This window comes from Dromaius novaehollandiae, chromosome 22 (genome assembly GCF_036370855.1).
Source record: "Dromaius novaehollandiae isolate bDroNov1 chromosome 22, bDroNov1.hap1, whole genome shotgun sequence".
Taxonomy (NCBI): domain Eukaryota; kingdom Metazoa; phylum Chordata; class Aves; order Casuariiformes; family Dromaiidae; genus Dromaius; species Dromaius novaehollandiae.
In genome coordinates this window covers 5,555,348-5,759,653 of record NC_088119.1, presented here as the reverse complement: position 1 = coordinate 5,759,653, position 204,306 = coordinate 5,555,348, and the positions used below count along the sequence as shown (strand labels likewise).

The window sequence follows — 204,306 nt, the reverse complement described above, 5'->3', positions numbered from 1 at the left end:
GCTGCCGGGCGGTGCGGCCCGGCCCCGGCCGCGGTCCCGGCCGGTGTCTCCTGGCCGGGTGCTGACCGGAGCGAGACGGCAGCAGGCCCAGCCCTGCAGGTCTGTGCAGCCCGTGAGGCGCTGCCTCCCCTCGGGCCCAGGCAGCGAGCCCACACTCAGCTGCTGTTGCCCCCGCAACCAGCCTCTCCACCCCCAGAGGAGTCCTGCCAAGGGCCAGACTGCCCCCTTGACTCCACCATGTTGCTAATGGAAGGAAGAAGGCGGCTCCATTATCTGCCCCCGACAACAGCAGCCCCAGTGCTGCTTCATGGCTGGCTGCCTGCGATGGGCCTCACTGGGCTGAGCCCCTCACTAGGGAGTCGGTGGCCAAAGACATCCTGGAGCTGGGTGTTGCAGGATTAAAAAAGAGCTGGGGTTAAAAAAGAGCTAGAGTTGAAAAAGAGGTCATAGGAAAACCCATGGAAGAGAGACAAAGGAGCACAGGTCCAACAGCAGGGTCACAATGTTGCCAGCTTTTGTTTCATTATAAGTCTCATCAGTTTTGCTGTTCTACATAATGTGCTGAGCTGTATACTGGAGGGATTATATGAGCACCTTCGCTTTCATTAGAAAAACCTGAAAGCCAGAAACCAAACAATACTGACTTGATTTTTACTTTTCAAGCTATTTTTATGAAATCTAAGGATGTCTTTTTGCTTCAATCTCTATTTGGGCATATAAACTTGGTACACAGATAACTTCATGATGAGAATCCTTTAGATAGAAGCAGAAATTTTTGATGAATTGTGAATTTTTGTGTTTTGATACATCTCTCTGCTTTCCTGATGCTAGCTATCCTCCAGTTTTCTTACTCCCTCTAGCAGGTTCACACTGAGGTTAGTGGGATGAGCCTGTCACCTGCCAGAGGCAGCTGCAAAGCACTGTGCTGTGGGCCTGACCTTCCCAATGCCTTCCTGAGCCCATCCAGGGATTGGGGCCATCCTGCCTGTCCTGAGATTCAGGATACACAAGTTGTGTCTGCCGGAAGTGAGAGGTTTCACTTGGCAGGGAGATCCCAAGCTCACACAGGGGACTGGAAGAGCAGTGAAGATCCCAGCTCCACAGCATTCACTGTCCCTGAGCTTCAGCCCTTGCTCCCTGCCCCAGGGAAGGGCTGGCTGTGAGGCAGAGCAGTCATAGGTTTGCGATGTGCCCTGGTGAAGGCTCTGACCTGCTTCCTCTCTACCCTGTCCAAAGCTCCTTGAGCTGTAATCCTACTAACCTGGGAGACAGATTGGGGCTGGAGTCCAGGACCAGCTAGGGGATGGGCTGGAGTCCTGGTTGGTCCTGAATCTGAAGAGGAACTGATGGGGTGTTAGTGTTTGGGAAGTTTTGCTTTTGCTCTTCAAAAAGGTTGGGAGGCAGAGAGAAGCTCAGGCCCTGAGGAGGGATTTGCTCTTCTCTGTTCGCACCTGCATGGCCACCTCACCTTGCTGTCCCCTCACTTGGCTCCTTGCTCCCAAGATCCTACCTCGAAGCTCAGGCAGCCATCCTCCCTCCAGCTCTAGCCTTTCTCCCTGCAACCCAGGCCCTTGGCAGGACCTAGGCCTCTCACCTGCTTGCCACAGGACTACAGAGGCAAGGGCCCTGCCAGAGCTCCGAGGAGCTGGAAGCCCTGCTGGAGGGCAGCCAGGCTGGGACTGAACTCAGAAGGGCTCCCAGCACTGTCCTCAACCTGCTGGCAAACACATCAACAAGAATGGCACTAATAATTCCTGCCTCCCGGTCAGGTGTAATCCCTACCACTCTGTCCATCCATCTCCTGTCTCTCTCTCCCTCTCTCCTTCCCTTCTCACTTCAACCCTTCCATCTACTTCTTCTACTGCCCTCCCTCACACTGTCCTTCCTTCTACTCTTCCCTCCACTCCTTTGCTTAACCCCTCTCCATCTTCCATTCATCCATTCCTCTATCCCTTCTTTCATCCATCAGACTCTTCTTCCATCCCATCCTCTCTCCACCCATTTATCATCTACTCTTTTCTCCATTCTTCCCTCCCTTGCTGTACTATTCCCTCCATGTATCCATCCATACCCGCCTCCATCCATCCCTTCCTCCACCCCTCTATCCCTCTATCTCTCTGTCTAGCCCCATACACTTATTTCACTGGTCCTATGTGCGGATCCAGCTGTCCATGAATTTACCCATTGCACTTAGTCCCATCTCCCGTTGCATGTAGAGGAGCAGCCCCTGCTTGGAGCAACCAACACTTCCAAGGCAGCTGAATCTATGCAATACATTTTGCTGTCAGCCTTTGCATTTGCGTATCGCAGAGCACATGGGTGAGAGGCTCCATGAGCCGTGGGGCCAGTACCAGTAGAGCCCTTGTTTTAAGGACCCGGGGACAACGTGTTACTGGGGCGATGTGCTATCTAGTTACCAGGTAGCTTGAGATATCAGGAGGTAACTGAGGTCTGGCTTGTTTACAGCCATTTTTTGCCTCTACCCAAGGGGAAGGTGAAATTTGTGCGATTTGGCCTTTGTTTGAAACACTAGATGTACTGCTGTCTCTCCAGGGACATTAGAGGGGACCCAGGGTCTAGCTTAGATTCTTAACAAAAGGCAAAGGATCCCGGGCTACTCTCTCTATTGAGCTTTTATTACTGAAAGGCCTTTTAACAAAATAAGTGCTCGACCCCAAACAAAGAAATCCTTGGGCAATTATACCCTCACAATCTATTCAGACCGCCCTAAGTGTGATGATTCAGTCCAACCATCTCTAGTGGGTCTGGGGTCTTCTATCTCTTGATTGGTTCCCATCAACCATCTCAGCAGATCTTTTGTGTTGCCAAGGGGAAACTTCAAGTCTCTTCTTGCCTCAGTCACATGCTATGCTCATGTCTGTTTTTCTGCAGTCATGTGCCTACTCACCCAAACATCTCTCAACTTGTTTTGCACAGTCTGAGCTCATGATCCGTGTTCTATGCTCCTTCCAGAAGGTCACATAGGCAACATTTTGTTACATGATGTTGGTCCCCTACATTACACGCACATCTGCACTTTACCTATCCCTACACACTCTTACGTAAGATTCTACCCCTTAAGTAACTATTCTTCTACAAGATGTAGTTCAGAAGTTGGAGGGCTAACCCCCACCTGGCACTCTACAGGTATATACTGGTATATACTGGGTATCATGCTCTCATGGCATTCCTCTGGTTGGATTAAGTCCATGCAGCTCAGGTGGGTCTGCTGTGCCATTGCTCTCTGAAATCCCACAGAACATCCAGAGTAAATGAACCAGGCTTGAAGTGGAATTCCCAGCCTCAATCCACAGGCCCCGGTGAGCACTGCTCTCCCATTTGCAGGAGCTGAGGGGCACCTCAGGAACACCAGACCTGATACCAAAAGAGCTGGACCCCAAAGGCTGCCCTGGCGGATTCCTCATTGGCTGCATATGGGCTGAACAGGGATTCAACAGGTCTCTCTACCAGCAGCCAGATTTCACAGGATTTAGTTGGTATTTTGTGTCTTTGAGACTTCAAATTCCCTATCAAGTTGGTGCAATAGCTTTAATATATGAACTGTACACATTAGAGAAGAATCATTTATCAGGAACTATAAAAATGTTCGGTTTAGGTAAGAAGAGCTGCTGCAAGCTGAAATCTGGCCAAGAGCCTGGACTTTACTCAGAGTCCTAAGCATTGTAAGATTTCATTACAGGTGGGATATGAGGTATTGAATAGTCCATAGTAGGACTATTTCCCCAAAGATTCAGAGGTTGTATTTGCTGTGTTTACTTCCCATGGGAGACTCTTTAAAGAAATGCCACATTAGCTCAAGGCCAACTGGTAGAGAGATTTGGGAAGCTCAAAGTGGTGTGAAAATGTCCCCTGGTAATACTATTTAGCAAGAGTTCACTGGAGGTGCAGCAGCATGGTACCACATCCCTTCAGAGAGGGCCCTCCAGGCCAGGCAGCCTATTGCCAACTGCAGAGGAACATGCTGTTTCAGCCAAATCTGGTATTTACATTTCAGTGTCACAACCTGCTTCACGCCTAAGAGAGGCCAGAAAGCAAAACCCCACCAGCAAGAACTGCCCAGCAGCAAGCTGATGGGTTACTTGCAATGTTTAACCACTTCTCCAAGATACTCCTTGTTGCTGTGATTTCTGTTAAGGAAGAGATACAGATTGAGAATCTCTGCCCTGCTATTGCACGAGAAATAAGAACACTTCTTTCAACTGGGGGGTTTCAAGTTCTTACGTTGGTTAGAGCTGCCCAGAACAGATTTAGGTATTGCTCTGATTTCTTTACCCACCAAGCACTATATTCATTGCCACTTTGCACTGGGGTACATATATGTACTAACCCCTTGCAGCCACCTTGGACCACTGTGTTAAAGGGTGAGCAACTGCAAAAATGTTTTTAGTCGCTGCTTGCATTAATCCCATAGTCCTGATGCTCCTTGTAAGGCAACTAACTTGTCAGAGCTCATTTCCACTGACGATGCACAGCAAGTTACAGCCACGCTCACCCACACCCATCAGAGATTCCTAGCTTCAATCGACCCAGTATACTGCTCGCCCTTTACCCTGAAGGGACCCTGGTTTTCCATGAACTTTGCATTTCCTGCTACATTACAACTAACAGTACTACCTATTCAAGGCAGCTAACTGGCTGTTTAAATCATTATTAATATTTTATTATGCTGTCAACACCCAGCACAGGAAGCTGAAGTAACAGGCTGCTAATGCACTAAAGCTTGCTCGCAGAACTGATTTCCAGCCCGTTGAGGTCAGCTTTGGAGACAGTATTGAATCCTGGAGTCCAACAATTTGCCATCTTCCTCCTTCAAAGCAAAGTCAAGACAGAAGACCATAATTGTAATTTCATTCTCCTGCAGAACATTGCACAGGGGGATGCAGCTCTGTAAACAAGCTATTTTCATCTCTCAGGATGAGACAGTTTATCCACTATGAGCTGTTGTTAGACAGAAACACTATTTCAGCCAAATCCCAGCAGGCTCCACATACAGATCCATGGGGATCTAGAAGTCTGGCTACAAAGATTCAGTGCTCAAATGGGACCAAACTGTGCCAGCTCCCCGTAAAAGAACTGCGCGGGTAGACAGCCACATCACGAGCTAAGGTCTAACAACTGGAAGCTGCAAGCCCTACCAAAGAATGAGGTTAATGCCAGGCTTTCACATGTGTTGAGAGACCTCAAAGAGTGAGTAGCAACTCTAAGGTCCCATTATCTGGCTTTCAGATTTGCACAAAGTTGTAATTTGTAGCACAAACCAAAGCATGACAAGAAGATGCTGTTAGTGTAAGTCAGATGCTATAGGAACGGAAAGCTAGCTCAGAAAAAAGGCAAGCCATTGGATGTGCTACTGCAGGATGCCACAGCACCCCATGAAAGAAGCCTACAGTTTCCATATGCTGCACTATTAGGAGCAGCCTGACAGACCTGAAGTCCCTCCTATTCCACAAAGACCTGTAAAACTGCTGGCTGAAAGCTGTTTCAGACTCCTTGCCCAGGAGGCCAGAGCGGAGGGGTCTCCAATGCCGGTGGCTCTCGAGACGTGGCCACCATAGCCCTGCCTGGCCTGTCCCAGCGCTGGTGCCAGCCCCAACCAGTGTGTCACCTCACGGGGATGCTGGACCTCCGGCCGCCCCTTCTCGCGGAGGCCAAAGCTTGGCCCCAGCGGTCCCCAGGCAACACCAGCCACTGCAGAGCCCTGTCTGCAGCACCTGACCCGACCACCCGGGCAGGGCAGGGCAGGGCAGGGCCCTGCTCACACACGCTGCCGCTCTGCTGAGGCCATTTTATGGCCTCCCGCCTGCCCGGGGCCGCCCCGACCCCCAGCGCTGCCACCCCGCTCCCCTCGGCCGCCCGCCCCGGGCTCCGCTCCTCCCAGCCTCCCGCCCCGCCGCGAGCCCCCCAGCCAATCCCGGCGGCGCTCCCAGCCGCGTGTCCGTGACGTAAAAAGCAGAGCCCCTCCCCCGGCGCTGCCAGCATGGCCCAGCAGCAGAGCGCCCCGCCCCTCGGCCAATGGGCGGGCGGTGCCTGGAGGTGTCCGCCAATGGCTGCGCGTTCCGGACGCACCGGCCAATCCCGCCGGTGCTGCAGGGCGGGGCCGAGGCAGGCGAGAGGGGGAGGTGGGGCCGCGCACCGCCCCGGGAGGGTTGTGGCTGCGCTGAGGCAGCGGCTGGGGGCTGGGAGGGGGCTGTTGCGGGGCTCCCTGCTGCGAGCCCCCAGCCCTGGGCTGTCTCTGGGCTGTTCCCGTCTTGGCCCTAGAACTGTGCCGAGGTGCTCGGGGGGGGCCCTGTCTGGCTTCTCCACAGCTCTGGCGGGAGCTCAGTGTGTGTCTGGATGCTCAAGTTCGTTATACTGTAAAGCTCCCCCTAAATTTCTCTCCCTGAGGGAAATTGGACTCCTCAAATGTAATTTTGGTATTACTCTACCTGTCCAGTCAGTAAAATACTCCTCAGATTGAGATGCTTAAATGGTAATAAATTAGGAGAGCTGGAGAAGAAGATCTTGAAAACCTTTCACCCCTTCCTCGTTTACATTCATTTTGAGTCTAAACTGGCTCGTTTCTCTTCCACAGTTCGGGGCCGTGCAAAAAGGGCACAAGGCAGTGCTGGAGGCTGCGTGTGATGTTCGGGGGAGCGTTCAAGATCTCTTGGACCAAATGGGGCTGATGTGAGGCAAGAAGTGGGGAAAATTGTTTCTGGAGGACTACTTAGACAGTGTTTTTTCCAAGGAAGGCTGTCCAAATAGCACTCCGAGAATGGGACTTGCATTTTTTCAAAGTACTCCCTGAAAGCAAGCAATGTGTCATCAATAAATCACTTCTTCAGGCTTAACCAGCACTGCGCTTTGTGCTCAGCTTACCTTTCCTATCAGGAAAAGCTCTTTGAATGGATTAAACATATTTACTGGCAGACGGAGCTAGTAATGCACACCAGTTTCCTGGTATCTGAGCAGAGAACAGAGCCAGGCAGATGCAACTGGAAATCTTCTCAGTAGGTGATCCTGGCCCTCTTCACGCAAAGGTGAAATGGGCTGATTTTTTCAAAGACTGTTACCTGGGACTGAGCCCACCATTACTGACTGGCCATCTGCAAGGATTGAGTTTGTTACATTTGTTGGGTTTTGCCCAATTCCTATGGGATAAATGTTGAAATTTTTTTAGGAAACAAGGATGTAAATGGAGGCAGCACACACTTTGGTAGCAGATGCTGGGTGGCACGTTCCCCTCACGTTGGCGGCCGACGTCTCCCACACCAGAGGCTAAAGCCTGGCCTCCTGGCAAGAACAGTTGCTCTATATTTATCCCCACCTCCCGCCACTCTTCAGACCTTTCCTTTCCCCTTTCTCCGGTTTCACGACTCTCTGTGCCCTCCCGGGTGCTTACTATAAATGACCCTTTGCTTTGAGTTTCTTTAGCAGTGTCGTACTTAGGCTTCCGTCTCGCAGTCATTACGCACGGTGCTTTTGCAACCGATGTTTTCGAATTTGGAGAAATCGTGCTAAAGCGAGCTGAGAGTTTGGGCCATGAGGGAAGAGGCCTTTATGCGAGCTCCCCGCCCGCGTTACTGCCTCAAGGCGATGAAGTGGAAACGGCCCCAGGCCGCCCTCGAAGCCGCTCCCGGCAGACCCCAGCGGGCTCCTGCTCGGCGGGGGCACCGGCTTCCCGGCCCGCCGGGCTGACGCGGCGCCTGCGCTGCGCCGCCCCCTGGCGGTCGCGGGGCGGGGCCGGCTCTGCGGCGGAGAGGCGGCGCTGCGGGCTGGGCGCAGCAGCAAGATGGCGGGGCGGGTAAGTGGCGGGGAGCCGGGGGAGGGGGGGAAGGGGGTCCTTTACCCGCCGCTTCTTCCCTCCCGCCGCTTCTTCCCTCCCGCTCTCCCTCCGCCCTCCCTCCGCCGCCTCGCTTCGTGGCGGCTCGGTGCTGTCGGCTCCGCTTTGCCCTCACGCTCTGTGCGCTGGGCGCCAGCGTTACCGGCTCTGCCCCGCGCTTCAGTGGCTCCTCGTGCCGGCAGCCCCGGCGCTGTGGGGCAGGGTTGTGGGGTGCCTTGGGGGTGCCGCGGTGCCGGGTTGTGGGGTGCCCTGAGGAGCACCACAAGGCCCTGGTGCCCTCTCTTCCTGTGAGGTGTGGGGCACGGCTTTAGGGTGCTCTGGGGTGCCGTGTGGCCGAGGTGACCCCTCGGCGGTGTGGGGCAGGATTTTGGGGTCTCCTAGGGGTGCTGTGCGGCTGGGGTGACCCCTTGGTGGTGTGGGGCAGGATTTTAGGGTCTCCTAGGGGTATTGTGTGGCCAGGGTGACCCCTCGGTGGTGTGGGGCAGGGTTTTGGGGTCTCCTAGGGGTGCTGTGCAGCTGGGGTGACCCCTTGGTGGTGTGGGGCAGGATTTTGGGGTCTCCTAGGGGTGTTGTGCGGCCAGGGTGACCCCCTCGGCGGTGTGGGACAGGGTTTTGGGGTCTCCTAGGGGTGCTGTGCGGCTGGGGTGACCCCCTCGGCGGTGTGGGACAGGGTTTTGGGGTCTCCTAGGGGTGCTGTGCGGCTGGGGTGACCCCTTGGTGGTGTGGGGCAGGATTTTGGGGTCTCCTGGGGTGCTGTTCAGCTGGGGTGACCCCTTGGTGGTGTGAGGCAGGGTTTTAGGGTCTCCTAGGGGTGTTGTGTGGCTAGGGTGACCCCTCGGTGGCGTGGGGCAGGATTTTAGGATCTCCTAGGGGTGTTGTGCAGCCAGGCCGACCCCTTGGCGGTGTGGGGCAGGTGTGCAGAGGCTGGGAAGCACCACAAGCCCCTGGTGACCCTCTGCCCTGTGGGCACCAGCTAAGCGACATCCTTTTAAAGGCTAGCACAAGACAGAAGATAGCAGTTTATAACCCTGCTGCGGTGCTGGTCCAAACGGTGTTGTATTAAAACACACCTTAAGGACTATGCAGTTATTTTATCCTGTACATATATATATATATAAATGAAATCCCCTATTGCTGACTGCTTAGATAAAATCAGTAAATGGCATAAAAGACTTGAAAATTGTAAAGGAAAAATCTCATCTGTCAAATCACTTTTTCTGGCATCTTATACACCCTCTTTTTCAAGTCTAATCTTAAAGTGCTGCAACTTGCAGCTAAGACTGCTGCTCTCTTTGCTATGAGCTCGGTCCTGCTTTGCCAGCCATCGGCTTGTGAAAGTCAAATTGTTCGTTGCTCTCTGCTTCAGGCTGAAATCTTCTGCCTTGGCCAAAGCAATGCAGTGGTCAAGGTCTTGGAGAATGGGTTTTGTCATGGTGTGTCACGTTCTGTTGCGTGTCTGGTGGATACAGTGGTGGATGGTGCAATGGGGTGTTGTCAGAGAGAGCGTGGAGGTCAGAGCAGTGGCGAGAAATTTGGCCCAGTGATAGCTCTGCGTCACGGGTGAGCAGCACTACTGGAGTGCCACCCCTCAGATGCTGTTGATTAATTGGGCAAAAGAGTTGCATGTCATGCTGCCTGGCTCTTTTAGGAGCTTTTCTTCTGTCCCTGCTCCCAGATAGGTGGTCTCGCTTCCTCTCTTGCACCTTTATTCTTCATCTCACCCTTTGCTGAGCTGGTTCAGCCAGCTAAGCCAGGAGAATCTCCTTGCTTTGTTTGACTAGATTTTTTTTTTCAGCTTTCTGTAATTGAAAGGTCTCAGTGCCTTGATCAGTGGTAAGATCGTCTTGACTGTAATGAACAACATCATCCTGAGACTGTGGCTCCCTTTGACCTAAGCTGATCTGGCTGCTAAGGTCGGGCCCCTGTTGCCCTGCTCACCTGAACCTGCACTAAGCGCTTTCAGCATGTTAAGTTGACAGAAAGCTACCTAGGGAGTTTGAGAGTGAGTTTTCAGTTGCCCCGGTGTGCTGAAAAGGCCTAGTGAATGGTCTGAGAAGCTGGAGGGTGGTGGCTGAGGATGTGGGGAGGCAGGAGAAAAATCTGTCTCAACTTTTTCCCGCTGCTGCGAGCTGCTTCTGGACTTTTCAGTTTCAGAGGATGACTGGTGCTTAATTGTCACGTAATCTGGCAAGTGAAGTGCGTGATGCTTCCCTTGGGGTTATGAGGAAGCCTCTTACTATTCAGTGTTTTCATGAATTATCTATAAATATATAATTATTGCTTAAGTTGCAGAATTGTCAGATTATTTAATGCTGAGAAGAGAGTTCCTAAGCAGAGCGTTTTATGTCACTTTGTGAGCTTGGTCCAATCATGCGCTGTGCCAAATGCTGTTAATGTAAATTAATAAACAAGCTGTCTGCTACCTCCAGCTTGCATGTGGGATAGCACTGACTCCGAAAAGGATGTGGAGGTCGTTGCGAACAAGCAACAGCATACGTTTCTGTTGTGACGCTGTGATCCTTGTCTGTACTGTGATCTTTGTCTGTATAAATAAGGAATAGCGGGTAGGCGGACGGAGGTATGTGATATCTCCAGATACAACAGGTGAGTCGGATACGGGAACACTGATGCTGTTCTCTTTTCAGCATTTTAAGAGGGCTTAAACCTAGAGAGTGTGTAGAGTAAGCTTCAGTGACTACTTGTGGCCTGAAAAAATGTCCTACAATAAACTTTACAGCTCAGTCTCTTTTATTAGACCCGTGTGATTTGATTTGTGTGTGTATACTTTTACAGAGATAAATTAATGGCTTTCCTGAAGTAGAAGAGAGACATAATCCTTTAACTTCTAGTAATATTTTAAAATAATGTAGAGAAATGCTAGGTCAAATATTATTAATTGTCCAGTGCTGTTCCAGCTATGTTACTCTGCTCCCTTAATTGCGCTGACTTTCCTCAGTCACAAGGGAGAGACTGTGATTAACAGCAATTGAAGTTTACAGGAAAAACAGCTCATGACTATTAGAAATAATGGCTGTTTCTGATACAATTTGTTCTGTATCTCCCTCTGTGTGCGTGGTAAATGGTAGGTACGCTGAACAGAGCGTCAAGGCTTGCCAAGACATCTATCGCTTTGCTGCAGAAGAAGGAATGGTGTAAGCCTGTCTAGCTGCATCTGCAGTTGGGTTGCAGTTTCCTTGTACTGTCTGGACTTCTGGAAGTCCAGACTGGGGGCTTTACTGGAGGCTGTCTGTAGCTAGCTAATTATTATTTGAACCCCATTAGGAATTAGTTCTCAAAGGGATGTAGAAAGGCCAGATGAGGTCTGTGCCTCTGTGGCACATTTAGAGACATCCCTGCCTTTGTTCCAGCTAGTATCAAGCTGTTGATCCAGAAGGAGCTGCGTTTCTGCTTGTATCTGCACCAGGGTGAAGAGCTACGTAGCTGAATGGTGTAGGAAATGAAACAGGGCTTTATGGTTGCAGTTTTACTCTCGCAAGTTGGCAGGAGGTCTTCAAAGGGGAAATCATGCGTGCTGAGTGTTGATTTGGTAGAGTGGAAGCTGGTGGGGATCCCCTATCCGAGACTCGTGCTTTTTTTTAAGGAATTTTAAAATTATACAATAGCTGTAACTTGTATAACTCAATTTTCTCTCTTTCTCTCTTTTTTTTTTTTTAATTTGCTAATTGAGACTCATTAAAGTCAAGCATTAGCAGGTAAGAGAAAAGGGGAATTCCACAGCACAGTGGCAGGAGGCATTAACCTTTTCCCTTCGCAAAAGGGATTCATGTCTGTATTATTAGAAATGATTTTGGCTTCACTTGGTTTCTGGTAGATGTTGCTTTACCTTGCAGAACTGTGCCGTAACTCCTTTAGGAGAGCCTGTGGCTTGAACAGAAGATGCATTACAGACATCTGTTGAAATGAAGTGTCAAATGGAGAGACTGTAACAGTTGCGGAAATTGGTGCGAGAGGCAGATTGTCTCCCTCTGTGCTATGTGATGCTGAAGACATTGCTGGGCTAGTGCGTGCTCTCTTCCTTGCACTCCTTGCAGTCAATCACAGGACAATTTTAAGTTGGGAATTTTGGTAGAAGCTTTGAAATAATTAGGGTGGCTTTTATGTTCATTTGTAAAGCCTGATTTCTCCCCCTTTCTGGCCTCATAAGGAGTCAGTCTTCATAGATGCAGGTGTCATCAGGCAACTAACAAAACATTTGTGAACCAGCTTACTCCTAACATGGTACTGATCCTTCTGTCATCACTTATTTTTTTCAGTGCTTTCTAACGTGTAATATACAGAAATAGTTTTTTGGCAATGCTTTCAGGGAATGGGAGAGAACTCTGAATCTGAATCTGAGATCGCTTCTGCAGCTATGCACCTGTCTTGTGAAATCACCCCCAGTGCACTTGTGTACTTCTTACAGGACTTCTGCGTTGCAAAAAAACGTGAGATTATTTAGGGTACAATTTTGACATCCATGTGACTATTTAAATTTTGCCTTTCTCTTAGGTGTGGGATATCTGACTGTCATCTTTGATTAATTTGTTGTTGCAGGTGCCACGGTAGAAATAATTCAATTTAAAGCCAATTAATTTTAATAAATTTTAATTGAATTAGAGTTTATTGCCTACTGTCAACAGAACTGTCCCACTTTAAGAAAACTTGATGTTGAGAGTGAAGTAGATGATCCCTTTTCAAACAAGATCTCTAAAAGCATAAATGTCCTGTGATCCCCAGTTGAATTCGGTTCTTGGTGAATCTCCGTGCAAGCAAGGTGTTGCTGGAGCGGACGTGTCCTGGAAATCTTTGCCGGTTAATGTCTTCTGTGCCTGCAGAAAAGGTTTACTGGAGTGTTTTACTTACTAGAGTAACCTAAGGTTCCTTTTTTTTATGTTTAAATGCTTAGTGTAGTGAATTCTGAGTGTGGTTGGGATCCGTAGCCTCTGAAACTTTACCATCAAGTGTCAGGAATGCCTCTGCTGGCGCTGGAATAAAGAGCCGCAGCACTTCCCGAGCAGACTGTTCTCCTTCAGTCACAGGGATAGGGAAGCCTGGCAGAATAAGGTGCAAAAATGCTTATTCTCATGAGGCCTGTTTATCCCATCAGTTGGCCAGGTTTATTGCTCTTCCTTTTCCTTCAAAACTAGCTGTGGAAGAGCAAGAGGGAGAGCGGTGAGCGAGAGGCTTTAAGAGACCCCCTTAGCTGTTCTGGGTCTTTTCTCAAAGTGTAGGTCTGCTGTGTGTAACCGAGGTGTAGGTCATGATTCACGTCTTAATTGTCATTGTCTTAAAAATGGACGTGTGCTTGACATAGTGTTGCAGAAACAGTGTGTTTCCAAACCTTATACCTGGAAGGACAACGCAAGAGGGAGATGGCAGCACTGCCTCTCCTGTCTCCAGTTTTGGGGGTGCTGATACGTCACACCTCTTTTCTTCTCGTGGGCAGGACAGAATGACTTCTCTGTGTTCAAGATTTGCCTTCTCTGGCCAGGGAGCAGGAGACACCTGTAAAATTCAAAGAATCCTTAGGAGGCTTGTTTAAAGTGTGAATTTCTATAGCACAGCAATATAATCTCCATTCCTGTCCTCTACGTTCTGTACCCTAGAGCACAGAGGTTGTGCAGAAGTAAAAGATCCTATTGATTAGAAGATGAACTAATTGGAAATTTGGAGCAAGTTTGTGTTGTAATAACACCAGCTCTGCTTGAGTCCACAGAAAACCATCCCATAGAAAACAGAGGTATTCTTTTTTTGCTATATTGCCCATCAGGCAGGACACGGTTTTCCCTGGCCGTAAAGTTAGCTTTGATTCCTTCCTTCACCTGAAATCACACAAAAGTCCTGAGAACTCAAAAATAGAGGTCCTATGGCAGGTCTTGATCCTTTTCTGATCCGTATGGGAGCAGGTAGATACTGACCAAATACACATAATAGCGTGAGAGAGGAGACAAACTTTAGGAAGCCCTAGTGCACTGACTGGCAGCCGACCCCTGAAGAATGTGACAAATGGTAATGGTCTTAATAACCAAAATATTTTTTGAGGGAGAAGGTTCGGAGTGTAGTCTCTACACGATGCAGTCATTTGCTAGGCATATCTGTCAGGACATTGCCTCAAAGCAGGAATTTCCCTGGCAGAGACCTGATTTTTGTGCATAGGTTTCCACGTTGGCTGTCTTAGGAAGTCTCCTAACTTTTAGGAGTTGGAGAAGGTCTGTGAACAGAAAAAAATAAAGCAAGGAATCCTGCCACTAAGATCAATGGAAAAGCACAGTATCCTATTACTATCAGTTTGGGCCAATGGATATCATTGCTTGTTCTATCAAGGCTGAATATTTAGTTCTTCAGATGCTATCTTGCCCTGTCCCAGCACTGGTGTATTTTCTGCTGTGTATGAATGTCAGATGCTCAGTTCAGAAAGGTCAAATATTTGAGGCATAAAAAGGTGTAACACTTTTCTCTAGTCCCCTGGGATGCAAATAAAGCAGTGACCCTCTGTTAAAAATTCTTGAATAAGTTATGCCATAAAGTTGTAGCAAGTTATATGCTTTTTCTACGAAACCAGCAAAGTATTAGATCTTAAATACAAGCTGCTTTTAGCTGGGTAGCATTTAGTACAATAGTCAGTGCCCTGGCGAAGGGTACTGCTAGATATGGCCCATCGCTGATGTGGGATAGCAGCATCTCAGGCTTTGACAAGGCATATTCCGAGTTTAAGGCAGTATTTTAGATCTTGTCCTATTGCTACTGGGTGACTTTTCTAAATAAGTGGGAAGAAATTTGTATCCAGTAGCTGTCCTCACAGCTAGTGTGTCAAAACCCTATGACTCGCATCCTAGGCTGAAATCTCCGATATGGTTATGCAGTGTTTCTCTCCGTTCAGGCTTTTCAAAAGAGGCTGAGATGAAACGTGACAAATCACAGTTCCTTGTAATTAAACTGTAGGTTGTCTTGGCTTGCAGAAGAAATCAGAGGTAACATCAACTCCAAAAATAGATGTGTTAATTACACATGCATGTATTCTGGGCTGTTATTGCTTAACTGGAATGTGGGGTTGATGTTTACATTAAACTGCCAGGAAACAACTTTCTGATTATATGGCACAGCAGTACAGGTACAGATATACTTGCTGACATCGCTTTGCTGCCAGTATTATAAAGAAGTATGGAGAAGGGCATCTTTGCTGGACAGAACAAGCTATTTAATTAGATTATAGATGCTATATTAGTGGCTCGTAGAATTTCCCCTTTAACACACTTGATTCTCCTGGTCTTTTGTATCAGATGAACCTTTTAGTCAGTGAAACTACCTTGGTTTTTTGAAGAGACCTTGCTTGCACTTATACTAAGTTCTGGCTATTTCAAAGTGGCTGTGGTCTTGCTATTTCAGTATTTACTTGGGGATGTGCTTGTGTTTTTATTTTACTCATTGTAATTGTTAACAAGAAATCTAGCAATGACTAGGTGGTAAATTGAACCAGCTGTTCATTAGCTCAGGAAGAAACCTGATTACATTTGCGCCAGAAGTGCTTGAGTTAAGTCTTGGAACTGTAAATTGTGTTTCTGATAATGTTGCAAAATAATGGAAATAGTACAGGCAAATCCCTGAACCTACATACTCCTCCTGAACTGCTCAGGGTAAAATAGCATTGAAGTTGCAAAACTCCCATTGTAGAACTGAATTCATTGGACTGTGAACTTTGCAAACAAAGGGTAAGCAGCAGCCACCACCCTAAAAAACACATATTCTCTGATAGCTAACTAAGATAGGCACTTCCATCCTAATGGCTTTCACTTGCTAAAGTGGAAGTAATGTCTAGCTCACTGCCCAGGCCCGTGAGGGGAGAGCACTTCTGCTATTAGATAGAGATAACGGAAAATGTGTTAAACTTCGGCATATATCATGTATAATGAATTGCCATTGAAAGCTAATTGGCATCTATGTTGCTAATTTGCTGTATGTTGACTGCTGTATTTTTTATCAGATGAGAAAGCGAAAGTTACTGTTGTGCTGCTGGTATGAATCAATGAGAGGAAAGATGTTCTGCAGTCCGTTTCCGGCTTGGGATGCTTCAGAAAGTGGAGATGTGACCTCTTCCCTCTCCTGTGCTGTAAGCTGCTTCAGCCTCTGCGTCTGCCGATAGCTGGCATATATACGGAGTAGCCGTGTTCACTTTGGTGCCTCCTTGGTCGCTTTAGAAAGCACAAGGAGCTGATTCATACCAGTAGAAGCTTTGCGCTTGCGGGGAGTGGGAAGGATCTCATCTCATCCACCGTTCTCGTCTGGACTCTGTATTGAGGCTGTCTCGGTGTTGGCTTGCTCAAAGTGCCTTGGCTTAGCAGGAATTTTGAATGTTAATGCTGAGATTTTTAACTTTCCTAATGCAAGCATTCCCCTTGTAATAGGAGAAGAAAACTGATGTTTATGATCTTGTTATGTATAGAGTGTGCAACTACTTCCAAATCAGAATAAAATCTTCTAGCAAATTAATCCAGAAGGTCAAATGGAGCAGATGGAAAGGGTGGTCCTGAGCAGGCACTCAGGGTTGCTTGTCCTGGGGGACTGTGCTTAACCTGCTGGGCCCAGCAAGGCTCTGAATGATTGTGGATTTGAAGCAGAAACTTGTTTTGCCAAGCCTGTTGTTTCTAAAAAGTTATTTGTAGGTGCTTGGTGTCTTCTCGTGCAAGCAGCACTGCAGAACTCTTCAAGTTTTATTAGAATTTTTTTCACATGTCCAGAAAAACCTTCTTCAAACTAGTAACTTCTTTAGGGCTTTTCTTTTTTTTTAATTTTAGAAACACAGAATTTAGGACATCTGCTGTTGCTGAGTCAAGTCCCTGTTGTAGGCACCGCGTACCATCTCTTTCATAATCTTACTGAACACCATCTTTAAAGGAATTTTGGTTTTGTCTGTATTGTTTCCCACTAAAGAGGCCATCACAGTGCTGGCTTCCCCTATTGCTTAGGAACCCTTTCTTAACTGCTAGTCAAAACTTAGCTGCGATAGTGTTGTTACTATTTTATACCTGTCCTTTATATTCTCTTAGCATTGTTTTTCCTTTCTGCTATTTAGCTTCATGGTATGTGTGAGTAGTTAAAGAAAAAGTAGTCATAATCCTCTTTGGGCTTTTCTGTGCCGTTTTATCTCCTCCCAGGCTATTGCTGACCCAGCTCTGCTTCAACTCGTCTTTCTGGGTGCTGATGTTTCTAGGTCTGCGTGCAGCAGGCTGTGGATGTCTGCAGTTTTAATGTTCATCTCTTCCCTGTTCTTTTTGCAGAATCTTTGTGCTTGACCCATTGGTCTTTTAGTACAAGCTGTATCGGGCAAAGCTTCAGGCATGTCTGTTTTCCGTCAGGACCATATTGGATAATGTTGTAGGGTCTGCATAGCATCGTCTCAGTTCTCTGGTATTCTTCAGGTCTCCTCTAGTGGCATAATTCTTCCTTTTAAAATTCGACAAACTGCTTTTATTTGCAGACTTCTGGTGATGAATGAGTGTCTGACTTAAAACACCTTTGCCTGAGTCAGCCATGCCACCAAAGGAAGCACAAGGCAGGTAGACATCAGCTGAATCTCTACTAAATAAAGACCAACTTTTCTTCCCTATAACAACTCCTCCACAGAGTCTTTGTTGCCCTTTTCTCTGGACTAGAGACTCAAAGGTATTTTGGTGCCTAACAGCTGTTGTAGTAGAGCTCAGGTGCCTTTTGGGATGGTGATCTCCACTCCCGTACAGGTGACAGTGGGGCTTACAGAGGAAACTTCAATTTCGAACATCTGGAGTTGTGTATCATGTTTCTGAGCAGTTGTTTGCCAACAGCTGCATAAGAGAACTTATATATGCATATACATACCTGCATATATCTACAAGAACATATATTCATGTCTGTGTGACAAGAACATATGTTCATGTATGTGTGTATGTATATTACATAAGAGGAAAATTTTAACTATATAATGCCTTAACAGTACTTGTCTTATACAAGAAACAGTGCTGAGAACAAAACCTGCCTCTGCTTTAAAGGCTGTTTCATAATCTCTTGGGTAGGATTAGGAAATTAAATGAGTTAAGCTTTCCTGTGTCAAATGAAGAGCATCTTTGCCTAAGCATTTAATGTTTTAGCTCTTTTATTCGGTAACAACTGACAGGTAGTAGTGCACTTCTATTATGTACCACCAACGTATCTCCTGAGGAGCCTGAGTAATGGGAAACATGTTTTCCTTTAGCTTCTTCTATCATCAGTCTTAACAATTCCCAAATATTAACCATATTTTTTGTATGATATGCTCACACATACTTCTATTGTATGGAATATTCCAGAGATTTTTATTGTTCGTTTTCTCCTCAGTCATGTTTTTAAAGCAGCAGTGCTTTACTGATGTTTAGGATGCTTGTTTCGAAATTCAGAAAGAGAAAAGATGTTTTTTATATATGTATGAAAATACCTGAATAACTTCACGTGGTCTTCTGCCTCAAAGCAGCTGAGGTCTTCCAAAATGCAAGGACAGCTCAGTTTCATTTTTCAGGAGAGGAAAACTGGAGTCTATGCAACTCTGAACATTTCTGAAAGATTGGACATCATGATATTATTTCCATGATGAAGCTATTTGGGGTAACTGAAAGATGCTTTGTAAAAGTAGAATATAACAGCACGATTGAGCCTCCTGGCATTGAGTTTTCATATTTAGCATCAACTCAGTAGCAGAGGGGTGTTACTGCTTTGTCATAAATCCGAAGGCGAAGTCCTTCATTTGTCTCACAGCATGAGGTCTCTCAGTGCGTCATGTGCTCTCATTTTTCTCTTGGTGAACAGAAGGAATATTGGAGTAGACTTCTGTGTAGGCAAGAATTTAATAACAGGTGCTGCATGACAGTAGATGGATGATGGATGCCTTTAGCTGAGGATACTTTAGAAACGCGGTGCTATCTTAGATGTGGGGTCACCTCCTTTCGGGTTTGCTGTCCCTGACATCCCCTCCTCGCACAATACCGGTACAACAGCTGGAGGCAGTGAAGACTTCTTTGCTCTCCTCAGCCTGATAGGTCTACGTTGTGGGCATAGGGGTAACTGCAACCTTTGAAGATGTACGTGGGTCACCTTTAAACTAGTGCTGACAGCAGTGTGACTGAAGCAGATGGCATTTACTGTCAGCTGCAAGATCTGCTCTGGTGGCTTGATAGAGCTGAGCTTTGAGCTGTCTTGACTAGTCGCTAGCAGTAACCTACTAGCTAGCTCAAAATTAGCTTGTGTGCACATACCTGAAGCTTTCTTAGAAATACTCTTAAGGTTTGTGCTTCCTCTCTTCCCTGACATTTGGTGTGCAAGAGTAGGAAGTGGGAGTGTTGGATGGCAGAGAGGAAAGAGGTTGCAGGCTTCAGAGTCCTTGTGCTGGTGTCCTGGGGAGCTGGAACCCAAAGCGCGAGAGCTGATGGAGATGCGTGTATCCCGTGAACAGCGGCGCTGGGGATATGAGCGTTGGAGAGGGGAGGTGAGAGGAAACGTTCCCCTCTGCTGCAGGTTGTCTCCAGTTCACTAGAGCAGTGTACTCCTCCTTCCTCTCAGTGCTTTCTACCTTAAGTATCATCTTTTACATGATCATGTTTGACCAAATTCTCCCTGTACGCTCACAAAAACCTTCTTGCCACTGAATGACATCTTTTCTTTGCGCGAGCTGTATTCTTTTAAAAACACTTCTGTAGCATGATAACGTATTGAGGCTTTAAAAACGGCCTTGAAGCTTGAGGTAGGCATATCTTTGAGAGCTGGGAGCATAGCGTAGGTTAGATACGATCTGAAACGTTGGGTATCACTAAGAGAAAAATGGGCTTCTGCCAAAGGCCCCAGAAGGAGAATGCGCTGTAGGGGCTATGGGGTGGCTAGCACAGTCAGTACTGATACTGCTGCAGAAACAGCTACATTTATTTCACGTGTCAAATAACCAAGGACATTTCCCCACGCAGTTATCACGCCGAAGAGCTCGCAGAAGGAACACTTTGTGCTGGATTTGAAGAGCATTCCTTTATATTTATACATTTCCTTAAAGCAAAGCTCATGCGTTCCTGAATGCCGACAGCAGTAACGTAGAACGGTAACTTTGCCAGGTGCTCGCTGTTACGTGTAGAAAGCGGTTTGTCAGGATTAAAAATGCATTTGAGGACTGGTGCTGTAAAAACCTTTAATCCATGGGTCCTGTGTACAGAATTTTCTCCAGAAATATCCTATCTAATGCGTTTAGCAGGATGTGCTCTTCTAGAAAATAGTCCCATCATGAATGAAGGGAGAAATGCTAATGTGGTAAATGCCTTTTTTTAGTATTAAGTGCCAAAAGACAGGAAGCCTGAAAAGGCAGGTTGTATTTTTTAGAAGCCTGGTGAAGTCCCTGATTTTTTACAATGAAAATACTTAATTGAGTCTCTTTTTACACTTCAGATTCAGGTAGATAAAACTGTTTCAAGGCTGCAAAACAGCATCTTTTTCTGTTGTCAGACTTGTGAAGGGCAACTAACTCATTCAATAAAATTATGTATTAGTCTTTTTCTAAATAGCAAGTATTTTAGGAAAAATTACATTAATGCATAAAAGGTTGTAGAGTACACTTGCTTAAATCTATGTAGAGATGAATTTTTTTCTGATTCTTTTCTCAAATGGCCCGATGGAGTAGGGGAAAAAAGATTGAACAGGATGGTAATCATGGGAAATTATCTATACGTGTGTGTCAGAATCAGTGCTTTTCCTCCTCTTGTTGCTGGGATTTAGGAGTGTCTTGATAAAATACATTTTGAATTGATTTTAGAAACTATCTGTCAGTGTCAACCTATTGCTGTTACCCTGGCTGCAAATTTGTGTCTGCCAGATAAAATAGTTGTGCTTTGACTCTGAAAACAGCATCCCCAGGGTTCATGTTTAGTTTTTCTCTGAATTAAATTTGTTCAGTCTACAGCTAGTGGTAGAAATATCTTGCCTTTTCCATTCTTTTCTCCCCTTCTGGAGGCATTTTGCACCCAGTTTTCATCTTTTACCACCATTTTCTGGAATATAGGAATGTAGGAGAAGGTTGAGGTTGTTTTCTTCCGCAACCCTCCTCTGTGCTCCTCCGGCTTTCGCTGCTTTATGCTGGGTGCTCCCTTGTAACAGGGAGAGGGGCAGCCTAGGCTGAGTGTTCGTGTTTAGTTATTTTAGCTGCTGACAGCAGAGGAAAAAATCTGAATGGATATTCTTGAAATAGGACTGCTCCTCTGACTCCAAAGCTGCTTTTCTGTCAAATCTGAAATACCGCAATGAAACAGACATTGATTTTTTTTTTCTTTTTAAAGAATACTTTGTTGCAGTAATTTTTTTGAGAATGATAGGCTGGAATTGACTGTTTAACTTAATTTTCTTGTCTGTTTGCTGATCCGTAATGATCTAGTTTCCTATAGCATGGGAAAGATTATATGCCTCTTGATATTTCTTTGGATAAGGTTATGGGGAGATTCTATTGAGTTGAATAGCAGTTGGCTGAGAATTATACCTTGCTAGAGCCTTTTGGTGATGCCCTGTACTGCATTCTCCTAAGTATGTATGTCCAGAGCGAATATGCTCAAATTTCAGTTTTCTGAGTAACAACTTCAGACTGGCACAGAAATATTCTGTTGAGGTCTATTATTAACATTATCGTTTGGGGGAAGCGAGGGAAGAAGGAAGAAAGGTAACACCTTTATTCAACCTGCTTTTCCCCATGTGGTCTCTCTCTAACTCAGCACAGCAATGTGAGACAGAGTTACCCAAGGCTGTAGTGCGATGGGTCTGTCACTAGGCCGCTTGCTTTAAGAGCTTTCAAAAAGTCCCAGCTGTTGTTGGCAAGAAATGCCTTCCTGTGAATGACTTGTGTTGGCATCCTGGCAGTTGCATGATGCAGGGAACATCAGGGTCCATCAGCGAGCTAAAACTTGCCTTGCAGTTTTTTTCCCCAGGTAATTTTTAGGTATTTTCCCCAATTTAGACTTATAAAATGCAGAGATTTTGGATACAAATGTCTATGGCAAGTAAAAGCCTGGGGAGAAACTGTGAAGGGAGATTGTCAGTGGTGGTAAACTATGCTCTGAGGGTATATCATTACTGATGAGACCTATTTGTGTTTTGTGGAGCTAAAGAAATTCGGAGACTTGGAGACTAAAGGAAAAATTGAGTTTTATTCGATAAGTTTTCCCCTTTCTCTCGTTCTCTCCTAGCCTATGCAAGCAGCAAGGTGTCCCACAGATGAACTATCATTAACCAACTGTGCTGTGGTGAATGAGAAGGACTTCCAATCTGGGCAGTAAGTATATGCTGTTGCTCTTTCAGCTTTTAACCAAAAAAGAATTGTTTTCAAAATTTGGGTGGAAATGAGATGGAATTTCTGATTTGGGAGCCCTTGAGGAACCTTGCTGATTTGGGAAGGTGAATAGAGTAGGTTAATTAACAAAATTCTTGTAGCTCTGTGTCTTTAGAGACAAAAACTTTGCGTGTGCCTCTTTCTCAGAACTGGATATACTCTAAAATGATAGATTTTCTTTTCTTTTTTTCTCTGAAGCATTTCTAGCCTGGGAACTGGAGCTGCTTACTAATTATAATAACTATTTTAATGAAGGGCATCAGACCCTTTTTCTTTTTTTGTTTCTGTTACCTAGTTAGAATATTTGAGCTAATGGGTTGTTTTCAAACAGATTTTCCTGATTTAACTGTGTTACTAGGACCATCTTCTCACTTCCCCATCATAGTGGAGTACTTTCTAGAGTCAGCGAAAACTCTCTCCTGTTGTTTTCCAGCATAAGACCAGCAGGGGAAGACAACCAGAAAGTGGGCGCAACAATTTGGATACTTTAATTATGGTTCTGTGTGACTAACAGAAGCTGATTCTGGGTTTTATTTTTGTTAGAAAGGTAGAGAACACATTAATTTTTCAGCCCAGCCTACACAGAAGAACATTTTATTTTAAAACAGACAAAAAAACAGATAGTTCCCTTGCTTTGCTGCAGTAGTAATGTGAGTCTTTAAAACACTGCAGTATGTAGATTGCAGAGAGAAATAATTGGTTTCAACTGAGTGTATCACGTGCAACAGAAGGCCGAAAATGGGAAACAGTATTTAACAAAAGGTTTTGAATGATAAGCATAGGGCCTTGGGTCACCTAAGCAGAAGACACTTGGCCCAGATGAATTTTGCTAAGGATGGAAAACAGAATGTCTCCGAATGGTGGGGAAGAAGGGAGCGGAGGCCTTTGGAGACTTGCCTCGCTTTGTGCTGTCGGCCTGCTGTGCTGCTACCCAGGAGAGCTCCTGCGCTGCGGGGAGCCGTCCCGTCCGCTTGCTGTGGTTGAATTCTGATTTCACAACCCCACCTTTGGTGTAAAAAAAAAAACACCAGCAAAACTTTTACAGCCAGAAGTAGGCAAAGTATCTGCTTGGACAGGGTAAGTGTTCTGGTCTCTTTGAATCATTTCCCCCACCTCCCCAGTGGATTTTTATCAAAGTAATTGGCTGATAAAAAGGATCCAAACTGAGCGTTTTACCTAAAAACCATTAGCTCATGCCTTCTACAAATGCTAATTTCCTGAAATATGAATGTCCTGATGGGACCCAGCTTGTAGACCTGCAGCAGCCAACTGCTTTCCTTTCACTCTGTAAATGAGAACCCTCTTTCACTGCATTTAGGGAAGTGTGCAGGAAGCAATATCCTCAGACTTGCTTGTTAAACAGGCTGGCCATGATTCTGGCTGTACTGATTCTCCCTGAGAGCCCTGCCTATTTCTAGAAATTGGGGCTTACAAAGAAAGCAGCATATGTTTGGTTGTGAACAGATGCTATAAATTGCTTTGCAAATTATAAGACTAGAGTACAGAGAAACATCTCGATATTCAGCTGCTCCTGAAAGATGTAGTCATTCTGCTGCATTGCAGATATACTGAGCAAGACCATCCTTATGATCTGCTGCAGTAAGTTGCACGCAGTCAGCTGTTCTGGTTTGTGCTACTTTAACCATGACTGGCTGCACAGAAGATTTTTGGTAGCAGCTACACAAAGGACTTTGCTTTAATGCTTCCATTTGGTGCTTGCTGGCTTAGAGCTGGGAGTTTGACCTTGAATCAGTGAAGTGGCTTATCCCCAAGATGCCACTGTAGATCTTTTCATGCTTCATTTTTCTGCATCTTGTAAGTTGGACAAGTATGAGTCATAATTTTGTGATGCATGAGTTCATGGTATGCAGTGACAGTGTTGGTTTAGTAAGTGTTAAGGTCTTAGGTTCCTGTGCATATTTCCGCCCTGAGGACTCCCAAAATGTTTTGGAAGGAGAAACATGCTGAAAGCAAACAGACAGACTGAAGGAGACAACAGTCTGTGAGGAAACCATGGTAGGGTATCTGAGCAACAGTCTTTTTCTGCTGGGAACTGATCAGTAATTCCTGTCTTTTACATGGGAGGACCATCCATCTTATCTCATGGCAGTTTAGTTTTCTGAAGAGCCCTTGAGGAACCTTGCTGAATCATCTACATGGGTTTCTAAAAGGTGCACCAAAGGAATAGCTGCCTGTATTGTTCAAATGCTTATTGGGACCTTTACACAAATGCGTAAGGCATCCTCTCCCTTACAAAAGCAATGCTCTCTCTTCACTAATGTAAAAATTATAACAGGTCAGTGTTACCTATTATAGCTTCTGTTGGTTTGCTCAACCTGGTCAGCAGAGTTAACCAGCTGTCAGTGTCCTGGGCCTGGCCTGGAGCTCTTTTTAAAAATCGGCATCACGCTACATTTTGATGTTGATCGTTTTAGGTGAGGCTTTACACATGAATTAGTAAATCAGCAGTTTCATCCTTTAGGGTTCTTGGGATATATCTGGCCCTGGTGACTCATTGCTCCTTTTATTAATTTATAAGCAGAAGCTAGTGTTAATGAGGTTGAGACTTCCCCATGTGTCTCCAGGAACTCTTCAAGCTCCTTCCTGGTGAACATCAATGCAGTTTTAATTTTTCCTGCTCTTGCCTTCATTTTGAACATTTTTCTTAATACCGTGGTTGCAGCCTGTGGGAGGCTGCCTGCTCCTGCCGTCTTTGAGAGAGATGTGCTGCTTTTTTTTCTTTTTTTTTTTAATGCCTTTTGCAGATTTTTCTCAAAGAACCTGTCAGGATTTGACCTTTTCTATTCTTCTTGTTTGGCTATAGATTTCTTTCAGAAAGCTGAACTTTTTTTCCCTTCTCCTGGCATCCCTTGGCCTACTGTTGGGCTGTTCTTAGCTTTCTGAACTTCTGGAAATATTTTTGATGAATGGTACACTGCAATATAATACTGTTAATTTCTGTGCCAAATCTTTGTGGATACCATTGTTTCTTTTATAATATTTTTTTACCAGCTACTGTCTTTTTCCTGCATTTAGCTTCTTTGGAATGAAATCCAGCAGTAGCGGAGGAGTTCTCTTCCTGCAGAGATGTTGAATTATGTAAGCTACAGTCACTATTGTGTTTTGAGCCGAATTCAGTGCACTCTTCAGGACCCATCCCAGTCTTAAGAAGTTTTAATGTTGCATCTTTTGCTGTCTTACGAGCAGCTTTTAGTAGGGTATTATTTGTCACTGAGTGTATTTATTGGTGAGGTATTTCTGTAGCACAGCCAGAACTTGTATAGTGCTTACAGGCCTGTTTGTCTAACGCTCTGCAACATAATACCTTGTTTACCAGTTGGCTGTGTATTAATATGAACTTAAACTATTCAAGCTGATACTTTCTATGCTGTAAACCTACTGCTCCTTGGACAGCTTCTGTGTTTCAGCTAGTAATAAGTTTAAAATGAAACAGTCCCTAGAGCAACATTCAATCTTGGGTGGGCCCAATCCTCTGCCTCCCTGAAGAGGTTAGTTACATTTTAGGCTGCTTCTGTGGTCACCAAACCCTAACCCTCAAAAGGATGGAATTTCAGGTATGCCTCTGTGTCTGGCATTTCCTACTGGTTAGAGGCAGATGTTATATGCTAAACATGCAGGTTGTTTTGGGTGGCATTCTTACTGAATCCCAGAATAGCTGAGCTTGGAAGGGACCTCTAGAGATTGTCTACTCCAGCCCCTGCTCAAGGTATTGTCAGGTAGAGCAGGTTGCCCAGGACTGTGTCCAGTCAGGTTTTGAATATCTTCAAGGGCAGAAACTCCACGTCCTCTCTGGGCAGCCCGTTCAAGTGTTCAACCACTCTCACAAGAAAAAACAGTTCTTATGTTCAAGTGGAATTTCCTGTGTCTCAATTTGTGCCTCTTGTCCTCTTACTGGATATCACTCAGAAGAGTGGCCCTGTCTTCTTTATTCCCCTTCATCAGGTATTTATACACACTGAAACGATCCCTCCACACCCTTTCTGCTCCATGCTAAACAGTCTCAGCTCCCTCAGACTCTCCCCGTATAAGAGATGCTCCAGTCCCTTCATCATCTTTGTGGCCCTTCGCTGGAGTCGCTCCAGGATGTCTATGTTTTCTTGTAGTGGGGAGCCCAGGATGGGACACAGTACTCCAGATGTGATCTCACCAGTGCTGAGTAGAGGGGAAGCATCACCTCCCTCGAGCTGCTGGCAGTGTTCTTCCTAATGCTACCCTGGATACTGTTGGCTGTCTTTGCCTCAAGGGCATGTTGCTGGCTCGTGTTCAACTTGGACTCCAGGTCTTTCTGTGCAAGGCTGCTTTTAAGCCTTTCCAGCTGGTTGGCCCCCAGGCTGTAATGGTGTGTGGGGTTATTCTTCCCCAGGTGCAGGACTTGGCATTTCCCTTTGTTGGACTTCACGAGGTTCCTGTCTGCTCATTTCTGTTGAGGTCCTTCTGAAAGGCAGTGCAATCATCAGGTGCATCAGCTCCTCCGAATTTTGTGTTGTCTGCAGGCTTGCTGAGGGTACATTTAGTCCCATCATCCAGGTCCTTAATGAAGAGGCTAAACAGTATTGGCCCTAGTATGGACACCTGGGGTACACCATTAGTGTCTGGCCTGCAGCTGGACTTTGTGCAGTTCAGCTAGTTTTCAGTTCACTTCACTGTATATTTATCTAGTCTTTATTTTGTTGGTTTGTGTGTAAGGATGCTGTGGGAGGCGGTGTTGAAAGCCTCACTCAAGCTGAGATGAACAACATCCACTGTCCTCCCCTCATCCGTTTAGCTACGTGTTTCACCGTAGAAGGCTATCAGATTGGGCAGACGTGATTTCCCCTATGTAAATCCATGCTGACTGCTCCTGATCACCTTCTTGTCCCAAATATGTTTGGAAATCGCTTCCAGGATTATTTGCTCCATCACCTTCCTGGGGATGGCAGTGAGGCTGACCAGCTTGTAGTTCTCTGGATACTCCTTCTTGCCCTTCTTGAAGATTGGAAGAAAGCAAATGTCAGTCCTGTCCTCAGGAACCTTCTCTGATTGCCATGAAATTTCCATTAAATGCTTTGCTTTCCCCACATGACATGTATAGGGAGCCAAACCACCTAGGATAGGTTTCTGGATTTACCCCTGGGGGAGATGGAAGAGGAGGCGTGAACATCCCTACAGTTGGGGCTTTAAGCAGCTAATGGATGATTTAAGGCCAGAATAAGTAAATAATCAAATCACTTATCCACCTGCCAAAGAAGGTATATACCTCTGTGTGATATGTTGAAAATGTTTTCTTACCTGCTGTACCATCCAGCGCTAACAGTTGCTGGAAAAGTTTTGCAGGCTTTCCTGTATGTTTGGGCTAAAGCTAGTGATGTCTAGTCTTTCTGGTTATGCCAGCCACACATTTCCTCTAGTCTCAAAGGGCCATATGTTCTTTCCGACCATGTTGCTGAAACTATTACACGTACACAGTGTAGTCAATGTATATGTATGCAACAGATTGACTTTTGGATGGTGCTGGATTTACAGTTCATATGCAAATGAAAATATACTGAGCATATGTGCATCCTTCACTCCAAGGGAGGGAGCATGGCCAGGAGTGTGGGCTTTGACTGTTAGAGTAATTCATCTAGCCCTCGGTTTCTAACTGTGGAAAAGAGAGTTGGGAACCACAGGTCACATGAATTGGTGGCCACATATATCATACGAGCAGTTAAACTATAGCCAGGTGCAAAGAACAAGGTGATGTCAAACATGATTCTTCCATCACCACCGTCACTGGTGCACACAAATCCCATCTTACTTTTGTTTTGTTTTCTTAAGCCAACAAAAAGTCTGCCTGTCACATGATGAGGACTATCATGCATAAATTTAAGCAGCTTTTGAGTCTCTTTTTTTCCTTACAGCATAGTTTTTGAGAGTGACAGGCAGGCACACGCAGTTGCTACTGTTGTGTCTGCTTCTGACTGTTGGCATTGTTGTGTTTTGGTTGTAGTGTTCCCCATCTTTGGGTCCTGTGCGAGCTCAACAGATTCTGTTCATCACAAGCAAAGAGGACAGTTGGCCTCAGCACCTTATGTGATCTTGCTTCTTGTACAGGAGTTCTTTCTCTCTCTCTCTTTTTTTTTTTTCCTCTATGATCAAATTTCTAAACAGCATACTATGATCCTTTTATAGGCTTTGCATCTCTTTCATAGTAAAATCTTAAGTGGGTTACTTGGATTTTGGTAAAACATTTTTGCCTTGGCGTTAGAAGCTTGAGCTGTGAAACTGGTGTTGGTTTAAGATATGGCAACCTTGATCTGTGTGGTTATAGTTTGGTTCTGCAAGTTTTTATAATTCAATTCCTGAAATAAAGGTGGTGGTTTTAAATAACAAATATTAGTACAGTGTCTTGTGGCTGAGCTTTGAGATCATGGTACATCACTGAAGATGGGGGACTCCTGTGGAAGACTGCTGTCCACTTGCATCATGGTGTAGATCTAAAGCCTTTGTTTTTTCTGTTACAGGGCCAGAATGTAAACTAGCTTGTTTCTCTTGAATTCTCACAGCACTGCAAGCAGTTTGAAATCCTTCTAGGTGTATATTGAAGTAAAATACTGTTCTCTCTTCTAGACATGTCGTTGTGAAGACTTCCCCCAACCACAAATATATTTTCACGCTGAGAACCCATTCCTCTGTTGTTCCTGGCAGCATCGCATTCAGCTTACCCCAGGTACGATGTGGTTTGACTTACCATTTTGCTGTGGAATAACCAAAATCCCTTTTGAGATCAGGATTGACCATAACTGTCCTCACTGGGGGGAGGTGCCTGTGTAAAGTATGTACTATAGCTGAAGCAAACTTTCTTTTATTCCTTTGATCTTTTTGAGCTTATATATACTATAAAAGGTTTAATTTGGCCTTTTTAAAAAACACAAGCAACAAACTATTTTTAAAAGAAAAGCTTGAGTAATATCTGTTATGCTGTGAATTGTTATTGTCCTCTGTTTTCCCTTGGCTTTAAAGGCTTTTCTTTCCTGTGCTGCTCTTTCAAAGACCTACAGGAAATGTTATTGATTGTATTCAGTCATTGCTTGTATTTCCAGACAAAAAGTGCAGTGAAATGCATAAAATAGGTTTAACTTGTCTCCTCTTTCTTAATTTATTAAGTCAAGTTATTTCCTTTCAAATGATGGTTGGAATAAATAATTGATGCAATTCTAGAAAAATGAATCTGGTAACATGTAGCCTTTAATTGACATATACAGTGAGTTGCATAATGTAAAACAGCAGCAATCATGGTAACTGATTTAATGCTTTCATATTTTCCTGCTAATAACCGGTCTAGAAGTGGAGTCTCCATGCTGCAAGCGCAAGACTTTTTTTCCACAACAGATGACTTGGCCTGGTTCCAAAAACTACCTTTTGCTTTTTGACATGTTGTTCAAATTCAGATTTGTCCAGATGAGTGGGTGAATAGAATGGTGCCATATGCCCAGTTATGATTTACGATGCCAAAAGTGAAAACCAGTTATCAGTACAAAATATTTGTATTACAGGGTTAATGTAGGTGAGCTCATGATCTAGGACTGATTTTTTTTTTTGTAGATTCCAGTAGTTATTGTAGCCTTGGGAAAGACTTTGCTAAGGAGTGAAGTAGTTTGCTTACCTTTAAAATGTGACTGTGGTGGTAAGTGTTATGCCTGCTGGTGGATGAATGTTTTATTTGAGTATTCCTGGTGCTGGGATTTAGGTTTCCAGTATTTCCTGAAGTCTTTGATAACCACAACCGGCATTACACAAAATACGTATTTACATCAAGTCCCATCTCATGTAATCATGGACGGTCCTGTAGTGGATGTTTTAGTTTGCAAGAACTTCTGCTCTACGTTGCTTATGTGCATTAAGTTTTTTACTACCATCATTCAATAATAATCTTAACTCTTAGCCTTAAAGACCAAAAGCTATTTATATACTGCAGAGAACAAAAGACCAAGGGTAGTGCAGTGATGGCAAACTTCTTAGGAGAAAGTGCCCAAATATACCTAGAAAATGAGCTGTATCTCTTGACCCAGAGAAAATCCTAAGGAATTTTTCTAGCTGAACTTGGGCAGATTTCCTCCTTGTCCTGAAATTTGGTGATAGCTTTAAACTGGTGGGTTTGAGCAAAGCCCAACACTTCCCAGTATTTAGCGGAGTGCCAGTGTGCCTGCTCACCGTTCTTGCACTGGCGGTCACTGGTGTCTGGTACTTCAGATGAAGGTGAGTTTGCCCTATGTTTTGCTGAAGAGTTACAGTGTCAGGAGGAGAGAGGAAATTCTTTGTGGCCTTGCAGGTAAGCGATGGAAGCTGTGAAGCATGAGATTAAATATGGAAACATCTGTTTTCACCTTTTTGGGAATACCAGCAAGTCAAACACTTAAGACTTCCTATTCTGGGCACTGATTTCTAAGAGGTTGTTCCCTGTTGCAGCGAAGGAGTTCTTTCCTTAAGCTTAAGTTCTGTTTTGAACCACAAACATATTGAAGGGGGAGTATAGGAGGAAATTTTCATTTTTAAGAAAGGTCACTGTATTGTTTCTCCCAAACCTGTTCCTTTTAGCATAAAAACCCAGACATAAATGGCCATAAAGTACGATATTTCAAATGGAGTCTTACCAGAGCCTCGTGTAATGATACTAATAATTTCTTGTGATTCACGCCTCTCGTTCATGACTCTCATTCTTACAAGCTTCATTTTATCTTACTAAATGCTGTTTCTTGTTCCTGTGAATGCTACATGCTTTTGCCATTACTGACGCCTAGTTTTGAAATAAGAATGAGAGAAGGAGATGTAATCTAGTAAATGAAACACAGAATGAAGCTGTCAAGCAAATAACACTACCAATGTCAGCCTGAAGGGCCATTTCTGTGTATTTCAATTATTTGGGGGGAGAGGACTTAGCTATTAAACTTAGTTTATAATGACTAACAAGCCATTTCAAAATAAGAGTTCTTGTTTTTTGGTACACAGTGGGGAAGAGATCATGAATGTTGACTAGCCTGAAATGTGGACTGTAAATAATCAGTAGCCAACCTGTAGCACAAGAACCATCAGAAGATGACCATTTGTGCAATAATCAAGCCAGAATTTTTGGCATAGTAAAAGCTATAGATTTCCATGTCATATAATTATTGAATCATTTCTAATTTTTTCTCCTGCAGTTTTGTGCTATGCAAGTGTTTTTTAAAGGGAAATTGAAGGGAGGCAATAGATTTGAAGAGTTCCTGCTAGTCCTCTGGAAAACTTTTAATTGTTTTAAGTTATATTACTTCACATTGTAACAAATTCCTGCAGCTGATGTTTACATGTAAGCTTTTAAAATGATCATGGAGTGCAGGGCAGCCTTTCCTCCCTGTTGCACCACATCTTATGTGATCAGCCCCTCAGCTTGATTAGAAGATGAGTAGAACGGCCAAAAAACATCCAGTATGGCAACGTCTGTCGCAGAGATGGTGGGGTGATCAATGATACGAAGGTCGTCTTGCCAGGCATTAATGAACGTAAACCCCGTCTTTGGAGTTAGACGTGGCCTGTCATTCCAACGCTGATTACTGAATTATCAGATGTTGAACATGAAATATCATGACAATACTTTGAGCAACTGATACAAAATTGATGTTAGCCCTGCTGAGTGGGGGAGGGTTGAACGGGGTGACCTCCTGAGGTCAGAGAATGGAATTATTAATAGAAATGATTCTTTGATTTTGACTTGTTTCCTGTCAATTTGGGGATTTTTGTAAGGTCTTATTCTGCCATTTTTGCCATTTAAGCTTTTGATGGAGGGGCTCGTTTTTCTAAATGAGGCTGTTGACTCCTGAGTAGACACTGCCGCTACTGAAAAACAGGCTTTCTGAAGCTTTTGTCTTGTTTTTACAGCGAAAATGGGCTGGACTTTCCATTGGACAAGAGATAGATGGTAAGTCAGACAGCAGCGTGATCATGACATACGTTTGTAAAAGCTGATTTCCATGTTTCCAGACTGAAGTGAAATTGAAATGGAAAATCCAAGATCTTTGGCCCTTCCTCAGGTACTGTAGGGCTCTCATTAGTGAAAGACAGTTGCTCTCGTGTCTGAATACTTCCTGTTTCTTAGCATTGACAAGAGGTATTTTGACTTTTGGCGGAGGTATTTTGACTGTTACCTTCAGACATCTATCGATATAGCGGCTCTGCATTGAACAGCAGTGTTCACACGTGGATGTGAACCCTTAATGTGTATCCTGAATGGTCTGTCCTTGTGGTTTTGGGGAACACCCATCAGCTGAAGGAGAACAACTGTTGTAGTTGAGGATTTTATTATTGGCATCTAAACTTTGATTATTGAGAATGGGATGCTTTTAATGATAAAGGATGTTAAAAGCCAGCATATCTGCTCTGGATTGCTGGAGTGATGAGCTTTGTGAATAGCACTGATGTTTTCACTGAGTTGCATTTAAGAAAATGCCTCCAGATGGTCACCATGTGAATATAATCTCAGAAGATGCTGGGGAATGTCTTAACATTAGTGCTAAGCATGTTGCATTATAGGAAGGTGTCACCGTCTGTGGGAAAGCACTTCTGCTTGCCTGTTATGCCACTCGCTGGAGTGCTTTATTTCTTATGTGAAAAGCCATCTTGATGTTGTTGTTTGCACGTGTTCATTTATTATCTCTCTTGCCTTCCTCTTTTTTAACCTGTGCTCTTGCAGGAACATGGGAGGCATGAGTATTTGCTGCCAGTTGGAACTGAGGTTGGCATTTACACTGTGCTCAGTGTTTCCTGAGCAGGAGGCTGCAGAATTGAAACCTCTGCACGTAGTTCTTGTATGTTCAGGCACTTCACTAATCGAATGCCCTTCCAGTCGAAGGGTCAGAGGTACTTCACAACACTTCACAACATAAGAAACGTGAATTTTAAAATAGTCTCATAGACTAATTTAGCTGCCAAATGTAGTTGGGCTTCTTAAAACGTGGGGGAAATCTCCTTGTGCAGGTTACACTTACACATGCTATGCACAGACCAGTGCTCTTGAGGGCCTTCAGTCCCTTCTTCATCCTCTGATTTTGAATCTGTTTGGTGCATGATTGATATTGTCTTGATATCTCATTGTGTCAGATGCTCATCTCCCGGACAGACCATCCATAGGAAAGCTGAAGTCTATAGCTTTTTGCTCTCACTTCCCTCCCTGCTTTTAAACAAGATCTTGCCCCATTAAGGGGCAAATGGTCTTCTGATTGGGGACACTGTAAGAGTGGTATTCACCGGAGATGAAGGGTTCTGCAGTGTGCTGGAGCAGAAGGGGTGCCATCTACAGTTTGTACAAGTTGAAGATTTGTATTCCAAAGTTTAGGTTTTAATGGGACTTTTGCCAGTGTTCAAAGAGGAGACTAACTGGCATCTCTCAACCTGCATGCTGTATCGTTCATTTACTCAGGCTCTCTGTTGTATTTATGTGGTTATGTGTGGTTTATGGAAAGACTAGGATCACTGTCAGCTTCAGGTGCTGCTCTTTGGTCTGTCTGCAACATCTGAAGTATTGACAAACTCCTGACAGCAGCTGCTGTTGTAGGAAGGTCTTCAGTTTTTTTATAACAACTGATCAAGGTAAGGGATGGTCTTTAGTCAGGAATTACCTGCATGTTAATGGGGGCAGCCATCTCCTCCTTGACGAGGTTATTGTGATGAGGCCTGCTCAAGTGGTTGTCTGGCTCAGGGTCATTAATGTGCAGCAGCTGTTTTTTAGAGCACTGTTGTGGCATTTGAGGTGTTTATGATCCTTCAAGAGAATTCTTGTTTCATTTGAGGTTGTGGGCAGAGCTGATGACTGTATGCTGCATCAAAAAATGAAGAGAACATAGACTGAGAAATGATAAAGCTGTGAATGTGAGGTGTAGTTAGGGAGGCGCTCTCCTTGGCTTTTCATTTTTCCAGCTTCTTTGAAATCAGCAAGTCAATGGGCCTGGGTCATTGGTTGAATGTAAAGTCTGATGTCTTTGTGGATCTCTTTCTGTACTGGATTCTCATGCAGTTTTTGGTATTTGTTTGGATTTGTTTGCTTCTAGACACTCATACTCTTACTTGGAAGCTTATTCTCTTTGCTAGTTGAATTTATGTGGTGGGTTGTGGTGGTTGGTTTTTTTACTGTAGAACCACCTATAATTTTTTGCAGGTGTGGGGAAGGAGCGATGGATTTACTTCTCATCCTTGCTTGATTGCTGGTCGGTAGCATGTGCCAGCTGGTTTACAGATATGTTTTTTGTAATACTACAATTATTTTGGAAATAAAGCACTAATATTCAGCATAGTCAGTTGTTGGAGCAGATTTCTGATTGTAGTTGTACTACACCCTGCTGCAAACTTACCAAGTGTGTGGGAATGTATATTAAAAAAGAAATTGCAGCAATTTCATGCAGAGTGACTAAATGTCGTATGATTCCCTTGTGAGTATAAAGAATTAGTAAAGCTATGCTACAAGTAAAGAGAAATATTCATAAAACTAGTGACTTACCAGGACTCTTTTTTTGTCTTGTTCCTCTAATAACGTGAAAACTATGTTTTAAATGTCAGCTTAAAGTGCAGTTCTTTTCTTAATGGTACAGCGAAGCTGAGTTCTGTCAAGCCCCTAATGCTATGGTTAAGGCTTTGCAGGTGAGTAAAACTCGTAACTTTGCTTTTGTGGAAAGGAAACTTGGGACTAAGTCCTTCCAGTGGATATTGTCATCTTGCTTTTAGTATGGTTTGGCTTCAGTTTTATCAGCTCCTGTGGTTCAGTTGGAGATGTGCACCTAGAGCCGGGTGCTGGCTGTGCCAGCTCCACTCTCAGCGCCAGGAGATCACTGCTGCCTTCTCACCCTGCCTCTCAGTTTTTAGGACTTTATGGACTTTTGAAGCTGATGCAGTGTGTTGCTTCCTGGGGCACATCCTGACTGGTGCATTAATATCCTCCTCTGTACCAGACATCTCCAACGCTTGCTCCTGGACTTAAAGAGCACTTATTGACACCTAAGTTCTGTGAGATGGCCATGTATAGGGACTAATGCTCTTTCCAGACTCTTTTGTTTGACAAAGCCCTGAGATTAGAGAAGCAAAATGAAACAACTGCCCTGAAGTGACCTATAAGGTAAGGAGGAGTCCTGTTATGTCCTTGCAGGGCCAGTGTCCCTCCCTCATCAGCTATGACTAATATGATACCCCTGGGGCCACGTCCCATTCCAAAAGAAGTAGTAGATATGCCTCAGTTCAGGAACTGATATACTGTTTCTTCTTTATCCCTATTTCCCTGAAGATCTTTCTATAACAGCTCATTTCTCGGTGTCCTGTTCTTATACAAGGAAGGACATTAAATCTATATACTGTAATCACCTACGTGTCTTGTAGTATCATCTTAAGCAAGTGGCAGGCTCTTTTCATTCCCTTCATCGGAGTGAATCTGTTCTCCTGGCTGATGCTCCTCATAGATGGATGCTTGTGTCAACTTAGCGTCTTCCCAGGAGTTTGCAGGTTTACTCTGGAGCCGTTTTCCTGCCAAGAGGGTTGATAGTAAATAGCAGGCTACGGGGGAAGTGTATTTCCCTTATTTACCTCCTACTGCCTTATCCTCAGCTGTGACTTCTGTACCAGACAAGACTTTTTTCTCTGGATTCAAGGCAAACCTGGAAGATATCTCCGTGTTCTGGAGAAACGTCTGCTTCTATCCTTTGCCGCAGTCTGGAGTTGCTGATTATTAAGACTTTCTGCTTTGTGTAATCCTGTCCTTCTAATCAGCTGTGTGTTGAGGCAGTAGCCCCGAAGGGGTGAAGCATGCTCTCCTTTCCTTTGTACCCTCTTTTCTCCAGCTACAACAGCCCTGAGTGTCCGCCTGGTTTTGATGTGATGTAACCTGAGCCCTGTAGGGATTGGATGCAATTGGCAATGCCTATGAAGTACCTTCGATGCCACATTGCTTTCTGCCCCTTTTTTGATTCTGCGTCACTTGAAGTGTGCTAAGGCATGCTAAGATGGGCCTCAGTGCACCTCTGGGGTGGGGGCTGTTCCCTGGTGTCAAAGAAGGGTAGTTGATGCCTTATTCTGGGTTGTGGAAGCCTGGTAGATTATCTGCAGGTTTAAGGGCAGGGATAGCAATGTAACCTAACTTTCTGCCACCTGGTCTGGAGGAGACCCAGTTCAACCTATTGCTGCGTAAGAACAGTTATGACTTCTTGTCATTGCTTTACCAGCAGGACTGCTTTTAGTGCTTGCTTTGGGGCTTTCTGAAGATGTCTCCTTCAAATCCTGGCTTGGACATTGATGTAGATATTGTGGTAGTATAGTGTGGGTGAATTAACTTTCATTGTCCTTATCCCCAAACTCCTGTGGTGTGTGAACTCTTTTGAGGGCATTAATAGAGGTTTTAAAGAGATGCAGGTGTTTTCAGTAGAAATACATTTGCTGTATTTTTTTTATATTGCAGTAGAAGATGGATATAAGAGAAATGAGGGTCTCTATCAGAAATAATAGACAATTTTATTAGATCTATTTAATTCATATAACCACGTTATTTCAGGTAGTAGATGTTCCTATTTATCAGAAGGATTTTTTTAAAGTGTTGGATGGGACAAATATTCTAAAAATATTAACATCTGACAAGTGAGTAATCCCATGTAACTGGAAGAACATGTATTGACAAACTTGTAGCATGTTTTAAACGTTGTGTGGAGATCTTGCTGTGCTGAAATGTGCTTTTTTTCTTTAACAGTTTCTTTATACACTTTTGACAAAGCTAAGCAGTGTATCGGCACGATGACGATCGAGATAGATTTTCTGCAGAAGAAGAACATTGACTCAAACCCCTACGACACAGACAAAATGGCTGCTGAATTCATCCAACAGTTCAACAGCCAAGCCTTCTCAGTAGGACAGCAGGTGGGAATTTTTTTTAGCCTAAAATGGTCTTGAAGAAAGATGTGTGTGCTGGTATATGTAATGATATGAAATACTGAAGAATGCCTAATACTTAGCCTGTACTGCAGAGGACAGCTTATAGACAGAAATTATTTATTGTGTGAACAGTTTCTTTATGAATAGTTGAACTACCGTGACTTTCACTGAGAGCATGAACAGAGTGGTTTAAAACCTACCTTTTCCTTAGCTGAAGAAATATATCTTTGTGAGGAAAATCCTTAGGCTTAAGAAACCTGGGTTCTTTCTCCATCTTGGCCTGGCTGGATATAAGTGGAGCAGCTCCTGGAATCTTTTGATGAGTAACTTTGTCTTCCTTCTGTATGGAATGAATATAAACACTGTTTTAATTAACTTTCAGTAGCACCTTTGATGTGCAGTGTGTACTGCTGCAAACACTTATTACTGCTCTACAGGCTCCAGTTGTAAATTAGGTATAACACATTTGACTTAGGAATTTCTGAAAGCTGGTGTCCCTGTAACTGAGCCTTTTCAGCTCTGTAACAGGTGGGTTTTTGTCCCTAAGAACTATTGTGATAGTGTCTAGTGTGCCACATTCTCAGACTGTGGTCTGTCTCTCAGGGTAGTTTACAACATGCAGGGCCTGCATCTTAAATCAGTTGCAAATGTAATCTTGGAGGAAAAGAATTGCAAAGGCAGACTGCTGTCTTCTATAAGATGGGACCTACTTCTGTTGATATTCGCTCTGTCTCTCTGCTTACTATTCCAGAACAATTTTTGAGATATTCTTGTCAAACCAAAATGCAGAAGATTGAAAAGATTTGAGCTAAGTTGCTTTCCTGGCCTAGCACCAATATTTAAAGTATCAAGAGATGATACAGAACATATAGCCAGGGGATAAAGGAGAGGGAGAGGGAGCGGGGAGAACAACTTTTCTTGGAAGGAAGCAGCTCTTTGAATTTTCCCTCTTGACGTTAGGTTGGGCTACTTTCGCTCTATTGCACTCAAGTATGAGACATGGAAAGGATGTGTTCAGTACACCAGGCCTTCACAGGGAAGAGCTATATGGGATTTATTAGGTGGTAGACAAAAGAGTCCTTGGGCTTCTTTCTCTTCAAATGTGATTAGTCTTGTCAAAATCCTTTTTAGCTTTTTAATGAGTTAAAATCGCCTTCTGCTGCTTCTTTTCACAGCTTGTCTTCAGTTTTAATGACAAACTTTTTGGCCTGCTGGTAAAGGACATGGAAGCTATGGATCCCAGCATCCTCAAAGGAGAGCCCGGAGCTAGCAAAAAGCAGAAGGTAGGGCCACAGGAATTCGTGTTCATTCCAGAGGGACTGCAGAGACTCAAGAACTGATCAAATGTTGTTACAAGGAGGCATTTAGGTTACTTGCATTTTCAGAAGCTATGTATTTGTTTCATCTGGCTGCTGCTTTTGCCTTGGAAAAGATAAAGAGCAGTATTTTCAGTTAAATACAGTCTCCTATGCTTATGTATCTGGGAGCTTAGAGTTACACCCACTGAAGGGCAGAGCCGGGACTAGATACAAGGAATATTATTTGGTCTTTATGCTCTTGTTCCTGGAAACTGTCTCTTTTGACGCTTTCTGTCCTCCAGATATGTCCAGTTGTGATTTTTCCTCCTATAGAAAGCATTTTCTCATCTCCATTTACTAGATCTCGCTGAAATAAAATACTTGGTTTTGAACTAAACAAATAGCTTTAAAAAGCCAGCTTATTATAACAGGAGTTCCTTAGATATAATAAAGTGCATTCAGTGTCATATGATTGTTACTAAAATTAATGTTAGAGGAAATGTTGTTATTTCACATTCTTACCAATGAGTTCTGTAGTGGAGCTTTTGCCACTGTTTCTTGCTTTCGAAGATGTGCTTGGAAATATCCAAAGAAGAATCTGAAGTTGGACTTAACTATTTCGTTTCCTCCCTTTTGCAGATTGAGGTTGGTTTGGTTCTTGGGAACAGTCAAGTTGCCTTTGAAAAAGCTGAGAACTCTTCTCTCAATCTGATTGGTAAGTACGTCTGTATCCAAAGAGGGGATAAATAAATAGAGCCTGAAGTGTGCTACTTTTGCAGGCCTTAAGGACATGCCTGCTTCAAAGTTTGTTTTTCCAGTTATATCATTTGACCAAGTTGACTGAAAACCGCATCCCCAAATTTTTCCCAGGTATCTGTTTAAACTAGCAGATGACTGGACTTGCTCTCTTAAGAACCTTTCACAGACCCTGTAGAAAGCAGGTTGTGGAGGTTCAGGAGTCTTGAAAACTGCTGCCCTAAGAAGATACCACATCTCCTGCAAATATTGCTTCTTCTAACCACGGCCTCTGTAAAAGTCACTGTATCATCCAAGTAAGCTTCACAACTGACTGACATACTAGAGCTATTTTGTAGGCCTTCGTAACCATGCTTATTACCATGGTCTATCTAAAATGTAAAGGGAGAAGATAAGGAGGAAAAAATGTCAGTCCCTCAAAGGCACTCACCATAAGAAACTGAGTTACGTGAGTAGAGAAGGTAGCCTAACCACTCTGCTCTCCTACACCTAGATTAGAGAGGCACCGTTGGCCAGTAGCTCCAGCCAAAGACAACAGCTGTTTGAAATGTTTTAACTCTGTACATCAAAGAATGACATTTTCAGGGACACTAACAAGCCGATACCTCTTTAATTCAAACAGCAGAGAAATGAGAATGTGAGAAGAACTTTTCTGAATGTGTAAGTCAAAGTTGCAAAACAAGCGCAAAACTTGTGAGAATCCCATCTCTAATATCTCTTCTCTAGGGAGAGCTTAAAAAGCTGGTAGATTAGAGAATAGCTTGTGAAAAACACTTCAGTTTTCTTGTCTTGTGAAAGTGTTACCCATCAGAAACTGATGCTAGTTGCAAAATACACCACGGTGCGTTTTTGTGTGTGTTTGCATTAACCTGTTCACATAGTAAGGTTATTAACAAAAGTACAATCCCCTTTTTAACAAGCACTTTCTAAATCCTCAACAAAATCTTCATGTACAGATTTAACCAGCGAACAAATCGGGGAATAATTGGTGCTTCCTCCATACATTCATTTAGGTAGAAAACTGGTGTACAGGTAGAAAGGGATCTCTGATATGTTCCTGCGGGTCCCTCACCTTGAATGGTAAGGGACCTGGACAGCAAAGTGGGCAGTGAGGGCACTGTCCCTGCAGTTGGCTTTACATGAGCCCTGGGACCACTGCAGCTGTCCTGCAGAGCAGGTACGTTCGCTGTTAGTCTGGCTGTTCCTTTCCTTGTCTGTGTCAGGAAGTGGACAACACCTCCCTTGTTGGTAATATGGGTCTAGGCTTTCCTTGCTGTGTGCGATTAATGTCCTGCACTGAACAGACGTTCCTATATTCCTTTTGCTTTTCTAGAGTCCCTGAACTAAGAAACCTCTCCTTTTTGCTGCTGCTCTTCCACAGATGAGAAGTGGCAGAGCCTTTGCAGCAGGTGAAGGCTGCTGTGGCTGAGGGTTCAGTGAACCTGGCCGCCTCAGTTGAGTGACTGTTTTAATAGTATTTTTGCAGTGGGCTTGCGTTCAAAACTCAACTCTTCTTGATTGCGAATGCTCAGTACTTTGAGTATCTGGTACAGATTTGGTACAGAAATAAAGCATGTGAGATTAGTAGCCTCTTAGGAAAATACAATTTCACATAATTCAGCGTTGTAGGAGCTCCTGGCAGGGACTGAGTTTTGATGCTGCCCAAAAGTGCCATCTTTTCCTCAAGAACTTAATGTTCTGTACTTGTATGCGATGCATGCTACAGTCATTGCAAAAATGGGGAGATGTGAAGCTGTTCTGTAACTACATACCTTGCATATTACATAGACATCTTCATGTGAAAGCACATTCTGTACTAAAAAAGAAACGAAAAAAAAAGAAGAGTTCTGTGGAAAGGGATTGTAGAGGACACTGTAATTAAGCATATTAATTAGGATATAGTTTTTTAAGAGCACCGAATGAAGTTTGCATGAACGTAATTATAGCCCATTTAATTTTTACTGTTTCAGTGGGACAGCTTGAGGTGGATATTAACACAATCCAATTTACTGCATCATAGCAAGCAGTGATATTTTACTTGATTGGTGTTCAAAGCCATATAATGACCTGTGATCTTTCTCCTAGCATGGATAGGTATGAAGAATGGTCCTCTGGGAGAGGTAATTGAGAATAGGAATTCTTCACTGCAGTTCTACTTCATTGCCTGCAGACAAGACAAGAGAGTTGCTTATACTTCAATTTATTTCTGTTAGATTGGTACTTTATTTAATCTCCTTATAGATCTGAGGCAGAACTGCTTAATGTGCTTTGTTAGTCTCCGGAGAATTGCAAAGTTGTGAGTAATTAAATTCTGAGAGGGAAGATAAAAGTAAAGCAAGTGTCACTGAGCAGTACCTTCTATAAAGGGCCTTTATTTTCCTCAGTAGAAAAGAATTGTGATCATTAAAAAATAATGCCAATTCTATTTCTTCCATTTAGCATAAAATGGTGTGTTAAAACCTGCGAATGAGGTTTTAGATCAGTTTGAGAGAATTTTATTGTGATCAGGTTCATCCAGAAGGGGGGGATATAGGCTAAGTTCTGGAGGGAAAATAACATGTCTGGGTGAGTGTTCTGATCTGAAAATTGCAGTGGAGCGCTGAGATAATAAATATACAGTAATTAGTGAATGAGATGTTCACCGCTGCCCTATTTGGTACTGTGTGTTAGTGATGCATGTTGTACATAGTACCATGTTGTCATTAATGTGATAGAGATGTGTTCTTGTTTATTTTGTCACATGAGGAATTAAAGTATTGATTCTAGGTGTGTTTAGGCCAAGATTAATAGCAATCTAATGCAGCGTACACAAAACTTTTATTTAGCGTAGTTACTGGACTCTGGATGCCTGAAGTTAGGGGTGGTTGTAGTTCTCAGGCCCAAACCTGTAAAGCACTGGCTGAGTCTAGGAAAGTATAAGACACCCAATTTCAGCGAGAACCAGGGAATAGCTTGAGCATCTTTGCTTCCTCTCTGGATTTTTATTTTACTTTTGTTTTTTCTAGTAGCCAAGCAAAGTGGCTTTAGTGTTAATCCGACCAACGTGAGTATCAGTGCTTGTTTGTAAATTCCCTCAAATGAACTTAAGGGGAGACTACATGGCTTTGTCGACATTGCAACTGTATTGTTCTTATTGTAGCACTTTTGCTTACTGTCTGCCTCCTAAATGCATTGATTGCTTTTAAGCTCCTATGAAAAGGGTGTATGGAGCTCTCTGAGACTAAAACTTTGTCAGCAAAAGAGAAAGGGGGACTGTTGCACTATGGCCTAGAGAATACAAAACCTGCGTGTAGGGGATCTGGCTTAACTTGAAATATCTGTAGAAGAGGTTATGGAATAAATAGCAGAAAGAGCAGCGGTAGTTTGGCAGGGCTGGCTTTTATTCACCTGAGTCTTAAAGGAACTGAAGGATGAAACAGCTGACCTCGTAATGCTCGTTTATAACCTTGCTTAAAATTGCTCTGCTCTCTGAGGACTGGAGGATGGCAAATGTGCTGTCAATGTTTAAAAAGATGCCAGAGAAGCTCTGGGGAGCTACAGGTCTGTAAACCTGCAATCTGTACAAAACGAATTGGCAGAAACTGTAGGAAGGAATCGAATTAGTGGATATTTGTATAAAGATGATACATTGGGAAGGGTCAGTGTGTCGTCTGTAAGGGAAGTCCTAGATCCTACTGGAGGTTCATTACAGGAATCAAAAACCATGGGCATGGTGGCTGACCTAGTCTGCCTATTTTTCAAAGCTCTTCCAGCAAAGCTCCTTATCAGAGTTTCTTTAAAAAGAAACTTAGCAGAAATGTGTAAGAGAGAAGGTCAGTGGATGAATGATGAAAGGGTAGAAGTAAATGGCAGTTCCAGTGGAGTTCAGCATGAGTCTCTGCTGGGGCCTTTACTTTTCATTATAATTATTGAATAAGCTGTGGAAAAAAAAGGCTGAGTAATGAGGTAACAAAACTTGCTCTTATGGGGCTGAGTGACTAGGAAATAAAATGGCAGAGGAAATTCAGCATAGATAAACATAGAGATGTGTGGAAGGAAAACACTCCTAACTTCAGTCAAAAATGATTGCTGTTTAGAGCCAAGATCCTGGTTATAATAATTCCAAAGAAACGTCAGCCCCACGCTCAGCTGTCTGAGCCCTCTCGTTAAGAATTATGAAACACAGTTGTTAAGATTATTACGCATTATTAAAAAAAAGTTTGGAACAAAGCAGGGCATAATGTTGCATCTGTATTCAATGTGCAGGCAAACCGCAGTGTGTGTTCTGGTCTGCCTGTCTCCAAAAGGATATAGGAGAAATAGAGAAGACTGGGAAGAGAACAACAGAGATGCTCAAATGTGGAACAGCAGCTGTGTAAGGAATTAGTAACAGGTTAGGACTCTTCTATCTGGAAAAGCCACAACAGAGGTGGATACAAGACAAGTCTAATAAAATCCTAAGTGGCCTGGAAAGGATGGAGAAGAGCTGATACTCTTCACTGTTTCTTCAGGTGTAAGAACTGGGGGGGCATGAAATGAAGCTGGTAGGAGCTGGCTCCAAAGATACAAAAGGAGCTGATTTGTGGAGCTAGATGCTGTAGGGTGTTTTAGGTTCTAAATTTACACAGGTTCAAGAGGCTTAGACAAATTTGTGGAATAGAAATCTACTGAGGGTTATTAAATACGTGAGAGTAACATCTGGCTTAGGAAGTCACTGAACAGAAGCGGTTGAAGGCTGGGAGAATAGTAGGGGGAAATGTCCAGCACACCGACCTTGCGCTCATACCATAGTGCATCCTCCTGACTAATATTTCAAACTGAACATTGAATTACATGGACGTGGGACTGACCTGGTAGAACTGTCCTTGTATTGGTACTTCTGTGAGCTGTAATTTGGCTGTACCTAATGTTTGAAATGATTTTTTTTTTTCTCCCCCCCCCAGGTAAATCAAAGACCAAGGAGAACCGCCAGTCAATCATCAACCCAGACTGGAATTTTGAGAAAATGGGCATTGGAGGCCTCGACAAAGAATTCTCAGACATTTTCCGACGAGCCTTTGCTTCTCGAGTTTTTCCACCTGAAATCGTGGAGCAAATGGGTGAGTATGATACAGGGCAGTATAGCTGGAGTACAGGATGCAGGCCTTTTTGGTTCAGAAGGATTAATATCATCTAACGACCTCGTGATGCCGTGACACTGCAGTTGCTTAGGGATCCAGTAGACTAACAAAACCTTTTCTTTTCCCGTTGCTCCTAAATGTCTTTCATACTCTCGTCACTTGGCTAGAGAAGGGGGACAAAGAAACAACTCGAATACTCAGCACCGTAGACAGAATATCTGAGCAGATGAGATATATGTTTTAACTGAATACTCTTCTGTTGGAACTCAAACACTTCCTATTCTCTTGAATACTTTGTTTATTCATAGCAATGAGATTGAATGTTCCCGTTCCTGACTTCTCTGCAGTGGGCTGCCTGCACAAATCAAAGGAAATTCTGGGTTTAATGATCTTGCCTTGCATATAATATCTACTGTCCTGGCAATTGCACTGTAAACCTAGGTCCTTTGCACAGTGTTAGCCCAATAAATAGAGTATCTTGTGTGATCTGTGTTTAGTCAGATTTGAAATGCTGGAGGGGATGCACAGGCAGTGCCTGTCTTGAAGTTTGTGAAACAAAGCACAGGTGCTAAATACATCTTTTCATAGTTGGAAGAAAGAAGGGCAGTCCCAGTACTTTGTATGCACATGCTGGCAGACAGATAAATGGTGCTGGTTTTAAAAGTACCTCTCAGCAAGCAATATGCAGCTGCAGGAATCTTATTTTGTAACACAAAATGGCTGGGGATGTCCTAACTAGTCTTGTTTCTTTAAATACAATCTCTGTGGATTTGTATTTAAGCTCTGGATCTGGAGCTATGTATTCTTTTATTTATGTTTGTATTTCTTGACCTACCTCCCCTCACCCCAGAAATAAAGCAATCAAGATTTTGATTGCAAAACAGATTTCCATCAAATGATATGTCCTGTTTGTGTGTGGCTGTGTACAGTGTGTCTGTTCCCAGTGCTTGTGGAATTGATGTCAAAGTAAACTTTCCTGGGAGGTGCATTAGGTCTTTTCTTACAGTGATTTAAACACTTAAGGAAAAACATTGAAGAAACCCTATAGGCTGAATCCATTTAGTGCCTGACTCTCTCTCCTGCCTTTTTATTTCATATCGATCTAGTAGCCAAAGCCTTCTGGGGGCTGATCTTGGTTCTCTTGAATTTTGTGTCTCTGAACAAGTCATAACTTCTCTGTCTCAGTCTGAGAATGTAAAGTGCTTAATTTTGCTAATATTTAGCCACTCTGCAGAGAGAAGTGAGAAAAATGGTGTTAGTTATGGAAAGAAAAGCTCTTGTCTCACCAATGTGTTGTATGTTGTGCCCAGTTCAGAAATGTTCCTTCAAGCAGGCCTTCGGACTTTGGCATTTCAAAGCAACCATCCTATATCTTCATAGCACAAGTGCAGAGTCCTTAGCCCTGACCATGCATGAAGGTAAAAGATGCAGGTGTTGGGAGTTCTCATCAGTGTCACTTGAGCATAATGAGAAATATGCTAGTAGACTAGAGAGAATTATAGCTTGTTTTCCATTTGCTGTAGCTTCACCTATTCAACTCTTGCGTGCTGCCTGGTAGCATGCTAACCAGTGATGTGTCAAGGTAGGATTATACTAACTAACCTGAAAGCTGGGCGCTGTTTGGTAATAGTGTGCAGCAGCTAACTTTGTAGGTGGAGGTCTTTCATGGCAACAGGTACCTCTTGAGAAGGTCAGAAAACCCTGCTGGCTGCAGTGCCAGGTCGTGGAGCTGCTTTTCAGGGTGTGCTGCTCAGATGGTTCCTCTTGTTAATCGGGGTTGCTTAATACAGGAAGAAAAAAATTCTCTGAAGGACCACTAGTATTTTGATTACCCTGGGCAACGAATTAAAGGTGTGCCCTATTATTTGTATAAATACATATACCCTTACTTGTGCATGTTTACACACATACTACACAAAGAAACATTTTTCTGGTAAGGAGTTAGACTCCAAACAGATTTCTCTAGCTCTCTGATTAACCCTAGGGCTAAAAAGCTTATCTGAAATTTGAAAAAACAAAACTTTCTGACATTCATTTTCTTTGCCTTCGTTATAACTTGCTCTTAACTATATTTCAGATCTGAAATGTCAGTGTGACAGCTGTTCACCTTTGTGTATGATTTATTGGGAAAGGAAAAGAAAGAATGTGCTTGCTATCTGGTGCTCTAGTGCTCACCCACTTCTGGTTTTTGCCCAGCGCTCAGAGACTGCAACTTCCATGCCAAATGCAATAAATTTTTCTGTCCTGTAACTATATAGAGGCTGTAGAGACCCTTCAGAAATTGCATGCAATTTGTGTGTGGTTTATCTAACTTCCAAGGAATGTTCTGGGTTTGGAGCATACAAATTAACTTTAGTTAACCGTATCATCCAAGGGTGTAAATACTACTTGGATGCTACAATCTCTGGTTTATCCAAGAGAAGAAATCTTAAATCGGCTTCAGTTAGTCATTAAACCTCACCGTAGCTGCCTACTGCCCCTGAAAGGGGCAATTTCCCCTTCCTTACCCACGCCTTTCCCTTGTGCATATACACTGCTTCCGTTGTGGTTGATTTGGGCTTGTATGGTTCTGTAGAGAGCTAATACACCAATTTAAGGTGATTGCTTTTAAGGCTGTACTTTCACAAGTGTTTAATGGGGATCCTTTAACATTATGAACATCAGAGACACATTAGCTGAGAGATAATTGCATCACTGAAGTTAATAAGCTTGTGACTGCTGAGGTGGAAATAAATCTTTATCTGGTTGAGAGTCGAGGAGGCATCCTGAGACAAAAGGGGGACTCCTTTTTAGTGGCATCCATGAGGCCTCACTGTGGTAGGAATGGTACTTTTAAGGCAAGATCTTTATATTTGCAGGGCAGCTGATGGAGGTAAGATAGCAGTCCAGTTACTTTAAAAAAGGAAACTTTTAATGTATATTAAGTATTACATGTTAACTTCACTCATCTTGAAAAGCTTTCTGTTGTCCTTATTCGTGACTGAACAAAAGACACTTAAGTTATTCTAGTTAAGTTACTCTATTAAGTTATTCTAGTTATTAAGCTATTCTAGTCAAAACAGCATCCTCTAGTAGGAGAGGGGGAAAAAAGGATCTCTTTCTAACGGGCAGCTCTACACAAGCAGTATTTCTAGGCAATCCTCCTCTTTTTCAACCCCTTTCCGATTCTCTGTGACACTTAGCTCAAAGCAAAGCTGTGCAAGTTAGTGGTGAACTGCAGCTTTTCTGCTGCTTCATCCCCACTAAGTTGCTTAAGACTAGTTTTGGTCACTCTTTGTAGCTCGTGGGCATCTTCTTTTTCAGACTGTAGTTCCTCTTTTTTATTTGATAAATATTATACTTTGTTCCTACAGACAAGCCTTTTCCTCACGTCTGTGTTAAATGCTAGTTCTTTCTGTTGACACTTTAAATTCAGCTCATTCAGTTGCTTCTGACACTGTCTAACGTTAGGATTGCTGAATACTTATTATAACACTGTTCTTTCTCTGACTTCAACAAGTGTTTAACCATTTGGACTGGAAGTTTTGGTATTCAGTATCAGAGACTGTAAATTTCAACCAAACAAGAAACCTTTTCTAAGTCATCAGAAGAAAATGCTAGTGTTCAACTCTCTTGTTTTCCCTTTTTAAAGAGCACTAGGGTCTCCATGCATTCGAAACATGATCTTTACTTTTGTGAGGGAAGTGATTTTTATCACTTACATTGCACAATGGTCACTTTAGAGACCTTCAAAAAAGCATATTTCATATGTATGTGTGCCTGTTTAATAACAGGTAGAAAAATGTTTGGCATTACAGATAACACTTCTCTTGAGAGATTGAAATGGAAGGCATGTTCCTTGTCCTCTCCTGTTACCATCAATAAGTGGGTTAAATCAGACGTTTTGAAGGTGATTTCCTGTTCTTGGGAACCATCTCAACCTGTGCTCTGACCTCTTGGGATCAATTAGTCTCGGTACCCTATATATTTGAAGTACAGCTCGCTATCTAAAAGTGAAATATTAACAAACACAGAATGAAAGTTCAAGTTAGCAGATACTCAGATCTTTTTCTTTCTTGTCTTCACAGGTGGAATCCAGTACTCACTTGTTTTCAAAGTTATGTTAATACGTTAATGTTCTTGAAGTACTCAGATGCTATGAGAGAAAAGTAGGATTGGAGAGGATCTCACCCAGTCCATTCCTAAAACAGGATAATTTCTATGAGAAATCAGTGTTGGTCATATTGTCTAACCTGTATACTGAAGTGACAGAAATGCCAGAAGTTCCCAGGACAGCTTATTCCACTGCTTAGAGTATCTTTACTGTCAAAATATTCCAAATGTTTATCCTCAGTCTTGCAGCAGTTTGTACTATAGATAAATGAAATGTTTCTTTGTTTTTTTGGCTTTTACATGCCTGTTCATATTTCTGTTCAGCCTTCTCAAGACTGGATCCCAGTTTCTTACCTTCTCTCACAACTTATGATCTCTAGACCACTGATCATTGTTATTTCTCTTCCTTGGGTCATTCTTAAAATGCCCTTGAAACAGCACAGTAACCACCTGAGCCACCAGCCAATTCCAAGTAGATTAGCAGGGTTTGTTTGTACCTTGATGGCATGTTCCTGTTTTTAATCAATATAATGATGTTTTTGTTTTGCAACATGCGGTTAATTATTCCTACCCAAGTGTAGAAACCTGTGCATTGAAAATTACATTGTTTTCAAATGAATTTAATTCTGCCCTTCAGTGTACTAGTAGCTGTTGTAGTTTTGTGATGTGCAGATTTACTAGGTGTGTTCTGTTCCACCTTCCAGGCTGTTAGTAAAAGCATTGCATAGCTGTGGATCCAGGGTGGATCTTTTCTATCCTTTCTTGACAATGAGCTGTTGAGAATTGTTTCAAAGTTTTTTTTGTTTGTTTTTTGTTTTTTTAATTTTGTTTTGTGTCTCCCCCCCCAACCACTTTTCATTTACCTTAACTTCATTTAAGCTGTATTCCTATGAGGGTGTGTAAGACCTGTTATAGCTTTATGAAGGTCTGAATCCCCCCCTACTGATTTTTTTTTTTTTTTTCTCAACCCCTTCATGACCTGCTATCCTCTCCTAGAGGGAAGTTGTGTCAAACCAATCTAATAAATTCCTATTGGCAATTACTCATATCCTTGTTTTCTTTTACCTCGTTAAAAATACTTTGTGCCAGACTTCTTCCAGGAATTAGGTTAGTGACAGGTCTGTATTTTCCTGGCTCCTCCTGTTTTCCCTTCATGAAGTCATGGATGACATTCACCTTCTTCCCCCCACCAGTATCTTGCCCATCCACTACAAGGTCTCAGTGGCTCTGAGACTGTTTCACCCACTGTGAGTGCTCTTAGGTGAAGTTCAAGTCCAGGTAATCTGCAAGTATCTAATACTCTTTTGGGTGGTAACTTGCTCTTATGCTATTCTGTGCTCAGTTCTTGCCTGTTTGTTACAGGCATTAATATTGGCTGGTACTCAGCATGCGGAGTTTTCACTCAAGTGAAAATTATTTAGCAGTTTGAACTTAGCATTGTTGATGGCTTTCTTCTTCACTGAGAAGGGAACCAATGCTTTCCTGTGTCTTTTCTTCCTAACATGCTTATAAAATGAGCCTCTTCTCACTCTGAAGCATGTGGCTCCCTGTGGCCAGTGTGGCTGAATCTGGTCACTTAGCTCTTCCTCAGCCCATCTGAAGACTTCTGTGTGTGCTTTCTTTGGGAAGGACAGCTAAGAATCTCTGACATCTGTCTTTTCCCTCACCTTCTTCAAATCATAGAGATTGACCTCAGACCACCCAAGCTCCCCCCATACTACAGAGACTTGAAGGAAGTTAAGAAGCCAGTAACATGAGGGAAGGTCCTGTGTGGATAGATGAATGGTTGAGGGAACAGAGTAGGAATAGCTGGTCAGCACTCTTTGATGGAGGAAGGTCACAGTCGAGTTCTGCAGGATTCAGTGCTGTTCAACAGTGGGAAATACGAAATCCTGCACATAGGGAGGAATAACCCCATGCACTAGTACGTGCTGGGGGCTGACCGGCTGGAAAACAGCTTTGCAGACAAGGACCTGGGGGTCCTAGTGGTCACCAAACTGAACATGGGCCAGCAGTGTGCCTTTGGGGCCGAGAAGCCAACAGCATCCTGGGCTGTTCTAGGAAGAGTGTTGCCAGCAGCTCGAGGGAGGTGATCCTTTTCCTCTACTCAGTGCTGGCGAGACACACATCTGGAGTATTGTGTCCAGTTCTCCGCTCTTCAGTACGAGAAAGGTATGGACTTACTAGAGCAAGTCCAGTGAAAGGCCATGAAGGCAATTAAGGAGTTGGAGCATCTGTCATCAAGGAGAGTCTGAGAGAGCTGGGATTATTAATCCAGGAGAAGGGAAGGCTCTAGGGAGATCTTATCAGTGTGTATAAATATCTGAGGGAGAGTGCCAGATTCTTCTCAGTGATGCCTAGTGACACGCAGTGACAGGACAAGAGGCGGTGGGCATGAATTGAAACACAGATAACACTTCTTTACTGTGAGGGTGGTTAAACACTGGTGGGCATTGCCCAGGGAGGTTTTGGAGTCTCCATCCTTGGAGATATTCAGAATTCAATTGGACACGGTCCTGGCCACCTGCTCTAGCTGACCCTGCTTGAGGCAGGAGGTTTGGACTAGATGATCTCCAGATATCCCTTCCAACCTCAACTATCCTGTGATTCTACAGAACGATCTTCCAAGGCTGAGCCACTGAGTGATAAAAGACCTGGTGAAACTCCATGTTGATCAGTGAAAATTGGTGCGCATGAAGTAAAAAAATCCTTGTAAACTTCTAAAAGCTGGGTTCTGAGATGACTTTCCACTTAAGAGCAAAGTTTTCGGGCTGTAATAGATGTACAAAAACACCTGCTCGAAGCTAAATTGGAGTCATTCAATTCCTACTTGAACTTTATGGATTCTTAAGAAAAAATAAATCAAAAACCAATGTAGGACTTAATTATGCCACTGTATAAATCTGTATTTTGTTCATATTTGGAATGCCGGATGCAATTCTGGTCTTCACTCTCAAAAAGGATGTAGTAAAACTGGAGAAGGTTTGGAGGAGGCTGTCAGGATGATTAGAATGGAAAACCTTCTCTGCAAGGACCGAATCAGCTTGAAGATCTTCAGCCTTGGAAAGAGACAAGTGGGAAGAATGTGAGAGAGATCTACAAAATTCTGCATGGCCAGGAAAGAAGAATATTTGCTCTTTCAATACAGGAATATGAACATGAGGCAAAGTTTGCAAGCGGGCAGGCTCAGAACAAAGGGAGGGGACTCTTCATGAAATGTGCTGCAAGGAATTTCCCTATTATCTAGCAGATGCTGTAAGCGAGGGAGTTTTGCAGGTTCAAAGGGAAACTAGAAATGGACATGGGAGAGAAATCCCTCGGCAGTTACTTAATACATAGGCACTGTTTTTCAAGAGATGCCTAAGCTGTGTGTGGTAGGAGGTGCGAGAGAGGTATCTTTCTAGCAGGTGCTTGTCCTGCTTTTATACACTTCTGTGTTGATGGCCAGTCATCGTCATCAGATCCTGGGCTATAAGGACTTTTGCTCTAACTTCATGTGGCTATAGTTATGTTCTTTAATTAGCAGGCATCACCATTCCTTGGCAACCACAATTTTGCTCTAGTTGGAAAACCAGGCCTCGGGGCATCTGGTGACCCTGTTATGCTGATACTTGTTTACTCTGTCATGCTTTGCGAGTAATATTCCATAAAACATTTACGAATTACATCATGTTGACTTTATAAGTAGATAGAAATGATCCAGCTTTACTTCAAAAAGTAGAGAATGCTGAGGAGATTTATGGCTATTAACACCCAGGTTGGATATGACTATAAACATCAGCTGCTGTATTCTGCAGTCCATCCAACGATTCTGCATAATCTTCATCTTAAATTAGCTACATTTTTGTAACTCATCTATTAAGAGGCAAAGGCATTTGCTCTTTTTTGCTGCAGTGATGACTTCTTTTAGAGATTAGTTTGTTTTGTATATATTCTTATCGCAATCCCTTTTTCTGAGAGTCATGATTTTGTTTGCGTAGCCAAAGGCATTGTGTTGGAAGCTCCCTTAAAGCTGATTTATTTTCATTTTTTATCGCTTTCCATCAGAAATTGATAAATGTCCTGCTGTTGCTGTAAATCTAATTATTGCTTCCTTATGCACACATGCATTAAAAAACTTCTCACATCTATGTAAGACATGACGAGAAAGCTGGGAGATGGTTTTCAGAGGTCTAGAAAGAAGTTACCGAGTTGGTTGTCCTCTCTTTAGAGTAGCAAATGATTTGTTACATCAAACAACTGGCTGTTGAAGGTCCACTTAAGGTAAAAACTTTTGTTTAAAGTGAAGCCCTTTGCTGGTCCCAGCTTTGAATTAAAAGCAGAAGCAAGTTGCTTCAGTCTTGCTCCTTGTCAGTAGGACGTAAATCCTACATGAAGATTAACTGGAGGCAGCGATCTAGGCTGGAGTAGTGGTGGGTTTATGGGACGAGAGGAAGGGGAAATTCCACCCAACTATGTTCATGGAAAATCTTGTCTCTGTGGCAGGTGAAGTCCAGGAACCCTGATCTTATTCTAACCTGCTTGAAGATTAATGTGAAAAGATAAACATTTCTCCTTGACGTATTCAGGATCGGTACTTTACTACAGATGTGGATTCCCGATAGGTGTATCTGACTGATACAATCACACCCGAATGCTTTGATTTTAATGAAAAGGGGAATTCTACTCCCAAGTAGAAAATCTGTATTATATGAAAACATTTCTTCTGATCTTTCAAAGAAGTGAGTAGTGAGAAAGGAACAAATAAACTTCATTTTGTCTTTGGGGAAATGATATTCTGGTTCAAAAGTGTTCGACTTCTTTTGGTGGCTTTAGTAATTATCCCATTCTTACCAGTTTTTATGATTTTCCCCTAATGTTTTGTGTAGAATGCTTTCCATACAGGTATTGCAGTTCCTGTTGACGTACCCGTTCAGCCTCTAACCGTATGTCATTAAATTGTATAATTAAGTATCCCATTACAGCAATGACCTTTGATTTGGAGTCCTAATGGTGAGCTTAACGAGTTAGAGATGTCTGCACTGCTAATAATTTACGTTTATAATATTCTCATGATAGTACTGACATTTGGCTGCGTTGGTGAAATCAGCAAAGTGGAGATAAACTTAATCAAAATTCCTGTGTGGTGCATAGGATCCCACTGTGATTGGAGACATAACATTTGTAGTTTGTCATCACCTGTCTATTTTAATAAAGTCCTGCTTATGTTTAATTTTAGCCAGGTGAGTGTAGTTATACAAGGAAATCTCTACTGGAGTAGCTTGTGGCAATTTTATTTTGAGGAACTAACCGCTTTGTTTTCAAGAATGTTTTTTCCACCTGAGCAGGAGTCAGCTCCCACTTAATGCTTTCCCTGTTAAGTGTATATTCAGTGTGAACCAAGTCTTACGGCGGATGGTTTGTAATGTCCTTGATGTTCACATGTGGGGGAACACGTGTGCTTGTTCTTACTTGCTGAAGAGCAAGCACGGCCTGTCCCATGGTGGTCTGAACTTGTCTGTGAGGTTTGTAGTTAGATGTCAAGTTGTTTCTGGGATCTGGAACCTGCTGTGTCCTACAGTTGATCTTTTTGCTCTAGTGGGATGAGTAGCTAATGGCCTAGTAAAGCGTGAGGACTTTGGCAGGTAGGGAGCTGAAGCAGCGGGCTAGCTTTGTCCAGCCTGCTTTTCTTCTATATTCTTCTTGCAACAGCCTCTGTCCTTTCAGCAGCTCATCTTTTTTTCTTTTTGCTTATCATGATGAGACATGACACTTTCTCATGGTAAGTTTGAGTACAAAGAGGGGAAAATCCTGTGAGGCTTTTTAAACAAATCTGTCCAAAGGCTGAGATGAGACTTCAGGTGCAGTGTGCTAGCGCTTTGTTAGGACTGCGTTTATTCACACAGGCGAGGGGAATATTTGGGCTTTTCAAGAAGTTCACTTTGCTTTGGGCTGTAGAAGAGAAACTTCTAGCAGGTATAAGTAGGTTATAACTCCTAGGAGAGAGCCTTTTAATTTCAGGAAAACCAGAAAAAAATTAGGATTAGGCCATTCCCTGTAGTTTTATCTTTTTTTTCTTTCAGAAAGAGTATTAGAGGAAAATGAAATTGTGCAGTACAGTTTCCCTGCCTGTTTCAGGATGCTCCCAGGCCTGTTTGTGTGCATGTGCCCTGACATGCTGGTAGCCTTTTGATAGCCTCTCTTGCTGGAGCACAGAGGAGCTGTCGGAGCATCAGCAAATTTGTGTGCTTGGGGTTTCCCTTCAAAGTATCACTCATCATCCAAATCTCCCTTTGTGCTGTTTGGTTACATAGGTGATCATGTTCCTCCACAAAACACATTAACAATAACTTGCGTGACATTGATTTGACAGGAATAGCTTTTAATTTATCTATGCCTCATTTGTTCATGTGTGAAATTAGTCTTTACTGACAGTATATTTTGTTCATGTTTTTGACTCCCGGATGCCTGAAAGCTGACTAATGAATTCTTCTAAACTACCTCTCTTGGTTTTTTTTATAGTAAGACTTTTCACTGCAGAGGAACCCAGAAAAAGCTTTGAGCTTTATTGCTGTGCTTACCCAATGCAGTATGTTGCTTTCTGAAGTTTTGGTAGGGATCAAAAGCTCCTCGTAGTGTTGTTCTCTTGAAACTTCATTTCAATGTGTCATGAATAACCTGAAAAAGAGAGAGCAGTGCGTGCAGATCATAGAAAACATTTTGTACTGAGCAGTTATTCAGATTGAAATCTATATTGAGATTGAAATCTGTATTTTCTGGGAATAAAAGAAATGAAATCACGGCTGAGTGTTGCTAAGTGAATACAAGAGAAATGTACTTGTTCCTTAAATGCAGAATACGAGAGAAATGTACTTGTTCCTTAAATGAAGATCTTTGCCTTGAGGTCTCTGCAACAGTGAGGACTCTGTGCTAGTGAGGCATGTTATATGGGAAGAACTTATAGTGTAATTAAGACAAGCTGGAAACCAGGAGGGAAGGGCTTGTTAAATAATTTTTCCAAGTGACTGACGGGTAACTTGATGTGCCCAAGTTCATTAAGCTTTTGATGATGCTAGGAAGTGAGCTCAGGTCCTCCAAGTCTGAGCTCAGTGCCATCACAGATTGCTTCATTTCTCTGCTGTTAATGTATCTCCTGAGCACTGCAGGACTCCTGTTGCATGGTTTACATGCTTAAAAAAGTCAATCAGCAGGAATGTAATCTCCTAAAATAAACACATTATGCATGTTGTCTACTGCATGGAACTGTTTCCATTAATACGTTGGGTTTTTTCCTTCAGTTAACACCTGAAGGTTTTTAAGGTTTTAGATGGATCCAATTCTTCTTGAGACAAAACATAATTTTCCATCTTCCAATTTAGTCATATCTTGTGTTCCTCGCTTGTTCTCCACTGCACGTGTGTGAGGATTTTGTGCAGCAACAGGAAGGAGAAAAAGGAAAAGAGAGAGTGCTACTGAATTCCCTACCCCTGTAATTAAACACTTGTGTTCAAAGCGGAGATCCTTGCTAACGAAAGCTGCTCAGTGCAGATTCTAAGTGTGCTGTTGCCCTGTAGGGTCGGTGGATAGAGCTACCTCAAGGTCTCTTTCCGTGGGAAGTCCTGTAGGTTTGGTAGGTGAGGATGACAGTGACGTGACTTACTACTACAGAGAAAAAGCAATAAGTGCAGAGCTCTGTCAACTTGCTGTTGGTGCTGTGCGTGGCTAAGACACTCTAAAACATGAGAGGGAGGTCTTGTGCCTTTTTCAGGCTGTGTAGTTGGCTGTCTGCACATCTTGCTTTCCCGTGGGCAAGGTGAAGGAATACAGCGAGGAACTAATACTTCTTACTGTGCTTGAAATTGAGTAGGAAGAAATAAATTACTAAAGTATCTGCTGTGTCCTGAATGTGGAAGATAAGTGTGTTTACCCATAATTTTGTGTTTATTCTTTGGTCTCCAAAACCAACCGGAAAATAGAAAAAGGAGGTCTGCTGGAAATGCAAGGAGTTAGACAAAATAAGTTACATATTTCTTTTTTTTTTTAGTTCCTCACCACTCTGCGACCAGACAATATCTAACCTTGCTCTCCTACTGAATCTGTCTTCTACACGTCTCTGTCTTATAAATTGGGCAGTATATTGCTCGTATCTCTTTTCTTCTGCAGCTTGCTTCTATTTTCCTTGGCTGTTTTTCTAGTTAGATGCCTCTGCTATAAAATCTGCCTTTCTTTCCACTCTTTGGGCTTCCGCTTCAATGAGCCTTTCCCTGAGTCTGGTGTTCAACGTTTAAAACTTGGTGCGGATACATAATCTTTGCTCTCCTATTTCAGGATTTTCCAACACCAGCCCCTTTGGATTGCTCCCACGAAAAAGGTTTTGTCTTGATGCAGTTACTTTTCCTGTTTGGCTAAATGCTGATAGTCTCTTTAAATAACTAAAATCAACTTCATCGTATGTACGTATGTGTACCACCACCTCCCCTGGTGCAGTATAAGGCCGAGCATAATATATTCAGGCACAAGGATTTTCAGACAGTTGATAAAATACATCTGGGGCTCACAAGCTGTATATCTGAATTTTTGTTAAAGGCCTGTGAAGGGGTGGTTTATCTAAAGCTACACTGGGAGTTCACATTCAGCTGAGTAACTCTGAGGATCTGATGCTTTTTTCCTTATACACTTGAAAATTAAACTCAGCTGAAACTCTTAAAAAGGAAGACTGCTTTTTTATGTGCTGCATGTACCTCTAGGAGAAGAGAAGAATGAACCAGAGTTAGCACATGCTTGTCCTAAATTGCTAGCGTGTCTTTGCTTGGCATTCAGGGTGTATGATATTTAAAAAAACATCTACAATCCCTTGCTGTCTGGAGATGATCAGCATCCTAGGATGTACCTCTTATGTTTTGTTGGACTGGAATGTATCTTATTCACCTGTTTGCCTGATCCTTGTTTACCAAGTGGTCTCTGTTGCTTTGTACTACTGACTTGAAGCTGTTCTTCAGGCTTTCAGTCCTCATTAATTTAGTCCTATTAACTTAGCATGCCTAACGTATATGGAAGAATAGTCATGCTATTCTATGAGTTATTTTTGCTGGCTGCTGCGTTCACTGGAATGATGTTGATGCAGTCTGGCAATTCTGCGTTTATATTTCACTCATGAAGGCATTGAGCAGAGTTAAGGCTAATGCACATCTCTGCAAGTTGTCTGTAAAAGCACCCGTATTTTAAATAGCAATTGCCTCTTCACTCTGTTGCTCTTTCCTGTGTTAACCTGCTTTCTAAACTTGTTCTCTCTTGTTCTAGGCTGCAAGCATGTAAAAGGTATTCTCTTATATGGACCTCCAGGCTGTGGTAAAACACTCATGGCTAGACAGATTGGCAAGATGCTGAATGCCAGAGAGCCAAAGGTGGTCAATGGTCCAGAAATCCTCAATAAATATGTGGGCGAGTCTGAGGCCAACATCCGCAAGCTGTTTGCTGATGCAGAAGAAGAGCAAAGAAGGGTAATGCAAACATAAACAAATAGCGTGGTCAGTATGAATGTGCGTAAAGAATGACCAGAAAGGAAGTTTATAATCAGAAAATTGCTGCTTGCATTAAAAGACTGAGTCACTGCTTAGCTTGTGATTGTAGTTACTCACTGCAAGTCACTGAATATTAGTGTTCTACAGATTCACACAATGCTAGTTAAGAAAAAAAGCAATCCTAGAACCTGAAAAGGTAGCCTGTATCCTAGCTAGCCATATTTGAGCCCAGGGTGAGAAGAAACACTCTGTGCTGAAGATGGACAGTTTGTTTAGCTTTCATTCAGAGTTATTTTACAGTAGTGTGGTAGGACCTTTCCTAAACAGGTAATGAAACTTTTTTTTTTGATTTCTCAATTTCTCACCTTGAGTTGCTATTGTATATGATGGCTCTGCATCATGGTTTCTGTGGCTATATTATATTATACAGTGCATCAACTGCTCAGAAAGTGGTTAAAAGTAGGATGCTAAATGTTTTGCTCCTTTTTTTTAAATTTGGAGCCAGTGAATCTATTTGGATTTTTGCTACTGAATTCAGGTGGTAAATAACACAGCATGAGTGAAAGCATAAGCTTTCCTGGCTTCAAGTTTTTGGGTTACAGGATTATAGTGTAAATATAGTATAATCGAGTGCTTATAAAGCATTGTAAGCACTACATCACTAATTTTTCTCAGCAGAAAACTAATGAATAAGAACGTTGTCTTGAAACTAGAGAATGTGGATCTTCAGAAATGGAAATGGAGACATAGACTCTGTTTTTACCAAATTTGTTTTTTACGCAATATTGAAGATTGGGCTTTTGATAGCCAGTGATAGTTTGAAGATGTAAATACTTTTTTCATGTGTGCTATGGTAAATTTTCCCTGCTGTGGATCCCTTAATTTTGATACAATTTTCTGGTAAAGAAAAGACAATTTCAGGTAAGTCACAGTTAAATATAGTGAGATCTTTTCAGAAGACGGTAGCAAAGCACATTGTGTCCCTTAATTTTAGTTAGGCCTAACAACATTGCACGTTTTGATAGTGGCTTGATATTACTTGATTTTCTTCTGCAAAAGTCTTGTTAATAAGTAAGTCAGCTTTGCATGGGAACCCATAGAGATGTAAACAATCTCCTTCTCTCTGCTTGTTGCAATATAACTGAAATCTGTGAGCTCCTTTTCCTTTGCAATAACACACCTGTTAAAATAGACTTTATATTGGCTGGAGGGGATGGTCCTGATGACAAGTTGAGAGATTAGAAAGGTCTCGAAAAGGTTGGTATTGTAATGACTTGTGTCTGGGGCAGATTGCCAGTGACAGCACATTCAGCCAGTATTAACATGGCCTCCACTGTCCACAGAAGACATTTCAGAAGTAAAATTTGAAGGGGAAAAGCTTCATAATGCATAGATGTGGTCACAAAAAGTATCCTGTTCTCTTACCACCTGCAAGTGCTGCTTCACCTTTGAGTGAACCTGGAAATAAGCAGTTCTGTTCCTGATTGGCACAGAACGAATGGACTCCTCAAAAATATTAAGACCAAAGTTACTCTGACATTAAGGTATATCTCACATTGGGTACATCGCTCCACGGATGTGGTTTGCTTTGTCTCCCTTTCAGAGGGCTTTTCCAGATACCAAGTAGTGTGACCCTCTGTCTGGGCTTTGTGCTCCAGCTTTGGGACTGTGCTTCTGTTGTTCAGGGTAGTCCTCTCCCTTGAGCCTCTGCTTCTCCTATCATTGCCAACTATAAAGCCCTATATTTGGACAAAGCCTACCAACAACCCCATTTTGCAGAGTGATATCCCGTGATTCTGGAAAGGGGTCTGATACAGAGCATGTGATATTATATTGAGATACCATTGTTTTGTATCTCCCTGGCTGGTCTTGTTGAGAAGTTTTGTTTGGATTGCTTTCAGTGATGACTTGTGGCATTCCTGACATGTTTTTTTCTCTAATAGCTCGGAGCAAACAGTGGTGTTCATATCATCATTTTTGATGAGATTGATGCGATCTGCAAGCAGAGAGGGAGCATGGCGGGTAGCACTGGAGTCCACGATACCGTCGTAAACCAGTTGCTGTCTAAAATCGATGGAGTGGAACAGCTCAATAACATCCTAGTCATTGGTATGGTGGTCCTGTTTGTCTTGTAATGGGGTCTGGTGGAAAACTGTTGCTATTTTGCTCACTGCAGGTCAGCAAGCTGGTCATTAGTGGTACTGGATGTGTTTAGACACATCCAAATGACTGCTATTTTACAAGCATCGGTCAGAGTTTTAAAGCAGAATGGCAGTGTAATAGGCTGATGTTGCTGCTTTTATTTGAAAGGGAAGGAGGAAATTGTTAACCCGTGTTTAATAGTTTAAGAAAGAAGCAGGAAATAATATGTACTGATGTATCAGCATATGAAGATCTGGGGTTCTCTAGCTGTGCTGTCCAGTCGTCCTGGTGCCATGAGCCCTGCACATAGTCTCTCACTCTGCTCAAATCTGGCATGTGTCAGACCCAGCTTGTTCACTGGGCTCAGTGCTGCAGTGTGTGCGTGTACTGTATATCTCACTGCTAGTATAAGTTGCTGTAATACCTGTCATTTCATGAATTCCCTCTGATGATAGTACCTGTACAATTAAATTCTCAAAGGTATGGCTATCCACTGCTACCTTATTCTGGATGGCCTGAGACTTGCTTTCTCTGTCCTGTGGAGCATGTGACCCTTTGCACCACTCTTGCCATCACCATTAGTAATAGGTAGGACTTGGAGCTGGGGAGAATCTGCTGTGATCTCTGCCATAGTCAAGGCTCTTAAAGCCATAGAAGTCTCTGTGTTTGATCCCTATTGCTGTGACTCTGCTTTAGTGAATGACATTCCCAATATTTCTGGAGATGGGTATCTTTTGTCTGTTTTCTACTGAGACTCTCCAAGTCTCTTCTTAACTCTATGGGTTGTATTCAGGAGCTGAAGACCTAGTTGGTAAGCTTAGCAAATGCTTATTTTGGTTTCAACTTCACATTTAGGAATGACCAACAGACCTGACCTGATTGATGAGGCTCTGCTGAGACCGGGGAGACTGGAGGTGAAAATGGAGATTGGTAAGAAGGCTAGTGTATCTCCAAACATAAACTCACAGGTAGTTAAAGCAGTAAAGCAGACATCTATCCTGTGTGAACAGTTGACCAGAACAGCATAGCTGCTAAACTTTATGCAGCTCCCCTTATAATGTTTTATGGAAAACGCAGATCATTTTATTTGCATAAGGTGATAATGGTGACTTTCACTTCAGTAACTGCAAATGCTAAATAGCATCGGCTAAATATTCTAGACCTTCTGAAATCAGCAGGTCTGGGTTACGTGCATCAGTGGTTCAAAAAGCAGGCCAAAGAACTCTTAGCCAGTTATTCTGGTGAGCTGGAAAAGACCAATGTTTTTCAGTAGCATTTGAAAAGGATTTTTGTAATTGCACATATCTGTGTGGCACCATTCCCAGATCTAATAATAGAATATCTGATAATATAGGATTTAGTAAGAAATTAGGCCCAGATCAAATTAGATTCATGCCTGCAGGTGCTGATGTTTAGTTTAAAAGAGCCTATAAAGCATTTTCCTCTAACCCTGCATGCACGTGCACACACACACACACACACACACGTGCGCGCACACCCCGTCCCCCCCCCAAAATATTTCCTATGCTCTGAGCTAGGCACTGAGTATTGCAAAAATAAAAAATCTCAAACTGTAATAAGCTCTATGAAAAGAGTAGGCAAGGCCAAGAGCATCACTAACATCCTTGTCCTGTCAGTTGCAGAGAATTAGATGAAAATGCCCAGATAACCCTAAAAAATCATATGGTACTGTACTGCAGAGGAAGGCAAAAGAGATTAGAATTGTCTGTGCTGGTCTGAACTGCTGGGAAATTCTTGAAATCTGATCTCTCAGTTTAATCTTGGGAGATCACTTGGGGACTTTTTTCCTATCTTTAAAGGGTAACTTTACTCTTTCAAAGAGCCAGAAAGAGGAGAGTTTTTGTGACAGCTGAAAAGGGAAGATTTTGGGCAAAACAACGAATGAGGAAGTGAGGTTGATGGCTCCTGAGGCAGCCACAGAGATAGGCAAGGCAGTGAGAGCTGATGGTGTTAAGGCTGTCCTAGATAGGAAGCTGTTTATATCAGGCCATACTATACATGTAGCTCATGGAGGATGGGAGGGCAAGAGATGCAACTGAAGCACTAGCTGTTACTTAAAAACATGTAGAGCACCGACAACATGGATAGTTTCAAATATGCAGGAGATTATGAGACTAAGACATTCATTTAGATGAAGGAAGAATATTGGAAGAGACACTTGTGCCTCTTCCTGGCGTAATACAAAAAAAAAAAAAAAGAAAATTGGGTAAACAAGTGTATAGGTGTGTGTAGAGAATTAATAGAGGTCAGGCAGATAGATGGTAATGAGAAAGAATTAGCATTAACAAAAATTAGCCAGACACAGTGTTTCCAAACTAACACAGCTTCAAGGAGTTGAAGTGTGTTTTAGGGATCAAGAAGTGTAGTCATGATGACAGTTGTCCTCTCTGAACAATCTTATGCTTGAAAACAAATGCCTGGTAGCAAGCATTATTGCTAAACCCAGGTGAGTGTTATACTATTGCACGCATAGTACCTGCATCTTTAGTTGAAAAAATTAATTAAAAACATTACAGGCAAGGCAAGTCTTTTTTTAGAACAAATTCAACAGATCCTTGTAATACAGGATGTGAATGTAGGTTGGAAGGTGAGATAAAGTACAGCATGGGTTTACCAAAAGCGTGTTGTGCCACACGGACTTGTTATCCATTCTTTATATGGAAGGATTTTCTTTGTCTTCCATTACATGCATTTCAGAAGGGACTTGATAAGGTACAAGCTGGGAAATTACCATCTAAACCTCAGAAAATGAAGATTGTACAAGAATTGTGAGATGGGAAGAAGCTGGATTGGGTAACTGGGTTTAGGGATGCCAAGGGACTGACTTGCCAGAATGCCCTTGTGTAAGGTGGATTCCTGGTCTGGAAGTCTGAGAGCAAGCAACCGGGATTGGGAACATCACGCAGGAACCAAGTTATGGCAACCAGTACCTTGATTTGTGAACCCTGAGGAAGTTAAACCTTACACTATTTCTTTCTCTAGTCTGAGGGTGATGCTAATTAGTTTACAAAGGTAATTGGCGTAATTTGAAGTTCTCAGACAAAAAGCCTTGTCAAATATTTTACTTAAAAGAATGAGTTACTCACAGTGAGAAACAGCCTTTGGAAGTGAGGAGAGGAAAAGGCTGTGCTGCAGTTGCGGTGCTGAGGCACTGGTTGACATGCATTCTGTTTAAAATCAGGTTTGCCAGACGAGAAGGGCCGATTTCAGATTCTTCATATCCACACGGTACGGATGCGAGAACATCAGCTGCTAGCTGAAGATGTGGACATTGCAGAACTGGCAGTTGAGACTAAAAACTTCAGTGGTGCTGAATTAGAAGGTTTAGTTCGGGCTGCACAGTCTACTGCTATGAACAGGCACATCAAGGTCAGTCCTACTGCATCTCACTGGGGCAAAGAAGAGAAAATAGCTGTTTGTGGAGTCTTTTCTTATATGTTTACATCTCAGCATGTCTTAGGAGATGGTTTTCATGTGGACACCATGTTGTGACTGTGCTTTCACATGGTTGTGACTTACCTCTTTCATCTCCTGAACTCCAAGTGGTTGTTAGTGCCTCAGTGGGAATGGAAGATAATTGTCTATCAGTGTATTTTACAAAAACTGAAAAGAAACCCAGGAAACAAGAGCAGGAAGTGTGAATAGCCATTGATATTGGAAGGATTTCTGCTGGAGCCTGCGCAGCTCAATATATTCATAAATGATCTGGAAAGAGTGGAGGAATAGCGAGGTTACAAGCTTGCAGCTATTTGTGGTCATAAAGATGAAGGCCCCCTGTGGAAAACTGCAGAAGGAATATGAAATACTGAGTGAGTGGACAAGATGTAATCAGTGTATTTAAGTGTACAGGGAGAAAGAATATTTTAAAATATATAGGCAGTGATAGGGACTGAACTGATCATTGCTTGGGAGCAAGTTCTTCAAATTATAATCATCTTGAAATATCAGCTCAGTCCTCATCAGTCAGAAAAAGCAAATGCAACATTAGAAATTACTAGCAGAGATGCAGAGAGCAAAAATGAAGGCTTGGTTATATCATGGATAAATCCCTGGTGTGTTTGCATCTTTGTTACTTTATGCAGTCCTGGGACAGCCATCTCAGAAAGCATATACGAAAGGATTTGGTAGAACTAGGATATGAAAAGAATTAGGATGCGCAAAGGCAAAAGAGAAGGTCAAAGGCGTAGGAGGGTTTTTGTAGGAGAAAGGGTTAGGCTAGAATTTTTCATCCTGAAAAAATATGAAAAGTCTGTAACATCACGAGGGGACTGAAGTTGGTGAATAGGAAGTGAGTATTTACTGTCTTCTAATACAAGAGCTTGGAGGACAGCAAATGATACCAGGTGGGCCGGGTTCAAAGCAAAGAAGAAAGGAAAAAAAAAACCCGACACATTGCGTGAAGAAGTGTTTAAGCTGTGGAACTCATTGCTTCAAGATGTCATTGATGCAAAAAGTCTGTCTGAGTTCATAAAGTGCTTGTACAATGTCTTCAATGCATTTCAAATTAAGAACTCACTTGATGACAGTCTTAGTGTTCAGAGAGATCTGTAATGTTCTCAGTTTCCTCCATTCTAGGAGATTGCCCTGGTTTCCTAATGTTTGCTGATTACTGGGATCAGTGTATCTTTAACTGGGGAGAAGTTATAAGGGCCATGAAATGTCAGGTTATATTAATCCAAATGCAAAACATGGTATTTGACAGTGTTGAAATATGAGATAATTAGCTCATAAAGACAGAGGCTGAAAGATACAGCCATTTCACTCGAGTGGCCAAGATTTGGTGTGAATTACTGCAGAGAAAAGCTTTCAACATCATACCAACAGCACTCACGTGTTTTTAAGTAAAAAGGCTATTCAGCCCCAGATATGAAGAAAGGAAACCACGCTTTCGTTTACGTTTGGCTGCTTAAACACTTCTATCTAGGAGCACTCTACTTAAAGGAAGAATGGCTCCTGCTGCTGCTCCTTGCAAACATAATGGTTGAAAAGCTATTAACTGGTTTTCATAACAACAACACGGAAGCGTCAACAGCTTCTCTAACTTCTTGTGTTCTGACTCACAAACCCCCCCCCCCACCACCCTTCCAGCACCTCCAGGTGTATTTTCATCACTTCACAAACAAAGCATTTTTCTTAAATAATTTATTTTCCTTATAGCTGATGCTTTTTCATTGCTTGAATTTTGGGTGAGGCTGAGAGCCATTAGTGTTTTGATAAGTTCCCCATTGTGCCAAACTGTCGCAGGGGGAGAAGAGAAAATGGCAATGCATAAATACAAAAAGGCGGTCCCCTCCTTTAAGTGTGTGACTGACAATGTAGTAATATATGCATGTGTATTCCAAATGTCAAACGGGCACACTTCATTTTTCTTTCCAAAGACTTTGACATAGTATTTTTGGGTATTTTTGTCATTCATTGTGAAGTTGTTTTCAGCCAAACGATGTACTAAGATATTTCATTCTCTCCTATAAGTATTGCAGAACTTAAAATATACATCATAAGCCTGACCTAGTTTTCAGAAGCACCTACGTGAAGCAAGAGCACAAACTGTATTTGAAAATCAAGTGGAATTATTCTTTTGAATCATTTAAGCTTTGCTGATAATCTCTCAAAGTGTGTGTTAAAAAATGAAATATGTAACTTATTAAAGGTTAGGACAGAAAGAAAGACTCATGCTTTTAAGTATAAACACCTTTAGGAATACATTGACTGTGTGTTTCATGTGCCTTCGCTTCCCTCTGCACAGTAGCAAAGTGATCAACCTGTCCTAAAGATCCACTAGTTTGATATATTTGGCATCTTGTATTTCTGCTTGGTGGGTGCTTTTGTGAGAAGGGACGCTGTCATTTCAGCCATCCTCTGGTTATAATAATTTGTTTGGCACAGTATTATTGGCCGACCTTTAATTAAAATGATCGCTGGGTTGCATAGCTTGCTGTTTAGAGCCTGTTTCTGCCACTCTACGAGATAGGCACAATGTGAATTTTCTTCCGATGCCAAAGTGATGTCCTTGTTCTTGTGGATCATCCTGGTCAAAAGAGGATGTCTTTGAGACATGCCTTTGAGAGCGATTGTTATTTGACTTGTCCATCCCCTCAGTCTGAGGCCAAGGTTATAGAGATCAAGCAGAACTATCTCTGTGGTCTAACATCGGGAGCCACTTTCCTTCACTTGATCTTTTACGGCAATTCCTTATCACAGGTCATGGCTCCAATATTCCCTGGTTGGGATTTCTTCCAAGAAATGCCATGAAATGCCAAGGTTTTGTCTCTTGAGATCATGCAGGGCCACTGAATGCTCATGTAGAAGCATATGGTGTTGTTAGACTCAGGTAAATTTCAAAGAAAATTATACTTGTTTTGGAAACTAGAGAAATTTCTTGTGGAATAACAGGGAAATAGAGAAATTAATAAAAGCCTTTCAAGGCTGCACTGTGACAGGTAGAAAAACAGATCTCTTGCCTCATCTCCATGTTGCTTTAAAAAATAGGCTTCTGCCTCACCACTTTACAGAGAGATTATTTGCTTTCCACAGATCAACTTCTGCCCCCTTTTGTGACTAATCCTTTTTCTGGTATCTATAACTCCACCCAGGATCCTCAGTATATTGCAGCCGTAGGATTAGTGTGTAATAGCCAGTGTGCGTATGCCATTGAGTGGAAAAGTTGTTTCAAATCCATTTAATTCCTGATTGCTGCCCTGGGCAGTCGAGATACTTGCACATCTACAAATAATCCTACTAAATGGAGCTGTTCCATATTGCAGGGCTGCAGCCATACTCAGTAAGACATCTGAATAAAAGTCTACAGCTGTAAAGGCTACTTGCTTTCAAGCTGTTTTCAAGAATTTAAAATCTCTTTTGGCTGCAGTGTGAGCAATTTTCTGCCATCTCCCAGCAGGACCTATAGTTTTGATGGAGGAACAATGTCACATGAAGATTGCTGTAGTGCTGTGTCAGCTGTATGTTTGCTCCCAGTCGTTAGCTTTTAAATGTTGCTGGGCAGTTTGGGCATGGCAGGAGGGGAAAAAGGTGACATCTCTCATTCAGAAAGGAGAGCAATCTGAGCTGAGCTAACTGCTGCTTATTTATTCTAAGTAATACTGGTAGTGCCACTTTGGGAAGAGTCATGAATGTGGTTGATCTGAAGCAAATAAAGGCCAAGCAGAAAGAAATCTAATATTTACCAATCCCCTGAAAGACTGTTCTTGGAGGAAGAAGTGGTGCATGGTTTGAATAGCAATCTAAGATCTCCTGAGATAGGGCTATGTGAATAATTCTTATTTTTGGCTCACTTGCCAAAAGTGGAGCAGGGAAATATCAAGTTGTGCTAAACCAAACTTTAATTATTTTCCTGTGAAAAGTCACAAATCCCCTTCCCATCCAGCAGCCTGTCGTTCTCTGTTGACTCTAATGGAAACCTACGTAACTCCAATAAATTTTAGAAACCTAAATTTAGGTGAGTGAGATCAATCCTACACTGGGCTCCAGTCTCTGCCTCACTGATACTTGGTTTATTTAGGCAAGGTAGAGCAGCATCATAGGGATGGTGCAGAGCCTCCATCCTGCTCGTAGCTGGAGTGGCTGCTTTGAAGAGTAGGGTCACGGCCATACTCTTTAACTCAACTTTTTGAGTTCCACAGTTGATACTTACTGACTTTGTGGGGGCCAGTACATGGCAGTGGCTCTGCGAAGACGATGTTGCTGCAGTGGTACCCAAGCGTATGTCTTAACAAATGTTTTGTTAAGAACCGTTTTTTGTATTGATGTAGACCCTTTTTTTTTTCTTATTGACCCAGACCAACTACAGAGCTGGATCCTTGGGTGGAAGCTGGTAAGGGGTCGTGTGCTGCGGTGCTGTACTTCACTGTGTTTTATTGCCTTTGTTAGGCCAGCAACAAAGTGGAAGTGGATATGGAGAAGGCAGAAAGCTTGCGTGTCACAAGAGGAGACTTCTTTGCGTCTTTGGAGAACGATATCAAACCAGTGAGTAGGATCTGTATAACTCCTATAATAGAGTCGGGCCACCCGATACAGTCAATGACACAAGCTTGCACCTTCGCTCTGTGATCAGATGTGCAGTGGTGCACTGTGGCTTGGGGCACTGTGTTCTGTGTAATGGGAATGAAAGTGGGGAGCCTCTTTCTGCGTGCAGTGGTAAGGCTCCCTTTTGTATCTTTTGTTGGGCTCAAGAATCATGAAGAGGAGTAGGACAAGTAAAGAGAGCAACTCAGAGTTCCTCCTCTTTGCTGTATATACACTCTCCCCTTTGGGTTATTGCAGTTAACCAAGGACCTTAATAGGAGGCTTAAGCCTCTAATTTTTGAGAACTGTCTTTAAATGATGTGGACTCAGAACTCATTGGTAACTTGTGCTGCTTAGAATTTGTGCTGATACTATATGAGGAGACATTACTAAATATAAATAGTCCTTAGCAGCATTCAGTCCTTTGAACTCAAATGTTCGGTGTCACAGTGGGTGTTCATTACTGAGAGCCTCATTTAGCTTAAGCATCTTCCAGAGTCTTGGTCCTGGTCACTTCGATGACGTTTATTTTGTGTTTTTTTGATGTGATGCAAAGTTCCTGAGTGAAATGAATGTTTCCTCTCTTAAAATACAGGCATTTGGAACCAACCAGGAAGACTATGCAAGTTATATCATGAATGGTATTATTAAGTGGGGTGATCCTGTAACAAGGGTATTGGATGATGGGGAGCTGCTTGTTCAACAAACTAAGAACAGTGACCGTACTCCACTGGTTAGCGTTCTTCTAGAAGGTAAATTTAGGAAAACTATGTATTTTAAAGAACATCATCAGGGTCATTCACTGAGTCTGGACAACAATTTATCTGGCCACGTGCTGGTGTCCACTGTTAGACAGAGGCGGATTGGCCTCTAGACTGTTTTTGACTATAAGGAGTCTAGGAAACTATTTCAAATTTCTATACTATAGATAGTGGGGTAGGATTTGTTGTTTACTGATCCCTTCTTTCTTTCTTTCTTTTTCCTGAATTCCCTAAATGCAGATTGCTACCACTGCTTAGGAGTCTGTTGCTTTGAAATTAAACCCTGAATAGCTCCCCTGAATAATTCTGTGTGTTTGTGGTCAATATATTGCTAGCATTCAATAGCCTATTGCACTCAGAGTTCCTTTGCATTAGGCGTATAGATTAAGATGCATCTTTGGTTTCTGTTTGAATTATTGTGGTATGATTTTAAGCAATTTATAAATTCTGTGTTTGTTAATGTTTACTTGGCACTCATGCAGTTGGCTTGTTTACCACAGTACTTCTAGAAATCATATGCAGAAGAGGCATAAGCCTGTTTTAAAAAGATTCTCCAAAATACCAAGAGATTAGTAATTTCTCAGCAGTGGCCAAGTCTGCAAAATGTGTTAACATTATATTTCTTATCGATTTCTTGGCAAATTAGCCTGCACACACTCAGATAAGTCACATTAATTTTCTTCATCTGGAGGGCTGCACTGAACTATGGGTTAGTTTGTGCCTTCTGCAAGTAGAAGAAAAAGTCATTTCAAAATGCAGATCCCTGTGAATGGGATTATAAACATGTTTAAAGTATCTTCTATGCTGAGCCTTACCAGACCTATTTTCTCATTTGTTTATTGATTGTGTTTGTCCTTTGTTCCAGGTCCCCCCCACAGTGGGAAGACTGCCTTAGCAGCAAAGATAGCAGAAGAATCCAACTTTCCTTTTATCAAAATCTGCTCTCCTGATAAAATGATTGGATTTTCTGAAACAGCCAAGTGCCAAGCTATGAAGAAGGTACTTAAGCGTCCTACTATTTTGTTTGATTACAGTCCAATTCCGTGTTCTCTGATGGACTGAGAAGGGAATTTTCTTTGTGGTTGTGCTTTCTGCTGCTGTAGCAGACAGCTACAGGTCCTCAGTTCCTAGTAGGTCCTAAATTCCTGTACATACATTTGTTTATAAAGTTGAATGAATGTTGTCATAGCACTGATACTGTGCATGACTCTTGTCCCATGATGCTTAGTTTCTTTAGGAATCCTTTTGGGAAACCCAGTATACACTGATCAGTGAACGTTAAATAAAACAGCTGTTCACTGGGAACCACCTCTGTGTGTATCACTGCATGGATCTTGTAGAAAAATGTGAATTGATATACCGCTCTGTGTGAAACAGTGTCATATTAAAGCTGTGTCCCTAACTTCTGAGTGCTTTCTGTAATAATGCACTAGTCCACCCAAACCCTCAGCGAGTGTGCTGCATAATTCTGGAAGAGTGAAGTCAATTGAATGTGATGTCAAAACATATTAGATTCTGTACCAAGCATCTATTTATGTTTAATCCAGTAAAAATCCTTTTAGATGGAGCTTTGTGGCAGAATTGCTAATATCACAGATTCTTCTAGGTGCCCTGCCCAGTTGGGTCTGATGTATAATCAGTACTGATAGTGGAACAGCTGATCTGCAGTTGGCAAGTCTGGAGCTCTGTCTCCAAAGATGAAGGCAGAAAGGACTTAGGTTTGCACTTGGCAAGAACAGATCTTGGCTGACTTAAGCTAGAATCAGTTTTGAGGTGGTAATGGTTAGTTAGACAGAAGTTATAAGAAAAAAAAATTAAGACATTTACAAATAAGTTGAACTTCTTAAATCATTTCAAGTAGTCAGCTGGCAGGAGATCTTAAGGAATGTCATTTACAGAAGCAAGCTAACACTTACATTCTTTTTGTAGCTGAGTTTTAATGAATTAGGCATGTAAACAAAATATGTTACCCTAAGAACAAAGGGGTAATTCATTGCAAGACTGCATAGTTTCCAAGAGAAGCAATGTGCTCATAGCAGGAAGCCCAATTTGTCACTTAGATTCATAAAGGAGCCTTTTGGACTTTGCTTGAATTCAGGGTACGCTGGAGGTGGGCCTGCAATGCCACTGACGTCCTTAGTGCTGCTCACTGTCCAAACTCAAAGGTTTGCAGGGCACTGCTTTGCTGCTCTATAAAGGGTGATGTGGAGGCTTAATCGTACCTGAGTAGGTCTGTTTTCCCTCTGGTCCACTGTTATGAAGAATAAACAACTTGGATATAAATCTTCATAGCTGCATTGCATTGGTGGGATTGTTGTGTGTGTGTGTGTGTTACAGTATTGCTCCAGAAAACAGAGGAATGTTGCTCTGTTTTGTCCATTGCTTGGAATTAAACACAGAGGCAGCTGGCTTTTTTGCAGTGTGTCTAGGGTAAATGAACAAAACTGGGCTCTGAATTTGTTGAGAAGTCTTATTAAATGTAGGTAAAGTCTAGTGGCTTGGTACTGATTTTTTCATTCCCTGCTCATTCTTCTGAGTACTGCTGAGTTTAGTTAAAAATGAGTCAACAAATCCTTATCATGACTATTGTAGTTTTACTTCTGAGATTTAACAATGAGTCATTTTGTTGTTTTCTAGATCTTTGATGATGCATACAAATCCCAGCTCAGCTGTGTTGTAGTGGATGACATTGAGAGACTTCTAGGTGAGTTAGTGTAATGGGAGCTATGTTGGCCATGCAGTAGCATTGCAAACCAGAAGCGATCTGGAAGCATTTATCACAGGAGCCTTGAACTGTTTTTTGACACAGTTATGTAGCTTAAAGGTGTATCATTTTAATGGGCATTCAAGCACATTTTTCATTTCAGATTATGTCCCAATTGGACCACGGTTCTCTAATCTGGTGTTGCAAGCCCTGCTTGTACTTCTAAAGAAGGCCCCCCCTCAGGTAAGAAGGTAATTGAGGAGTAAGATGCTGTATTCCTATAATAATTTTGATATTGGAGGACTTTGTGTCTTGATGATAGCTGCTGTGCTGCCAGTAGTGTTAGAGTTATTGTCTCTGATTCAGCCAAGATAATTCTAGGCTGCTGCTGAAGTTTGCACTGAATGAGACAAACAGGGAGGGACTCTCTTGCAATTCTTCCTGTTGTTCGTTGGAATTCACTTGTGTCTTTGAAAGTGAAAACATATCAACAGGAAAACCTTGAAGGCTGGTGTCAGGAAAAAGCAGAGAAACACAGCCTGGATGAACTCAGTTCTTTGTAACTTACTATCTTGAAAATGGAGTAGCATATGCGTGAGAATTGTTTGCATTAGAGAGTTTGGTGAAAAGACCTTTCAAATCTAGAACTTTGAACTGAATTGTAATGTCACGGGCCCTGAAGTTCCCCACGTGACTGTCAACCTAAGAGAACAAAGACTTTTCCCGGTGAACTGTCTCTGCTGTGTGAAGGCTCTAGTATAAAACTTGGATTCTGCTATCACATAAGAACAGAGAGATTGGCAGTATGCAACAGTGCAGCCATTTTTGATAGTCGTGATCTCATGTAATCATTGATTTATTGCTGGATATTTCCACAATATCAGCAAATGATTGTTCCCATAAATCAGGAGGGGAAAATGATGATTTGCTTCAATAGTCCAAGGAACTTAATGTCATAAGTTGTTCATTTTTTCACTGCACCCTCCAAGATTATGTTGCACTTTTGTTGGCACCTGAGTCTCCATGAAAACAGGATACTGGACTAGAAGCTCTCAGATATTTGCCAAGTTTATGCATGTTTCTAGAGATTCATACTTTGCAATGTTTGAAATGCCCTTGAGGCTGGAAGACTTTGGGTTGACAGCCAATATTATGGTGACTTAAGCTATAAATTGTTGGAGGGTAGAGAGAGAGCGAGCAAGAGAGACAGAGCTTTCTTAGGAAATGTCACTGTTTGATTGATGTTAAATTTTTTTGCTAGGTGTCCACTATCAGCTACTGTAGAAATTAGGACACTGGGTTAGGTGGACCCTTTGGTCTGACCTGGCTGGGAAATTCTGATGATGGGGTTCTTAAGACACAGACTAGCATATTTATTGCTTATCAGCTCCCTGTGACAATTATTACGTGGGGATTTTTTCATTAAAAAAAAAAAAAAGAGGAAAAACTGTGTAAAAGCAGAAGATTCGTGAAGAAAAAGGCCAAGGCTTTGCTGCTGTGAACCTTTATCCTGAAAGAGATCGAATCTGAGCATGAAGACTCTTAGAGTTTAAACTTAAAGTGAGAAATCCATGAGGAAGATAAGATAGCTGGTTAATCGTTGCCCTTCCAAGTTCCCTGTGAGATCGCTAGTTCCCTTGGGGAGCAATTTTGCTTTCAGTTTTGGTTGTAAGTTGAGATGCAAATACATGCTTTAAATGTACATGAGTAGCATCAGTACTACTTACCTGCTGCATGAGGTCAAAGTGACACGAAATCTCCCTCAGACCAAGGTCACGGTTCAGGTTCATTCCTTGTAAAACTGGAGAGTCCTGGCTCGTACCAGACATGTCCCAGTGCTGAGAAAATTTGTCGTCAAGTTGCTGAGGAGACAATATCCATTTTCCATTGCTGTTAGTAGGCCCTTGTTAGTCTGAATGGCCCCAAGTGTGAACTACGCAGTTAATTTGAAAGGTTTAGAAACAGGAATTAGAAAGCAGTTGAAACTGCAAGCAAGGAATGAGTGGGAAGCGGAGCGTGCATCTCGACGGTACAGCTACGCTGCTCCCATCTCAGTGGCCTGGATTACGTATTCACACAGTGTTGTCACGGCACTTGCAGTGAGTATACTTAATGTGCAAACAGCTTCCTACGATTACTGTGGGGTAGGTATATAAGAGGAGCGTTTGCGGGATGATATATCACTAATTATGCATTGAGCTATTGAGTCTCCATTAAATTGGCTCATGAAAACTGCCACCCAGACTCCCCCTCTTCCTATTGCAGCTATATTACTTTAATTTGGTGTGGGAAGTGCAAATACTCCAAGCTCCTGGTTTTCCGGGCTTTCTGCCTTGTTTGTACATTTGCAGAAGTTTGGGGAATAAACACATAAGACTTTAAAGAAACTAGACACATCTCTGAATATGCTTTAAATTCCCAGTCACAGCTCATGATTCCTAGTTCCTCTGAGCAATGCTTGAATAGTGGTATCTATTACTAGTTCAAGAAGACTGAAAAACATTGCATTTTGTTTAGCATCTTTTTTAAACCAATTAAAAAGCTTTTCTAAAATGGATTGAAGAGAAGAAAATAAACCATGTTCTCTTGGGTCTTTATTTCAATCAAGTTTCCCTGTGTTGTGCAGGAGAAGAGACTGGGGGGGGAATAGAAAGACTGAAAAGGGCTGTCGCAGCAGGGAGCCAAGCGGGAGAAAAGGACTTCTCTGAGAACTAAGCAGCAGCAGCTCCGAAAGCCGAAGCTGCTTCATCTACATGCAGAGTCACACAAGGCATGGAGACGCTCACCAGCCCCACAGAGGTTTCACATGTGCTTCCCTGCTGGTTCCTGTGAAAAGCTAACAATTGGCTCAAAGGGTGAAAGACCATTGCAGCATCCCCGCGCTAAGCTGGACGTACAATTTGTGCAGTGTTATGAAATGTCTGGCTTAGCGAGATGCTCTCGAACGCTCTTGTGGATGCCCTTCCAATGCTCCCAGAGGCCCCCAGCCCCTTTCCTCCCTGGGACACTGGAGGCATTTGCAGATTTATGAAAGTTGACGGGGGGAAAGGGGGGAATAATCTCCTTGTTTCATATAATCCCACATGCATTCCTGATTCCACTTCAATTGGTGTGAAATGGGAGCAACTCCACTCAACAGTGACCTCAGGTTTACACCTGTAAAGCTGGAGAACTGCATTTTCTCCCATTACACGCAAAGAATTGTTGTTACTCCCAAAACATCTGCTTAAAAATTTATAAGGGACCAGCGTTGAGTGAACAGCCATTGGGTAGCCAGCAGAGGCACTTCCATCATACTTGGCTATAGCATCCTTTGAGTTCCCCTCTGCTTCCCTTGCCTGGGGTGGTTAGTTTTTCTGACCCGTTTGCATGTTGAGAGTCCATTTGTGTGTGGCAGAGCCTATTTAATTCTTACATGATACAGTTTGCCTGGGGTAGTCAATGCAATAATATGGTGCCCATTAGGAGGTGAATATTGTGTTAGGATCACTCTAGAAATGTTTGCAAATGTAGTAATTTAAAACTACTTCTGCTTTTGATCTTTGAATTCCATAGTTCTTTGCATGTTTATATCCATTATTCAGATAAAATCCATGCAGTAGGCAGAGGGGAAATCTAGGGTTATCCCACCTCTAGAAGGCAATGGAGCAAGTTACCCACCTCTCTACTGGGTACATCTCCCTGTGAGTATAGAGGGAGCTTGGGCTCCTAACTGGGGTGCTTTAATCGCCTCAAAATGGTCAGGATGAATCCAGGCTTAAGTGGCATGCCTGTATCTAGTCCTTGTCGACGGCAGAACCAGCACTAAAACTGCCATGACGAGTCCGAAACCAAATTATCTAAAGTTGTTGAAGTTCCTTATTGCTTGGTTGGTACTCTTTGGTAATGGTGATTTTTGGACGTTCAGCTTGAATCTTGGTCTTCTGTGGGCTGAACACATATGGCACGTTGCCCTTACTGTGGCTGCTGTAGAAATTAAGGGTGAAAAATGTGAAGGTTTCTGAAGATGGGGACACTTTAGCAGTGTATCTTATGGGAAGGGTGAATCCATCTGTGTCTGTGTGTCACTGCAGAGTAGTTGGATGAGGTCAGCCTTTCAGTTTGGCTTGATGGCTTTTCATGCCTTTGTGGTACTGCCTGGGGCAAAACATTTCTGATTCGTAGGTTTTCCTGTTTTTTACTGAGCAAGTTCCCTGAAACTTCTAAAAATACAAGGGGCTCCTGACATGTCTTCATTTTCTTTTAGTAACTGATACAGCAGAGATTATGCTTGTTTTATGGTAACTGATTTTCCAGTGGATGAAGTTTAAAGGTAGCGTGCTGAAGTGCATAGCTTCTTTTGAAGAAAATAGAAATCCATGCATTTTGGGTGCAGCACTTAAAAATCTTAAGCAATGTTTTCCAATGTAACCCTCTGTTCTGATGAGATTTCTTACTTTCAGTCATCAGCTTTTTGGGGATCTTGAGCGTGGATCCAAACAGTCTTACCTAAAAACTACTGATGAATCTGTCCTCTGTTAACTCGTCCTGTTAATTTTGAACCTTGTTAAGCTTTCGTCATTCTTGGAGTTGTGCTGCATGAGTTCAACTTAACTTTGTGTGAAAGCATGCATCCTTTTATTTGGTTTAAACCTGATGCTTGATCATTTCGTGTCGTGCTTTGTAGTTTTTATTCTGAGAAACAGCAGTTTTAACCTGCACCTACTCTACACAATCTATGACTTCATAGACTTCTCCGATACCCCCCTACCAATTTACCAAGAGTCTATTTAGAGAAGTCATTCCATACTTCTGACTGTCCCCGTTGCTCCCCGATTTCACTAGATGAGTCTTGTGTTCGAAATTGTATTTGCAATGACAAAGATTGCACAGTATCTTTAAAGAAGGAGCACCCTGGATTCCTGCAGTAGAATAATAACTTCTGTTTTACTTTTTCCCCATTCTAAAAATTTCTAAATTGTTTGTTTTGCATGATGCTTAGCACTGTGGTTGTATTTTCGGAGGACTTGCCACAATGACTGATTCCGGTGGCTTTCTTAAATGGTAATAACTCATTTTAGAGTCATTTTTGTGTGTGTAGTAATTGTCTGCTGGCCTGATTTACAGCAAGTTTTGGGTTCGTCTGACCAAATGTGGCTGTCAGCAGTTTGGTTGCCTAAAACTAGTTGTTTAGAACATAGTTTGCTGTGTGAGTCTGGAGTGTAGGCAGCTTCTTTGGGAGGAGATAAATACCATCTGGGCTTCATTAGCTGAAAAGGAAATCTAGACAACGAGCTCATATATGGACACCTGAAGCCAGAAGAGGTAAAACTTATCTCACTAATTAAATCTCCATGCTGTTTAATTCCTGGTGACCCTTTTAGTGTCTGATGAAATCACAAACTGGTCTCCATTTTTATCGTAATCAAACGTGTACGGCATCAGCTTAGAAACTGTTCAGGTAGTATCCTGCACAAAGTTGGTCTGCAAGTCGTTTCCCCCCAATTGATGTCGAACCTGCTGTGCTGTGCACTGGGCCGGTGCTGTTAGCTGTATTTTGGGAACACAAACTGCTCTGCTGTGGCCAGCGCAAAAGTGTGGCCGACACTTCTTTATAAAGTGCTCGTAGTTCATGCTGAACTCTTATTGACACCATTCATTACCCAACCTTTTCTGGATTTTGAGAATTCTGTGGGTTTCACATAGTAATAAACATTTTTTTAAAGAAATAAGGCACTGTTGTATCTTGTAAAGCAGATCAGTTTTAGTGGTATAAGTTTACAGAGACTTGTGCTTGCAGGACAGGGATGGGGTGTGATTTGGAGGTCTTGGTTCTGTTTGAGAGTCTCTCTTTGACTTCCTTCAGTCTCCCTATCCGTATAATGAGAAAACTGTTCGAAGGTGCCTAACAGCGTGCGTGTGACTTGTTAAAATTTTTTCAGTAAGCTAGCGTGTTTTCTCTTTACAAGGCTTGTAATTTTGTTACAGGACTTGTAGTTTTTACTGAGTTATTATAGCATGTATTATATCAGATATATCAGTAGTATTGATAAACAAAAACACACCATGTGTTGGGGAAATAAAGAATAACCAGAAAGCAAAGTAAGTCAGGATTAAGATGAAACTGTCTCCATCAAATCTGCTGATGGTCTCCATCTCTGTTTTCCTCTTAAGGAAGACTTCAAACATGCATCAGTTCTGCTATCCTGTGTGCTGCTATCCCAGCTGTATCTTTGCAAGTGGAAGGCACCTTTTAACCCTGTCCTTGGGTGGTAACTTGAGAGCAAATGTCAGCCGCTCTCTGTAGCAGTCGCATCACACTTCTGTGGTCCATGGGCAGCTGAGGCTTTTAGTCTTTGGAGGATTGATTTCATACAGCTTCCCAGCCCGTGTTTAAAGTCTGTTTTACCAACACCAGAGGTGAAGACAACTGAAGTTTTGTCTTTGTGTAGGCAAAAAGCTTATCCATTGCTGAGCATCATTTATTCTTTTCAGTCTGTTGAGTGCTTTAGCTGAAACTGAGCACCTGATGGGACTTTCTCGCACTCTAATTCTTCAACTTGTGCTCCTTATAGGAGTGAGGATCAAATCCCACTTGTTTACTCTCCACTGAGTGCACAAATTTCGTCTTTGCACGCAGGATCTTTTTTAGCTACTCAAATTTGACTCAAACTTGTAAAATAATAAAATATTTTCCTGGACTTGCCATACAATGACTGTAAAAGAAGAAAATAAATGATACGCAACGCCAAAGCAGTGGACATACAGAACATAGCACAAGAAGCAGTTTACGGAATAGTTGTATTTATCATGCTTTATGCAGGTAAACACTCAGACCTTACTCTGCTTGCTGAGTGCCATCAGCAGGTGAGCTTTGTCTAGCTATAAAGCATTTTCCCAGCCCTGCATTTTTAAACCTGGCATTTCTGTTTTCAGCTGTCATCAGTTCACAGGTTGGCTGCTTTTCCCCATTAAATTTCCCAGTATGTTTCTTAGGATGCCCCCTCTAAGAGGTGCCTGAACTCCTGAGTGTGGTGCCTCCTGAGATGTAGACAGTGATTAATACACGAAAGTGTTAGCACAGTGTTTCCCTGACAATGCCTTTGTGTGAAGCTCATGACCTGGGGCATGCTCTGGTTTCAGCTTGCCAGACGCGACTTCCTTGTGCTGTCTTAGGCTGAAAACAAACCTGAAGCAAGCACTTCAGTTAGTTACCATTTCTGGTGCTTTCTCATCGTCCATCATTCAGAGCAGGAATGTAATCTGTTCAAATATAAAGTTAGTGAAACAGAATGGCAGCTGGGGAAAAACAAGTTGTGTGGTTGCGAAGATGCATCATCTTCATAAAGATGTATTACGTTTAAGTAGGTTTTCATTCTTCATTAGAGGAATGCAAAGCATTCATAAAATTAATTCTAGATATCCTGTGGGGAAGGTTTTTGTGTTTTTCAGTGATGAATTGAAGTTTTGTGTTGCAAAGATGAAGTCTAGAACTTTGTTCTTTGTTGCTGAGCATCAGTGAAACCCTTGTACAGCAAATGAGTAGGATACTGGGCCAGCCAGGCCTCTCCTCAACCCGAGGGCTTCTCGTGGTCCAAATTGTAAAAGGGACTGATCACAGCTCATGATCCCACCACATCCTCCCATCGGCCAGCCGTTGTCAGTGTGCGAACACTGAATGGTAAAATTCAAATAGCATTGAAATGGCACGTGCAAGATGAGCTAGCGAAAGTTGATTTTTATTGGCAGTTGATGTTTTCCATTCTTTGCTCCTTAACTCTGTTATTTATAGAATTGATTTGCGCACTGTTGGTTTGAACTCAGAGGCTGCCAGACTTGTTACTAGCCTTTTGGACAACTACACTGATAAGGGGAAATCTTATCAACTTGTAGCCAGTTCTTAAAGCATGAGCTGTAAAACTTTTGGAGCTGTCTGTACAGTGGCAGAGAATGTCGCTATATCCGCAGGATTTCTAAAAAGAGGGCGTTACTCTGAGAAGTCACCTGTAATTCAGTTTTTGGAGTGGGGATTGGTTTGTGCTTTTAAATCTAATGATGTTTCAGCTATTTGTAATGGTGAATTTAGTAGAAAAGGTAAGATAGGAAAGCCGTGAGTACAGGTGAGTCTCTTGTGTACCACAATTTTTGGGCCCTTTGATTCTATTATTCTGACTTCTGCAATCTGGTCCTAGTCTCATATGGTTGATGTTGACTACCTCAAATATTGATGTGTAATCTTATTAATTTTACTTTAAGGGGTATTTTTGAATGGTCATTTTCTCTCTAGTTAGCTGGAGCTTCCCAAGTCTGGTTCCTCTCCTTTTGTTTTTCCTTCCTTGACACTTTTTTTTTGTTGTGTGGACAGGGTCGCAAGCTTCTAATCATTGGAACCACCAGTCGCAAAGATGTACTGCAGGAAATGGAAATGCTGAATGCTTTCAGCACTACTATTCATGTGCCCAATATTGCAACAGGAGAGCAGCTGATGGAGGCGTTGGAGGTGAGAAAAAGTTAATGAATGTCAAAAAGGCTCAAAATTTGCTGAAAAACAAATGATTTTGTAGTAGATCTGCATTTTGGAACACTGTCTCACTTAACTATGACCTAACAGCAATTATGAGGCTTCCCTGAATTACTTTGTTATATGATAAGGAAAAATAAGAGCAATAGATCTAGGGAAAAAGTTCATGGAGCGGATTGAAAAGTTCGGAGGGCATGGAAGTGGGTAAAATTATATAATTGGGGCACTTAAACTGAAATGTGCCTGGAGGGTGCTGAGCTCTCATTAGCTGGAGCAACATCAAATGAAAGTGCTTGGTACTGGAGAGATTATAGGTTCTTTATAAATTGATGCCCCAAACGTCGTCTTATGCTGTGCCATAGTGGAACTTGTAGCACCTATTAAAGGCCTGTTGAACTTTTGTGCAACATTGCAGAGTTGTCACACTGATAAAATCACTAAAGCATGAAAGATTTTGCAACTTTTGCAACAGGTTTGAAAACGTGTTGTAGCATAAGCCACTATGTTCCTTCTAGACTTCAATCTGGAGAAAACCCAGAATGGGTCATAAGACTGAATCAGCAACTAGCTGGTTAGAGATGCTATGAAAAGAAACACTATGCAATAAAAGAGCAAGTGTTTTGCCTTGTCTGGGTATATTGCAACAAATCAGCTGTCTTTCTAAGCTAGAAAATGAACTAGCTTCTCATTCCCTTTGCCCTGGGTTAGGTGGCATTTCTCCTACTGACAGTCTCCTGATTTTTTTTTTTTTTAATATATATTTTTCCCCCCAGCTCCTGGGTAACTTCAAAGACAAGGAACGCAGCACCATTGCACAGAATGTCAAAGGGAAGAAAGTCTGGATTGGTATCAAGAAGCTGCTGATGCTGATAGAAATGTCATTACAAGTAAGAACTTTTCTGGTCCAGGAAGGACCGGGGTAAATAGAAGTCTCAGAGGCTCCCGCTTGTCTGCAGACTCTTAATTTGACTGTGTGCTGGGAGCTTTTGAATCAGTTTAACTGAAAAAAGAAGAAATTCTCTAAATAAAGAAATTGCCAGGTCTTGGTCTGTGGAGCACTCTTTAAAAACCACGGTGCCTATAGGCTGTTTAGAGCTGCACTTCAGAGAAGAGCATCTGGCAACTAGAGGGATTGGATTAATTTACCTTTCATGAAATTTCTGCTCTACACACAGCATGTTAAGATTGCAGATAGTGATCATTTAGGGTGTGTTTTTTGTTTTGGGGTTGTTTTTTTTTTTTGAAGAGAAAGGTGCCTGTGCAGGTGTATGTGCTCTTTCCCTGAAGAAGATAAATCTGTCAGGCTGTTCAGCTGCTCCTCTCTTTATTTTCCACTTTCAGCACTTTAAAGAAAATAATTGCAGAGGGTAGAAATATGTAGCTCTTAACCCTCCCCCGCACCCATCATCTATGCCTGCAAGCCAGCCATCAAGCTTGTGCTCGACAGTATATGCATGCTAAAAATGAGAGGGTGTAGCATGCAGCCCTAATCCTCCACGGCTGACATTTCAGCGCCCTTCTGAGGCCCCCCCCTCCACACACACACTCTCTTTTCACATCAAATGGATTTAGTGCAGCTGAGTGAACTGTCCTTAGATCTTCCTAGGAGAGGCTGAGCATAAGCTAAGAGGCATGTAGTTTAGCAGCATATAAGTCATGTATCCCTCTGTTCACTATTCACAATTCTGTTAAAACTTGCACAGGACTAAGGATATGCTCTGACTGGATGTCACCTCAGGGAATAAAGTCATTTATCTAGATTACTTTTTCCTCTTCTTCCTTCGCTTTTAATTCCATACCTACAGGCAAGTCAGTAAGTCATTGCTCACATGTATTAAATGTATTTAAGGGGTGCAGGCCTTCAGGGACTGCCTGGCTCAGTTGCAGTCCATTTCACTTAACCTTGACAATGGATTCCTTCTTCTGGCATAGGACTTTTTTTTTTTTTTTTTTTTCCTGCTTTGACCCTAAGTATTAAGTATTTGTTCTTTTCAAAACTGAAGATGAAGGCTGTGTAAATTATGTGCAGTTCTGAATTTGGATCATGGGTAGAAATACCCCAGACTTGTTTACAGCATTGTCTCATGGCTACACATCTGTAATGCTGTAGTTAGGGGATCTCCGTGCATAGCAGACAGGTTGCTACCCTGGACTATCTAGACAGGTAAGCTGGTCTTGTGCATTTTTTTTAACCAGGCAACTGTTTTGTAGATAAGTCCATAACTGGTCAAGCTGAGAGAAGACAGGCAATGCTATGACTTAGTTCATGCCATTTTCTACGAATTGGAGAAGCACAAAATGAAGGGTTGTTACTGCTAATAACATAATCACCTGTCTATGCAACTCTATGTGGATGGCTGGTAGCAATGCAACTAATGTTATTACACTGAATTCATGGAATCACATGGAGTTGGAAGGGACCCCTGGAGATCATCTGGTCCAACCCCAGCTACTCAAGCAGCGTCAGCTAGAGCAGGTTGCCCCGCACTGTGTCAGGTCAGGTTTTGAATACCTCCGAGGACGGAGACTCCACAAGCCCTCTGGACAACCTGTTCCAGTATTGAACCACCCTCCCAGTGAAGAAGGATTTTCTAGTGTTCAAGTGGAATTTCCTGTGTTTCAATTTGTGCCCATTGCTTCTTGTCCTGTGACTGGGCACCACTGAGAAGAGCCTGGCTCTGTTTTTTTTATTCTCTCCTATTGGATAATGATACACTTTGATAAGATCTGCCCCCCAGAGCCTTCTCTTCTCCTGGCTAAACAGCCCCAGCTCTCTCCTTGCAGATCACAAGCCTTTCAGCCTAGCAGTTTAGCCAGTTTTCAGTCCATTGCACTGCCCACTTATCTAGCCTGTGCTTCATCAGCTTGCCTGTGAGGTTGTTATGGGAGACAGTGTAAAAAGACTTACTAAAGTCAAGGTATATAACATCCACTGCTCTCCTCTCATCCGCTAATTCAGTCCTCTCATCACAGAAGGCTTATCAGGTGGGTTAAGCACCTTTTCCCCTTGGTAAATCTGTGCCGACTGCTCCCAGTCACCTTCCTCTCCTTCATGTGCCTGGATATATTATCCAGGATTAGTTGCTCTGTCACCTTTCCAGGGACTGAAATGAGGCTGACTGACTATCCAGTTGGACCCAAATCAGGTGAATGGCATATGGAAGCTTAATGTGAAGAAGTTCTGTTGCAAGAGCTCTGAGCTGTTGTGAGAGGTCTGAGTTGTTTACATGTCTCCATCTACTGAGCTGCTGTAAATACAAAAAAGTAGTACAGGCTCTCACTAGCTAGGAGAACACTTCTTGTGTGGCCTTGAAAGACCACAATAATATTTGATTTGGCTTGCTTTTACAAGAAAGTAGAATTTCACCAAATGAGAAAAAGTCCAAGATCCATTCCTTTTTTTGACTGAGCTAGAGCACAGCTTTCAGAATGAAATTTGATCAGAAATCTCAAATCCCTTAAGAATTCTAAGTGATGGACGTTGTTTCTTAAAATGCAGGTAATTAGATCCCATAGTAAGTTAATTCTTTGCAAAAAATGCACACCTAGTTTCTTTCTCTGCAGTCACTGAACCTAGCTGTGTCTGTTTTTTTTTTTTTTTTTTTTTTTTTTTTTAACTAGATTAGTGAAACCTATGTAGGGAAATCTTTTGTATATGTAGAAGTTTTTAAGCTGATCAAATCACTTTCAGTTTGTCTTATTCTAAGTCTTGCTGAACCAACCTCAAAATCAAAATCCTTTCATGGGGTACCCTGAGCCACTGCATTGCTCTCCTGTCTTGGGTTGCTTTGTTACATTGTTTACCAACCTTGTAAACCCATACTTTTTTACAGCTTAATTTCCATTAAACCATGTTTATTGGTATTCCTGGCATTCTTTAATGTTGAACTTCTCACATTTAGTGTCAAGTCCTTTAGTCATCCTGTTTACACTGTGAATTCTGTAATGATGTTATGTTCTTGTTTGAAAGCAGTGTTTGAGGAATGGATACACTCATGATCTGCCAGATGATTCTAGAAAAGTTTAGTTTTGAACTATGCTTGATAGCAGTACATGGACCACCTCACAGTATTATTAGGTGCCATTCAAGCTTCACCCAGGCCTCCACTGCACCCCTAACCTGGGATGCTGCTGTATTTCTGAGCCTTTTTGTTCCATAGCTAGCAGGCTGGTTCCTTCTGCAGTTTCTTACCTGCCTAGCTTGTTGATCTTGGATTTAATTGTCTGCTCTTTCCTTCTTGGAAGCTTAGCCAGACAACTTCCCAGACAGCCCCCTTTTTCATCTCTGATATTTTCTGATCCAATAACTTCTGTTTAGCATAAATAAAGCTGTTAATCTAAGCTACTGTATGTAATGTATTTTAACATACATAGGAACTTATTTTGAAAGATCATCGTATAATATTTATTTTATTATCTTGTACCAAACACTATACCTGTACTTACTAAGAGAGTTAGGATTTAATGACAGGTTTACAGAAGTATGGTACCGCCCAAGGATATGGTCTTGGTGGAAGATCTCCCCTCCTCTGAACTGAAGATTAATGAAGTCCGTCCAGTTTCCTTTTTTCCAAGGATTCCCAGGCAGCTAGGCCCTTCCTGGGGATACTGCATTACCTAGAAAGAAGTAGCCATTTTTTAACCGCCTGCCTGAGCTGTGTCACAGAACCAGTCTCCACTCTGTTCTTTTAGAAAACCTTTCATCCAGCTTGATAGGAGCAACATTTCTTCTGTCACAGGTTATGAGGTCTGTTCAGGAGTTCTGAACCTGCTTCCCCTTTGCACTCTATTGACACTATCTTCTGCTCTGTTCAGAACAGATCGACTTTTTTTTGGATAAGCATTTTGGATAAGCTATTTGATCAAGTATGACTCTTTATTGCCTTTCAGCTTTCTGCTTTAGTTTTTTGCACAAGATCTTTTGTCCGCAGGTAGATGCTATTGCTCCCAAAGAGTCTGTAGAAACCCTCTGAGGACGGGTTATGGACAAACTATTATAATTATGGCTACTTTCATGTGCCCATGTGAAAAGAGGCAAGGAGGCAGTATCTTTGATTTGGAAAATAGAATGCTAGCACTGGCAACTTTGAGTTTCAACTGGTAGCCTTTAGCACACATTTTCTAGCAATGAAAAGAAGAGTTTAGTTTGTATATCTCAGTCTCAGGTCATGTTTTATTCCAGCAGAACTATCTGATCAGTCCTTTGCTGCTATTTCCAGATTATGATGAGTTTTGAGTGTTCATTTCACTTTTCCATGGTTTGCTGAAGTTTTCCTTAGGTCCTGGCAGCTGGACTCTCTTCTTTCCAGGTGGATCATACTCTTGATTCCTGTGCCAGTCGTTGAGATAAGTAATCTCAGAGTGAGCCAGGCCCTCTGACTGTTCTTCATGAAACTCTTTCTACCAGCCTTGGAGTTCTTGGAAATGGCCAGAAGCCATGCCTTGCTTCCTTCTCAGTGTTCAGGGTTCCTTGGGTCAATCTGAGTTGTGAAAGATTCTCTCTTAACTGAGTAAGCTGGCTGTTTTTGTGGCCTCCATAAAAAGAGTCTTGACTCTGCACTCACAGTTTTGTGAATACTCTGCTGGCATTGGATGTCTGGCAGCATGAGCACTTGCTATGCTCGTACAGATTTTGCCTTTGACCTTGAGGCTGTGGTTCTGTACAGAGTGCTGCTACTTACGTAGTGAGTTGCTGTTCCTCCCACCATCAAAGGTTCCTTTCTCTAGGTTGCTTCATTCGCAGAATACTTAGTATCTTAGAATCACACAGTCATTCTGGTTGGAAGGGACCTCAAGAGGTCATGTAGTCCAGCCTCCTGCTCAAAGCAGGGTCAGTGTTGAATTCAGACCATCTTCAGAGATTGTATTTGTAGGTGATAACAGACATCTTCAGCATCCTCTACTGCCTTAACATTTGGGAGGAACCAGCCTTTCCAGCTCTGATAGGAAGGAAGTAAGTTTGGTTGTGGAGTGTTGCCAGCAAGGCACACTTCTTGGCAGTTCATTTGCCCACCTCTTCTAGCTTCCTCACGGATAATCTACCTGTGAGTCTGGATCACAGGTGAGAGGTCAAATCTGAGGACTTGATGGGTTGCCTCTTGAGTTACTGCTCTCAAAAAGTCCTTTCAGAGTGGACTTGTTTGCTGCTGCTATGAAGAAAAATGCTATAGGTCTTATTTCAGAAGGTCAGGGATCCCTTTCAGAGCCACTTCTCTCCTCATGGTCAAAGGTGAGCTGTATTATGTCGTTTTTCTCAAATCCCTTTCTTCTGTGGGCTTTCTTCAATGCGTGGAGAGGTGGAGCACTGGTAATTCTTTTTGTTACTACTTGGCTTTGCAGCTTTGGTTACCAGGCTTGGTTTGGCTGTCTGCATAATCTGATCTTTTGATCACTTCTGAACCTCATGTCCAGGAGTTGCATTGAGAACTTCATCCAGCTCCTGACTCTGTCACACAGTGCAGGTGGTGTCTGGTTCTCTAGAGTAGACTGTGACCTGCTCTTTGGATGAGTCTTGCTGAGAGCAGGTAGGTGCTGAGTACGTATGCTCTGCTAACTGAACATGATTTTCAACATAATGTTCTTTCCATCTTCAGTATCATTTGACCTCATTTCCTCTGTGAGACCTCTTAAAATAGAAAGATGTAAGGCTTTCCCTTAGTTCTGTAGAAATCTATCTGATATGTTATCTTGCATGAGTCAGCCATTTGATCAGATCTGTATGTTCCTACACTGTCCATAGATTTCTGAAATGATTGATATGGACATACTGTCCTGCACATGAGCCAGTTTTTTAGCATGGGACTCAAATTTGGTGTTAAAGTGTTCTTTGGTGGCTCCTGCATTCTGAACCCCTTCTGACATCTATGAAGAGGGCATACTTCATGGTTGTTATGTCATCAGAAGTAAGGGAGATTTGGGCCATTGTGGCCAACCATCTGCATGCCTTCTTACTCAGCAGATAGCCAGACTTCAGACTTTTCCCTAAATGTTTTGGGCAAGGTAGGAGAGGTCTGTCTTTAGATGTTTGAGCAATTCTACTGAAGCTTTATACTTTGAGGGTTGAGTATGATTTTCATATGCTCTACTTTAGGTGAGGTCTTTCCTCTTATCTTTATGGGCCGGGGCTTTTCTGGATGGTAGGTAGATCTTCTGGTGGAAACAAACTGTCTTGCGATTTGTATGAAGCATCTTTCCAAGTGATTTCTGGTGGCGTGCAGGCCTGTTGTGCAACAGGAAAGATAGAACATCTGGTAGTGGCCAAAGTATCATCTGCCATCAACAGCAGCACTGTGCATCCTCGACACAGAAACAAAGATTCGTTGAAGTTGGAAGGGACCTCTGGAGATCACCTAGTCCAACCCCCTTGCTCAAAGCAGATTCAACTAGAGTAGGTTGCTCAGGATCATGGCCAGTTGGGTTTTGAATATCTACAAGGATGGTGACTCCATAACCTCTTTGGGCAGCCCAACCTGTACCAGTGTTCAACCACCCTCACCATAAAGTTTTTTCTTTTGTTGGAATGGAATTTCCTGTATCTCAATTTGTGCCCATTACCTCTTGTCCTTTCACTGTATACCACTGAGAAGAGTCTCTCTCTGCCCTCTTTACTCCCTTCCATCAGGTATCTATACACATTGCTAAGATCCTCCTGGAGTCTTCTCTTCTCCTGGCTTAACAGTCCCAACTCTCTCAGCCTCTCCACTTATGAGAAGTCCTCCAGTACCTTAATCGTCTTTGTGGCCCTTCACTGGACTTGCTCTAGCAGGTGCCTGTCTTTCTTGCACTGGGAATCCCAGTAGTGGGCACAGTGCTCCAGGTGTCTCTCTCACTGGCACCAAGTAGAGGGGAAGGATCATGTCCTTTGACCTGCCGGCAGTGTTTTTCCTAAAGCAACCCTGGATACTGTTGGCCGTCTTTGCTGTGAGGGTGCATTGGTGGCCCTTGTTCAACTTGGTGTCCTCCACAACCCCCAGGTCCTTCTCTGCAAAGCTGTTTTCTAGCTGCTTGGTCCCCAGCAGGTAGTGGTGCTTGGGGTTATTCATCCCTGGGTGCAGGACTTGTCATTTCCCTTTGAGCTTTGTGAATTTGCTGTCTGCTCTTTTCTGCAGCCTGTCAAGGGGCCTCTGAAAAGCAGCCAACCTTCTGGTGCGTCAGCTACTCCTCCCAATTTTGTGTCGTCTGCAGACTTGCTGAGGGTGCATTCAGTCCCATCATCCAGGTCCTTAATGAAGAGAGCAAACAGTATTGTCCCCACGATCAACCCCTGAGGGACCCCACTAGTGACTGGCCTCCAGCTGGACTCACAACCCTTTCAGCCTAGCAGTTTAGCCAGTTTCAATTCACTGCACTGCCCGCTTATCTAGCCTGCACTTCACCACTAAATGACACTTTATGTGGCCACTTGGAGTTGTGTTCACACCTTGACCAAGTGCTAGCTGTTTCCAGCACATCCAGAAAGTCAGATAAGAAGTGGTACAGTTGTCATTTATCGTAGGATAAATGAAGTTGGAAGAGATCTCAGGATGTTGTTAGTCCAGTCTCCTGCTCAAATCAGGGTCAGCCCTGTGGTCAGACGAGAGTCATTCGACAAAGAAGATCTGAGACCCTTTGCCAGGTGAGAGTCATCATCTAACTGCTCAGTCATCTGGTGTTGGCTTGCCCGTGTGGATTCCCCCAAAAAAGGGTTACTTACCAGTAACCAGTGCTCAGGGTGTGAGGCCCATGTGCACATATTAATATCTCAATTGACTTCAGCCTTTCTGATAGAAGTGAGAGTGGTGAAATAGTGACAGATGTGCTCTCCCCTTATAAGCCATGTACTGAACAATAGAGACTCGGGAGAAGAGTTGGACTAGAGGGATACTGCCAACAGGAAACTTCTTGATCTCCTGTGACGTGGTGCAACGATCCCTCTCTTAGTACCTGTGTATTACACATTTCAATCACTGCTTTAGGTGGTAAAGTAGCCTTTCTTTTCTGCTGGGGTCCTGAACATAATGAATATTACTTTACATGTTTAAAAACCCAACTTAGTAGTTCAGTGATCCTTGGTAGGTTCTTTTAAATCATCTTGTTTCAACAGATTATTTTTTCTGAACTGAAAACAGTTCAGTAGTTGGTATTGAGCTGTCAGCCTTGCTGACATATTCACAGTGATAGGAAATTACAATTTTAGGGGCTTTTCTTAGCACGTAGCAGAAATGCTCACTGGCTGTTTCTTCCCTGCTTACATGATTAGTAACACTGCTGTTTTCAGGATTTATTTTCTTCTGTTGTCTGTATCTTACAGTTGGGGGGAAGGCAGGACTGATCTTTAAGAGGGATGTTCCTGGTTGACAGAGCTACAGCAGAAGTTGGTACTGAAGTTCTGGAATCCTTGTACAGTGGTTCAACTCTCCCTAACATGCTCACCCACCATGTACACCTCCTCTCCTCTGGCACTTTGCTGCTGGCATCTAGAGCATGTAAGGGGGAAGGAACAGAGAGGAAAAATGGGAGGATCTTCAGTCCCTTTTGCTCCTGACTATACAATTTAGGCTGTCCCAGCTCTGGAAAGGGGCAGGGAGAAGCAGGCACAGAGTGGGACTAGTTTGTGCAGATCCAGGCTAGAAGGGGCACTGTGGGATGAAGCCAGTGTTAGGTTTGCCATTAAAACAGAAATGGTCGTGTGTATTTCCAAGTCATCTTGTCTTGTGGCTATGTGAACACACTCTTGTTTGTGCTACTAAGCTTTGTGTCTTCGTGCAGTGCTGTGTCTGCACCAGTTAGCTGCATAAGTTCTGGACAAGCAGGTTTGTCTCTGGCCAGGCCAAAGCATGGGCAAAGCAAACGCATGCATTCTTCCAGCTAGTTTTGTGGCTGTGGCTTCGTTTTCCTATTGGGCTATTTGGGAGGTTGCATCACATGTTAATGGAGATCTGTTTTGTCTGGTATGTAGATGGATCCCGAGTATAGAGTGAAAAAATTCCTGGCTCTTCTGAGAGAAGAAGAAACGTAAGTACTTTTATTTTAAAGGGTTGTTCCAAATTTTCTTCTGGACTCAGAAACAAGGCAGCTACCTCCCTTTCAGGCGAAACTGCCCTCATATTTATGAAGAACTGTGTATCAGATCAGTTCTCCTTATAGCTATACCCCAGTTGTTACCAGTGAGGGGTCCTGAAGTCTTTTTGAGAACTGGCATGCCTGAATTCTCTGCTTTCTTCATTTACCTGTGCCTTTTAAAATTTAATTGAGATATTGGACCACAGTTCTACTTTGCTTAACTAAAGTAAATCAGAAGAGGTTCTGCTAGAGTTGAAGTCCAGCTGTTTATCTAAAATCTGGACCTCTGGTTTCTGGTGTTTTTCCTGTCTGAGTAAAGGATGTCCCACTTTTTCCCCTGTAGGTATTACAGGGAATAGTTAGGCCCAGTCTTGACTGTGGTATCTCCTAGAAAATGAGTAATGCATGTAGGGCAGTACCTGTCCTGGGGAAGTTCGCAACACTATCTGTCCTGGCTACATGTAAATACTTGATGCGTTTATACACGTATGTGCTTTCTTGATGGATTTGGCTTCTTTTGCAGGAGTTCCCTAGACTGAAGATGGACCAAACGCAAGATCGACAGCTGGAAAAGTGACCAATCTGGAGAATATACACTGGGATCTTTACTCTTCTGTGTTCAACACACTGGACAAAGTGAAAAGCTTCCCTGTTTCCAAGAACCCAATGTGGAATTTGCATGTTTAGTGCAATACAGTATCTCTATCCTTTGTCTTTAATATACTGATGTCATGTGGAAGTGTCTTCTAGAACACTGTGCTTCTGTCTCTGTGCAGGCAAGGCTATGTTCTCATTTGATTTTAGCATGGGGGAAATGCAAGTTTTGAAGCTAATGCTCACTTGTGTCCAGCATCCAGTTGCTATGATAGGAAAGAAAACCTGACTTCTAATAAAACCTGATAGTCCTTGGTGAAGTCATATTTAAAGTACTGTTCTGATCTGATGAATACCTTCTTGTTCAGTTTTGTTGTCATATGCCTCATTGAACATAATTATTGAGCCAGGCAGATAACCTAACGACAGTGACCACAAAAATCTAGAATTTTCTAGATGCTAATACCCATTTTTTTTTATGCCCAGGTATTTTGTGGCCTGATGGGGGAGAGACTGGCCAATGGCATTAGTGATAGGAAGAAGGCAGAGAAATATGTTGATCAGAGTAGAGGAAACTTTCAAATCTAGTATTTAAGGCTTCAGAACTTCTTAATTCAAAAACAGTTGTGAGAGATGCTGGTTCCAACCTGAAAGCTCTTCACGAGTGCAGTGGAGAGGATAGTTTTAGCATTAGCCAGGCTGATTATATTCCATTTTTCTGCCATGTTACCAAAGGTTAAAATTCCTCCTTTTGAGAGAGAGAGAGGAAGCTAAGCTCTCGGGCATCAATGAGATGTATGTTGCCACGGCTTTGCACTGAAGTAAAGGAATGTATCAAACTTTGCTGCATGGTCCTTGCCCAGTAGTCATCTCACTTCAATGAGATGCTGTTGCTGATGACTGCATGAGAAAACTGCCCTCTGTTTCATTGGCTCCACCTGTTTAATAAGGTTCATAGAACGTACCTCAGTTTGGTGGGGCAAAAAATCAAAGCCATTTATGAGATCATAGTCAGTGTAGCTTCCTAAACTTGACTATACACGCTGTAAGGACTAGCAGCTTCGTACCGAAAGAGATGTTCCCAGGGAAGGAGGGTGCTTTACGTTCTTTAGGCCTGAAGGTGAAGGATCTTTAGTCCTTATTTTGCATACTTACAGCAATCAGAGTATTTTAACCACTCCACCCTCGTTTCTTTTCCTTTGGCAGTGCTGTTGTGTTGTGATAACATTGCGAGTCCCAGTGGTTATTACTCCCTTTCATTTTGTGTATGATCTTGTGACTTTATTTGTTCTCCTCTTTCCTCTGCTAGTCCTAGTGACAACAGCACACGTTAACTTATTTTTCAGAGTAAATGATGTAAACCTTATTGTGTCTTTGTCCAGAGCTATATTGATGAATAAATATCTGGTTTAATTGCACATTAATGGATTCAATAAAAAGCACAACTACTTGTGATGATCTGGGAGACAGCTGTGTCTTTGGGGATAGTTGAGCAGAAGTGTATGTATTGAGTGCTGCTGTGTGGCATGAAGATAGCCAAGTGCTTCCCAGGCTGCTGAAAGCCAAAAGGATGCTAAGCTGTTTGGACCTGAGCATGTATAGCTTGAATACAGATAGATCTAAAGGAGTTGGCTGAGAAGAGCTTTGGTCCACTCCATTCCAGAGTTTCTTGGACCCTGCAATGCTGGGGAAATCCTGAAGACGGGGAGGTGATATATCCTCCTTCAGGAAGGACAAGTTGGAAGACCAGAACAAACTGTGTGTGACATCCCACCCTTTCCACCCTATTCTGTGACTTTCCATCTTTTGGGTTTACTGCAGGTGGGAGATGGCAGAAGAGAATGACCCCTCTCAGCTCCTTTCCATCACATTTCCTCTAAGACACTGTGCCTTGGCAAGAGGGGTTTTACATTGCTTTAAACAATAATGAACAAATTCTTCCTCCCCTTCCTTCCTTTATCCTGTTGCTGCTTTTTTCCTGAACTTTACAGAAATGTAACTGTCTTGCAAATTGAATTGTTGGCCAAAGTCAAGTAAGTTTGAAAGTGTTGGGTTTTGGGGCAGGTGGAGGGGATTGGAGAAGGTGATGGGATGATGGACAGACGTGCAGATAGCTTCCAAAGGAAAATAGGCTCATAAGCTTATGCTAGGCACAAAAAGCCCCACGAGGGCAGGGCTGTCAGTCATCTGTATTGCTAGCCAAACATTATTTGTGTTTGTGTAACTTTGAAGGTGTCACTGCTGCCCTGCAGTAGGAGATGACGCTCTGGCAGAAGTGTGCTGTGTCCAGCATGGTGCAGTGAAACAGAGCTAGGAATTATTAATGCACAAGCAACGTGACGTTTCAAGCAATGCTGTACAAAAAGGCAAATAGAATTGTTCCATGTATAAATTGGGGTACAGGGAATGTAGAATGATTTTTTTACTCTGCGTGTGGCCCCAAATTAGGCCAGTGCTGTGGGAAATTGTGTGTGCCTAAAACCAACATTAATGTATGGGAGAGGCTGCAGAAACACCCACAGAATTATTCATGGACAGGAGAAGATGTCTTTAAGGGAGAAAATTTGGCTCTCAGTCTGTTCAAACAATCAAAAGGTCATTCAATGATAGCATGCAAGTACTTTTTTAGGGGGGGAACTTGTCTGAAGGCTGTTTTAGTCCAGTAGTCTAGCAGTGTGTGTACACTGCGATATTGCACTCTATAAAATCAGTCTTAGCTTTTTGCTGTAAAATCTCATATATTGGCTTTATGTTACCATCATCGTCTTGCATTCACGTGACTGTCTCTGTGCCTAAGTAAGTGGATGAAGCACCACTGCTCCCGTTGATGTCCTTCAGCACTGAACTCAAATGACCTTAAAAGGCAAACCACACAAGCTGGCAAGTGCATTTTTTTTTTTTTTTTACCTTCTCTTTAATGACTTACCACAAAAAAAATGCAAGTTGAAATATATTTTTCTCCAAATATATATATTTATATAATATATAATCTTAGTTAACTCAAGTATATACATTGTATAATAAATAATGCTTATAAAAAGAGAAATTTTCTGAATATAAAATAAAAAAAAATCAACCTCTACAACTTTATACAAAACTTTGGATACAGCAGATTGATGGAAAAAGATCTTCCATTCAGTGCTAGAATACCTGGCTACAGTAAAATAATTACAAGGCAATAAATGTTCTATTTAATATTAAATACCTTTTCTTGATTAAAAAACAAAAAATGAAAGGGATTTTGTTTAAAGTCAGGTACTTGGAGTCTTTCCAGACACAGGATTTAATATATACTTTTAAATAGAATGCATATCAGAAGACAGCTTATTTCTGAGACAGAGTTTTCTTTAGCTCTCCTGTGATCTTTAATTTTAGAAAGCTAATGCTCATGCGGCTGCTCGAATCCGGTAGCTCTTCATCATACTCTGCAGAGGAGGAACTGAGAATTTTGTTCTGATTTTTGCCACTCGCGGGTTTGAGCGACTGGGCAAGGTACTGTGCTCCATGTTGCAGGGGCTTTTACCCATATTATTGCTCTTTGCAGTATAAGGTACAACTGTTTCCCATGGACAAATGAGTGGAGTAGAGGACACAGCTTTCATGTTTTAGACACCTTTCGCAACTCCTACATCAAATCACTGGCACATGAGAAGTGGCATCTGACCCTGCTAATGTCACCTGATTGATCTTGAACCCCATCATCTGTGGAGGAGCCCACCAGGACATAGAGTTTTGGGTTTTTTTAATTTCAAGGGTCAATACATCATGAAAATGTGAGCCCTGCAGGAGTGGGTGGATGTGGCCAAGGAGCACCAGGGAGCAGGAGGAGGGACAAACACTGATTCTTCTGCAGTGAGATGTGTTCTGGGTCATGTGTGGCCACACCTGGGGGCCAAAGCCATGTTGTTGTTACAGAGCTTCTAGGCTTGAGCTGAAGCCCTCATAAATGATTTGCTAATAGCTCAAGAAATAATCCTATGGGAAGGAAAGGGTCTGCCTGGAATTGTGATACTGCTTAACACAGTAAAGTCTGCCCTTCCCATCTGCCCTAGCCTCTCTTGCTGGACAAGGTGGCTTGAATGATTCTGATAGGAGAAATGCTGATGAAAAGGGCTGGACAGAAGTCTCTTTGCCATAGCTTCTGTCTCCTGGCCTGTTATTGATAGTAAAAGCGGGCGTAGCAGCTAACCTGGCATGTGTCCTGTTACCAGAGAGATGCTGTGAGCTCATCTTGTGATGAAAGGTCGTTTTAGGGGATGCTTAGTAAATAGGTGCATCAACAGCGTGGATCTGTCCAGTTTCGATCTTGGACTGCCTGGAAAGATGGCAGCAAAACCTTAAAAATCTCCCTTCAGCAGTTACACAGCAAGAAGCCTGATGGGGTAGTGACACAACTCACATAAGAGATCACAGCCTCACCGTGTCCACTCTGCTCTTAGCTAAGGCTTGTGCCAAATGTCAGAGGATCAGTTCTGGACTCTGGTTTCCTGCCATCCCCCTCAGTGGGATTATAGGGGGTCATCTCAGGGGGTGAGGAGCAGAGATGGCAAAGGGGAGCTGAAAGGAGAGACTGGATGTAGGGCTCCTTCGCAAGCTCACTTAAACATAATTGTTTCTCCAAAATCATCTCCTTGGAGTTGGAAGGAAAAAGCCTGGCTGGTGTGGGGAGCTGGCTCCTTTCCTTCCTTCTCACACTGCATCTGCTGAAACTGGGACAGTCTGTGCAAGCAGGCAGGGGAAGCCCGTATTTGTTCAGCTTTCACTGCGTTAAATTCATTCTCACTTGAAACCCTGTATTAGCGTCTACGTGGGCCAGGCCTCCAGGGGAGGACGGAGCTGGAAGCTCTGGACGTGCCTCGTTAGCGGCACACTGACTGATCGCTGTGGCTGTGCCTCCCTTGGGCCTGTAACGTCCCTCCTCCCTGGGCAGTCCATCATGCCAAACAGCACGAGAAAAGTCAGCGAATAAGTGATCTAACGTGTGTGTGGTGTCAGGCCTAGCCTCAAACCACCTTGCTTGGTCGAGACTTGGTGATGCTGTGAGTCTTCTCTGCAGCGCTGGTGCTGGCTACGTGAGGGTGTTTGCCCTGGCCAAACTGGCCAAGGGCTTTGGGATTTTTTTCTGTCATCCTCTGAAGCGTGAGGCCACCGTGTGGAAGCTGATCACAGGGCCAATGAACCCCTGACCCGGCTCTGGAGCAACCTCCCCTCAGCTGGAGACCTACCTACGGTTACTTGCAGGTGTGGACGTCATAGACACGTGTGCACTCCTGGCAGCTCACGTAGCAGCACCAGTGGAAGATGCAGTGACACTTCTCCTTCCGTTTCTCAGTCCTGGTGTTGTGGCCACGACCGCAGCACAGCAGGTCGCAGCCATCGATCCCGTGGGAGGTGACGTTGCACGTTCTGTCCCTCGTCCCGAAGGAGCCGGTCTCTGGGTTGGGCTCGCAGAAGTTGGGGGAGTTCTCGTAGTAGACCAGATCCCGCTCTGTTGGTGGCTTGAAAAGAGCGTACTTGGCCCTAAGAGTTTCTACCCATCCCCGAGATTCCCGGTGCTTTTCAACAACCATCTCGGAGGCGCTGTCGTATTTATCCTTCAGGTAGTCACCGATTGCCCGGAAGTCTGGCTGGGCCCACCAGCAGGTCTTGACCTCGCAGCTTCCCGAAAGACCGTGACACTTGCACTTGAGGTGCATGTGATCCAGAATGGTCTGTCCGGAGGAGAAAAAGCAGGCAGTCAGCAACAGATTACAACCCCTGTCATTTGCTCGCAAATCCACCCCTTGCCACCTGGATATAGATGTCTGGTCTGAGCCTGGTCTGGAGCGTGTAGGCTAGCTGAAAACTCGCTGGAGCTATGGCATGTGGCAGAAACAACTCTAGCCAGATACGCTGCACTAGAGAGACATCAGGACGTGACTGAGATCCAGGCATGTGCTCTAACCATACTTTTGCAACAGGCTCTCTCTGTGCCCTTTGGCATATCACTTAGGCCAAAATTCTCCTGCCGCTGCCTTCCCTCCCTCCAGAATGCATTGCCTGAAGTGAGACAGCTCTGCGATTGCTTTCCAAACACATCGAGCACTTACAGGTGTCAACTAGAGGGCAGGTGTCCCACAACTCTGGAAGTTAGACCTCAACCCCACCGCTGCCAGTGCAGTAAATAATGTTGAGCACCGTTATTGCAGAGCATGTAAGATGCTTTTCTCAAGACCCTTCTGTTGCAAGTGTCGCGGTCCTTCCTGCCCTGTCGGTGGGAAATCAGAGCCCAGAGTAGTTGAGGGTTAGGTGATTGCTCTGGCCCACCTGGATCCAGGCTGACTCCCCAGGTCACAGCTTTACAAACAACTTTTCATTTTATATCCTGAGTCTGTCAATTTGCACTAGAAAGAAAATGAAATTGTAAATCTGAGGACATTGCATTGTCTTCTGCAGAAATCTCATCCATGTGGAGCAAAATAATCACTGATTACTGTTAAATTATTACCCATATTTTTACAGGAAATCATCAGTCACTGTTAACGCACATTACAGATTCAAGTTTCTGCCCTGCCACTGCTGTCTGTTGTGACTATGGAAAAGTGATACCTACCTGGGTGTTTAGTGTTTGTTTTAAGCACTGTTTGAAAGATCTCACTGTAACATGCTTAAAGTGTTTTTAGCTCGCAAGTGGCCTAGAGCAGGCAGTTGCGTAGTTGCCTGCCTACAGTAAGAATCACTAGCTAGGACAAGATCATAATGTGCAACCAGTGTTCAAGGGCAATAACGCAATGAATAATGCAATGGGTTCGAGTGTGTTGGGTCCTGGACCTGGAGCATGTTCTGGTATTTGGTGTCTTGTGTATGATGCCGACTACTCAGCAGAGCACCTGAGGGCTGCCTGGGCAGAGGGGAGCTGCATGGTCCTGCCCATGCTCCGTCCTATGTCTCTGTGTGATGCCACTTAAACACATAGGGAGAGTTTAGGAAGGAACTGCCTGGGAGGAAAGCCTGGCTCACCATTGACCTGAGGGCTTGAAGTTAGTGTTGGGTTTCTATAAGCTGAGAAAACCTGCGCTGCCTTGAGGGATGTTTGCCCTGGAAGCAAGCTGTGCTTTAGTTGTCCTTCTGCTTGTCTTAACCTGCACCTGTCTTTTTGGAGAGAGATGGAGCAGGAACTTGATGGTGCCCTGGGAAAAATCCCGGAAAGCTCCTGCCTGGGCTTTATCATGGTCCTGTTATATCAGTGTGAGGCTGTTGCTGTAGTAGGAGCCAGACTGGGCCACCCACCCATGTGCAGTGACCAGCGCTGGAGCAGAGGTGTTAGGCTGAGCACTCACCGTCCTGCCGGCCTCGTTGTTGTGCCTGTTCATGGCTGAGCGGGCATCCGGCCGGTTCTCTCGAGCATCCGCGAATTCCCGGGACACCAGCACTCCGAAGTCGGCATCCTCACTGCATCCCCCCCATTTCCAGCCATCTCCTGGAGGCCCTTTGTGGTGGGAATCACAGCCGCAGATCGTGGAGGTGCCCTCGGCGCAGGAGCGGGTTACAGCGAAGGCCACACCTGCTGACGCAATGGCATGGACAAAGGCAGACTCTCGCGTGGCTGGGAATAAAAAGAGTCCAGGGGATTATTTGCTAGGGTAACACTTTTTGTTTTCCTTACCAACCTCCTTCAGTATCATCTAAATTTCATTTTAAAAAAAGTTGTTTGTTCATTTTTCAATTAACATTTTCTGAATCAGATGGTGCTGGCTGGCATCACCCTTCGAAGCATGCAGGCAGGAACAGCGAGTAGGAGAGAAGCATGACTCCAACTCTGCATATTGCAAGCGTAGTATTTGGCCCAAATACAATGGGTACAGTATTTGATCCGGTGCTTGTGCTCATGCTTAAACAAAAAGACAGTGTAAGCTTGAGGGGAGCTTGGAAAAGAGTTACTGGAATAATTCCTGGTCTGGAAACCCAGAGAGGGCAAAGGGACTCAATGTCTGGAATTAGTCCCAGGGGAGATGAAATAACTTCTCTATGTGCTGAAATGGGGAAATGGTTTCAGGTTATACAGAATAGACAATGGCAGAGCAAAGCCTAAGAGCTAGAAATTAAAGTTAAGCATATCTAGACGAGACTACATGTGACTTTACAGCAGTGACTGCTCTTGACCATAAACAATGGTCAAGACAATTGGAGACAATCTGCCCCTATGAAATAATGTTTCAGAGTTAAGCCTTGACTATCTCACCCCAAAAATAGGTTCCTGAAACAGAGTGAGACAGTAGAAGACATCCCTTCTGACCCTTTGGCAGGCAGGGAGAGACTTTCAGAGGTCTCTGCGTTGCTGTGGCAATGACAGCAAAGGCTTATTTCCTTGCTGGTGGAGGGCATACACCCGTGTGCACCGGGATGAGACTGGCTGATAGCTCAGGATGGGATGCTGGCTGAGTCACTTCCGCTTCAGCTTCATGTGTTGGAGGATCTCTCCAGGCTGAAATGTCCCTGCAGACTGATAGCAGAGCTGTTGGGCTGTTCATCTTCATGTACTTGCTCTTTCATCCCTGCATCTAATTAACCCACCTGGCTCTGCAGTGGGCTAAAACCACTCTAGGGTGTGAAGATGACCTTGCAGTTGCTCATCAATTATGGAAAATCCTGGAGGAAATCAAAGCAGATGAGATTCAAATCTCTCCTGTGACTCTGTAACTGTTGGCATGCTCCAGGTGCACAATTTCAATGGATGAATTTTGGCAGGCCCAGTGGAGCAAACCTGAACAAAAAGCTGGAAGCTTTGAATGCTGAAGAAAGAGTTAAATAAATTATCCAGGATGCCTAGGAGGACTGGGAGCTGGGAATGGGAGCAAGTGGGAATCCTCTGTGCTAACTGAGAGGAAATGTTTCAGTAGAACAGATACCTGAGCAGGAGTTGGGAACAAAACAAAGAAAAACTCCACATTAAGATGTGATGGGTTTGCTGAACTGGAGCACCTCTGTCCATCACCTCTTCTACCTGGGACCTTCCCTGGTCAGTGTGCGAGGCCCTGACACAGGAATGACCTGGCTTTTGGACAGCAGCAGCCAAAAGACACGCAAGTATGAGGAAACCATCGGATGAAGATGTTTGCATTGACAGGCCATCGCAGCCAGCTGGCTCTGAACAGGACAGCAAGGCCAAGCAGGACGGGTGGGAAACCAGACTAAAACTGCCTGCTCTGTGCCTGGAGCCTCTGAACTCGTCTCATCTGCCTGGGGGCAATGAGGAGCTGCTGCTCTTCACTGTGTGCTGAAACCCCTCCAACAGCCCTGCACACTGCAGTAGCATCTGCCTGAGGCCCTTCCTTGCTCAGCGATGGCTGCTGTAAGCACAAGGAACCTCTTATTCAGGGTGGGTTGTTCTGGGTAGAAATGACCAAGGACCAATGTTGAAGTGCACCCCTGGGCCCCAAGAGCAGGAGACACCAGAGATGGCATGGGTAGCAGTTCTGAATAATATACCCAAAGCAGCGGCTGGGATGAAGCCATTTGGACAGACTTTCTTGACCTGCTGCTACTGGACAAAACTTATGAGTTGTTAGAAGCACTAACAAACAATACCGTAAGGGAATACACCTCTATCGAGGCTCTCTTTGGCAGTTCCTGATCCAAACTGCAGATCCCATAAGTAAGGGAGCATTTTTTGACACCAGAAATGGAGACTCTTTCAGCAATTTGGTGTTACTTGGTCCCTCAGGACTTCAGGAGAAGTAAATGCGAGATTTACTTCCCTATGTCCCTTGTGCAATATGCTGCAGGGAGGCAGAGGTGAATAGGTAGTCTAAAGAAAAAATGCAGAGAACTGGGAGAGGCTACCAAAAATCACAGCAGACCTAAACCTAGTGTTAGAGTGTGCAGAGGGGGATGGCCTGGTCCAATTAATATGGTTGGATTTTCCTTCTAGTAGGTCTCTGAGTTTAATATCACATCTTTGGAAGTCTTGTACTCAAATTATCCGTAGATGGATAATAAGCTATCAAACCGAAAAGACATTTCCTGCCTTATGTATCTGGGTATGCTAATTCTTCAAGAGGCCGTTGTAGAAGTTGGGAGATGGACTAGAGAAGCCACAACTTTGAATTGAGCTAGTCTTTGCCCTGGTGCCCAATGGCTCTTCCACCTCTTCAAATGTGGGAAAATGTCTAACTCCTCTGAATTTTCAACCCACATTAAAGCCCAGCCAATGTATATCCTTTGTTCCTCCCATGAGTTTGGTTGCTAGCTTCAAGGGTCCTTTTATGGCCTGTGTTTTTACTTCAGTGTATTAACAGAGAAAAAAGCCTTCATTTTACTATGTTCAGTGAGCAATATTCAGTAAGTCTTTCCATAAAATGTTTTCTGTTTCACTCATTAGCCTGGCTGCCCATCTCTGCATCTGTTCCTGAGTTTGATTCCTCTGTCTGGAAGTGGTGAGGAGAAGTAAATGGTCCATTCCCGCTGAGGACTTACTGGGGCTGATGGAAAGCAAGTCCTACACAGGCTCAGAATGGGTCAGGGATTTCTCCTCCTTTAGGACACAGACCTTCAGGGTCTTAGTGTATTTTCCTGCTCAGCACAGCGACATGAAGTTGCTTTGGTCCCTGGATTTGGAGTCCAGGTTCTTGGAGTAATCACCTGGCTGTTCAGCTAAAGAGCTCTGCTCAGGATGTTTTTAAAGCTTTATTGGGATTTTTTTTTAAAGCAGACAGTGTTGTCCTCATGCTGCTCACTTTGAAATCAATGCGAGTTTGACCACTGACTGCAGAACAGCTATATTAAATACAAGCTTTCCGAAGCACAGCCAAAGTAATATCTCAGTCTCACTTTTCTATTTGGGAACAACTTTCAGTCGTGCTGGTTCAAAGCCTCTCTGTTTGAACCATACTTCCTGGTATGCCACAGTCTAAATAGGTACAGGACCATGGCAAATATCATTGGAGTGGTTTAACCCCATGTGGCATCTCATAAAGAGACCTTATCTCCATGTGACGTGATTGTCTCAAAATGTTCTTGACAGGGATAGGTCAGGGGACCTGTCTTCCTCTGGGTGCTGGAACAGTCCAAGGTACAACAGAGCTGTTCTCAGTGGTCTTTCTCTCTGCCTGCATGCTCTGCACGTGGCCTCTGTCTCTGTCCTTGCTCTCTGCCGATTTACATGACTGACTAAGCTCCTTTTCAAAACTTCCTTTAATCTCTTTAAAAGTCCTTTTCTCCTCTGTGAACTCACACTTTCATCTTCTTGGTCTCAAATGCAGCTTCCAGCCTTATCCTCTGCAATGTGTGGAGTGGGAAAGGGAAGAAGCAAGGATGCTCTTGCCTCTGAACACCTCTAAGACTGTTCCTAGACTATACAGGCTGAGTGAAGAAACTTTAGGAGAGATGCTGGCTCAAATGTACCAAGGCCTGAAAAACAAACCTTACAATGAGAGCCTTAAGGAACATAGTGGACAGAAGTCAGAAAAGAGAGGTATGAGACGCTCTGCTTCTCGTGTACCTATTCTCATACATGGAAAAGAAAGCTGACACAGGGAGGGGGAAGGCCAACTTAGACAAATGTAGATGTTGCTCATTTGGGGGAAACTAAACTTTGGGAGAAGCTGAGCGTGATGTTGGATTCATCAGTGCTTAGATTCTCTAAAGTCAGACTAGATGATGTTGGAGTCAATCCCAACTCACTGCCCCAATGTGCAGGAGAACAGGCATGCGTTGAAGGCAGATTGTCAGGGTCTGTGGTGTATGGGGTACTATTGCTGGTGGATGGTGTCTTTGGTGCACTGCAGGAGGTGTTTCCAGGGGCCTTGTGGGTGTAGCTTGCCTGAATGATCAGGGCAGCCATCAGTAGATGTGGGATGGAGCAAGAATTTTCCCCTATGTCAGAGCAGCAATGATCCTAGAGACTGTCCCTTTCTTCCAGAGCAGGAGCTGTGAGTCATCTTCTCAGCTCCTTGGTGCATCTCCTGTCTCATCTTGTGCCCTAGGGAGGTCTTGGCTGCTCCAGGTGTCTCTCTTTGGCCTGTATTTTTCTCTGCTGGGGTAAGATCTAGCTCCCTGTGTCCAAAAATTAGACATCTCAATCTGAGCTAATTTCACCCATCACAGGCAAAAGAAACAAGCAACTTACGTGTGTGTGCTAGCCACGAGAAGCCTCTCATGTAGGATGAGGAACGGAGATCTAGATGCCTAACAATCCTAAATCAGGGCTGCTCAATGCTGTCTTTGCAGGTGGGATTACTCAGCATTTTCACTTTCTTTTAATTCAAACTCTTGTTTCCTTTCCCCTCCTGCCTCCAATATTCCAGGAGAGATCCAGCCTCTATCTAGCAATGTAAAGCTTCTTTCTCTTAGTTGTCTTCCATCAACCAGTTATAAGGGGACCACTGGGGGCTATAGGCCACAGGTTGAAAATCACTGCTCTAACTCAAGTTTTCCAGCCTGACAAAGGCTATTTGGGTGGCCTATGATATAAAGCAGAGCAGATTAGATGAGCTAGTGAGCCCCTCTGGCCTCAAACCAGGACAAGTCAGGGGCAGAGGGGGAGGACGCAAACAACTCCTTGCTGGCGTGCCTTTGCTTTCCATCCTTAGGGGGAAAAAATACCTGTGAGGCACACGCCGTCTTTGAAAATCACACTCGAAAGAGTCCAGTGCCCTCCGACGCTGGCACACACGGCTGCTCTGAAGGTGGCTGTCTCAGCACTGGCAGCTCGGGCCTTCCTGGCCATATAGATGGTCCCTGAGAGCCGAGCCGGCGCTAGAGCTGCCACGGCCGGACCACACTCCCTCGGTGCCTTGCGCGCCGGGGCTGTTGGCCTCTTCCAGCTGCCTCCCGAACACCCGGTTCGACAGGAGCCGGACACCGATTCTGCCAGCTGAGTTTTACGAGCGGTGTCAGTGTGCGGGGGGGAGCTGCAAGAGGGAGCTGCAAACACAAATGAGTCGCCTTGAAATTCTCCACTGGGTCTGGGCAAGGAGTCGGGAGAATTTCCCAGAGATGAAATGAGGGAGCAGAGTTCCCAGAACCAGGGGAGGGGCTCGCGAGGGAGGATTAGAGCGATCTTGACAGTGCACCACTGCGACTGTCTCCCAGCCAGGCCCGTTACCTGCTGGGACACTCAATTTGCCATTGTTCCCGCGGTGTCACACTGTATTACCAGCATAATGCAGAATGTTTCCGCCGGCCAGCGTACCCACGGCACAGAGCACTGGCATTCCCCAGGAGCACCTCGTAGCAACGGGGCAATGTTCCCCTGTCCTGCCGTCACCCTCCAATCCCGCCAGCCGGGCTGGGAAATCCCTATTGATGGCTCTCCCCAGCCCCCCGCCACCGGATCAGAATGGCTAAAGGGCGTGTGAATGGTGCAGCAATTTGAAACGACTGCAGTGCTGGGATGGTATCGCTCGCCCTGCCTCACAGTAGGGGAGGAAGCTTAGCTCTTTCTCATCAGTATAAGCTTATTTTTCTCTCTCCCTCTCTCTTTTCCCTCCCCCTCCCTTTAAGCTGTTGAGTTTATATCAAGACGGCCCCTGATCCCACACACCCCTGTTTAGATGCAAATGACTGCAAGTGTCATGGCTGAGAAAAGCCATGGGTTATCTTGGTGCGGTCTGCCTTTTCACAGCTCGTGTCAAGGGCTTAGCCAAACACACAAGGACCCCAAAGGCAGCCCGGGCCCAGCTGCCTTTTCTGCACCTGGCCCCACTGCTGTCACGCTCGTAGCAGCCGAGCACGGGGAGCTGCAGCCCCGGCTGCTGCCACCAGCAAGAGGCTCGAGCCTGCCCGGGGTTGAGGAGGACCTGTCTGGAGAACCGGTGGCATCTGCCTGGAGGGGGAGAGAGAGCAAAGGCCAGCTTCTTTGCAAGAAGGGAGTGAGAGGAGCCGTTCCCTCGTTGATCTACATGTGGGGAAACTCATGAGCTCTGTAAGGCTCCTGCCAGATTCAGTCCTGCAGATCCAGTCCTGCCTGCTTCTCAGAGACCTCCTCTCCATCGCAGGTGTCAGTCTCCTTTCTTAATGTCTCTGGTATATTCCTGCTCCTTACACTCATGACTGGCTCTTTTTGGGTCCTGAAGTTTGGACAAAGTCCCGTATTTCATCACTAACACAAAGAATGAGAATCGCTCGGACTGTCCCAGAGCAGCATTAAGTCATGTGGTCATTGGCTCAACATTGGCTTTGGTGTAGGACTTGGCTGGAAGAAACGTTGTCTTTTAATAAACCCTGACCTTATTTTAAAAAGAAAAGAGAGAGAGAAGCAAGAGAGAGGAAAGCAGGTTTTTCCTCCCTCCTTGTCCTAAAGCTGCCCCAGACTGCACACCTGCAGTGTAAATCATGTTGGAGAATCTGCTTGTAAAAACATGATCTTACCCCAGATTGTGGATTTCTTTTTGGTTGTAGCCCATGTTAGAGTGAAAAAATGATATGCAAAAGTAAAACTTGTAGGAAGATAAACAGTGGCCCTAGGAAATCAAAGGCTCACCAGCTATGTCTGCCACAGATTTTAGGGCAAAACCCCTCTGAGTTTGAATTTTGGGTAGGGCAGTGGCATACAGGAGGGAATCAGGTCTTTCTAGGCAGAGCCCTTAGCAAAGGTCTGCGTTCAGCAGCTCATAAACAGGAACACTCCAGCCCCCAGGGGTTTCGCTGTCCTGCAACACTGGTGAATTTGAAGTCACGTAAGAGACTGAGAAAGGAGAGATTAGAGTCATACATACAGTGAAACTGGAAAGAGAAGTGAGCTCTCTGCAGGATGGAGATGTGATGGCAGATTATGGAAAGACCTGAGGGGCAGGAATCTCTTAAACTATACGAAGGAGAGATCCCCTGTGATCCCACACTGACACCAGCGCTCAAAGCTGGGACAAGGTGCCCAGAGGGAGGCAAAGCTGAGAGCCACCAAGACATGGCTTGAACACTTGACCTGTGAGAAGGGATCTGCACAGCCAGACTTCAGCTGACTGCTCATTTTACCACACTACCTTGCTTTTTATATTAAATTCTGCTTAACTGGCAGCAACTGTGATTAATACTTTTATAGCACCTTTAAGATGAAATTATCCTCAATTTCTTTGCAAGATGTAATAGAAATGATTTTAGTGCTGCTGTAGTGAGAAGTATATCTTTGAAGTTTTTTTCTGAAACAGCTTGAATGTAACTAAAAGGGTAGTAGATGTGAGTAACCTAAATGTTACTCTTTGATACTTAGAGGTTATTTTATCCAAATATTTATCATAGCTTAAATACCGACTATACTGGGCTTAGTATTTAAGGTCTATTTGCCTAGTGCATAGTACCAACCGCAACAGTGATTGTGATCTTAGTTTGAGTTCTACCACTCATTAGCTATTAGTTGGCTGAGTTGCATCCCTTTGTGTGTCCTGGCCATGACTGTGGTTGCCTGGAAGCCAACAAGAAGCAAACACAGCAATAATTGCCACAAACACTTACAGGTGCTCAGGGCCCAGCCAGAGGTAAACCATGCAGCTGGGGAAGATCATGGACATCGGTTCCAGCTTCTAGGATCAAAACTCCTGATTTTTGCTATTGTCGTAGCTAGGGAAGATGAACTATGGATTGGGAGAAGATGATCCTATGTAAGCAACAGAAGTGTCCAGCAACCCCATCCACAGCTACCTCCAATCCCTCTTGGGAAGGACAAGCAGTGTTGTTCCCCAGATTCATCATAGCTAATGTGATATAACGTGGTAGGAGAATAACCTTTTTATTGCCAGCATGAACTCTTCCTTCAGCTGAGAAAACAGACTTGGCTGAAAAGGGTATGTTTTCCTCTGCACCTGCTGATGCTGTAAACCTTGGGAATAGCCAAGCATTTCCTAGTGTTACTCATTGCTGCAGAGACGAGATAAGTCCAATCCCTTCTCTGCTTACTAATTTTCAAGACAGCAGGGAAAGATATTAGCAATATTTGAAAATGTAAATAATAATTAGAATCAAACGGTTGGACTTTGAAGAAGTATCGTCATTTGTAGATGATACTGTGTATTTTACCTATTCAACATATGTTAGTTAGTTAGACATGAGAACAAGTATTTGTTTCAAGCTAATTGCCTGGCAATATGGTCCAGTAGACTATTGATACGGCATTGTCAAGGAAGCACTGTAACAGAAGTGCTCAATAATTTTTCTCCATCTGTCAGAAGAATTTCAGAGCTATGGATGATATTTTAATTTGTCAGCTTGGAGTGCATAGAAATGTTGAGGCATGTCTGCATGTGAGGTTTTGCTCTACTCCCTCCAGCTGAAAGAATCTTAAAATATTCTTCATAAATTCAGAGTTCAGTTTGCTCATTAAGGAAGAATGGTTCAAATCCAATTTTTAAGCCCTTTAATGCTGACAGAAATGGCGTTGAGAGATTTTGAGTGCCTGAATGCTATAATAGGTCTTCCCTAACGAACACACTTAAAAGTTTTTCATGACAGTTTTTATGAGAATTAAAACTTTCTGATCATGTAAGTGCTGAAGTTTATGACCTGTGTTTATTAGGCAGCAAGCTGCAGTGTGACAAGATGTGGTGACAAATTATTTGGTTGTAAATATAACAGTTATCGAGAAATACACCCTGGCAAAGCAGAAGGAAGTTGAATCTCGACATACCTAATGTGACTTTACAATCCTGATTTCAGCAATGAATCTCCCTTTAACCCAAGTCAGTCACTTTCCCTGAAAGACGCTGTTGATGTCTCTGGAAACTGTACCACCATTGGAAGGTTGAAAATTGAAAAAATATCACAGACTGTTTATATGCAGCGTACTGTAGTTTTGCAAGAAAGACTCATCAGGAGATATGCACATTCCAGGACACTATTATGAAATAGTCTAATGTTCTAGCTTTCAACCCCAATTTCTTAAAAGACCATACCATTGTTCCCATTTCCAAAGCAGCAGCAATGGCAAGAATAATTTCTTTGGAAAAAACAGACCTTATTGGACTGCAGAGACTCAGAGAGTATCGACACCAATGAAATAGAGCTTCAAAATTGGTTCTGGTTGTATTTATGAAGCTGTGAAAGCAAGGTATTATCTGCAGATGTCACTTGTGCTAAGCTGGGTATGGAGTCAGTGAAAGGCATGAGATGGAAATTCTGGCTTTCATCAGTCCCCTCCTTCATCTGAGCAACTGCCTTCAGCAAAGCATTTCTGCTTTGATCCTAACAGACAGATTCATGGCGCTGGCAGAGTCACGTGAATGTGCAGCCCATCCTGTTCTCCCTGAAAACAGGAAAGCTGGAAGGGATAAGAGGTCCTCAAACCTGTGGTTGTGGCACAGACAACACTGGTGTGTTCAGTGCCAGACTGTGCACAGGAGAAGCTTTGTGGGTGGCATGGTCTGCAGGCTCTTGGGGAAGGGAAGACAATGCCCTGTACCAGCTGCTGCTATGAGCGTGCTGTGCTTCTCTTCTACCCAGAGGAGCTCAAGGCACCAAATCTCCAGGGAAGATTCCTTCAAGTGGAGCAAAGCTGCAGCTGTGAGTCATCCCTGGATGCTTCCACACATCAGTGAGAGCCATGGGCTGGGATGGAGGGGTAGGGGAGTTTTTATCTGCCATATGATTTAACTTCATGTGAATAACTTTTAATCTAAGGTCTTGGCTTACTAACTGACCTTCTGTGAGATGTGGGGTAGGTTATCTGCCACCAAGGTCCTCCAGCGTCTTCCTTGCAGCCTATATTCAGCTGCCAGCTAATGTTATAGGTGCCCAACTGTCTTGGGGCCCAACATCTCGCTTTTCTCAGTGTAATGCCCAAGCTGTGACCTTGCTGGGATTCCCAGCATTTTCTCACCTCATCAGTGTGCTTCCAGTGTGCCTGATCCTTACCAGTGGATCTAGAAAGGTGGCCTTTCAGGAGGAGGTGATGGAGGGGAGCAAGCCCATGTTTTTGGGGAGAAGAGAGGGAAAATGTGTTTACTTCCACAGCTTCTATTTCAATCCCTGATCATTTTGGACACATCTGGGAAAAGGTATGTTGAAATCCAGACTAAGCCTGGTCAGGACCATAGACTTCAATGACGTTTTTTTCAGTGCCAGGGGAAAACCCTGATCCCTGGGCTATAGGGGCAGGCAGTGCTGCATGCCTTTTGCAGCATGGCAGATGTGCTGCAAAGGGCCTGCCTTGACCCTAAGGCAGGGCTTAGAAGACTCCTCAGAGTAGACAGACTCTCCTTCTGCCTTGGACTTGAGTACCATGCAGCTCTTGGGCCAGTTGTTGGCCACAACCCCTCTCCTTGGCTTTTTTCCTGGGTCTGCTTGACCCCACTGTGAGGTGTGCTGCATGGGCAGGGAGATTGGAGCCTGCAATTCCAGGATGTGTGAGCATCCACGGGGCTAGATCTTGCCCTTCCTGTACTTGGTCTCACCTGGTCCTACTGAGAGCTCCCGGGAAGGGAATAGACTCTTGTCTTGTTACGCCACTCAATGCGACACATCGTAGTAAGATGTTGGGGGGGGGGGTGGCCAGAAGCCAAGTGGAGACATGCTTGCCCTGACAACACTGTCCCCCCCACCAGCCAACCACACTTTGCTGTTTACCTTTGTCTAGGACTGGCCCAAAGATGGCTAGGCTGTCATCAATGGTGGTGCAGTTCCATCGGCGGCCCCGGAACTGGTGCTGGCACTCCTGGATGCCCAGCTTCACCCCCTCAGCCACGCTGGGCATGATTTCAATGTAGTTCCGGCAGAAGCGGAGCTGCTTGGGGACAAGGCCAGGGATGGAGCCGCAGAGGATGGGCTGGGACCCCAGGGAGCTGTACTGCTGGCCTAACGCAAGGGACCTGCAAAGGAGAAAAAAAACATCTGAAGGGTGGTTGGGAAACCAGCTGGCACCATCCTTCTCGCTCCAGCAAAATTTCCCAGAGGAATTTGATGAGTCAAGAGTTTAAGATAGTTCAGTGAGAGAGAGTACAGAAAAGGAGGGATTTGATAAGAAAACAGGGGACTTTCTACTAAATAGCACTGAAATGAAAAGGGCTTTCTCACCTGGAGATACCCTGGGCTGCAAAGATGCATGTGTTAACTCATCCTCCTTTGTGGGCACAGACAGAGGGATTCAGCTACCTGAATGGAGGCACCTAGAGCTACTTGAAGTACTCTGGAACATCTGGGACATCCCCATGGGGCTGGCAGGTCTGACAAAGGACCTATAGGGAGCTCTATCCTTGGAAGCAAGAGCTGGTGGCTGGGAGAATATCATGGGGTGTCTCAGGGGTCAGCAGACTTCGATGTGAGGCCTCCTGAATTGCAGCCAGAGTGGGGTGTCCTGCACCATATCACGTTCAGCAGCAGTGGGATTGTTGTTTACTGGGGAAGGTCTGGGCTCGGATCAGGCATGTCAATGCCATACAGCCAAGGCTGCCTTGACACCTGTGCAGATAGTGCCCATCAGAGGCTGAACCACCACAGGATCCACCTGATGACAAGTGGTCCCTAGGCACAGCTGTGAGCCAGGCAGGCAGCTGCAGAGAATTTGCAGATAACTCCAGGGCTGGGCCCAGATGGGCCATGGGAGCTAGAGCAGCTATTTGCACAGACTCAAGCATTTCCTGGTACCCAGCTCAAATACTGAAATATCTCACTAGAGCAGCACTGCTCTAGAGGTCTCTCAGCCAGTCCTCAGGGTCATTACTCCAGACGTTTCACACAGACACAGAAAATGAGGATCTGTGCCCCAACCAGCTGACGATCTGCTCTGCAGTTTGATTTCCTCACCCATGTTTCCTCCTGCTTGAAGGATACCTGGCCTTGGATACACCACCTAGAAACAGGAGGATCTCCATCTAAACTCACTGTAGGCTCAGCATGGATGGTAGTGAAGCTTGTTTGTTGGGGACAGAATTTGACACTAAAAGCAGCCCTGGGAGATCTGGTGCCTGGAGTCTCAGGCAGGATGCTAAGTTGACACCAACAGTTGGTTGAATTAATTGCATCCTAATTGTTGTAGGATATACGGGGAATCCCAGGGGACCAGCTCAGGAGACATGCCTCCACTGAAGACTGACTAAGATGAGCTGAGTCCCTCCCTGGCTGTGAAGTGCGTGCCTCCAGTCCCTGCCCTTATGCTGTCTTATGCCACAACTCCGTGCTCAGCCATCTTTCAGCCCTGTTTCTTCCGCATCTCTGTGCCCATCTACCCAGCAGTGTGGCAGTCCTGCAGCTACTGCTGCCCCAGCACTGTAGGACTTTAGCACAAGACACAATGTTTTGACTCTGTCTCTAGCACCCTCGGATAGGACACACAACAGTGGCAGCCAGACAAGGATGGGAGGCAACACAGCCTAATGGGCAAAGTGCTGGGACTGGTTCCCAGAGCTGCTTTGTGCTTCCAGTTCCCACTGAGAGAAATCTGATGGAGGAAGATCAGCACTGCTGGGAAGAAAGGACACCTCCAAGACACAGTTGCAAACACCTTAGCCTTGTTCTCCATCCAGCAGGGCCAAAAAGGCCTTGAAGGATGGGAATGGGCAGGAGAGAGCACTACCTTTCCCTAGACATCCATTCACACAACATTCAGTCTCAAGAGAGTGACATGCTCCGACATGCTTGCTCCTGCCTTGGTTTGCACAGCAGTGGAAGTGAAGGTCATATTCAATGCCAGTGTTAACTGCTCTGCCTGCAGTAGCAGCTTCTCGCAGTAATGGTAGTGCAGGGTTGGCCTGGTGTGCTTGCTGTGAGCGCCACAGCATGTCGCTCATGCAGGTTGATTGTGCTGTAGCTCACTGGTGTAAAACCTGTCCTAAGGCCTAAGATGGATGAGCAGTTGAGCCCCTCAGGGAGCCCCCAAAAAAGAGTAATGATCTCAAAGGAGTAAGAGCTGGGACTCCTTATGGTCTCCTGGCGAACTCCTGAAGGGGATCACCTGCCTTTGAGACAAAGACTTTGTCAAATCCCTTCTTTAAGGTCCTCTGAGTTATGTCACAACAGACTTCCCTGCACAGAAAGCCAGACTGGAGATGTGAAGTCAGTGTTAGTATGTCTGTTTTGAGGTGGGAGCTGAGATCTGTTGCATGGGAGAGGGCCTTGGGAAGGACAAAGACTGCTCTCAATTGCATATGGTCTCTCACCCAGCTCATGAAGTTGCTTATGCACATACATGCTATGAAGTAATCTCACTTGTCTTTTTTTCCTCTCTCTGGCAGAACTGGCTTGGAATGAGTCATTTGCTTTTGTTCAGCTTTCTCAGCTATCTCCTTTCTTCCTCTTTTGGATGGTCTCCATCATTCTGGAGTCTCTGTCCTTTATTTTCCTTGCTGATGGTTATTGAAAGCACCTTCTATTCAGTTGAGTCTGCTGTTCCTTCTCAGAGAGATATCAAAAACCTCTAATTCCTCTTGGTCCATCATCCCTATCTATCCACAAGACCTGGGAAAGCACATGTGTCAGGACACTGTGGCTAAAGTACTGCTGCTCTGCTCTGACCTCCTGGGTCCCATGGACTGATGATTCTCTATGTAGGGTCTGGTATGTGAAGATGAAACAAAACCTATCTGAAATCCAAATCTGAGATTCGAAGGGCACATCCTGGCTCTGTGTGGCTATAACACAGAAGTGGCAAGAACTCATGGAGAGAAAGCAAATACATTTGGAGATTAAGAAGTATCACAGGAGGAATTTGGGATAGATAGCAGAAATGGACAATTCTTAAAGCGCAAAACTCAACATAAAGGCTGGCAACTGCATGACCTCCAGAACCCACACTTTCTTTCAATGCTGGGCATCCTTCCTTGCTGTCTGACCTTGTCCTGTCAGCCTTCCTGCTCCTGGCCCATGTTCCTCCAGTTCCCATCATGTCAAAGGGAAATAGCTGTTTTGCAGCCCTGCTCCACTGCCCCCAGCTTCCCCTGCAGGAGCTGACAGATGCATTTTCCTAGCATCAGCTCATGACCCAGATATTTTGTGTGCTCTATTGCAAGAGCCATAAAAGCCAGACAGCTCTGCCTGGATGGGATACTCCCTTTCATCTCTGTGTGTACAAGTGTGAGCAGACAGATGTGCACATAAAGGTAGGCTTTTGTGTGTGTGTATGAGTGCAGTGCATAACACAGGGAGCATGAGTGCACATGGCAAATGCACGGGAAATCCCTTTTCTTTTTTTCCGCTTAATCCCCTAAATCTCTCAGGAGTCCCGACACTGTCTGTCAGGCCAGTAACTCCTTTTGTTCCCATCCAATAGCACTAGTCATAGCTGAGCTGTGGATCCAGCAGTCTCCAGTTGACCTTCTACGGATCACATCGATCTGGGACGAGCTTTCAAAGCTCTGGGAGGAGACTGTCTTGTGCAAATGCTCCTTCTCCAATTTCAGTTAGGTGCATCCTCTCTGGGGCTGGCTGGGGAAGAAGCAGGGCTTGTGAATCTGCAGGCAAATGCCTGGTCTCCACATGGGCACTCCTACTAGGATACCTGACCTGGAGTAGATGTAGGCATTTTGGGATGTGCTCCACCACCGTGTCCTCCTTACCTTACTGCAGTGTCCTTGGAGAGGTAACTCATGTCTTTGCACTGCCTCAGTGTGTAAGATGTTGTGCCCACCTTTTCGCTCACATGCATCCCACCTGTAGAGATGGCCTGCAAACCCATCTTTTTCTACTTGGGCCACTGGTAGGAAAGACACTTGGTATCAAGAGAAGTTTGAGCTAGTACCATTTGAAAGTAGCAAGATTTGACCTGATCAGAACTATGCCAAAATGTATAAAAAGGAAGTTTTATGATGAAAGGTTTGCTGCTGGCAAGAGCTGTTGGGATATGAACCTTTCTTTGCAAGAGACTGGAGGTGGCATTGCTTGGAGTACTTTGGACTGGGCTGGACAATGCACCATGGGCTGTCCATCAGAGCTGAGTTTTCCAGGCCAGAGTTCCGGGACCCCAGCTGTTTTTCCTTTCTTGGTGTTGGAAAATACTGATGTTTGAGCAGTGAGTGCATTACAACCCCTAGGAAGCTCCAAAATTGGGCATCATCTCTGCTTGCTGTGAGTGTCTGAGGTCATTGCTGCAGCCTTTAACTTGAAATGCAGGGGGAAAACTTCCTGGATGTGCTGCTGAAGGAGTGTTTTCTAGCCCTAAACTCAGCTGAAAGTGGATGAATTAGTACAGCAATTTTTCCTTTCTTCCACCATATCTTGAACTGCACCAGTCCTGTGGCCAGTTGGGTAGGGCAGTTTGGGTGGTAGAGGTGCATGTCTCCAAGGGTGAGTCTTGTCCCATGGAGCTTTAAACATTCCTCACATTGCAACTTTTCCTTGCTTCCTCCAAGAAATCTGCAATGTAAAGGGCAAATGTAGGCATGCTACCTGTGGATCCTGTACCCCACTGTGCTGTTTCCCTTGGATAACTCAAAAGAAAAAGCTTATATTTTCATCTTGGGAACCCCCCAACTCAACTGTTGTAGGGCTCAGCTCAATATAAACTCCTTGCAGAAATACACGGCTGTGAACATTGCACAAATGCTGCTGCTGGTGGTGATGAGATTAGACTCCAGTGACGAAGGGAGTCACAGCAATTGCCATATAGGCTAGTAAGTGCAATGTTCTCAGAGACACAGATTTCTGATTCTGTCCCGCCCTGAAGCTTGAGTAGATGCATGCAACGAGTCAGCTCAGTTCAGTGCTCTGCTGTGCGAGTGCTGGAGGCCATGGCATGGCTGCCTTCTCCCTCTGTTTCACCGTCAGTGAAACAACAACCGCTTTTCCTAAATGCTTGGAGAGACATGGCTGGAAACACTGTGAGGGCACCAAGGAATCTGTAGAAATGAGGCTCTTTTCAACCACTGCAGTTCTTCCCACAGTAACTCAAATCACTGCGGCATAATGTTATAGGGCAAAAGTCAGTTCTGCTTGTGCCTGCTGAGGTCTTTTCATTGCCCCATATTGATCCCTGCGCTATTTATAATGCATTGGGAAAACTATGAATCGGTAGCACAAAAAGCAGGTCACAGTTCAGATTTCATTTGCCACCAGCTGTATTGGAGAAAACCCTTCTCTGCCTGAAGAATTTTTTGTTGTTCTATTTTTAGATATATTTGGCATTTTCCAGTTCTGGGCCACATTCTGCTTAAAACAGACAATTGCATAGGCTGGCATGCCACTGTTTTACAGTGCTCAATGGCCCAGGGTTGATACACTGAAATGCACATTGGGAAGCAGCCATTTTTATACTGGCTTTTTCTCTGTATTTAGAATTGAGCGCTTCCTACCTCCTATGAAAGAAGGACTTTATCTCATCCTGGCATCATCACCATCACTTACTTGCTTTTCAGGTAAGAAAAGGCTATACAAAATCATTGCTAGCAGAGTTGCATTTCAAGCACAGGTCTTCTAGATGGAGAACTAAACCCTGCTGGTTTTGTTATGGTACTTTTTGGACTGTCTGGCTAGTTCAGCCTGGTGCCAATGTTCAAAGTGCTTTTTCAAGTAGCAGGTGTTCATTCTAAGATCAGAGATCATGAATGTTACCCCAGCAGATAACTTTGACAGAGGTGTCCTTGTTTGTAGACAAGTGCCTCCAGCTGCTAACTCTGTTCTGCTGCCTGACCTTAGAGAGGATATTATATCTGGTATAATATTCATATTTTTTAATTCTTGTAATTTGCTGACTGCAGTCCTTTGTGAATAGGGTAAGACACAAATTCTTGGGTTTGTCTGAAGATCAAGAGCAACATAAGGATATTTTTGCAAGTAAAAGCATGCAATATATATGCACATATGAGCTTGAGATATGACAGGTCTTGACTGAATATGCAGATTGGACAAGAAGACAGTTTACTAGGGAATGGGATGCTATTAATGAATCCCATGTCTTTGCTCGTAAATCCCTCATTACTTAATCCCTACCGAGCATGTCTTAAGTTTTGAACTTTTTCCCATAGAATAGGCATTTGTGTTCCTGATATGAGATGTCACTGTCACTGCAGGCTCTCCACCAGACTGCAGTCAGTGGTGGGCTCTAGGAAACAGATGGGAAATTCATTAAAAAAAAGAGATTGAACTGCCTGAGCAAGCATTAGAGGCTGATCCCTCAGACCAGAATGAGTCCCATTGGCACGAGACCTGATGTAGTTCTACAGACAGATCTACTCTACTCTAGTAGAGTGCAGTTCTGCTGCACTACTGCCCTGGAAATACACTGTGGATTTTACACACCAGTGTGGTGTGAACTCTTGAACAAGAGAGTTTTTTTTCAAATTGTTGTGTTTGCAAATTACCTGAGTAAATCGTTCGTGTGAACTGCTGCACGATCTGCACAAAATTCAGCAACCTGCAAGGCCAGATTCTCTCCAGTTAAGACTCTGTCTTAATTTAGTCAGACCTGAGGGTCAGGAACCTTTCTAAAACCTTCACAAATGCAAAAATTCATCTAGGAATCACTCCCAAACCTGTGGCTTCTTAGAAATAGGCTAAGTATTCCTCTGGGAGCTATCCTAAAGGGACATTTCAGGGCATTTCAGTTCCTCTAAGTTCTGTGTGATTTTTATTTATCATCCATGAAAACATAGTGGTACTTTCCTCTGGGAGTTTGTTATCTCCAGCTGCAGAGTCCGCCTCCAGCAATCTCTTCTAGAAGGACTTAATCCTTCCTCCAAAGAAGAGGGCACTGCAGGACAGAGAGAGATTTCCCCGACGGGAAGCACCCCATCGGAGGCTCTTGCAAAGGAGGCTCCTACAAGGGGTGGTTGCCCCCTGTGTTGTTCAGAGGCATGTTACATAGCACCAACTGGTAAGAAATTGGAGAACCACAGATTCTAATTTTAAAAGATACCTGTGACCTCTAGTTAAACCCACCTGCCCCATTCAGAGGCAGAGAAATGCTGAATATTATTTCCAGACCAAGACGAGGAGAAGGCACTTAATGATATGATTCTCTCATCAGCATATGAGGTTTGATCAGCATGATCCCTATATGAGCTGAAGAAAGCGGTCTCACTGACAGATATACCTTTATTTTAAGATATCAGACAGATGATTTCTTAGTTGTTACAGAAATGTTAAAAAGAAAGCCACTTAAGGTTTGAGGAATTAGAAGGAAGGGCTTGTGTTATTTTCTTTTAGCCTCAAATCAATACTAGAAGTTATTGAAATGTCATACGCTGAACCCACGCTAAGTCGAATGAAAAGACCCACATTTGTGCGCAGTGAAAATTGTTCTTTGTAGCCCAGAAAACAGATTTTTTTTCATGATGAGTGGATACTAAATGGTCTCATTATTCTGGAGTGGTAAACTCTTTTCCCTATGACCTTTCACTCCTATGTACTGCAGGTAAAAAGGTAGCAAAGCTCAAAAAAGCCATTGTTATGGATGGTGATGCACCACCAGAGTAATTCCTTACAGTGGGCACTAGTTTAGAGGCCTCTCGAAATGGGGCAAAGCATGACTGCTGCACTAATGGATGAATTGCTCGTGCTCTGGCTGCTCTCCATGAATCTTAGAGCATGCAACAAGTGTGTACATTGGTGCTGAAGCCTGCAGAAGTTGATGTGCTCTTAATTCACTCCTGGGCTGGCTGTGAGCAAGTTTCCATTTCCCCCATCAACTTTGTTGTTTTGAAAAATGTCAGAATCATGGAATATCTATTGCAAGAGGCTGAAAAATCAGCTCCTGTTAGGAGTGAAGGACTGTTAAATCGCAGAAAGGCACCAGTGAAGTGGCTGTCATCCGCTGACATCACATACAACAGGGAACTGCAGCTAGGAAAGTCTGGACTGTGGGAAACCAACACAAGTCCCTGGGATCTGCTGATAGAGATGGATGAGGCCAAAGAAACCATTCTATCTGCTTTGGGGTCCTAGGAGCTACTATGACTTCTTGGAAAATGAAGCAGTGGATAATGGATGGGAAAAAGTGGTTGTAAGCAATATTTGTATCACAAAAATTGCCTCAAGGTTGCATGAGATTGGCACTTCAAACAGACAAGAAAAGAACAGGCCCAGGCAAGTAACAGCCTCTAAAGAGAGGGGGAGCATGTGATTACTCTGACCAAACATGGGGGTATGCCTGACCGAAGGGGGCTTAATATCAAACTCAACTGTAGATACCCAAAATGAGGGGAGGCAAATACCCCCGCCGTCCCAGGCTGGTGGATTTGCAGCTGCCGGCAGTGGCTGTGTGGCCATCTGGAAGGTCCTCCAGACCCAGAAGGCAGCCTTGGCTGGACCATTGCTAGTGAGTAGGCTGAATGTGAAATGCTACATTATGTTAATACTGATTGCTAAATCTTTTCATCCTCAAGTCTGTCTGCAAAAGGAAGGAGTGAGGAAAATGTCCTTCCAAAGGCCCTGCACAAGCAGGTTGTGACCACTCAAAGCTGAACCAGTGGTCTTAGCCCCATGGCTCTGTTACCCTGCCCACCAATGCCAGGGCCAGCCAGGCCTGGCTCCTGGGAGTGAGGAAGCCAATTTCTCCTGAGGTCCTGGAGTTGAGGGGGGAGGTCCTCAGCCAGTTTTCAAAAGCCTTGTCCCAGATTTTTACCAGCTGGGAATTTTAAGTTGGACAGTGAGTCTGACAGAGGACAGGTTGACAGAGACACTGCAGCAGAAGAAAAATAAGCTCATGTGTTAGGATTAAGGCCAAATTCAGGTGATATGAATGATGTGCTAGTGAGCAGATGGATGGGAGAGAAGGCGAGCAGGGACTTGCCCTAAAGGCAGACTGACAGAGGCTGAATTACTTTAAAGTCTGAGCATTTAATCCCAGGGAGACATCAATAGCAAGGAGGGCAATGAGTGCAGTGACATGGCAAAAAAGGAGAGCTGGGGAATGACAAAGGCAGAACGAGGCTGAAGGAAGCACCAAGGCAAGGAAGGAGATAGTTGGGGAGGAGTTTGCTCTGTTCAGTGGGGAGAGGGTAGAGGTGTTATGGGAGCTGCTGTCATCAACTGAACAGGAAACTCCAGGGCCAAACATGTGAACTAGGACAGCGGGAGCTAATACTCAAAGGAATGGATTAAAAACTCATCTCCTCTGTAGATGGGATGCAGAGAGTCTTCCACCACCAACAGAGTACACATAGTCTAGGTGTATAAAAGCAAGTGAAGGGAAAAACTGGGAGAATATTTCCTAGCAGGGGAATATAAGGCAGGAAGCAGGGAAGGCCTCTACGAGCATTTGTGCCCAACAGAATATTAGCCATCTTTTTGTGTATTTCCCACGCTATGATTTCAATCATTAAAAGAAACTGCCAAAGGATGCCTTGTAACAACAGGGCATCCCTTCTAAAGACAGCTGTCCTATGTTTGTGTTTCATCTTCTTCTTCCATTCTAAAGATAATTTAACTACTGTCAGTGGGATGTTATTTCCTTCATTCCCTTTGCAAAGTGCATCCAGAATGCCAGCTGAATGAAGCTTTGGGGTACATATAGGGGTGCAAGGGAGATGCTTTGACCAAAACCCAAATGTTCATGTCAGGGCTCATGTCATGACATGGCTTCTTAACTGAAAGTAGGATTTAGGCATGGATGGTGCAGTCAGTTACTTTGATGCTTAAAGCCCACATGAGTATTCCTCAATCTCCCACGTAGCTACCAAATAACCTACGTATTTGCCATCTCGAATGCCTGCATTTTGCAGAAAACATCCCCTGCTACTTGAATGTTCCTTACAAGGCTTGTATGGTAAGAGGATGCTAAACCCCAAATCCTGTCTGCTGGACTGAGTCCCACTGGCAGTCATAGGGTGCTCACATCAGTCTGAACTCACATGTGTCAAGCAGTGACAGGGCCCTCTTCCACTGAACACCTATGGATTGGGATGAGCATGTGGCACTTGAGAGGTTGGCCTGGCTGAATCCCACCTCTGCCAAGGAGATGCAAGCCTTTGTTTCTGAGGGTAATGTCCTGGCTGTGGGACACAATAATTCAGGGCAGAATCTTCTCATTCAGAGGTTGTTTCTGAGCATGCAGGCTTCGGGAACTAGATGTTTTCCCCACTGAAGACTGCTCCACTCTACCTATGAGGTTAGGATTCCTGTTCACCATCAGGTTCCCTGTCTCAGACTAAAGAAGGCTTTCGTACACAATGGACCATCTTTGGCAGGAAGGACTGACTTGCTGGCACTCCATAAATTGCACTTAGATCACCTCCAACTTTGTGACCTGACCCTCAGTAAGCAGTGTCCCACATAGTTCCTGCATATGGGGGAACCAGTAGCTCCTCTGGTGCTGGCTTGAAGGGAATGTGTTGTACAAAGCCCTGCGCTCTGAAACTGCCCATTGGCCTGAGCCTTTTTGGCAAGGCAGGGGAAATGCCACTGGCTGGTGCTTGGAGAGTCAGACCTTCGGATGGGGAAGCCTGCATGCCACCTGAGTCCCATGGTCTTTTTTGGATGTTGTAAGCCTTGCTATAAATGTATCTCTCAGGGCTAATGGGCAGTGACGCCAAGCAGCTGTGTGCTAGCCAGTTCAAACAGCTCTGAGTTGTGATGGCCCTTGGGGGTTCCAGCAATGCCAGGGATGAACTACAGTTATTACTTACTAGAGACTTAATGCAGTGGGTGGCCATAATCTGCAGGGATGGTAAATAGCAAGGTGCCATTTGCAGAAGCATCTGATGCCACACGCAGGTCCCGTTGCCTGTTTTGGGGCAGGATGTGGGCACAGAAGGGAGTTTACTGACCTCCTCAGTGCACAGGTCCCAGGGAGCCCCACTCTGGCACATACAGGAGAAGCAATTGCTTGCAGGCAATCAGAGCAGGTGCAGGGAGTGGCTGAGATCTTGCTCAGACTCAGTGAGTTTTGGAGTGAAGAAAGAGAAGAGCAAATACAGGAAAGAAGGTGAAGGTGTCCAGCTGCAAAGGGTGTCTTCATCACCATCCTGAAAATGATTCAGCTCTTCTTGGGTTAATAACCTCCCATTTACTCTTGTTTCTGGTCCCATAACCACTCCTGATCCATGGGTCTCCAAATCCATCGGCTTTCCAAGCTAACATGTCCCTGCCCAAGAGAACTGTCCTATCCTCTACCTGGCTGTGCTGAGTAATGCTTAGTGCAGCTTCTCCAGCATGTCACAAACAAGGAATAACAGGGAACCAGACCCCTGGCCTTGAACCACTAAAATCTTTTTTAAACTCTTGATTAGATGCTGTGAAGATTTTGGGGGCTGTTTGTTTCCTAGAACAAGGTTCACCCATAGTTTCTACATGGGAAATGGCTGACCATGCCTGGTTTGAATCCAAGCCAGTGGTTGCTCTCAGCATCAAAAAGGCAAATCTCTTACTGAGCTATGCCAGTGTGTGGCCAGCACACAAGGGGAAGTTATCATTCCCCCTGGTAGGTGCTAGTGAGGCCAGACTTGGATCTTTGCATCCAGTTTTAGGTCCACTAGTGCATGATGGATGTGTAGAAAAGGGAGAGGGTTCAGTGGAGGCAACCATGATGGTTAGGGATTGAGAGGATATTGTCTACCCGGAGTGGTAGAGGGAGCTGGGCTAGGTTAGTACGGAGGAGAGGAGGCTGAGGGGTGTCTAACAGCTGCCTACAGCTAGCTGTGGGTCAGTTGCAAATCTCTTCTCAGTGGTGCCAGATGATATAACAGAACATAATAAGTTCAGGCTGGGCAGGAGGATTCAATCCTTATCCGGATGGCTGGAGATGGCAGCTCTCATCTGTGAGAAGCATCTTTCTTCAGGCAGCATCACAGAAAATTAACACTGAGCTCTGAAAAGGTAGGATGCTGCAATTAACTTGAACACGGCTGAATTTCACTGCTGCCATTTGTGTGCTGTTTGGTCTGGTCTGGCAGGGTACAGTCAGTTCTGTGGGCCCTGGGAGGTATTAGTGCCTCGCAGAGATCACTACCAGTTTTCAGAATAGTTTGAGTTCTTTGATGTAAAAGGTTTTAGGGAAATTCAAATATTTGAAGTGCAAACAGGTCCGGACTAAGACCAGAAGTATATTTGCTGGGTGAAGATTAATCTAACTGATGAGATGAATGCAAAGGCCAGGACATGTTGAGTGGTGTTACCCAGAGTCAGAGTTTCAGAAAATGTTGATTTCTTTAGGTTTCCTTCTAACCTGTGTCTGGCTGACACCGAACAGAGGTGACATGCTGTCCTCTCTATCACAGGGACCAGGTTCACTTCTTCATTTTAAGCTCCAGGTGACTGTATGCAGACTTCCTGGGTAGCTGCTGGAGAAAAACAGGCACCGACAGAGCACAGCTAATCTAGTCTGTGTAGAGTTGCTGAAGGAGGAGAGGAATCACACTCCAGATGAGCCCCTTTAACTTCTCTGACTCCACGGAGTACTAGGGAAGTACCTCTCAGATTAGTCAGATGAACCTCCCCTTGAGGCCCAGAGAGTGCCGTGCACATGGTCTTTACAGGTTGAAGGCCAGCCACGGAGAATAGTGACCTCCAAGGGCAGACCTCCAATGAAGGTTTGCAGTGAGATTTCTGCCACATCAGCTAAATTTAATCTCATTGTTTTATTCCATTTTTCTTACTACATTTTTTTGTCCTGTGGGCACGCGATGTGATGCACTCTTGTGTATGAACTTTCCAGATACTATCCGCATCCTTGCATCCACTCTGCCACTATTTTGCATAGTTTTCGTAATACAGTTTGCAGCTGAGCAATAAAAAAAAAATAGGATGTCTCACCCACCCTTCCTACTCCTCCTGCCTCTGCCCCAAGACCCTGATGCTTCCCCTGCCACTACCTCTAGTTTCGATTTAGCTGAGTTAGTGTTCTGATGATTTAGCAAATTAAATTGTCTCTGGTCCATCAAAAGAAATGCTGGACCTGATACAGGTGAGCGGGTGGGGAGTCCATGGCAGGGAGGACCGGCTGGTGACAGAGGGAAGAGAGTGGGGGCAGTGGGTCTGCCCCCTTCTGAGAGGGGTAAATTGTTAGACTGACTTTGCTGTATCAAGTACCTTCACCCTAAGTGCAAGTCATCTGAATATGGCTGAAGAAATGCCAGCCCTGTGGAATATACCTAATCTGAACTTCAGTATTCGTCTTTTTGGTACTGCAGTTGTGTTTAGAACATGGAAAGCCCAGGAATATCTATCGAAAAGGGGGGGGGGGAAACTACCTAAGGATGCTAGATAGTAAGGTTGGCAAGATATTCTTCATCAGTGACCTTACTGATGGTCACTACTGACCTCTGACTGCCCATCTAACATCTGTGGCACTCTGCTCTCCCCTTGCCATGGCAATAACTCTGTCCCCGGTATGTAGGTAGGACAAAATCAGGTAGGGAGTGGCCAGCACTAGGACCAGTAGAGAGCCAGAAACAGGGTCTAGGGCATTGTGACTCTCTGGCACTGACCAAACCCATGGACAATAGCTGAGGGACACTGCTGATACAGCTGGTGCCTGATACACAGCTTTCAGGAAAGGACACCCTGTTGTATATATTGGTTGATATACCAGCAGTGATGTTACTCCATCTACTCAAAATTATAATATAAATGTACTATTGAGGCATATTGAAGCCTGATCACAAATGCGACTTATTTAGCAGCAGTCTTAGCCCGTGCAGAATACAGCTCAGTGCTTTAATGAAGCTCATGTAGGCTGTGAGTCATACCCTTGTACAATGGTATCTCCTTTAGAATGCAACCATTTCCTTTGACCTTCGGCAAAGTTAAATAAGATATTGAAGGGGGAAGGGTACAGGATAATGTTTGTGAAATTGGATTACTCAGCTCCCAGGCTCTGAAGGTTGCCTACAGCTTCTCTCCTGGACATGTTAAGGATGGTTTTGTGTTTCTGTTGCCTTCACCGAATTCTGACCAAGCGTGCACTCTTTTATCCAATAAAGTGCACAGGACACTGCAGCCATTACTCCAGAAACTGGAGTATTTCAAGCCTCCTCCTTGTTCTAAATAGGATGTTAAACATGGAAAGGGGACAAAAGAGCAATAGTGGTGAGCTGAGGCAGTGCCTTATGTTGACAGTTTGATTAGCCTATTGGAAAGACTTCTGAGAGATTATTTAGTTACAGTGAGAAAAGGGGGAAGATTAAGACTTTCTGTCCAGCAAAAGAGGGCAGGACAATGCCTGGTGAATGGGAATTCAGAATAGCAAAATGCAAAGGCACAAGTTTCAAAGAATGGGACAAATGGCCAACACTTGTTGCAGATTCTCTGCTGCTGGGTGTCTACAAATCTGGACTGTGCCTTTCTGGAAGAGCTGTTTCAGCCAATAGAAATGAATTCCTCACCTTTGAGGTAAAAGGAAAAGATTTAGTGGCCACACTACACAGCCCCATCTGGCTTTGGATGGAGGATTTTTTTTTCTTGTCCCCTGGGCTCATAAATAGGGAAAGCCCAGATGGTCTGTGTCTTTGCTGTTATTTCTGCCATAACAGGTCCTCTGCACATGTTGATAATGGCTGCACTAATAGAGGTAGCAAAGAGAGGAAAATGGGCTTGGGCAGGGTTAGAAGAACTTAGTTCTAGCTGTAGTGCAAAGTGAGCTTCTGGCAAGTCAATATTCCTTATTCCCCCTCTAAACAAAGGTTAAGTCTTCCATCAGTTTTTGATAGGATGCCCTTAAATTACCAAGTGGTACACATGGAAGGACATAGGAATACTGTGTGTAACAACTTCAAAGTCAGCTCAGGAATTTGAAAAAACATTATGATAACTACAACCCACAAATGAGTTTCTGAGTCCCTAGTGCAGGGGATGGAGGAAGGATGCTGAGTCCCCCAGACTGGCTCTGCTGAACACCTCCTAATTCCCACCGATGGCACCATGACACTGAATACTGTGCTTAAATTCAAAGAGCATCATGGAAAATTCCTGTGTTGCCTGTAGATTTTCTTTCATGCAATGCTCTCTGCTAGATATGATTTATTTCTGTCTGATCCAGACAGATTTAAACATTTTTCAAGTGCTCTGTCTGGAGCTCCAGGTCGGCAGCATAGCCACATCATGTTGCAGAAGCACTCACAGTCTGCAAATGCCAGGGGAAGCCTGGGAGCTGCTCCCACTACCCCAGGCACCTGGCTCATTCCCTCACATGCTCTGCAGTGCCTGTTTTCTTGGCAGCTTTTTCATAATCTCAGTTATTAGGTTGGACTGTGAGTCCTGATGGCTGAAAAGCAGAGACAAATGCTGGTCTTCAGCCCCTGCTACAGGCCTAGGGAGGACCTGCTGTCCCGTTGGGCCAGCAGCATCTTCAGCAACTCTGTCAGCAACCAGTTGAGTTTCGTGTCCTCAGACCAGACCTGGATCCGTTCACTGATCTACTTGCAGACTTCCTGCATACTCTTTGCCTCTCTCTGTTCTCTGTCCTTACCAGGGATAATGTGACCTGAAGGCAGCACATTTGTCAGGCATCTGCAAAACAATGTGTGTGCTACCAACACATATCTTGCCCTGCACACTCTGTTGACACAGTTAATTTCAAACTTCTCCCAGGTGGGCGAAGCCCTTTCTATAAGATTCTGAGATATTTCCTAGATCAGGACTTTGGTTATCTCCTCTTAGCTCATGTAGACCAATGTGGAGCACACTGCCAGGAGTACATGGCAGTGAGTTAGTTGCCTTGGCTCTCATGAGAGCCATCCAGACGTCTGTGGCTCCGTGCTGGAACAACAGCTCATTATTAACGTTAAGAGCATCACATAGATCTGAGAAAGATCCAGGTTTTTTTGAATGTCCTGCCAGAGAAGTGACCCAAGCGGGCTCGCATTACTGACGAGAGGAGGGAGAACACAAGACTGTGGCTGATAAAGGACCATGGCAAAATTATGCCCTGGGCAGGAAGAGTTGCAACTTATGCTAAATTCCCTTTGCATTTTTGGAGTTAGAAAAGTCCTAAATGGAAGAAAATCCACTCCTGATCCTCAGGATTGTTCCTCATAATACATATAAAAGCTCTTTCTCTAGCCATGAATTAGTAGAATTACTAAGTAGCCAACAACACTCCAAGCTAGCAAGTCTTCAAAAACATGTTGCTTCTTGCAGGAGCCTGGCACCAAGAAGTACCACACATGGTCTAGCTGTAGTTGGAAATCTAAGCTGAGTTTCAAAGTGCTGATACTTAAAGAAATAATAAAATTCAGATGCTTGTGTCAAGCAAAGAGGAAAGAGACAAGGTAGACCAGGATATTGGCTGGATGTTAAATGACTTTTAATCACAAAGAGTAATAAAAAGATAGTCTCCCTACCCCCATCAGCTCTATTTAGTGACGGAGAATGTGCTGCTGGACATTGCAGTACCAAGAGAGGAGGATCTAGAACAAACTGGCAAACCGAAAAGCAGGAAATACCAGGGCTGGAAGAAGATGGTTATAAAGCAATCAGGCTGCCACCAGCAATACTAATTTGTCTGTAACAATGAGCCATTGTAAGGTGGTACCTGTGTGCAAAGTGGCTGGTAGAATTATCAAGAAGATTGTCAGTGAGATTATAACTGTATGTGGTAAATGATTTAAAATGAGCACTAGTGAAGAATACTAAAACATCCAGAAAATCCTGAATTAGCATGTTATAAAGCTAGAAGAAGCAATTGGATCATATAGTCTGACTTTTATAGTGCAACCTGAAAACTTCCGTAATCCCCTCAGCTTGGGCTTGATGATTTGAGTTTAGCTAAAACAACAAAAGGTGATATTTCTCTTGTTAAAAGGTGGATATGGTGTACCTGAGTGTTTGTAATTTCCTGGGCATGTTTAGTGTATCTGTTAGTCCAGACAGGGGAACACACAGCAGGAGAACTGAGCCTCCTGGATGGGTCACTATGCAAGGAGCAGGCACGGGCACAGTCCCCTGAGGGGATGCAGATGTCTGCAGGTTGGACAGCTGGAGTCCGTCTGATACACAGGAGGCCAACATCAGAATTTTAACAGAGAAGATCCAGAGCAGGGAACAATATCCTGGTCCACACTGAAGTGTTGGCTGGAACAGACCTCTGAAGGCTCCAGTCCAACCTCTGAGAGATTGTCCTGACTAGAGCAGGGCAATCTTCAACACTAGACCAGGCTGGCCATGGCTTTGATGAGCTAATTTTTGTAAACTTCCACGGATGAAGATCACCTATCTGTCCAGATACCCATCCAGAGGCTGTACAGCTCCCTGGGCAAGGGATATTTCCTAACAGCCAACTTAAATCTCTTAATAAACGTGAATTTGATGCCTTTCCTTGTCTTCTACTTTTACCAGTATTGGACATGGTATTTTCAAGGACATCCTAGCTGTCCTTCCATGGATGCTTCCCATGCTTTTAAAGATTTTGAACATGTATTATTACAGATTTTTCTTGATTAGCCAAAAGTCTTGTCTGAGAGTTCTCTCCTCTCATCCACAGAAGCTTGTAGGACTGCTGAGAAAGCACTTTTGGCTGCTGTTCTCTAAGGCCACATCCACAGTGCTAAATGCACTTCAAGTGTTTTAGGTTTGTCATATTCCTGCTTATCACAAACAGCCCTTTCTAAGATGCAGCTGGCCCTGGGGTCTCCCCGTGTGGTGGCCCTAACCATGATCAACAATTTGTGTGTGTGTTTTAAAGCAATATGCATTATCAGAGGACCAAGTCCTTTAAGTAAAGTGAATGTCTGAGTTGACAGAGAAGATGCAAACTTGGAACAAAACAGGCACACTGATAGCACCAGCCTCAGCAGCTAGAATTTTTCAGCCATGTGCTGCACTTTGTCCTATCTCATTGCATTAGAGCCAGGATGGACTGTATTGTTTTGCACACAACTGCAATGGTGTACTAACCAGGGACACAGATTGACATACTGTAAATTGCCACTGGCTTCTTCATAGTGGGGACAGCTTCTTAGATATGGACTCTAGACATAGGAGTTGCCGCATCTGGAAAATCAGGAATTGCTGCTGTCTTCTCAAGGCCATTGAACAAACATGACCCAAGGCCTACAGAAATTTTTGTCCCACCACAAAGTGCCATTACACTCAGTTGCTGTGGCTTGAGGAATGGGTCTGAGGGCAATGGTTCTGACTCCAATGAATGCCCCATGTTGTTCTCCAAAGGCCATCCAGTGTAAGATACTTTACTTTCCTCCAACTTCTCCCAGACTTCCTTGGAGAATAGTCTGCAGGGAGAGGGCTGTAAGCCTGACCTTCTCTTCCCTCACTGTGGGATCTTGCAACACACTGGGGAGCCAGGATAAGCACACAAACACTCAGCATTCCCAAGGATGGTGAACCCTGAACATGCAGGGCCTCTCCTGTCAATCTCTGAAAGATTCTGGCAAATGGGTGGATGGGTGAAGTCCACTGTTTATGCCTGGAGAAAGGCAAAAGTCGAACCTATCTTCAAGAAGGGCAAGAAGGAGAATGTGGAAAACTACAGCTCACTCCTTGGGAAGGTTATGGAGTAAATCCTCTTGGAAGCCCTGTCCAGGCACATCAAGGACAAGAAGGTGATAAGGAACTGCCAGCATGAACTTATCAGAGGCAAAACATGTCTGACCAATCTGGCAGCTTTTTATGATGAGATGACTGGCTCTGTGGTGAGGGGAGTGCAGTGGATGTTATCTACCTCAGCTTTAGCAAGACCTTTGAGATTATCTCCCATAGTATCTCTATTGCAAAACTGGGTGAAGTACAGACTAGACAGATGGACTGCAGGGTGGGTGGACCACTGGGGTCAAAGAGTAGTGGTCAGTGGCTCAAAGTCTAACTGGCAGCCAGTTATGAGAAGTGTTCCTTGGAAGTCAGTTCTGGCAGTGGAACTGTTTAACATCTTCATTAATAACTTGAATGATGGGGCAGAATGCACTCTTAGAAAGTTTGTACATGATACCAAACTGGTGGGGGGACAGTTGATATGCTGAAGGGCAGAGCTGCTATTCAGGAGGAATATTCTCAACAGGCTGAGAAATGGACTGACAGGAACCTTATGAAGTTCAGCAAAAGCAAACATGAAGTCTTGCTCCTGGGGCAGTATGGTCCCATGCAACAGCACAGGTTGGGGGCTGACAGGACAGAGAGCAGCTTTGAACGAAAGGACTGGGGGATGCTGGTGGGCAATGAGTTGAAAAGGAGTCAGCAGTGTGTCCTTGCAGAGAAGACGACCAACTGCATTCTGGGGCTGCATTAGCAAGAGAGTAACTGGGAGGTGGAGGGATGTGATTCTTCCTGTCTACTCAGCACTTCTGAGACCACATCTGGAGTCCTGTGTCCAGTTTGGGTTTTCCCAAGCAAAACATGGACATAATGGTGTGTTGATTAGATGGCCAGCATAGGGAACTAACCTCTGGGTGTCCCCATCATGGACATCACCGTCTAAGCTAATCACTCAGGATCCCTTTTTAATGAATGGAGAGAATGAGGCACTTTTAGAACATGATCTGCTGACCTGTTTTACCTGTTTACCTCTGAGGTGAGGTGAACTGCAGTCTAGACATGCAGTCTAGACACTTGGCTTTAAATTGTGTCTACCCATCTGGCTCAGATGGCTCTTACCAACTTTTCATTCCTGGCAGAGCTGGAGAAGGCTGCAAGCACACACCATGAAGGGTGCATTATCTTTTTAAAAGGTAAGGAGGAAAAGCCAACATGCCATTAGGAAAGCCACAGAGATGCTTCTCAAACAAGCTACTGGAGTAACCTGTACCCTACCCATAGCAATGCCCTGTGAAAGCCAGAACCCTGCCCCCTATTTACAGAGCAATTCAGAAAAGCTGTTTTAGAAGCCTTGAATGGCATGGACTATGCTATTCATTTCTCTTGGAAAGTTGGATTATAACAGAACTAAGAATGCTCAGTTAACAGACTCACCCATGGATGAGCTGGATCCCTTTTGGAGAGCTGTATGTGCAGTTCGACACTGTACCACTGTCTTTACATATGCAAATCTGCAGGTAAATTGTTTAGGTAAATGATGTATCATTTGAGCTTCTGGGCAACAAGGAATTTTTCTGGTAAAATGTGAGCACATTCAGAGGCTGAGATGTGGGTTGGATGGAATAAGAGGAGTTCAGTGGGTGAGGGTTTAGCTTTGCCCTGCAATCCCAGACATATTGAATGGGCAGGTAAGAGAAATAAGGAGTAATGGAATGATCTCCTCATTGGCCTGCAAGTGGAGCTGTGGAACATGTGTACAACTAATGAACAAGCAAAGACAATTTGGGGCCACTAAGATGATAAAGGGATTGGGGCATCTGACATATGAGGAGAGGCTGTGAGAGCTGGGATTGTTCAGCCTGGAACAAGAGCACTGGGATAGGCTGCTCATATCCTTGGAAATATTCAAAAGCCACCTGGCCACAATCCTGGGCAACCTGCTCTAGCAGATCTTGCTTGAGCAGCGGGGTTGGACTAGATGATCTCCAGAGGTCCCTTCCAACCTTCTGTGAGCCTCCAGAAAAGAAGGCTTGGGGGATCTTATCAACGTGTATAAATACCTGGCAGGGGGAGTAAAGAGCATGGAGCCAGACTCTTCTCAGTAGTATCCAGTGAAAGAAAAAGAAGCAATGGGCACAAATTGAAATACAGGAAATTCCCCTTTAAAATAAGAAAAACCCTTTTCCTGTGAGGGTGGTCCAACACTGGAACAGGTTGCCCAGAGTCTCTGTCCTTGTAGATACATATTCAAAACCCATCTGGACACAGCCCTGAGCAGCCTTCTCTAATTGACCCTGCTTTGAGCAGGTGGTTGACTAGATGATCTCCAGCGGCCCCTTCCATTCTTAACCATTCTGTAACTCTGTGATTCTGTGACCAGATATGTAGTCCAGCAGCAATACAACATGGATTTACTGCTAAGGCACCAAAAGCATTGTTGTAGGGCTGTTGGGACAGAATTGACTGGTGCATTTCTGGAATTCATCAACTTGTGAGGGGAAGATAGAGACACACAGCTGGGAGCTCGGGGAGAAACAGGAATGTACCAAAGCATTTGAATGCCCCAAAGACAATGATTCTTGCAGCCCCTCCTACTCATTTGGCTGGATGAGCTTTCTTAGATAGCTGGGAGCAGAAATTGTCATATATTATGTTTGTCCAGACCATAACCTTACCTAGACGTTTACTAAGGCAGGTTTTTCTCCTTAACCTTCTTTCTTCCCATCTCTACTGAGCAGATTCTCATTTCTCACCTTTCCCCCAGCCTGGCACTGGCAGCAGTGAGATGGGAATTCTCAAGGCAAGCTCCCAAAGTTACAAAAATCTTTAAACATCATAAGGCTGAACCCAAGTTGGACTAACGCAGACTTCCTAGCCTTGTGCTTTTTTAAACAGCTCTCCTAGAAAGCCTCTATTTTCCAATTTGGGTGTTGGCACATGGCTGAAAATCCAACCCTAAAAGCCTTCTTGTACTGGGAGAACCTCTCCTCCCACGTTTTCAGTTCATACTCCCCTTTTGCTCAGTCACAGCTTTCTTCCTCCATAAACCTCCTACCCCAGACTTCCTCCTTCCCTTTAGTCTCTTACTCATCGCATCCCTCATGCCGCCTACTGTTTTCTTTAACTATCCCTTCTCTCCTCACATCACTTCCGCCTCTACTTTTCTGCTCCCATCAATCCCTTCCCCGCCTCCTCTGACTTTCAGCCCTATTCTAAGTACTTAACTGTTTCTCTACCTACTTCCTGGCTTTCATGCAGTGATCAGCAATGTTGGCCTCTTGCTCTTTGTGTCCTGAGCAGCATCTCCTACAGCTCCCTACAGGGCTCGCACTGTCTCCTCTCCCAGCTGTTTCTGTTCTCTCCCGAGGCCCTTGATATCCTTCATCCTAAGCTATCCTGTCCGTGTCCTTGAAGGGACAGCCTGGCCCAATGTCCTCTGCTCCTGTCAACCCTCTCCTCTGAAGCCTCCGTATTACTTTTTCCCTTGAAGCCTCTTTCTGTATAATGCCGACCGCCACATCCATCACTGCTGGTGACTCCACACTAACACATCGCTGGACACTCTCTGTTTTTGTGGTTCAAAAGGACCGCAAAGGAGGGAAAAAAGGAAAAAACCCTCCTCACTGTTGGGGGAATATTGCTTCCTCCCCACACCTGCTTCTGCTTTCTGAGCTGGGCCCTTTCTGAGTGAGTCTGAGCCCTGGCAAAGGCCTTTTCCAGTCCCACTGATGGGAGACTCAGCTTTCACACTCTGCCTGACCATGGGGTGAGCAGGCAGGCAGCAAGAGACACAATCAACCCCCAAAGCTTGTGCAACTTCCTGAGATATTTTCTCAACTGATCTAATCAGCCAGCGTTCACATTTGCAAATGTTTTCTCATACAACCCCACTTACCTGGCTTTGGTGATGGTGATAGTATTGCCTGCCTGGCCCTAGAAGTGATTTTCTTACTGCAATGTGGGAGCAAGGCACTTCCCAGTGCGGAGGCAAGAGGAGAGGGCAGTGCAGAGAGGAGTCGCTGCTGTAGCAGGGATGTCTTTGGAGCCTGCTGGTGACATGAGCAATAGCCAGGGAGGAAGCTGGGGCTAGGGCCTGAATGCTCCTCAGGCTCCATCACGCCTAGTCCAGCTGAGATATTAGGGTCTCAAGTGGCCTTGTGAAGAAGTCCCTCTCCTAGCCTGGCCAACAAAGGAGACTTTAGCAAATCCTCACCTGGCTCAGTGTATGGGATTGTCCAGCCGGGGAGCAGGGGAGTGGAGTCAGATCTGAGCCCTCCGCCTGTACTGAGACTAGCTCCCTCTAATGTCCGAGGCCCTTTGCCTGAGGAGTCCCTGCAACAAAGGGTTTCATAATAGAGCAAGCAGAACCCTCTAGATTACTGTAATTTGTCTGAGCATGGCGTTAAGCAAATGAATCTGCTGTTGCATCCCTTACATTATCTCTCTGCCTACTGTTGTGTGGATTAGTGTTGCTGCAGCAACAGCACTTTTGTAAGATGAGCCCGTTTTGGGAGAGCTGCTCCAGTTTGGGTGACTCAGGGCTCTGTCATGGGCTTGAAAGTGATTTGGCATCTGCCTCCACCCCTTTGTCTTGGCATCACACAAGGTTGGGCTCTGACTTCTTTGCCAGCAAACGCTGGGAGGATGAGAGAGGGGGCAGGGCCTGGGAGCTGGAGTCTGCTTCCCCTCCTAATGAACGCAGGCTGAATAAAGTTGCTGTCAAGGGTGTGTGTCCAGGAACTGGGCTCCTTTATGTTTCACGTATCAGATATAAATGTTATGTTCAGCAATGCCTGGTCAAAGCAATGTCACTCTCAGCTTAGAAAACACAATCAAGTGATTTGACATGGGAGAGAATCTATTCTGCAGGGACTGTGATAATATTATTCACCCAGGAATTTACATAAATGCATATGATTTGCATATGTAAATTGGGGCTTCCAGGCTGACACCACTATAAACAGAGTGAGATTTTCAGCACTGCAGAATCGTTCCTCCAAAGAGCGAGATGCTGAAATTCATTTGGAGACTCCCTCATTCCAAATCAGTGGGTCCTGGCAGGGCTGGTGGCTGTAGATTTGCATATGCACTGCACATGACTCTAGCCACCACATTTGTCGGTGCTGTGCTACCTTGTCCATCCCTCCCACTGGTTGCCTGTCTTGCCTGTGAGGCATTCTCAGCAGCGCGAGAACCCACAACGACGCTGTTTTGCCTTCCTTTGCTGCCTCCCTCCCCCAGGCTGGAATTCATGGAGACACATTTCCTACTGGAAGGAAGAAGCAAATGAGACAGTCAGTCCAAAACAGAGCATTACAGAAATCAAGGGAAGGAAAAGAGACCTTACCACCTGGGCCAGCAGGAGAGCTGGCTAGCTCTGATCTGCTAAGACCTCTCTGCATACGTCCATTTGGGAGGTGCCTTGGTAGTGGCTAACCTCAGTAAATGGCTAGCACCAGCCATCTGGAAATCAGTCTCTGCGAAGCACTGACTTTGACATCAAAAGCGTATTACCAATGCTCAGATACTATAGGCACATCACATTGTGGATGGGGATTACTGCATCAACCCAGCTGTCTCAGTCTGGGGTCTGATCTAAGCCAGATGCCTGGGTTGTGTCTCCTCAGAGAGTCCTTCATCGTGCTCTGAGACAGGGATTTTAGATAACGGGAGTGGTTCTGCTCTTATAAACTGGCTGAGATTAACCCAAGAAGGACTTGCCCTGGCCTTGGAAGAGACAGGGAGTGCCATGATCTTGCACCGAGCTTGGGTCTGTCTGTCCTGTACTATGTGGCTGAGACTGAGGCACCTAGTTTTGTTTCAGCTGGATGAACTGTATCTTAAAGTACTTCATGTCTGCTACAACATGGAAGGATCCAACTGAGCCTTCTGAAAACTAGATCTAGAATTAATCCTGGCAGTTTCTTCTGATGAAAAATTCTGCCTCAGTGCTCCTCTTTCCATGGAGAAGACAACAGTCTTTGGAGAGAGGTGTGCTGGACTCTAGAAAGATGTGAGACACAACATGCCCTTGAATACTGCAGAAAATATTGAACCAGTTGACACACTGGGTTCCACCTAGCCTGCCTCCTGCCTCCTTGGCAGATAAACTCAGATATGTAGGCAAACACCATGAGAAAGAGAGCAAGTGTAAAGGAAGCCTTTGCCCAGTAGATGTGGGTTCCAGCAGTGATGGGTTATGGGATTTCCTGAGTTGAAGCTTAGCTCTGGACTATCATTCTCAAGAGCCACTGGTGGAGTGATCATCAGTAATTTTCTCTAAGTCTTTTCTTACCCCATTCATAGACATGGCCTTCGCAGCACTTCCTGCGAACAAGATCCATGATCTAATTATGCACTTCTCCCTGATTGCTTTAAACCCTAGGGCTGATAATTTCACAGGTAACCTTTGGTTCTTATATCCTGGGAAATAAACTTATTTTCCTAGGCACATTCTTGTCATCATTCACAATCTACAAGGTCTATGTTGTAATCACCCGTAATTGTCTTTCTCCAAGCTACAAATCTAAGCTAAGTAATCTCTCCTCATGTTCAACCATTTAACACCATTTAATTCTAGTCTCCCTGTTTGCTTGTCTCCTTGTTTTTTTTTTTTGTTTTTTTTTTTTATATATATATATATACGATTTTGGGAAAAGGCAATGACCCAACTGTGAATAGAGCTCAGGATGTAAATGACCCTTGGACTGACACAATGCTGTGCTGACATTTTCCTTTTTGAGAACAAATCCAGCAACATTTCCTAACAGATTTGTTCTATCACTTGCCAGCCAACATATTCACAAAAATCTGGACAAGAGAGCAAGCAGCAAGGTGCAAAGCTTGTAAGTGCAATACAAATCTACGCACTGCTTACTAAGCACTGAACGACTAACTGAAGAGAACTGTCCATAATAATGCCAAAATCCATTTCCTGGATGCAGAAAAATTAACCTATATCATTGTTACACAGTTTAGGGATCCTTTTCCCAATGTGCTTTACTTTGCAGATATTGACAATAAGTTAATCTACCATTTTACCATCTGTTCAGTATCTGGAAACCCTGTCATCTGTAGTCACCTTTATGCTGGACCATCCTGAGTCACTAGCTGGAATCAAACCATGTCTCACGGTCTGGCTTGCAGGATTACAGGGCTGCTGGGCTGAATGCAGTCAGACAGGAGCTTAGACATTCAGGCAGGGTTGTCCCAAACATACGAGACCTGTAGACTGTGAGACAAGTGATGCTGTACTGATCACTGTTATGGAAAGGGACCACACTCCTTTGAGCTAGGCTACCTGAAGAGGACTAAACAAAAGTGAAAGTGTGTGTATAGACAGCAGAGCTAAATGGAGTATCATCATTTTTGAACATCTGGGAGGGCTCAGCCATGTCCTCTAGGTATAAAAGGCCAATTTTCAAGAACTCGACCATTTAGCATGTAGATTATAGCAGCATCACTGGTTTCTCTCCCTACTGTCTAGGAGTTCCCGTTTCTCCTTGCAATACCTTTGTGCAAGCTCTCATTAATTTGATCAAAGGATGAACAATGGTTACTTCCAAGGTATGAGATCACTGTTCAAGACAAGACAATGAAGCCTGCAGACATGGCCCCAGCAGGCACAGGTTGAGACTCTTTGAGGGGTTTTGGTAGAACTTAGTCTCCAAAAGTATGATTCTCAACTCTGCAAAGCTATTGCCTTAATTTGTGTCAAAATTCCCATTCGTAAGGGTTTACATCAGCTCCAGATGTGTTCTCATTCTTTCATCTTTTTCATGTTACTAACTAGTGGCAGCAGGCCATACCCTACAAAAACCACGGAGGAGATCTTTGTTTCTGGAGATCTTAATTTTAAGAGACCTGTATTTCAGGAAAACTCATCTAATTGAAATGAAATGTGAAGACATATGGTATCTGTAACTCAGTTACTACATAAATGAGCCAAGAAACCAAAATCAGATGCGTTTGATTAAAACTTATTAGAGATGGTTTGGCCGTTATCAAAGATAACGAGGCTGGAGCACATACAATGTAATAATCAGAGTTAGAATTCTATGAGACAGCTGAAAAACTTGTTGCAACAGAGAAAACAAGAGAAACAACCAAAATATCAAAAGCATCACAATTATGGGAAGCAGATATTAAGAAATCAGGTGAAAAACGATGAATAGTGATGAGTGGATTGCTGAGCCAAGGCATGGGATATTTGTGCTACTGGCTGAAATCTGGGCTGTAGGCTGAAAAAATGTGGTGCACATGTGCCATTGTCAGTAAGGCAAGTAGCTAAGAGGGAGCGATCTGCACTGCAGATGTCTCCAGTGAGGGGAGAGGGGTAAGGACCAAGTTGTTGAGTGTAGCCAGCTAGGGCTACACTGGAACTGTGAAAAGCCCTGTGTGATAGGTTTCAAGGGTCACTACAAATTTTTTAGCTATAATTCTTCACAATCGATAGAAAGTAATTGCAGAAAAACTGGGTGGCTATGAGATAGAAATGGGACCATAATAACAAATCATGACTTTATTGGCTAATACTAACCCCTTCTGTTCTAAACACGGAGGATCTTTTTGTTGAAATGACAGAAGAGGACCTCTGGTATCCGAGACAATGTGATGCTAGGATGGCTCAGGGAAAGTGTTTCCCAGCTGAAAAGGAAAGGTGCCCATACTGAGAAAGGTGCCAGTTAGACTTGATTAGATTTCTAAGATTAATTAAAACCAGATAGGCTCAGAAAGACGTGACAAATTAGCAAGTCAGGAAACAGAAATTAGAATAAGTTTGGCTTTTATCCTAGCAAAGTCACTTATCAAAGCACACTTTTTACATGTTTTCAGAGATGGAAAAGCAACTACACAGTCCTGATAATCAACATTTTTGTGAAGGGGTAAATATTCTGTTACTCAAGCTGGTATACAAGAAGCTCTTTCAGCCAAGGAGGACTCATGATTTCTTTCTTAGGTGACGATGGAGGTTTTCTGGGCTAACCTGAATGTGCATCAGCACTAGCCTACCTCTCTATTAAATAAGGTGGTTATACAGTCTGGAAACAGTCATCCTGTGACGAAAGTGACTTGTTAGACAAGGGAGTCGTGATATATTTATAAAGGACCACCATCGTACTCAGTGGTTTCCAAATATCTTCTGTTCTGGGGTTAATTCGGAATTTTTTTCAGGATGCTGCCTACACTCCTAGTCTGAGTAAATCATAAGAAACACAGGGTCTAGAAAGGGTCCTGGACTGGAAGAGGTAGGAGCTGTCAAGCTATACCTAGATATTATTATACAAAAAGCAGCTGTAAACTTATGCAAAATCAATACATAATAAAGCAATGATAGATTTAAAAAGGCAGTGAGTGTTAAGCAGACCATCGTGTTTCTCAGCCTGTGCCCATGGAGGGTACTGAGATGCAATTTAGCAAGCTGAAGGGTATCCTTAAAAATCCATATTCCATGAACTCTTGAATCTCTCCAATTCATATAAGTTCCTATTTTTCACCATATAGCAGTCTGGTTTGGTCTTTATCCTGAAAACTTCCAAGAGAATAACATTAAATAATATAGTCTGATGCGCATACATCTTAAGCATTTCATTACATCTAGTATTTCTATAGTCAGCCTCCAAAACTGAGTAATATTAAACCATCTCTATTTGTAGACATGAAATGTGCCTCAGATCAAAAATAAGAATGCATGTGGCAACAGAAGGCTAAAATTAAACTTTGAGTAATTTAAGGAACATGGGATATCACTATATGTAGGATATGTAAATTATAAAGCCGGTTCCTGACACATTTTTCTGAAAAATCACTGAGAGATCTGCTGAGTTGTATTGGGAACCAAGGAAGAATGAGATTATGAACACATGCAGGAGTCAGTGAGCATTGGATCTGTCTCATCCTAACAACAGCCAGCTGAAAATAGGTGTCTAGTCTGTGCTGGCTGAGTGGCTTCGTCTTCAGTCAAGGGGAGAGAGATCAGAATCTCAGGAAGGTGATTTCACCCCTTTCTGAGATCAGACCTAAGACAGACCTTCTGGAGCTCTGCTTTTTGGAGCATCTTCCATCAGCGAAAGATGACCTGCTTAGAGTAGGATCCTACCTTTCAGGGAGAGAAATCCCATTGCAATTCTTTTGCCATAGATCAGTATTTTAACAAGTAATTTATAACTCTTTAAAGCTGTGCCAGGCTGGGCAGGATTACCATTACAATGTCTGTTTAGAGCCATTGCCCTTAGGAAACTGAGAGCAAGAGTGTGCTTAAATAGAGAAGGAATGCCAGCCTACTGGATTTGTATGTCCCAAGTTTGACTGTATCTCCTGGGACATGATCGTATCTATATGGACAAAAATCAAAACCACCCAAAGTCCATCTTTGAAAAGCCTTTGGTATGAGCTTCATAATGCTGTAAATCTGATAAAAACAAATCAAAAGTATTTCTTGGATGGACAACATAAGCAAAGGCTTTGACTTTCATTATGGACTTTGGGTGTGTCTACACTGTTGCGTGGCTGGATCCTCAACCTGGAATTCATTTTGTTTTTAATACTCCAAAATTTGGTGTATTTGATATGCTGACACATACTAAAAGCAGTCAAACACCTGGCTCAGTAGAAAAACAGCAACCAGCAACTGCTAGACTCCTATTAAGCTTGCCAAGGATGCTTTATGCAGACTTAGGAAGGACATCCCAAGAGGCTCAAGTTGAGTCAAATTGCCATAGATATTAGCTTGGTCCAACACAAATCATGCAAATAGCAACTACAATGGCAGCAGGGTGTTAGCAGCGAGACGTATCTGAACAAGTAACATTGCTAACCTAACTGACCACAATTTATGTATGTTAATCATACACCATTTAAGGCAGCTTTGTACTCTTGTTAAAAAGGGATGTGCCTTGAAAAAGGTGTAACTGGGCACTCTTGTTCACACTGAGATTTCTGTTGGCAGATGCACCAACACTTTCTGTAGCTGAACAACAGATGAGTACATTCCTAGATGGCTGGGCCATCTGCTAGTGTTCCTTAGAAACTGAGATATGGAGTGTGCATCAAATAAAGACATTTTTCCATTATATGCATGACCCAGAGGACTGACAGTATTGTGTATTCTATCGAGATATTTTCATTGCACACTATCTACATTGCACAATTCTTCATTCATTATTATCTCATATTTAAGATTTCCATTGGAGTTCTTTAAAACTGGCTACTTGGATATTCTCCTGCATTTTCATATGAAATCTAGCCACTGGTTTAAGTTAAACTGTTTGACTTGGCAGTGGAAGGATCTGGATGAGCATCACTGAGACCCTAGCACCAGTCTCAGGTGGGACATAACCCTCTACCTCCCAATTACAAGCCCTGGTGAGTATGTGAGCAGTGTTCCCTGGGCCTTCCTAATAAGTGGAAATCAAGTGATTTCAGAGTGTCAGCTAAACTGAAAATGCAATTTAAAAGTCAGAACTGACTTAGTGATCTTAGGGTTACATTCTCTGAGGGCTCAGACTGCCCAGAGCTGTATTGTGCCTGCAGGGAGGAAAGAAAGGCTAAAGACATTCACGCATCTCCCATTGGCTCACACGCTCAGTAAAATATTGCGACTGCAGTGCAGCAGCTGGAGATCTACAGAGGCAAGATAAACGCAGTGGGAAAATGTTAGCTGAAGAGCTGCCATGACCTAGCTTCAGTGGCAATGATATATATCTGGGCACAGAACAGGATGTGTAGCGTACAGCAGAAGTCCTGTGAGTAACCATCAGGCTTCTCCTTGGCATGTGTTGGGCCGTATGTTGCCATCATGAGCCTTGGCCTGTCACGTGGATGGGAGTTGGCTTAGCTGTGTTTAGGGTTCTAATGAAGGTCCCACTGTCTGTTAGACTTGCACTAGGGGCTGAGTAATCCAAGAACTGTACGGCATTTTGCATCGTTTGTAGCATGGCTGTTGGTCAGCAAAGGGTGTATCACAAAGTCACAGAAATGCTGACTAAAAAGGATCCCTGGACATCTCTTGACCTGCTCAAAACAGGACCCTCCCTAGCACCAGCCCAGAATGGCTTTGTGCAGCTGAGTCCTGCAAACCCCCAAGGATGGAGCCTCCCCACCTCAGTGGGCACCTTGCCCAGGGCCACACAACCCTCTTGGGCAAGGATGGTCTCCTCATACCCAATCTGAACCTCCCAAGCCCCAGCTTGTGGCCGTTGCCCCTTGCTATATCATCTGGCACCACTCAGAAGAAACTGGCTCCCATATTTGTAACTGCCCTTAAAGAAGTCACAGACTGCTGTTAGACACCCCTCAGCCTCTGCTTGGCCAGACTAAATGAGCCCAGCTCCTGCCATCTCTCCTTGCAGACAGTGTGCCTCAGGCTCTGACCATCTTGGTAGCCTCCATTGGCCCTCTCCAGTTTCTCCACATCCCTCTTGAACTGGGAGGCCAGTTCAGGACACAGTATTGTAAGTGCAGCCTTCCAAGAGCCAAGCAGAGGGATGACAACTTCTCTTAATCTATTGCCCAAACTCCTCCTCCAAACATAGCCCAGGATGCAGTTCATTTAGCTTGTGATGAAGACAACTGCTGGTTCATAGTCACCCTGGTGCCCATTCTCAGTGTAGGTCCTCTTCAGCACAGCTGTTACTCAGCTGGTTGTATGCACACAACCATGTCAGTGGGAAATGAAGTCTCTACCTGACCACATCAAGGTGATTGTTGACATATAGCTGTGAAAGCAAGTCATGGTTGGCATGTGAATCTGTAGGCTGGTGGCCTCCAGTGTCCACAGCACCTCGCAGTCAACCCTGGGTTAAGAGAACCAGGTGAGCAGAATTGCCCTCTGAATTTCCAGGGCTCTTGCATGGGGCCATTAGGTGGGTGCTTAACTTTATTAAATGCTGCTTTTGAATGAAGGATTCAAATGAAAAACATTTGGTTTGCAATTGAACTGCCTCTTAAAAGCTTGTGACCATTTAAATTTGCTTCTTAATCTAGTTATGAGAACAGTATCAGAGATCTCTGCTTAAGGGCAGAGACATCTCTTAAGTCTTTATCTGTGAGTCACAGCATTTCTCCGTATGTTCTTTTGGCTCTGGACTTGTGTTGGCCCTGCAGAACAGAACGGATCCCTGGGGCTGAGGCACTCCAGGAGACAAGAATGGTTAGTTTTCAAGGGAATGACACTTCCTGATGGTCAGGGAAATGCATGGATTTCTTACTATTTATATCTTTACTATCGTGTTCTAGTAGCATTTTGAAGCTGACACTGAACTCAGGACTCTATTGCGCTGCAGTCTGCCATACAGGGGAGAAAGAGAACCAGCAAGACCAGCTATCTAGGCATATTAACACTGTTGTGACTTGGAGCATTTTGAGGCTGTACTATCCTCAGAAACTGCCCTCTGGTGATATTTGGAGCTGCCCCTCTATGTTTGCTGAACAGGGCAGAAATGAGTCTGAATTTCAGCTTGATCCTTGACAGCTTTTACTATGCAGTATTGTCTGACCAACAGATTCTGCAGGGAGGTGATATAGAGTCCCATGGACCATGTCTAGCTGTTCAAAATGCCAAATGACCTTTAAAACCAAGATCTGGAACTCTTATGGCCATTTAGTTGTTTATGGCTGTTTTCATGAGCAGCAGAGCGTCACTCCACCATCCTTCTTTGTTACCTTTGGCCTAACTACAGTGCCCAGGCAGCTTCACCTCCAGCCTTGGCAGACAAGCTTTGACACATCAAATCAGGCACATCTGGTTTATAGCATTATCCCACCAGCTTCTTGCCTCTTCCCACTGGCAGACGTTAGCACTGCTCTGGCAGCATCAGCGTAAGGCAACATGGTTTTATGCATCAACTCTACCAGCTGAGAGCTTCATGTATCAGCACAGGCTGCTGATGGAGGAGCTTTGGCTTCACGTGCTAGACCGGGAGCCAAGGCAGCACTTCCAGGCTCGCACGGTAAGTGCTGTCAGTTCTGTCACTTACATGCTCCATCATTATATTAATCGTTTTTTCCCCAGAACTGGCTGCATTTTAAGGCAAAGGGAAATTATACCTGGGGTTATTTTTCTTCTTTGTAATTCTCTAGCAGCTGGATTTGCATCAGGAAATCCACTCCTGTAGTCTGATTCTGCACTGCAATTTTACATATTTCTTTTAAATAAAGCTTTAGGAGCCACATGCATACAGGAAAACATAGGCTGCAAGATATAAACATTTTGAACCTTCAGAGAGTGAAAGAAAAAAAGAAAAGGAGAAGGATGGTGAATAGAATGAACTCTCCCATTCATTTCAGCAAGGTGAAACACTGAAAGCTAAAGAAGACAAACTACATGCCACCCCATACTGCATCTACATGGAAATGGTTTTCACATATGGGTTTTTCCAAATCAGGAAGCTACTGTGGGACCAGTGAAAACTTGTTTTTAAGTTTCTATCTGCATCTTCCCAGGGGCCCAAGGCCACCGTGATCCTCAGTGAGCTGCCCAAGCCTCCAGCCTCTCTTGAAAACATTTCTGAGGGATAGAAATAAAATTTAATAACATATAATGGACAAATTCATTCTTCCAGTTGCCAGATCATCTGCTTAGAGGCCAAGAAATGCTGGACAGAAAGATGCACTATACTAGAGTCATAATTATGTGCAGTGACCTGTTCGTACTGCTTCCTGAGGAGCCATGGAGTGAAGCTGAATTAGGTCTAACCCTTTACTCCAGACTCCCTGGGTACACCAGTGGCTCCAAGTCTGACTCTCTTCCCCAGTCTGGTGATGTGCTAGGGTTTTCAAGAGTCCTTGCCCCATTCAAAGGCAAACGATGTGCATGGAAGAGGAGAGCATTTGGTACTTCTCCTCAGTTCATGGGTGAAGCTGTCTCCCTAATTGCCTTCTTCAGCCCCTGCATACCTATTATCAGTCTGAGAGCAGGTTTCTAGTTGTTTTCTGGGCCACAGTATCTCTGTCAGATTGCACTGACCCAGCTCTCAACACAGACTGGATTTCCCCCTTCATCTAAATTCTTTCCAGACAGCAAATGTACCAGAGAGCTCCAGGGCCCATCTGTCAGTTTGTCTGTATTCAGCATCGCCCAGTCTTTCATACCTTAATCCGTATCATCCCCCATGATGGAGCCATGTGTTGTTATGCCTGCTGTTAGGAGGACATTTGGGCCTGGCATTAAAAAACTGACTGCAGGTGTGGCTGTGGTCTCCACTGTTCCTTCTGCAGGCACCTAAGAGGGTTGTTGGCATGACTCAAGGCTGCTGGCTGCAAGGCTGGATGCCTGCTTCCACCCAAGGGGCAGGAAGAGCAGCAGGTCTGGGTCTCCCTGGCCTCACCGTGTGTCTCCCTCTCTTCCTTCTGTGCCTTTCTTTCATTATAGCAGCTCAGCAGTAACTCAGACAGCATAATTGTTGTACAGCATATCCAAGGAAGCTTTTATTGGCTTCAGCATCTAGTGTTGGTCTTATAGGCAGTGTTTAGGTGACCTTTTCCCATCTATGCCACATTTGTCCCTTTCTGCTGCTATGACGGGGTGGAGGGCATGTGAAGAAGACTTGGCCCCATTGCAAAATATGAGGCCCTGCTCAATGAAGGTTACATCTACAGTCTGCGTTACGCCTGGACCTTGCTCAGGCATTGCCTGGGAAAATGCTGGTTTGCTGGGGACAGGGCCGTATTGGGGAGTTGCTAGCAATTAAACAATCTGGACTGCAACCCCCAGGCCCTGTCCCTGTCGGCTTTACAGTCTACCTGCTCCACCATCCTACTGCCCTGTTGCCACCAGCAGGCCTGGACACTGAAGATCTGTGTTTGCACAACAAAGTCAGCCCCTTCCCGTGCTGTTTTTTCAAACTGCTCCCACACACTCTCTGTGCCAAGAGCTGATGCCTTGAGCCTCACTGCCTTGCACGTAACATTTTGCCACGGAGGCCAGGGGCAGAACCCACCCTCCAACCTAACGGCCCAGGAGCTGAAGGGTTTCTATTGAATTATGAGCTCTCTAGACACCGTACGCAGATGGGCAGCACCTTTCCTTTTTCCCTCAGTAAAAAAAAAACTCAGTACAAACCCTCAGCAGCTTCATCTTTTTGCTTTTATCCTTTCCACTACACTGTCATTGATGTCCTGCTTGCTCGCGTTGTTTGACTACACTGTGGAGCAGTGGGACTGTTCCGGGCATCCCCGAACCCCTTACTAGGTGCAGAGACCCTGTTTTCATTGCACTTCTTTTCTTTGTGCGTATCCAGTCGCTTCCTCCCCGCTACAGAAGCTACAGAAACGTTTTTCCCATTTATATCCAGAGCCATCAATGTGGCTGAACCTCTTATAACCAGAAGCAGAAATGATCTGTTTTGATTTAGCTGCAAAAATATTCCCTATACAGTAGAGAAATACCCAGAGAGGTTGCACTAGCATGATTGGAGATTATCTGTCAGCAGTCTTGGGGTCCTGCAAAATGAACAGTATTCCCAAAGGTCTCGTATTTAGCAGAGATGAATTTAGCAGAGGATAAAGAAATGCTAACGATCTCCCTGTCCAGCTTGGCCTGGTGAGGTGCCGGAGCCCTGCACAGGGGACCCGGTGGAGGCCGTTCACAAGCTCTGCTCCCCTCCCTCTGCCTCCAGGCATGCTCAGTCCTCCAAGGGGGACTCATGCCCCAAAGTCTGCTTGGTGCCTAAAGACCACTGGTGATCAGGAAGACAACCTGAAAAGGATGTTTTTTAAGAATACACATCTCATTAAACTGGAGGGGACAGGACATGAGAATTCAGCTCCACAGAGCAGATATTTAAAACCTTCAGTGGGGCTGAAGGAGGCATTTAATGTTGTGTGCTGTGGGAAGCATTGTCTCTGCCTGAGCAGTCAGGGAGCCCTGGCTCCAGATATTTCTGTCCTTCTGTTCTCTCAGCCTTGAAGAAGCCTCTAAAGCCTTTTGCCATTTTTGATAGCCTGTCCCCTGCCCCGGTCCCTCTCTGGGGTATCTCATCACACCGTTTTAGTGCAGTAGAGACTCTCTATCACCTTGCATATTGCCTGATTGTCCTAAAATGTGCAAGATGCAAATTTATGGAATGAAATTCTGTGGATAGCTTGTTTGACTCACTCTCTTCCCATACGCTGCCTGCCATGCCCCTGGTTTTTCAGTCCATCACCAGCAGTCTTGCTTCTCCTCTGTATTGTTCCTTTTGGAACAAAGTGGTACAAATTTTGGGGAAGGCAAGGGCATGGCACAGACACCTGTCTGTGGTGTCTTCTCCTGAAAACAGGGAGAGGCATTTTGCTCATGGGGACATATTCTCTTGAGAGGGAAAAACAGACCTTTTCTTCAAGGAGATTTGGGTTCCTCGCTCCGAAAGTCAAATCCCTCCTGATTCAGGTGTTAAATCCTAATTTATATCAGAGCCTGAGGCAGGTCAGGAATCAGCGAGACCCCGGGAGAGCTGATGTCACAGCAATGTACCATTGCCCCATGTAGTTTCCAGCGGCAGGTTGTTCCCTTTAGATCCAGCCATGCAATTTTGACCTGTGCTACTACCCACTGCACACCCCCCTTAGACACACCGCTCCCCAGATTAATGGGAAAAGGGCATAATGAATCAAAGCGACGTGATCTATATTTTGGTAGTCTCCCCTGCCTCAGGCTCAGGCCCTGAAGTTAAGCAGCCGTGCTCAGGGTGAGGAAATCATTTAATTCTTTGAGAAAACATGCTGTGATTTAGCCATTTCATGAACCTGTGTAGCTTTTAAACAATTCCTGAGCGTGGACTTCTCATTGTATTCTTAGTCTTTCACTACTGCGGCTGCATATATTCTTTCTTAAAGTCCACGGCAATAAGCCGATTATTAAAAAATTCGGCTTTCCATTCTCATTTCTAAATATTCCCAGACATGGCAGTCCATTTCCAAGTTCACTCCCACCTACTTCTTGCCATCTCCATGTTGGCACTGAAAGGATCTAATTCAGTAATAAAAAAAGACTTTTCTGGAAAGGCGAAAATCATCCAAGAATCTCAGTAGCACTAATTCCAACATCTCCCTCTTTGCCCTACAGATCATTAGGCTTAAAGCCCCTACCTGGAACATACAGAAACTTAACGAGATATATTCCAATGAGAAATCCTACATTATAAACAGAGAAATTAACTGAAATATTCTGTTATGCAACTCAATGTCTGCTGTGTTTAAATGACCTCAGATGTTTTATTCTGAATTTTTTGTTTTAAAGTGCTTCCTATTGCATTCTGTTAATATATTTATTTTTAAAATGAGGAATAACTCAGGTTACTTATCAATCACATTATAAAATATAACCAGTTCCTTTTGCCTCTTATTTTTATTGTTGCTGCGAGAAAATAAGTGACATTTCCGTAATTATAAAGAACAAAACCCATCTTTGAGGAATTTTACTAATGAATATTTTCTCAGGTGCCATTTGCGTTCTCAGCTTATTTGCCGGACTAAATTCACATGACAGAATACAACAAAAGAGGAGAAAGAAGTCCAAAAACTGCATCAGCCAAAAAGAAAATAGAATTAAAAATTTTTAAAAAGGATTGATTACAGTTTCATAGAAAAGGAAGAAAATACCTGCTAAAAAGCCATGCAACAGACAAAATTTCTATTGCACAAGAAAATAAAAACGTATCCTTTTACATCTAAAACAAATGACCATGCCTACAGTGACAAAAATGGAGAAATTAAGAGTGGTGGGGAAGACTCCATTTGTGCAAAGAGAAGCCTAGACCCTGTCCTTTAAAAATAACCCCAAACTTTTCACTAATTACCAGGCAAATCTAAAGAAATTATGCTTAGAATCAAACATGCAATCATGGTGAGTTCAGCAGGGCTAAGGATGAAAAGGAAAGAACACGCATACACACAAATCCCATTGCTAATAATTAATTAATTAATTAATCAATCATAGAAAGAGGCAAGAGGGGGGGAAGAAATCTTACCACCAAATTGGGTAACCGGCTAAGACCTTTGTGCCATTGAAGAGAAAAGATAAAATTAATCCAAGCAGGTGGTAATCCATTAGTCCAGGCTGGTGGAAGGGGAAAATCTCAGCGAAGTTTTCAGAAAAACATTAAGTGTGAAAATGAAGAACGCCCCCCTTCCCAGAAAAAAAAAAAAAAAAAAAAAAAAAAAGAGTTAAACAAAGTCCCTTGAAGTGCGGATGACTTTCTGGCTTGTCAGAAACACACCTCTCCAAGCCTTTTCCCTGTAGATCATCCAAAAGCGTCTATTAAAAAGTGCAGGGCTTGGGGATGTCAGCAGGCAGCCAATCAGACCGCATGGCCCAAGGTAAGGGATGAGTCTCAGCTCAGGGCTGTCAATCATGCTCTCCTCCCCCTCTACCCCACAACTTTGTTCCTAGCCCTTGCTTCCACAGTCAAACCCTTTTTGCAAGAGACCTTACTGGGGTAGTGAGATTTTTGGTGGGGTTTTGTTTTTAATTTCTTCTTCCCCCCCTAAGTTCACTCAGAAACCCAGGATGCACAGACTCTGCTTCTGGCTTGGCATGCCAAGACGTTGCAAGGTAAGGATGAAGGCTGATGCTGATTTTGCTTAAGCTCACGGTGGGGGTGAGATAGACAACTTATTCTTTAGATGGAGAGGGAGGTGAACATTAACCCTTGCAGGAGGGAGGCAGAACTGAAGGGAGCACCAAAGAGCCAGAATGACCCTCTGAAAGTGTATCAATATGTTGAAGTGAGCCCAGTGGGCAAAACTGGTTATAAACTTTAAATGAAATCAGCACTGCCCAGGCTTTTAAAAGCTTGTGGGTGGGATGGATGGAGGGGGGAAGTAATGGCAGCCTGAGAAAAAATGCCATGTCATGGTTAGAGTGGGGGAGAAAAATGTGAAGATATTCCATTAATTAATTTCTTGTGAAGTGCATTGCTGGGTGCAGAAAAATGAAAATATTAATAAAAAAACACACATGCAATAAGAAAAGATCATCACAAGCAGTATCAGTTCTCTATACAGGTTGCATGTTGCAAATAGACCTAGCAAAGATTTTCCTTGACTATCTTTGTTATTGCATAGAGAAGCTGTATTTACGGGCACTATTGTGTCTGAGTAGCAGGGCTAGGGAATGACTCAACAGAAAGAATGGAGAAGTCAAAAAAAGGTGCTTTTGCTCACAAAGCATCTCGAGCCATCACAGTTCCAGGGTCTGCAGTGAAGCTGCCTGGTTTATAAACACTTGGAGATTAGGCTCTTTAGGAGTACCCACCAAACTACTGTAGTGGAGAGCAATGGCTATAACAGAGGTCCACAGTCCTGGCTTGAGCAGTCCAATGCATCTGATAGTTTCAAATACTACAGACCTTCTCCTGGTACTAAGGCTGTGGGTGCAAATGAATTCCTTGTTGGTAATTAATTACTGGGATGCACCTGCCTCATCTGGCTCTCTTGCTTTTTTCCCAGTTCTTAAAGATTTTACTGTATTTGGACACTGAGGTAATGCAGAGCTGCATCAGCTGTTCTCATAGGTGGTAAGCAGGTTCTTGGCCATCATGTGTCCAAGAGAGGACATCCATCACCTCCCTGCTCTGCACATTGCCTCCTCATCAATCCCTGAATCTGCTGTATGGACTATGAGACAAATCTTCTCCAGGCTTAGGCCAATGGGCTTAGCAGCCATCATATTAACATGGCTTGTTCCTCTTGTAAGATTTCAAATTCCAAAGGGAATATTAGGTGTAGTCTGTCCTGGAAAATCTCTTATGTGACACCTAGCTATGTTTGACTGAATGCAATCACTTGGCTTTAATAAGCCATGGCTTTTAAATGGGCATGGGGACCCATAGATTTAATCTGTTCCACCAAATTAAATGGGGAATGTTCCCCAGATCTGAAACTTTATTGTCCAGGTTGTTAGATCTGAAGCATAGATCCTGGCAAGGTCCTGACCTCGCCAGCTAGTACTGTCTTGAGCAACTTCTAGTCACAATTTTGGGATTAACATGGAATAGGAACTATTCCTAATGGACCTTAAGATATGACCCCCATCTTATGGAGGGTGAGTTTAGTAGGATGGATGAAGGCTGTTCTCTGTCCCTGTCTGTCTGGTTCCAGTACCAGAGAATGGTCACAGGCACTTTTAACTTACTAGGACTGACGTAGCCATGGAGTACAGCTAGAGAGCCGATAATTGTTACGAACAAAACCAGACCTTAAATTGCGATACTGGTTTGTACCTCTACTGGTGAGTGTTTAGGAGGCCCACAAAGGCAATAAGGGGTAAAAGTACTGGGTGAAACCATTTTAGTCATTGAAATGTCAAACTGTTAAACAGGCAGCAAAAGGAGAGACTGAAGTGAGATATCTCAGATGATCCTACAGGTGACTGACATTCCATAGAAAAACATGAAAAATCCCAAACAGCACAGAAATCTGATTTGAGGAAGCTTCTTTTGGAATCTGAATTGAATGACAAGTTGGAGTTGGAGCATGTGTGAGGCATTCAGCCAGGCAACAGAGAAAGACAATTTCTCTATCATCCAGGACACTGGCAGTTCTTGGTGGCTGGGACATTTCCATCCCATCAGACACCAGAAAACAATGCAAAGTGCTCTTTATCAATTTCTTTAGGTTAGGATTTATAAATCAAGGCAATAAGAAGCCAGAAAGTGCTTCTTCTGCAGACAACAAAGTGTGCAAAAGCGACCTAAGACCCCAAATCTGGAGACCTTAGTTGCTGTTTATTTGGAAAAGTTGTGTGTAGCAGTGTTGCCTCAGGAAGTGCTGCATTACCTAAGAAGTGGAGATGCTGAGATGCTCACCCACATCGCGATAACTGCCAGTGTCACACTGATGTGGCCACAGACAGCATAGCACATTTGTAAAGATTTGATCCTTAGCTCACTGAGGCCAAGGGAAAGCTCTGCGTTGACTCTGACAGGTATCTGATCAAGTCTCACATTGAGTTCCTTGTCCTCCCACACCTTTTAACTTCTCCCATCCAGTACTCTCTTTGTCTGCTCTGAACATTGTGGACTGCTTGTCCCAGGGTCAACAGGAATTCATGATGTCCTACTTTTTGGGAAGATACTATGTGCTTTTGAGCGTGTCTACAGTTGTTTTGGCTTGGAGATCCTGCAGGTCCTGTGAGTAGAAGGTCATTATGGTCTCTAACTCTGTTCACATGTGACATGATAGACTGGTACAGAATAATCAGATGGAAGTGACTCTTGGCTCCAAATTTCTCCCACTGGAATGAGTAGAAAAATGTCCATTGATTTTAGTTGTATAAGCCTAGATCCATGAAGCTGTAAAACGGTAGGCATTTCTTGACAGGGATCATGACTTGTATCACTGGACTGAAGACAATGTCAGCCATGAATCCAGCAGACTTACTCTCAATTTTCTCTGCTGCGAAATGAAAATCTGATCCTTAAATGCTAAAATCACCCCGGGGAAATTTCATGCTAACCTAAACAAATATTTATACGTCATTGTGCAAATCCTACTTTTAAATTTACTTTCTGAGAGGAAATGACAGTTAACAAAAAGAGTGCAATTTCAAAATTTCAACTACAGATACATCCTCATACTGTTGACTGAGAGTTTTATTTACTGAGGGTCTTTTGAATCACATTGGTCTGTACAATTTGGCAATATTGACTTCCTAGCCCAGTTTGAATAAGCCCAGCAATGAACAATAGCTGGACTGCTCAGGAAAAGTCCTGTTGCCTTTACAGTGTCAGTATAGAAGTTTTTCTGTATTGTGCTAGCAACATAGTACAGCCCACTGCAAGCTCATGGACATGTTTAGGCATTTAGAGGAGGTCCTTTGATTAATTCTAACAACAGTCCAGCAAAGAGTCACTGTGATCCCATTGAAGACATAATTCTCTTTCTCCGTGGCGTAATGCAGGACAGTGCCCTAACTTTTGTCACTTTTCCTTCTTTTAGGTTCTGTTTCCTCCATGGGAATCCACTGGCAGAAACAAGCCAAGTGCCCAGGGAAGCTGATGGGACCATGGAGTCTGCCTGGATTTGGTCTCATTACGCACCTCAATAAACCAAGCAGTTGATGAGTGTAAGCACGAGGAACTAAAATTGTTCCTGGTGCACTTCTGCTGGCCTTGGTGAAATTACACCATCATCAGTGTGACACAAAGAGGGTGACTCAAATCACACAGTGAAGGGCAAGAGATGAATGACCTGGGGTCACTGCTGCCAGAGAGGGTTCAGATGCCTGATCTGATGTGGTGGGGAAGGCAGAGATTGTACAAGAACAATGATTCATTCTGTAGCAATAAGCAATGGCATTATGGTGCTTGATTTGCAGATCAACTTTGGTTCAGTGGAGAACAGTGGAGAGTAACTTAGCTAGTTGCTAAATGTTGAACTGCACATTTGGGCACTTATGAGTATGGCCAGAAACAGAAATGAGAATGTGTGTGCCTTGATACCACGGGCCTCTGGGAAGTGCAAGATCTCAGAAGCAGCTGGGTTTCCTGTTTTGTGGACCTAAACTTTGGGCTTAGTGTCTAAAGTGGAGGCAAAATAGCAGTTAGTATTTTGGTGACTCTCGTCTTTAATCCTAAAATAAATCCATATTGGAAAATATATAAAATCTGAAGCTCCTCCCCCAAATATAAACGAGCAATCTGAGTGCCTTCCACAATCTAAACTACCAGAAACCTGTGTCTTTCTGAGGGCTGGGTTTGCTGCTAACTTATGACCGATAACATTAACATTTCTCTATAAATTTAGCTGTCTCTCAGTTTTCTTGGCCATATATCCTCTCTTCTAGACACTTATGTTCCCTCTGTCCCTAACAAACTCCCCTCCTCTACTGTTTTCTTCTCCTTGCTATCACAGCTCATGGTAGCTGGACACACCAAAGCACAGTCATTACCTGGAAACGCAGCATCTTGTATTAACACTTGAGCAGTATGATTTAAAGAAGTGCCTCAGTGGGTATTACATCACTCCTGACCTTGTTTGGACTGGAACAACTTCATATATTTCCACGTATCTTCTCAACATGCTCCATCAGCACTGATCTTGGGGTATGCTCCAACACGTCCATACTGCATGGACCCACTTAGCACACCCTTCCCTCCTGTTAGGTACCTTGAATCCATGTTTTCTCCAGCAAAGTTTTATTAAGATCTCCAAATTTATGTCATATGCTGGATTTCAGGAAGGCTGCCTTCTTATGTTTGCCAGTCTGTTATGTTCAAAGGAGCCCTGTGTACAGGTGATGTGTAAAGCTTTTAGGCGCCTACATGAGATAACAGTGGGGGAGTCTGATCCACTGGGATAGGAAGATGGATCTTTACTTGGTCAGATGAGCACCATGATGATGTTTCTGCCTGATATTTCACTGAAGTTTCCCTGTCTGAAGGTGCTAAAGGTTGAAGCGTGATTCCTTTTTTGTTGGAACTCCAGTAAAATGAAGCATGTTCCATGTAAAAAGGAGGGGAAAGCCAGGGTTTAGCCTGAGGCCTGGTGTCAGTAAAGATGATGGTGATGGAAAGCACTTACTAAAACTCTTCATCATCTTTTTTTATCGTTTTAGGAAAAACTTCATGACTTACTGTTCTGCAAATGCCCTCCTCCCACTCCCTTCATTTTTCTACAAACTCTTCTAAGCCCACAGTATAGAAATCCTGCACTGTTTCATTAAGGTGTTTTCTGTCTTCCAGAAATGCTAGAAGCTCTTTTGTACCGGCTTTTCATGTCCCAGAAGGACTTGGGGCCAAAGGAATGGGATTTCCATTTTTTGTTTGGAAACAAGAGATTGCATTTTAAAAACATTGGTGGAGTAACCTGATACAGTACCAACTGTCATACACAAACTCAGAAAACTTGGTGTAGTGTTCTTGGCTTTGTCAGTGACTCTTTGTGTGATTCTGATAGGTCAGGTTCCTTATTTGTGTCTGTATTTCCTGCTTGTAAAATTTTGGAAGTAGTTGCTTCTCTGTGTGTCATATTAGTTCCTTCAGGAAGGAACTGTCTCACTCTCTGGTTGTGAGGACCTGAGCTAGAACATCAAGGTACAGCTATGAATCATAGACTTTATAATAAAAATAGATGCCATTGCTGTTACTGAACATATGCGCAGAACTGGGATCCCAGTTCTTGTATTTGAAGGCCAGAATGAATGATAAATGGTGCTCCATCTTATTTACTTTTTCTCCTCCTTTTTATTCAAGTATATTTTGCTCTGTGGCCAGGGGGTCACAGGAAATGCATGAAGTGCAAATGTTGAATGCTGCTTCCTCCACCATTGCCAGTAAGACAGAAATCTTCTAAGGACATGGTTTCTCAGTGCCTGGGTGCCACTGACCTGGAACTGTTACAGACTTTCAGACTGTCTTTCAGACTTTCTTTCAGACTGTCACCGCCTTAACTTCCTTTAGCAGTTCGTACTCTGTTTGCACAGGTTTAGTTTGCACTCTGTTTAGTTTTTCAGATGCTTTCCTCTATCTTGTCATGGAGATCTGCAGAAAAGAATCACCTAATGGAGCCCTAGGACACATGGATTTAATGACTGTCACAGCTCAGAGCACAGAGAGCTAGCACTGAAACCCATATCAAACTTCAGTAAATACAGGGACATAAATATTATGTTTAATTGGCACAATTCTGCCTGAAACAGTGTTGGCTCACACTGCATCGTGGAGGAACATTGCTTCAGTGAAGGGCTTAGGGAGAGGCAATAAATGTGATGAAGCCTTATAGTCTTCTCTGTTCACTTTCTGTTCTTTTATCCAAGGACTGATTGTACTCATCCCTACTCTCTTCAGAGATAAGGGAAGATCAGAGCTTGGCAGAGGAGGGCATCTGTCCCATCAGCTGTCAGTTGCTGTTGTAGAAATTATTTCCAGGTAAGTTTTAGGGTCCTGTTCAGCCTTTGCTGCTGCAGTACCTCAGTCAGGCAGGCTAACACCCCAGGCAAAAGTTCCCTAGGGATCACGTTATTTTGATTTTTCATCAAGTTGAAGCAATAGCTTGGGATACAGAAGAGGTGTGATTAGGATGGTTGAGCACGTGTAGAGCATTGATTGCCAATGTGTGTGTACGTGGTCTACACATAGGTGTGTGTGAGCAAGCGTAGATGGCTGATGAGCATTTGTAGATGAATGGTTGTAGCTGTACATAGTCTTGCTGGTGAGGAAGCAGACTTAACACCAGCCCCAGAGCTTTCTGGGGAACAGGTCCATTGTAAAAAGCATTGTGTGGTTAGTGCACACTGTCTGCAACTGTGTGGTGCGGGGCAATTTTATGCCCTATGTGTTTGAGGCCAGCCTCACTCTACAAGAGAGGCAGAGCTGCCTTTCACAACTGCAGTAAATCTGACTAATTGGACTAGCTGAGCCTGTGAAGAAACTGTGCCCCAGGTCTTGAGCTTGTTTGAAGACAGCTCTGTCTGCTCTGACATCTGGAGGAATGCATGACAGGGACTGGGGGAAGGGATGGAGAGCAAAGAGAGCAGAGTCATGCCGCTCCCTTCTTTTCCCAGGACTTCAGCCTGGGAATATCCTAAAGGCTGGAGAATACATGATAAAAACAGACCAGATATTTCTGGGGCAGGCCATGACTTTCCAGGATGTTGTAGCTGGAAATCCTGGGGCCCTCTGATGCAGGCAAGTGCTTACGCCGTTGGACTGAAAGGAGCAACACGCATTTACGTTGATGTTGCACTTCTGGGCCATAGGGTAGAGTAATGGTAGACACTGCCGCTGGAGCACTGCCAGAACTGAAGACTCTCTCCCTGCTGAGACTCTGATACCTACCCAGGCTGTAGTGGCCATCTATAATGTCTCCATCTATACACATCCTGATCCTGAGGATGCCAAGAAGTGAGTGCCATGGTCCAGGACAGCTGGCACATCACCAGAGCAGATATAGTTTTGCTCTGTTAGATTGTTCTGATGAGCTGCACCGCCTCACCTCCCCCATGTTAGTGGTCCTGCCAAAGGTATGGGTTAATGGAGGAGATCTCAGTCTTCCTGGGTTATCACCTGCATTCAAAGACCAGTTATGAGGCCTTTGCTGGGTCTGGTATTGCTGTGCATGGCCAAGAATTTGACTCCTGAAGGGCACTGTGCTCTGCAGGAATCCAACAGGTCTTGCTGTGCCTGAAGCCTTTATAGGAAGACAAGCTCTGCTCAAGCATGGTCTGGTTCAACTGTGTATGAGCACTCTAGCATGGACAGCAGGTCTAGATTGCCCTCGTGCCCTTGCTGAGACAGCTAAGCCCAAGAGCTCACAGAATCACAATATGTGCTTGATCAGCATAAGGATGTTCAGCTGCATTGTAAGAGGATGAAATATGGGGGGACAAATGTGGGACTGGGGCTGGGTACGGACTGGGGCTGGGGCTGGGGCTGAGCTTGAGGCTAGGACTAGGACTGGGGCTGGGTTCAGCTGGGTTGGGTCTGGGCTGGGGCTGGGATTGGGTTTGGGCTGGGGCTGGGCTAGGCTTGGGGCTGGGGCTGGTCTGGGGCTGGTCTGGGGCTGGGCTTTGCTGGGCTGGGCTGGGGGTGGCCGAGGGTGAGGACAGCTGGCTGGGAGGCAGGCAGGAGGCCTGGAGCTGCGCCGTAGGGATTCAATCCGGGCCCTTGGCAGGGAAGTTTTAATGACACAACAACAACAACAACAAAAGAGGAAAGGGGGGAAAGGAAGAAAAGGCCCCTGCAGGGCTCGTTGCCACGGAGACCCCAAGGAAGTTTGAACCAGTCCTGCTCTTTTCACAGCCGCCTTTGAGCCAAGGAGGGAATTATGGCTGGCGATAAAAGGAGACATGTGGCCCTTTGCTCATAGGGACCGGCCTCTGCAGTTACGAGTCTTCGGCTCATTTTCCCCCTTGTCTCCTCCTGCAATTATGCATTCTGATCTCAGGCAGAAAAAAACTAGGACAAGTTGTGCACCCCTTGCCCTGGGGAACCCATCCCTGGAGGGCAGACCGCTATCTCTTTCAGCTGCCTGTTCCCCCTGCTGCAGCACGCCACCCCCACTTCCTCTATAGTTATGAAATTTTTACGCGTTTGGAGCTGATAAACAGCTCGTGCCGTCTGTTGTCACATCAGACCCTGCATAAAACAGCCTTGCAGAGGAAGGGGGGCTGAAGACCTTTTCTAGGGGAGCGGGAGACGGTTTTCCTGTTTGCTGTGGCTCTTGGGTTTTCAGGGGAGATCTCTTCTGGTTGAGCTGTGGGTCTGGCTGGCCAGATGCTGGAAATAAATGTGAAAAGGATAAATTCTTCTTGATTGAGCTCTGTGCTGCCTCCTCTGATTTCTCCAGTGACAGTTGCAAATACCAGTCCCAAAGCTGTATTGTACTGCTCAGGTTGTGTCCTTGCCTATTCCTCTTCATGGTACTTGTACTTCCAGTCTCTAGTGTAAAATGCTGCATGAATTTCTGCTTGGGCCTGTACAATGCTCTATTCAAGGGACTAAAAGGCAAAGTGAAGCCAGAGATGCAGGCAAGAGAAATGAGTCTCCCACAGGCATAGCACAGCCTGCAGCTTTCACTTCCTTAGCAGCTAGACTCAGCTGGGTTAGAGTCCACTTCTCCTTTTCCAAGGGTTGTCAGGGGCGTTTAGGCCTTCTGTCAAAGCCAGCAGACCTCTGGTGCTGCAGGTGTGACAGTGAGCTATGAAAGACCATGTATGGCTGGGAATAGGGAGTAGGGAATGAATCTAGGCTCTGCTCTCCCCTCCAGCCCCTAGGACATCACCCCAGAGCCCATTTCCCCTCTTGTGCTGAGCTGCAGTGTTGGGTACTGTGATGGGAGTGAGGCAGAAGGACAAGGGGGAGAAGCCAAGCCAGGCTGGGTAACTGGGTCCCAGCTCACTCCTGGGTAGCAGCCTTCGGCTACGTGTGGGCAGAGCTACTCTTGGAGCAAAGCATTCGAAGGGACTGGAGGGTTGAGGTGTCAAGGAGGATGGGGTTGACATGATTGTGAAGAACAACCATTTCCATCAGCTTCTTGGGTTTCTTTTTTAACACAGAACTTTGTCTGAAAAAATATTATTACCCAGAGAGGCTGTGGGATCTCCATCCTTTGAGGTTTTGGAGACTCAGGTAGACAAATCCGTGGAAAACCTTCTGACATTAGTCCTGCATTGAACAGGAAGTTGAATTAGAGATGTCCTGAGGTCCATTTCCACCAGCACTTCTATAAGTCAATGATGATGCTGTATTGATTTGCAAGTTAATTATTTAGTCTAATTTTTTGTGCATAATAATACACAACTTTTAAATAGACTAGAACAATGTCACAGGAGTCATCTGACCAATGGGTTACAGAGCCAGGATCCTTCTTGCTTATTCTCCCTGGCTCCATGCAGCACATAAGGAGTGCTGCTGACCAACTAAACACTGTGTGGTGTAAGAGGAAGTATGTCTCCTGGGAGCTGTCCCGAAAGAGGGCACAGACCTGGGATCACATGAAAAATTCAGACATGAAACCTGCTGGCTGGTCAAAAGCTGAATGAGGTCTGGTCAGCTGCCTGTTCCCACTGATGAACCTCTCTGCTCAGGAGGAACGTTCCCGTTATGGTATTAACTGGAGAGCACCTGGAACAACTTAGAAGTATTTGCACAAGTTCAGGAGAAATATTTTTGCCTGACTTTGCCCCATTTTAGTGTTCCGTTCATCTACCACTCCTGCTCCCACCTCTGCTTTTTGGACATGTGATCATGCATCCTACCCTCCTAACCCCAAAGTGAGCCTTGTTTTCTCAGCTCCTACTATGGCCCTGCTTTGCAGCTGATAATTTTCATTCTCTGTGTTTAGTGCTTTCACAGTGAGGAGACTCATGCCTACTGTCTTATATAAAACAAAAAGAGACTTGAGTGCCTCAGAGAGCAAACGAGTGCATGAGCATGACCCCGGAGTGGACAGGGGAAGGGAGCTGGAGCGCTGAGGGAGCTACACATCCCCATGGGGGCGTTCCTGTCATGTAGCTAGGAAAGCGTGCCACACTTGGAGGTCTTACTGCCAGCGGAAGCTGCTACTCAAGCCTCCCTTTTGATCCCTGTAAATCTACTTCTGTCCTGTAACAAGGCAGAAAAGCCAGCTGGAGCATCCCCCAACTGGTGTGGTTCTATCTGTACCAGAATCCCAGTGTTACCAGTCTCAGACAGGGAAGTGAGCGCTCCTCAGCCCCTCCTTAGTGACTGTCCTGGGTTAAGTTCCTGTATAACAGTCTTGTCACAGGAACTTGTTCCCCTCCAGGGCTTACTGCTTCAGCTATCCAGGTACCCTGTTTGTGGGCTAGGCGGTGAATCACAGCAGCAAACTGAACTGGTATAACTGTTTTGTGGGTCTCTGTATACACCACTGTCATCTTCATATATGGCTTTGTTAGCATGTTTTTGATGGAAAGTGCATACAAAAATGAGTAGGTTTTCTGTGTATTAGAGCAGGACCATGGTCTCTGTGTTCATGTGTGTCTACATCTGTGCATCAGAGCTAGCATGTGCAGCATATTGTGTCCTGCTCATACCTCTTTGACCCATGGCTGGTTCTCCTCAGTTGTCGGTGTTTCTCCAAGTCCATTTTTATTTGTAATGGAAAACATCACAAAGGGCAAGGCAGGCAGTACAGTGACTAATACTGACCTGCAGACCAGTTGCAGCCCACCTATGCTCTCTGTAGTCTATGATCTAGGGAATAAACATGTTAGGATGGGTGTGACTTGCCAAAGGAGTGGGGGAGTGTGTGACACAGTGCCATCCAGTGGGCCTGCCACAGCAGACCACATAGCATTGAAATGTAGCGTGTCCATTAGCTATGTGGATTTAGGTACCGGGCTTTATATAATGCTTCCCTGGTATGCAAACAAACCTGGACTGTTCGACAAGGCGAAGCACAGATTATATCCCTGAAGACATGTTCCCCCAGGCCTTGGGTACCTGGCAGTGCTCATCACTTGTGTGTGCCAGCTGTGAGGATGCAGCAGGACAACTATTCTGGAACAACTGTACCTGGGGGACTGGCACATCACCGTCCATCTCCCCCCCGCACTCTGGGATGGAGCTGTACTGTGTGATGAAGAGGAAGCAAAAACCAGGTTAACACTTGTCTGAGTGGTTAGCGTCACCATGAGGAGCGAAGGGAGCGACTGCTGCAAGCTGATACCCTTGCACAAAAGCACCTCATCTCAGGAGCACAGGGCAAGAGCGGTTCAGGGAGACAAGGGCTCAGCAAGTAGGTAGAGGGAAAAAAAAGAAAAAAGAAAAAAAAGGAAGCAACTTTCCAAATTGTCTGGAAGGATTTCTCAATGGAAAAGCCTTGCTGCTTGCGTGATCCTTGGGTGCACAGTACCACCTGCTGGCAGCGGGACGGTAGCAGAGCAAGAGATGGAACAGACGGGGAAAACGCAGCCCTGGCAGTTTGCTCTTTTCCAGAATCAGAGCAGGACGGAGGCTTGCTATTCAGTCAGTCCAATTTTAAATATTTCGGTTATAAACTTAGGCCTCGAAGTCGAGTCATCCTTGCAAGGGACAGATTCCCCTTTCAGATAGTCACAATCACTAAGGGTCAAGCTGTGACACTTTTCTGTCTGTGAAAGCAAGGCAATACAGATTCCCAAACAGAGTCCAGTTTAACAAATCTGTGGATAGGGTTTATTTAGGTAGATCTTTATAGTTTTTTCATTGGTGCCTTATAAAGCTGTACTTCAAACAGCATGTTTTCAACTCCTCCCCTCTTCTTCACCGTGTTATGCATTACATCAGCACTTCCTACCTTCCTTCTCAATCCAAATTTTTCTATTCTGTTCTTCTCTCTTCATCTCAACACAGTATTTACTCTGTAACTCTCCCAAACTCTACTCCACTTAAATTTATTTGACTAGGAAATGTCAGCTGATCGATTTGAGGCTGAACTGTTAATAGTTTTTAGTAAATTTTACCCTCAGGACCCTTAAGTCTATCAGTCATGTCCACACTTTGTTTCTTCTTAGATCACTCTTTGCTCCTTTTCATTGCTCTTTGTCTTGTCCTTGGTTAATTCGTAGGGCTGTTTCTGTCTTCTAGAGTATGCAGCTGATGAAAAAAGAAAGCTCTGCACTCTTAGCTGCTAGCCCCCACAATTTGGCCCAGAAACTGTGGTTTAAAGCAAATTCATAGGATTTAAAACACCATGCCTGAAAGCACTTATTAAACATTGTGGGTCCAAATATGATCTAGGACTTGGTCCCATGCTTGGAATATGCCCTATTGTCTGAGGATGGGAAAGGGGCAGGACAGTCCCCACTTGGCTGCACTTCCCGGATTTTGCTTTCCTAAACCAAACTCATCTATCAGCATGCACCTGACTGATGATTTGTATGTTAAGATCTTTGAAAACAGTGATTTGTCCATACCTGCAAAATTACCTGCTTGTGCCAGTGCAGCACCTTGGAGTTGTGGACACACCTGGCTAAACTGGAAAAGGGACTGAGCTGAACACTACAGGGCTGAATTCAAGACACTTTGGGTAAGATTCAGCTCACCTAAGCTCAGATGCTGACTGTGCAGGACTTGGTCAGAGCAGGGGGTCTAACACCTAGTCAATGTTATGGCTGTTTGCCAGCATGGGTGCTCCAGCCTCCAGGCTACGTGTGGGCCTGGGACTGGATGTTTTCAGGGGAAGGTTGGTGAGATGGTGTGAGCTGAGCAAACAGCTCACTACTGACAAATGCACGGTCCACCATGGGCTGTGCATCCATACGTCTCACTTGGAGACAGCTTGGTGCCCACAAAACCCATTATAGACTGGTTCAGCCCACTGATTTGGCAGAACATGGCGAGAAAGAGCTTGTGCTCCGGGGAGCAGAAGGGTGATGGGGAAAGCAGCGTGTGTGTGTGTGTGTGTGTGCGTGTGTGTGTGTGTGCGTGTGTGTGTGTGTGTGTGTGTGTGTGTGAGAGAGATATTCCCCTTTAGGCAGCAGCGAGCTGTTAGACTGGCTCAGCTTCTCCTCTATCTGCAGCCTCAGACTCCTCTGTTGGAGCCAGGCAACCCGACATAGACTATCTGAATATTAATTACAATTGACAGCTCTTTTCCATCCATCCCAGGCACCTCACTGGAGGCCTGTCTGAGCTGTTGACTTTTTCTTATGGCCTTGGCAAGACTGGCAGCTTTTTGGCATGACCTGACCTTTCGCAGATAGCAACGTAGAAGAAAATCCCCTAATTGAGCCTTTGATACATAATCTGCATCCCCGTGCAGCTGGCAGAGATTCCCTCTGTGAAATAGGCATTGGTCTTGGTGGATCTTATGAAGACTGAAGTCTTCTGGACTAGGGCTAGTACGGTTGGGTGACACCCCCCTCTATTCCAGTAGTGTTATCTCTAGGGAGCAAGGAATACCTTGAACCTGCTCTTCTCTCCTATTTTGAGCAATCATATGGCACACGCTGCTAGACTTCAGTCTCACCAACCTACCTGGCTCGCACAACACACCATTTTATCTGGCCAAGTAACACTGAGATGCTTGCCTCAGACTGGGCCTGAGGAACATCTGTTCACTCCACCTCCTTGCCCCGGATTCCTACCCAGACATACAGTAGCAGGACCTTTCACCAGCAAACAAAGGAAATCTGGGATTTCAGATTGTATGCAGGTTCAGACCTGGAAATTATGCCTCAAAATCCACCACAGAGTACTGAAGATGAGTGTACTCACAGTGCAGTTCATAGCATCCTTCACACAGGTTCTTTCTGTGGTGAAAAGAAGACCCTGGTGCATGTGTACTTTGAGTGCAGTGAGCTGCAACCCCTATTCCAGGTCCTCTAGGGACTCCTGCTTATGTTTCTCCCTTTGTAGTTTTATTTTCTTTTGATTTATTTCCCAGTTTTGCCAATTTTCTCTTTAGATTTTCAAATTGGGCTCATACCTAGCAGGGACAATGTGCAAAAGCAGATTCCCAGGGAAAAGCACAGGAACAGAATGTGCACGCAGAGACACTTCCCCTGAAAAAATTCCCAGATGCCAAGAATTTGCAGGTTAGGGATTTCCCCAGCCCAAGGTGGCGTTGATAGTTTTAGTAAAAAAATCAGTGTTTTCTCTCTTCCTTAAACTGGCATGGTACTCCCTTAAGCCCCATTCAAACTTTTTGCTTCCTTGACATGGTGTAGCCAACAGTCCCACAACGCCTGGTGACCATGTCATAATGGCATGAAGAACTACATGCAGTGCTTTTAAAAATGCAACCAGCTGGCTTCGTTTGATGCCCCAGTTGTTGTCAGTTCTTGTCCACCCTTTCTCAGCCGCTTAATCTAGGAGACCTGTAATGTATCCCTATCAGTTGCCTCTTTTCCAGATTGAAGAATCCCAGCCTACTCTTCGCTCCTTGTATAACACCTTCCTCTGTCTTTGATTAGCCTTGATATGATTCTCTGAACCTTTTCTCGTTCTACTGCACTGCTTTTTGAGATAGAAGGGGGGCTGATCTGTGCCAGGATCTGGACTTAAAGGGCCGCAAAATCAGACTACCCTAGAAACCACTGCTTTCTTGCCATTCCTGTTCGTATGAGCTAAGGAAGAACATAAGGCAGCCAGATACATGATCAGTTGAGTGTTAGTAAAGCAGCAGGACAATGCTTAGGTGAAGAAATACAGAAGCAGTCAGTGCTCTAGAAGATTATCTGCAATGGGCGGAGGATTTATTTATTCCTTAGCTAACAGCTGGGAGAAAAAGTATCAGTTTCAAAGGACAGAGCAACACAATGGGAGATGGGAGGAGAGACCCAGCTGATGACAGGAGGATGTCTACAACATGAGTGTCTATGTCTGAGCTAATTCACTAGTTTCCCTTTATGGACAATGAATTTCCATTCAACAATGGGCACTAAATAAGGTACAGCCTTTCAGAAAAGGACTATATGGTGACTTCTATAAAAACATCATCTCAGATCTGCAGGATGGTCAACATGGCAAGCAGAACATCAGGAATTACTGCTAGAGACCAAGACAGAAAACATGTTTGGAGTAATGCATGCAATTCTGGTCTCCCTGTTGACAGAGAAGATCCAGAGGAACCAGAGCAGAGTTCAAGGATAATGACAAATGGCATTAATAAAGGAGGACTAGAACTCCATCTAGAAAAGAGGTGACACACGGAGAAACAATAGATGTAATGAACTGTATTGAAAGAGGTGAGCAGGGAATGTTTATTTCCTGTTTCTTCTAATACTAGCTTATCAAAGGAAATTACCAATGAAAGCAGGAAGTCCAACAGAGGAGCTGCTTGTTCAATCTAGAGGTAAACCTTGAAGGACAAACTGGATTCAGACACCAGTTTGGAAAATTCTTGGAAGAAAAAAACATCTGGAGTCTGTCGGAAGTGTGAACACAAGTCTTACCTGGGCAGCTGCCCATAGTTGTAGTTCACAGAGGCGTGTTCAGGAAAGGACCACTTATGACTCGGTCAGTCCAGAAGCACCTGATACTGTCCATAGCTGGAAACTATTGAGCTAGGATGCTTGCTGTGGTCCAAGTGTGTCCTTTCACATTCCTGTGAGAGAGGAACAGTTCAGCAGAAGCAAGAAATCATTCAGCATGTTAGGCCAAGGGTACACCAGGAGAAGTCTTCCCAGGACAGGTAGGCTACATAACACTCCAAACTTTGAGGATGTCAGGATGTAGGGAATCACTCAGCTGACATGCCTTGCTCCCAATTTTTGTCATTTGTTGCACTAAACATCCTACCCAGCCTCTGAGAAATGCTGTGGGCAAGCTAGAGTTGTTCGTATTAACTCCAGCATTAATAAGAAGTCCGCATAATAATTATCATCTCAGATTATGAAGTACTGCAGAAGAGATGTGACCTCTCTCTTGGGATGAATGAACTTCCTATAAGCACAACAGAAAAGTGAAACACCATTTAGATCTTAGGGATGAGCCAGATGAACTCTGTGCTCCATAGAAGCCAACTGTAAATTGCACCTGAATTAGAGTAGGTTGTTCAGTGCCCCCCAAATGGTGGTTCCACTTCCTTGTCAACTTCCTCTTCTCTGGTGTCTCATTATGCAGACTCTGGGCAAGGTGCTTCAAAGCATTTGTGCTGGCCCATCTCCAGTCTTCCTTCTGCTGAGAAAGGAAAGGTCTTTTGTTCTGTGGGTTAAGACATATGCACAAGACACGGGGTGCTGCACACCCCCTCCAAAGCATGGGTCCTGCTGCCAGGTACCATGTTAACACAGCACAGACCAAAGCCATAATGGAAGAGTGGCTCTGATGGCTGGATCTAGAATGGGAACATTTATCTTTGATACTCTTTGATCAGGACAGGGTTGGATGAACTAATTTACAACTTGTATGAAGACAGAGGTTGGTTTTGCAAAGCCCCTGGATGGGAAAATGCTAGTACTGGTTCTGCTGCCACATTCTCAGTAAGACAGAGAATACCAGTTTCTTCCATCTGCCACCCAGGCTTGAAGCTTCCTGTTAAAGCAGCTGACGTGCTGAACTCTGCAGTCTTCTCTTACATGGGAGATTCGGCCTTTGAGGCCGTGGCACAGCACAGATGACTTTTATATTTTAGAAGAAACACAGTTTTAAAATGTGTAATTTATGACCTCTGCTCCACTTTAACCACCTCCTTAAATTCTGCAAAGCTGGGGAATTAGCCTCTACAGTCACACTGATGTTCCTCTCCCTTCACCAGAAGAGGATGTAGGAACTCTGTTATTTATGTATATAATAGCTCTACTATTATATAACACATCATCAATATCTGGGTGTTGGAAACTCCTGTGAACCCGAACTCCATCACAGAGAGATATTGACTAAGAGCTTTTCTTCAAAGCCATTCAAAATACCATTTCTCGAAAACCTTATAGTATGTGCTGCTTTCTTGTATATCCACCAGAAGACAGGTGGCAGCTGAAATTCAGTTAAAGCTCTATGAAATTCCATAGTTAAAAAGCTATGTAAATTGTGGGTTTGAAATAAGTACTAATATAGAAGCTTGCACAGAATGGCTATAGGAAGGACAGTGAACAGAGCATTAACAAGCCACTAACTTGGAAAAAACATCTGTTTTAGAAGAGATATGGCCATTGTGCCTTCTGAAATGTTATCTCTAAAAGTGCTTTCAAATCAGCTCAACTCAAATAAGCTGAAACTGGGCAGAAATCTCTTGTGCTGTGCAGGGTGCAATGAGCAGGGCAGTCAGAACAGCCCTCTCACCCATACAGATAAACCACAGCCTTCCCGGTTTCCCCAGTTTTTCTTCCCCCAATGTCTTGTTGCACCCTTCTCCTCCCACATCCTCAGCACATCTGAGCCTCAGCCTTGTCTCTGACAAAGCCCACGTAATTACTCTTCCCTACCCTTTCCATTCCTGCTGCCACCACAAAGTGTTGCCTGGCCCATGTGCTTGGCCACCCATATTCCTGCTCTTTGGTTTGCCTCGTGCCCACTTCTACCACCATTTTCTCCTCCTCTAGGCCTGCCCAGTCCCTCCTGACATCTCTTTTGCTGCCTCAGACACCAACTTACTTTTCACTTTATCCTCCATCTGACCCACTTCTTCACCGATAAACCAAATGCCTGCAGGTTTCCTGCATTTTGCCCCACCAGCATCTCCACCAATGCACTCCTCCCTCTTTGTTTGAGCCACCTTCCCTCCTAACACTTGTCTGTCTCACAGCTTGTACCTTAGGCAGAAGTCATGGGAAGAAGTCCTGCTACAGTGGCTCCCCTACAGAACCAAGAAAGGAGAGAGGTCTGGAGAAGAGATGATCTCTCATGTCACCCTCTGTGCTGTTCATTTGATGTCTTGCTGCAGACCTCGACTCCATTGGTCCTGCTACTGTGGCTTGGGATGAAAAACAGTAATAGGTACAGGTAGGGGTTGTCCTGCCTTAGCCCACCACCTCTCCCAGAGCTTCCTTTGCTGGCAGAAAGAAGCAGAACCAAGAAGGACATGGTCCCTACATAAAAGATTTACTGCAGGGCATGAAAGCATGCACAGCTTGCCCAGTTTCTTGACCTTCCCTCCCATCAGCTCCTCACTGTGGGCATTGCCTCAGCAGTATCGTAACATGCACAGTTAGCTGTGACCTTATGGCCACAACTCTAATACCAAAAAGCATGGCTGCTCCCTCCACCTGCCCTACAGCTCCCACCACCTCCCCTACAGCTCCCACCACCTCCCCAGATCCTTATACACTATTTGAGATTCCCTTCTTCACACCAACCAGAAGGCAAAATGTCTTCTGCCTACTCTAACTCTCCCACTATCAGTAGATACTGCTGAAGATGTGAAAATCTGGCTGTGGTTGTGGCCTCCAAATTATATGGCAAGGTCCGCTTCCTCACATCAGAGACACTTTGCAGGAGGCATAAGACACATGTGTCCTCTTCCCCACTGCTGCTCACCTTCCTCCCTTGACAGCCCTCAGTAAGCTGGTCTTTCCTTCAGTATTGTCTAACGAGGGTCTAAGACCCATACTGCAGCATATAATAGTCTTCTGCCGGCACTTCATCACCCAGATCCTGGCAGGTCCTTTTCATCCTTCCTGAAAGGGTCCCTTTAGGGATTGCATAGTCCTATGGGGTCTGTGCCTCTATCCTCTCTGAACTAAGCTTCATGGCATGCCTGGGGAGTTGCATATGGGCCTTGGACCAAGCAGTATTGGACTTCCAAGAACAGCCAGGACTACTGGAACCGCTCCTCTGCCCACCAGGGTTCATAAAACAGACTTTGCTAAGCCAGTTCACTAGGATTGAGGCAGGTCAGGGAACACCCAGGCAGCTGCACTGATACCCTGGGGGCTGCACGCAGTGCTGAGCACCTAGGAGGAGGTAATGGCGTCACAGCTTCTTGAGGAGCCTGGGAAGAGGAACCTTGGCTGCTTCAGCAGTCAAAGGTTTGGGGCTCTGTCACACCTGAATTTTGAGAGTAAGTCCCAGCTCAGGAGGATTGCTGACCACCAGAAGAATCATTGTAGCCTTCCTGCCTGAAGTATTAAGACTTGACCATGGCACTGGCAGGCATGGCACTTTTGATGTGTTCCCAGTCTCAGATTCAGATACAGGTGGCCACCTTCTTTCTGGTCTTTCCTTTAGTGGCATCTGGCTGGGGATGTCTCTGCACTGTGGCCGAACACTGCAGCTGAAGAATATTTCCAGCTTCAAAGTTGTGTTCTCTGATGTGCTCTCAACAAATACTAATATCCATGCTTCCTTAAAGCTTATGCTAGTACCCTCTGAAGGCTGCCACTGTAGCAAGAAGTAAAACCAGAAATGAAAGGGTTATCAAAATCAACCCCCTCCTAATAATTCACATGCAATTTGATGAAAAATAGCATCAAAAGATACTCCTATAAAAACACCCCCAGAGGGGAAAAACTAAGTCATTGAGTCTCTGTGTCCCATCTAATGAGCCCTGCCAAGAGCAGAGATGGAGCAAAGTTTCTCAGCTGGGCAGGAAAAAATGCATTTTGCTGCTGCTTGAATGTTTGGGCAAGCAGATTTGAGGCTGTAGCAGAGCAGGTTCCAAGGGAAAGGCCATGGGGAGTTAGTAGTGCCCTGGGAAAGTGAGGAGTATTAGGTGTTGAGGAGCTCTGTAAAGGGTGAAGACATCTGGGTTGTCCTTCTTTTCCCCCTTTTTTTCCCCTCCCTCATGGGACCTCAGATCATCCTTTTCTGATATGCAGCCACATATCTTCACCCTCCTGGGCTTCCCTTCCTAAAAAACAACCCTATTTATCCTAACCCTTAGCACCTCCATGCTTCTAGTAATATGGCCAAGTTCAAGACAGAGCATGGGAGGAGAGTAAGACTTTCCTCTTCTTACTGTAGCTGGACTGGTGTGAGATGGTGACTGTTAGTGTTGTCCCTGCTTAGCTTGATCCCTCTCCTAAAATCACCAGTCACTGAAGCACGGCTGTGCAGGCAGGAGATGGGTCAACTCATCTCTGTCTTCTAGTCAGAGCACACTAGGGCCTGCAATCCTGGAGTTAAGTTGGGAGAGAGTCAGGGTGCAGTGTCACACTAATGTATCATCTACATGGCATTAAAATGAGACATGTACCACCTCACCTGCTCCTAGAGATCTTACTGTGCAGTGCTGCCTTTTGCTTGGTACGAGTATCCCAAGTTTTTGGTTTTGGAAGTCTGCATGCAGATCCTCTGTGTTGATTCCATTCTGTGTAAAACAGCACACTGGGTCTGCGGTAAAAAGCCATGCTGGTGTGGACTCGTGTAGTTGTCTTGAATGGTGTTATGAACAACTTTGGAATGGGAGCAAAAGGCTGACTCCCATACCTACATGTTCTGAAAAGAAAATGCTTCTAGATCTCCCTCTCTCTGCCAGTCTTAGGCAGAAGCATTGTTAGAGGTGCTTTGCCCTGGGAAGACCTGCTGCCAGGAGCCCTTGTGTAGGAAATCCAAAAGAAAAAGCCCAAGTATGGGCAGGAGAACAGCAGTGGCCTCAGTAGTAGAAAATAGGTCTCAGTAGTTCCCTCCCCAGCATGAGATATTTGAAGGCACTGCTGCAGGGATTGCAGCTTCAACATGTGTTCTTTAAATATCACTATGAAGTGCTGTAGTTCAAAAGCTTGCACTCACTGTCTGCAAAGCAAACTTCCCAGAAACACAAGCTGAAGAGCATCCTTCCCACCAACATTTCTATGAGATGTTGCTTGTGCAATGCATGTTTGGTTCTAGGTGCCTGGGGGAACATGCTGCAGAGCACGTGTTTGAATCTACCTGCTGTGTCTGTGAACATCAACGCACCTGGCAGCAAACTTGAGTGGAAGCAGGAACGTGTTGGGTGAACACCAGGTGCCTGAGCACTTCATCTTCTCCTTGAGGCATCAGGTTGCTCTGCTGCACTGCTGGCTGCCCGGTCATGCTACACTGCCAAAGGCAGCGGTAAACCTTGGGAGTAAGACATTCCCCCACTGCATATGTCGCTATTATTGTGCACGGTGCCGCCGAGCATCCTTGAGGCCGGTATGGAGACCGCCAAGCCCCTGCCCACCTCCCGCAGGTACCAGCCGCGGAGGCCGCTGCTGGACAGCTCGCGGGGAAGGAGGCACCTGGCCAGGCGCGGCCAGGCACCCCATCCCCGAGGGCTGCCGGGGCTCTGGGGCCAACCCACCGCCCCGGGGCCGGGGTGTGGGGGGGCAGGTCCGTGGGGCGGCGGCCAGGGGGGCGGCAGGTCCCTCCGGAGCCCCGGGCGCCGCGGGCGGGCTGGGTGCCCGGCGCCGAGGCATCCCCGGCGGCGGGGGGACGGGACGGGACGGGACGGGACGGGACGGGACGGGAGGAGGGGGCCGCCCCGCCTCCCGCTTAAAGAGCCGCGGCGCCGGGCGGCCGGGCAGCGAGCTGCGGAGCGGCGCCGCGCCGGCACCATGCGCTGTTCCGCCGCCGCCCTCTGCCGCCTGCTGCTGCCGCTGCTGCTGCCGCCGCTGCCGCCGCCCGCCGCCGCCTACTTCGGGTCAGCGCCGCCCGCGGGGCTCGCCCCTAGCGCCGCCTCCGCGCAGGGCCCGCGGGGGCCGCCGAGGGCAGGGGGACGGCGCGGAGGCTCCGCGGAGCCGCGAGCGCGGGGAGCCCGGGGCAGGGGCAGCGCGGAGGCTGCAGCGCGCGCGGCGGAGCCAAGGCGCGGGGGCTGCGCGCGGGTGTCTGCTCCGTGGGCGCCGGGGGTACGCGGAGGCCGGAGACCCCCGAGTCCGGCTGCTCGCCCACCTGCAGCGCCCGGTGCATCCACGCACCCTGCTCCCCGCGGTGGCACCCCGCGCTGAGGGGCGTTTGGGGGAGAGGGATGGGCGCAAGGGGTTCCCTGGGAGGTTTGGAGAGCGGTGGTGGTGCTGGGTGCTCCCAGGAGCCCTGCTGTGCACCCAAGGCACCCAGGGGAAGGGACTGGGGGGGACGGTCCCAGGGGGCAAGAGCGGGATGGAAGACTATTAGGGTGGAGCAATAGGGAGAAAAGCAGTGACTTTCCACATTCCTGGAACTGTGTTTCTGTTCAGGAGGTGAAATTACCCCAGGACAGTTTCTGACTTTGAAATCTGCCTCCAAACTGCTTCCCTGCAGGGAAGAAGGTGGGAGGGGGGGACTGGCAAAGGGAAGCGGGGCTCGGCAGACAGGGTATAGATGACACCCAGGAGCTGCAGCGCTCTGCAGGGCTGGCGAGGACTGGGCTCAGCGAAGCAAAGCTGATGCTCCAGCGCAGGATGCTGCTCAGGATCACCTGCATGCGATTGTTGCTGGGCACATGTCAGGCTCAGAGCTTCAACTTCCACCCTCACCCCCCCTTCCTCTCTTTGTATTTTAATTTTTCTTGGGTTAAAGATGAAGAGTTTTTAACAGAAAGTTTTTAACCAGTTGGGTCCATACAGAAATTCCCCTGAAGAAGTGTTTTGTTTTCTGCGTAAGCTGCTTCATACACAGGTTTTCAGACTTTTATGGTAAGCAGAGCTGTCAGTGCATATATCGTAGTGAGTGTTGGGAGATGCACGAGTATTAATACACTCAAACTCACTGCTGTATGTGAGTGTAACGTTCAGGACAGAGCTGTGCTGACTTACACAAGCAGAGGATCTCGGTCCCTCTCTGCTGATCCTCCCATCGCATGCCAGTCACTTCTTCCTACGTTCACTTGCAAGTGTCTGCTGGCTTGGCACCCTTATCTAGGACAATGATTGCTATTTCATTTTTGTTTGAAAGCATCCTTAGATCAGGTGGATTTTAAGTTTATTAATTATTTAGCCTAACTCATATCTAAGTGCATGATGACAGGGAAAACTCTACCTTTCTTGCTGCTTGGTCATTTGTAATGTGTGTACAGGCATATTCTTTTTATGGAGTTGGGTTGCAGTGAGTGTGGCTTTCCGGTTACAGGAAGCATGTGCACACAGATATATTAAGTGGAAGCGAATTTATTCGTATTTCCTTTTCAGATAACTCATGCAAAGCAATTACTGACTATTGCTCAAGCTGGATTCAGTTGTTAAAGCAACCTGAATGATGATTCTTTTTGTAACAATGATCTTTTGGGTATGAGCTGCCTTCTAGTCATATGAAATTTGTGTGTGCTGGCTTTTGATGGTGTATATCTCAGAATTTGTGGCTGTGGTTTCACTTTTTTGTGGTTCTTTTTTTTTCCTTGAGGGCTTTTGACACGGGCATGTGCTGTGCATTCTCACCTTTTCGCTTTCATCTATTAAAAGTCACGAGGAGGAATACGAGACAGAAATGAAAGCCTAAGAACTGAACGAGTGTTTGGTGGTGATTAATAATGAGATATAGGGATGCTTTCAGCACAAATTGGAGTCGATGGGCTAGAGGGGAACTTGAATATCTTAGAAGTGTTGATATGAATGCCTGATGTGACTCAGTCTGGGAGAAATGTAATCTCATCTCCAAAACTGCTGCTGAATTGGAGGGGCCCTTAGGCTCTGGTTCAGTAGTCTATGCCTAAGCTTTGCTGCATAGGAAAGACTTAGACATGTCAGTCAGATGTTGGCTTTCCAAACCTTTTTATTAAGAAAACCTTAGAGAAATAAGGACACCTTAGAGACAGTAAAGGAGGCTTTTGTGTGGCTGTCGTTGGAGACAGGGCCTGAGCTCTTTGGGTTGTATAGTGTGGATTTGGCAAAGGTGATATATTGCTGGCTGACACTGCAGAAGAAAATACTACCCGCGTTTGGTTGTGGCAGGACAAAAGTAAGGCAAGAAGTGCACAGGGTGGTCCAGCAAAAATGGCCAAAGAGCCTGGGAAAGATGAAGATCATCTGTAACTATATAGAGCAGAAGTCTTGCTGGGGCGAACATAGTCTTGCAATGGAGAAATAATGGCAGCTGTGGGCAAATTTCAGAAGACCATGTTCTCACTTTGACTTCAGTCTTCCCCCATGCTGTTGCCTCCTGTAAGGTGTTTCCTCCTTCTCCTCTTATCCATGCTTTTTCTTTCTGGATGTACAACTCCTGGAATGGATGGGAATCACTCTAGACCTCACTAAAAGCTGTCAGCAACCCATTGGTTGTAAAAAACAGTTTGGGAAGTGTTGGAGGGTAGAGAGTGCTTCATATCTAAGAGGGCAGCAATTTCCCTCTTCCTAGAATTAGGTCAGGGCAGATTTTTAGAGAAGACCCACTTCAGGCAGGATGTTGTTGGGTAGGCAGAGGCAACAAACTTTATCAATGCCTTCTGCTAGAGAGATCTCCAGGAGCGGTCTGCGGCACGTCTCATTCACTGGCCCATTTGGCCTGTGCTTTGTGGGCAGCAGGAGCTGCTGCAGCATTTCTTTTAAATCGTCCTGAGATACCCGTGGTAGGTGCAGGAAGTGCCAGGCATCCTGGAATTTCACATTATGTCCTACCTTGATTCGCAGCTCCGCTTAATTCATCCTATGTGTGTCCCCTGTAGGTATTGCTTTGTGTGTGCCATCAAAGTCAGTGGCACAACTGTTGCTCCTTTACATGAAGAAAAGTTTTGGCTCTTGGATTGATTTGTGTTTGTTGATCCCTTAGATAGTGAAAGGAACATGTGACTTGCAAATCTATTAAAGCTTGGGCTTGCTTGCTTCAGGCATGGTTTAGAAAATAACATATCAGATGACATCTTAATATAAATACAGGTACCTGCAAAAACCCTGTCCTCACCTCCTCAATAGCTTTCTAGAGATTTCAAATAAGCTTTCATCCAGCTAGCTTGTTCCCTATATATATATATGTATATATATTTAAATACCCTTACAATATACTTTTTCGTACTTCTTTGGTAACTGTAATTGCAGCGTTCCCTTGTTGAATCTACTGTACCAAATCTGCTACAAATAGGGACTGTCCAGCTCTAAATGCTCCTGGAAAAAAATTAGCATTGAACTGCATCTCTGACAGATAAACTAAAGGTCCATATTAGTTACAGGCTGCCTAAACATTCCTCAAAGTACAGTATATTGGGACAGTTTGTTACAGCATCTTTTTTGCATTGTCAGTCAGACAGAATGCTGGAATATTAAAAAGGGTACGTTAGCAGAAAGAGTAGAAATGAAGGGGAAAGGAAAGTTTCAATTAATACTTGAAGAGATGGAGTCTGTAGTGTCTGGCACAGCGGAGAAGATGTGGGGCTCTTGATGCAAAGAATATTTAAGGGCTTTCCACAAATGCTTTTTGATCATCTTTAGTTCTCAGAGTCTCTTTAGTTACAACCTCAGGGCATCATAACTTCTAAAAATTCACCAGGTTGTGTTGAGTGTTTCTTCTAGGGGACACTTCAGAGAATGCAACCAGTTCAGAGCTAGGCTGAAAATCTGGTCATCAGCGCAGTGATTGACCTGAGCGCTGGCTTGGGTTAGACTGTCAGCAGCATGGACGGCACTGCCCCTGAAATCAAGAGCTACACAGATATGATTTCATGTGATGGAGTTTAGATGGGGAAGGATTTAAACCAAGGATGTCCAGACTGTGGGAGCCTAAAGCAAATAAGGAGGAAGCAACTGGTACAGTTGAGTGACCTAATTCAGCTGGTGAATAGACACTAACCATGGCAGTTCCCAACTAGTTCCCACAGTTGGGGAGTTCCCACACCAGATTACATACCTCTCCTCCCAAAACAGTCAGCTCTTCCTCTGTGAGATATTTATATGCTCTTCTCTGTGGAGTTTCAGGAAGATTCTTTTTTATAAAAACAAGTCTGCATCTGGACACATCATCTGTTGCTGTTCCCAGAAAGGGTTTGCAGCAACAGAGAGAGCTTAAGGGCTGGAAAGCCCAATGCCAAGGACTCCAACTCATAACCTCAGATAACTGTATGAATCTCACTTCAGTTTTTAATTCAAGCTCTTGTTCTTTGTGAGGAGCAAAAAGCTTGCCAACAGACCTGGAGAGCAGCAGTTATATGAACATCTACCTGAAGGTCTGAAATGAAACTCTGAGGGAGACAAATAAAAAACCTTTGAGAGCAATAGCTTATCCCAAGGTGCTGCTTTGGGGATTTCTGCCACCTTCTCTTTAGAGAACTGATGATACAGAGCACAGGAGACCAACCCACTTAGGCAAGCCGATACAACATTGCTCTTGGCTATCCATTTGTCCAGGGACAAGTATTGACAATTAAATCGTGTTGCTTCTGAAAGGATTAAAACTGTGCCACTGAGCTGCTAGGGAGAGAGGATAGCTGAGGACCCTGCGTGCACCTTAATTTGATCTGTCATTGTCCAGTGTTCTCCTGGCCTTTCCTGTATGCTTGCTGCAGCAATCTGGGGGGGTGTGGATATTTCTGTGGAACATGAAAGGCCTGTGAAATCAGATATGAAGTGCTGTTGTGGCTCCCTTTGATTTCTTTCCTTTCTTGGGAGAGGGAGAAAAAGCATATTTTTAAGGGTTTTAAAGACCTTTCAGATCCAGAGGACATTGGGCATTGCACAGGAACAGGCTCTCATTAAAAATCTCTTAAGCAGCTGGAATGTGGCTGGAAGGAGATTAAAGGAAAATGATGAATTTAGCAAAGTGCTTAGACAGAAAAGTAGAACTAAAAGTTTGAGATCCTTATTGTTTTTCCAGATTGTGAGCAGGTGTGCATTAATGCAAAGATTTTACTTTTTTTGCTGTATGATCTGTAGATAAAAAACTCTAAATCATCTAAAAATGATGTGCAGTTTGCCTAGCTGCAAATATCTGCATATTTTATATTTAACTTATTGAGAATGTTCTTTTACTGTAATGTTAATCCGTTTTTATGTTTGTTTTACCTAATAAAATACAGTTATAGTTAATATGGTCAGAGCCTGCAGCCTTCTATTTACATGAGTAACCTTAGTTATACCTGTTAGGAATCAGAGTGGCTTCTGCTGTGCCAGTGGTCAACTGGGTGACCTTGGGTAACTCCTTCAATTTCTCTGCCTGCTTCCCTAAATTGAAATGAAAGTGGTGTGTTTCGAGTATTGTGTCTGTGCACCAATCCTACGCAATGAAGCCCAATGTCTGTAGGAAACTCCAAGCATGGCACTATTATTTTTTTCATGCCGATATTCACATGTGTTATATAAAAAGAGTGTGATAGCTCACATGAGGAAGACTTCCAGAGAAAGGTATACTGCAGAAAGCTTTCGTCACATATCTTTGATTAACCAATTTATTGCTCATTGTGTTTACTACTCAATGCATTATTTCCATCTGGTTGTTTCCATACTCCACTTTTAGAGGAAAGACAAGTTACTTTCTGTGATTAAAAAAAAGAAAAAGTAAGTTAACATTATACTATTGTTGCAACTTTAGAAATTCACAAATGACGAAGAACTGAAGTGTTAAGAAATAACTTTGCCTATCTGTGCAGGATGCTGCATTACCTCTGTAGGAATTTCAACTACTGCTGGATCCAATTGTAGAAAGCGTTTTTCCCACAGGGCTTTTGCTTTGTGTCATGTAAAAGATGAATTATACTTGGTATAAATATAATTCACATCCTTGGTATCTTTGCTCTGTGTGTGGTCCCAGGCTGTATTTGCTGTGCACTATTCAGATTGTTCTGAAAACGGAATTAAATTCTTCAAAGGATGTTTTTATGGTGCCTGTCACTATCCTACTTGAGTTTTTCACAAATATTAACATCTAACGTCCTTCAGGGTCTGGAGAATGGCAATACCACATTCTCCCAAATCTCAGTGGCCTCCTATAATGCAGGTCATACAACATCTTTAAAATAATCCCTGTCCAAGATTGTAAGAACAGCTGTATTGGGTCAGACCAAAGGTTCTGCTAGCCTCACAGCTTGGTTTCAACACTGGACAATAATAAGCACGAAGGAAAAAGCATTAAAAGGAACTAGCAGACAATGATGTTTTCTCAAAGTACTCTCCAGCTTCTGACAGTCTGCACCTCAAGGATTTCCTGTGTCAAAGAAAGTACCTTTGTGTTTAATGGGCCCTTACAAATTTTTTCTTCCATGACTTTGTAGGAACATATATACACTTTTAGCATCCCTGGTGTCCTGCAGTAAGAAGGGCTGTAGTTTACCTACAGGCTGTGTACCTCCTTTCATTTATTTTTAATCTACTGATTAATAACTTCATAGAATTCCCCCTAGTTTTTGCATGTAAGAGACAGGTATAGTCTTTCTTTACTCACTTGTAGGCCAGTCATGATTTTACAAACTTCTCCTCTCCTTGTATCCCATTTTCTCCAAGTGGAAAATGTGAAGGATGTCCAGTCTATCCAGTTGCTCTTCATACAGGAGCTGTTCTGTGTGTCTGGAAATCTATTAACTTTGGAAGTTCAAGTAGATAGTAGCATCTGGATCATCCTTGTTTTTTTTAGTCAACGACTCCTTCAAAGACCTGTAATAGGTTTATGAGGCATGACTTCTCTCTACAGAAGCTGCATTGACTCTTCTCCACTATTTTGTATTTAATCTATGTCCACTAATTCCATTGTATTCTGAGGATTTCCACCAACTCCCCCAGTACAGCTCTCTCCTATGCTCTGTAGATCCTCACATCTCTTATAAAAATTTCAAGATCCATTTGCTACCTTTTGTACTCACGCACTTTTAAACAATAGGCTACACACTACAACATTTTCCTTCTTGAGTCAGCGTTCTGATGTGAATACCATGTCCAATGAGCTATACAAGAACATAGAATTGACTTTAAAATTGCCATGTGAGAAAATTCACTACAAACCCTTACAAACTTCAGGGATCTTGATAACCCTCAATTAAATTGTATCTGTTTCAGGTCTGATATTTTGGCTTTATTTTCTATCCTATGGATTTTGCTTTGCCCTTTACCAAGAGACTGAAGAACTATCTACCATAGCTCTTCCCTGTGAGAAGGGATTCATGGTTTTTAGGCCAATATCCTTGCTCCATGGAACCAGCATGTATGATGACAAGAAGAAAAAGTGAGCAATTATTTCTGCTGCTTTCTACTTCATTTGCAATTGAGAGAGTGCTACAAGTGGGCTTTGGTAACACATTCACCATGCCTCTACAGTGGAGCTCCTGCTGCCTGTGAAGCCACCATGAAAAGAGAAGGGCTCTGAGCTGATTCCATCTTTTGTAGGAAGGAGATGAGTAGGTCCAAACAGTCAGAGAAGCTACTCCTTCTGTCTCAGAAAAATCTGACAAGGCATGAATGATGGTTTAGCTGGAATGGAGGGCACTAAAATGAGGATAGAAACTAGCAGGAGTGGAGTTCTTTGTTTTGGGAAGGGATCATTGAGAGTTAGGATGTTTGGCGTGAATGGTAGATCTGTCAGTATGTGGACAATCAGTAGCTTGGTCTACAGGAGATTGGTAAGATCACATATGTGGTTTTCCAGCAGTGAGCAATTTCAGTGTCCTTATAGGAAGCTCTGGATTTGCCTTCCCAATGTCAGTTCTCTTTTTTTTATTTCTTATCTTTTTCCATGAACTTGGGAAGCTTTGCTGCATGGGAGCACAGATAACACATGACAAATGGAAAATAACCATGTCTCACATCTAACTTGTTGATGAGTGTGCTTTCTGGGGATGTGTGAGTGCTGGATTGCAGCTATCATGCAAAGTCTGGGTCTCCTACTTTCTGGGCAAATGGTCTCACTCCTCCAGTTACTGTAATGGTGGCACCTCTTCCTGAACCCAGTACTGTCCCAGTAAGTTACGTATAGTCTGAACATCTCTAATAATCAAACTTTTCTTGATATCTAAGTCCCTCCCTCTCCATCTTGAGCCGACAGTGGAGCTGGTTTTTCTTGGTCTTACCTCTAACGTGCTTCAGAGCTGAACACGTGCTTAGGCACCCAGGGAAATCTAACTTCAATGGAAGAGTAGGTTGATTTTTAAGCACCACAGTGGGTTAGGTAGACGTGTCAAAGCTTGTTCATCATGTGTGGGTCTTGCTCACTTCAGTCAATCCTGCATTCCTCACTGCAGTTCCTCCAGCTCAGGACTGCCCTGTGCCTTGTGTGCCAGGTGCTTCTGCCCTGGGTGAGCAGTGTTTGCTGTCAGATAGTGCTTAAGACTATGCAGTTTGAGTTGCTTTCTGAAACTCAGTCACCTCAAGTGTATTAATTTATCAGGCTGCATCTGGCCCCAGGTATTTCTGTTTTGGTTTTCAGTGTCACATGTTTATCTCTTGGCTTTCACTGGAACATCTCATGTTTCTGTCCTCCAGTTCAGCAGTGACAAATGGATTAAGAGATTCTTCTCATCCACTTAGTTTCTAAAGTTTAATATTTGTTGCTTTCTGGGATGATTTCTTGGTTCATTCACAGGTCTCTGGATGACTTCCGTGTGTTAGCTAATCCTATGGCCACTTGTTGTGTGTAATTAGAGATGTGTGCGTGCACCCACCTGGAAGTTGCAGGCTACTGTGAGAATGAATGCAGAAGTGCTGTGGGATATTAAATGGAGGCGAGGCCAGTTGAGTCAGCTCACTACCAGTTGCACAGTGGGCCATACAGTTCCCTTTGTCTCTCTGTCTTTGTACATAGTGAGTAATAGTGTGCTTGCTCCAAATGCCAGGCAAGCAAGGTGGGGTTCATCTGACTAACTGTGAGTGTCCGTGTAGGCTTCTGTAGCTAAGCTATGTGTACTCTTTTTACAGTCAGTGGAGAGCTAGTCAATACTAAAAAGGGTTTGGAGTTCAGTGATGATTTGAAGTACATCCCTAGGTTAGGTCAACTGAATTGTGCTATAATTCCCACACTCGGATAGACTGAGTTGTCACTGATGATAGAGAAATCTAGACAACTAGCTCAGAAATAGATGCCTACAGAATTTCCAGGAGACTAACATCTTAACTGCAGTGCTTGATTTGCACCCTACAATGTGAAGGTTATATCCCTCCTAAGAAAATGTTCTTGCTTGTACAGCTCAGAAGGGGCTGTTAGAAATAACTCTTTTGTGAAGCCAGGAAAGTCTTCAGCTTGCTCAGCTTCATAGATGAAAATTCTTTGCTTGCAAACCACAGCATGATAGAGAAAACCTATACTGTCGTGTTCACTGACACAGACTTTCCTCCACATCAGTGCAGACCGACTTTCTTTGCAGAGAAACTTGCACACCTGATCAGCTAATTTAGCTGGTAAAGATACCTCTGCTAAAGAGCCATGCTTTTTGTGGGAAACGTAATAGTGCAGTGAGGCGAATACTCTCATGTCTACACTGCTGTAGGGAACTGTGGCATTGTATCAACTTACTAACCTGCTGTATTGATTAGCAGGCATCGCTGTCTGGCTTGGTTTGTTCAAGGACCCAGATGGGCAGGGAAGCTGGTGGAGAGTCACTACACCAGTGATAGGGTTGGTAGCTGTTTGTTTTTTGTAGACATGGCTTATGGATTGCTCTTATATATCCCTCCCTAACCAGCCTTGCTTGCATGACTCCCACACGCACCTTGTAGAGCAACGTAGCCCAGTCTGCCAGACTGGGGAGGAGGAACTAGAACCAACTGGCTCATCTGTTTGTCTGTGCTGAACTAGCTGTGGACTTGCACAGCAAGTAATGGACTGGGGGGGGGGGGGGTGCCTCTAAGTCTTAATGTTGGAGCTGAAACGTGCCAAGCGGTAAAGGTTCTTGGAGGTTTCCATTTATCTGTCTTGCTGGTTTTGGCATTTTGGGGGGTTTCTCTGATTCTTCCCTGTTCTATCAGCTAATGGCAGTCCTGATTCGTGTTGTGCAAATACATGACTTTTCCCAGTCTGTTTGCATCAAAGCAGAATAATTTCTCTGTTTTCAAGTATTCTAAAAATATTAAGAGAATTAAAGATTTTTGAGATCTGTGACTTTTTTAAACATGCATAAGCACACGTTAAGTGCACTACCATTTCATTTGGCAATATGTTTTAGTTGACCCCCATCTTTTCAGAAAAAAAATATTTTCCCACAAAAGTTGTGCTTGCTCTAGAAAGGTGTTCTCTGATAAATAGTGTCTCTCTCTATTCATCTTTCCTAGATATAGCTAGTGGCATAGTACCAGGACACACATAAAGCTGAAGGGATGTGGCTAATGTTTTTGGGAGTAAGTACAGTACTGTGACATACAGTGACCTGCAGTATGATTAAATTACCATTTACCATTGTGTAAAAATGCAGGTTAATAAATCCATCTATGTGGCTGTGAAGGCGCTGTGAAGGAAAAAAAATGCAGGTCTACAAACACATCCTTTCAGGGAATAAAAATGAGCTTCCCACCCAAGGTGCGTTGCTGGTGACAACACATATGCGTTTCTTCTTTCTCCCCACAGTGTTAGGCTTCTACTTTGTCTTGGTCCGTGGTAGAGATGGGATACTAGATCTAATCAGTCTGTACTGACTAGTCTTCTGAGCTGGTAAAGTACCCTGGCTAGCAGCTTTCTGAGTATCTTTTATCCTTCCCTCTGATTTTCTCTTTTCTCTTCCATGACTGTTGTTTTCCCTGACTTCCTGCTTTCTGTCTGCTTTTTTTCAGCTTGACTGGGAAAGAAGCTCTGACCCACTTCCCATCCCTGGGGTCCTCGACAAACTCTGCCCAAGGGAAGGTTCATGTGAAACAGTGTGATCTGCTGAAGCTGTCCCGCAAACAGAAGAGGCTTTGCCGGAGAGAGCCCGGCTTGGCAGAGACGTTGCGGGATGCCATCCGACTTGGGATCATGGAGTGCCAGTATCAGTTTCGCAGCGAGCGCTGGAACTGCAGCCTGGAAGGACGGACTAGTCTGCTGAAGCGAGGTACAAGGTAGTCTTTTCTTTGTGGTATCAAATCTCACTCGGTGCTGTAGCTCCTGGATATGGTATCTCATAGGCAGCTGGGACATGGGGCAGTAACCGGGGAGTGTGGAGATCATCTGACACTGCTAGCAATGGGAGCTGGGAATAGGAGTGTGATATGGGCTCTTTTTCTGCAGAAAATAAAAGTGCCCTATCCTCATTTTTGCTGCATTGTTTGTCACTGATTGAAAAGTAGAAGGAAATTCACACCCTTGGCTTGTGGATTTTTGTCTGAGACCAGAGTTTCCTAAGCTGACCATCTTTCTTGGCTGGCAATCAGGGATGACGCTGTGGAAAGTAAGGGTTAGTGCCCTATTTCAAGGGACGTTTTAAGAAAAGGCTTTTTTTCAGCTCTTTGGATATCTTCCGATGTAAATCTCTGTTGTTCTCAGATGCAGAATTTAATCCTAATTTATTGTTTAAAAAACCTGTTTATCAGCTATAAGGTATTTCAGTGCATGTTTACAACATCTTGTAAGACTCTCGCATACAATTGGAGTTCCCACAGAAGTTCAGTTGTAGTGCACAAAATAGTCACTGGCTTTTTGTTTCACAGAATACTTTACAGGAAGAAAATGTCCTTTAAATTCTGTATTTGAGGTAAACGGGAGAATAGTAAACTCCTTAAACTAAAAGAAGTTGAAAAAAATAGAATGAAGATAGACCCTAAGACTAATTTCTTGATACAAGTTCCCAGAGCATGCACAAATACTCTGCTGAACCTGCCTTCATCCAAGTGTGTGACCAGCCTTTTATTGAGTTTCAGTCTTTCAATAATGTTTAGTTACCTAAAGAGTTAATGTCTTTTAAAAGAAAGAAGCTGAATGAGCCAATATTAACTTTGCTTGATGAAATTAAAATGTTAATTTTTTAGCATTGGAATTAAAACATTTTAACATTTCAATTAAGAAGTATCAAATTTTATTAAATTAAATATTGAATTAATATTTTAGAAAATGTCATATATCAGATCTCCATATAAAAATATGTATACCTATATATACAGATCAGATTACTTCATTTTAAGACTGTTGTGAATTTTCTAGCAAACTATGGAAAAAATTATTTGTGATCATTTTGAGTGACTTTCTGACATCTCTACCTTCATCAGCCTCAAAGAACTTGAAAATGACAATTGAGTAATCCTCATCTTCAAATAGCTGGAAAACATTTGATTATCTCATTGTGGCATGCCTCAACATTTCCATGGGCTCCAGACTGACGAAATAAAATATCACCTGTAATTCAAAACCTGTTTTGGCAGATGAGGAAAAGTGTTTGAAAACTTTTATTACACAAGCTTCAAGATCAAATGATGATTTAATATAGCTAAGTATGCTATACACATCTCCTATATGAGAGGACAATTGGCTGCAAGCAATTATTAGTTCTCATTTTTCTTAAACTTCCAAATAGGTTAATTTCCTTCACAAAGAACATTCACATTTTCAGTTGCTACTTTTGATCTGTTTCTCACATACTCCTGATGCAGTTTTGTTGCTGCCTTAGAAATTGTCAGTGAGATAATGGATTGTTCTCTTTCACCCAAATAGTGCTGAAGAGTTCTAGAAATGATTAAACCTTTTGCTATTGCTATGGTTGTAGAGGAACTGTAGAGAAAAATGCACACTTTTCAACACAGTCTTTTAATGGGTTTATCACTGTAAGAGGGGGAAAAAAGCTCATGTCCCAGTAAGATGTTTCATTTTTGTAATTGATGAAAAGCCACACTTACTTAATTTGTAGTCACAACTAAAAAAACCTCTGTGGCTAGCCTGGGATCACAGATGCTTTTCCTGCTTCTACAGACGTCACCTTCTCATTTTGTGTATTTACATAATTTTAGTAACAAAAGAAATGCCAAGGGCTTTCCGGTTTTTGAAATGCCAGATTTAATTTCACAGTCTGCTCCACTTGTTGTTTTACATTGACACTCCTCTGGACACAGCTGGGAAACTCCTTTTGCATAACCTACAATCTTTTCATGACTATTGCAGTCACTTATGGTGGTTATCACTCTTCACTGATCCGTGCAAAAATCTCTCTGCATTCCTTCTCAACTTCTCCTTTAAAAAAATCCATAAAAATAGATTTAAAATGGTTCTGGGAAGACATTTCAAGCCATCTTTTTGCATAGTGACAGCTGATGTCTTTTTCATATAAAGCTTGTAAAGCAGTGATCTTTTTTGGTATTCAAGGTGTGGCATAAATGCAGTCAGCTGCTGCTGGAGTAAGCCATATTTCATCTCAAACAACATGGTGATTTGGAAAAAATAAATACCTATAGCAAAGATAGCTCAGATCCAGCCACTCGGAAAAATCCTTTTTGAGAAATGAGTACTCCACGGTCCTTTCCTCCATCCTTCCATTTCTTTGCTTCACATTGGTCAGATTCTTTGATCTTCAAGCAGCGGTTTCATTGATTCTACGAGGAACCTGGGAGCGGAACAGCACAGGAGCAGTTGCTCAGAGAGGCTGTGGAATCTCCATGCTTGGAGGTTTTCAGAACTCAGTTGGACCTAGCCCTGAACAACTTGATCTAGCTTTGGAGTTAGCCCTGCTTTGAGCAGGAGGTTGGACTAGAGACGTCCAGAAGTCCTTTCAACCTAAATTTTTCTACAATTCTATAACTTTGCAGTCTACTTTCTTGCAGAGAGAAGCCTCTTCCTCTTGTTCTAAAATGCTCCCACTATCTTTATTGTAACCTTGAAAAATCTTTGGCTTTGACCATCTTTCCTTTGGCAGAATTGCCATATGGCTAAACTCCTCCTATTATAGTTTTCTTTGTGGTGTACAGCACACCACGCCACAGAACAGTGTCTTGCCATCACAGAAAAAGTCCTTCTGTATTTGTAGGCTGCTGAGCTACAGAAATAATTCCAGAGGAAGAGTCCTACCAGGAGGAGCTGGCTTGCTTCAGCATCTTGAAATTCAACTCTGCACCGGATGTTTACAATCAAACCTACAAAGCAAGACGCCCAGCAAACACATCTGTCTTAAGATGTTTCCCTATGTGCTAAGTGTTTAAGCTTTCATGATGGTCACTAGCAACGTAGTCAGTGGTTCAGGAGAGTCATTCAGCCCTAAGACAGACCCTGAAAGCCTGGACATCGGAATTGCCCTCCAGGCTCCACTGGCTATGGTAACAAGAGCTGCATTGACAGAGTGGGAGGGTAGATGCCTGCACACATGGAGAAAGCTCCATTTAGATCTTCTCAAGAACATGTTAGTTGGAGCTGAATCTCATTTGTTTGTGCTGTGATCTACTGAAAATACAACTTAAATAGATGTTCTGTTGCTCATTATTACCCTGCAAGGGCTTAAGGGCCACTCAGCTTTCTCTTTACACATACAACTTGTGACTTAAACAATTAAACAAGGATTAGACCCTTATTACAAAGTAGAGGGAATCATCTTACACTTTTCAGACAAGCATCTGGCATTCTGGTGATACTGGACCTTTGCCTTTAAAAGAGGTAGGAGAGGCTGAAGAAGGGGCAGATTTGAAAGTATGCTCGTTATCTTCAGTTGCTGCTGTCTGCAATGGCCTGACCACAAGCAATGGTCTCTGATTTCAAGAGGATTGAAATCTGGCCAGCACCGACATGGATTACCACAGGAGAAACCAAACCACCACTGCTCAGAAATAGCAGGAGTAGTGTGGTATTCCACAAAGTCAGATTTAGCAGGGTATGTGGAACTGACTGGTGCTGTTAGCTTCATATGGTATGGGAAAGCTTTTCTAAAGTGCTCTCTCCTCTTCTGGTGTCAGTGCGTCAAGTAAGATATTAGGAATCTGTTAAGCATTTGGAGATTAGCTACAGGAATGATTTGTCAGACTTAGGATGACTCCGCATTGTTATTGACTCTCTCATTCATGTCCATACTGTTGCTAGTTCTTTCATCTAAAATTTAGGAATTCCAGCAAGTTCATGTGAAGACTATCTTGAGGTTGCTCATGTGGCCTCTCCATTGTTTTCATGATCAATCAATTTTTCCGTCTTCTTACTGATAATTGTCAGAAGAGCTCTTTGTCCTGCTCTCTGGTCAGTTTTATGGTGACCTCACAGGGATCTCAGCAGTTAGTGGTCTGATCTATAAAGAGAGCTGGATGGGAATTCTTTGAGGGAGTAGAGTCATGGAAAGATTTGAGGTTGGACTGGATGGTCCAGAGGTCCCTTCCAATGTCTGCTCAAAGCAGGCCTAACTGCAAGACTAGATCAGGTCTCTAAGGTTCTCTCATTCTTTCATTGTTTTGGGAAACAGATTTGTTTCCTTCCAATGTGGCAGGAAATGCACAAGTGCTACGTTTTTCATAAACCAGATCTTTTTCTTGTTTTTTCTTTTTTTTTTTTTTTTTTTTTTTTTTGGCCAGTCTTATCGAGTTCTGCACTCTGAGCTATTGATCACAGTCACCTGTCTTTCTCTTTCTTCCTCTAATTCCTAAATAGTGGTCTTGATATGCAGTGTTCCATTAATGGTTTTAATTTCTGCAGATAAACCCTGGAGGAAATGTTAAGATCTTCCACTGCATTAAATTGGAGAGGAGGTAAATAATAAAAACAAAATAGTTTGTGGTTTAGGTCAGGTCTGTGTCAGTTCTTGTTCTAGAACTTCTGTGGAGCTCATGGGAGTCATATTTGGGAATATCATATGTCCATTCCTATCTGAGCCCATGTCTTCGAACTGAATTTCTTTTCAGACACTGTACTTTCTGTCCTGGTTGAAATGTCATGGTGTGTCATGGTCACGTACATCAGGGCAAATATAGCTCAGCTGGGAAGCTTGCTTTAAAAAGGAGAATAGATTCAGAAAGCATCACCACAATCACTGGGAGTACATACTTTTGAGAGAAGCCACAAAGTCCACTTATATAAAAGAAAATTATTCTCCTTGCCCAGGATGTTCTTTAACACGTAACCTTTCCAAATCAAAGTACATTTGATCTTTCCATAGGAAATACTGCTATGTTGACACAGTCCCAATTAAAAACATTTTGAGATAATGGGTCAGGGTTTTTAGTATTTTTTCGGTCTCTAATAAATACTTCATGATTTTAATCCACATCATGGTTTCAGTGACTGCCTTTATCCACACATATCAGCTGTGTGGCGAGGATGGTGGCAAATGGAGTTCCATGACTTTGTCAGTTTCTGTAGTTTGATATTTTCCCAGGACTATTTGGCTGTTGGCACCCATCCCTTGATTCCTGAGTGGTCTCCTATCTCAGTACTGAATCAGCCACAGCCACCAGGTGAGACTAGGGTGTTAATACACAAGTCACGTCAAACCTGAAATTCAGTTTCACTGCTAGAAACAGTGTGCAGGTAATGGAAGAATTTTGTCTCTTTGTTTCTAAGCATTCTGCTTGATTTTAGTGGCCAGTGATTTCATGGCCAGAGCGAGGAGAGCTAGTGAGGCAGATGAAAACCATATTTTGCCTTTCCTGCTCCTACCCTCTTCTAATACTTCTTCTGTGCAGGTTTTAAGGAAACTGCTTTCCTCTATGCAGTGTCCTCTGCAGCTCTCACCCACTCCTTAGCCAGAGCATGTAGTGCTGGGCGCATGGAGCGCTGCACCTGTGATGACTCCCCAGACCTGGAGAACCGCAAGGCTTGGCAGTGGGGTGTTTGTGGAGACAACCTCAAATACAGCACCAAGTTCCTGAAAAAATTCTTGGGTCAAAAGAGGATTGGAAAAGACCTGCGGGCCAAGGTGGACATCCACAACACCAATGTTGGCATCAAGGTGAGGAGCCACGGCATCGTGCCCAAAAAGAAATTAAAGCTCAGTGCAAGTTTCCCAGCCCATCCTCAGCTTAGGCTGTCTCTGAGCCCTTACTCAATAACCAGACCCGTTTACCTGTGTGTTCTGGGCCTTATGGTACCGAGAGCTCCCTGGAAAGTCTCCTGAACTCTGGTGTGAGGATTTGCATGTTTGGAATGGAAGAGTAACAGCCTACACCCTCTGCTGATGTCAGAGGCTGAGTGACAACAATATGCAGCACAGTAACAGCTGTAAAACTCACTGGCTAAAATACTCCATGAGTTATGCCATAGCCACAGGGAGTTTTGAGTGCAGCTAGAGCTTCAAAGCTGGTTCAAACTGTGAAACAGATTGAGGGTTGACACCCTTGACTTCACTTCTGGGTCTGCTGGTGATTTGTTGTGTTCTCTGGTACATGTCACAAGCTTGGTCAGGAAGACCATTAGATCAAGCAGTTTGGCCTGTATGTTATGGATGATTGACTTATCACTGTTTTCCATTTATTGAACCTAATTTCTTGTGATTATAGCATTGCCTTGATTTGAAGACATCAAGAAAGGGAATGCACCATGCTGGATATGCGCGGTTTCATGGTTAACTCTTCCTGCTGTTCCAAATATGCGTTTAGTAAGAATTTGGCTGGCCTCAGTGTTCAGCCATTTGTCTGCGTCTGGGCTTTCTGCTTTCCAGCTCTCCAGTTAACTCTGTGGCTGCTCCTGTGTGTTTTTTAGTTTTGCTCAGGAAAATAGGAATAATGCCAATAAAACTGAAGTAATTCTGGGCTGCCTGGAATTTGAGATGTTAGCTGTACCCAGAACTATCTCACAGTCCTGGCCAATAATGATTACCACTTCTTTTCCTCATCAGGCTGTGAAGAATGGTCTCAAAACTACGTGCAAGTGCCATGGTGTCTCCGGCTCATGTGCTGTCAGGACGTGTTGGAAGCAGCTTTCACCATTTCATGAGGTTGGCCGACTGCTGAAGCTGCGCTACGATGATGCTGTCAAGGTCTTCAGCACCAGCAATGATGCAGTGGGACACTCAGAGCTGGCTGGCCCCCACAGACACAGCCATTCCCCCAAGCATCCTGCTTCACCCCGTTCCACTGACCTGGTGTATGTGGAAGACTCCCCCAGTTTCTGCCGGCCCAGCAAATACTCCCTGGGAACTGCTGGGAGGACCTGCTCTCGGGAGGGTAACTGTGACAGCATGTGCTGTGGACGAGGTTATAACACCCAGAGCCGGCTAGTTACCTTTTCTTGCCACTGTCAGGTGCAGTGGTGTTGCTATGTTGAATGCCAACAGTGCATGCAGGAAGAGGTGGTCTACAGCTGCAAGCAGTAGCTAGTGGGTCAGGACAAGTCTTAGAGGAAAAGAAAGCAGTAAGGAGAGAAGGACATGATTCTCTGCTGTGGGGTAAAGCAAAGGCAAGAACCACAGTGTCCAGCACTCCTATTATCTCAGTGTTGAGATCCCCTGACCTGGCGAGAGCCCCTGTATGAGGGATGAAAACCAGAGGTTTTGTCAGGTAATAGATCAGGAAGAAGGGAGAGAGAATGGCGGTAATGTGGGGACAGCAGAAACACTGAAGCAGTCAAAATGTCTCTTGAATTAAACCTTATACTCTCATCTGCAGGAATATCCCTCTTCCCCATTCCTCACTTGCACTTATGTAAATGTCTTGGGGTGGTAACACTAAACTACTGAGGGCCTGGGCCCTGGTCCTGGGGAGAAGAGGAAAAAAAAGGGACTGGAGAGACAACCAACTGGACTGGATCCTGATGTATCAGGGACAGGCATGTTCTTGCACCAAGGCAAAATGACTCTGGCAGTAGGGCATTTTAAGTGCTGTCCTCTGGGAGATGATTGAATCCTCGCTGCTCTGAACTCAAAGATACACTATTGAGTAGCTTCATTTTGATGCATTTGATGCACATTTTGCGTCTCAGAAATATTGCTTGAAAAACAAATGGAGCTCTTGTCTTGTCATCTCCCAGATCTAAACTTTGGGCGTTAGACTCCAAGTGCATTCTAAACGTGTTTTAACCTTGCTATCCACAAGAAATCTGGAATTCTCTCAGTTACACTGGGTTGATCACAGGTAACTCAGCTGAAGTCTGTGAAGTTACCCTTTGCAGTGTACTGCATCGCAGGGGAGCTATTTTATGGTGGTGGAGCCAGGTGATGCTAATTATCCACATTTTTCCTCCCAATCAAAATTTTAATTGCCTTTTCCCTTATGTGTACTAGTCAGTGCCCTGGTACCCAATGTGCATCGCATCACACTGTTCTGCCCAGTACTAATGTTAGAAAACATTTTTGAAAGGGATTTAGGAACCACAGTAACTGGGCTGTCTAAAAAAATTTGCAAGTTGTGAGTGACAATCTTTGTGCTGGCAAGTTAGATACATCTAGACAATGCAGACATCTGTCATGAGAGAAAGGGACCTGAGGGAAAGAGCACAGCCTGCTGCAGAATTGTGGTCCCCTGACTTTGAGCCATGTTTCTGTAGTTAACTATAAGTTGAGCACAGCAGAAACAGCCTGTTCTGTTTCTTTGGCTAGGTCTTAAAGAGCAGTCTTGGGAGTGGCTGTGAGGCAGCCCCTGCTCTGGCCACCATGTAGACACAGAGGTGTGTGACACAACCTGTCTGGGTGTTGAGATGTATTACACTGCTTGGCAGTGTATTTGCCTGCTCCAGGGCACTTTCTGGTTAATCCTGCAGCAGCAGTTAGAGGTTCCCTGTTTGTACTGTGAGTCAGCTTTGGTGAGCCCCTGAGAAAACAAAGCTGCTGTATTTTCTCAGTCTTGGTAATGGCTATAAACCAGCAAGTAGAATGCCGATGTGTGTGGATTGGCTAGTGCTAGAATGGATATTTAAATCCTCAACCTCAGATCAAAATTCATTTGCAATATAATGGATAAAGACATGGGTTTAGGTTCTTTGAATGGACTGTGGCATGACTGGAATTAGGCAGTGTTTCAATGTAATTGAGTTCTCCTAACAAGCAGTGAGATCTTGTCTATGCGCTCCAGCTCTTCTGTGTGGATGTCCTGAAGTGAGACAGCTACTATGTACATTTCCATACGCTTTTAGCACTTACTTTGCAGTGATGTTCTCACACTCTTGACCTTGTTGTCCATTTGCTCTTCACAACTACTTTTGAGGTCTGCTTTGTGAAAGGGTGGCAGAGAACTGGCTCAGGGCAGAGCTAGCTATTAACTGGCTATTCAGAAGCCAGTAACACCTTCCCTTTGGCTATCTACAAGTCTCTTAATGGGCTTAGTCCTTTTTATCCCTTGTTCTGGCTTAAGTTGACTTGAACTGAATTAAAGTGTTTATGACAGATATATTAGTGCAAATTGGGTTAATTGGCCTTACTTTTTTTTACTTCCTAAATGCTCCAGAAATTAATATTGAGCAGACCATTATTTACATATTGCTTTTAATCTTCTCAGAGCTGAAATCTTCCCACGAGCCTCAGTGTTGAACACAATGTTAAAGCATCCCAAAGAATTAAAATTGTTAAGAACTGGCATCATAGGAGAAAGGACAGAGGAAGTAGCTCTGCTCTGCACTATTGATCCCAAGCTGCCTGCCTGACCTCCTGGGTTTTCCAACATCTGAGAGGGTATTTGGAGATCCCATGCCATTGCATGGGACATTCTCATGTCAACAGAGAATGCGGCTTGGTGGGTGAGAGGGGAAGCACAGCTGGATCTCATTCTTTGGGAAGGAAGTGAGAGAGACACCTCTATACCCTTGTCAAAACTGCACTTCTAGGTCTTCCACTGGCTGGTAATTTCTGGGCCTGCACAGTCCTTTCTGCTTACCCAGATCCCATAATTTGAGGGCAACTAGGGTTCTCCTAGCTGGGTGAAAGTGTTCTTGATGAGCTCATTCTTTTTTATTCCCTCTTTGGGCTAATTTTGATAAAGTTAATTAAGGGAGGCACGTTACTGCTGATTGGGAATCAAGCATTTTGTAGATCAGACAACAGGTCTTGCATAATGTCACTGCAGGCAAGAGCTTGGGACAGAACATCAATTTTCATTTATTTAGTAAGTTCTGTCTCCAACTTTGCCACAAACTTGTTTGGAGAAGAAAAATCATGGTTCTAATCTCCTAGTAAAGTTACTTGGGTCAGCGTCATTTGCTGACAGCTGGATCCCAATGAGGGGTTATTGCCACAGGAAATTCCACTTCAACACAAGAAAACACTTCCTTACTGTGAGGGTGGTTGAACACTGGAACAGATTGTCCAGAGAGGTTGTGGAGTCTCCATCCTTGGAGATATTCAGAACCCAACTGGACAAGGTCCTGGGCAACCTGTTCTAGCTGACCCTGCTTGAGCCGGGTGAGGTGGACCAGATGATCTCCAGAGGTGCCTTCCAATCCCAGCTAATCTGTGAGTCTGTGGTTATGGACCTGCTATCTCACTTCTTAAAAGAGCAGGCTGTTTATGTCACACAGGGTGTTAGGTCTTCTCTTAAGAGCTGTGTGCTCAGTGAGACCCAGTGGAGTACCATTGTGGTTTTCTCTGGCATTAGGAAGTGTAAGGCTGCAAACTGCTCCTACAGTTGGGAGCAGGTCTAAGGAGTCCTGATGCACTCCTGCCCTGCAAAGCCAGCTTGGACCTGTTGGAAAGGATCTACAAGCCATCCCACGCATAACTGAACATCTGCTTTCTCCCCTACCCAGTTACTCCAGTAACAGAGCAGAGGCTGGGGCTTGGCTGAGATGGCTCTTGGGCTATGAGCTAAACAGGAGCCTGGCTGGTGTTTGAGGGCTCTTGGGGTACTCTCCAGTTACCTGCAGAGTGTCCTCATGGCCAAGTGAAGCTTTTTGTCTTGCTCAGACTCACTCTTCTGTACTCTTCTTGTAAAAAGGAGAGGGGAAAACCACACAAGAAGAGGTAGTTGGCAAATCTTCTCCAATGACCTTGTCCTGCTCTGCAGTGAGAGTGAAAGGAAATACATGCTACTAGTACCTTTCATTTTCCTGTCAAGAACTTTTCGAATTTGTAGACTGGTTCTCCCATCTCAAAGGCAAATCTGGCTTTCACACAGCTAAAAATGTTATTTTAGTAAGGACCTTTATCTGGCTCCAAATATTGCAGTGCTTTGAGCAGGAGGTGCCATTTCAGAGGCATGTTAGGTGTTTTGCACAACAGACTCAAAATCAAGACCAAAATGATGGTAAGATGATTATTTAGGCAGAGAGGAATATGGTCAGACTAGTAGAACTTGCAACTTTGATTATTTGTATCTTGTGAAGCCAAAACACTGACGTCAGCAAGAACTGAAGGACAGGTTTGTGGCAAGGGTATCTCAATGGGCACTAGACACCTGTATTTAGCCAGCTAGCTCAAGCCTATTCAGTGTGGATATTTTGGACTGAGTTGGTCCTTCAGCTACCCTTCAGGCAAAGAAGACACATTTAAGGCAGGATTAGATACTGCCTTGGAGCACTTGAAACGGAACTTCGTTCTCGTGTGTATCATCTGGACATTCATGCTTTTGAGGTGGTGTCACCAAGTCCCACATCCCTCATGAAAACGCTGGCTCCTGTGAAATGTGCAAGGATTACCTCTAGCTGTGGAGGTTTTTAGCACTGATCTATGTTACTGTTTGAGCCGTGACCTGTTGTAACTGGCGGTGTCTATGCAATACCCTGTTTTTGTCCAGTCTTGCTGCCAGCGACTGTGAGCTGGAACTGCCCTTTGTCTTCAGTGTTGGGCTAGCCCGGTGCCATGGGGATCTCATAAGAACATTGTATTACTAAAGTCAAAAAATAATGTACATAAAGTAAATTGAAAGGTAAAGTTGTGCCTGGAAGTCCTGGCACCACAGAGGAAGTGTTGAATACATACAGGACAAAAAGATACTTCATAGGAAAATTTCTGATATAGCAAAAGGGACTGTTGCGTTGGCAGCTGTTTGCACTGCATTGCTCAGCAGCTGCTTGAGGAAGGGTGAACATGGAGAAGATCTGTGGAGGGGAAGGTTCCTTGGGGTGAGTTTGGGCTTGGTGGAATATGGAGGTTTGGCATTTTACTGGAGCAAAGTTTGGTTGTTAACTGAGCTGGTAAGCCAAGAAGTCTGGGTAAGGAAGTCTAGTCTCCTCTGGCTTTGCTCTGCAAGATCAAATGCAATTTCAGCTCCTCCCTTTCACAGTTGAAGGCCAAGGCTTTCTGCTCAACCCCTGCCACCCAGAATAGACAGCTTCTCTCAGCCTGGGAACCAAGACAGTGAAAACTGATGGAAAAATAAATAATAAATACCTCTTGAAAATGTTTCATGTGAGGGTCAGGAAAAGGACTTGAGCATGTGTTGAGTTTGAGGCAATGTTAGTATCACTCCTTCTGGCATCCTTGAATGCTAGAAGTTTTAGAAATAGTATTACAGATAAAGGAGAGATGGAGCTTGCTTGAGGTGGCAAGATTGTTTTTGCTTGTTTCTCATTCAGTTAGCCAAGGCTGTTTTATTGCCCAGACATGAAACAAACTGGGCTGACATTTAGCAATATGCTTTACTTCAACTACCAGCACTGGGAACCTTTGTGTGACCAGGAAGCAAAACTTGGGTTTGGTCAGCATTCCGTATGCCCAGGCTTGAACTGTATTTTTTTCAAGAATCAAAACCAAGCAAAACCATGTTGAGCAAAGCTCTTCTGCCACCTCCTGGAGATCCAGGATGTGAGGACCTGGGCCTCCATTTGATCTATGTGTGAGCTTTCAATTATGCTGCACACCTTATGATCTACTACAAATCCAGAGGATGTGCCATCTCTTTGGTTATAGGTGCAAGAAGTAACTGAAGTGACTGGAACGATGGAAATTCAAGGGCATTGTGCACAAGTCTTTGCATGGAAAATTTTTGGCAGCAAAAGTGAAATCCTAGGTCCTGATTATAAAACAATTCTTCCCCAAGTGCAAATGCCTCAGTGTGGTAACTGACAGTAACAGTCTGAGAGGCACATGCTTTCCTATATAGTCTTTTGATTGAGGAAGAATCCTTTTCTCTGTATCTTAGATCCAAGTAAACTAAGAACAGTGATAGCTCTAATACTTTTAGCTTAATCCTCGCTATACACAACGAGGGCTACTGTGCAGACATAGGACATGCCCTCTCTCAGTGTGCACTTCCTATTCCAGTCTATAGTGCCTCTCCTGTTGTGTTGGGATGCTGGGTTTGGTGGTACTTTGTCCAACACACTTATTGCAGGAGGGAAATAACATTCAGAAAGGTTTTAATGAGGATTACAAAGTTCTGGTGTGGATGGACCCCACCAGCCCCAAGGGAAGAGCTGCCCTTGCTTGAGAAGAAATCACGTATGTGGAGAATGCCAACAAATGATTAGACAGCTGTAATTTCTTGAGGCTTAACCAGGGATCCATGTCTTTCTGTACTGTTGCTGTTATAGAAGGGCGGTGCAATGCTGGCATCAGAAGTGCTTTACTGGATCAACAGAAAGGGCCATGCAAACCAGTGGACACTAACAAACAGGGTAAGGTAACAAACCCTACTCATGCAATGGCCATTTGTATGTACTCAAACATGGGATGTAAGACTGGAAGGCAATTTGAAAGAGTACAATGGGGTCACTTGAAAAAAACAAAAAAAGGCTGTGCTTTAAGGGAAAAGAAAAACATTTGTCTACCTCAAGATGTACAACTTTTGTTACAGGAAGTATGGATGTTATTTATATTTCTTATATATCTTCTAGAAAGAAAATGGTGCTGTGGGTTTTAAATTGCATTACAGTCCTGTTTGTACCTTCTAAATTTTATGTAATCTGTAACTGATTTCCATTTGATTATAACAAGCATATTTGTGCAGCTGGCTGTGTTGTCTGGTATTGCACTAGTGTCTGCTCTGTTTGTGTTCTTGTCAGTCAATAAACACCATTTGTTTTCTAAAAATGCACATTTCTGCTTTTCAAGGAACATCACTGGGAATATTGTTGAATAACTATTCCTCACTGGCACACCAGTATTATTCCTTCTGTTCTCCTTTGTGCACAGCCTCTCCCCAAGATAACTTTAATAGGAGCCAGACTCTGCTCCAGAAATATCCATTTCTGCCCACCCAACAGTAAGGGATGCCCAGGCTGGCTGAGCTCAGACAGGCATGTTTGTGTTCCAGGTACATGATATGAGTGAGCTGAATGTCATCAAAAGCATTTCAGAGGCTTATTTCTTCCAGCAGGATAACAGACTTGAGGACTTCATGTGCCTCATTGCTTGGTTCTGCCCTGATGCTGCTGGTGCTCCTTCATCAGCTGTTTGGACAGAACTGTTTGTGGAACTGGGAAACCTACTGGATCTCACTGGTGCAAAATGTGGTCAGCCTGAAAGACTGTGGGTGCCCTGTGCTCCTCAGACTCTTTCTTTGGGTAGACAAGAGGGCTTGTCTGAGGGAAGCCCCTGGGCCGTAGAGGAATGCCAGGTCAGCCTTTGCAGGCAAGCATGATGCGCAGAGCTACTGCTGGGGCTTGCTTTGCACTGCAGTGATTATACCAGACTCGGTCCTCTTCTTGCCCTTCAGTTTGGGCAGATGGGAGCTGCTGGCTCTCATAGTCCTGACCAATGGCTGAGAGGGTGTTTATGAGGTGATCCCAAATAGCTACCCCCAGACCTTGGTCTGGCACCAGGCCACCATGGCATGGGGGCACCTCATCCCATTCTGTTGCTCAACAGTGACCACAGAAGGCCTTGGCCATGGCTTGTGTCTGATGCATGTGCCAAGCTAAGCCGTACAGGAAGTGTGGTCAGCTGTTGTGACCAAGGCTCAACACAGCCCACAGCCAATGTGTGCAACTGCCCAGGCCCCAGCACGGCTCAGAGCTGCCAGTCGTGGGTTACAGCAGAGCTACCTCACACTGTGGTTTGCATTTGGTTATTGGCCATTGCTAGTAACACGTGGATCTTGTTGCCCCATTCCTCCTCTCTGCCACTAGCTCTCTCTTCAGCTCCTCCACATCATGTCTGGGCTTCAATACCGGGCTATTAAAAAGGAGCACAGTTGTTGCCCAGATCCAAAGCTCCACACAGAGCTGTCCTGCTCCTCAGCAGGTACTGAGCTGAATACGCCAGAAATACAGTTCAGAGTAGCTGGGTCCCCCGAGGTTAAAGTATGCCAGTGCATTGGGGAAGGCAAATAATGCAAGACATTCAAGGGCCCTCTCCCAACCCTCTGCCTTAACCTACTTATCTGGCAGTCCCTGGTGTCTCCTGAGATCTGCCACAGGCATAGCTTGTCTGTGTACCAGAATGGCTTCCACTTGTAGCACAGTCCATGCAAAATCTGCTTCTCAGAAAGGATAAAGCAGGCCATACCTCCCTGTGGACAAGCTTCACAAGGTTGGTGGCATTTTCTTGTGAACTGGCTGAGATAAGGGGAGCAGATCTGACACTAACCTAGCGCTAGGGATACTTGTCCATCATAAGCACCAGCACGCAGCAGGACTTAGGCTAGCTTGGTTTCCCCAGCAATGGCCCAAGCAAAACAGCACTACTGAAATGGGGTAACCACCATCCCTGGAAGTTTATGCAGAACCACACAGCTGTCATACAGCAGCCTCTTTGGCTTCTTCCTAGGAAAGTAAAATGTGGCTTCTTGGGGAGATGCTTGTCCTAGCCTTTCTTGTGGCTTCACAGGGACACTTGTGCTGCATCCCCACTTGTCCCCAGCTAACAGTTTCCCTTACCCAGTGAGGCAGTGGTACCTACTTAACTTTCTCAGCAAATGAAGAGTGCTGACGTGGAGATATTCTGGGCAGTCTGTGCCAGGATGTGGCATGAGCACCTTCCTAGCTTTGCTCTGCTGTCATATGAAGCAGAAGAGGCTACCACACTCTCCTTGGATGCTCAGCAGCATGGCACAGAGAAAGCAAAAAATCAGCTCTCAGACAGATGAAGAAGAGACGATGAGGAGAGGCAGGCTTTGGCCTTGTGTAATTCTGAGTCATTTGCAGCCTGGATCTGTCCCAAAACTTGGCCCCGACCATATCCTAATAGGATATTTTTTGCCTGTCAGCATTTTCCTGGCACCAAAAGGCAGTGGGCCTGCTGGGTCCAGAGCCAGGGACTAAATGCAAACCTCAGATCTTGCTGTGAGAGGAAATGTTCCTAGAAGAAAGCAGCATCGGTGGAGAACTGGGTGGCAGAACACGGCGAGACACACCATCCTCCCTTGGCAGTGCCAGACAGCACAGAGCCTGGTCACACAAGAGTCAAGCCAAGCCCTTAGCAAGGCAGGCAGTTTTCCTGGGATCATCCATTTCTGTGCCCTGTTATTTGGGCTAATTGTAATTTGAGGTGTTTGCTTTCTCAGTCCTATTGAGAGTACACAGGGTGGAGGGGTTGTGCATGCTCTGTGCTGAGTGGGTGCAAAGAAACCTTCTCATGCTGCCTGTTCCTGTCGCGGTGAGGATTAAAATGTCATGGGAAAGAGCTTCTGGCAAATGAGGCAAGTAGGATGCCTGCTTATTTGTGCAGCTATGCCAAAAATCCCCTGTCTTGCTGAATGGAGAAATGCTGGACCATCAGGGCCAAGTAGGCCTCCTAGGTTATTTGGAGATGTGCTGGGTTTGTGACAGATGTGCTGTTGTAGCTCCTGGCCAGCCTTGCCATCTCTCTCCTGGGTAGCCAAGACCTCCAGCAAACTTTTTGAAGGAACTGCTCTCAATAACTGAGACAGTAGCAGGTGTCCCAAGTAGTTTGCAAGTCACATCCTAGATACAGAAAATGCAGGACATACTTCTCCTGACAGATTGCTCTCTGCTAGGCCAGATTGCCTCCCTCGGTAGCATCATGGATGGTCAATGTCCCATCACTTTGGGAGATGAAGCAGTTCAGTGCGAGCAGTTAATAAACAGCACCAATAAACAAATCATTTTCCTGTTTTGTGTCAAGGATATAATCAGCACTGGATATGTCTCCAGCAATTCACCAGCCAAGCAATTTTTCCCTCTCATCCACAACTGCATCTAAACAATTGTGCAAATCAAACATACCCTCCAGTGACAACTGTAAAGTGTGAGTTATGTATCCTTAGCATGGCTTCGCTGGTGCTCACAGTATCATCCCAGATGCTGAAATATCACTTCATGCTGTAGCTTCTTCACTGCCAGCATTCACGCTGTGATGTAGGGCTAAAAGAGGTGACACTGTAGTTGGAGACTGACCTGTCTACACCTACCTAGAGAGCCTTAATGACCTGTAGTACTTTCGGAGAACTTTCTTTTATCCTCTCTTTTCTGTAATGGCAAATCACATTCTGCCCAGGACTGAGATGTACTCATGGGCATATGTACATGCTTCAGATGCTAGTTTTCACCCTATCTCAGTCTTGCTCAGATTTCCAACCTAACTTTAGACATCTGAAAGCTGAGCTGTAAATCTGAGCCAGTCACTGGGTTGTCAGTCCAGAGAAAGAAACAGGCATCTCTCAAGGGAGACAGTATATATTAACTAAATTCAGGGCAAAATAACCCCAGCCCTTGTGGATTACTGCCAGCTCTTTCCAAGATTATGTTAGTTGTAAATTACATAACTGTGCCTGGGAGAATAGCATCTGCAACCCGGGGTATGTTTGCTAGCACCTTTCTTTTGCAATCTTCTCAAAGGTTTGTGTAAAGTTTCTGCCAGGACTTGTTTTGAAATGTAAAACATATGATATATTTCACAGGATTTTCTGGACCTAGCACCATTCTCTTACTTGCATACACCCATGTTGTCTCAGGGCTTTGATTAGAAACCTGAGCTGACAGTACTGGATGGTGTCATCTTTGTCACCTCCTAGCTAAGCTACCCATTCCTATCAGCATCCCATGTTATCCAATACATTTGATAGAGTAAAGCCCTTAGGTGAGGAATTTTGGCAGCCAAACTGGGTAGAAACTCTCCAGTAAAGTATATATTTCTGAAACTTTTGTATTCCTTTTTTGTCTGTAGGTAGAGGCATGTCAATAATTCTCTGTACCTACTGGTACTCTTCATTCACATTCCTGTTTTTCCTAGCTAGGTGCATATTTTTTCCCTGAACTTACATTTCTCTCTGTTGATTTTTAACCCAGTGCCACAAATGCTTTCCAAAGCACTTTGGACGTTCTTCTACTTTTTGTATCTGTGAGTAGCATATCAGGTCTACAGATGCTGATGCCTTGGGACTCTCAGTTATTGATATTGTACATTTTGGATGCAGAAAAAAAGTCCCAAGATGACCTGGGAAAAGTCCCTTGCAATTGGTATGTTAAAACTGCTCCAAGGCTAGCCTTGTTTTAGAGAGCTTGCAGAACTGAGATGTACTACCTAAAAGGATGCTTTTAACTGAAGGCACAACAGAGCACTTAGATTTTGACATCTTTTTTTAAAATGCTGCTGACTGCTTTCGTAGATCACTACGAGCAGCTGGGAATTGATCTTAGATATTAGATCACAGTCCCAGCACAGCATGTGTCTAGCTAGAAGACATTTGCTTTAGTGCCAGGTGCAATATCATCTGTAGAGTCATGTGTGTTCTCACATTTCAGCTGTTTTGCACCTCAATAGACCCTTGCTTAGGTAGAAACATTGCAGATGCCTGCGCAAAACTCAACTCAACAGGTTTGCTGCATTTCCCTCCCCCTCCATCACCTCCACACCTCCAGCTATACACACTGCTTCAGGTGTTTGTCCTTGGGAGTTTTGCAAGTCTCTGATCCTGAAAAGTTTAGTGACATGATTCTGTGTATGGGCAGGATGCAGAAGCTGATCAAGACAACACTGTATGCTACTGAAATGTCCCCTAGAGGAGGTCTTCTAGGATTCAGCTCTTACCTATTAAAATAATTATTCTTTTGAGTCATCTGTTGGCTCTTGGAAGGGCTCTGCTGTGGCACTCAGCTGGCCTGATCTTCTTGTAGAGACACAAATCCATGTAGTTGCCTTCATATTACCTTCTTCTTGACTGCCACCTGACCTGATTTGCTGGCTTTCCTCCAGTGTTTCCAGCCTAACTTTGCTTTTTCTTCAGTTTCTGTTCCCCGCCCCCCCCCCCCCCCCATCCCTTATTCAACCCAGATTCTTTATCCTTCCTTCTTTGTGCAGCTCTGGCCAAAACCCACCTGCCTCTTCCATTTCTCCATCCGCTCTTGCTTTTAGTAGGAAAGTTATTCATGGCATTGCAGTGCCCCAGGCAAACTCCAGTTCAAAAATACCTTGAGAGCATGTAGGCATGGCTGGGGTTAGCAGGGCCAAATCCAGCCATACCTTGCAAGAAGGCTGCTCAACCATGCAGTTAAAGAGATACTGTATGAGTTTAGGGAGAGCAGTTGTTGGTGCCCTAGTCCCTAGGTGGCTACAACCATGGTTTGTGCTTTCCTGCAGGGCACTGCTCTCCAGTTAGTGTGACTTGTGCATGTCTTGAGAAGAGCTGGTAGCAGGATGCAAGTTCAAGTACTTGTACAGTCATTCCAGTTCCCATCGGAAAGTCACCTGGCCTCTGAGATCTGGGAGGTGCAAAAAGGTACAGATCCCTTTTGTGTACCTCAGTTACAGTTCAAAATCAGGACCTGTTTTGATTTCCCTCCCTCTTTTTTCAGTTCAAGGACAAGTTCTCCCTGTGTTTAACCCTTTTACCCCTCCCTGAATGGAGTAGGTCTAAAGATGAAGAAAGGAAAGAAAGGAAAAAGCAGCGAGAACATGACTAAAAAACTGGTGCACCACTCAGTTACAGACACAGGAGACCCACAGGGAGAGCAGAAGCCAGAAGACGAGGGTGAGACAGGAAACCCTTTCCCAACCATGTTTGACAGCAGACTTTTGCCTGTTTGCCTGGACAAGCCCAGCAGCATGGAAGACAGAGAAATAAAGATTAGCAGCTTGCTCAGCTCTAAGTTGTGACTGTTATGTCACTGTCTTGAAAGAGGGGGAGAACGATCCCCTCCTCACTATCCAAAAACACCCTGAGGTCACCTGAAACCAGCACATTTTTATTAAAAAATGTCCTTAAACACGTTTCCCCCTCCTCTGTGCTGAGCTGCTCTCTGGCTCACCCTGCGTGCCCAGAGGCTCTGAGAGCCACAGCCCGCGCAGGTGTTGTGGAGGATGGAGGGCTCTTCTCCCACCCTGGCTCCGGAAAGGATGGGGGAATTGCTGAAGGGGGAGGGTGACACACATCAGGAACCAGAGCTGCCAGTGTTATGTTTCACATTTCCTTCTGCTCAGGCTGTGGAAAAAGCTGGGTCAGGTTTGAACAGGAGGGTTAGTCTGTGGCTCATAGCCCAAGGTCAAATAAGATTTCTGCAAGACAGACAGCAGCACATCGTATCAGGTTGTTTTTGCAGAGATAACCCAATGACCTCCCCAACTCTCAGCCCCTGGCATCCAGGCAAAGGTTTTCAGGGGGACGCAGCATGGCCATCCTATCCTCTGTGGCATGGGAGACCTCTGGCCTGTGACTCATGAGTCCAGTGTCATCTTCCTAGCTCCACTGCTGATGTGTTTGTGAGCATGCACAGGACCCCCCCAGCCATGCCTGTCTTGGGCAGCACAGTACAAAGATGCCCAGGCTGAGATGAGTCTCCAGACTTACCTTAACAGGTGTTACCTTAACACAAATATTAATTCCCATTAACATTAATAAGTAAGGACATGCGCATCTCTGGGGAAGTCTTGGAGTATGAGCCCAAATTGCAGAGGAAGAAATGGCCTTGTCTCAGGCTACCTCTTTGCTGAGGTAAAATTCAGTTAATTTCACCTGTTAGCATCCTGGGGCTTGGGAAGGTTAAGCAAGAGGTTAGGAGCACTTGTTGCTGGATTCTCTTCCATCCTCATTGAGTTTTTCCATCCTTGTCATTAAGAATTCATTTAAGCCTTTGAAAATCTCAACCTCCACACTGAAGACTGAAGAGATTTAGACTGAAAGAGAGGACCACCTTGGCAGTAGCCCTCTCCCTGGGGGAGATGTGAAACTCAGCCTGTGAATGGGATACAATTTTCTACCCTTGTCTCTCTTGAAACTTCAAATCCAGCCAGCCTGGCTTGGCTGCAGGGTCAACCCTGTTGTCTGTTTAGGATTCTGCAAGGCAATCCTTGAGCAGATACAGCCTGTCACATAGTCACTCATAAAGTCATGACTGGTCAGGTTACTCCCTGGCTGCACTGCTAGTCCCAAGTGGTGAATTTGATTGTTTAAACATCAAACAAATCTAAGAACAGAAAGATGCAGATTCTAAAGCAGGAGACCAAAGAGGTCTGGGGTGACTGGAGCCTCTTCCTTAATTCTTCTGAACTTCGATTGCTGCTTATTTGATCTGAGGAGGAGGAAGTGAATATTGACTCACTTCTCAGAGACTGAAATAATTCTCCATTAATAAAAGGAAATACAGCAATTCTACAGCCCTCTTAGGGGCCAGAGTGGTGAATCAGTGATGTGATGGTGCAGTTATGTTTAACAGTGACAATTAGCTCCTTTCCAGACATTTTGTTTCTACACTAGATGTTACGTCTTTTCATAGTGACTGGATCAGATAAATTGCAACCATGAAGTTAAAAGGAATTAGCTAGGAAGTGATGTTTAACAAATCTTGGGCTGGTGGAGAAGTTATGGGAAGGAGCAGAAAAGCTCCTGTTGAATTGTGGACTCATTTCATGGATGCCTGACGAAATGATGGAAAAGCTGACATGAGGTCTAGTATAAATTTGTCTAGCTTCAGCTGCAAACTACTGGCTCATGATGTCTATTACCTATTAGAATAAACAGATATCTGGTCTTGGAAATCTCTTCCCTATGTGCTAGCTGTTTAACAGTTTCTTGGATAAACTAGGTAGTACGTGATTCTTTCCTTCCTAGGTATGGAGAATACTTTCCATACTTGAAATCATTTGGTTGATGTAGTGGCAGATTATGTTTTGATTTAAAAATTCAAAATAATTATTACCCATTCTAAATCAATGAAAATGTGACTGGTAAAACAATTGTAAGAGAAAAATTATTACGTAATAGGAATGTTCATAGACAGGTTTGCCCCTGCCACAATCATGTTTGATATATGCTGGTGATCTGGACTAATGTAAAATATTATCAGTAAAAGTTGCAAAGGACCTAAATAATCTGGTGCAATTTAAAACAAAAGCCAGGTGTAAAGAATGTGTTGGATCACATTGTACCTGGTCTTATTTAAATAGCATGGCTGGGATTCATCCACTTCATGTGAACACTGTATAGATCCGTTTTGTAATGGTTAGCCCATCTCCTCTAACTGTGGAGCGCTCCATGTATTTATTTAGCTCAGGGTATCTCAGCTGCCCTTCTAGCTGAATGAGGAACTAGTCAATAGAGTCATGCAACAGGCTACTGCAGTTGGTAAGGTACACAGATCCTAAAACTGCAACCAGGAGAGCACTGTTAGAAATAGGATCACATAATGATGAAAACCTTGCTATGAGCATTTTGAGAAAAGTGCCTGTCTCCCTTCTTCCCTGCTACAGTTATTTGATCTAAGTGATAGTATTCAGACCAGGCTCTGAAGAAAAGCAGACTCTGGGTATGGGTGTGTGCTTCAACACCAGGTGGTCCTATATGACTCTATTCCTACTATTGCCTTTGGGGGCTGATCTGGTGTCCTCAAGGTGAGAGGCTCTGCAGCCCATCCCCAATGCCCAGAACTACCTGGGAGCTCCCTCCCAACACGATGCCATTCCTTAGATCTCTGAGCAATCTGCCCTGCTCAGCCTCTTCTCCCCTGATTAATATTGTTGCTGTCAGTTTGGATTACAGGCCTCTATTTTCTTTGTCTCAGCTTAAAATACTTGTGGTTTCATATTCTGTCAGAAGAGATAAATAAGAGAAGAGCTTTTCTCAAAGAACAGCTGATGATGGAAGAGGAATGTGTTGCTACGGATTCCTGCAGGAGTCTTTATTAGATCCCTCAGGACATATTGAAAGGCAAAGATATATGGAGGGAGTGAACAAGATGGAAGGAACAGGGAGCTCATAGGAGCTACATATTGCGGCATTCTGGGAAAGGTAAGACAAGCCTGTAGTTTGAACAGAGAGAACCATTTATACTTTGAAACATGAGATTGACAGTTCCCAGAGCTGGTGACTCCAGTCCTTTGTGTAGATGTCACACATGGTCTCAGGGACAGCAGGATTTTCACCCCTTCTGCTTCCTTTAGATGGTCATTGCAGAGTGCCCTAATGGTTAGTCCCAGGCTTCTGGTATCCAGCACCCTTTGAGGTGTCGGGCAGGTTGTTCGCATGGTCTGCACATGCTTGTCTCTCCCCCAGGGCTGTTAGAACAGCTGGGATGGAGAGAAGGTGCCTATTGAGTTGGAAGGAGCAGTTTGACATAAACAAGCATCTTCCTATGCTCCTTAATTAAACCATCTCAGCCATGGGTTTAGGAATAGCAATACCATCAGCCAGCTCTATAGTAGGGACTGACGTGTCAAAGACATGGGCAGGCAGATAGGGAAATTGTCATGTGTCAGGCTGAAAGACCAGGACAAGCAAACTGAACTTGAGATATCTTGGTGCTGGCTGTTCTTGCTCAGGGTAGGGGAGTCATGTAGATGTTTCTTGAAGTGTAATTTGTAGGTGTCTAAATGAAGATGCATGATGGCTTTTAGCTTTCTTGAAGGAAGCAACACATGACATAGGAATAGAGAAAATGAATGTCATTTACTTTTTTAAACATCATTTTGCCTCTCCTTATTTTTTCAGAACATTTGTCTGTCTCTGAAACATATTTTCAGCTCAAGTGCTGCCTTTTGCTATCCCTACTGCCCTCTGGATCTCAGTTCCTTGTAAATAAGGAAGGCTGATATTGACTCCATTTCAGTTAACCTTGCTAACTGAAACTACCCAGTTGTTTCACCCAGTCTAAGATTTTCATATCGGCTTAGATTGGACACTCATTTTTCACATAGTGAAATTATCTCTGCTTTAACCTAATATCTCTGAATTCACTCTATTGCAATGGAAAGAATCAATAACTCCTTTGCTAATTTGCTCTA

General features: G+C 44.2%; 3 protein-coding genes and 1 long non-coding RNA gene across 4 annotated transcripts; 3 read left to right on the top strand and 1 right to left on the bottom strand.

Annotated features, from left to right (window-relative positions):
• The first annotated feature begins 7,715 nt into the window (after positions 1 to 7,715).
• Positions 7,716 to 92,097, top strand: NSF (N-ethylmaleimide sensitive factor, vesicle fusing ATPase). Its single transcript, XM_026107881.2, has 21 exons — positions 7,716 to 7,804; positions 22,054 to 22,139; positions 28,806 to 28,905; positions 32,091 to 32,130; positions 36,928 to 37,094; positions 38,285 to 38,392; positions 39,047 to 39,122; positions 44,086 to 44,241; positions 57,634 to 57,833; positions 59,798 to 59,963; positions 60,852 to 60,926; positions 63,199 to 63,386; positions 67,905 to 68,000; positions 68,635 to 68,791; positions 69,666 to 69,799; positions 71,438 to 71,504; positions 71,668 to 71,747; positions 79,849 to 79,983; positions 80,778 to 80,891; positions 89,942 to 89,997; positions 90,569 to 92,097. Exons 1-21 carry the CDS (start codon positions 7,793 to 7,795, stop codon positions 90,582 to 90,584), a joined length of 2,229 nt encoding a protein of 742 aa, XP_025963666.1. The 5' UTR covers positions 7,716 to 7,792; the 3' UTR covers positions 90,585 to 92,097.
• A 1,493-nt stretch (positions 92,098 to 93,590) lies between these two features.
• On the bottom strand, positions 93,591 to 147,105 carry WNT3 (Wnt family member 3). The gene is made up of 4 exons (XM_026107905.2): positions 146,838 to 147,105; positions 109,171 to 109,412; positions 97,959 to 98,224; positions 93,591 to 96,350 (listed from the first exon to the last, which is right to left on the bottom strand). The coding sequence occupies exons 1-4, from the start codon at positions 146,915 to 146,917 to the stop codon at positions 95,871 to 95,873; spliced, it is 1,068 nt and encodes a 355-aa protein (XP_025963690.1). The 5' UTR covers positions 146,918 to 147,105; the 3' UTR covers positions 93,591 to 95,870.
• Positions 147,106 to 147,210: 105 nt separating this feature from the next.
• LOC112987813 (uncharacterized) lies at positions 147,211 to 153,293 on the top strand. Its single transcript, XR_003260383.2, has 2 exons — positions 147,211 to 147,421; positions 150,808 to 153,293. It is a non-coding gene; the product is annotated as an uncharacterized LOC112987813 (long non-coding RNA).
• A 15,907-nt stretch (positions 153,294 to 169,200) lies between these two features.
• On the top strand, positions 169,201 to 194,227 carry WNT9B (Wnt family member 9B). Its single transcript, XM_064524421.1, has 4 exons — positions 169,201 to 169,299; positions 180,236 to 180,492; positions 186,014 to 186,279; positions 187,165 to 194,227. The coding sequence occupies exons 1-4, from the start codon at positions 169,214 to 169,216 to the stop codon at positions 187,639 to 187,641; spliced, it is 1,086 nt and encodes a 361-aa protein (XP_064380491.1). The 5' UTR covers positions 169,201 to 169,213; the 3' UTR covers positions 187,642 to 194,227.
• The last annotated feature ends 10,079 nt before the right edge of the window (positions 194,228 to 204,306 follow it).

Excerpts from the sequence above, each read along its gene's own strand:
- NSF (XM_026107881.2), top strand. Across the intron at positions 44,242-57,633 it reads TGAAATCGTGGAGCAAATGG|GCTGCAAGCATGTAAAAGGT; the intron begins GTGAGTATGATA and ends CTCTTGTTCTAG. Across the intron at positions 80,892-89,941 it reads TGATAGAAATGTCATTACAA|ATGGATCCCGAGTATAGAGT; the intron begins GTAAGAACTTTT and ends TCTGGTATGTAG.
- WNT3 (XM_026107905.2), bottom strand. The coding sequence starts at position 146,917 with ATGGATTACCACCTGCTTGGATTAATTTTATCTTTTCTCTTCAATGGC. Across the intron at positions 109,413-146,837 it reads GCCGGTTACCCAATTTGGTG|GTCCCTTGCGTTAGGCCAGC; the intron begins GTAAGATTTCTT and ends TCTCCTTTGCAG. Across the intron at positions 98,225-109,170 it reads TGGGCCAGTCCTAGACAAAG|CCACGCGAGAGTCTGCCTTT; the intron begins GTAAACAGCAAA and ends TTTTATTCCCAG.
- WNT9B (XM_064524421.1), top strand. The coding sequence starts at position 169,214 with ATGCGCTGTTCCGCCGCCGCCCTCTGCCGCCTGCTGCTGCCGCTGCTG. Across the intron at positions 169,300-180,235 it reads CCCGCCGCCGCCTACTTCGG|CTTGACTGGGAAAGAAGCTC; the intron begins GTCAGCGCCGCC and ends GCTTTTTTTCAG. Across the intron at positions 180,493-186,013 it reads GACTAGTCTGCTGAAGCGAG|GTTTTAAGGAAACTGCTTTC; the intron begins GTACAAGGTAGT and ends TCTTCTGTGCAG.